Source organism: Rhinoraja longicauda, chromosome 16 (assembly GCF_053455715.1).
Source record: "Rhinoraja longicauda isolate Sanriku21f chromosome 16, sRhiLon1.1, whole genome shotgun sequence".
Taxonomy (NCBI): Eukaryota; Metazoa; Chordata; class Chondrichthyes; order Rajiformes; family Arhynchobatidae; genus Rhinoraja; species Rhinoraja longicauda.
In genome coordinates, this window is record NC_135968.1 from 6,387,636 (window position 1) to 6,672,833 (window position 285,198).

General features: G+C 47.8%; 7 protein-coding genes across 14 annotated transcripts; all 7 read left to right on the top strand.

Moving 5' to 3' along the window:
* Window positions 1-20,628: 20,628 nt before the first annotated feature.
* On the top strand, window positions 20,629-73,109 carry LOC144600868 (uncharacterized). 2 transcript variants are annotated; one of them, XM_078412750.1, is made up of 8 exons: window positions 20,629-20,879; window positions 31,324-32,084; window positions 50,015-50,176; window positions 53,087-53,240; window positions 63,254-63,393; window positions 65,847-65,965; window positions 67,593-67,706; window positions 70,606-73,109. In XM_078412750.1, the coding sequence occupies exons 1-7, from the start codon at window positions 20,828-20,830 to the stop codon at window positions 67,687-67,689; spliced, it is 1,485 nt and encodes a 494-aa protein (XP_078268876.1). In that variant the 5' UTR covers window positions 20,629-20,827; the 3' UTR covers window positions 67,690-67,706; window positions 70,606-73,109. The 2 variants fall into 2 exon arrangements, with proteins under 2 accessions (XP_078268876.1, XP_078268875.1); XM_078412749.1 differs by lacking the exon at window positions 20,629-20,879 and adding an exon at window positions 24,568-24,661.
* A 3,061-nt stretch (window positions 73,110-76,170) lies between these two features.
* ccar1 (cell division cycle and apoptosis regulator 1) lies at window positions 76,171-118,443 on the top strand. Of its 7 annotated transcripts, none has more exons than XM_078413109.1 (26): window positions 76,171-76,306; window positions 79,210-79,327; window positions 83,377-83,546; window positions 88,229-88,273; window positions 89,710-89,772; window positions 89,918-89,950; window positions 90,325-90,512; window positions 91,458-91,572; window positions 92,333-92,516; window positions 94,429-94,558; window positions 95,117-95,269; window positions 96,285-96,510; window positions 97,451-97,564; window positions 98,909-99,075; window positions 99,894-100,104; window positions 101,126-101,209; window positions 101,967-102,155; window positions 102,998-103,189; window positions 106,098-106,352; window positions 107,649-107,787; window positions 109,217-109,299; window positions 110,026-110,166; window positions 111,666-111,792; window positions 113,231-113,416; window positions 116,733-116,938; window positions 118,087-118,443. In XM_078413109.1, exons 2-26 carry the CDS (start codon window positions 79,258-79,260, stop codon window positions 118,144-118,146), a joined length of 3,531 nt encoding a protein of 1,176 aa, XP_078269235.1. In that variant the 5' UTR covers window positions 76,171-76,306; window positions 79,210-79,257; the 3' UTR covers window positions 118,147-118,443. The 7 variants fall into 7 exon arrangements, with proteins under 7 accessions (XP_078269235.1, XP_078269238.1, XP_078269239.1 ...); XM_078413110.1 differs by lacking the exon at window positions 76,171-76,306 and adding an exon at window positions 76,313-76,555; XM_078413111.1 differs by lacking the exon at window positions 76,171-76,306 and adding an exon at window positions 76,313-76,545.
* Window positions 118,444-122,438: 3,995 nt separating this feature from the next.
* Window positions 122,439-171,463, top strand: stox1 (storkhead box 1). Its single transcript, XM_078412751.1, has 4 exons — window positions 122,439-122,804; window positions 158,785-158,937; window positions 161,586-163,758; window positions 171,175-171,463. The coding sequence occupies exons 1-4, from the start codon at window positions 122,462-122,464 to the stop codon at window positions 171,329-171,331; spliced, it is 2,826 nt and encodes a 941-aa protein (XP_078268877.1). The 5' UTR covers window positions 122,439-122,461; the 3' UTR covers window positions 171,332-171,463.
* A 2,049-nt stretch (window positions 171,464-173,512) lies between these two features.
* Window positions 173,513-207,685, top strand: ddx21 (DEAD (Asp-Glu-Ala-Asp) box helicase 21). Its single transcript, XM_078413116.1, has 15 exons — window positions 173,513-173,678; window positions 183,448-183,735; window positions 185,758-185,833; window positions 187,262-187,440; window positions 188,041-188,158; window positions 189,293-189,478; window positions 190,279-190,424; window positions 192,556-192,705; window positions 194,988-195,149; window positions 197,522-197,641; window positions 199,060-199,133; window positions 200,291-200,450; window positions 203,574-203,708; window positions 206,260-206,304; window positions 207,306-207,685. The coding sequence occupies exons 1-15, from the start codon at window positions 173,589-173,591 to the stop codon at window positions 207,471-207,473; spliced, it is 2,097 nt and encodes a 698-aa protein (XP_078269242.1). The 5' UTR covers window positions 173,513-173,588; the 3' UTR covers window positions 207,474-207,685.
* A 3,074-nt stretch (window positions 207,686-210,759) lies between these two features.
* kifbp (kinesin family binding protein) lies at window positions 210,760-232,246 on the top strand. The gene is made up of 8 exons (XM_078412752.1): window positions 210,760-211,206; window positions 212,275-212,373; window positions 217,145-217,224; window positions 218,579-218,762; window positions 221,276-221,369; window positions 221,950-222,062; window positions 225,787-226,697; window positions 232,120-232,246. The coding sequence occupies exons 1-8, from the start codon at window positions 210,856-210,858 to the stop codon at window positions 232,145-232,147; spliced, it is 1,860 nt and encodes a 619-aa protein (XP_078268878.1). The 5' UTR covers window positions 210,760-210,855; the 3' UTR covers window positions 232,148-232,246.
* A 29,439-nt stretch (window positions 232,247-261,685) lies between these two features.
* On the top strand, window positions 261,686-269,162 carry LOC144600872 (uncharacterized). The gene is made up of 3 exons (XM_078412753.1): window positions 261,686-261,866; window positions 265,685-265,754; window positions 268,582-269,162. The coding sequence occupies exons 1-3, from the start codon at window positions 261,785-261,787 to the stop codon at window positions 268,841-268,843; spliced, it is 414 nt and encodes a 137-aa protein (XP_078268879.1). The 5' UTR covers window positions 261,686-261,784; the 3' UTR covers window positions 268,844-269,162.
* Window positions 269,163-274,532: 5,370 nt separating this feature from the next.
* Window positions 274,533-283,565, top strand: abt1 (activator of basal transcription 1). Its single transcript, XM_078413117.1, has 3 exons — window positions 274,533-274,982; window positions 277,756-277,931; window positions 278,750-283,565. Exons 1-3 carry the CDS (start codon window positions 274,637-274,639, stop codon window positions 279,125-279,127), a joined length of 900 nt encoding a protein of 299 aa, XP_078269243.1. The 5' UTR covers window positions 274,533-274,636; the 3' UTR covers window positions 279,128-283,565.
* Window positions 283,566-285,198: the final 1,633 nt, after the last annotated feature.

Here is a 285,198-nt window from a genome sequence, read left to right on the forward strand (position 1 = left end):
ATCGCTGAATCCCTCATTTCTCCTTTGTTCCGTCCCCCCCTCTCTCTTTCCCCTTCCACTTGCATCCCACCCTCCTGCTTTACATTTCACTCCTCCTCCTCGCTCCTTATTGGACGTGTCTCCTTTTCATCTCTGGCCTTTGTCCAACCATCTGCCAACCAAACCCCCCCCCCCTCACGTGAATACACCTATCACTTGCCTGGCTTTGCCCGGCCCCCAGCTCATTTCCAGCCTTCTTCCCCCTACAACAATTAGTCTGAAGAAGCAACCAGAAACGTCACCTGTCTATTCCCAACGTGCTGCCAAAATGGATAATCTCACATTTATCTATATTATTATACTGCATCTGGCACACATCAGCCCACTCACTCAACCTGGCCAGGTCACCCTGCAACCTCCTAACATCCTCTTGGCAGTTCACACTGCCACCCAGCTTTGTGTCATCCGCAAACTTGCTAGTGTTACTTCTAATTCCTTCATCCGAATCATTAATATATATGGTAAACTGTTGCGGCCCCAACACGAGCCTTGCGCGCTCCACTCACCACAGCCTGCCATTCTGAAAAGGACCTGTTTACTCCTACTCTTTGCTTCCTGACTGCCAACCAATTCTCTATCAACACCATTCCCCCAATACCATGTGCTCTAATTTTGCTCACTAATCCCCCGTGTGGGACCTTATCAAAGGCTTTCTGAAAGTCTAGATGCACAACATCCACTGGCTCCCCTTCATCCATTTTACTTGTCACATCCTCAAAAAATTCCAGAATATTAGTCAAGCATGATTTCCCTTTCATAAATCCATGCTGACTTGGACTTATCCTTTTACTGCTATCCAAATGCACCGTTATTACCTCTTTAATAATTGACTCCAGCATCTTCCCCACCACCAATGTCAGGCTAACTGGTCTGTAATTCCCCATTTTCTCTCTCGCTCCTTTCTTGAAAATATTAGTAGAGGTGTCAGTGGTTAGGGGGAGAAGGTAGGAGAGGGAATGGTGGATCAGGCATGATTGAATGGTGGAATAGACTTGATGGGTACAATGGCCTGATTCTGCTCTTATAAGTTATGAATTTATATGGATCACATCCATGTAGAGGAGATTATGTTTGATGCCCTTTTGTCATCTTTCCATTTCTAGCCTTTGTTCACCCATGTACCAACCAACAACCCCTTCCCCCAAACTTATATCATTTGCCAGGCCTGATCCCGCCCCCACTTCTCTTTTCTAGCTTTCTCCCTCCTATAATAATCAGTCTGAAGATGGGTCCTGACACAAAGTATCACCTCCAGAGATACTACCTGGCCCACTGAGTTACTCCAGCAGTTTATGTTCTAATTAAAAAATTTAATTGGTTTCCTTTTATGTTCCTAATTTAATGTTTGAATGTCAGGTCATTATGAACATTGGATCATGCTGGAATATATGATTGCAAAAGAAAAGAAGGTGGAATTTTAGTTAATTGTTATATCTGTCGCAGTTAACTATGTGCTCATGGTAAATATACACCAATGATAGCTGTTGCTGTCACCAAATTGATAGATATGTTGAAACAAGAAATTACAGATGCAGGTTCATGCAAAAGGACACAAAGTGCAGGAGTAGCTCAGCGGACCATGCAGCATCTCTGGGGAACATGGATAGGTGATGTTTTGGGTCAGGACTCTTCTTCAGACTGATTGTAGGGGAGTGGGGGCAGATAAAGTTGGGAGAGAAGAGAGCCAAGCTTTGTCCTGCATCTCCTCTCTTCCAACTTTTTTCCCTCCCCTCAAACTTCCCCAATGTCTAAAGAAGGCTCCCGACTTGAAACATCACCTATCCAAATTCCCCAGAGATGCTGCGCTACCCGTTGAGTTCCTCCAGCATTTTGTGTCCACTTTTGACAGAAATGTTGTTACATTAAGTATCACATTGTACGTGAGGCTGCAGTGCTAACCTGGAGCCACTAGCAGACAGCAAACTCATTGTAATTTGCACCACTCACCACAACATTTGGATTGGGAAATGCTGGTTTCTCACTAATTCGTATTACATACATCCTAAAACACTTCACAGAAAATCAAGTGCCTTCTGATGTTCATTTATTGTGGTGGATGAAATGCAATTCAAATTCAGCTCGACAAACTTCCACAGACAACAATGTTATAATGAACAAGTAAACTAACCTGATTTAGAAATCTTGATTGTGTGATTAAATATTGACCAGGATACTTGAGATAACGCTCCAACTTGATGCAGTGCCTCGTTAGTGTCACTGCCTGAAATGAGGGACACCAGAGTTCAATTCACAACTGTGGAGAGAATTAATATGGATGGCAAAGACTAAAGGGTCTGGTTTTAAGGTTAGAGAGACAAAGTTTAAAGGAGTTGTGCAGGCAAGTTTTGTTTCAAGCAGAGGCTGGAATGCACGACCATGGATGGTGGTGGTGGAGGAAGATACAGTAATGGTGTTTAATGAGACTTTTGGATAGGCAATGAATATGGAGGGAGGTGGATCATTTGCAGAGGAGATTGGCTTAACTTGGCATCAAAAGCAGCATAGAAATTGTGGGCCGAAGGGCCTGTTCCCCTCCAAGAGCTTGGTGCTAGCTGGTTTCTGCTCAAAAAAGTTGTCCCTTCTCCTTTAACACAGCAGATCTGTGGCACCTGAACACAGTAGGGTGCAACAATCCATGCAACAGGATATAGATCTGTCTGGTGATCTGGACTAAAATGTGTGGGGTGTCAGTATAGATCTGTCTGGTGATCTGGACTAAAATGTGTGGGGTGTCAGTCTAGTCATCTGAGTAAGGAGTTGTTGAATCACTGGCAAGTCAATGTTCTAACGTATGGTAATTCTGCCTGATTTAGGACTTCTACTGCTTCTTCAGGAACAGGTGCTTAGTGATAGGTGAATTACTTTGGGAGCAGAGTCTATTTTTGGGATGACACAAAACAACACTTGTCTGTAGAACACCATTTCAACATTAGCATGAACTGGAGGTCAAAATTATATTGAGTGTACTAGGTAGCATTGCAGCTGTATGAAACCTTCGTTAGCCCTGCATTTGCAGTATTGTGTGCAGTTTTAGTTGTCCCATGGAAGAAAGGGTGTTGAGGGTTTGGAGTGGTACAAAAAAGGCTCGCTAGGATATGCCCAAATTAGCTATAAGGAGTCATACAGTGTGGAATCAGGCCCTTTGGCCCAACTTGCACATACTGACCAACACATCCCAGCTACACAAGTGCCACCTGCCTGCATTTGGCCCATGTCCATCTAAACCTGTCCAATTCATGTCCCTGTCTAATTGTTTCTGCACCTCTCCAACCCCTCAAAATCCTTCTGAGAGGTTGAACAAACTTGAATTGTTTTCTCTGAAGCATCAGAGGCTGAGAAGTAACCTGATTGAAGTATATAAAATTATGAGAAGCATAGATAGTCTTTTTCCAAACCGTCAAATATGAGAGAACATGGCTTTCTGGGGGAAAATGTAAAGGAGATTCCCAAGGCATTTTTTTTTAATTCAAAGTATGAGGGGTCCTGGAATGTGTTTCCTGGGGAGGTGGTGGAAGCAGATATGATAGACACATGTGAGACCGGCAGGCGATGGTTCATAGGTTATAGGAGCAGAATTAGGCCATTCTGCCCAGCAAATCTACTCCACCAATCAATCATGGCTGATTCATCTTTCTTTCTCAACCTCATTCTCTTGCCTTCTCCCCACAACCCCTACCACCCTTACTAATGAAGTATCTGTCAATCTCCACTTTAAAAATATCCATTGACCTGACCTCCACTACCGTCAGTAGTAATAAATTCCACAGATTCACCATGCGCTCCCTAAACAAGTGGGATAAACCATGTTTGGGAAAATGGGTAGGAAATGTTTAGAGGGACAAACGCAGGCAAGCAGAACTAGTGTATATGAGGCATCTTTATCGGCATAGACCAGCTGAGCCGAAGGGCCTGTTTCTGTGTTGTGTGACTATGACTCTAAATGGGATTAGTTTAAATCGGCATTGTGACCAGTACAGACATTGTGGACCAAAGAGTCCAGTGTTCCTGTGCTGTACTTTTCTGTGTTCTATACGGTGCAGTAAATTTTAAAGTGACTGGGCAATAATGACTGGGTGTAGGGTCTGCTTGTCACACCAGCCTCACTCTGTCTTCTTTACTGCCTGGAATTATTCTTTGAAGGCCTAATGGGCTCAATGTTACTGCACTTTCCATTGCTTCCCACTGGAGGTGAATCAGACAAACTATTTGGGATTCTGGAATGTGTGAACAGATATGTTCTGGGCGTGTGATGGATGAAGATAATCAAGCAGCTAGAAATGTAGACTGAAGCCCTGCTTTACTGTTGATGCAATAATAATTCTGAGTGAGATTGGCAAGTATTATGTTTCAAGGCAACTTTGTAAACACTCAGTTTGCGGAGAGGTATTCTGAAAGCCACGGCAGGACTCTGTGGTAGGTGTGTGAGAGGGAAGGCAGATATCTTTTGTTACTTCCATGTTTTGGTCTTAGAGTTTGGAGATACGGAATCCACGCCATCCATCGGTTACCCGTTTACACTACTTCTACGTTATTCCATTTTTGTATCTACTTTCTACGCACTGGGGGCAATTTACAGAGGCCAATTAATTAACTAACCCGCATGCTTTTAAATTGTTGGAGGAAACCGGAGCACCCAGAGGAAACCCTCGCAGTCATAGGGAGAATGTACAAACTCCGCACAGACAGCACCTGAGGTCAGGATTGCACTGGGTCTCTTGCGCTGTGAGGCAGCAACTTCTACCAGCTGAGGTTTACCTGGATCAGGAGCTGCTCCAGTATTTTGGACTTTGGAACTTTGGACTTCTGGAAATGGACAATTTACAGAAGTCAATTAACCGACAAACCCGCGTTTTTGGGATGTGGGAGGAAACCGAAGCACCTGGAGGAAACCGACACAGAGAACATCAGATGTCAGGATCAAACTCGGGTCTCTGGTGCCATGAGGCAGCAGCTCTACCAGCTGCACCACTGTCCTGTTTTATGAGAATACTGCCAATTAATTCTGTGTTATGATGAAACCCTTATCAAACTTTGTGGTGATTATTACATTAGTAGCAAATAATGTATACCATAAATATTTAAAGAAAATATCACATTCCTGGAAGGTCAACTCCTCCGATAAGCATATCAGTTAAAAGATAAAGCAAAACTTTGAAATAAAAATTGTATCAAGGAGTCTTCATATTGAAGCAAAATGTGATTAAATCTATTGAAAAAGAAAGTCAAGAGTTACAATTGTTTCAAGTGGTACTGGATTATACAAAAGCAAACAGCCAAAGGTTAAATGTTAATTCCATGACATTCCCTGACACAGGCTGCAGAAACACAATGTTGATATGTTAAGTTCTGGCCAGACAGGAACACATGAACACAAAATCACCAGCTGGAATTTCCTACTGAAACTTTTTTCCCTCCTTTTTACAGATGCAGTGCCCACTTTGATCAAGGGTTTGGCCTCAATAATACTTTGCATGGTTTTCAATGTCAATTTTTTTTTGATCAGACTCTCATGCGGTGCCTTCGGGATTTTACCACATGAACAGCACGATTAAATACAAATTGTTTTTTACTCGGGGAGAGATAATCCTGAAAGGTTATGTCGGAATGAATAACAAAAGCCCGCTCACGTTAGTACATAAATTGGAAACAGGGGTCAGGATTAGCAAAGTAAAGGACGCGTGCATCAAGCAGACTGCAAGATAACTCCAGAGAGTGCATTTACTGGAGCATTTAATTTTCATTGGAAGTCTGTGGGCGTCAAAATGAAACTGTCAAGTTAGTATGCAAACTACAGTAGATCCATTCTATCTGGAGACGAGTTAATGTGAGCCATGACCAGCCTTTCTTACTCATATGCATACATTATTAGCCAAGTATGTTTTGCAACAAATGAGTAATTTGATTTGCCATATGATAAAAAGCAACAAAACACACAAAATCCATTTTAACATAAACATAAACATCCACCACAGCGACTCCTCCACATTCCTTACTGTGATGAAAGGTGAAAAAAAAGTTAAATCTTCTTCGTTCTCCCACAGTCAGGAGCCTCGAACCTTCTGTTGACGGGACGGTCTTGGCTCCCATGTGTCAGGGCGATCAAGCTCCTGCATCGGGAGGGAATCCCAGCTTCCCCGTGCCGGGCGATCAGACCCCGGGTCGGGGCTGGCCGAACCTTCTGCGACTTTGGAGCTTCCCGACATCAGTCTCAGACATGTACCAAAATACAGTGAAAAGCTTTTTAGGGTATGGTACTGCAATCAGTTTTCCCCTGTCTCGCACCAGCCAAGAAATCGGACAATTTAACCAGAGCCTGTTGAGCTGAATTATTTCAGCATTGGAACAAATAGATTGTGGTGAATCTGTGGAATTCATTGCCACAAAAGGCTGTGGCGGCCAAGTCAATGGATATTTTTTAAGGCAGAGATAGATAGATTCTTGATTTGTACTGGTGTCAGGAGTTATGTGGAGAAGGCATGAGAATGTGGTAGGGAGGGAAAGATAGATCGGCCATGATTGAATGGTGGAGTAAACTTGATGGGCCGAATGGCCTAATTTCTTCTCCTATCACTTATGAAGTCCATGGATACATCCATGACCCAACACCTCCTCAAAAAACGGAATCAAGGTTTTAAGACATGACCTACCCCAGACAAAGCTATGCGAACTGTTCCTAATCAGCCTGTTCAAAATGGGAGTACATCCTACCCCTCTCTCTAAGAGAGAATCCTCTCTCTCAGCTTCCCTACCATTGATGTGAGACTCACCAGCCTATAATTTACTAGAGTATCTGTTTTTCTTTTTGAATAAAGGAAATCATTGGCTACTCTCCAGTTCCTGTGGCTAGAAATGATACAAAGATCTTTATCAAGGCCCTAGCAATCTCCTCTCTTGCCTCTCCGACAATAGTGGGATGTATCGCATTAGTCCTGGGGACTTATCCACTGTAATGCTTTTCAATAGACCCAACACCCACCTCCGCCTTGATCTCAGACGGCCCTTGTGTTTTAGTATACCCCACACTGATCTCACCATCCTCTGCTTAAGTCAGTCAGGCAGCATCTCTGGAGAACATGGACAGGTGATGTTTCGGGTTGGGACCCGTCTTCAGACTGAATGTAGTGAGGAGGGCAAGACAAAGCATGGCACAAAATAGATGAACACGGGCAAGTGGGGGAGGGAGGGGGGTTGATAGGCAGATGGTTGGACAAAGGCCAGAGAGGAAAAATAATGAATGTGAGACAAAAGGATTGAAGAAGTTGTCAATTGTGAATCCAGAGGAAGGCATGTAGGAGGAGGGGAGAAATAGGTGCCAGTCCAGGTGGGACATGGTTCTTCGAGGTACCTAAAATTGGAGAATTCAATATTCATATCATTAAGCGGAATATGAGGTGCTGTTCTTCCAGTTTGCATGTGGCCTCACTCTGGCAATGGAACGAAAAGGTGAAGTAATTCACTTGCATTAAAGGGTGATGAGTTGTGACTGTTTTACAGATTGTTTAACAATATTCACTAACATCTAATTTAACAATAACAAAAGTTTAAAAATGTATAAATTTCTTGCATTGTTGGAATGTTAAAAGATAGTTTCTGAGAACAGCATGTTCTTGAGCCATTCAGAGAGCAGGATAAACTGGATTTGGTGTTGTGAAATGAGATGACATTAATTAGTGATATGGTGTTCCTGAGTAGCAGCAGTTATTATATGATTGAATTTTACATTCAGTTTGTGGAGAGAAGAATGGATCCAAGATCACTTTTTAGAGTTTTTAGAGCACATGGTATTGGGGATAGGGTACTGACATGGATAGAAATTGGTTGACAGACAGAAAGCAAAGAGTGGGGATAAATGGGTCCCTTTCAGAATGACAGGCAGTGACTAGTAGGGTACCGCAAGGCTCGGTGCTGGGACCGCAGCTATTTACAATACATAGTCATGACTTGGATGAAGCGATTAAAAGTACCATTAGCATTGCAGATGATACAAAGCTGGGTGGTAGTGTGAACTATGAGGAAGATGCTATGAGGTTGCAGGGTGACTTGGACAGGTTGTGTGAGTGGGCGGATGCATGGCAGATGCAGTTTAATGTGGATAAGTGTGAGGTTATCCACTTTGGTGGTAAGAATAGGAAGGCAGATTATTATCTGAATGGTGTCAAGTTAGGAAAAGGGGACGTACAACGAGATCTGGGTGTCTGAGTGCATCAGTCAATGAAAGGAAGGATGCAGGTACAGCAGGCAGTGAAGAAAGCCAATGGTATGTTGGCCTTCATAACAAGAGGAGTTGAGTATAGGAGCAAAGACGTCCTTCTGCAGTTGTACAGGGCCCGAGTGAGACCGCATCTGGAGTACTGTGTGCAGTTTTGGTCTCCAAATTTGAGGAAGGATATTCTTGCTATTGAGGGCGTGCAGAGTAGGTATACTAGGTTAATTCCCGGTATGGCGGGACTGTCATATGTTGAAAGAATGGAGCGACTAGGCTTGTATACACTGGAATTTAGAAGGATGAGAGGGGATCTTATCGAAACATATAAGATTATTAAGGGGTTGGACACGTTAGTGGCAGGAAACATGTTCCTAATGTTGGGGGAGTCCAGAACCAGGGGCCACAGTTTAAGAATAAGGGGCTTAGAATCTCCATTTAGAACGGAGATGAGGAAAACCTTTTTCAGTCAGAGAGTTGTAAATCTGTGGAATTCTTTGCCTCAGAAGGCAGTGGAGGCCAATTCTCTGAAATGCATTCAAGAGAGAGCTAGATAGAGCTCTTAAGGATAACGGAGTCAGGGGGTATTGGGAGAAGGCAGGAACGGGGTACTGATTGAGAATGATCAGCCATGATCACATTGAATGGTGGTGCTGGCTCGAAGGGCTGAATGACCTACTCCTGTACCTATTGTCTATTGAAACTTAAATATGGGCAATGAAAAGGACATGAAAGTAGAGCAAACTAATATGAATTAGGTCATGGCATTAACACAGCGTGTTAGACGGCATCTCTGGAGAATATTGCTAGGCAACATTTTGGATCGAGACCCTACTCCAGACATCGATAGGTGACCCAAAATAGAGGGGGGAAATGGTTTGATTACTTTTTTTCCAGTTTAGTTTGGAGATACAGTGTGGAAACAGGCCCTTCGGCTCACCGAGTCCACACCAACCAACGATCACCCCAACCCTATCCCACACACTATTGGGTGATTTACAGAAGCCAATAAACCCACAAGACGGCACGTTTTTGGAATGAGGGAAAAAACCGGAGCACACGGAGAATACCCATGCAGTCACAGGGAAAACATGTAAACTCCAAACACACAGCACCCAAAGTCAGGACAGAACCCAGGTCTCTGGCGCTGTAAGGCAGCAGCTCTATTGCTGCGCCACCATGCCGTCCAATGTAGGGGCTCTCTGACCTGAAATGCCACCTAACCATGTCCTCCAGAGATGCTGCTGCCTGATCAGCCGAGTTACTCCAGCACTTTGTGTTTCTTTTTTATACACCAGCATCTGCAGTTCCTTGTGTCTAGAGGTTAAGGCACTGGTTAATTTGGATGCTGGGGCAGATGTTTAAAATGATTACTTGGAACACATACACTGGATACATTCCAATGTGAAAGAATAATTCCAGGTGACCCACCCACCATCAGTAGTTAACTAAAATGTCAAGAATGGGTTGTAAAATTGCTGTTTATGCTGCCTCATGTCACGTAGTGGCTGTGAATTGTCACAGGTCTGGCCTCCAAAGCATATAATTGCACAAAGACTTGGGCATCAAACAATTGGACAGAATATAATATAAGCAAAGAATGATTGTAATATTAATAAGGAAAGAAAACTGAAAGTGAGGAATAAAGTCAGCGAGAAATCTAGAATCTTCTAAAAATGAATAGTGAGAGTCTCTGAAGATATTTAAAAAAGAAAAGAATTAACAAAGTCAGTACAGTATTGGTCCTAAGGGGAAAAAATATCCTTATCTCTCCTCTTTCAGCATAGACATTTAATCTTTGAAGGATCTTGGAGCTCTCTCATCAGAAACTTTCCCCTACCTTTTAACATGTACCCAATTCTCTGTTACATCCATATTAACTGGAGAGGATGTTTCCAGTAGTGGGAGAGTCTAAGACCGGAGGGGCAGCCTTAGAATAGAAGGATGCACCTTTGGAATGCAGATGAAGAGGAATTTCTTTAGCCAGAGGGTGGGGTTGAGAGGGAAAGATAGATCACCCCATCCTATCAATCTTTGCCTTAAAAATACCCAATGACCTGGCCATCACAGCCGCCTATGGCAATGAATTCCACAGATTCTCCACCCTGTGGTTATAGAAATTCCTCCTCATCTCTATTATGAAGGTACATCTCTTTATTCTGAGATGGTATCCTCTAGTTCTAGACTCTTCTATTACTGGAAACATCCTTCCCACGTCCCCACCATCTGGTATGTTTCAATGAGATTTCCCCCACCCCCCCTCCGATCCTAAACTTCAGCGAGTGCAGGCCCAGAGACTTCAAAAACTTCACATACATTAACCCAATTATCCCCTGAATCACTCTCATGAACCTCCTCTGGACCTTCTCCAAAGCCAGCACATCTTTCCTCAGATATGGAGCCCAAAACTGCTCACAGCGTTCCAAATGTGGCCACACCAGCGCTTGATAAAGCCTCACTCCTACTGGTTACTTCTGCTCCTATTTTCTGTGTAATTTGTATCATGGAGTGGGTTGCTGTCTTTTGGTGACACTCAAAGCAGTCAGTCTTTGCAGGTCCCTGCTGGTTTGCTTAGTTCTTGTCCCGTGTTCTCCCAACTGTAAGAGTCTGACCACAGAAATGCATATCTAAGGAAAGTATTGCAGAGAGTCAGTGAAATGCGAAAGTATGGCAATAGAAATGCAATAACTTGCATTTCTCAGCACTTGCGGTACTGTGTAAAGAAGATGCAGCCCAACTACAGTCGAATAATCTAATGGAGCAGCAGCAATGGAGGCAACACTGACTAAAACTTTCCAAATCTGATCACAGCCAAGTGACACCAAAGACCACCACAGATCGCAATGATCCTTTCATCCACTCTTTTGGTATAGGTTTATTATTGTCACGTGTACCAAAGTACAGTGAATATTTCTCCCGACCTCCCCTCCACCTCCCCCTACATTCCATCCTCTGGTTTCACAATTTGCAACTCTTCAATCCTTGTCTCACAACTTCTGCTTTCATCTCTGGCCTGTGCTCTAACCATCTGCCTATTAAAAAACCTTGCTTGCCACACTTTATGCTACCCCTCCTCGCCCCCATCTTTCGTTCCCACCCCTCTCCCCCCCTCGTCCCCCACACACACAATCAGTCAGAGGAAGTGTCCTGACCCGAAACGCTACCTATCCATGTTCTGCAGAGATGCTGCATGACCCGCTGAGTTACTACAGCACTTTGTATCCGACAGTGAAACGCTTTGTTTGCATGCTATCCAAACAGATCAAATAATACTATGCACTTATATAATGAAGTCAAACTCAAGTACAATAGTTGGGCAAAGGGGTACTTGCAAACAGCAGGAATATATTCTAAGCCCATTGAGATCTATGCAGCAGTATACTGGTAACACATCGTTTAAATACAAAATAGAGGAAAGGCGATACTTTAAAATAATCCATGGTGCTGTTCCTGTATACGGTCTGCGTCCTTTACTAAAATTGCTAAAAGCAGGATATACCCATGGATGCATTTATAATCTAAACTATCATATCCTTCCAAATGTAGAAACAAGGATTGACAAAAATCGACACAAAGTGCTGGAGTAACTCAGCGGGTGAGGCAACATCTCTGGAGAACATGGACAGTTGATGTTTCCTTTTAAATGTTTATTTTGGAATTTTTGCTTGTAGACTTTAATCAGTGAGTCTCCTTACTTCTTCATTAAAGAACCAAGGGCCGGTAATGATTTGCTGTTAAGATCTGTAATGCATTGCCTGAAATGAATGACACAGTGGTGCAGCGGAGGAGTTGCTGCCTTACAGCGCCAGAGACCTAGATTCAATCCTGACCACTGGTGCTGTCTGTACAGAGTTTTACGTTCTCCCTGTGACCGCGTGGGTTTCTCCGGGTGCTCTGGTTTCCTCCCACATTCCAAGAACGTGCAGGTTTGTAAGTTAATAGGCTTATGTAAATTGTCCCGAATGTGTGTAGGATAGACTAGTGTTTGGGTGATCGCTGGTCGGTGCAGACGCGGTGGGCCGAAAGGTCTGTTTCCACGCTGCATCTCTAAACTAAGTCAAACTAAACTAAATTGTAGATAGACACAAAAAGCTAGAGTAACTCAACCGGTCTCTGGAGAAAAGGAATGGGTGACGTTTTGGGTCAAGATCCTTCTTCAGACTGATAGTCAGGGGAAAGGGAAACGAGAGATATAGACAATGATGTGGAGAGATATAGAACAAATTCATGAGAGATATGCAAAAAAAGTAATGATGATAAAGGAAAGGCCATTGTTAGCTATGGGCTGGATGTAATTCCAATAACGGACTTCAAAATATGGAAAGGAATTTGGAAGTCTGAAAGTAAAAAATAAATTGCAGGATTATGGGGAGAAAGCAGGGGCAATGAAACAATGTCTACTCTGCCTAGATTTGGTGGGATGTGAGGCTTGCTCCTTCCTGTAACAATTGTATGACTCTGATTTTATACATTACATCCTGGCACGGAGCTACTGATTACTGAATGTTTCAATTTCGGGACAGGATCGTGTTTTAAAAGTGTGCTCAAGTGACTTCCTCTGTAATCTTATCACAATGTTCCAAACGTACAAGCCATACATTTTTTTACTTCTTACAGTGATTGACACAAAGTACCTCAGTTTTTCCTCCACATGTCCACACTCATTTTTTTCCTCAACTGAGATCATTCTGTTTTCCCACGCAAAAAAAAGAACATGGGTTTGATTAGAAAGTAAAGCTCTCCCTACAATTATCTCGCAGTAGGTGATACCGATGTCAACTTTTCCTTTTCCCCTGACTCTCATCTGAAGAAGGGTCTTGACCCGAAACATCACAACATTCCTTCTCTCCGGAGATGCTCCCTGTCCCGCTGAGTTACACAAGCAATTTGTGTCTATCTCCAGTTTAAACCAGCATCTGCACTTCTGACACATTTCCTCAACTTTAGTTTCATTTATTGTCACGTGTACATGTGATCTGTCGGACAGGTGTTTGGGGATTTTTCTTTATTATAGAGAGAATTCTTCTGTCATCAGCTGTGGAGGTCTTCCTTGGCCTGCCAGCCCCTTTGCGATTAGTAAGCTCACCAGTGCTCTCTTTCTTCTTAATGATGTTCCAAACAGTTGATTTTGGTAAGCCTAAGGTTTGGCTGATGTCTAACAGTTTTATTCTTGTTTCTCAGTCTCATAATAGCTTATTTGACTTTCATTGGCACAACTTTGGTCCTCATGTTGATAAACAGCAATAAAAGTTTCCAAAGGTGATGGAAAGATTGGAGTGAAGACGAAGTGCTGAGAGCTCTCTTATACCTGCATTAAGGAGGCATTTAAACACACCTGAGCAATTACAAACACCTGTGGAGCCATGCGTCCCAAACATTATGGTGCTCTGAAATGGGAGGACTATGTACAAACACAGCTGTAATTTCTACATGGTGAAACCAAAATGTATAAAAATGGCCTTTAATAAAATCTGACACTGTGCACTTTAACCACATGTGATTTTTTCTATTACAAATCTCAAATTGTGGAGGACAGAGGCAAATAAATAAATGATGGGTCTTTGGCCCAAACGTGATGGAGGGCACTTTCATTGCCTTTCATGGCCTTCGATATTCCAAAGTGTGGCACAATGGTGCTGCAGCTAATGCCTCTGAGCTCTAGTAAAACAATTTTTATTCCGATTTCTCGTACTGCCTGCGTGGAGTTTGCAGGTTTTCCCTGTGGATTTTCCCCAGGTACTCTGATTCCCTCCCATATCCCAAAGGTTAATGGCAACTGTAAATTACTTCTGGGGTAGGGGAATCAGTGGAGTAGATGAGCATGCGAGAGGGAATAGTTTACAAGGAAATAAGGGAATGCATGGGGTGAAGGGCCAGCATAGATTCAATGGATGAATGGCCTCCTCTGCACTTTAGACTTTAAAGTTACAGCGCGGAAACAGGTCTTTCGTCCCACCGATTCCGCTCCAACCAGCGATCACCCCGTACACGAGCACTATCCTGTGCACTGGGGACAATTTAAAATTTTGAGCAAGCCAATTAACCGACCAGCCTGTACGTATTTCGAGTGTGGGAGGAAACCGGAGCACCGGGCAAAATCCTATGCGGTCACAGGGAGAATGTACAAAATATTGTGTATATGGCACCGAGTCGCTGTTACTTTTCGCTGTACCTCAGAACTCGTGACAATAAAGTAAACTCAACTCAAATCAAGAACCAGAGGACGTAGGTTTAAGATGAGAGGGGAAAGATTTGATAGGAACCTGAGCGGCAACTTTGTTTCACACAAAATGGAGGGTATAAAGCTGCCAAAGGTAGTTAAGCCTCGTACGATAACAGCATTTACAATTGGCCCTCATAATTTCGTAAACTCTTTAAAGTCACCCTTCAGGCTCCTTTGCTCCAGGGAAAACAATCCCAGCCTATCTAGTTTCTCCTTGCAACTCGAGCTCTCCAGTTCAGGCAACATTCCTGTAGATCTTTTCTGCATCCTCTCTAGCTTAATCATATCCTTCCTCATGCCTGGTGATCAGAACTGCACACAATACTCCTAGTGCAGTCAAATTAGGGCAAATTACATAACTGCAACACGACATTACAACTCGTTCTCAGTGCCATGGCGGATGAAGACGAGAGTGCCATACGCCTTCTTCGCCATCTACCTTTATATCCACTTTTAGGCAATTATGTACTTGTACCCCAGCACATTGATGCAGTAACAAAGAAGGTGTGCCGCCACCTCTACCTTCTTAAAGACCTTCAGCGTGCCACCAGGTTAATTTACTTGGTATAAATGTAAATTGTCCCTAGTGTGTGTAGGATAACGTTAGAGTGTGGGGATTGCTGGTCGGTGCAGACTCGGTGGGTGGAAGGGTCTGTTTCCATGCTGTATCTCTAAACTAAAAAATCTAACGTGGTAGGACTCAGTCCAGTTCATCACGGACACAGCCCTCCCCTCCGTCGAAGAGCATCTACACTAGGCGCTGCCTGAAGAAGGTGGCATCTGCCATCAAGGATCAGCACCATTTGACCCATGCCCTCGTCTCACTGCTATTATTTGGCAGGAGGTTATTTGGCCTAAAGTCCCACACCATTCAGGTTCAGGAATAGATACTTGGTGTAGGAATGATCTTTTGAAGGTGCAATGGCGATTTATTTTGTAAATGAATTTTCTTGTCGGTCCTGATTTCCATTGAAAACATTGTCACCTTTTGCAAGGTATTTTGGAATGTACTTTGGTCAACTCTGGGAGTGCAGGTAAAATCGAACAACAATAGTACTTACAGGACACCAGCAGCTTTAAAATAAGGGTGTGCACTTTATTCCGATCCAGCAGCAAGTAACAAGAACACCTGGTGCTTATTTCTGTTTTAGTTTAGAGTTAGAGCATGGAAATAGACCCTTTGGCCCACCTAGTTCACACTGACCATTAATCACCCGCTCAGACGAGTGCTATGTTTTGTATCCATTTTTGCATGCACTCCCTACACACTAGGGGGCAATTTAACAGAGGCCAATTAACCTACAAACACATACGTCTTTGTGATGTGGGAGGAAATCGGAGCACCTGGACGAAAGCCACGTGGTCACAAGGAGAACGGGAAAACCGCACACAGAGAGCTCCCGAGGTCAGGATTGAACCCAGGACTGATCCCGCCGCCTGGGGATTCTGATGAAGGGCCATTAACCTGAAACGTTAACTCTATATCCTTTTAAAGCAGGTAAACATCCTAAAGTGCTAAGTTGGAGCACAATCGACAAAAAACAGAAACTACATGAAGGGACAGCACAGCAGCCTCTGTCACAAGGATTTTCTTCTTCCACTGACATTAGGATAATCTTTAGATAAAGTAAGGGTAAAGAGGAAGATATTGTTCCCTAATACTACTTGATAGTATCCCCAGGTTAAATGACATTTGGAAAGGTGCATGTGTGAGAAAGGATGAGAGGGATATGGGCTAAATGTGTTTCAGGGGGACTAGTGTAGATGGGGAATCTTGATTGGCATAGGCAAGTTGGGCCAAGGGGCCCGTTTCCGTTCTATATGACTCCCATGTATACCCAGGTGCCTTTGACCTGCTGAGTATTTGTCGCCTTTTCTGGACTTTTCTTTTCCAGATTTCCAGCATCTGCTGAGGGATCCCTCCACTTTGTGCCAATTTTATTTGAAAGGTACTGGGTTATTGGTGGGGGTGTGGGAAGGGGGGGGGTGGGTGTGGGAGGGGGGGTGGGAGAGGGAGGGGGTGGGAGGGGGGGGCGGGAGGGAAGGAGGGAGAGCAGGAGGTTCTGTGAATCATTCTCAATGTTGGCTGAATCAGCCCCTTTTCAACACATATCAGGGGTCAGCAGAACAAGTAGCAGGTGTGCCGTGATCAGATAACATCACACAGGCTGATCAGTGCTAGGAGGAGGTCTGCTTTGAATTTAGCCAGAGGGATCCAAGCTAAAGGTCAGAGTCCAGTTGAAACTGTACACAGCAAGAATTAGTGCCAGCATTGGAAACCTTCCAAAATTACATATCAATGTGAACAATGCTAAAGGTAACCCAAGAACAAAAAATAGTAGAATATTTTAAAATCTTGTCGCAACAAAGAACTGCATGTGTTGGAAGGAACTGCAGATGCTGGTTTAAACTGAAGATAGACACAAAACGCTGGAGTAACTCAGCGGGACAGGCAGCATCTCTGGAGAGAAGGAATGGGTGGCATTTTGGGTCGATAATCTTCTTCAGACGGATGAAATGCAGATTAGTGGGAAGGAACTGCAGATGCTGGTTTAAACCGGATAGACACAAATCTTTTCCATCTGGACACAAATATTGCCTGACTTGCTGAGTGACTCCAGTACTTAGTGGTTTTTACTCAAGATTCCAGCATCTGCAGTCCCTTATGCCTACAGATACTGGAATAATTTAGTGCTAGATTGACACAAAAAGCTGGAGTAAACTCAGCGAGACAGACTGTATCACTGGAGAAAAAGAATAGGTGAGGTTTTGGGTCGAGACCCTTCTTCAGACTGAAGAAGGGTCTTGACCCGAAAGGTCACCTACTGTATTCCTTTTCTCCAAAGAGCTGCAGATGCTGGCTTATACCAAAGAGAGACCAAAGTGCTAGAGCAACTCAGCAGATCCTACAGCATCTCTAGAGATAAAGGGTAGGTGACGTTTCGGGCCGGGAGCCTTTTTCATATTAAGCGGTGGGTGGGGGGGCTGGGGGGGGGGATGGGAAGGTGGAAAGACCAGGACAAATCAGGACTGTCAACAGATGACCGTAAGCAAAATTTTGTGTTGTGTAGAAATTCTTTGAACATTTATCCGTTATAATATAATTGGAGATGTGGACAAAATGGTTGTTCGAATGAATTTCGTTAGAAATGGAAGTTCTTATAATGAGATCTCCAAGAACAGGTCAACTGGGATTGTCAAACTTAGTCTTGAGGCAACAAAGAAGTGTGAGTGTATTACATTCTCACATTGTACAAAAATTACATCGCCTTGAATTTAGCCCCAGGATTAGGCTTGGTCAACATGAATCCATAAAAGGAAATCAAGCTCAAAAAATCTGTTGACACAAGGAACTGCAGGTGAAGGTTTACAAAATAAAAGACACAAAATGCTGGAGGAACTCAGCAGTTCAGGCAGTATCTCTGGAGAATAGACACCGTTTTGGGTCGTGTCTTTTTTTTCAACAAATCTGTTTGTTTTATTTTCAGCTTGCTACTGGTTGTACATGGGGAAAACCAGTAGGTATGTATTTTGAGTTTCCAAAAGCCAATGATAAGGTGCTACACCAGATTATTGACAAAATTAGAGCACACAATATTGGGGGATACAATCCCAGCTTGCATTGAATTGGTTAATGGATGGAGTAGGGATAAGTGAGTTATTATTAGTAGGTGATGATTCGGTTGTCCAGGATATCAATCCTGGAGTGACAGATGATCACAGTTGACATTCATGATTTGGATGAGAGAACAAGTATAATATATCCAAGATTTAAACACAAAGTATTGCAGATGCTGGCTTGCATAAAAAGACACACAGTGCCGGTGTAACTCAGTGGGTCAGGCAGCATCTCTGGAGACATTGATTTGCGACGTTTCGGGTCAGGTTTCTTCAAGGGTTCTTGTTCCATGTTTGCCTATTCATGTTCTCCAGAGATGCTGCCTGGCCCATTGAATTACTCCAGAACTTTGTGGGGTTGTTTTATAATATATCCAAGTTTGCTGATGATGCAAATCTGGAATGGCAATTTGAGATGCGAGGAGGATCCAAACAGTTTTCCTGGAGACCAAAGCATACCAAGAGATTGCAACAAAAAAAAATCAAATGATAAAAAAAATTGGTAGAATAAAATAGGAAGGCAGAGTTTTTCATTAATGTTGGAAAATTGAGATGAGCTAATGTTCAGAGGGATCTAAGTACCTTTCTACATAAAGTATGGAATACTGATGTACAGGTTCAGTAGATAACACATGGTATATTGGTATTCATTGTAAGAAGATTTGAGTGCAAACATAAAGAGTCTCCAATTTCTACGGAACCCTGATGAAACCCACATCTGGAATATTGTGCATACGAAGGGATCGCAAATGCTGGTTTACACCGAGGATAGAAACAAAATGCTGGAGTAACTCAGCGGGTCAGGCATCATCTCTGGAGGAAAGGAATCGGTGACATTTTGGGTCGAGACCCTTCTTCAGACTGAGAGTCAGGGGAGAGGGAAACTAGAGATACGAAGAGGTACCAAGAACAAATGAATGAAAGGTATGTAAAAGGACAAATCAAAGCCAGCAATGATGATCAAGGAAAGGTGGAGCACAGTGGGAGCAACAATGGTCCATTGTTGGCTGTGGTGTTGGGCTAGTCTCACTACTCAAGGAAGGATGTGCTTGCGATGGAGAATATTCAACAAAGGTTCACCAGATTTATTCCTGATGCCATGATTGTTGCACAAGCAGAAATTTTACAAACTAGGCTTTGAGTTTATAAAAATGAGAGATGATGTCATTGAAACCTGCAAAATTCTTACAGGGTTTGACAGGTAGTTGATGAGATTGATTAGAAACAATAGTCACTGTTGCAAAATAAGGATGGGCGAGTCAGCTCAGAATGAGAAGAAGGTGGGGAATCTTTGGAATTCAGTATGCAAGAGGCTCGATTTCTGACATGTTCAGCAAAGAACAGTACATCACAGGAACAGGCCTTTCGGCCCACAATGTCCGTACAGAACAAGGGGCCAAATTAAACTCATCTCCTCTGCCTGCAAGTGATCCATATCTCTCTGTTCCCTGCAAAACCAGGTGCCCATCCTAAAGCCTCTTAAACACCACAGTCCTCTCTCACGTATTCAAGGCAGAAACCTTTAGATACGAAGGGAAACAAGGGTTATATATTTAGAGCAGGAAAGTCCCGCAGATGTAAAAAATTAACCGTGATTTTACTGAATGGTGAAGCAGATGTCAGGCGCCAAATGGATCTCGACCCGAAACGTCAACGATCCTTTTTTTCCCCCAGAGATGATGTCTGGCCCGCTGAGTTGCTCCAGCATTTTGTGTCCACCTTTGACAAATGGCCAAAACCCTGCTTCTCTTTCTTATATTTAGTCAGACTCAGGAATTGTGGAAGCAGACATTAGCATCAGTCAGACAGATCAGTGATTAAAAAGCTGACTTTTCCAGTACAGTTGCTTGAAAAGGCTGACTTCACTGCGAGCTCTTGCACAAGACATGCCATAAAGTATTCAACAAACATCGCATACCAGTGGGCAGCCCTCTGCAGCCTGATAGAAGTGCATTCCTTTCCAGCCCTCTCAGCGCTCGCTGCGCGTTCACCAAGGGCTGGCTGCCTGGTGGTTGAAAAGTGTACTCATTATTTGAAATATCAAAAGGTGCAACAGAAGGCTTTTAGCGTCTGCCAAGAAACTGGAGGAGGTACACCCGGGGGGGGGGGGGGGGGGGCGCTTGAACCTTTCCTACCCCACCTGCCTTCGGAGAAGAGCTAAAACAAAACAACCCAAAAGGATACAGATGTGTCTCGCAGACCAGAAAAGCAACTTTCCAATCGCTCCTGTCGAAAGGGATACATCGCAGTGAAAAATGAGGTGTTTTTATTTATTTTTGGGTTTCGCTAAATGAATCACATCTTCTGCCTTTCAACCTTACGCCACAGCTGCCCGCTTCAGGCAAGGTTGCCAGTGATTGCTGGAGCCTCTCCTATCCTGTGGGTGGGTGCGTGCACTTTCCTCCTCCTCCCTCCCCACCACCCCCCCCCCCCCCCCCCCCCTCCCTCCCCTCCCCCATCCTCAACTTTATCAGGAAAGGAGCTCTTCCCTCCAGTAAGTGAGTGATTGCTGGATGTCTGCCTTGAGCAGTGGGAAGTACGGCCAGTGACCCAGCCTGCTCACGCCCAACTTCCTTCCTTCGCTGCGAGATTCACCCAGCCACAGTGTGACTCCAATCCACCTCCGCTTGTTTAACAAAAAAAGCTTCAAGCATGTTGCCAGAGTACATGGCTGCGTGCGCGGAGAGAGCTGGATACTGAAGCCGAGCAGAAGGGGCTCCAGCTATTTCCAACACGGCCGAGCGATGATGTTTGGCAGGAACGGCATCTTCGGAATTGGAAACTCCTGGAAAAAAGGTAGGGATTAGAAGCGCGTCGCGTCGTATGTTGGCTGGTGTAACTGTCTTCAACAACAAGTCCAGTTTAGTGAGTTAGGTTGGGTTGCACCGAAACACCTTCTAAACCTGCCACATCTAGCTGTTAGTTAGATAGACACAAATAAAAAAATCTGGAGTAACTCAGCGGGCCAGGCAGCATCTCTGGAGAGGAGGAATGGGTGACGTTTCGGGTCGAGACTGAAAGTCACACGGAAACATCGCCCATCTCTTCCCTCCCGAGATGCTGCCTGGCCCGCTGAGTTTCTCCAGCTTTTTTTTTGTGTGGCGATCTTCGGTTTAAACCATCCATCTGCAGTTCCTTCCGACACATCTGGCTGTTATGTCTTTTCAATCCCATCCCCCTGTCCGGTGCAACTCCGCAGGTCACAGAGTCAGGATTAGAACAGAGTTGACCCTTTGAGTGCCCTCTGACTTAATCCTGCGTATAAATCAGTTCAGCAGCTCTGCTGTGGTGCTGAGCGCGGTGCTGTTCCGAGAGGCCCGAACCTTTCTAAACCATCAGGTTGGTATTTAAGAAACCAAAGTCGCGGACAGCCGGAGAAAACCAGTGGTGAAAGTGCTACTGGTTCCAACCTCTGCACCCCTACCCTACCCCACCTCGCCCTGAGGGCCAGCCATCAATAAGCAGAGGACAAGTCCTTTAAACGGCGGAACTAGAAGGAGTCGGGGTGCAAATTCCCAGAAGCACAGACATAACATAAACATGATTAAAAACAGGGCAAGTTGATTAAGCTGCTCAGAACCGAGACACTGAACAGGGAGGCGCAGAGTACAAAAGCAGGATGCGGACTTCAATTGCTGATCAAGGCGTTTATTTTCCTTCTCTAATTGCCCCTCCACTGAGTGGCAGGGAAGACCTCATTTTGTGTGATTGGAGTCCCGCAGAGTCCGCGCCAGGACAGGGACAGATTTCCTTCTGCTGAGGATATTGATGAAGAGCTTGTGCAACAATCCAGTAGTGTCATGGTTCCTGTTACTAACACTGGGGGGGTTGGGGTTGGGGGGGGTTGGGGTTGGGGTTGGGGGGGGGTTGGGGTTGGGGGGGTGTTAGGGTTGGGGGGGGTTAGGGTTGGGGGGGGGGGTTCTCTCATAACAAAGCCCAGATATTTTTCATTTCGTGAATTTATATTCCCTTGCTGCTAGGGTGGGATTCGGACGTGTATCGGGATCAGTAATTCATACCAGAATGCAGAATATAGTTTCTCAGTATTGTAGCGTAGCGGTAGAGTTGCTGCCTTACAGCACTTGCAGTGCCGGAGACCCGGGTTCGAACCCGACTACGGGTGCTTGTCTGTATGGGAATTTATACGTGGATTTCTCTCTGAGATCTTCCCTCCCTGTAGGATAGTGTTAATATGCGGGGACGAAGGGCCTGTATCTCTAAACTAAACGTAAAGTCCATTGTCCACCATGAGGTAAATTGGTAAATAGGGATTGTGCCCAAGTTTATGGAAGGACTGTTCAGAAATCTGATAACAGAGCAAAAAAGGCTGTTCCTGAATCTGGTGGTATGCACTTTCAAACTTCTGTATCTTCGAGGAGAAGATAAGATGACTGGGGTGGGAAAGGTGCTTCATTGTGTTGACTGCTCTCCTGAGGCAACGTGAAGTCTAGATGGGGTGTCTGAAGTGTTGGCTGGGCCTCTGATGTGTGGGTAGTCTGATGTGTGTGATGGCTGGGCTCACTCTCTCCCTGCTATTTCTTGCAATCTTGAGTAGAGCTGTTCCCAAACCAAACTGTGACGCCATCCGAAAGTATGCTTTCTATGATGCATCTGTAGAGGTTTGTAAGGGTCATTGAGATCTGCCAAATTCCCTCAGTCTCTGGAGGAAATAAAGGCATTGATGTGATTTTTTTTAGCTGTAGCCTCAATGTGGCTGAACGAGGACAGATTAGTCATGTTTAAGCCTAGGAACTCAAAACTCTCAACCATTATAATGGAATCCGGATCAACTGGGAAAGTGGGCTGAGAAATGGAAGGTAGAATTTAACTTGGACAAGCGTGATGGGGATAAGAACGGCATTCAAGGGAGGGGGCGCTGTAACAGGCAGGTATCTAGTGGAGAGGCAAATGGGGAAATGTTTGATAGAGGTGAAATTAGTGGAATGAGAAATTTTGAGAGGGGGGGGGAGAGTGGAACCAAGAACACAGTGGAGCACAGCACAGGAACAGGCCCTTCAGCCCACAATGGTGCAACGGCTTTAGAGCTGCTGCTTTACAGAGCTAGAGACTCCGGGTTCGATCCTGACTACAGGTACTGTCTGTACAGTTTGTACGTTCTCCCTGTGACCGCTTGGGTTTTCTCCAGGTGTCTCGGTTTCCTCCCACACCCCAAAGACGTACAGGTTTGTAGGTTAATTGGTTTAGGAAAATTGTCCCCAGTGTGTAGTGATAGTAAGTGTAAGGGGTAGATCACTAGTCGGTGCGAACTCGGGGGCCGAAAGGCCTTTTGACTTGCTGTATCTCTAAAGTCGAAAGGAAAGTCCTGATCAACCATGATGCGAAGTCAAAGTGTGGGAGGAAACTGGAGCACCCAGGGAAAACCCAAGCTGTCATTGTGGAGAACGCACAAACTCCACACAGACAGCCCCCATTAGACAGGATCGAACCCAGGTCTCTGGCACTGTAAGACAGCAACTCTACCACTGCGTTACGATGCCACCCTATTCTTTGCCGCGCACAGCTGTGGAGGCCAAGTCACTGAATACATTTCAGCAGGAGATAGACTTCAAAATGCAAAAGACATCAAGGGGTATAGGGAAGAGTGTGGGGAAATGACATTGAGATGGAGGGTCAGCCATGATCGCATTAAATGGAGGAGAAGGATCGCTCCTACTTTTCTCTGTTCCAATGACTTCATTAAACCACTTCACAGAGAAGGGTCGTGATTAAAGGCTGCACATCTGAGAAGACAATAATACCCATGCAATTGTTAGCCTCGCTACTAGAAGCTTGTCTGACTCACAAATACTTCGCCATGGACTCCGCACCTCAGGTGCCATGTTCTTGACCAAGAACATAAGACACAGTAGTTGGCCATCTCGTCCTGAACCTAATTATTCAGTCTGATTTTTGGCTGCAGCACCATGTTCCTGCCTGATCCCCTTGTACTTCTTGGTCCAATGTACATTTGGAAAGGTACATTTTGAAAGGTTTAGGAGGATATGGACAGGTGGTACGAGCGTAGATGGGACATCTCGGTCAGCACGGACAAGTTGGTCCGTCGGGCCTGTTTCTGTGCTGCAACTCTATGATTCTCTGGACTTTAGAGATACAGCATGGAAATGGGCCCTTCGGCCCACCGAGTTCATGCCAACCAGTGATACACTACCACTATCCTACACACGAGGGACAATTTACAATCTTACCAAAGCCTATTGACCTCCAAACCTACTCGACTTTGGAGCGTGGGTGGAAACCGAAGCACACGGTTGGAAATCCGCGCGGTCACGGGGAGAGCGTACAAGCTCCGTGCGACAGCACCCGTGGTCTGGATCGAAGCCTGGTCTTTGGCGCTGTGAGGCAGCAATTCTGCCGCTGCACCACCATGCCGCCTTGATTCCCATAATCTCTTCATCAGTTGGTTTCTCTGCAATCCACTGCTACATGTGGCTAACCTCATTAATGGGTCGCCCGTAGGAAGATCGTGCAGCACATGCTTCCTCTGAGTGCCATGAATGACGTGACCTGCAATAAGATAAAGGCCAGGAGGACATTGCACGGACTCGGAGAATCACAGTGTAAGTGCCTGGCAGCGCTAATCTCCGTTACACTGATTATTTTTGGCACACAGGCCAGATTACTGAAATTCCCCCTTCAACGTTTCTACCTCCTCACTGGAGAAAAATTGCAAGCTGCCTCAGGAATTTGCAGAGAGTAACAAAGTGTCACGACCAATAATGAAGGTAACACAGATGGCAACCAAAAGCCCTTTTGAGTGAGACTTACCCCATCTGTCAGAAGCCTCCATGGGCACCTCATCTGCACTTTTAAGTGAAATCCAGATGTAGAAATGATTACTTTAAGTAACAATAATGTTAAAACAATAGCCATACTAACCACATACAGTACATTGATATCAACTAACCGGTCTTTAGTTTTCCTTTTGCGAGGGCCATACAAATTGGAATAGACTCATAGAGTGATACAGTGTGGAAACAGGTCCTTTGGCCCAACTTGCCCACACCGGCCAGCGTGTCCCAGGTACCCTCGTCCCACTTGCTTGCGTTTGGTCCATATCCCTCCGAACTTGTCCTATCCATATACCCGTCTAACTGTTTCTTAAATGTTGGGATAGTCCCAGCCTCAACTACCTGCTCTGGCAGCTTGTTCCATACACCCACCACCATTTGTGTGAAAAAGTTACCCCTCAGATTCCTATTAAATCTTTTGCTCTTCATCTTGAACCTATGTCCTCTTGACCTCGATTTCCCTCACTCTGGGCAAGGGATTCTGTGCATCTACCCGATTCATTCCTCTCAGGGGAATGCTGGTCCCATTATTTTCATCATTTCATAATTAACAATGCCGCTGGATATCCTGGGACGAGACAGACCATGGGCTCCACAAAGTGCTTAGTTTAGTTCAGAGGTACAGTGCGGAAACAGGCCCTTCAGCCCACCGAGTCCATGCTAACCAGCGATCATCCCGTACACACTAGCAGTGTCCTGCACACTAGAGACAATGTACAATTTTACTGGAGCCAGTTAACCTACAAACATGCACGTCTTTGGTGTGTGGAGCACCCAGAGAAAACCCTTCACGGTCTGTCACAGGGAGAAGGTAGATACTCTGTACAGACAGCACCCGCAGTCAGGATTGAACCCAGGTCTCTGTCGCTGTAAAGCAACAACCCTACTGCTGCATCACCTTTGTGCTTGAGTGCTAGAGACACTAGGATCTGCAGATGCTGAAATCATTAGTAAAGCATAAACTGCAGATGCGATCTGAGTGCTTTCTTTTTGATCCAGATTGTACTGTTCGTTAAAACCTCTCAACCTGTACATGCAGTAAGCCTGCACTGATAGCCCATTGCTTCAACAGTACAGATAATAGAGCAGTCTGACACTCCCTTGAAGAAAGAAGCATGCGGGTACAGCAGGCAATGAAGGAAGGAAATGGCACGTTGGGCTTCATCATGAGAGGACTTGAGTATCGGAGCAAGGAGATGCTGCACTGCAGTTGTACAGGGCCCTGGGTGAGACCTCACCTGGAGTATTGTGTGCAATTTTGGTCTCCTGATTTGAGGAAGGACATTATTGCTATTGAGCGATTGCAGGGTAGGTTCAGCAGGTTAATTCCCGGGATGGAGGGACTGACATATGATGAAAGAATGGATCGACTGGGCTTATATTCATTGGAACTTAGGATGAGAGGGAATCTTATAAAAACATATAAAATTCTTAAGGGATGGAGAGGTTAGATGCAGGAAAAATGTTCCTGATGTTGCGGGAGTCCCGAACCAGGGGTCACAGTTTAGGAATAAGGGGTAGGCCATTTAGGACTGAGATGGGGAAAAACTTTTTCACCCAGAGAGTTGTGAATCTGTGGAATTCTCAGCCACAGAAGGCAGTGGAGGCCAATTCATGTTTTCAAGAGAGAGTTAGATTTAGCTCTTAGGGGTAACGGAATCAAGGGATATGGGGAGAAAGCAGGAACAGAGTACTGATTTTGGATGATCAGCCACGATCATATTGAATGGCAGTGCTGGCTCGAAGGGCCGAATGACCTACTCCTGCACCTATTTTCTGTGTTTCTATTTTTCCAAGAAGGGTTTGGGTGTACTTCAGGAGCCTCAGGCCACATTGCCCTGTGAGAGGTGCACTCAAGGTGGCTTGAGGTTAATTGTAGCCAAGCAATGAGTAAACAATCCTCACAGAAGTTAGTGGTTACTCAGCACGGACTCAGCACACTGCACGGATCATGTGTGGTCACAGTCGATGAGGGTGTCCCGTATCAGCGGAACAGGTGTTATTTTGGAAGGAACATTAGTTTAGTTTATTCCTTCTCTCCTGAGATGCTGCCTGACCTGCTGAGTTACTCCAGCATTTTGTGAAATAAATACCTTCGATTTGGACCCGCATCTGCAGTTATTTTCTTACACTTGGTTTAGTTTTAATGTCACGTGGACCGAGATACAGTGAAAAGCTTTTGGTGTGTGTTATCCAGTCAGCAGAAAGACTGTGTCGTGATACAATCGAACCGTCCACACACAGTGCACTGGTTCATGTTAAAGGGGATAAAGGGACAAAGGCAATAACGTTTTGAACATTGAGGAGGTAGGTTTGACTGAAGCAAAAATAAGAAATCCCCAGGGATGCACCGCAAACCAATGCAGAGTAAGGGCTCTGCGGGTTGATAACAGGGCTCTGGAAAATTGCAAGCACTTAGGTCTAAATAGGGAGGGACAGTCCCATCAACTCAAGTGCCTTGAGGACTTTATCATCAAAGTGAAGCCTGTGAGAGCAAACAGCTATTTGTGGACAACTTTATCCTGGAAAATTAAAGGGATGATCACATTCAAAGTGCTGCACTGGTGTGGTTATCAGAGTTGTGTGTTTACTGTTAGTTTCGTTTGGAGACATAGCGCAGGAACAGGCCCTTCGGCCCACCGGGTCCGCGCCGACCAGCGATCCCCGTACACACTAGCGCTATCCTACACACACACTAGGGGCAACATACAATTGTTACCCAAGTCAAATTAACCGACGAACCTGTACGTCTTTGGGGTATGGGGGGAAACCGGAGCGCCCGGAGAAAACCCACACAGTCACGGGGAGAACCTACAAACTCCGTACAAACAACACCCGCAGTCAGAAGGGAACCCGGGTCTCTGGCGCTGCAAGGCACCAACTCCACCGCTGCGCCACTGTGCCGCCCTTTATTAAATACTAGACCAAGTGGACCCGTTGGGCCCATTCCTCGTAGAGGGGGGACAGGGAAGGGGAGAGGGTGTCGTCACTGAGTGAACCCTATTCTCCCCCTCCCCTGACCTCCGTCCCTCCCCCCACCCCCACTTTCCCCTCCCTCCCTCCCAACTTTCCACTTCCAAAAACATAGTCATTCATTTGATCGACACAAAATGCTGGAGTAACTCAGCGGGACAGGCAGCATCTCTGGGGAGAAGGAATGTGTGACGTTTCGGTTCGAGACCCTTCTTCAGACTGAGTCTGTAGACTATAGTCGGTTTAAACCAGCATCTAGTTCCTTCCCACACATCGTAATTCATTTTGTGGTTTGATTTAAAAAGAAATGTAATGGTCACGGTGTTTGTGTGTGTGTGAGAGAGAGAGGGGGAGAGAGAGAGAGAGAGAGGGGGGGAGAGAATCTCTGTTAAGGGAGATGGAAGTGAGAAATGGGAGAGGATAATTGGAATAATGGTGCCCATGTGTTCAAAGATCGATACCCATTGCTCTCTGGCGCAGCTGCATATGTTAAAGTGAATGTAAACATATAACAATGCACCACACTAGATAAAAACACAAGGTGCTGGAGTAGCTCAGCAGGTCAGGCTGCATCTGTGGAGGGAATGGGTAGGCGACATTTTGGGGTGGGACCCTGAAGAATGAAGGAGAGTCCCTATCCGAAACATTGCCTGTCCATTCCCTCCACAGAGGCTGCTTGACCCACTGAGTTCCTCCAGCACATTGTGTTTTGCTTAAGATTCTGGCATCTGCAGCTCATTGTGTCTCCAATACACCGGATCATAGAAAAAACACAAAACAGTGGAGTAACTCAGCGAGTCAGGCATGGCTAGGTGGACGTTTCGGGTTGGAACCGTTCTTCAGACTGATTGCAGGGGGAGTACTCTGTCCTGCTCATCTTCTTTTCCAGCTTACTCCCCCCCACTTTGCCATCAGTGGGGGCGGGAAAAGCTGGAGGAGAGGTGGGGGGGTAGAACAAAGTCTGGGAAGCGATAGGTGGATACAGGTGTGGGGGGGGGGGGGGGGGGGGAGGAGTTCGATGCACAGGTTGTTGCACAAAGGCCAGGGATAAAATGGCAAAGAGCATGAGATGAGGATAGAAGAGGCACAAAATGTGAAGCCAGAGGAAGCAGAGTAGGTGAAAGGGAATGGGGAAGGAGAAAGGGAGAAATGGATATGCATTCTGATGGAGCCCAGGGAAGAGAGGTGGTTGAAGTGTGTGTGTGTGTGGGTGGGGGTGGGTGGTGGTGGGGGGGGGGGGTATTTGTAGATTAGTTACCTACAATTAGAGAGTTCATTGTACACACCGTTGGATATTTCTGGATGTCTTCATCAGGCTTTCCAAGATGGGTTGAACCAGACAATTTACTCTACATGGGACAGACACAAAATGCTGGAGTAACTCAGCGGGTCAGGCCGCATCTCTGGAGAGAAGGAATGGGTGACGTTTTGAGTCAAGACCCTTCTTCAGACTAGTCAGGGAGGAGGGAAACGAGAGATATAGAGAGTGATGTAGAGATAGTGAACAAATGAAGGATAAATATGCAAATGAGGGTCTCAACCCGAAACGTCACCCATTCCTTCCCTCCAGAGATGCCGCCTGTCCCGCTGAGTTACTCCGGCATTTTGTGTCTGTCTTCAGTTTAAACCAGCATCTGCAGCTCCTTCCCTACACATTTCGTCTCACCCTACATGAGGTTGTTGAGAGTCTCCCATCTGTGCCAGTGTGGGAGAGAGGTCAGGCATGGGATCGTTGGCTGTCTCTTTGCTGCCATTCCTTCGTCAAGGCTGCAGGAGATAATTGCGAACACACAGAGCAAAAGAAAAAGGCCAAATCCGGAAGTCAGAGTCAAAAACAGGAAAACAAAACTCCTGATGATTGACGCAAAGTGCTGGAGTAGCTCAGCGGGTCAGGCAGCGGCTCAATCTGAAGAAGGGTCCCAACCCAAAACTTTCACCCATTCATTTTCTCCAGAGATGCTGCCTGGCCCCCTGAGTTACTCCAGCACCTTTTTTGCCTATCTTCGGTATAAACCAACATCTGCCGTTCCTTTCTAGACAAATAAAACTCCTGGAAGCATGGAGCAGTGGAGTTGCCAAGCCTGCAGGCGTATCCTCCCGTTTCCAGACACAGACCATACCAACCTGAAAGAAAAAACAAAGTGGGCATTGCAAAAATGAAAATAATATTGCCTTTGCGGTAGAGCTACAATAAAGTCCCAACGCGGACTGGCAGTTTTTTTCCAGTCAATTGACATTATTCCTTTTCATACCCCTGACATACTTTTAACTCATTTTTGAAAAGTTACACAGTGGCATAATAAATTTTACAGTGAGCCAAGCAACTTTAAAAGGAGTAGGAAAGAACTGCAGATGCTGGTTTAAATCAAAGGTAGACACAAAATGCTGGAGTAACTCAGCGGGACAGGCAGTATCTCGGCCCATCAAGTCTACTCCACCATTCAATCATGGATGATCTGTCTCTCCCTCCTAACTCCATTTTCCTGCCTTCACCCCATAACCTCTGACACCCGTACTAATCAAGAATCGATCTATCTCTGCCTTAAATATATCCACTGACTTTGCCTCCACAGCAAGGAATTTGCTTCCACAGCAAGGAAAGCCTTTGCCTCCACAGCAAGGAATTCCACAGTTTCACCACCCTCTGACCTTATCTCCTTCCTAAAATAATGTCCTTTAATTCTGAGGCTATGACCTCTGGTCCTGGACTCTCCCACCGGTGGAAACATCCTCTCCACATCCACTCTCTCTATGACTTCCATTATTCTGTAAGTGTCAATGTGGTCCCCCCTCAACTCTCTGAACTCCAGCGAATAGAGACCCAGTGCATTCAAACACTCATCATATGCTAACCCACTCATTCCTGGAACCATTCTTGCAAACCTCCTCTGGACTCTCTCCAGAGCCAGCTCATCCTTCCTCAGATATGGGGCCCATATTTGCTCACAGTACTCCAAATGCGGCCTGTTAGAGCCTCAGCATTGCATCTCTGTTTTTTTTTGTATTCCAGTCCTCTTGATATCAATGCTAGCATTGAATTTGCTTTTCTTACTACCGATTCGACTCGCAAATTTACTTTTCGTGAGTCCTGTACCAGCACCAGCACTCCCAAGTCCCTTTGCATTTCCGATTTCTGGATTCCATCTCCATTTAGAAACCAATCTACGCTTTTATTCTTATTACCAAAACGCATGACTCTGCATTTTGCTGTACTGAATTCCATCTGCCACTTCTCTGCCCACTCTCCTAACCTGTCCAAGTCCTTCTGCGGGAGTTACTCCAGTTTATTGTGAATAGCCCTTTGGGTCTGTTTTCTGGAAATTTGTCTCTGACGGAGGTATTTGGCTTCTTGCAGCTTAACTGCAACAAAAATAAATCAAAACAGGTGATTTCCACTGTTCAAGTAACTGGACCTAACAATGTTGTGGGGTTTTTTTTCCCCCCTTGTGCCTCGGAAGTGGCGAAACAGGAGTCATCCAAGAAGAACGTGGTGTTGACCAAGGTGACAGCCCTGAGAAATGGCCCAGAGTGCGAGCAAAGTTCGCGCCACCCAACGGCAGCCGGGGCCAGCAACGACAACCCAACGCCACGAACTGACGGCGGCGCCGATCCGCCCAAGCCCGGGTACCACAACGTGTTCTCAGGGCTCGCCGGCAGAAAGGGGTCGGCAAACTGCACTGTCCTGAAGCTGTACAAGTCCGAATCGGAGGACTCCGGCGCCGAATTTCCAAGCGGTGCCAATTCTCCATTGACTCCCTCGGGCTCCGAGCAAAGCCTCGTTATACACCGGAGAGTTTCATCCTGTGACTCTGGCATGGCGCTGAGCATCACCTCCATCTCCCCTGCGGTTCAACATCTGCCCCCGGCCAGTCCCTGCGCCAACTCCGGTGCGGCGTGCATCAAGGAAGACCGGGAAGACCTGGATGCCGCGGCGGAGGTCGGGGAACAGCCCAGGGCGTCCACGAGTTGGACAAAGGACCACAGGTCGAGCAGCCACTTCAGTCCGAGCCCACCACCCGCGGACGCAAGGGCGAAGCGGCCCAGGCGTGTGTCGCTCGTTGAAATAGTCATTGCCGACGCCGGCTCTCTCCCAGTTGCAAAAGGCGGAATGACCGAACGGCGAGATGCAGCAACACAGTTAGATCACCAACCATTGACGAGGGGACAATCAAACCAGAGTCTGGACAAATACATGGAGAAGTGCTGCAGATTAAGCGAGGTAAGAGATCATACAATCTTTAGAAGGGTCTCAACCTGAAAAGTCACCCATTCCTTCTCTCCTGAGATGCTGCCTGACCCCCTGAGTTACTCCAGCATTTTGTGAATAAATACCTTCGACTTGTACCAGCATCTGCAGTTATTTTCTTATACAATCTTTTAGCATTTACAGTTTGTCCCCGATTCACACTTTGGTGACTAAATGGAACTCTGGGACGTTTCTCAAGGAGGTTCAGTTTAGTTTAGAGACACAGCGCGGACACAGGCCCTTCGGCCCACCGAGTCTGTGCCGACCAGCGATCCCTTTACACTAATAACACTATCCTACACACACTAGGGACAGTTTACAATGTTACCAAGCGAATCGACCGACAAATCTGTACGTCTGTGGAGTGTGGGAGGAAACCGGAGCTCCAGGAGAAACCCCACAGGGGAAAACGCACAAACTCCACACAGACAGCACCCCAGGATGAAACCCGGGTCTCTGGCGCTGTCAGGCAGCAACTCGACCACAGCGCCACCGAGATCTTCAAAGGCATTCGAAATAATGTTGTAAAAGTGACCGAGTGGGACCAAGTGCAGCATAGTGGCGCAGTGGTAGGATTGTTGCCTTGCAGCTCCAGAGACCCAGGTTCGATCCTGACTAGGGATGCTGTCTGCACGGAGTTTGCACGTTCCTGTGACCCCTGGGTTTTCTCCGGGTATCCCCGGTTACCTTCCAAACTCCAAAGATATACAGATTTCCAGGTTAAGAGGCTTCTGTAAATTGTAAATTGTTCCAAGTGTGCAGGGTAGTGCGAGCGAATGTGTGTGGTGGTTGCTGGTTGTCACGGATTTGATGGGCCGAAAGGCCTGTTTCCACACTGTGACTCTAAAGATGGTGGGGAAATTAGGAAGCAGCGGTTTGATGACATAAAATGTTAACAGCAGTGAAACTAAATATCAGGCGCATTCCCCCTTCCAATCAGTCCGAAGAAGGGTCCAACTCGAAATGTCATCTATCTGTCTTCTCCTGAGATGCTGCCTGGTCTGCTGGTCTACTCCAGCACATTGTGCCTTCTTTTGGAAACCAGCATTGGCAGTTCCTTGCTTCATAGAAACATAGAAAATAGGTGCAGGAGTAGGCCATTCGGCCCTTCGAGCCTGCACCGCCATTCAATATGATCATGGCTGATCATCCAACTCAGTATCCCATACCTGCCTTCTCTCCATACCCCCTGATCCCTTTAGCCACAAGGGCCACATCTAACTTCTCTTCTGCTTTCTCACACAGCTTGTTTCCTATACCCGCCACCCTCTGGGATTCATTTTGGCACATCTGATTTTCCCTGGTATCTTTTGCACACTTACAGACAGAACGGCTTGTGTGCAACAAGTTTCCTCCCTTAAATGCCGCTGAATCTTTCCCCAACCCTGATAAGTGTTGGCAGGACAACTCGCAGTTACTTTCAGCAGTTGCTACAAAGTATTTACACATGTCTAATCTCTCCCCGCTGCTCATTTACCGCCTTTATCACTGTCCTTGCGTTGAACCACATAGCGATAAATAATGGCAGGCATTATGCACTGTTCCTGCATCTGCTGTCTGTCATAAGGGAATGCAGATGCTGGAATCTTGAGTAAAAGACAAAGTGCTGGAGTAACTCAGCGAGTCAGGCCACATTTGTGAGGGAGATTTCCACAGTCCGAACAAGGGTCTCGACTGGAAATGTCACCTAACCTAAACGTCCAGAGATGTTGCCTGAGGCGCTGCGTTTGACAGCAACTCTTCTCGCTGGAGTTGAGACGGTTGAGGGGGGACCTCATGGAAACTTACGGAAACTTACGGAATAATGAAAGGCATAGATAGAGTGGATGTGGAAAGGATGTTTCCACTGGTGGGAGAGAGTCGAGGACCAGAGGACATAGCCACAGAATTCAAGGGCGCTGTTTTAGAAAGGAGGCGAGGAGGAACTTCTTTAGTCGGAGGGTAGTAAATATGTGGAACTCATTGCCACAGAGGGCTGCGGAGGCCAAGTCAGTGGATAATTTTTAAGGCAGAGATAGACAAATTCTTGATTAAAATGGGTGTTAAGGGCTATGGGGAGCAGGCTGGAAAATGGGATTGGGAGGCAGAGATCAGCCATGATTGAATGGCGGGAGTGGACTCGATGGGCCAAGTGGCCTAATTCTACTCCTACAAACCTGTGAACTTGTGAGTTACTCCAGCACTATGTGATGGGAATGGACAGGCGACGTTTCAGCTCGGGACCTTTCCTCGGGCTGATCAGAGTAGACAATAGACAATAGACAATAGGTGCAGGAGGAGGGCATTCGGCCCTTCGAGCCACCACCACCATTCAATGTGATCATGGCTCATCATTCTCAATCAGTACCCCATTCCTGCCTTCTCCCCATATCCCCTGACTCCGCTATCCTTAAGAGCTCTATCTAGCTCTATCTTGAAAGCATTCAGAGAACTGGCCTCCACTGCCTTCTGAGGCAGAGAATTCCACGGATTTACAACTCTCTGACTGAAAAAGTTTTTCCTCATCTCTGTTCTAAATGGCCTACCCCTTATTCTTAAACTGTGGCCCCTGTTTCTGGACTCCCCCCACATTGGGAAAATGTTTCCTGCCTCTAACGTGTCCAACCCCTTAATAATCTTATATGTTTCAATAAAATTGAAAGTAGGGGGAAGAAAATTGGAAAAGAGAGGTGTGGGTTGGACAAAGCCTTGTGAGTGATAGGTGGATTGAAAAGCAGGAGAGCAGCAGGGATCACAGAGGGAGAGAGGGTCTTACAGAACTACCGTCAGAGAGAGGAATTTTCTCAAAGTTGACATACTTTGAGGAGATTTTCTTCGTGGGACTGTGCTCTGGCACTTTGTGTATTAAATAATAGCAGTTTCTTTGTTGTTTCTTTGCTCACCTTTGGAACAGGGTGTGTTCATGTGGTTGGGAAAGAAATGTTACTGCATATCTTTGGAACATTGTGCAGGAGGGAACTGCAGATGCTGGTTTAAACCGAAGATCGACACAAAAAGCTGGAGTAACTCAGTGGGACAGGCAGCGGCATCTCTGGAGAGAAGGAATGGGTGACGTTTCGGGCCGAGACTCTTCTTCAGAACTCTGAAGTCTGAAGAAGGGTCTCGACCCGAAACGTCACCCATTCCTTCTCTCCCGAGATGCTGCCTGCCCCGCTGAGTTGCTCCAGTTTTTTGTGTCTGTCTTTGGAACACTCATTGAGTGGCCCTGTGATCTGCCAGAATTTCTGATGCTTATTGCTGCCAATGAAAATGCAGTGACAAGACTGTGCTCATCAGAATTTTCCACATATGTCTTTCCACTCTTCCCACCCGCTTGGTCTGTGTCAATTTAGTTTAGTTTAGAGATACAGTATGGAAGGCAGGTCCTTCAGCCCACCGAGTCCACACCGACCACCGATCACCTGCACACTAGTTCTATGTTATTCCACTTTTTGCACCCTACCCACAAGGAGCAATTATCGACCTCTTTGATAACTGTCGGAGATATTTGATTGGCCTTTGCTGACTTTACCTTGCACTAAACGTTATTCCCTTATCATGTACCTATACTGTAAATGGATCGATTTCATGTAATCATGTATTGTCTTTCTGCTGACTGGTTAGCAGGAAACTAAACCTTTTCACTGTACCTTGGCACACGTAACAATAAACGAAACTAAACGAACAGAAGCCAATTAAACCGACAAACCCTCATGTCTTTGGGATGCGAGAGGAAACCAGAGCACCTGGACAAAACCCACACGGTTACAGGGAGAATTTACAAACTGTACAAACAGCAGCCGCGGTCATGGTTGAATCTGGTTCACCGGTGCTGTAAGGCAACAACTCTACTGCTGCTCCACCGTTGCCCCCCCCCCCACCCCCCCTTCAGGCAATGCATTCCACATCTTAACGACAGATCAAAACCTTGATTTTTTTTAATTAAGAAGGAAGGAGCCTCGCTGGTTAAAGTCTGCAAGCACAAAAATTCCAAAATAAACATTTGAAAGGAAACTTCACCTATCCATGTTATGCAGTATGGTATCTGTTCTGATTAGTTTAGTAAAGGCGACACAGTGGCGGTAAATGTTGAAATACTTCACAAACAGGTTGCAAACCAATTTCTGGGCATTGCAGCCTGAAGGCAGTGGAAGAATGTGTAGGAATGCACAGGGAGTAAATTAGAGTATCCAAAAGGTGTTGTAGCGGTAGAGTTGCTGCCTTACAGCGCTTGCAGCGCCAGTGACCCAAGTTCGATCCTGACTATGGGTGCTGTCTGTACAGAGTTTGTGTGTTCTCCCCGTGATCTGCGTGGGTTTTCTCCAGGTGCTCCGGTTTCTTCCCATACTCCAAAGACGTACAGGTTTGTAGGTTAATTGGCTTGGTATAAATGTGAATTGTCCCTCGTGTGTGTGTGGAATAGTGTTAATGTGCGGGGATCACTGATCGGCTTTGGTGGGCCGGAGGGCTTGTTTCCACGAGGTATCTCTAAACTAAACTAAACTAAAGCAAGAAGGGCTGCAGGGAAAATGCTGGGAACTGTAGGCGGTGAGCTTAACATCTGTAGTTGGTAAGTTACTGGAGAGGATTCTGAGGGATAGGATATACAAGCATTAGGATGGGCAAGGGCTGATTAGGGATAGTCAGCATGGTTTTATATGTGGAAGGTCGTGTCTCACAAATCTGATTGATTTTTTTGAAGACGTGACCAAAAAGGTTGATGAGGGCAGAAGTGTAGATATTGTGTACATGGATTTCAGTAAGGCATTCGACAAGGTTCCACATGGTAGGCTGCTCTGGATGGTTAGATCGCATGGGATCCAAGGAGAGATAGCATAATGGACAGCAAATTGGCTCCATGGAAGGAAGCAGAGGGTGATGGTGGAAGGTTGCTTCTCGGACGGGAGGCCTGCGACTAGTGGTGTGCCTCAGGGTTCGGTGCTGGGCCCATTACTGTTTGTCATCTACATCAATGATTTGGATGAGAACATACAGGGCAAGATTAGCAAGTTTGCTGATGATACAAAAGTTAGAGGTTTTGTACGTAATGAAGATGGTTGTGAAAGATTGCAGCCGGATCTGGATCGATTGGCCAGGTGGGCGGAGGAATGGTTGATGGAATTGAATACTGAAAAGTGTGAGGTGTTGCATTTTGGGACGTCGAATGAGGGCAGGACCTACACAGTAAATGGTAGGCCTCTGGGCAGTGTTGTAGAGCAGAGGGATCTAGGAGTACAGGTGCATGGTTCCTTGAAGGTCAAGTCGCAGATAGATAAAGTGGTCAAAAAGGCTTTTGGCATTTTGGTCTTCATCAGTCAGAGTATTAAGTATAGAAGTTGGGAGGTCATGTTGCAGTTGTATAAGACGTTGGTCAGACCGCATTTAGAATATTATGTTCAGTTCTGGGCACCATGTTATAGGAAAGATATTGTCAAGCTTGAAAGGGTTCAGAAAAGATTTACGAGGATGTTGCCAGGGCTAGACGGTCTGAGCTATAGGGAGAGGTTGAGTAGGCTGGGTCTCTATTCCATGGAGCGCAGGAGGATGATGGGTAATCTTATAGAGCTGTACAAAATCACGAGAGGAATAGATTGGGTAATGCGCCGACTCTTTTTCCCAGAGTAGGGGAATCGAGGAGCAGAAGACATAGGTTCAAGGCAAAGGGGAAAAGATTTAATAGGAATCCGAGGGGTAACTTTTTCCACACAAAAGGTGGTGGGTGTATGGAACAAGCTGCCAGAGGAGGTAGTTGAGGCTGGGACTATCCCATCGTTTAAGAAACAGTTGGACAGGTGCATGGATAGGACAGGTTTGGAGGGATATGGACCAAGCGCAGGCAAGTGGGACTAGTGTAGCAGGGACATTATTGATGCTGTGGGCGAGTTGGGGGCCGAAGGGCTTGTTTCCATACTATATCACTCTATGACTCTGAAGCAGTTTGCCAGATACATAGTCAAAGGTTTCTGCAGTTTCCTCAAATGCCCCTACATCAGAGAAGGGTGAGAAGATGTCCCGAGCTTGCAGCGAATGTTGCTTTAATGAACCAAGAGCAACCAGGAGTTCATCAGTTTACTCTGTTGATAATCGCCAGGTTTCACGTAAATCTTCTCTAAGCTGTCCTGAAGCAATGTGCCAAAGCTTCAGGAATTCTGAGGAGTTGACCAGTTTTCTTCTTTACAAGAACCATAAATAGTTGACATTCCTTGCATACTCTTCAGAGAGATAAGAGAGTATTGGCATCATATCCATTGCAACACAACTAACCAACCTGTGATGGCAAAACCAATGTGCATTTGCGCAGAAGTGTATTACATCTATATCTCTCTACATCACTGTCGATATCTCTCGTTTCCCTTTCCCCTGACTAGTCTGAAGAGGGGACTTGACCCAAAATGCCACCCATTCCTTCTCTCCAGAGATGCTGCCTGTCCCGCTGAGTTACTCCAGCATTTTGTGTCTACATTGGTATTGGTTTACTATTGTGACATATACTGAGATGCAGTGAAAATATTTGATTGCCTGCTATCCGGTTAAACCATATTGTACATGAGTACAATCACAAGCTATGCACAAGTACAATAGGTGCTGAAAGGAGAAAAATACCAGCGTGCAGAATATAGTGTCACAAAATTACAGCGTTATTTATAGAGAAAGTGCTGATTTTAAAAAAGCGCACAGGATCCAATGTGGTAGCATGGAAGATTAGGATTATGAGACAATAACAGTGGGAAAGAAACTTTAGATTTTATATATTCAGTGTGGAAACAGGCCCTTCGGCCCAGCGATCACCCCATTTGCTACACACTAGGGTCAAATGACAATTTACAGAAGCCAATTGACCGACAACCCTGTACGTCTTTGGAGTGTGGGAGGAAACAGGAGGAAACTCGTGGTCACAGTGAGAACGTGCAAACTCCGTAGAGACAGCACCTGTAGTCAGGACCTAACCCGGGTCTCTGGCATTTCGAAGCACTGGCTCTACCACTGTTTCACCCTGAATGCATAGCATGATGTTAACCAAGCAATGTATCTGATTTCATCGTGGAATAATGTATTTAAAAGGGTGGAGGACAAAGTGGCTAATGACAGTAAGGATCTGAAATTAATGAACGTCAGTAAAATTAAACTACTGGAGAAAATAAGAGGAGGTCTAAATGCCAATTAAATCCTTGGAAGTCATGGCCTGCATGTCAGTGTTTCAATTAAGAAACTACAGTCAAAGTGGATGCAGTGATTATGATCATCCAAATTTCCTTAAATTCTGGAATGTTTCTAGCAAATTGGAAGGTAGTAAATCTATTCAGGAGAGGGAGAAGGTAGGGAATACAGACTATTTCATCTGTTTTTAAGAAATTGCTACATACATTGTTATCGTTGCAAGACACATAAAAACCTATCTGTTTAAGCAGAGTCTTACAAAAAGCAGCTTGTCACAGATTTAATATTAGGTTCTTAGAGTCAAGCAGCCTAGAAAACAGCCTTTCTGCTCACGCCAACCATCACGAAGTTGTTGTTAAGAATGTAACAGCATCGTAGATGAATAGATGTCGACTTGTAAAAGACCAGATGTCATCAGGCACACCACGCAAACCAGACTCCCCACCATTGACTCCATCTACACCATGCTGCCTTGGGAAAGCAGGCAACACAATCGGAGACTTGTCCCGCCCCACTCATTCCTACTTCTCCCTGCTCCCATTCGGGAAAAGGTACAGGGGCTTAAAAGTGCGCATCGCCAGACTCAGGACAGCTTTTCCCCCCACTGTTATCGGGTTTGTGAACGGTCCTTCCATGAGTTCAGAAGGACGAGAGGGGATCTTATAGAGACATATAAAATTATAAAAGGACTGGACGGGCTAAATGCAGGAAAAATGTTCCCAATGCTGCGTGAGTCCAGAAACAGGGGCCACAGTCTTAGAATAAAGGGGAGGCCATTTAAAACTGAGGAGAGAAGGAACTTTTTCACCCAGAGAGTTGTGAATTTGTGGAATTCTCTGCCACAAAGGGCAATGGAAGTCAAATCACTGGATGGATTTAAGAGAGAGTTAGATAGAGCTCTAGGGGCTAGTGGAATCAAGGGATATGGGGAGAGGGCAGGCACGGGTTATTGATTGTGGATGATCAGCCATGATCACAATGAATGGTGGTGCTGGCTCGAAGGGCCGAATGGCCTCCTCCTGCACCTATTTTCTATGTTTCGATGTTTCCATGAGCTAAGGTACTGTCTGATTAATCTCTGTCCCACTGTGGACATTGTACGTTACCTATGGAATATTCTGCACCACAATGCTCTATTCTGCATTCTGTATCTTCCCCTTTGCTCCACCTATTGTACTTCAGTTGGACTTGATTGTATTTATATACTGTTTATTGGACAGCATGCAAAAACAAATCTCTTCACAGTACCTCGGTGCACATGACAATAATAAACCTAAACCGAAAGCTAAACCTTGGAGGCGGTGCCACAACAAAGGCAGCTGTACTGTACGAACGAACGAACAACTTTATGCGATTGAACATAATATGACAGAGCGCATGCAGGATTGATTATAAGAGAGTAAACAAAGGATCCGAATAAACAGTCAATGATACTTTATTCAATTGTACATTATTGTCACATACAGTGAGATTCTATGTTTTTGCATTCAATCCAGTAAAATCATACAGCAGATGTCACCGAGACAGTAGGTGCCAACAAAGTTACAAAAAGCTCATTGAACTGTCTTATCTAACAGTCAAGTTAGTGGGCTCAATAAGATCAGTGTCCACTCCCAGCTACATATAGTCATGACTTAGATGAAAGGCCACACATCCATGCTTCCAAGATGGCTGGCAATTTAAAACCCTTGGGGACGTAAGTTTTAAAGAGGATTCAAAAGGTCATTGAAGATACATGTAGGGAGTAGAAGCATATGGATCACGTGCAGGCAGAGGAGATTAGGTGAACCTATTTGTCATATTGTCCACGATAGACATAAAACGCTGGAGTAACTCAGCGGGACAGGCAGCATCTCTGAATAGAAGGAAAGGGTGACGTTTCGGGTCAAGACCCTTCTTCAGACCATATGTACTTTTGTACGTATGACAATACAATAAACACTCTTGACTCGTGACTCTTTACATCATGTTTGGCAGACATTGTGGGCCAAAGAGCCTGTTCCTGCACTGTACGGGTCTATGTTCTATGTATTTAGATGGGATTGGCCATGATCTTAATGATGAAAGGAAAGGGCTTAAGCTGCAAGATGAGGGTGTTTTTACAGATACCAATTCTTCTATCTGATGGAGATCTAACTCCATTATCTGCCTCTCACTTGAGTTCTGTCACACCTTCTGCAAGATCAGGCCTATGCATAAGACCATGGGCGACACAGTAGAGTTGCTGCCTTACAGCACTTTCAGCGCCAGAGGCCTGGGTTCGATCCCAACTACGGGTCCTTGTCTGTACGGAGTTTGTACGTGGAGACCTGCGTGGGTTTTCTCCGAGATCTTCGGTTTCCTCCCACACTCCAAAGACCTTCAGGTTTGTAGGTTAATTGGCTCGGTGTAATTGTAAAGTTGTCCCTCGTGCGTGTAGGGTAGTGTTGGTTTGCGGGGATCGCTGGTCGGTGCGGGCTCGGTGGGCCGAAGCGCCCGTCTCCATGCTGTATCTCGAAACTAAAGCTAAACTAAACCACTGCTCACCTCTGAAGCTAGATTGTGACATGATTTCAGGCCAATGTCTCTGACATTCCTTACAGCCCCCAGGAAGACATCAAGAACGGAGTCACAAAGCAAAGGGCATTTTGTCTTCTGTTTTGCAAACAACACCAGACACCAATAAACATCGAAAGGGAAACAAAAGAATGTAATGCTCAAAATCGGGAAATATAAATATGAATGCTGGAGATAACTGGAGACAGAATGTCTCCTGAATGGAGGTGAATGCTGGAGACAAGTTAGGAAATGGGGAAGTACAAACCAAGTTAGGAAATGGGGAAGTACAAAGAGATCTGGGTGTCCTTGGTCATCAGTCATTTAAAGTTAGCATGCAGGTACAGCAGGCAGTGAAGAAAGATAATGGCATGTTGGCCTTTATGATAAGAGGAGTTGAATATAGGAGCAAAGAAGTCCTCTGCAGTTGTACAGGGCCCTAGTGAGACCGCACCTGGAGTACTGTGTGCAGTTTTGGTCGCCAAATTTGAGGAAGGACATTCTTGCTATTGAGGGCGTGCAGCGTAGGTTCACTCGGTTAAATCCCGGAATGGCGGGACTTTTGTATGTTGAAAGACTGGAGCGACTAGGCTTGTATACGCTGGAATTTAGAAGGATGAGGGGGATCTTATCGAAACATATAAGATTATGATGGGATTGAACACGTTAGAGGCAGGATGTTCCCAAAGTTGGGGGGGGGGGGGGGGGTCCAGAACCAGAGGCCACAGTTTAAGAATAAGGGGGAGGCCATTTAGAACGGAGATGAGAGTTGTAAATCTGTGGAGTTCTCTGCCTCGGAAGGCAGTGGAGGCCAATTCTCTGAATGCTTTCAAGAGAAAGCTGGATAGAGCTCTTAAAGATAGCGGGGTTAAGGGGTATGGTGAGAAGGCAGGAACGGGGTACTGATTGTGAATGATCAGCCATGATCACGTTGAATGGCGGTGCTGGCTCGAAGGGCTGAATGGCCTACCCCTTGCACCTATTGTCTATTGTCTATTTTCTATAACACTCTGGAACAGTAACTGTCATTTTTCTCCCTCTATTATTGCTGAGTATCCACAATACTTTCTAATTTTTAATCCCTTGGCCATCACGCATTCAATCAATCTAAAAGCAGTTGTCTTTAAATTGCGACTTCTGCATTTGTCATCGTAAAAACTCATAACAGCCCCATCCCACCTTATCCCAACTCTGGCCACAGAGACCACACTTAGAAATTTACATGGCGGAGGTCGACTCCAAATCAGCGTGTTTGTTTCCCAGGGCTGTGGAAGTGACCTGACTCCTGAGCACAAGTTGTTCAGCGATGGGAAGGAGATGAGAAATATGGCGATACTGGACACAGCCTGGAATGTGCTCTAACGGAGTCTCGGAATTTTTTCATGACAATGAGTTCCCATTCTCGCACAGGCTGCCTGGGAAAGTACAGGAACAGGGGGAAATTCTCCATTGCACTCCTCATTCTTTCTGAACAATGGGACGGAACAGAGGGCAAAGCTGTCGTGAGATGACCGAGAACAATTGGTGAAAGTGTCAAGTCAAGCTTATTTGTCACATACACATACACGATGTGCAGTGAAATGAAAGTGGCAAAGGCTGCGGATTGTGCAAAAAAAATTACAATTACAGCATATAAATTAAAATTAATACAGAAAAAAAAAATGTAGTCCCTGGAGTTATAATAGTTAACAGTCCTGATGGCCTGTGGGAAGAAACTCTGTCTCATCCTCTCCGTTTTCACAGCATGGCAGCGGAGGCGTTTGCCTGACCGTAGCAGCTGGAACAGTCCGTTGCTGGGGTGGTAGGGGTCCCCCATAATCTTGCTTGCTCTTGATCTGCACCTTACTGACCCATTTATTTCCAGTGGCGTGTACATCCTTGGATGTTGAGCCCTTCTAAAGTCCACAATCAGCTTCTTAGTTTTTGTGACATTCAAGAGGAGGCTGCTGTCCTGACACCAGAGTGCCAGATCAGCCACCTCCTCCCGGTAGGCCTTCTCATCGTTGTCGGAGATCCGGCCCACCACCACAGTGTCTTCAGCAAACTTAATGATGGAGTTGGAGCTGAACCTGGCCACACAGTCATGTGTGTACAGGGAGTACAGTAGGGGGCTAAGGACACAACCCTGGGGGGATCCTGTGTTCAGGGTGAGGGGGCTGGATGTGTGTTCCCCCATCCTGACCACTTGGGGCCTGGCGGTGAGAAAGTCCAGGACCCAGGCACACAGAGGGGTGCTTAGCCCCAGTTCCAGCAGCTTCTCAGCCAGTCTGGTGGGGACCATGGTATTGAAAGCTGAACTAAAGTTCATGAACAGCATCCTCACATAGCCCCCCCTTCTGGCTGTCCAGATGAGAGAGAGCGGTGTGCAGAACCTGGGAGACCGCATCATCCGTGGACCTGTTCGGACGGTGGCAGAGTGGACATTCGAAATGCTTTCATCGAGTTACGGTCCTGAGTCAAATTCTCCAGGAAACACAGTGATCCTTTGCTGCTGATCCTTTGTCCGTGACAAACCGTGTCCCCGGGCGGCACGGTGGCGCAGCGGGAGAGCTGCTGCTTCACAGCGCCGGTGACTAGGGTTCGATCCCGACGACGGGTGCTGTCTGTGTGGTGTTTGTAAGCTCTCCCTGTGGCGGCGTGGGTATTCTCCAAGATCCTAGATAGAGCTCTGAAGGATAGCGGAGTCAGGGGGTATGGGGAGAAGGCAGGAACGGGGTACTGATTGAGAATGATCAGCCATAATCACATTGAATGGTGGTGCTGGCTCAAAGGGCCGAATGGCCTCCTCCTGCACCTATTGTCTATTGTCTATCCTCGGTTCCCACCCACACTCCAAAGACGGACAGGTTTGTAGCTCAATTGGCTTGGTATCAATGTACAACTGTCGCCAGTGTGTGTAGGATAGTGCTAATTTGTGGGGATCGCTGGTCGGTGCTGAAGAGCCTGTTTCCAAGCTGTATCTTAAAATTTTAGGAGATTCAGAGATTGTGCAGACATTTGGAAAGGAAACATTTTGGGGGATATGGGCCCAATGCAGGCAAATGGGACAAGTATAGATGGGGCATCTTGGTCGGCGTGGGTGAGTTGGGCCTCTTTCCATGCTGTCTCGATAAATATTCTTGCTTGGCCCATATCACAATGCAGAGAAACCTTACTGATGAACACCAGGAAACGTGGACACAAAGTGCTGGGGTAACTTGGCAGGTCAGGCAGCATGTCTGGAAAACATGGATAGGTAACAATTCAAGTTAGGACCCTTCTTCAGACTCCCTGTGCAAATCCCCTGTACAAATCCCCTGTACAAAATAAAAGTCCGAAGAAGGGCCCTTATAGAAACTTACAAAATTCTTAAGGGGTCGGGCAGGCTAGATGCAGGAAGATTGTTCCCGATGTTGGGGAAGTCCAGAACAAGGGGTCATAGTTTAAGGATAAGGGGGAAGTCTTTTAGGACCGAGATGAGAAAGTTTTTTTTCACACAGAGAGTGGTGAATCTGTGGAATTCTCTGCCACAGAAGGTAGTTGAGGCCAGTTCATTAGCTATATTTAAGAGGGAGTTAGATGTGGCCCTTGTGGCTAAAGGGATGAGGGGGTATGGAGAGAAGGCAGGTACGGGATACTGAGTTGGATGATCAGCCATGATCATATTGAATGGCGGTGCAGGCTCGAAGGGCCGAATGGCCTACTCCTGCACCCATTTTTTATGTTTCTATGTTTCCACCCGAAACGTCTCCGTTCTATGTTCACCAGAGATGCTGCATGACCCGCTGAGTTACTGCAGCACTTTGTATCTTTTTTTTGTCAACCAGCATCTAAAGTTCCTTGTTTCTATCATGAAACATGGGTTGCCTTTTCAAAACATGCAGAATTATTGTAGGGTGGGTGTGTCTGAGGAGATTCGAATTGGGTGTCATAGTCTCAAAATAAAAGATACCGGTGGAACAGCAGTGGACAGATACAGCGTACAGATACAGGATAAAGGAAATAACTTACAGTGCAACATAAAGTTCAGTAAAGTCCAACTAAAGATAATCCACTGGTCCCCGAGGTTCTTGTGTATAGTCTTTCCGCTGACTGGATCGCATGCGACAAAAACTTTTCACTTTACCTCGGTACACGTGACACTAAACTAACCTAAACTAAAATAATAAGCTAAACTAAACCAAACAGTTCTGGTTTGAGGCTTGAAGCTCCAAGCTGTGTCAATACAAGCGGAAGAAGGTGTTCAATCGTAACGTCTGATTAAAGATAGTCTGAGGGTCTCTAGTGAGGTGGATGGTAGGTTAGGACCGCTCTCTAGTTGTTGGTCGGATGGTTCGGGTGCCTGGTGACAGTTTGTAAGAAACTGTCCCCGAATTTGGAGGTGTGCGTTTTCGCACTTCTGTACATCTTGCCTGATGGGAGAGGGGAGAAGAGGGAGTGACAAGCGGGGAGACTCAGTCCTTGATTATGCTGCTGGCCATGCCGAGGCAGCGGTGAAGTGCATATGGAATCAATGGACGGGAAGTTAGAAACATAGAAAAATAGTTGCTGGAGTAGGCCGTTCGGCCCTTCGAGCCATTCGATATGATCATGGCTGATCATCTACAATCAGTGCCCCATTCCTGCTTTATCCCGTACGATTGTGCGATGGTCTGGGCTACGCCCACAGCTCTCTGCATTGTGGAGTGTGTATTGCACTTCTGCAATTCTGCCACTAGGATGGCACTCTCTGTAGAACAAGAACAGGGTGTGCCAGTTTGCGCCTTTTAATTACTAACTCGACCAAGTGGACCCGTTGGGCCCAAAGCTCTCCTGCATTGGTGCAGCACCCTCTCCTCCCACCCTCCCCCTCCCCCCTCCCCTCACCCCTCCCCCTCCCCTCACCCCTCCCCCCTCCCCTCCTCCCCTCCCCTCCACCCCTCCCCTTCCCTCCTCTCCCTCCTCCATACCCCCTTCTCTCCCCCTCCCCCTTCTCTCCCCCCTCCCCTCCCTCCCTCCTCCCCCTCCCCTTCCCTCCTCCCCCTCCCTCCTCCCCTCCCTCCTGCCCTCCCCCCTCCCTCCTGCCCTCCCCCCCTCTCTCCTGCCCTCCCCCCCTCCCTCCTGCCCTCCCCCCTCCCTCCTGCCCTCCCCCCTCCCTCCTGCCCTCCCCCCTCCCTCCTGCCCTCCCCTCCCCCTTCCACACTCCCTCCCTCCCCCTCCCTCCCTCCTCCTCCCCTGCACCCCATCCATCCCCCTCAACCCCCCCTTATCCTCCCTCTCCCCCCTCCCTCCCTTCCACCCTCCACCACCCTCCCTCCCTCCCTAGGAGGTAGAATGTGAATAACTTTGTGAATAACTTTAAAAATATAACACCGATTTCAATAAAACTTCTTCCATTAGCACCAAAGGGACGACGGTGAGTAAGGTGGCCCAAAATTGTCGCGCTATCATGTACCATTGTGGCTGTAGTTCAGGAACAAACAAACAAACAAACAAACAAACGAGAGTTTTAGTATATAGATTGAAGGAACACTTGACTGATATTGGGAGATCTGATAGAGCGATTTCTCCGGGCTTTCGGTTGCACATTCATTCTTCCAAAGCCTGTGAGTATGCTGGCTCTTTCTGGGAATGTTTTGCTGTGCTGGGATACCTCAGGCGTGGCATCAGTGGCAACACGCCAGCACTGGTTGTGCCAGGCACTCAAACAGGGGCTTGTTACTGTGGACTTGGAGGCCAGGACTCAAGTGCTCACTTCCCACACGCTCTTCAGGGACATCACATCCTGTGCAGAGCCCTCTGACCAACAATGCTTTAATGAGCTCAGGATTCCGAAGCCCATCGATGGGCCAATGGTTCAGTGGTGCTTTTATTGTCATGTGTACAAAGTGTAAAACGCACAGTGGAATTCCTTTCATACAAACACTCTAGTCGAGTATTGCCATGCCTAAGCATGGTGGCGCAGCCGTAGAGTTGCTGCCTTACAGCGCCGGAGACCCGGGTTCAATCCTGGCTAGTGGTGCTTGTCCTTACGGAGTTTGTACGTTCTCTCCGTGACCTGCGTGGGTTTTTCCCGGGGGCTCCAGTTTCCTTCCACACTCCAAAGACGCACAGGTTTGTAGGTCAATTGTCTTGGTGTAATTATAAAGTCCCTAGTGTGTGTGTGTAGGACAGTGTTAATGTGCGGGGATCACTGGTCGGCGCGGACTGGGTGGGCCTATTTCTGCGCCGTATCTCTAAACTAAACTAAACTAAACAGTCCCCCCCCCCCCATTCCCCATTAGCAAGTCTACAGAAATAGTCTACTGAGCCCACATGTAAGAGGCACCATGTTTTGGCGCCATTTTCAAAGTCCGGTTTGCTCTAGTTTTCATGAGCGGTGCGTGATAGACAATAGACAATAGGTGCAGGAGGAGGCCATGCAGCCCTTCGAGCCAGCACCACCATTCAATGTGATCATGGCTGATCTTTCTCAATCAGTACCCCGTTCCTGCCTTCTCCCCATACCCCCTGACTCCGCTATCTTTAAGAGCTCTATCTAGCTCTCTCTTGGCAGAGAATTCCACAGATTCACAACTCACTGACTGAAAAAGTTTTTCCTCATCTCAGTTCCACATAGCGTACCCCTTATTCTTAAACTGTGGCCCCTTGTTCTGGACTCCCCCAACATTGGGAACATGTTTCCTGCCTCTAACGTGTCCAACCCCTTAATAATCTTATACGTTTCGTCCTCTCATCCTTCTAAATTCCAGTGTATACAAGCCTAGTCGCTCCAGTCTTTCAACATATGACAGGCGCATCTGTAGACGTTGGTGAGAGTTGCTGAGGGCATGCCGGCCGTCCTGAGCAAAGATAATAGAGCAGAGCAAGATAGGCCACTTGACCCTAAAAACCGTAGAGTGTCACGGCGCCATTTTAGTAGGCAGAAACTTGCAGAAACATATAAAAAGAAAAATAATAAAAATCTGCGAATTGATAGATGAGATATATTCAGCATTTTTATGGTATCATGGCACATACTGTTCCCCCAAAACACTGATTACACTGCGAGAGGCATAACGGACGGCGGATTTTGCCTACTAAAATGGCAGACGTTACGCTCTGTTGCGTACTACACTTCAGTAGAGGCGATTTCAACGGAGTGGTTCATCTTGCTCCTCTAGTATCTTTGGTCCTGAGCCTTCTCAGGACGTAGCGGCATCGGTGTGCTTTCTCCAAGCCTGCAGAAGAGGGACACAAATTACTCAGCGGGTCGGGCAGCATCTCTGGAGAGAAGGAATAGGTGACGTTTCGGCTCAAGCCCCAATCTGATCAAGTGTCTCGACCCGAAAGATCATTTTCTTTTCTCCAGAAATGCTGCCTGACCCGCTGAGTTCATAGAAACATAGAAACATAGAAAATAGGTGCAGGAGTAGGCCATTCGGCCCTTCGAGCCTGCCCCGCCATGCAATATGATCATGGCTGATCATCCAACTCAGTATCCCGTACCTGCCTTCTCTCCATACCCCCCTGATCCCTTTAGCCACAAGGGCCACATCTAACTCCCTCTTAAATATAGCCAATGAACTGGCCTCAACTACCTTCTGTGGCAGAGAATTCCACAGATTCACCACTCTCTGTGTGAAAAAAAACGTTCTCATCTCGGTCCTAAAAGACTTCCCCCTTATCCTTAAACTGTGACCCCTTGTTCTGGACTTCCCCAACATCGGGAACAATCTTCCTGCATCTAACCTGTCGAACCCCCTTAAGAATTTTGTACGTTTTTATAAGATCCCCCCTCAATCTTCTAAATTCCAGCGAGTACAAGCCGAGTCTATCCAGTCCTGCCATCCCAGGAATCAATCTGGTGAACCTTCTCTGTACTCCCTCTATGACAAGAATGTCTTTCCTCCGATTAGGAGACCAAAACTGTACGCAATACTCCAGGTGTGTTCTCACCAATGCCCTGTACAACTGCAGCAGAACCTCCCTGCTCCTATACTCAAATCCCCTTGCTATGAATGCCAACATACCATTCGCTTTCTTCACTGCCTGCTGCACCTGCATGCCTACTTTCAATGACTGGTGTACCACGACACCCCAGGTCTCGTTACACCTCCCCTTTTCCTAATCGGCCTCCAGCATTTGTGTCTATCTTCGGTGTAAACCAGCATCTGCAGTTCCTTCTTACACAGATTCATCTGATGCAGGAGCAAATAATGAAGGTGAACAAGCCCTGACAATAACTGCCCCCGTGCTCCATTTTGTAACAGCCAATATTACCTTCCCTTCAGGCAAACCAGGATAAGACAGTCGACCGGAGTTCAGGCCTGGGATATCTGGAGCATATCTGCCAGTTGATTGAAACTATCGGGCACCTCCAGGAGCAGAACAAACAGCTCCAGAAGCACGTGTGGGTCATGGAGAAAATCCTGAAGGTGAACAAGTTGAAAGAGGTAAGAAAGCTGTGATGTAGATCAAGTCAAGAGCATTTAATTGCCTTGTGTACCTCCCCTTCCCCCTCCCCCTCCCTCTCTCTCTCTCTCCCCCTCCCTCTCCCCCTCCCTCTCCCCCTCTCTCTCCCCCTCCTCTCTCCCCCTCTCTGCGCTCTCTCTCTCCCCTTCTCTCTCTCCCCTCTCTCTCCCCCTCTATCTCTCCCCTCTCTCCCCCTCTTTCTCTCCCCTCCTCTCTCCCCCTCCTCTCTCCCCCTCCTCTCTCCCCCTCCTCTCTCCCCCTCCTCTCTCCCCCCTCCACTCTCCCCCCCTCCTCTCTCTCCCCCCTCTCTCTCTTCCATCTCTCTCTCCCCCTCCTCTCTCCCCCTCCTCTCTCCCCCCTCCACTCTCCCCCCCTCTCTCTCCCCCCTCTCTCTCCCCACCCTCTCTCTCCCCACCCTCTCTCTCCCCACCCTCTCTCCCCCCTCTCCCCCCCTTCACTCCCCCCTCTCCCTCCCCCTCTCTCTCCCCCTCCCTCTCCCCCCCCTCCCCCCTCTCTCTCCTCCCTCCCTCTCCCCCCTCCCTCTTCCCCCTCCCTCTCCCCCCTCCCTCTCCCCCCTCCCTCTCCCCCCTCCCTCTCCCCCCTCCCTCTCTCTCCCCCTCCCTCTCCCCCTCCCTCTCCCCCCTCTCTCTCCCCTCTCCCCCTCTCTCCCTCCCCTCCCTCTCCCCTCCCTCTCCCCCCTCCCTCTCCCCCCTCCCTCTCCCCCCTCCCTCTCCCCCCTCTCTCTCCCCCTCTCTCCCTCCCCTCTCTCCCCCTCTCTCTCTCCCCCTCTCTCTACCCCCTCTTTCTACCCCTCCCTCTACCCCTCCCTCTCCCCCTCTCTCTTCCCTCTCCCTCCTCTCTCTCCCCCATCTCTCCCCCTCTCTCTCTCCCCCTCTCTCTCTCCCCCTCTCTCTCCCCCTCTCTCTGCCCCTCTCTCTCCCCCCTCTCTCTCCCCCTCTCTCTCCCCCTCTCCCTCCACCCCCTCTCTCTCCCCCTCTCTCTCCCCGCTCTCTCTCCCCTCCTCTCTCCCCCCCTCTCTCTCTCCCCCTCTCTCTCCCCCCCTCTCCTCCCCTCCTCTCCCTCCCTCCTCTCCCTCCCCTCTCTCCCCCTCTCTCTCTCCCCTCCCTATCCCCCTATCCCCTCTCCCCTTCGCCCCCTCTCCCCCTTCCTCCTGTCTCTGTGCCCTTGTGACACCTGCATGTGTCTCTGGCACAGTTTCTATCTGCGGGCAGTGATCTATTTGTCCACTGCAGTCAGCTAGAAGACCCCTGGAGCTTCCTGTTGAACTGAGTGTCACTCATTTCCTAAGCTGCTTTGCTCCGGGGAGAAAGGAAATCCTTTGAATTTTTGCAGCATCTATTTGATGCCAAGGAACCACTAAATGAGAACAATGTGTAAATTCCTTGGCTTCCCTTCTCTCCAGTTTTATACTCAGCCTTTCCTCTCCCAATACATGACCTTGAGAATCTTTAAACTTGGAACAACATTTTTGTAATTGTAACAGGCTTCAAAATCGCTAACCAATTGCTACCTCACTCTCCCCAGCCGGCTACTCCGACTAATCAGTCAGAATAGATTAGTTTGGTTTAGAGATACACTGTGGAAACAGGCCGTACGGCCCACCGAGTTTGCACCGACTATCGATCCCCGTTTACTAACACTATCCTACACAGACTGGGGACAATTTACGTGGGAAAGAACTGCAGATGCTGATTTAAATCGAAGGTAGACCCAAAATGCTGGAGTAACTCAGCGGGACAGGCAGCATCTCTGGAGAAAAGGAATGGGTGACATTTCGGGTCAAGACCCTTCTTCAGTCTGAAACGTCACCCGTTCCTGCAGCATTCCAGCATTTTGTGTCTAGGGACGATTTACATTTATATCAATTAACCTACAAACCTGTATGTCTTTGGGAGGGTGGGAGGTAACCGAAAATCACGGAGAAAAATCCACGCGGTCACATGGAGAACGTACAAACTCCGTACAGACTGCACCCGTAGTCGGTCTCTGGAACTGAAAGCGCTGTAAGGCAGCAACTCTACCGTTGCGCCACCATGCCAGTACAGACATTGGGAGGTCATGTTGCAGTTGTATAAGACGTTGGTGAGGCCGCATTTAGAGTATTATATATGTTCAGTTCTGGGCTCCATGCTATAGGAAAGATGTTGTCAAGCTGGAAAGGGGACAGACAAGATTTACGAGGAGGTTGCCAGGACTAGAGGATCTGAGCTGTAGGGAGAGGTTGAGTAGGCTTGGACTCTATTCCCTAGAGCGCAGGAGGATGAGGTGTGATCTTATAGAGGTGGATCAAATCATGAGAGGAATAGATCGGGTCGCTGCCCAGAGTACGATAATCGAGGACCAGAGGGCATAGGTTTAAGGTGAAGGGGAAAAGATTTAATAGGAATCTGAGGGGTAACTTTTTTTTACACAAAGGGTGGTGGGTGTATGGAACAAGCTGCCAGAGGAGGTAGTTGAGGCTGGGATTAATCCAACATTTAAGAAACAGATAGGCAGGTACATGGATAGGACAGGTTTGGAGGGATATGGACCTAAAGCAGGCAGGCGGGACTAGTGTAGGTGGAGCCTATTGGCCGGTGTGGGCGGGTTGGGCCGAAGGGCCCGTTTCCACACTGTATCACTCTATGACTCTATGATTTTAGGCAACCCCAATGTCACGGCTCTTCAGGCTATGGAAGTATGCCCCGTTTGCCCTAAATTTTGCCTGAATTCACAAAACATTTGAAAGACGGGATAAGATTTGCTCTCAAATTTAGACAAAACAAAATGTATTATTTTTCAACTTGTTAATCTCTGCCACCTAATCCCATTGACCTGCCCTTCTCCCCTTAACCCTGCCCAACACTGACAATCTTTCTTCCTTTGCTCAGGAGTTTTTCTTGAACCATTGTTCCTGTGGGGCCGCTGGTGTGTATCATACCCTCAGCAACCTTCCCGGTCTGCACAGCGACTCATCTCGTCCCCACAGCTGCCAGAGAAGCCCACTTATACTGGAGTCCACTGCACAGAACCTGAGATGCCAAGGTTGGTATCAACAACATTACAGATAATTTGTTGTTCGACCTGACGTTTCCGTTTCGGTTTGGGCGAAGGCAAGAGGGTGCAGTGTGCAGAGGGAGACGAGTGTGTGTTCTTCGTAGACAGCCCCTTGGTGTTCAGGATGACTGGCTACCTCTCCACCTCTGTGAGTTCCCAGCTGGTACTCGAGAAGGCTCTGTGCGCTCCTTTCACGGATTTAAGGTGTTCAATACCTTTTCCACAATCTCCTCCATTTTGGGACAATGACAGGTTGGCACGATGGCACAGCGGTAGAGTTGCTACCTCACAGCGCCAGAGGCCCGGATTCAATCCCGACCACGGATGCTGTCCGCACAGAGTTTGTACATGACTGTGTGGGTTTTCTCCGGGTGTTCGGCTTTCCACACTCATTCCAAAGACATACATGCACGTTTGTAGGTTTATTAGCTTCGGTAAGAATTGTAAATTGTCAATAGACAATAAACAATAGACAATAGGTGCAGGAGGAGGCCATTCGGCCCTTCGAGCCAGCACCGCCATTCAACGTGATCATGGCTGATCATTCTCAATCAGTACCCCGTTCCTGCCTTCTCCCCATACCCCCTGACTCCGCTATCCTTAAGAGCTCTATCTAGCTCTCTCTTGAATGCATTCAGAGAATTGGCCTCCACTGCCTTCTGAGGCAGAGAATTCCAGAGATTCACAACTCTCTGACTGAAAAAGTTTTCCTCATCTCAGTTCTAAATGGCCTTATTCTTATTCTTAAACTGTGGCCCCTTGTTCTGGACTCCCCCAACATTAGGAACATGTTTCCTGCCTCTAACGTGTCAAACTTCTTCGTAATCATACGTTTCGATAAGATCCCGAGTTTGTAGGATAGTGCCTGTGTACGGGGATCGCTGGTCGGCGCGGATTCTGTGGGCTAAAGGGCCTCTTTCTGTGCCATGTTTCGCTAAAACTAAAAGACAGGCCAGGGTTTTGCCACCAGCCACTGAGGATATTTTCCAAGATGACTGAGAATATCCTTATGGAATCTCTTGCCGTGATGGAGTTCAGAGTCGACTGCTTTGTTTGGGAGTCTAGTACGATACGATACGATAGAACTTTTTCATCCCAGGAGGGAAATTGATCTGCCAACAGTCATGAAAGGCTGGAGCGATTGGGCTTGTATACACTGGAATTTAGAAGGATGAGGGGGGATCTTATTGAAACATATAAGATAATTAGTGGATTGGACACATTGGAGGCAGGAAACATGTTCCCAATGTTGGGGGAGTCCAGAACAAGGGGCCACAGTTTAAGAATAAGGGGTAGGCCATTTAGAACGGAGATGAGGAAGAACTTTTTCAGTCAGAGAGTGGTGAAGGTGTGGAATTCTCTGCCTCAGAAGGCAGTGGAGGCCAGTTCGTTGGATGCTTTCAAGAGAGAGCTGGATAGAGCTCTTAAGGATAGCGGAGTGAGGGGGTATGGGGAGAAGGCAGGAACGGGGTACTGATTGAGAGTGATCAGCCATGATCGCATTGAATGGCGGTGCTGGCTCGAAGGGCTGAATGGCCTACTCCTGCACCTATTGTCTATTGTCTATTGAAACACAAGATACATGAAACATAAACTTAAAGTGATGAGTGGAAAGGACTGGGGATGTGTGAAGATTGGGGAGGAGGGGCGGGGGGGTCAGTCTACCCCACGACAGAAGGGGGAGGGGTTGTACAGTTTGATACAACTGTGCCCAGTTGAACTTAATCAGAGCATTAGATAGACACAAAAAGCTGGAGTAACTCAGCGGGTCAGACAGCATCTCTGGAGAAAAGGAATAGGTGATGTTTCGGGTCGAGACCCTTCTTCACACAGAGAGTTATTCTATTCCTTTTCTCCAGAGATGCTGTCTGACCCGCTGAGTTACTCCAGCTTTTTGTGTCCATCTTTGGTTTAAACCAGCATCTGCAGTTCCTTCCTACACATGACCATGCATTGTTTGAAAGATGTGATTGGCTTGCAAAAAAGGTCTTTAACAGCTGTTTCTAAAATGCTCCCAACGAAAATTGGCTTTTTACTTTTTTAACTTTTGGAGGTACAATGCGGAAACAGGCCTTTCGGCCCAACGTGTCCGTGCCGACCAGCAATCACCTCATACACTTGCCCTATCCAACACACCAGGGACCATTTTCAATTTTAGCGACGCCAATTAACCTACTAACCTGTACGTCTTTGGAGTGTGGGAGGAAACTGGAGCATCCGGGTGGAAACCCTCTCCTGACTCGAAATGTCACCTTTCCATTTTCTCCAGAGATGCTGCCTTACCCGCTGTGTTACTCCAGCACTTTATGTCAATCTTTGGCTGAGAGTATTGCTGCTTATTTTTCTGTGGAGCAAACCAGGGCAAGCTGACCAAGTATCAACAGGGCAGTGCATCTGAGACACAGTAGTCATTATATCATAACCTTGAGAATAGGTGTAGAGGGGGATCTAGATCACTCTGAAGGGGCGGCATAGTGACGTAACAGTAGAGTTGCTGCCTGACAGCCAGGGCTGTGGAGTCGAAATCCAAAACACCCGACTCCGCCTCCAACTCCGACTCCTTGATTTCTTGTGTACCTGAATCCGATTCCGACTCCATCAGCACCAAAATTACTCCGACTCCACGACTCCAAATCCGACTCCACAGCCCTGCTTACAGCGGCAGAGACCTGAATTCATTCCAGACTACGGGTGCTGTCTGTGCTGAGTTCGCACGTTCTCCCCGTGACCATTGTGGGTTTTCTCCGATTTCCTCCCACACTCCAAAGACGAACGGGTTTGTAGGTTAATTGACTTTGGTGACATTGTAGATTGTCCATACTGTACACAACAGGATAATAATAATAATAATAATACATTACATTTATATAGCGCTTTTCATATACTCAAAGACGCTTTACAGGGATTTAGAGAACATAGGGAAGTGAATAAATAGATAAATAAGTAAACGAACAGAGAAAGGAGACAGAAGGTGGGGTGACCTTCAGTGGTTGAAGGCAGTACTGAATAGGTGAGACTTCAGTGATGTTTTGAATGTGGTGAGTGTGGAGGAGTCTCTGACGGTTTGAGGTAGTGAGTTCCATAGGGTGGGAGCAGCGATGGAGAAAGCCCTGTCCCCCCAGGATCTGAGTTTGGTCCGGATGTGGGGGGATAGGAGATTGGCAGTAGCAGAGCGGAGGGTGCAGGTGGGAGTGTGCCTGTGGAGGAGGTCGGTCAGGTAGGATGGGGCCAGGTTATGGAGGGCTTTGTAGGTCATGAGGAGGATTTTGTACTGGATTCTCTGGGGGATGGGGAGCCAGTGGAGTTTGTAAAGGACGGGGGTGATATGGTCGTGATAAGGATAGTGTTCGTGTGCGGGGATCACTGGTTGGTGCGGACTCGGTGGGCTGAAAGGCCCGTTTCCGCGTTGTACCTCTAAAGTCTAAAGCCTTTACCTAAAAACAGTCGGTTGGAGCAGGGCCAATTGCAATGGAATGAGAACAAACCTGGCCTGAGTAAATTGGAATCAAAGCAGGCAAAGCTGTAATTGAATTATGAAAGGCCTTTAAAGTTGGCGTGTTTCAGCTCGAGTGTGGGTGCATTCCAACGAGGGAAAAGGTTCGGCAAATTAAATCCACAGCTTCCTGAACGATCAAACAGCGAGAGAATAAAACAGAACAATAAAAGAAACGCTTAGAACATGGAGCAGTACAGCGGAGGAACAGGCCCTTCGGCCCATCATGTTCGTGCCGAACATGAATCCAAGTTAAACTCATCTCTTCCACCTGCACGTGATTCACATCCATTCCCCGATTCTTGCAATTGAGGGAGTGCAGTGTAGGTTCACCAGGTTAATTCCCGGGATGGCGGGACTGACATACGATGAAAGAATGGGTCAACTGGGGCTTGCATTCACTAGAATTTAGGATGAGAGGGGATCTTAGAGAAACATGTAAAATTCTTAAGTGATTGGACAGGCTAGATGCAGGAAAAATGTTCCCCATGTTGGGGAAGGCCAGAACCAGAACCATATTCTTATTCGTAGTTTAAGAATAAGGGGTAGGCCATTTAGAACTGAGATGAGGAAAAACTTTTTCACCCAGAGAGTTGTGAATCTGTGGAATTCTCTGCCACAGAAGGCAGTGGAGGCCAATTTTTTTCAAGAGAGAGTCAGATTTAGCTCTTGGGGCTAACAGAATCAAGGGATATGGGGGAAAAAGCAGGAACGGGGTACTGATTTTGGATGATCAGCCATGATCATAATGAATGGCGGTGCTGGCTCAACGGGTCGAATGACCTACTCCTGCACCTATTTTTCTATGTTTCTCTGTTATCCGTAAGCTTATCTAAAAGCTTCTTGAATGCCAGTTTATGTCCCATTGATGCAAATGAGAGTGTGGATGTTCAAGGGAAAATAAGAATGGAAATAAGATGGTAAAGGGGGAGCACAAGAAAATAATAGCCAAGAGTCGAGAGTGATTTATTGTCATGTGTCCCAGACAGAACAATGAAATTCTTATTTGCAGCAGCACGACAGAATTTTTTTAACGTAGTTAGACAATAGGTGCAGGAGTAGGCCATTTGGCCCTTCGAGCCAGCACCGCCATTCAATGTGATCATGGCTGATCATTCTCAATCAGTACCCCATTCCTGCCTTCTCCCCGTACCCCCTGACTCCGCTATCCTTAAGAGCTCTATCAAGCTCTCTCTTGAATGCATTCAGAGAATTGGCCTCCACTGCCTTCTGAGGCAGAGAATTCCACAGATTTACAACTCTCTGACTGAAAAAGTATTTCCTCATCTCCTTTCTAAATGGCCTACCCCTTATTCTTAAACTGTAGCCCCTGGTTCTGGACTCTCCCAACATTGGGAACATGTTTCCTGCCTCTAATGTGTCCAACCCCTTAATAATCTTGTATGTTTCGATAAGATCCCCTCTCATCCTTCTAAATTCCAGTGTATACAAGCCTAGCCGCTCCAGTCTTTCAACATAGGACAGTCCCGCCATTCCAGGAATTAACCTAGTAAACCTATGCTGCACGCCCTCAATAGCAAGAATATCCTTCCTCAAATTTGGAGACCAAAACTGCACACAGTACTCCAGGTGCGGTCTCACTAGGGCCCTGTACAACTGCAGAAGGACCTCTTTGCTCCTGTAAACAACAACAAAGAAAGACTAGCAATAAACGCACAGGGGAAACTAAACGTATTCACCTGTGTCGGTAAAGTGTTGTAAGAAGTGATATGGGGCTGATCAAAGCCTCAAAAGGAAACGTACTCATGTGGCCAGAGGGTGTAACTGAGATACTCCATGATACCTTAACCAAGGAGGAAGATATCATGAGCAAAAGAAGATGTTATTGAGATTCAAAGATTGAGATGTAATGGATTGGTTAACATTTGCTGAAGAGGAGTGGCACGGTGGCGCAGCGGTGGAGTTGCTGCCTTAGAGCACCAAAGACCCGGGTTCGATCCTGAATACAGGTGCTGTCTGTACGGAGCTTGTACATTCTCCCTGTGACCGCGTGGGTTTTCCCCGGGTGCTCCAGTTTCCTCCCACACTCCAAAGACACACAGCTTTGCAAGATAATTAGCTTTGGTAAATTGTAAATTGTCCCCAGTGTGTAGGATTGTGTTAATGTACGGAGTGATCGCTGGTCGACGCGGACACAGTGGGCCGAAGGGCCTGATTCCACGCTGTGTCTCTAATGTCTAAAGTCTAAAATCTAAAGAGATTACTAGATGGGGCTTGCTGTATAAAGTGGAGAAGTCACCCAGTCCAGACAGGATGCATCTGAGTTTGCCGAGAGAAATCAGAGAGGAAGTTGCAGAGGCCCAGACTTAAACTTTGCAGCAGCCACAGATTCAGAACCGTGCCTGAGAACTGGAAAGCCACAATTTGCAGAATCAGTCCGAAAAAGGGTCCCGACCCGCAACGTCGCCTCCCCAGATGCTGCCTGACCCGTTGAGTTCCTCCTGCACTGTGTTATCACCCGATCACAGGGAGAACGTACAAACATTTGGACAGGTGCATGGATAGGACAGGTTCAGAGGGATATGGGCCAAACGCAGGCAGGTGGGACTAGTGCAGATGGGGCATGTTGCTCAGCATGGGCAAGTTGGGCTGAAGGACCTGTTTCCACACTGTGTGAATCTATGACTAAAACAGAGAGATCTTGGGGCGCATGTGAATTGATTATTGAAAGTGGTTATTAAAGCAAATCAAATAAAGAGAGGTGCAGTGTGCAATGCAAGAGCAAGGAAGTCATGGTGAAACTTTACGAGGCTTTGATTGAGTCATATTGAGCCAGTATATTGTCCATCTCTCTTTACTATGTTTTAGAAATAAAGCCTTTGTAAACGGCACAGTAGAAATTTACTGGGATGATTCCAGGAAGGAGGGTCTTCAGTAACATGGATAAACTAAGGAAGCCGGAATTGTTACAGGGCAGCACAGTGGTGCAGCAGTGGTGGAGTCGTCTCCTTACAGTGCCAGAGATCCGTGTTTGATCTTCACCTCAGGTGCTGTCTGTACGGAGTACGTACGTTCTCCCTTGTGGCTGCCCGGGTTTTCTCCAGGTGCTCCAATGCTCCAAAGACCTGCAGGTTTGTAGGTTTATTGGCTTCTGCAAATTGTCCCCAAGTGTGCAAGAGATTGCAAGCGTGCGGGGCGATCTTCGGTCGGCGCGGGCTCGGTGGGCCGAAGGGCCTGTTTCCATGCTGCATCGCGATAGAGACTGTGAGGGAACTTGAAGGAGCTGTTTTGAATCATGGTTCTAAACCTAACCATGTAAATAAAACAGAGAAGATACAGAGAAGCAGTTCCAACTGGCAGAAGGATCAAGAACCAAGAGATATCAAGTGAAGGTAATTGGCAGAAAAATGAAAGGTTACACGGGGAAACATTTTTTACACAGCAGATGATTAGCGTCTGGAATGCACAGCTGGGGCTAAAGAGAAGGCCGATTCAGCTGTAACGTTTAAAAAGGAAATGGATAATTGAATGAAGGGGAGATTTTTCCTGAAAGGGCGATGCTGTGGTGAGATTCACTGGATTCTTCTTACAAACGAGCTTATGCAATCTCAATGAGTCAAACGGTCTCCCTCTGTGCTACAAACAATCTGTAATTCTATCAGAGAGTTGTAAATCTGTGGAATTCTCTGCCTCAGAAGGCAGTGGAGGCCAATTCTCTGAATGCATTCAAGGGAGAGCTAGATCGAGCTCTTAAGGATAGCGGAGTCAGAGGGTATGAGGAGAAGGCAGGAACGGGGTACTGATTGTGCATGATCAGCCATGATCACAGTGAATGGCGGTGCTGGCTCGAAGGGCCGAATGGCCTACTCCTGCACCCATTGTCTATTGTGTCACTCTGCCGTCCTTGTCACTTGCGACAAGGAAGAACTATTTACCATCTGTATTAATGGCTCAGATCAAAAGGCAGAGTCTCGTATTCAACTTTGCTGACAACATAACTTTAGGAGGGAAAATTACTTCTGTGGAGAACGTAAATGGTGTGCAGAATTTCTGCAAAGAGACATATGTCAGTAAAATGAGTTGGCAAGAAGTAGGTTGGTTTAGTATGGAACGGTAAAATGTGATGAATGATGAGAAACTTGTAAATGTGGGTGTTCGGACAGCTTGTGAGCACTGAGAGTTGACACGCGGTTGCAGCAAGTAATTCAGAAAGTAAATGTTCAATGTTATGAGCAAGCTTAGCTTTAATAGTTGGTAGAGGGGCCTTGGAAATGGTGCAACGTGAATTAATTTTACTGATGGGACGAGGGGGTTTGTCCAATGAGTGAAACCGCAGTTTAGAAAATTGAGAGCTGGACTTACTGATGCTCAATAATATTTGGGGGAAATGGATCATGCAGGTGCCAAGAAGCTGCTTCCTGTGTCACACAGACTAGATCAAGGGAGCACGGAGTCAGGGTAAAGGGTCAGCTATTGAGATGAGGAAACTTTTCTTGAGGTAATTTGAGACAGTCATTAGAGCTTGTCTAATCCACCTTGCAGATCTGTGAATGTTCAAACACTGGAGATATTCGAGAAAGGCTGACACCTTTTGGCAACTGAGAGAATTGAATGAAACAGCAGGAAAGTGAACCTAGCGCAGGATATTATTTGGCAGTAGTATTTGAGGGCTGTAGTCATCATAGAGTTATACAGAGTGGAAACAGGTCCTTCGGCCCAACTTGATGTAGAAACATAGAAACATAGAAAATCAGTGCAGGAGTAGGCCATTCGGCCCTTCAAGCCAGCACCTCCATTCAATATGATCATGGCTGATCATCCAAAATCGGTATCCCGTTCCTGCTTTTTATCCTATTCCCTTGATTCCATTGGCCCTCAGAGCTGTATCTAACTCTCTCTTGGAAACATCCAGTGAATTGGCCTCCACTGCCTTCTTTGGCAGAGAATTCCACAGATTCACAACTCTCTGGGTGAAAAAGTTTTTCCTTATCTCAGTTCACGCCGATCAACATGTCCCTTCTACACTAGTCTCACCTGCCTGTGTTTGACCTATATTCCACTATACCTATCCTATCCAGGCATCTCTCCAAATATTTTTTAAATGTTGCAATAGTACCTGCATCACCTACCTCCTCTGGCAGTTTGCTCCATGTCCACTATGTAAAAATGTTGCCCCTCGGGTTCCTATTAAATCTTCCCCCCTCACCTTAAACCTATGTTCTCTAGTTCTTGATTCCCCTATGGGTAAAATACTCTGTGTATTTGCCCCATCTGTTCCTCTTCGTGACCTTCTATCTAAGATTAGCCATTCTCCTGCACTTTATTGCTTGGAATACAGTTCAAGCCTGCTCAACCACTCTGTAGACTTTGACTTTAGAGATACTGTATGAAAATAGGCCCTTTGGCCCACCGAGTCCTTACTGACCAGCGATCACCCTGCACACTAACACTATCCTACACACCAGGGACAATTTAGACAATTTACTGAAGCCAATTAATCTACAAACATGTTTGAAACATACAAGATTATTAAGGGGTTGGACACGTTAGAGGCAGGAAACATGTTCCCAATGTTGGGCGAGTCCAGAACCAGGGGCCACAGTTTAAGAATAAGGGGTAGGCCATTTAGAACGGAGATGAGTTAAAACGTTTTCAGTCAAAGAGTTGTAAATCTGTGGAATTCACCGCCTCAGAAGGCAGTGGAGGCCAAGTCTCTGAATGCATTCAAGAGAGAGCTTATAGATAGAGCTCTTAAGGATAGTGGAGTCAGGGGGTATGGGGAGAAGGCAGGAATGAGAATCATTCTCATTCTCTGCTGATTGAGAATGATCAGCCATGATCACATTGAATGGTGGTGCTGGCTCGAGGAGCCGAATGGCCTACTTCTGCACCTATTGTCTATTGTCTGTGGAGTGCGGGAGGAAACCGGAGCACCCGGGGAAAACTTACGCTGTCACAGGGAGAACGTACAAACTCCGTACAGACAGCATCCGTAGTCAGTATCGAACCCGGTTGTCTGGCGCTGTAAGGCAGCAACCCTACCACTGCGCCACTGTGCCACCCACGCCCAATTGCCCAGGCCCTCGGGTCCTGGCAACATCCTCGTAAATCTTCTCTGCACCCTTTTCAGCTTAACAACACCTTTCCCATAACAGGGTGACTAAAACTGAAGACAATACTCTAAATGTGGCCTCACCAATGTCTGGGCCCTACTTTCTTATGTGCCAAGAAATTGGAGTGGGGAGCCCCTTTGTAATGTTTACAACAGGAATCAGCGCAAGTAATCTTACCTGCTTACAAAGGTTATCAACATGAGAAGACAGCATGAAGTTGACACGCTGTGTGCATTTCACTCAATATTTGCAGCTTGACTGTATATCTTGATCTTTGCTCCCATTTTCCCCCATCCAGTCAAACTCTTTTATGTTGAACCGCTCAACCTGCTAATGTAACATGAAGAGTTCTGGCGGGACTGTTGCTTGCAATATTTTGGTTCTTTGCGGGACTGCTTGATGATGCTCATTTCTCGACTGTGCATCTGTTCAAGGTGAGGAGGCAGACCCAGTGGCAAGAGTGTGGCTCAGGAAGTCGGCGTGCAAAGAGATGGGAAGATCTATCGAGATCGAGATGAAGCAGGGCCTTGATGGGACAAGGAGCCTGAACTGTTCACACCAAGGGTTCCAGGAGGTGAGAACGTATTGGTGTGGTACATGCGATGTAGGAGTAGAAGTAGGCACCTCGACCCTGCTCTGCAATGCACAAAGATCAGGGTTGATCTTCCACCTCGTCTCCACTTTCCTGCACTAATCCCATGCCCCTTGTTACTCCATATATCCAAAAGTCCTTCCACTTGTGTTTTGAATAAAGTACGTGACCAAGTACAAGACCGAGGGCTGCCACGGTGGCGCAGTGGTAGAGTTGCTGCCTTACAGCGCTTGCAGCGCCAGAGACCCGGGTTCGATCCCGACTACGGGTGCTGTCTGTACGGAGTTTGTACGTTCTCCCCGTGACTTGTGCGGGGTTTCTCCGATTTCTTCGGTTTCCTCCCACACTCCAAAGACGCACAGGTATGTAGGTTAATTGGCTTGGTATAAGTGTAAATTGTCCCTAGTGCGTGTAGGGTAGTGTTAATGTGCAGGGATCGCTGGTCAGTGTGGACTCGGTGGGCCGAAGGGCCTTATCCAGGCTGTATCTCTGAACTAAGCTAACGTCTTTGGAGATGCAACGCAGACACAGGCCCATCGGCCCACCAAGTCCTCACCCACCAGCGATCACCCCTTATACTAACGCTTTCCTACACACTAGTCTACAATCTTACCGAAGCCAATTAACCTGCAAACCTGTACATCTTTGGAGCATGGGAGGAAACTGGAGGACCCGGAGAAACCATCGCAGGGAGAACATACAAGCTCCGAACAGACAGCACCCATAGTCAGGATCGAACCCACGCCTCTGGTGCTGTAAGGCAGCAACTCTACCACTGCGCCGCCGTGCCGCCTATACAAGTTTCCATAGTCCTCTGCTGTGGAGAATTCTAAGAATCCTCTCGGTTCCTATTGTAGGTTTTTAACTGCCGGTAGACCAGAGACCCGGGTTCGATCCTGACCTTGGGTGCTGGGCATTGTGCAAACTGTGCGTGCATTATGCATGCTCTCCTGGTGCCTGTGAGTGTTTCCTCCAGGTGCCCCGGTTTCCTCCCACATCCCAAAGACGTGCGGGTTTGTCAGTCAATTGTCCTTTGTAAAATTGTTCCTCATGTGTAGGGAGTGGATGAGAAAGCGGTATTAAGATAGAACTAGTGTGAATAGATGGTCGATGGTCACCGTGGAAACGGTGGGCCAAAGGCCCTGTTTCCTGCTGTATCTCCGAAGTAAATTGAGGGATGAGTTGTTAATAGCTGAGGAGTCGTGTTCACTTATGGTCTTGGTTGATTAATTCTACCTTACAGGACTGGTAAATCCATACTCTTATCCAAGTCCTCCATAACTTTACAAACCTTTTCATTACATTAACTACCACACTCTCCTCACCCACATGTGCGTCAAATAATCAAGATGTCGACTATTTTTGGGTGCAAACTCATTAGCAATCTCCGGAGGAACAGAGTTTAGTTTAGTTTAATTTAGAGATACAGCGCAGAAATAGGCCTTCCAGCCAACCGAGTCCGCAACGACCAGCGATCCCCGCATATTCACATTATCCTACGCACACTGGGGACAATTTTTACATTTACCAAGCGAATTAACCTACATACCTGTACGTGTTTGGAGTGTTGGAGGAAACCCGATATAGACAATAGACAATAGACAATAGACAATAGGTGCAGGAGGAGGCCATTCGGCCCTTCGAGCCAGCACCGCCATTCAATGTGATCATGGCTGATCATTCTCAATCAGTACCCCGTTCCTGCCTTCTCCCCATACCCCCTGACTCCGCTATCCTTAAGAGCTCTATCCAGCTCTCTCTTGAATGCATTCAGAGAATTGGCCTCCACTGCCTTCCGAGGCAGAGAATTCCACAGATTCACAACTCTCTGACTGAAAAGGTTTTCCTCATCTCAGTTCTAAATGGCCTACCCCTTATTCTTAAACTGTGGCCCCTTGTTCTGGACACCCCCAACATTGGGAACATGTTTCCTGCCTCTAACGTGTCCAACCCTTTAATAATCTTATACGTTTCGATAAGATCTCGGACAAAACCCATGCGGTCACGGGGTGAAGGTGCAAACTCCGTAGTCGGGATCGAACCCGGGTCTGCCTTGCTGCAATCGCTGCAAGGCAACAACTCTACCGCTGCGCCACCGTGCTGCCCTGGGACTTCTGGGAGCATCTGCAGTTCCTTTTCATTCCCCTTGTTCTTTGTCCCAATGGCCCAAACAATCCTTCCAACAGAAATCAGAATCCATTTTCACTCCTTCCATTTAGTATCTTGAACCAGCCAAACCTATCATTTTGTTTAGGAAGAAACTGCAGATGCTGGTTTAAACCAAAGATAGGCCCAAAATGCTGGAGAAACTCAGCAGCATCTCTGGAGAGAAGGAATGGGTGACGTTTCGGGTCGAGACCCTTCCTCGGACCAAACATTTTGATAAACAACCATAGTTATTACAACCGACTGATAACTTCCGCTTTGCTTCTCAGGTAAAAGTACCACCTGGTGAGAAAGTCAAAGTACTGCTTAGGAATTGCAGCTTGAAGAACCAGGACAAAGCTCGTGAAGTATCCAACTTCATAAAGAGATCCTACACTCAGCTTTACAGGTAAAGAACAAACCTTGCACTTTATTTGACATGAAAATTTTTGACATGACACAATTTTTTTCACACATAGGGTGGTGGGTGTATGGAACAAGCTGCCAGAGGAGGTAGTTGAGGCTGGGACTATCCCAACGTTTAAGAAACGGTTGGACAGGTACATGAATAGGACAAGTTTGTAGGGATATGGATCACGCACAGGGACATGTTGGACATGCTGGGACATGTGTGGGCAAGTTGGGCCGAAGGGCCTGTTTCCACACTGTATCACTCTATGACTCTATGAGTGCCTTTTAAAGTTGTCTTTAAGTAGGGTAAAAGTTACGTGTGTTGGTTGAAGGGTGTGTGTGCTTGTGTCTGTGTGTCACACTTACCGCCGAACCGAACCTGCATTCCAGCCTTCCGCGGGCCGCGAACAATATCCTCCATTCACCTGGATTCCTGACCCAGTTCCATACCGGGAATCTGAAGGAGGGCCCTAAAGGACCCTTTAGAAGGATGAGTGAGGATCTTATCGAAACATATAAGATTATTAAGGGGTTGTACACGTTAGAGGCAGGAAACATGATCCCAATGTTGGGGGAGTCCAGAACCAGGGGCCACAGTTTAAGAATAAGGGGTAGGCCATTTAGAACGGAGATGAGGAAAAAGTTTTTCAGTCAGAGAGTTGTAAATCTGTGGAATTCATTGCCTCAGAAGGCAGTGGAGGCCAAGTCTCTGAATGCATTCAAGAGAGAGCTAGATAGAGCTCTTAAGGATAGCGGAGTCAGGGGGTATGGCGAGAAGGCAGAAACGGGGTACTGATTGAGAATGATCAGCCATGATCACATTGAATAGTGGTGCTGGCTCAAAAGGCCGAATGGCCTACACCTGCACCTATTGTCTATTGTCTATTGACCCAAAACATCACTTATCCATGTTCTCCAGAGAGGCTGCCTGACCTGCTGAGCCACCCCAGCACTTGGTATCCTTTTGTTTAGTTCAGCTTAGAAATACAGCGCGGAAACAGGACCTTCGGCCCACCAAGCCCGTGCCGACTAGCGATCCCCGCACACTTGCACTACCCTACACTCACCAGGGACAATTTACAATTATACCAAGCCAATTAGCCGACAAACCTGTCCGTCTTTCGGATGTGGAAGGAAACCGGGGATCCAAGACGTAACCCACAGGGAGAACGTACAAACTCCGTACAGTCAGCACCCGTAGTCAGGATCGAACCCGGGTCTCCGGCACTGTGAGGCAGCAACTCTGTCGCTGCGCCCCTGCGCCGCCCTATTGTATATTAACGAGCATCTGCAGTTCTTAGTTTCTCCTAATTGTAATCCCTTACTCGGTTACAGCCGACAATCATCAATAACAGACAGTACCTTGCCCCCACCCCCTCCATGGTTCATTATAACAAGGATTTACCTTATCCCGCCCGGAAGAAGGTCAGGAAGAGTGTTAGCCGGAAGAGGTTTTTCTCAAGATGTGTGTTGAGGGTGGAGTTTGTGTCAGGTTTGGTGGGTGAACCAACACGTGGGCTCCAAGGGAAGGCCAATGCTGGCCTGGGTCTAACGTGGAGTAATGGGGCCAGGCAGATGGATGAGAAACCAAGGGTTCATTTTAACACGTCTGTTTGAACATCCAGGACAGATGCTGGAGCCTATGATTCACAAATGAAAGAGACCAACTCGACCTGTGCATCGGGAAGCACCGCGAATTATGACTGGGACAATTCCCACTGAGTCTTCAAGGATGTCTGGTAAATAAATTATGTGCAACTATCAAACTGTGTATTTTGTTTAGTTTAGAGATACAGCGCGGAAACAGGTCCTTCGGCCCACCAAGTCCGCACCGGCCAGCAATCCCTGCACATTGACACTATCCCACACACACACTAGGAACTAGTTACATTTATACCAAATAACCCATGGAGCAGTATGTCTTTGGAGTGTGGGAGGAAACCGAAGATATCGGAGAAAACCCTTGCAGGTCAAGGGGGGAACGTACAAACAGCCCCCATAGTCGAGATAGAACCCGTGTCTCTGGGGCTGAAAGCGCTGTGAGGCAGCAACTCTACCGCTTGGCCACCATGCCGCCCGATGTCATATCTATGTTGAAGATAGACACAAAATGCTGGAGCAAACTCAGCGGGTCAGGCAGCATTTCTGGAAAAAAAGGAATCAGGTCGAGACCCTTTTTCAGACTTTTCTCCGGAGTTGTGGTCTGACCCACTGAGTTACTCCAGCATTTTATGTCTATCTTCAATGTAAACCAGCATCTGATGTTCCTTCCTGCACAAACTATCTATGTTTTCAGGTCAGGAGGCAACCCTTAATTCTTCACCTTACGACCCAAAGGCAGTAATTTATTCTTTAATAATTACGTTATAATAACTGTAAATGTTACATTAGCCCATCCCATAGTTCTACCCACACCTCACCTCAATGAAGTCCCATCCCTACTCTTTAGCTCGATGACGTTATACATAATTGATGCAAGCTGTCAAGATTATTTGTCTCGTACACACATGAATGACTCGACTCGGCTTTTGAAATTTCTCCTCTCCATGTTCTTCATGTAATTTTGGAAAACATTCAGACAGATTTTGTTTCTAATTACGAGCAAGACATCACGGGCGGTGCCGAGGTATTCCAGTTGATTACCAGGGAAGCAAAAAATGCAAAATGTAAATTATACTGCATGATTGCAAATGCCAGACATAGCTATTTTTATCAAACAGCCATCCCGGTTTCATTATGGATTAACCAGGGTGTGCTGTTAAGAACATTGAAACAGACAACATTAACTAAGAACATACGAATTGGCAACAGGAATAGGCCACTTGGCCTCCTGTGCCTGAACTGCTATTCTATAAGATTGTGATTGATCTGATTGTAATCATAATTCTGCATTCCAATCTACCCACATATCATTCTCCAGTTTTTTTTTCTCCATAATCTGCTCAGTGGTTTTTCATTATCACATGTAGCAAGGTACAGTGACATTTTTATTGCACACAGTTCAGTAAACTATTACTATACATCAGCACATCTAAGATCAATTACAAAGTGTATAGAAATAGGACGGCTCAATGATGCAGCAGTGGAGTTGCTGCCTTGCAGCGCCAGAGAACCCGGATTCGATCCTGACTACGGGTGCCGTCTGCACAGAATTCCACACCTTCACCACTCTCTGACTGAAAAAGTTCTTCCTCATCTCCGTTCTAAATGGCCTACCCCTTATTCTTAAACTGTGGCCCCTTGTTCTGGACTCCCCCAACATTGGGAACATGTTTCCTGCCTCTAATGTGTCCAATCCCCTAATTATCTTATATGTTTCAATAAAATCCCCCCTCATCCTTCTAAATTCCAGGTCTGCATGTTAGAAAGAAGGACAAGGCAGGTAGGAGTAAGGGATGATGAGAGAAATTAAGGTTCTGGGTCAGGACAATGGAGGCATGGGCCAGGTATAGGCAGCTGGGTTTGTGCATCCCATGGATACCAGCATACAGTTAGAAGGAATTCAGGAGGACAAAGGGGGGCATGAGATAGCTTCGGCAGGGAAGATTCAAGAGAAACCAACAAGACTTTACAGTGTGTGTATTAAGGAAAAAGGGTGACTTGAGAGAGAGAGAGAGAGAGAGTGGGGCCCCCTCAGAATTCAAAGAAGGGATGAGTTAACCAGGGAGTTGCGACTAACCAGGGACCTTATTGTCACGTGCACTTGGTACAGTAAAATTATTTGTTTTGTAAACAGTACACAAGTATGCAAAGAGTATAGGGTGCTGACAACTTTGCCAAAGTATTCAATATAGTCCCAATGGCACCCTGCCAGGTGGGAAAAAAAACTCTATTGCAGCACTGTTTAATGGGCAGTGCCACAATAGAGTTGCTGTCTTACAGCGCCAGAGTCCCAAGTTCGATCCTGACTACAGTGCTGTCTTTACGGAGTTTGTACGCTCTCCACGTGACCTGCGTGGGTTTTCCCTGGGAGCTCCGGTTTCCTCCCACACTCCAAAGACATACAGGTTTTGAGGCTGATTGGCTTGGTAAAATTGTAAATTGTCCCTAGTGCGTGTTGGATTCACGGGAGGTGGTCTTGGAGGGGAGGATGCTCCTCAAGCTGCAGAGCATCCTGCACCATACAGTTCACCCCCTCCATGACACACCGGCCAACCCGAGGAGCACCTTCAGCAACAGACTGGTTCCACCGAGATGCAGCACAGAACGCCACAGGAGATCCTTCTTCCCCGTGGCTATCAAACTGTACACCTCCTCCCCCTTCTGTCGTGGGGTAGACTGAGACTGACTCCCTTCCTCCCCCACCCCCCTCCCCAATGTTTGCACATCCCCAATCCTTTCCACTTGTCACTTTAATTTCGTGTTTCATGTATTTTGTGTTTTTATGACTGTTGGCAGATCAATTTTCCTCCTGGGATAAATAAAGTTTGATCGTATCGTATCGTAGGATGATGCAGTGTGTGGTGATCACTGATCAGCACGGACTTGGTGGGCCAATGTGGTTGATTCCGCGCTGTATTTCTAAACTAAACCAATCTAAACTGAAACTCTGTCAAATGATTCCCAACAGCTTTTAACATGTCGGGGCGACCTGGGATGATCCTGCCGATCTTGCAATTTTCTTTGTTACCGTTTCAGACAAGAACGCTCTCTAAAGAAGTGAGTAATCGAACAATGAATCAACAACTGATGAAAGGAAGCTGCTAGGTTGTGGGACTGCAGTAATGAGCCAATCGTGGTTGGTATTGTTAGAAGAGTACTTCGGACAATCATTTGGGAACCTGGAAATGTAATTACTTCAAACATCCCAACTTGCCAGATCGGCAATACCAGAGATTATATCTGTTTACCTTTTCAATTGCACAAGATGGGGCCAAAGTCCAGTGTTGTACATTGCTCCCTCAAATAAAACTCACACATCGTCATTCTGAAAGCTTTGATAGACACAAAAAGCTGGAGTAACTCAGCACGGTAGGCAGCCTCTCTGGTGAGAAGGATAGACAATAGACAATAGGTGCAGGAGGAGGCCATTCGTCCCTTCGAGCCAGCACCGTCATTCAATGTGATCATGGCTGATCATTCTCAATTAGTACCCCGTTCCTGCCTTCTCCCCATACCCCCTGACTCCGCTATCCTTAAGAGTTCTATCTAGCTCTCTCTTCAGAGAATTGGCCTCCACTGCCTTCTGAGGCAGAGATTTCCGCAGATTCACAACTCTCTGACTGAAAAGGTTTTTCCTCATCTCAGTTCTAAATGGCCTACCACTTATTCTTAAACTGTGGCCCCTTGTTCTGGACCCCCCCAACATTGGAAACATGTTTCCAATGTTTAACGTGTCCAACCCCTTAATAATCTTATACGTTTCGATAAGATCTCCTCTCATCCTTCTAAATTCCAGTGTATACAAGCCTAGTCGCTCCAGTCTTTCAACATATGACAGTCCCGCCATCCAGGGAACTAACCTAGTAAACCTACGCTGCACGCCCTCATTAGCAATAGGATTGAGTCGAGATCCTTTTTCGGACTTTCTTCAGGCTGTCTCGACCCGAAACGTCACCCATTCCTTCTCTCCAGAGATGCTGCCTGTCCCACTGAGTTACTCCAGCATTTTGAGTCTGCCTTCAGTTTAAACCAGCATCTGCAGTTCCTTCCTGCACATTCCAAAAGCTTTCATAGATAGTTTCATAAATTCCTTTTCTTGCAAAAAGGATGCCACAGTGGCGCTTCTGGTAAAGCTACTGCCTTACAGTGCCAGGGACCTGGGTTCAATCCTGAATACGGTTGCTGTCTGCACGGAGTTTGGATGTCTCCCTGAGACCACCTTCATTTCCTACGGGTGCTCCAGTTTCCTCCCACATCCCAAAGAAATGCGGGTTTGTAGGTTGATTGTCCTCCGTAAAAAATGCTCCTTTTGGAGAGTAGATGAGAAAATGGGAAAACACAAAACTAGTGTGACACAAAAACCTCTTTTGCCATCTTTTCATCTCTAGCCTATGTGCACCCATCTGCCAACCAACTACCCCCTCACCAGTATCCACCTATCACTTGCCAGGCTCTGCACGACCCCCATCTCTTTTCCAGCTTTCACCCCCAATCACCTGCAATATCTGAAGAAAGGTCCCGACCCAAAAGGTTGCCTATCCATTCCCATCAGAGATGCTGCCTGACCCTCCTTCCTTCCTTCCTTCCTTCCTTCCTCGCTCCCCTCCTCCCTCCCTCCCTCCCTTCCTCCCTCGCTCCGCCAATTATCTCCCATACAGGTCCTGCTTCTCCCCTATTCCGGCTTACTTCTCACCCACTACAATCAGTCTGAAGAAGGGTCTTGACCTGAAACGTCACCTATTCCATTTCATGTTGCCTGACTGGCTGAGTTACTCCAGCATTTAGTGTCTATCTTCTGTGTAAACCAGCATCTGCAGTTCCTTCCCACACATGCTGCCTGACCCGCTGAGTTACTCCAGCACTTTGTTTCCTACGTGAGATTCCAGCACCTGTTGTTAAGTTTAGTTTAGAGATACAGTGCAGAAGCAAGCCCTTGGGCCCACAGAGTCCGCATCGACCAGTGATCCCCGCACATGAACGCTATCTTACCTACACACACTATGGACAATATACACTTATACCAAGCCAATTAATGTACAAACATGTACTTCTCTGGAGTGTGGGAGGAAACCGAAGATCTCAGAGAAAACCCACGCGGTCTCGAGGAGAACGTACAAACTCCGTGCAGACAAGCGCTCGTAGTCAGGATTTAAGCCGGGTCTCCGGCGCTGCAAGGGCTGTAAGGCAACAACTCTACTGCTGTGCCACAGTTCCTTGTGTATCAGTGGTAAAACAAAGGCAGGTCACCAGATTCTAAGCAAGTTGTGAGTATAAATCTATGCTGGGAATTTTCTATGTTTTTTGAACAAGGATTCGGCAACATCTCCAAAGAATCACTAAACCGCCTCAGCCATTTCTCAGGGCTTGCTGCCAACCCATCATTCAAACTATGGCAGAAATCTTGCTGAAAAGCAGAACCAAACCACTATTATTTGATGAAATCAATAGAAAATATTGTAAACCATATGATTTTTAACTGATTTGTAAAATAAGCTTTAATTTTGTTTTAATAATATATGCCTTAACACATCGATTTATATTTGGAATTGTTTATCACAACTTTCTTAATGTGAATTGTAATTTTACAAGTATATGTAAAAATATCTCTATATTACTGTATCGTATATGTCAGCTTAAAATATAAATAAAATATAAAACATCAGCGAAGTCTAAGTGTGTAAAAATAATTATTATTCAAGAGTGTTGAACTCTATTTATTTGTGTGAATCGAGTATGGACATTACTGATCCACTGAGCTTAATCGTACTACATGCACTTTTTAACCCTGTAGCAAATTGACCTCTCTTTCAGAAACATCACAGAAACATACCTGTGGAAAACAGAAATCTCTCCAGAACCAGACATTTTTCTGAGGCACATCAATGGGTCAAATCAGAGTATAAATTGTTCTGATGAGCAAAATTATACTTCATTAAAATGACCTCACTCGTGTCTAAACATGATTCATAAATCTCAGCCAAGCTCCTGCAGATTTCTCCTCTAGCTTCCCACCGTGTCCATGGATATATCTGGTCAGGCCCAGGGGATTTTTCTGACTTCATACATCTCACTGCATTGTTCTTCCCCCTCCCTCATGGCAGTCCCCTCATGCCCAGTCCCCATTGTTCTTCCCCCTCCCTCACGGCCGTCTCCCCCCATTCCGGACCCTCCGTTGTTCCTCCCTCGGCAGCGGCGTCCTCACTTCCACATGTCCATCCTCGTCCGACGGTCGGCGCCATCATCGACCAACCTCTCCACTAACGCTGCCAGCTCCTCTCCGGATGCCTCCGTGGTGCCGACCGAGTCACGGGCTCCGCAGATCCAGGCACCAGTGGCCGCGGGATTCATCGACCCACGAGGCCCGGACCGCGAGGCTCCGGCCTCGGCTTCTCAGCGGCACCTCCGACTGAACACTACACCTTCCTAGAGAGGAGTGGTTTCCCCCTCCTTGATTCAGTGGTCGAATTGCTGTGCACTCCATGGTCATCTCTGACATCTCCACTACAGGCAGCGGCACGGCGGTAGAGTTGCTGCCTCACAGCGCCAGAGACCCGGATTTGATCCTGACCATGGGTGCTGTCTGCTCCAGGTCCTCCCTGAGACCGCGTGGGTTTCCTCCGGTTTTCTCTCACATCCCAAAGACGTCCAGTTTTGTTGCTTAATTGGCCCCTGTAAATTGCCCCCTGTAAATTGCCCCTAGTCTGGAGGATGCAAAAGTGGAATAGCATGGGACTTGTGCAAGGGTGATCAATGGTCCCCTCCATTTTGGGACATTTGACAATAAAACACTCTTGACTCTTGAAATACTTGAGGAACTGCACTGGTATGTTTGTGGCTGAGGATGGAAGTTGTGCTAACTTTAGAACTGGGAGCTGAGGCTCGGCATCTGGTCTCCAGTTTAAAGAGATGAGCCAGGAATGTTCTTCCTGGCTCGTGCCTTTGGAAAAATTTTGAGAGGTTGGAACATTCCAGTGAGGCTCAACGGTTGATCGGGAAAAAACAGTGCTGCAGGAACTCAGTAGATCAGGTGGCACATGTGGGGGAAATGGACAAGCGACCTTTCGGGTCAGGACCCTTCTTCCAACACAATGGTCGTTGAACTTTGAGTAGAAAGTAATGCTGAATTGTTCTTGCGAGCTTAATCTGGAATGTTATTTCAGGAAAGTGAGGTCGGAGAATATAAATGGAATTTATTGGAAAATAAATTTAGACGAAGTTTCAGGAAATATTGTCTTTACCCTGTCTTTGATCTTGCAAACTGCAAAAAATGGTGAAAAACCTTAGAGTCACGGAATGTGAGATGTCTGTTTTCTTGTTCCCCTCCAACATTTTCGGTTGCACCTTCCTCTCTGTGATCTTGTTTGGTTTAGTTTAGTTAAGTTTAGAGTTACAGGCCCTTCGGCCCACCGCGTCTGCGCCGACCAGCGATCCCGGCACACTAACACTATCCTACACACACTATGGACAATCTTACATTTATACCAAGCCACTTAACCTACAAACCGGCATGTATTTGGAGTGTGGGAGGAAACCAAACATCTCGGAGAAAACCCACGCAGGTCACGGGGAGAACGTACGAACTCCGTACGGACCGCACCCGTAGTCAGGGTCGAACCCGGGTCTCTGACGCCGTAAGGCAGCAACACTACAGCTGCGCCATCATGCCCACCCTTGCAAGAATCAATTCCATGTCATCATGAACAACAACTTTGTCCTTGCAGACGGCACTTCAGAAGATGTTTATCACGCAAAACACAGTGCTGGAGAAACTCAGCGGGTAAAGCAGCATTTTGTGTACACACCTATTGCTAAAGAAGGGTCCCGATCCAGAACATCACCTATCCATGTTCTCCTGAGATGCTGCCTGACCTGCTGAGTTACTTTCCCTTTCAACCCCATTCTCCTGCCTTCTCTCCATAACCCCTGACACCCGTACTAATCAAGAATCTATCAATCTCCACCTTAAATATATACATTGACAGGCTCCACAGCTGTCTGTGGCAATGAATTCTACAGATTCACCACCCTCTGACTGAAGAAATTCCTCCTCATCACCTTTGTAAAGGTATGTCCTTTAATTCCAGGTCCTAGACTCTCCCACTAGTGGAAACGTCCTCTCCACATCCATTCTATCCAGACCTTTCACTATTTTAGCATTTTGTGTTTATCTTATGAAAGGGTGCTGGATAGGGGGAGGAATGGATGCACACATGGGATGGGGCACAGAAAAGAGAAAATGATTCAGAATGGTTTGGAGGAATAAAGGCCAAACATGGGGCCAACAGGGCATCCAGGCCGGCAGAGACAGGTCGGGCCGAATGGCCTGTGGCGGTGCCGCCGAACACTGTGATGACGTCCCGCCGTTCGTCTCCGGCCGGCCTGAGCGTGCTGATGTTGATCCAAACGTGCTGACGTCAGCCTGAGGGCGTTGGTCGACCTGAGCGCGATGACGTTTGTCTGAGCGTGTTGACGTCGGCCTTAGAGCAAAGAAAGCGCCGAAGAGTGCTGGCCAGGCTGAGCGTGCTGACGTCGGTCTGAGCGTGTAGACGACCGTCTGAGCGTGTAGACGTCAATCTGAGCGTGCTGACGTCCGATTGAGCGTGCTGACGTCCGATTGAGCGTGCTGATGTCCGATTGAGCGCGCTGGCCTGCCTGAGCGCGATTGCGTCAGGTCGTGCGCGTTGACGTGAGCGCCGTGCCTGGGTGCTGAGGCTGCCCTCGGTTGATGGAGGCCGCGGTGAGTTTTACTCGAGGCCTCGGCCTGAGGTCCCTCCCGGACCCTGGCCGGGCTGCGGGCCGCCCAGCGGGAGGAGGGGGCACGTCCAGTGCGTCGCGCCGGGCAATCTCGCCTCCTCCCGTTCACAGCGCTGGGATCCAGCAAGAGCGGCGGCGGCGCCGGGCGGCCGGGTGAGGCGAGGCCGGCGGCTCCCCTGGCCTTGTGCGCGGCGGCTCCCTGAGCCCCTTCCCCCAAGCACGGTGATGCACTGTATGTTTACATAGATACATAGAAAAATAGGTGCAGGCAGAGTCGGCCATTCGAGCCAGCGCCGCCATTCAATATGATCATGGCTGATCGTCCAAAATCAGTGTCCCGTCCCCGCTTTCTCCCCGTCCCCCTTGATTCCGTTAGCCCCAAGAGCTAAACATCCAGTGAATCGGCCTCCGCTGCCTTCTGTGGCAGAGAATTCACAGATTCACAACTCATCTCAGTTTTTCCTCAGTATTTATTCACAAAGTGCTGGAGTAACTCAGCATCTCAGGAGAGAAGGAATGGGTGACGTTTCGGGTCGAGACCTCATCTCAGTCCTAAATGACCCACCCCTTATTCTTAAACTGTGGCTCTCATGACTTATTCTTGCCCTTGGCTGATACCTCTCGGGTGTTTACCTTGGGCGCCGGTGGCGGCCTGTGTTTGGCCCGCCTGCTGGTGTGGTGCGGATATTTATCCCTGCCTTTTTATCCTGTGCTGTAGTTTGGAGTGGGTATTTACCCTTAGCTCGGTGTGGTTGAGGTATTTATTCTTATATTTTTGAATGGATGGATATCCATCCTGCGGATTGGTGCACAAGTGTGTGTACCCCCTGGGCACTGTTGGGCCATTTGCTCAGTGTGCACCGCCATCTTCTCTGTGCTGTGGTGTGCTAGCGGGATTTTCCCAGTGTTATGATCTGTTAGGGAGATTTTCCCTGTGTTACGGTATGTTAGGAGTATATTCCCTGTACAATGTTGTGTTGAATGTATTTTCTCTGCTTAAGTGGTGTGCTGAGGATATTGTCTTTGCTCAGTGGTGTGCTGGGGGTATTTGCTTTGTACGAAGGTGTGCTGGTGTTTTATGTATCCTGTGCAATGTTGTGCTGGGGGTATTTTCCCATGTAATGGTGTGCTGGAGGTATTTGTCGTAGGCAATGGTACAACGGGGTATTTTCCCCGTGCAGTGGTATGCTGGGGGCATTTTCGCTGAGCATTGATGCACTGGACTCCTCCAGTGCCACAGTGAGGAACAGCACCTCATATTTCGCTTGGGCAGCTTGCAGCCCAGCGGTATGATCATTGACTTCTCCAACTTTAGATAGTTCCTTTGTCCCTCTCTTCCTGTCTCCACCTATATCCTTCCTTTGTCCCGTCCACCTGACATCAGTCTGAAGAAGGGTCTCCACCCGAAACGTCACCCATTGCTTCTCTCCTGAGATGCTGCCTGACCTGCTGAGTTACTCCAACGATTTGTATCAGCATCTGAAGTTATTTCCTTACATTGATGCACTGGTGGTATTTTCCCTCTAAATTGGTGTGCTCATAAGGTCTTAAGTGATAGGAGCAGAATTGGGCCATTCAATACATCAAGTCTAGTCTGCCATTCTATTATGGCTGATCTACATCTCCCTCCTAACCCCATTCACTGGTACTAATTAAGAATATATCCATCTTTGCCTTAAAAAGATCCCATTGACTTGGCCTCCAGCCTTCTGTGGCAAAGAATTCCTCAGATTTATCACCCTCTGACTGAAGAAATTCCTCTTGATCTCCTTCCTTGAGGAACATCCTTTAATTCTGAGGCTGACCTCTGGTCCTAGACTCTCCCACTAGTGGAAACATCCTGTCCTCATCCACTCTATCCAAGCCTTTCACTATTCTGTACGTTTCAATGAGGTCCCCACCTCATACTTTATCCCAGGAGGGCAATTGGTCTGCCAACGATCATATTGATCGATCATATTTGATTAGTACGGTGTCAGAGGTTATGGGGAGAAGGAGGGAGAGATAGATCAGCCATGATTGAATGGCAGAGTAGACTTGATGGGCCGAATGGCCTAATTCTAATCCTATCTCTTATGATAAAACTCAAAACACAACAGGGAACATGAAACATGAAATTAAAGTGACGAGTGGAAAGCCCAGGATTGGGGAGGGGGAAGGAGACAGAGAAGGAGGAAGGAGAGTCAGTCTACCCCACGACAGACAATTGGGCACAGTTTGATAGCCTCAGGGAAAAAGTATCTCCTGTGGCCATCCTTCTGAGCTTCAGCGAGTACAGGCCCAATACCGTCAAATGCTCATCATATGTTAACCAACTCATTCCTGGGATCATTCTTGTAAACCTCCTCTGGACCCTTTCCAGAGCCAGTACATCCTTCCTCAGGATATTTTCTCTACAAAGGTACCCTGGGTGGTGTTTTTCCTGGGGGTTGGTTTAGTTTATTATTGTCATATGTGCCAAGGTACAGTTGAAAGCATTTTGTTGCATACTATCCATTCAGCAATAAGCTATACATGATTACAATCAAGCCGCCCACAGTGTACAAATATAGGATGTTGGGTATAACCTTTGGTGCAAGATAAAGTCCAATTAAAACTAGTTCAATGGTCTTCAGTGAGGTACATGGGAGGTCAGAACCGCGGTCTAATTGGTGAGAGGAAGTTTCCGTTGCCTGATAACAGCTGGGAAGGAACTGTCCCTGAATCTGGAATAATGTCTGAGTTGAAGAAGGGTCACGATCCAAAACATCACCCATTCCTTCTCTCCAAAGACGCTGCCTGTCCCGCTGAGTTACTCCAGCGTTTTGTGTTTGTCTTTGATATTATTACTGTTTGCATGTTGAAATTTGGGACGCCAGAATCATGATAACTATTTTTAACTCCTAGAATAACTGAACAATATAGGAATAAAGGTGGTTTGCTTGCTTCCCGAGTATGGCTCAGTATGGAGGTCAGAAGAATCCCCCATGGTCCACGCAGTTCTCTGCTGCAGTTACACAGCCAGGTCAGTGTGACTCCGTAATGGTGTTTGTTGTGTCCATATCTCTTCGTCCACCTCTCCGCAAATCCCGGCAGCATGTGTTCAGTCTCAACAAGTGTACCACTTTGTCATCAGTATACCGGGGTCACCTTCAGATCCTGCTGTGATTAGCATGATTTATATTCTATCCAGCAGGGGGACCGTTTGATAACAGGGGTTCCTGCATTATTTCAGTGACACAATGTTTTGAGTCAGTGTTTGAATGCTTCCTTTGTGCGTCGTGGTGAGGCATGCTGTCACTTGTTTGCAGTTGAGGCACTCGGTGTCAGCTGTAAACATTCCACAAGCAGATAGCGGACAAATTCGACACAGTAAAACAGCCTCAAATCTGTTGGCACAGTGGCACAGCTGGCATTTTGTGCCCTCTCAATGCTAGTGAACATTTGGATGCTCTCCCTGTTCGACACTTGATGGTGACCAGGGTGGTAGAGCTGCTGCCTCACAGCGCCAGGTACCCGAGTTTGATCCACACCTCGGGTAGAAACATAGGTGCCGCATGTGTGGAGTTTGCATGTTCCCCTTGTGACTCTCCGGGTGCTTCAGTTTCCTCCCACATCCCCAAAGACGTGAAGCGTTTGTAGGTTAATTGGCTTCTATAAATTGCCCCTGGTGTGTAGGGCACGGGTGAGAAAGTGGGAAAATATATAACTAGTGTGAACGGATAATTGATGGTTGGCGTGGACTCGCTGGGCTATCCCAACTCGCTGGGCTGAAGGGACTGTTTCCATGCTGTATCTGTTAAACTAAACTAAGCTGTTACATCAAGCATTTAATTGGAATGAAGTGGGAAAGAAGGTGCTTGCTATTTATATAGTATTTTATATCAACACTTCAGTGAAATACTTGTGAAATTTCAATTGGGTACAGAAGCAAATGAGGCAATCTATTTGTAAGTAGCAAGATCGGATAAAGAGCTGTGAGGAAGAATGCAGAATCTATCTACTCTAACTTCAAGTAACCCTCTCTCTCTCCATCCCTCCCCTTTCCCAGTTCTCCGACCAGTCTTACTGTCTCCGACTACATTTTATCTCTGTTTCCTTTGTTATTACCATCTCCCAGCCAACAATGATCTATTCTGCATTTTCCTTGATCTCCATTCCCTTTGCCCTATTTTCACATCTTCACACTTCTTTGTCTATGTATTTCCCTCTCCCCTGACGTTAGTCTGAAGAAGGGTCTCGACCTGAAACGTCACCCATTCCTTCTCTCCAGAGATGCTGCCTGTCCCACCGAGTTACTCCAGCATTTTGTGTCTATCATCGGTTTAAACCAGCATCTGCAGTTCCTTCATACACATTAATCTACTCTGGTAGTTAACAAGGGGAAGGGGTGAATTTCCCTGCTCGTTAAATTGGGTGATGTGATCCCTTAAGAGTGAGGTTAGAATCACTCACGTGGGTTTATTGTGAGATACTTCAAACTAACCTGATGCACTTTTGTAATGTTAGCTTAGGTTCTGTATTTAAATACAGGAGTGGTTCAGAGTCCCTTAACCTTCTGAATCAGGCTAAACACCATTGCCGATGAAGGTGAAAAACCACAGTCGCTCCCTTTTACCCATTTCCTTGCCCCCATTTTCCCCATGAAACAAAGAATTGCAGATGCTGGTTTATAAAGTGCCCGTCAAGTTGGCAGATAGAGTGGGAAGATGTTAGTTAGTTTAGTTTAGAGATGCGGTGTGGAAACAGCCCCTTGTCGGTGTCCGTGCCAACCAGCGATGGCCCGTAAACTAGTTCTATCCGACACACTGTGGAAAATTTACAGAAGTCAATTAACCTATAAACCTGCACGTCTTTGGAATGTGGGAGGGAACTGGAGCACGCAGAGAAAACCGGCGTGGTCACGGGGAGAACGTACAAACTCCATTCAGGCAGCAACTGTAGTCAAGATCAAACCCGGTTCTCGGGCGCTGCAGGGCAACAACGCTACTGCTGTGCCACTGTGTTGTCCTCTTAGAAAATTCATTAATTGCAAACACAGCCCCTCTCCCCTATTTTTTTTGTTGTTGTATTAAATGCCATTTGAACTCGCCACCTTCAGGTTATAGGTTACATGCCCAGTTCACAACCGCTACGCAGCCCCGCAGTTCTCCAAATGAGGAAAGGTTCAGTAGACTTCAGTGGAACTGCTACTCACTGAAACGCAGAAGAATGAGATGCAATCCTGTTAAAACATTAAGGAATCTTTGTGCACGACTGTAATGGTTGAGGCGATACGTGTAGGTCTGAAGAAGGGTCTCGACCCGAAACGTCACCCATTCCTTCTCTCCAGAGATGCTGCCTGTCCTGCTGAGTTGCTCCAGCAATTTGTGTCTGTCTTTGATGTTGAGACGATGTTTACTTCTGATGTTTGAGCCCAGAATCGGAGGGCGTAGTTTCAGAAATATTAGGGCGCTTATTTAAGAATTATATGAAAAATGCCTTCTCTGAGTGTTAAGAGTATTTGGGGCACCTTGCTATCGAGATGTGTGACATGGGAGTCCTTGAGTATATTTAAGGTATGGGGGGGGGGGGGGGTCAGAGAGAGAGCAGCAGAATGGAAAGTGGGGTGTCTGACTGATCAGCCATGGCCCTGTTGAATGACGGAAGGGTTGACTGTTCTCGCCATGTAATCTTAAAATTTGTCTGTGGGACAAATAGGAGACAACAGTTAATGGGTGGATCTCTGCTAACAACCACAGAATTGACTGAAATAATAAGACCAGAAGACATGGGAGCAGAATTAGGCCATTCAGCCCACCTCGTCTACTCCGCCATTCAATCATGGCTGATCTATATTTCCCTCGCAACCCTATTCTCCCTTCTCCCCATAACACTTGATGCCCATCCTAATCAAGAGCCTATCAGTCTGTGCTTTAGAAATACCCAATGTCTTCTCCTCCAAAGCCTTCTGTGGCCATGAATTCCACAGGTTCACCACCCTCTGGCAAAAGAAATTCCTCCTCATCTCTATTCTAAAGGTATGTGCTTTTATTCTGAGGCTATGCCCTCTGGTTCTAGCTTCTCCCATTACTGGAACCATCCTTTCCATGTCCAAGCTTTATAGGCCTTTCATTAACTGGTAGGTTTTCATGATAGCCCCCTCCCCTCATCCGACTAGACGTTGAAAAGAGATGGTTCCTGACGTGCGAAAAAACAAAACTGCTGTAGGAAGTCTGGGTCAGGCAGCATCCGTGAAGGGGAATGGACAGACAACGTTCCTCTTCAGTCCACTGATGTAGTCCATGCTATAGCAAGGATGTCATTGAGTTGGAAAGGGTACAAACGAGATTCACCAGGATGTTAGACAGACACAAAATGCTGGAGTAACTCAGCGTGGCAGGGCAGCATCTCTGGATAGAAGGAATGGGTGGCCTCTTCGGGTCGAGGCCCTTCTTCAGAATCTACCAGGATGTTACCTGGGCTGGCAGACTTCAATAATCAGGAGAGGTTGAGTTGTTTGGGATTTTTTACTTTGGAGCGTGGAAGGCTGTGTGACTTTATTCAGGTGTACAAGATCGAAGGCATGGATAAAGTGAACCATTCACAAATAAGGTCGTGTGCCTTAATGAGTACCCTCCAATGGATCAGATATCCCCTAGGACTCAAAATTCCAGCATACGGTCATGAGGAATATGAGTAGAATTTGGTTATTCGGCCCATCAAGTCTACTCTGCCATTCAATCATGGCTGATCTATTGCTCCCTCCTAACCCCGTTCTCCTGCCTTCTCGAAATAACCTCTGATACCTGCACTAATCAAGAATCTATCTATCTCTGACTTAAAAAATATCCACTGATTTGACCTCCACAGCCTTCTGTGGTAAAGAATTTCACAGATCCACCACCCTCTGACTAAAGAAATTCCTCCTCATCTCCTTCCTGAAAGAACGCGCTTTAACTCCGAGGCCATGCCCTTCAGCATTTGCTGTTTCTGATGTCTCTGCCGTGGTTCCTGTCGTCTAGCCTGAAGCTGAGCCGATCTCGGTGACCGCGACGCGATTCTCCAATGTTTAAATGTGTTGTTTTCCGCCAGGTGGCCTCGGTGTTCAGCCCTCACTGCTGGGGGCTTCGCCGGCAATGTACTCGCAACAGACGGCCATGGCAGCAGCGGGTCTGACCACCCAGGCGGCTTCGGGCTATCAGCTGTCCCAGTCGGCGGCCCTTCAACAGCAGGCAGCGGCTGCAGCCGTGGCATTGCAGCAGGTGGGGTTGCAGAGGTTCTCTCCTGTGTCCGACAGCTTTGCTGAGAAATCCACGCCGCCTCCTTCGATCGGTGCAGCACTGCGCGCGTTTCGACGCCTGCAGTTGTTCCGTCGTGTGAATGAAGGCCGTAAGACCTCGGAGCAGAGTTAGGCCATTCAGCCCATCGAGTCTACTCCATCGTTCAATCGTGGCTGATGCATATTTTGTCCCCTCAACCCGTTCCTCTGCCTTCTATCCGTAACCTTTTACGCCCCTCCTGATCGAGAACCTACCAATTTCCGTCTTAAAAATGGCTTGTAAACCTCTTCTGAAACCTCTACAAAGCCTGCACATCCTTCGTCGGATATGGAGCCCAAAACTGCTCACAATATTCCAAATATGGCCCTGACAGCTCCTGATAAAGCCTCAGCATTGCATCCTTGCTTTTACATCCCAGTCCCCTCGAAATGAATGATAATGTTCATAAATTCATGTCAAAGGAGCAGAATTGGGCCAATTGGCCCATCGAGTCAACATCACCATTCAATCATGGCTGATCTATTTTTCCTCTCAACGCCATTCTCATGCCTTCTCCCTGTAACCTTTGATGCCCTTTCTAATCAAGGACCTAGAAATCTCCGCCTTAAAAATACCCAATGACTTGGCTCCACAGCCATCTATGGCATTGAATCACCTTGTGGCTGAAGCAATCCCTCCTCATCTCCATTTTAAAGGCAGTCATTTTATTCTGAGGCTGTTCCCTCTGCTCCTAGACTCTCTCACTACTGAAAACATCCTTTCCACGTCCACTCTATCCCGACCTTTCATTAATCGCTATGTTCCAATGAGGCCCCCCCTCATCCAATCAGTACAGTCCCAGAGCAATCAAATGCTCGTTATATGTTAATCCAATCATCCCTGCGATCGTTCTCGTAAGCGGCCTAATTCTGCTCCTATGCCTTATGATCTTTGTAGTCAAAGGATACAAAGATATATCTCACTAAGTCCTGAAGGTCTAACTTATATTAATTCAATGCTAGGGTCCAGAACGACATTGCGTTGTGGTCCGACTCGAGCTTGAAGACATCTTGGGGACAGATGCTGTTTTGCATGGGGTAGTAAATTGTGCATAAGAACAAGAAAATGTATGTTACCCCCGTTGTAAAATCATAATTCCAATAGGTTAGCGCTGCTACATGTACAGCAGTTGAGGATGTTGCACATTTGATTTGCTTTAACGTCTGAATCAAGGAGGTGCATGACGGAGGACCAGTCATAGAGAGAGAATAAACCAACCAAAGATGTGAGGTGGAATAAATAATTGAAATCGACAGCATCACGCCAAGTCTGTGCTATTGAGTGCTGCGTAAAATACATTTATGGGGGATTTTTGCCACTGAAAATGTTTTCTTCCTCTCACTGCCTTGATTCAAGTGTTAAATATTGTATTTGCCAGCTATTTGAAATCAGAACAAGATGATCAGTCTGTGGAGACAAATCTATTTATCTGAAATATTTACTTTGTCTCCTTCCACAGATGCTGCCTCACATGGCAGGAGCATTTGCTGATTTACTGCTGAAAGAGATGTTCCAGCTATTTATTAACAAGCAATGTCAAGCCTGCGTGTGAGAGTCTTGTGACTAGCTCATGTGATTTTCTCGCATTTGCACCTTGAGTTACAGCGGAAATAAAAGGCAGCTGGGCAATTGTATAATTTGACCTTCTAACCCCTCGAGGTAGTGCCGAGGGAATAAAAAATGGAACAATAGAGCAGCAGGATGAGTGATGCTTTCAATGTGGCCTCACCAACGTCTTGTATAACTATAACAATAGACGATAGGTGCAGGAGGAGGCCATTCGGCCCTTCGAGCCAGCACCGCCATTCAATGTGATCATGGCTGATCATTCTCAATCAGTACCCCGTTCCTGCCTTCTCCCCATACCCCCTGACTCCGCTATCCTTAAGAGCTCTATCTAGCTCTCTCTTGATTGCATTCAGAGAATTGGCCTCCACTGCCTTCTGAGGCAGAGAATTCCACAGATTCACAACTCTCTGACTGTAAAAGTTTTTCCTCATCTCAGTTCTAAATGGCCTACCCCTTATTCTTAAACTGTGGCCCCTTGTTCTGGACTCCCCCAACATTGGGAACATGTTTCCTGCCTCTAACGTGTCCAACCCCTTAATAATCTTATACGTTTCGATAAGATCATCCTTCTAAATTCCAGTGTATACAAGCCTAGTCGCTCCAGTCTTTCAACATATGACAGTCCCGCCATTCCGGGGATTAACCTAGTAATTTATAATAACATGACCTCCCAATGTCTGTGCTCAATACTCTGCCTGATGAAGGCCAAAAGCCTTCTTCACCCTATCCACCGATTACGCCACTTTCAAGGAACTATGCACCTGCACTCCTAGATCCCCCTGCTCCACAACACTCCCCAGAGCCCTGCCATTTAGTGTGTAGGACCTGCCTTTGTTAGACTTCCCAACATACCACACCTCACGCTTCTCTGTATTCTATTCCATTAACCATTCCTCAGCCCACCTGCCCAACCGATCAAGATCCTGCTGTAATCTTTGAGAACCGCCTTCACTATCCAGGCAACCATCTTCACCATCTAATTAGTCCTTTTCGGGCAACAAGGACTAATCCAAAACGGCAGGACAATGGGAGGAGAGGGACAATTGTGTCATTTGGCCCTAGTGAGACCGCACCTGGAGTACTGTGTGCAGTTTTGGTCTCCAAATTTGAGGAAGGATATTCTTGCTATTGAGGGCGTGCAGCGTAGGTTTACTAGGTTAATTCCCGGAATGGCGGGACTATCATATGTTGAAAGACTGGAGCGACTAGGCTTGTATACACTGGAATTTAGAAGGATGAGAGGGGATCTTATTGAAATGTATAAGATTATTAAGGGGTTGGACACGTTAGAGGCAGGATACATGTTCCCAATGTTGGGGGGTGTCCAGAACAAGGGGCCACAGTTTAAGAATAAGGGGTAGGCCATTTAGAACTAAGATGAGGAAAAACTTTTTCAGTCAGAGAGTTGTGAATCTGTGGAATTCTCTGCCTCAGAAGGCAGTGGAGGCCAATTCTCTGAATGCATTCAAGAGAGAGCTGGATAGAGCTCTTAAGGATAGCGGAGTCAGGGGGTATGGGGAGAAGGCAGGAATGGGGTACTGATTGAGAATGATCAGCCATGATCGCATTGAATGGCGGTGCTGACTCGAAGGGCCGAATGGCCTCCTCCTGCACCTATTGTCTATTGTCTATTTTTGACATATGTGGCATTGTCTATTTTTGAAAGAAAAACAAGCCAAAGAACTGTGAGGAATTTAATTGTGAGGAAGGTAATTAGAGAGAGGGGGAGAGATAGGGCATGACAACAGGCCCTTTGACCCACCGAATCCACACTGGCCATCAACCACCCATTTGCACATCTAATCCAACTTTATTATCAGAGTGAGTCTGAAGAAGGGTCTCGACACAAAACGTCACCTATTCCTTTTTTCCATATATGCTGCCTGACCTGCTGAGTTACAACAGCTTTATGTACTGCACTTTTTATGTTTATTATACATACACACACACGCACGCACAAAATAAACAAAGTGCAAAAAGATAAAACCAATGCCCCCAAGTCCATGTAGTTCGGAGCTTATTTGGAGGTTGTAGTGTTCAATAGCCTGATGACTGAAGGGACGAAGCTGTTCCTGAACCTGGACATTACAGTTTTCGGGCTCCCGTACCATCTTCCCGATTGCAGGAGTGGAATGAGAGTGTTGCCAGGGTGGTGTGGGCCTCTGATGATGCTGGCTGCCTTTTTGCCCCTTAACTTTCCTATGGCTTTACCTCAGTCTTTGTTGCCTGACCCATTTTTTAAGTCCTTGTGTTAAGCATTTCACTGCAAGGTCTCTAGCGCCAACCAAATTAAAGATAAACGTTGACTGGTCTCCTAATCTGAGGAAATACATTCTTGCCATAGAGGGAGTACAGAGAAGGTTCACCAGATTGATTCCTGGGATGGCAGGACTTTCATATGAAGAAAGACTGGATAGATTTGGCTTGTACTCGCTGGAATTTAGAAGATTGAGGGGGGATCTTATAGAAACTTACAAAATTCTTAAGGGGTTGGACAGGCTGGATGCGGGAAGATTGTTCCCGATGTTGGGGAAGTCCAGAACAAGGGGTCACAGTTTAAGGATAAGGGGGAAGTCTTTTAGGACCGAGATGAGAAAGTTTTTTTTCACACAGAGAGTGGTGAATCTGTGGAATTCTCTGCCACAGAAGGTAGTTGAGGCCAGTTCATTGGCTATATTTAAGAGGGCGTTAGATGTGGCCCTTGTGGCTAAAGGGATCAGGGGGTATGAAGAGAAGGCAGGTACAGGATACTGAGTTGGATGATCAGCCATGATCATATTGAATGGCGGTGCAGGCTCGAAGGGCCGAATGGCCTACTGCTGCACCTATTTTCTATGTTTCTATGACTGTGTAGAGCCCTCAATGGGATAGAGAGTTGAGAGTGTGGACAATCCTGTGAAAGCAATGTCCAGAATCTCTCATTTTCTCCGTGATAAACGTGATAGAAGAGATATTGCTGGGAGTTTAGTTGCATGATGTAATGGAATACGCGTGACGGATGGCAGCGAATTTTGCTATTTTCAGTCTTTTCACGATGCTGTCTGTTTGATTTTCAGCAATATCAGCAGCCCCAACAAACCATTTACAGTGTCCAGCAGCAGGTATGTGCAAAACAATCTCTGAAGTCTTGCATGAGTGAAGCAGTTGGCAGATGTGAACACTAACTTATCGCTGTTTTCTGTAAAGGGCCATGTATTCCAAATAAAATTTTATCATTATGAACCACTGATAAAAATTATCAGGTGGAATGTTAAAGGTAGATATTTTGTGGGGCAGTCTTGTGTTCAGTTTTGGTCACCATCTTACAGGAAAGATCTGGTCAGGCTGAAAAGGGTGCGGATAATATTTACGACGATGTTGCCAGGACCGAGCTCTCGGGAGAGGTTGAGCAGGCTGGGACTTTATTCCTTCGAGTGCAGGCGGATGAGGCGTGATCTTATAGAGGTGTACAAAGTCATGAGATCAAGTAAATGCCCAGAATAGGGGAATCGAGAACCAGTGGACATAGGTTTAAGATGGGGGGGGGGGGGGGGAAGAGAGAAATAATAGCAACCTGGGGGGTAACCTTTTTTTACACACAGAGTGATGGGTGTGTGGCATGAGCTGCCAGAGGAGGTGGTTGAGCCAGGTACTATCGCAATGTTTAAGAAATATTTAGACACATACGTCGATAGGAGAGGGATAGGGGGCAAATATATCTTGATTAGTACAGGTGTCAGAGGTTATGGGGAGAAGGCAGGAGAAGGAGGTTAGGAGGGAGAGGGAGATCAGCCATGATTGAATGGCAGAGCGGACTTGATGGACCGAAGGACCTAGTTTTACTCCTATTCCTTATGACCTTATGAACACAGGCAGGTAGGACTAGTGCAGAAAGGGCGTGTTGGTCGAAATGTGGTTAAGTCAGGCCGAAGGGTCTGTTTCCACACTGTATGACATTATGACCGTTAGGTTAATCTGCAAAACAATATATGCTGCGTTTGAAACTACCTCTTTACTTGCAAGATGGGGGATTTAATGAGAAACCGGTTCCAATAAAGAATGGTGGGTGAGAGCTGGGTTTTGATTATTTTGGGAGATGCAGATATATTCTCCATCAAAAACAAAAAAGCGTCTTGCTCTGACTTAGTTCCAGTTGTGAGGGAGATCTGTTGAGACATCTTTGTTAGATTCTATGACATCTGGGTGAAATTTAATTGAGCCAACATGGCATCTGGTTGAGCTCGGGGTTTAAACTTCACGTAGGCCTCTTGACTGTCTGATTACCACGTCCTGAATTTTGGTGTCTTTGTGAAGTTGGGAGAAAGTCCATGCTGTTAATTAGGTGGAGACACAAGGAACTGTAGATGCTGGTTTACAAAAAAAACGACAAGTGCTGGAGTAACTTAGCCAGGCAGGCAGCTTCCCTGGCAAACACAGATAGGTGACATTTCGGGTCCTGAACCCATTCTCCGGGATGGCTGCCTGCCTGACCTACTGAGTTCTTCCAGCATTTTATGTCTTTCCTTGTTAAACCAGCGTCTCCTGTTCTTTCTTTCAGCCTGTGTGGAGAACGTGGATAGGCAATGCTTCGTCTCGGGACCCTTCTTCTGAATCTGCTGAGGTAGTCCAGCACTTTGTGTCCGCCAATTTAGTTTTGGAGGGATTTTTTAAAAGGATCAGAGCCTGATCGAATCCTGTTGATCATTTTGAAAATTTGGATCATTAAGGAACTAGACGCAAATGTTGACTCTCTCCTTTCTCTTCAGTTGCAGCAGCCGCAGCAAGCCTTGCTTTCCCAGGTAAAGTTTATTTTGTTTGCATACTATTACGCAATTAAATTTGCAGAAACCCAAACTCTTCAAACCAGCATGTGTTTGCTCCACAACTTAGTGAAATGCTCAGGAAGGAACCGCAGATGCTGGTTTAAACCGAAGATAGGCGCACAAAGCTGGATAGACACACTCAGCGGGGCGGGCAGCATCTCTGGAGGGAAGGAATGGGCGACGTTTTCTTCTGAAGAAGGGTCTCGACCCGAAACGTCACCCGTTTCTTCCCTCCAGAGATGCTGCCTGCCCGCTGAGTTGCTCCAGCTTTTTGTGTCTATCTTCTGTGAAATGTTTGTGACTTCTCGTTCACTTTGGGGGATATTTAATTCAGTTGTTTTTTTTCCCAGCCTGCAGTGGCTATGCCAACGAACCTCAATGCACCGCAGACAACGGCACAGATCACCGTCTCTTACCCAACGCCGCGCTCCGCCCAGAAACAAAATCAGCCCCAGAAGCAGCGCGTCTTTACCGGCGTTGTGACCAAACTTCATGATACATTTGGATTTGTGGATGAGGATGTGTTTTTTCAGCTGAGGTAGGTGTTCTTTTTTTAATCTTTAACCTTAAACGAGAGAGGAACAGAGCAGGAAGGAACTGCAGATGCTGATTTAAACCGAAGGCGGACACAAAAAGCTGGAGTGACTCAGCGGGACAGGCAGCATCTCTGGAGGGAAGGGATGGGGTCGAGGGCCTTCTTCAAACTAGTCAGGGAAAACGGGAGAAATCTACGATAATGTAGAGAGATTGAAGATAATGAAAGATAAACAAAAAAGTAATGATGATAAAGGAAACACCATTGTTCGCTGTGTGTTGGGTGAAAACGAGAAGCTGGTGCGACTTGGGTGGGGGAGGGATAGAGAGAGAGGAAATGCTGGGGTTACTTGAAGTTGAAGAAATTAACATTCATACCAAAGGTAGACCCAAAATGCTGGAGTAACTCAATGGGACAGGCAGCATCTCTGGAGGGAAAGAATGGGTGACGTTTCGGGTCGAGACCCTTCTTCAGCCTGATGTCAGGGGAGTGCGCAGGACAGAGATAGAATGTAGTCGGAGACAGTAAGACTGGTTGGAGTACTGGGAAGGGGGAGGGGATGGAGAGAGAGGGAAAGCAAGTTTTCAATAAAAGTACGCAGTTTTAGAAAGGAGTGGGGGGGGAATTTCTTTAGTCAGAGGGTGGAGACTGGAATCTGCCACAGACAACTGTGGAGGCCATCACTGGATATTTTTAAGGTGGAGATTGATAGATTCTTGATTAGTATGGGTGTCAGGGGTCATGGGGAGAAGGCAAGAAAATGAAGTTGAGAGGGATAGATAGATCAGCCATGATTGAATGGCGCAATAGACTTGATGGGCCAAATGGCCTAATTCTGCTCCGATAACTAATGAACTTATGAAAAGGTAATTTTCTTATTCAATTGTGTGCATGTTAAATCCTTGTGCTGCTTTAATCCATTGATAATATGTTCCATGTGTACCCCAGCGCTGTGAAAGGCAAAGCCCCCCAAGTGGGAGACAGGGTCCTGGTGGAAGCTGCTTACAATCCGAACATGCCTTTCAAGTGGAACGCACAACGGATACAGACACTGCCCAATCAAGTAAGTTTTACTTCCTGATGCTAGCTCAAGGTTGTTCACTTGTTAAAGTTTTGTTCAGGATACAGCACGGAAACCAGGAAAGATGAAAGAAGGTACAACAGCAGATCACAGTCGACAGCAAAACCCGATTCATAAATCTTGTATTGAGCTTTGATGGTTTTCAGTCAATTGGACGTTGTTCCATTAATAGTTTAGGTTTTTTAAAGTTTTGAGATTCGGCGCAGAAACAGGGCCTTTGGTCCATCGGGTCCCCGCCGACCAGCGATACCCGCACGCTCGTACTGCCCGACACACTTGGGACAAATTACCGAGGCAGATTAACCGACAAACCCACGTCTTTGGAATGTGGGGACAAACCGGAGCTTCCGGAGAAAACCCACGCGGTCACAGGGAGAACGTACAAACTCCGTACAGACAGCGGCTCTAGTCAGGATCGAGCCTGGGTCCCTTGCGCTGTCAGGCAGCAACTTTCCCGCCGCACCACCGTGCCGCCCCGAATTGGCCTCTAAATAGCTCCTTGTGTACAGGGGGTGGATGAGAAAGTGGGATTACATGGTAATCAATGGTCATTGTGAACTCTGGGCCGCACTGTACAAATTCAGAGTTGAATGTTGGAGTTCTTGTCTCCCCTGCATCTTCTAAAACCTGGCAGCATAAATATTCTGCAAAGCGTGCGGTGTACCAAATTACAAGGTAAAGCCTTTAATATTTTTTGTCTCTTTAACGGTTGTAATTAATTATTTTTCCATTGACTTCCCAGAGTCAGACCCAGCCATTGATCAAGACGCCGCCATCTGTTATGCAGTCTCTTGGGGGGCAGCCTTACGGTGTCCCCCCACAATCACAGGCCCAGTCCCTGATGCAGGCGTCCATGGCAGCAGCTCCGCTCACTCCTTTGCTGGGCACACAGCCCCAACCTCTGCTCCAGCAACCACAACAGAAACGTAAGCCAACCATCACTGATCCACATTTACTTTAGTGCCATAGTCATGCAGCACGGGACACAGGCCCTTCGGCCCAACCCCTCCGTGCCGACTAAGATGCCCCATCTACACTAGTCCCATTTGACCCATACCCATCTAAATCTTTCATAGAAACATAGAAAATAGGTGCAGGAGTAGGCCATTCGGCCCTTCGAGCCTGCACTGCCATTCAATATGATCATGGCTGATCATCCAGCTCAGTAACCCATACCTGCCTTCTCTCCATACCCCCTGATCCCTTTAGCCACAAGGGCCACATCTAACTCCCTCTTAAATATAGCCAATGAACTGGCCTCAACTACCTTCTGTGGCAGAGAATTCCACAGACTCACCACTCTCTGTGTGAAGAAATGTTTTCTCATCTCGGTCCTAAAAGACTTCCCCCTCATCCTTAAGCTGTGACTCCTAGTTCTGGACTTCCCCAACATCGGGAACAATCTTCCCGCATTTAGCCTCTCCAACCCCTTAAGAATTTTATATGTTTCTATAAGATCCCCCCTCAGTCTTCTAAATTCCAGCAAGTATAAGCCTAGTCTATCCAGTCTTTCTTCATATGAAAGTCCTGCCATCCCAGGGATCAATCTGGTGAACCTTCTCTGTACTCCCTGCAATTATTGGCCATTAAAGTTGAAACGTGTCTATTAAAAAAAAAAAAAGTCGGTTGATGAGTCCTGAGCCGAAATGTTACCTATCCATGTTCTCCAGAGATGCTTCCTTCTAATCCAGTTCTTTGGTTTCTGAGATTACCGATGCGGCTAATTTCAGACCAACTGTCTGTGGCACAGGTGGGCGGGAAGTGCTTGACAGGGTAACTCAGCGGTTCAGGCAGCATCACTGGAGAACGTGGATGGGTGACGTTTCGGGTCATAATAATGGTCCATGCGGTCCACTCATCAGATGTGACTTGAGTGTAAATGGAGCCCAAATGCTGGGATGTTGGTGTGTGGGAGCACACTGACATCGGTTCACTTATGCAGCCAGGCGATATGGAGGATTCAACAAGATGGTTTGTTGCCAAAGAGTTATGCAGCATGGAAACGGCCTCTTTGGTCCAGCTTGTCCATGCTGACCTGGATGTTTTCTTTTGCATTGTCCATTCTCCTAGCTAACAATGGTCCACTCTACATTTTCCTTGATCCCCATCTCTTTTGATCTCTTACACTTCCTTATCTCTGTAACTGACGCTCAGTCCGAAGAAGGGTGTCGACCTTCTTGCTATTGAGGGTGTGCGGTGTAGGTTTACTAGGTTAATTCCCGGAATGGCGGGATGTTGAAAGACTGGAGCGACTAAGGCTTGTATACACTGGAATACAAGGATGAGAGGAGATCTTATCGAAACGTATAAGATTATTAAGGGGTTGGACACGTTAGAGGCAGGAAACATGTTCCAAATGTTGGGGGAGTCCAGAACAAGGGGCCACAGTTTAAGAATAAGGGGTAGGCCATTTAGAACTGAGATGAGGAAAAACCTTTTCAGTCAGAGAGTTGTGAATCTGTGGAATTCTCTGCCTCGGAAGGCAGTGGAGGCCAATTCTCTGAATGCATTCAAGAGAGAGCTAGATAGAGCTCTTAAGGATAGCGGAGTCAGGGGGTATGGGGAGAAGGCAGGAACGGGGTAGTGATTGAGAATGATCAGCCATGAACACATTGAATGGCGGTGCTGGCTCGAAGGGCCGAATGGCCTCTTCCTGCACCTATTGTCTATTGACCTGAAACGTCGGCCATTCCTTCCATCCAGTGATAGAATCGCCCATTCCTTTTAACAGGCTGCCGGTCCCGTTGAGTAACTCCAGCATTTTGTGTCTATCTTTGGTGTAAACTAGCATCTGCAGTTCTTTCCTACACGCTGTCTATCTTCTGTGTTCTTTTGCAGCTGGGTTGCTGCAGCCTCCGGTGCGAGTAATGCCACAGCCACAGCCCATGAGGAGGATTGAGCCGCCGTCTCGATTCATCGCCCGGCACGAGAGATTGGAAATATCGCTAACCAGGAAAGATGAAAGAAGGTACAGCAAGTAATCCATAATAATACTCCGTGATTAGCACAGAGCTTCGGTGGTCTCCAAAATATGGGACGTTGTTCTGTTCATAGTCGAGTTTATTTAGTTTAGAAACACAGCGTGGAAATAGGCCCTTCGGCCCACCTAGTGCGCACTGACCGGTGATCCCCGCACATGCACACTATCCTACACGCGCCAGGGACAATTTACACACACACCAATTTACTTTCATACCTGTACATCTTTGGAGTGTGGGAGGAAACCGAAGATCTCAGAGAAAACCCGCGAGGGTCACGGGGAGAACGAACAAACTCCGTACAGACAGCACGCGTAGTCGGGGTCGAACCCGGGTCTCCAGCGCTGTAAGGCGACCACTCTACCGCTGCATCACCATGGCCGCCTCCTGCACATGTGCTTATGTACATGGACAGGAATAGCCTTGCAGAGCTGTGCGCAAAACAAAATGTATTTGACTGTACCTGGTACACATGACAGTAAAGAAACCATAAATGTAAAATTTTTAGAAGAAGTGAGTTTTCTTCTATCTTATTTCTCCTCGTGCAGAGACCGGGAAAGAAGGCGTTCACGTGACAGGTCACCCCAGCGCAAACGATCCCGAGAAAGATCGCCGCGCCGAGAGAGGGACAGGTCGCCGCGAAGGCAGAGGCGAAACACGTCTCGCTACACTGTACAGTTCTCTAAGTTTTCCTTGGATTGGTACGTGCAAAGCCTGACGAAGACACCAGTGGTGACCGCATTTCGTCCCGCTTATTGTTCTTGTCGCTTTGTGTATCCGAACAACGTTTAATTTCAATAACAAGGAAAAGGGAAAATTGTGTTGAAGGACTTTTTTTGGATTCCTTGAGGCAAGAGATGTTGGTGTTTTGCAGAATAGTTTCTCCCCATTGGTGTGGCATATGTTGCCTGCACCCAAGTCTGCACATCTGATCCTTGCAATGCATATGTTTAAACCAGACTAGATATATTCAGAATATTTAACTTGCATGTTTGCCGCCATTTTCTTAATTGAGATAAATAATTAGTATCTATTTTCTATTATAAACTTTGACCGGTACCCATTCAGTGCAAATCAGAAACCTCGATGTCGAAAAAATCTGTAAATTGCTTATGCTGAGAATGCAAAGAATTGAGTAGAGGCAATTAGTTCAACCCCAGACTGTTATATTACTTTAGATTATTATTATTACTACAGTGAAAAGTTTTTGTTTGTATGCTATCCAGTCAAGGACAAGACTATACATGAGCACAGTCAAGCAGTCCACAGTGCACAGATGAAGGATACAGCATTTATTGAGTTAGAAAATGCAACATTTAAAAAAAAATCAAAAACTAGCTGCTGGAAATACTGAAGCAAAACAGAAATTGCTGGAAATATTCAGAGCGTCTTTGGTGAGAGTAACAGTTAATGTGTAGGAAGGAACTGCAGATGTGTAGGAAGGAACTGCTGGTGCTGGTTTACACTGAAGATAGACCCAAAATGCTGGAGTAATTCAGCGGGTCACACAGCATCTCTGGACAAAAGGAACAGGTGATGTTTCAGGTGGAGACCCTTCTTCAGACTGAAGGGTGTGAAGGGACCCTTCTTCGGCATTTATGTCTATCGACGGAGTTAATGTTTAAGGTTAATCACTTTTCATCTGTCACAAAGTCCCGGTTGCTGCAGTAACTGTTTTGATGACACTTCTTTTTCTCCCCTTTTTTTGACATGCAGTTTGTCTTGTGACATGATGGAGCTTCGCCGCCGATACCAGAATCTTTACATCCCAAGTGACTTCTTCGATACGCAGTTCACGTGGGTCGATGCGTTCCTTCTGAATAGACCGTTTCAGCTTGGAAACCAATGCAACTTCCACATCGTGCACAAGGAGGTGGAGTCCCTGGAGAAAATCACCGCAGTGCTTGACCCACCAGATGCGGACCATATGTACAGCGCAAAGGTCGGTGTCTTCTTGCTGGACTGGGCATTTGTTTTGCTGGACTGGGCATTCTCTGTTGCTTTCAATTCAATGATACTCTATTGTCACACGTACGCATGGGTCCAGTGAAATTCATGGTTTTTGCATACGGTGCACAAAAGTACACAAAGGAGTCGCCATGTTTCGGTTTCCAACAAAGTTACAAATGCCCTCATTAGAGTAATGTTCGTCCCAGCGACTCCCCCCCTCCCCCCCCCCCCCCCCCCCCCCCCATGCTGGGTCCCTCCTTATTCTTGAGGGCCCCACGTTGGGTCCATCTTTGTTCTCCGCGGCCCCCCACGCCACGACTGACCTGGCCCGATGTGGGTGGGAGTGTGTGGGAGCTGGAAAAGGGAACAGGTAGCTTTTTCAGTTTACTTTCTCTCCCCCACTGTAATCACTCCGTAGAAAGGTGACCCCAAACATCACCTATTTAGGTTCTCCAGAGATGCTGCTTGAACTGCTGAGTTACTCCAGCACTTTGTACCCTTTTGTGCTTAACCGGCATCTGCGGTTATTTATATCTGCAGATATTGGAATCTAGATAAGTACAAGGAAGGAATAGCAATTTATGCTGAACGTGAGTGGTGATGGCGAAGCGGTAGAGTTGCTGCTTCACAGCGCCAGAGTTGCTGCCTCACAGCGTCAGAAACCCGGGTTCGATCCTGACTACGGGTGCTGTTTGCACGGAGTTTGTACGTTCTCCCCGTGACCTGCGTGGGTTTTCTCCGGGATCTCTGGTTTCCTCCCACGCTCCAAAGACGTACAGGTTTGTCCGACCTCGAGACCCGAAATGTCACCCATTCCTTCTCTCCAGAGATGCTGCCTGTCCCGCTGAGTTACTCCAGCTTTTTGTGTCAATCTTACTTTTTTTTTTGGCTTAATTCTTGATTGGAGTAAATGTACTGTCTTATTCTTCAAGGTTATGCTGCTGGCAAGCCCCGGTATGGACGAACTCTTCCACAAATCTTGTGCCCTTGCTGAAGATTCGCAGGAGGTACGAGAGGGATTCCAGCATCCTGCAAGGCTAATAAAGGTAAATTGTTTCCACGAGAGATTGCACAGGGGTGGATTCCTTTTTTTAAAAAATTGTAGCATATAGTTTCTAAATGGGGTAGCCACAACAGATCTGGCAGTTAAAAATGGGCATCTGTGGACCATCATAAGAAAAGCAGGATTTTGGTAGTTAGCGAGGCACATTGGCATTTATTACAAGACAGTTGGGAGTGTAGACATTGAGGATTGTTGTCGCAATTGGAGCAGAAAACATTTTATCATGATGCATCGCGGCAATGATTTGGCAAACAGATTTTCTGGGTGCTCCAGTTTCCTCCCACGCTCACGTTGTACAGGTTTGTAGGTTAAATGGCTTTGGTAAAATTGTAAATTGTCCATAGGTGTAGGATAGTGCGAGTGTACAGGCGGTCGTTGGACGGCGCGGACTCGGTGGGCCGAAGGGCCCGTTTCCGCGCTGTATCTCAAATCATTAATAATTTTGTGGCTGCCTTAATATTCATGCGGACACAAGGGACTGCAGATGGTAGTTTGCAAAACAAGACATGATGCTGGAGTAACTCGGGTTCAGGCAGTATCTCTGGCGGAACCAAGAAGTGCAGATGCTGGTTGACGCAAAAGGTCCCTTCTTACACAAAGTGCTGGAGTAACTCAGCGAGTCAGGCAGCGTGCCTGTGGGGCATGGATGGGTGATATTCCGGGTCGAAGGCCCTTCTTCAGACATCTCTGTAGGATATGGTTAGGTGATTTTTTCCGGGTCGGGGCCCATCTTCAGACATCAGACAATGAGGGGGCACCTCATTGAAACATGCAGAATGGTGAAAGGCTTGGAAGGAGTGGTTGTGGAGAGGATGTTTCCACTCGGGCTAGAGGTCATAGCTTCAGAATTAAAGGAAGTTCTTTTAGGCAGGAGATGGGGAGAAATTTATTTCTTTTGTCAGAGGGTGGTAAATCTGTGGAATTCTTTGCCACAGAAGGCTGTGGACGCCAAGTCAGTGGATATTTTTAGGAAAGGGATGGATAGATTCTTGATTAGTACTGGCGTCAGAGGTTATGGGGAGAAGGCATGAGAATCGGGTGTGGAGGGAGAGATAGATCCGCCATGATTGAATGGAGGAGTAGACTTGATGGGCCGAATGGCCTGGATCTCCTATCCCTAATAAAATCTCTGGAGGACATGGATAGGCGACGTTTTGGTTTGGGGTCCTTCTTTAGCTATCTCTGGCGGACATGGATAAGTGACATTCTGGGTCAGAACCCTTCTTCAGGCTGACTGCAGTAGGGAGGAGAAAGCTGAAGAAGAGGTGGTTGGCTCTGAACCTTTCTGCGATTTTTAGTTTTTTTTTTTGTTTGTCCTGTGTTACAGTTCTTGGTGGGTATGAAGGGCAAAGATGAAGCCATGGCGATTGGAGGACACTGGTCTCCCTCGCTGGACGGTCCGAACCCTGACACTGACCCTTCGGTCCTGATTAAGACAGCTATCCGCTGTTGTAAGGCCCTGACAAGCATTGACTTGAGTGGTTGCACGCAGTGGTAAGTAGCAAACCAGCAGCGGGGCAGATCCCCCCCTCTGCCTGTAAGCACTTGAGACTTCTGTATTTCTTTTCTTAAATATGTCTTAATATTTTTTGAGTCATTATTTTCTTGCTTAGCAGCCAGTCATGTTCCAGGTAAAAACACGATGTCCTACCGCTAGTTCTGCGATTATGGCACCCGTTATGTGGCAGTGCATGCCTTGTATAACGCGAGAGATGTCATTACCTTATAACAATGACATTGGAAACGCGTTATGTTCTTAAAAACTGTAGGTTCACTCTTTGGCATTTATATCAGTAGACGTGCTTAAACTCTGTAAATCTGCATTAATACTTTACATCAATGTGTTGTGCTTGTACGTTATATGCCTTGAAGAAAAGTCGGGCGTGGAGCGGCAGTCGTCACTGGGATGAATATTTTTGCTGTTCGGTTGATTATAGAATTGTTTTTCCACCTTTTTTTTATATATATATATCTATATATATAAATAAATTCTAAGTGATGCAGCCCTTCTGAACTGCACAGCTGGTGTCATTTATCTGCAAGGCATTAAACAAAGACTTACACATACTTCAAAGATTTTATCCAGTTAAAAGTTTCTAGCTAATCGCTGGCGACAATATAAACTGGGGCTCCTGTTCCGATAAACGGAGAGAGCCGACTGTTGCCCATTTGGTTTTCCCGCACTTGCAGTTAAGTGACATTGAACTGTGCAAAAGGCGGATTTCTCGAGCTTGATGTCCTTCGAGTCGTTTAGGGTCTATGTGATATCTGATAGAATTTTCCTTTCCAATACACTTCTTCCCTTGCAACAGGTACCGTTTTGCAGAGATCCGTTATCATCGCCCCGAGGAGCACCACAAGGGGCGAACGGTTCCAGCCCATGTGGAGGCCGTGGTTATATTTCTGCCGGATGTTTGGCATTGCCTTCCCACCCGCTCAGAGTGGGAAGCTCTCTCCCGTGGATACAAGCAGCAGCTGGCTGAGAAGCTCCAGGCTGAACACAAGGAGGCTGATGGAGAACAGGCACTGAACGCTAATCCTCTTCCATTTCCGCTTCTCACAGGCACAGGGACACAACCACAAAAACAAAACAAAAAAACAAGCGCAGCGCACGCACGCACACACACACACACCAAATAACCTGCTCTTGTTTACGAGCATTACACGCATTCAACAAGACATAGATGCAAAGCTTCAGTAACTGGTCATACAGCTGCCAGCTCTTTAAGTCCTTTTCGTTCAGTCTTAAATGCTCTCATCTCTCAATTAATCCAAAATAAAAGAGTGAGGAAGGTAGTATGACTGAAAAACTGAATTTTCATTTTGCCGATTGGTAATTGCATATTAAGATTTGGTTACTTTGTACCCCAAAAGAGAGAACAATGAATGCTGGAAGCTTATCACCAGTTGCTGAGTTGGGCAGGAGCCGCTAGTTGGTTACAGACATTTTTCTACCACTTTTCCAAATTTTTCCGTATCCCCTTTCTCCTTTCTTTTTTAACTCTTAGTGCGTTATCGCTTGCCTACACAATCATTGGGTGCACACAAACCCTCTCAGAAGTATTTGATTTGCAGGTCAGTTGGTTGAGCCACAGTTTCGTGCAGTGGGGTGTGTGGAGCAGGCACTTGACTAGTTTGGGGGGCTTGGAACCTATTCCGAGGGGACGGGAAGCACACACTGCGTTGGCCGCCAAGGGTCAGCAGTGTCTGTGAGCCCCCCAACCCCCACCCCCCCTCCCTATCCCGAGTCCTTTCGTTTGATGTCATTGATCACTCTTTTGTGTTCCACAGATCTGGCTTAGATTGGCTGATGAGTGGCATGTGATCAGTTAAAGTGTGTGTGTATGTGTTTCATGTAGCAGTGAACTGTTTTATTTAAGTAACATTAAGGAGGAGTTCATTCTGAGGGGCGGTTGTGACCTTTGCTACTTGCACAGATGGCAACTCTTGTTTCAAAAAAAACAAAAACAAAAATGAGTAAGTACGTTCTCCAGAATCGGAAAGACTTTGCTGATTATTCTTGTTAACTTGTTTAATTGAACAGGAGGAGGAAGAGAAGGATGATGCAGAGAGTAAAGAAATCTCTACTCCCACACACTGGTCAAAACTTGACCCAAAGACAATGAAGGTAGTAACAAGTGCTTTTATTTGCTCTTAAATCTCTTAAAATTGAGTAAATATTGCTGTTTTATGGGCATTAGGTTAAATGATGGCTGATCTATCCTTCTCAACCCCATTCTTCTGCCTTCTCCCCATAACACCTGACACTTGTACAAATCAAGAATCTGTCAATCTCCACCTGAAACATATCCAGTGACTTGGCCTCCACCACTGTCTGTGGCAATGAATTCCACAGATCCACCATCCTCTGACTAAAATAATTCCTCCATCTCCTTTCGAAAGGTATGTCCTATTAATGAGGCTATGGCCTCTGGTCCTGGACTCTCCCACTGGTGGAAATGTCCTTTCCACATTCACTCTATCCAGGCACTGAACGAGATGCATGAGAATTACACGAGCTACAGTCCAGAGCAAGAGGTGCAATTGAACTTGGTCGAAGTCTACTCAGTAGCTATCAATGAACAAGTATGAAATGGCTCCTAGGTTTTTAATTGAGTCAGACAGCATGGAAACAGGCCATTCAGCCCAACTTGCCCACACCGACCAACATGTCCCATTTAGACTTGTCCCACCTACCTGCATTTGGCCCATATCCCTCTAAACTTGTCCTTTCCACGAACCTATCTAAATGTTTCTTAAATGTGCTGTTTAAATGTAACCCTGATCGTGTTATGGGTGGAGAGGCCAGATTTGCATTCGGCCCGAAAGTCAAAGGCGATGTTCTCAAATTGAAGTCAACTTACTTTTTCTTTTCTTTTAATCAGGTGAATGACCTGCGAAAAGAATTGGAAAGTCGGAATCAAAGCTCCAAGGGGTTGAAGTCCCAGCTCATAGCTCGGCTGACGAAACAGCTCAAAACCGAGACCGAGAAAGAAGAGCAGAAGGAGTCGGAGAAATCGGAAAGGGAGGATGAGGAGGAGGAAGAAAAAAGATCTGAGGACGATAAAGAGGTGGTACGGTCTGCTCATTCTGCATTTAGTTTTGTGCTGAGAGGGGGCATTGGTGCGTGTTGCAACAAGCACCCAGATTGAAGCTGGTGCTCCAGATGCTGTCTAGCACATCTGGATGGACCTGGTCCGTCCCATCAGTGAGATGTTGGTTGTGGTAAGTGACACCATTGACAAAAGGGGCGGCACGGTGGCGCAGCAGTGGAGTTGTTGCCTCACAGCGCCAGAGACCCAGGTTCGATCCTGACTACGGGTGCTGTATGGACAGACTTTGTACGCTTCCTCGTGACATAGAAACATAGAAAATAGGTGCAGGAGTAGGCCATTCGGTCCTTCAAGCCTGCACCGCCATTCAATATGATCATGGCTGATCATCCAACGCAGTATCCCGTACCTGCCTTCTCTCCATACCCCCTGATCCCTTTAGCCACAAGGGCCACATCTAACTCCCTCTTAAATATAGCCAATGAACTGGCTGCAACTACCCTCTGTGGCAGAGAATTCCACAGATTCACCACTCTCTGTGTGAAAAAAAACTTTCTCATCTCGGTCCTAAAAGACTTCCCCCTTATCCTTAAACTGTGACCTCGTGGGTTTTTCTCCGCGTGCTCCGGTTTCCTTCAACACTCCAAAGACTTCCAGGTTTGTAGGTTATTTGGCTTCGGTAAAAAATTGTAAGTTGGCCCGAGTGTGCAGGATAGGGCTGGTGCACGGGAATCGCTGGTCGGGGTGGACTCGGTAGACCAGAAGGCCCTTTTTCCGCGCTGTATTTCTGAACTAAACAAAATTCCGTGTTAACGGAGCTGCTGGTGGTGTTTCTGGGCCTTAGGCTTGTCTTTCGCTTTCAGGAGGACGAGAAGAAACGGCAAGAAGAAGCCGAGCGCCAGCGGCGGGAGAGACGCTACGTCCTCCCGGATGAGTCTTCCATTATCGTTCATCCGAACTGGACTGCCAAAGGCGGCAAGTTTGACTGCAGTGTCATGTCCCTCAGTGTGCTTCTGGATTATCGACTGGAAGATAACAAAGAACATTCTTTTGAAGTAAGTGCCTGTTCATGCTGAGAGTAGATGCACAGTGTCTCTTGCCCAGAGTGGGTGAATCAAGGACGAGAGGATGTAGGTTTGAGGTGAAGGGGGAAATATTTAATAGGAGTCCGAGGGGTCACTTTTTCACACAATGGGTGGTGGGTGTATGGGACAAGCTGCCAGAGGATGTAGTTAAGGCTGGGACTATCCCAATGTTTAAGAAGCAGTTAGGTCTATGGCTAGGTCAGGCTTGGAGGGATATAGACCAAACGTGGGCAGGTGGGACTGGTGTAGCTGGGACATGTTGGCCGGTGTGGGCAAGGCGAAGGGCCTGTTTTCATGCTGTGTCACTCCATGTCTCATCAGTCTTCCTGGTTATTCCCCCTCTCTCTCTCGTACTTTGATTCGTAAGTTATAGGAGCAGAATTAAGCCATTTGGCCCATTCATTCATGGCAGATCTGTCTTTCTCTCTCAACCCCATCCTCCTGCCTTCTCCCCGTAACCCCTGACTCCTTTACTAAGCAAGAATCTGTCAATCTGTGTCTTAAAAATACCCAAAGACTTGGCCTTCACAGCTGTTTGTGGCAATGAATTTCACAGCTCTGGCTAAAGAGATTCCTCCTCGTCTCCTTTTTAAAGGTACGTCCTTTTATTTTGAGGCTATGGCCTCTGGTCCTTGACTCTCCCACTAGTGGAAACATCCTCTCCACATCCACTCTAGGCCATTCACTATTCAATCCTATTTGTTAGCTCGTCCCCTGAAAATTCTACGGCTTTACCTGAAACTGCTTAATGTCATTCAGTGGAGAACCCAATTATATAAGAATTCATGAGACATGGGAGCAGAATTAGTCCATTCGGCCCATCGAGTTTCCTCCGCCATCCGATTGTGGCTGATCGATTCTGCTCTGCCATTCAAGGGGGAGAGTCCAGGACTGAAGGTCATAACCTCAAAATTAAAGGTTCTTTTAGCAAGGAGATGAGGAGACATTTCTTTAGTCAGAGGGTGGTGAATCTGTGGAATTCTTTGCCACAGAAGGCAGTGGAGGCCAAGTCAGTGGATATATTTAAGGCAGAGATAAATAGATTATTGATTAGTACGGGTGTCAGAGGTTTTGGGGAGAAGGCAGGAGAATGGGGTTAGAAGGGAGAGATAGATCAGCCATGATTGAATGGCGGAGTAGACTTGATGGGCCGAATGACCTAATTCTATTCCTATCACTTATGATCTTATGATTCGATCATGGCTGATATTTTTCTTGCCCCTCAACCCCATTCTCCTGCCCTTTCTCCGTAACCTTTGACACCCTTACTGATCAAGAACCTATCAATCTCTGCTTTAAAAATACCCTATGTCTTGGCCTCCACAGGCGTCTGTGCCGATGAATTCCACAGATTCACCACCCTCTGACTAAATAAATACCTCCTCATCTCCATTCAAAACAGAACCCACTTCTATAAGAGTGTGCAAGGAGGAACTGCAGATGTGGTTTACACCAAAGATAGACACAAAATGCCAGAGTAACTCAGCAGGTCAGGCAACATCTCTGGAGAAAAGGAATAGGTGACATTTCGGGTCGAGACCCTTCGTCAGATCCTCCGTCAATAGATCTGATGAAGGGTCTTGACCCGAAACGTCACAATAGACAATAGGTGCAGGAGTAGGCCATTCAGCCCTTCGAGCCAGCACCGCCATTCAATGCGATCATTGCTGATCACTCTCAATCAGTACCCCGTTCCTGCCTTCTCCCCATACCCCCTCACTCCGCTATCCTTAAGAGCTCTATCCAGCTCTCTCTTGAAAGCATCCAACGAACTGGCCTCCACTGCCTTCTGAGGCAGAGAATTCCACACCTTCACCACTCTCTGACTGAAAAAGTTCTTCCTCATCTCCGTTCTAAATGGCCTACCCCTTATTCTTAAACTGTGGCCTCTTGTTCTGGACTCCCCCAACATTGGGAACATGTTTCCTGCCTCTGTGTCCAATCCCCTAATTATCTTATATGTTTCAATAAGATCCCCCCTCATCCTTCTAAATTCCAGTGTATACAAGCCTAATTGCTCCAGCCTTTCAACATACGACAGTCCCGCCATTCCGGGAATTAACCTAGTGAACCTACGCTGCACGCCCTCAATAGCAAGAATATCCTTCCTCTAATTTGGAGACCAAAACTGCACACAGTACTCCAGGTGCGGTCTCACCAGGGCCCGGTACAACTGTAGAAGGACCTCTTTGCTCCTATACTCAACTCCTCTTGTTACGAAGGCCAACATTCCATTTACTTTCTTCACTGCCTGCTGTACCTGCATGCTTCCTTTCAGTGACTGATGCACTAGGACACCCAGATCTCGTTGAACATCCCCTCTTCCTAACTTGACACCATTCAGATAATAATCTGCCTTTCTATTCTTACTTCCAAAGTGAATAACCTCACACTTATCTACATTAAACTGCATCTGCCATGTATCCGCCCACTCACACAACCTGTCCAAGTCACCCTGCAGCCTTATTGCATCTTCCTCACAATTCACACTACCCCCCAGCTTAGTATCATCTGCAAATTTGCTAATGGTACTTTTAATCCCTTCATCTAAGTCATTAATGTATATCGTAAATAGCTGGGGTCCCAGCACCGAACCTTGCGGTACCCCACTGGTCACTGCCTGCCATTCCGAAAGGGACCCATTTATCCCCACTCTTTTATCACCTGTTCCTTTTCTCCACCGATGCTGCCTGACCTGCTGAGTTACTCCAGCATTTTGTGCCTCTGTCCACTTGTATAAGAGTTCATAAGACACAGGAGTAGAACAGGCCATTCGGCCCGACGAGTCTCCTCCACCATTCGATCATAGCTGATCCGAGTCTGCTCTCGAGTCCTTACCTCACCATAATGAAATTGCACCCCCATTTTTCCCTTGCAGGTCTCTCTGTTTGCTGAACTCTTCAATGAAATGCTGCAGAGAGACTTTGGGTATCGCGTATACAAGGTGCTCGTCGCTCTCCCAGCCGTGGACGACAAGAAGGACAAAGAGAAGAAAGAGAAGAAAGATGACAAAAAAGACGGCGAGAAAAAGGAGAAAAGGGAAGAGAAGGAGGAGGAGAACAATGAGCCAAAAATCAAAAGAAGAAAATCTGGAGATGAGAAGGATCGGAAGGAGGAAAAAGATGGAATGAAGGTTTGGAGTATTGGAATTTTGGCGTCGTGCGTGCATTTGGAGTATTGTGTACAGTTCTAGTCAGGAAAGATGTGGGGGGGCTTTGGAGGGGTCGCAGAGGAGATCTACCAGAACGGTGGCTGGATTTGAGGGTTTCAGCTGCAGGGGGAGGTTAGACAAGTCTTGGAATCTTTTCTCCAGATTGTCAGAGGTTGGGGAGAGACTTGACAGAAGTACGTAAAATGAAGAGAGGCACGGATAGGGCGGGCAGTCAGAACTTTTTATCCAACACTAGAGGGCATGGTTATGAGGTTAAAGGGAGAAAGTTGAATGAAGACTTTGTATGCAGAGTGGTGGGAAACGCATTGCCTGGGGTGGTGGTGGAGACATATATGATAGTGGTGTTTAAGAGGCTTTTGGATAGGCACATGGAAGTCAAGTCAAGTTTATTTGTCACATACACATACACGATGTGCAGTGAAATGAAAGTGGCAATGCCTGTGGATTGTGCAAAAAAAAAAGAAAAAAGAATTATAGTTACAGCATATTAATTAAAGTTAATACAGAGAAGACAAAATTTAGTCCCTGGAGTTATAAAAGTTAACAGTCCTGGTGGCCTGTGGGAAGAAACTCTGTCTCATCCTCTCTGTTTTCACAGCGTGGCAACGGAGGCGTTTGCCTGACTGTGGCATCTGGAACAGTCCGATACTGGGGTGGCAGGGGTCCCTCATAATCTTGCTTGCTCTCGATCTACACCTCCTGATATATAGGTCATGCAGGGGGGCGAGTGTAGTTCCCATGGTGCGTTCTGCCGAATGCACTACTCTCTGCAGGGCCTTCCTGTCCTGGGCAGAGCTGTTCCCAAACCAGGCTCTAATGTTGCCGGACAGGATGCTCTCTACAGCCCCAGAGTAGAAGCAATGAAGGATCCTCAGAGACACTCTGAAGTTCCTCAGCCTAAGGTGGTAAAGGCGCTGCTTTGCCTTACCCACCAGTGCGGCAATGTGTGTGCAGGGAGTGGAGGGATATGGATCATGTGCAGGCAGATGCGTTGGAGACCCCTGTACTATCTTTGATCGGACTTAACTGGACGTGCACTAAACGCTATTCACGTTATTCCCCTTGTCATATATCTGTACACTGCAGATGTCTCGATTGTAATCATTGTATTGTCTTTCCACTGACTGGGTAGCACGCAACAAAAACTTTTCACTACCTCGGTGTGGGTGTCAATAAACTAAACTCAAACTCATTTTCCAACGGGCGATGCGCGTCGTGAACTTAGAAAATAAATAATACGTTTCGGTAACCTTGCAGAAAGAAGAGAAGGACAGGGAGGAGAAAGATTTCAGGAAGAGGAATGATTCGAAGGAGGATGAAGAAATGGAGGAGGATGCCAATATGGACGACTATGATCCTCTGGATGCAGAAGATGCCGAGGATGACGATGAAGATGGTAACTTTTTGACTGTTACTTGTCTCTGCTGCTGGAGAACGTGTATGGAGAAACAAAGAATGCTGCAATCACAAAATGCTGGAGTAACTCAGAGGGTCAGGCACCATCTCTGGGGGACATGGGTACGTTTGGGGTCAGGCCTATCCTCGGTCGTCCAGCTTTAAGGAGGGTCCTGACCCCAAACGTCGCCTTTCCTTGTCCTCCACAGATGCCGCCTGACCCGCTGAGTAACTCCAGCACTTTTTTCTGCAAAACGTTTGTTTTAGTTTTTCTAGTTTGTGTGGTGATATAGCATGGAAACAGGCCCTTAAACCTACCGAGTCCATACCGACCTTTGATCACCCAAGTTCTCTGTTAAAATTGTAAATTGTCCCTAGTGTGTAGGATCGTGCCAGTGTACATAGATACATAGAAAATGGGTGCAGGGGTAGGCCATTCGGCCCTTCGAGCCAGCACTGCCATTCAATATGATCATGGCTGATCATCCACAATTAGTACCCCGTTCCTGCCTTCTCCCCATACACCTTGATTCCACTAGCCCTAAGAGCTCTATCTAACTCTCTTTTGAATGCATCCAGTGAGTTGGCCTCCACTGCCTTCTGAGGCAGAGAATTCCACAAATTCGCAGCTCTCTGGGTGAGAAAGTTTATCCTCATCTCAGTTCTAAATGGCCTACCCTTATTCTTAAACTGTGGCCCCCTGGTTCTGGGTTCCCCCAACATCGGGAACGTTTCCTGCATCTAGCGTGTCTAATCCCTTAATAATTTTAAGTGTTTCTATAAGATCCCCTCTCATCCTTCTAAATTCCAGTGCATACAAGCCCAGTCGTTCCATTCTTTAATCATATGACAGTCCCGCCATCCCAGGAATTAACCTCGTGAACCTACGCTGCACTCCCTCATTAGCAAGAATGTCCTTCCTCAAATTAGGTGACCAAAACTGCACACAATACTCCTGGTGTGGACTTACAACTGCAGAAGGACCTCTTTGGTCTTATACCCAAATCCTCTCGTTATGAAGGCCAACGTGCCATTAGCTTTCTTCACTTCCTCCTGTACCTGCATGATTACTTTCAGTTACTGATGTGCAAGGACATCCAGGTCTCGTTGCACTTCCCCTTTTCCTAATCTGACACCATTCAGATAACAATCTGCTGCCTTGTTCTTGCCAACAAAGTGGATAACTTCATTTATCCACATTATACTGCATCTGCCATACATAGCATGCAGTACGGGCTGATCGCTGGACGGTGCGGACTCGGTGGCCTGAAGGGCCTGTTTCTTTGCTGTATCTTTAAAACAATCAATCCATTCTTTAGGCTATCTGACTGTAAGGGAATATAACTTATATCCTGGCAGCAAAATAATACATTGTCCATACAATATTTCATGTGAAGTATTATTTTATTAAAAAGCTTTGCTCTCAACAGATAGATACGATGACGACCGAGATCTGAAGGATGACCGGCGAGAAGGATCCCAGAGATCCAGAGACCCCACTTCCAAAGACAAGGTGTGAAGTCAGTTTTAATGATACTTTATTGTCCCATGTCCAGTGAAGTTCTTTGGCTTTACATACAATGCACAAGATACGCAAAGAGTCGGAGCATATCTAGTGGCAACAAAGTTATAAAAGTCTGAAGAAGGGTCTCGACCCGAAACGTCACCCATTCCTTCTTTCCTGAGATGCTGCCTGACCTGCTGAGTTACTCCAGCATTTTGTGAATAAATACCTTCGATTTGTACCAGCATCGGCAGTTATTTTCTTACAAGTTATAAAAGTAATCACTAGAGTCCTGGTAGTCCCTCTTTGTTCTCAGGAGGGGGGTGGGAGTTCCTTTTTCTTCTCTTGGTGGCCCTCCCACGCCGGGTCCCTCTTTGTTCTCAACAGCCCATCGCACCTTGTTTCCCACCACCCCAACGTCTCTTCGCGGCTCTTCCTCGGCCCTGCCTCCTCTCCCTCTCATGCGGTTCACCAGCGAGCCCTCCCTCAACCGAGAGCAAAGAGGCACCATTGGAAACGATAGTGAATACTTGAACACTTTGTAACTTTGTGGGCGCCCTATACGTGATGACTCTTTGCATACCTTGTGTCTGCTACGCAAAACATTTGATATCCCGCAGGTAACCCCTGCATAAAACACGAGGTGCCTGTACAGCAAATAATTCCCATGACATTCAAGATCAAATTAAGCAAATTGCTCTTTTTATAAAATGTAACCCATTTTGACTTTTTAAGGAAAAGAAGCAGCTGTTCACTTTCAACAAGGACCTTCTTCTCGCCTTTGTTTACTTTGATCAAAGTTACTGCGGTTACCTGCTGGAGAAGGATCTGGAGGAAATCATCTATACTCTTGGACTCCACCTTTCACGTGCGCAGGTACAGTTCTTTGTTAGAAACGGGTTGAGTTTATGCAATGCCAGACAGGAAGCTGGTGCACTTCATGTCACCAATGACTCCGCAAAGGCAAGAATGTCAGCCAAGTTAGAAAATCCGCTCCAGGCAGAGCCCATCGGGCAGAGACGCCACCAAGATCCCTGACCGTCGTGCAGGTGAAACCATGCTGTAGTCTCTCGGCTTTGTAGAAGAGGCGGCACAGTGGCGCAGCAGTAGAGTTGCTGCCTTGCAGGGGCGTCATAGTGGAGCAGTGGTTGAGTTGCTGCCTTACAGCGCCAGAGACCCAGATTCAATCCTGACTATGATTGCTGTCTGTACGGAGTTTATACGTTCTCCAATGTGGGTTTCCTCCCACATTCCAAAGAGGGGCAGTTTTGTCGGTTAATTAGCTTCGATGACAATTGTCCCTGGTGTGTGTAGGATAGTGTTAGTGTACGTGGGTGATCGCTGGTCGGCGCAGACTCGGCCGGGCCGAAGGGCCTGTTTCTGCGCTGTATTTCAAGTCCAAAGTCTAGTAATTACACATCCTTGGATCAGGAGGGAAGAAAATTAAGATTTCCCAATGCCCTGCTTAACCGTCAGTAGATTCCCACCACCTTCAGATTCTGTACTGTCAGCTGGTCTCAGCTGGGGCTACCTTTTGAACTCTGTCTGTGGACAAGAGAGAAAATATTCAGATAAAAGGATGAAGGCGGTGGGTGGGTGGTTCTTGTTGAAACCTTCTGAAAAATGAAATGCCTAGATAGAGTGACTGTGGCAAGGTTGTTCCCAGTAGTGGGAGAGTCTCGGACTAGAGAGGCAAGGTGGCGCAGCAGCAGAGTTGCTGCCTTGCAGTGCCGGAGACCCGGGTTCGATCCCGACTACGGGTACTGGCTGTACGGAGTTTGTACGTTCTCCCCGTGACCCTGCGTGGGTTTTCTCCGAGATCTTCAGTTTCCTTCCACATTCCAAAGACGTGCAGGTTTGTAGGTTAATTGGCTTGGTGTATGTGTAAAATTGTCCTTGGTTCATGTAGAACAGTGTAAGTGTGGGGGGATCGTTGGTCGGCACAGACTCGGTGGGCCGAAGGGCTTGCTTCCGTGCTGTATCTCTAAACTAAACTAGAGGGCTCGGCTTCAGCATAAAAGGACGTACCTTAAGAATGGAGAAGAGGAGGAATTCCTTTAACCAGAAGGTGGTTAATCTTTGCCACTGACGTCTGTGGGGGACGGCTCATTAGATATTTTTCAAGCGAGATTGATGGGTTCTTGGTTAGTAAAGGTGTCAAAAGTAATGCGGATAAGGCACAAGAATGGGGTTGAGAGGGAAAAATAGATCAGTCATTATCGAATGGCAGTGCAGAATTAATGGCCTAATTCTCCCGTGTACCTAAGAACTATCGAGTAATAGCATATCAAGAGCCAAGACCATCAGGAAAGAGGAGCTGGAAAAAGAACAATATTCGTATCCCAATCAAAAAGTGTTTTAATTTTTGTTCCCAGGTTAAGAAGTTAATCAATAAAGTGATTCTACGGGAGACTTGCGCCTACAGGAAGCTAACAGATGGCTCAAAGGATGAAGGAAAGCCGCCAGTAACAGAGAACGAGGTGGAATCGGATAATCTGCTGGGTACTGTACCATATTTATTGAATGCCCCCTCACAATGATCTAAGTGGTCTCCTTATTTTGTCTGCTCGAAATCAATGCCTCGTGTAATAGAATTAATTTGTCAAATTCACTGCCTCGTAATAGAATTAACAGCCATCCTTGGTGGGAAAATAACGTTTGTAGATTAGAAACATTGAAAATAGGTGCAGTTGTAGGCCATTCAGCCCTTCGAGCCAGCACCGCCATTCAATATGATCATGGCAGATACTCCAAAATCAGTACTCCATTCCTGCTTTCTCCCCATATTCTTTGATTCCGTTAGCCCTAAGGGCTATATCTAACTCTTGAAAACATGCAGTGAATTGGCCTCCACTGCCTTCTGTGGCAGAAAATTCCACAGATTCTCTGCGTGAAAAAGTTTTTCCTCATCTCTGTCCTAAATGGCCTACCCCTTCTTCTTAAACTGTGACTCCTGGTTCTGAACTCCCCCAACATCGGGAACATTTTTCCTGCAATCTAGCCTGTCCAATCCCCGAAGAATTTTATATGTTTCTATAAGATCCCGTCTCATCCTTCTTGATTCCAGTGAATATAAGGCTAGTCGATCCATTCTTTCATCATATGTCAGTCCCGCCATCCCGGGAATTAACCTGGTGAACCTTCGCTGCACTCCCACAGGATGAAGTCAGTAGGACACTTGGATAGTTGAATCAAAATGGGATGGACGTTCAAAAGATTTGTTGAGCAAAAATCCTAAAGAAGGTTCGTGAGCCTGGTAAAAATTAAACCAAGGATTGTTCATTTTCAAAGGAATGGGAAAGTTATGATAAACTTGCATCGAGTGTCAAGAGTGTTTTCTTGTCATGCGTCCCACATAGAACAATGAAACTCTTTCTTGCAGCAGCGCAACAGAATATTTAAACGTAGTACACTGTAAATAATATAACAAAAGAGGGGGGAAAAGCCTTGTTACGCTAAATACAGTTTAAAATGTTGTACAGCACAAGAACAGGCCCTTCGGACCACAGTATCTGTGCCGAAATGATGCCAGGTTAAACTAATCTCTGACCCCATATGATCTATACCTCTCTATTCCCTGCCGTTCTGTGTACCCATTTAAAAGCCTCTTAAACACCACTATCCTATCTGCCTCCACCATCACCCCCGGCAGTGCGTTCCTGGCACCTACTATCTATCCTCTGTTTAACAAACACGCCCCGCGCGTCTCCCTTGAACTTTGCCCCTTTCCCCTTAAACCTATGCCCTCTGGTCTTTGAGATTTATAGTTTTCCCACGCTGCCATTAAACCACAACCAGAAGGGCCTGTTTCCACGCTGCATCTCCAAACTCAACTAAAACGTAGCGCCCAGAGTGAAGGTGCTTTCATCCCGTCGTGCCGTGATAATGACATTTTGAGTCCCGACTCTGGAGAATGACGTCTCTTTTGTCTTCCTTTCAGGAAACAAACTGCTGTTGCCTCATTCAATAGTGAAGTCGGAAGCCAATGTGAAGACGGAGAACAACAATCTGATCGTGTATAATGGAACCATGGTGGATGTGGGCAACTTGTTGCAAAAACTGCAAAAAAACGAAAAGGCTCGGGCGGAAATGGAGATGAAGGCACAGACTCTGGAGATCAAGATTGGTAAGAAAGTGGTTGCTCACCATTTTAACTCCCACCCCTCCCAAACCCACACTGACCCTTCTTGTCCTGGGCCGCCTCCATTGCCAGAGTGAAGCCACACGCAAATTGGAGGAACAGCACCTCATGTTTCTCTTGGGTAGCTTCCAACCCAGTGGTATGAACTTTGCAATAAAAAGGAACTGCAGATGCTGGTTTATACCAAAGATAGAGACAAAATGCTAGAGTAACTCAACGGGTCAGGCAGCATCTCTGGAGAACATGGATAGGTGATGTTTCGAGTTGGCACCCTTCTTCACACTTCAGGTATGAACATTGAATTCTCCAAATTTAGGTAACTTCTACAAACACCCCCTTTCCACCAACCCACCCACACCGCCGCCAATCCCTTTCTTTTCCACCCTCACTCCCCTCCTGTGAACCCTGGCTGACCTCGCACCAGTTTCTCTCTTCCTCCTCCTCCCCCTCCAGCTTCACAATTCGCAACTCTGCCCTTTTGCCTCGCACCTGCTTTTTCATCTCTGGCCTTTGTCCAACAATCTGCCTATCAAAAACCCCCCTCAGCTGTGTTCATCTAATACAAGCCATGTTTTTGTCCTGCCCCTCTCTTCCAGTTTTCTTTCCTGCTCTTCCCTGCAATCAGCACAACCCAAAACATCACCTGTCCATGTTCTCCAGACGTGCTGCCCTACCCGCTGAATCACTCCAGCATTCGGTCTTTCTTTGATAAGAAAATGGTTCTGTGGATGATTGTGATTCACTCTTGTTAACCTATGACCCAAAATTCCGTTACTGCGCTCTGACTCTTAGGCTAACGTTCTTTGTAATTATGCTCACCTCGCCCAAGTAATAATTTCTGACATATCATTGATCAGCATGGACAATGAGTGTTGGTAAACTTGCCTCCCTTTTCTTCATTAAAATGTGCCTTAATGCCTACCTTTTATGTCTACTCTCAACTTGGGTGGCAGACTCTGAAAATCTGTAGATAGATAAAGAAATGGGTGATGTTTCGGGTCGAGACCTTTCTTCAGCCTGAAGACCAAAGCTGAAGTAGGGTCTCGACCCGAAACTTCACCTATTCCTATTCTTCAGAGATGCTACCTGACCTGCTGAGTTACTCCGGCATTTTGAGTCTTGTCTTCGGTGTAAACCAGCACCTGCAGTTCCTTCCTACACATGGCAAATCTATTACTGAGAATCAATGAAGAGTGCTCTGTTAAAGGTGTTATGTAGTTGCAGGTACACAGTTGTTGCTGATATTTTGATGGTGGAAAGAGATGGTCGTGAACATTTTGGGTCGTATTTCTGTCCTGGATAACTTGCAGCACTTTCGGCAAAATGCTAACGAAAATACTGCAGATGCTCATAATATGAAGTACAATTAGTTCTGCTGTAATGTGCTAGTTGTGCTATTAATTTTGAGGTAGAGCATGGAAAGCTTTGGCCCACCGAGTCCGCAAAGACCATTCATCACCCTTTCCCACTATTATGTTATCCCATTGTCCCTACAAATTGGGGGCAATTTACAGAGACCAATTAACCTACAATCCCGCAGTGTCTTTGGGGCGTGGGAGGAAACAGGAGCACCTGGGGAAAACAGGAGCACAGGGACAATGTACAAACTCCACAAACAGACAGCACCCATAGTCGGGATCGAACCCAGGTCTCTGCCGCTGTAAGGCAGCACTTCTACCGCTGCACCACTGTGCCGCTCCCAATAGCTTGTCAATATCAATGGCCACCTTTAGTGAAACTGACAGACTATTCTCAAGAGTTACATGGAAACAGTTTTTTCTCCCCAATACTTTTTTTTGCAAGACAGCCTTTTCTCTGCTCATCCGTTTCCGAAGTAACTTTTAAGCGGTTCTCGCGTTCTCCATAGAAATCGTGTTATAACTAGTTTGGCCTGCGTAAATACAAGTAGTGTTCTCCAATTCATCAGTCGCATTGTACCCAAGTAGCGTCATGTTAACGCGCATTGCAGCTGAACTACTTATAAAACAGAAAATGTTACGCAGCATCTGTGGAGAGCAGTGTTAGTGTTTCAGATGAATATCTTTTAATCTGACGTGAAACATTAACTTCTTAGTTCTTGCTCCACTATCTTTCAGGTTATGCCTGTTCAACTATTTATGTGGGTGCTTTATAAATAGAACGTGGAACAATGCTGCGCAAGAACAGGCCCTTCGGCCCGCCATGTTTATGCCGAACATGATACCAAGACCATCTCTTGACTGCCTGCACATAATCCATTTAGACAATAGGTGCAGGAGGAGGCCATTCGGCCCTTCGAGTCAGCACCGCCTTTCAATGTGATCATGGCTGATCATTCTCAATCAGTACCCCGTTCCTGCCTTCTCCCCATACCCCCTGACTCCGCTATCCTTAAGAGCTCTATCTAGCGCTCTCTTGAATGCATTCAGAGAATTGGCCTCCACTGCCTTCTGAGGCAGAGAATTCCACAAATTCACAACTCTGACTGAAAAAGTTTTTCCTCATCTCAGTTCTAAAAAAGGTTTTTCCTCATCTCAGTTCTAAAAAAAGTTTTTCCTCATCTCATTTCCTCCATTCCCTGCATATCATTGCCACTATCCGACGGCATCTTAATTGCCACTATCATATCTTCCCTCAACCAACACTTCCAGTCTGTGTATAAAAAGGAATTTGCCGCGCAAATCCCCTTTAAACTTTGCCCTCCAGTATTTGACTTTTTCCCATCCTGGGAAAAAGGTTCTGGCTGCCTACCCTGTCTATGCCCCTGATATTTTTTTATACTATCATTAGTTCTCCCCGCAACCTCCAGCGTTCCAGAGAAAACAATCTCTGTCCAGCCTCTCCCTGTAGCTAATGCCCTGCAATCCTGGCATGATTCTGGTAAATCGTCTCTACCAGCTGCACCACTGTGCAGACCATTAAAATAAAATGCTGTCCGATCCAGTGTTTCTCTATTGCTTGCCATACTTTGTCCCGCTCCATCTCTATTTGTACCTTCCGCCCCACCTCTGCAATCAGTCAAAAGGAATAGGAGTAGAATTAGGCCATTTGCCACCTATTTAGCTAGATTAGCTTAATGATAGACCATTTGACCATCAAGGCTTCTCCGCCATTCAATCATGGCTGATCTATCTCTCCCTCCTAACCCCATTCTCCTGCTTTCTCCCTCTGAAGAAGTATCACCTCCCACGCTCCAAAGAAAATAATCCACGTTTGTATAACTTCTCTTTCCAGCTAATAGACTCGAACCCAGGCACAAGTCTGATTCAAAAAGAAATTATTTTATTGAATTAAACTATAATTTCAATCTTACTTTGTGCAGAGGAAGGGAAAAAGCATATATCTACTATGGAAAATGCAACCAAAACCATGTCTACAGAAATGAAAGAGAACAAGAAACATCTCGTCAAAGCTGAGGAAAATATGAAAGTGTATGAGGAAGCAAAGCTGCGTTTTGAACAACAGCTGATTAACACCAACAAGAAACTCTCGTCAGTTATGGAGGAAATTCATAGTGTCCTGAAGAAGGTAACTATGGCGTTTTGCCCCATGTTACTTTTAGACTTTAGAGATACAGCGTGGGAATAGGCACTTCGGCCGGTTGCGTCTGCTCCGACCAGCGATCGTACATCAATGTACATTGTACATTAGCACTGTTCGACAGGGGCAATTTACTGAAGCCAATCAACCTACAAACCTGTAAGTCCTTGGAGTGTGGGAGGAAACTGAGGCTCTATAATGTACTGGTCATGCTGCATTTGGAGTATTGTGAGCAATTTTGGGCACCATATCTGAGGAAGGATGTGCTGGCTCTGGAGACGGTTCAGAGGAGGTTTACAAGAATGATCCCAGAAATGAGTGGGTTAACATATGATGAGCGTTTGAAGGCACTGGGCCTGTACTCGCTGGAGTTTAGAAGGATGAGGGGGGACCTCATTGAAACTTACCGAATCGTGAAAGGCTTGGATAGAGTGGATGTAGAAAGGATGTTTCCATTAGTGGGAGAGTCTGGGACTAGAGATGAGATCATAGCCTGAGTATTACAAGATGTTCTTTTAGGAAGGAAATGAGGAGGAATTTCTTTAGTCAGAGGGTGGTGAATCTGTGTAATTCTTTGCCACAGAGGCCTGTGGAAGCCAAGTTAATGGATATCTTTATGGCAGAGATAGATAGATTCTTGATTATCATATCATATCATATATATACAGCCGGAAACAGGCCTTTTCGGCCCACCAAGTCCGTGCCGCCCAGCGATCCCTGTACATTAACACTATCCTACACCCACTAGGGACAATTTTTACATTTACCCAGCCAAATAACTGACATACCTTTTTAGTGCGAGTGTCAGGGGTTATGGGGAGAAGGTAGGAGAATGGGGTTAGGAGGGAGAGATAGATCAGCCATGATTGAATGGCGGAGTAGACTTGATGGGTCAAATGGCCTAATTCTACTCCTATCACTTATGACCTCATGAAGCCGGAGCACCTGGAGAAACCCCACGTGATCACAGGGAGAACTTGCAAACTCTGTAAAGGCAGCACCTATAGTCAAGTTCGAACCTGAATCATGCGTGCTTAGACAGGTTCAGCATTCTTTGCTTTAGGTGTCTTTGAATATCTAGTTCAATTGTTTTTCTGTTCAACTGATTATGTTCGCTTAACTTTGTTTCAAAACAGGGAGAAAATTCCGATGAAGACAAAAGTAAAAAGTCAAAGGAAAACGGAGCACCTGCATGATGTGTGATGTGGGTCCCTGGGTAGTCGAACATGTTGTTATAAAAATGATTTTATTAAGTTGCAGTTGGCTGAGGCGCTGCATGTGTAATGGATTTTTTGTAGTTTCAGGGTGTGTTTGTAGAAAAAAAAAGATGTACAAAGTTCTGAATGACCGTGACCTATTAAAAACAAAACAATCTTTGCAAAGATGGAGTTCCTAACTGCTTCAGAGATTTGGTAGTTACTCAACTGAAGGGACCTTTGCATTGCTCAGTGTTTTTAGAAGAACATTAACTTTTTATGTTAATAAAGTACAAGAAAGCAGACATTTTAGTCGGTCACGTTGTGTTCTCAAGCTGAATGGCGAGGGTTTACTGGTCTCTATTGCTAAATACCTAACTATTTAAATCATGATTTTAGAGGGGGTCTCCATATACCCACCACCATTTGTGTGGAAAAAGTTACCCCTCAGATTTTCTGCCAACTGATGATCCGACACCACTTTTAATCCGGACAAAATTATGAGAGTGTACTTAAAATACCTCCCCACCCTCCCTCCTGAAAATGTGGTGGCCCAGACCAGGTACAGTGGTCTTTCTCTACCTTATCGGGACTTCAGTGCCAATCGGCGGGTCTAATTTGCTCCCTGTGGCCAGGGTGCTGGAACTTCGGCCCTGCTGAAGCCAACAGATCCGTTCCCATAGCCGACTTCCGTGGCTGATCAAAGGGTCGAATTTTCGCCTCGAGGCTGGGGCTCTGGAAATCCGTTCCCATGGCTGATTTCTCAAGTCAAGTCTAGTGTATTTGTTACATGCACATTCACAATGTGCAGTGAAATGAAACTCGCAATGCCTGTGGATTGTGCAAAAAAAAAAAGAATTACAGTTACAGCATATAAATAAAAGTTAATACAGAGAAGACAAAATTTAGTTCTGCGGCCGACTATTCAGGCTGGTATCTTGCTTCGAGACGGACCGTTCCGGTACCTTTGGACTCCTCTTGGAGGCCACAGCCTCCGTTGGGCCGGCACAGCATATAATCCACAAAGGCTTTGGAACCAAAGGGTGCTGCAAATCGATGCTGGACCTGTATCACGATGAATGGTTTTGAAGATAAATAACACTGAAAGTATTGGTTGGAAAGAACTGCGTTGGTTGGTCGCTGTGGACACGAGCGGTGGTCTCTTCCTGTAACAAAACACTTGTACCTATTAAAACATCACATTTGCTTATCACAACAACCCCAATTAGGCAGATCGGCGATGCATTATTGATGTCACCAGCCATCCTGCTGAGTGAGGTCTTGTGGTAATCGATATACGAGTAACAATGCGTAGGAAGGAACTGCAGGTGCTGGTTTAAATCGAATGTAGACACAAAATGCTGGAGTAACTCAGCGGGACAGGCAGCATCTCTGGAGAAAAGGAATGGGTGACGTTTCGAGACCTTTCTTCAGACTGACCCCACTGAGTTACTCCAGCATTTTGTGTCTACCGACAAGCAACAATGGATAGCTTAAAATAGTGAGCCCGCAATTGCAACTGTGTGTAAATTGTGTCTGTAACACACAAAAAAAAGCAAGTCACATCGGACCCCCTAGTTCTGTGTAGGAAGGAACTGCAGATGCTGCTTTAAACCGCAGATGGACACAAAAAGCTGGAATAACTAAGCGGGACAGTCTGAAGAAGGGTCTCGCACGAAACGTCACCCATTCCTTCTCTCCAGGGATGCTGCCTGTCCCGCTGAGTTACTCCAGCTTTTTGTGTCTACGGATCCTAGTTATGTGGCCCTGTATTCTGGAATCCAGTTCCGGAGTGTGGTAAAAAACAAGGATAATATTGGATAATGGATAAATCGAGAACACTATCCTACACAAACACCAGGGGCAATTTACAATTATACCAAGCTAAATAACCTACAAACCTGTTCGTTTTGGAGTGCGGGAGGAAATCGAAGATCCCGGAGAAAACCCACGCAGGTGAGATCGGGGAGAACGGACAAACTCCATACAGACATCGCCCGGAGTCAATATTGAACCCAGGTCTCTGGTGCTGTAAGGCAGCAACTCTACCGCTGCGCAACGGTGGTATTAACAGACACAAGGAAATGTAGGTGCTTGGACCTTGAGCCAAAGGCAAAGTGCTGTGAATGAAAGATAGACACAAAATGCTCGAGTAACTCAGCGGGTCGGGCAGCATCTCTGGAGAAACGTGCCCCAGCCTGTGGAACGAAACAAACAAGGAAACTGCAGGAGATCCAAACGTTATTGATCCCACCTGATGCAGGGTCCGACCCGATACGCGAACTCTTCCTTTTCCCTCCACAGATGCTGCCCGACCCGCTGAGTTCCTCCGGCACTCTGCTTTTTGCTCAAGATTCCAGCATCTGCAGTCTCTTGTGTATCAATGTCACAATACTCGTTGGTGCCCCGGGGGCAGGTGATGTTGCGCCGTTGGTTAATGCAGTAAGAGGTGAACCAAATCATCATGGGCCACTTATAAACAATAGTCTGAAGAAGGGTCCCAACCCGAAACGTCGCCTGTCCATACCCTGTATTGATGCTGCCTAACCCGCTGAGTTGCTCCAGTACATTGTGTTTTGCTCAAGGTTCCTGAATCCGCAGTTCCTCGCGGCTGTTTTGTTGGGGGAAGTTTATGCACTTGATAGTTGCAAGTAACTGCAGATGCTAGTTTGCCAAATAAAAGACACATCGTCCCGAAATGTTGCCTGCCCATATTCCCGGGAGATGCTACATGACCCGTTGAGTTACTCCAGCATTTTGTATCTACCTGCGGTGTAAACTAGCATCTGTAGTTTCTTCCTACACGAACTGCAGATGTTCGTTGGCCAAAATAGTCAAGAGAGTTTTATTGTCAGACGTCCCAGATAGAACGATCTAATTCTTACTTGCAGCAGCACAACAGAATACTTAATCTCAATACCCTGTAAACAATAAACGAGAAAAAAATCATATGTACACACACTGAACATTTTTTGCTCGTGTATGTGTGTATGCAAATCGAGATATATACATATAGGGGGAAAATCAGTATATATATGTGTGTATGTATAAATATGTACATACACACACATATGTATACACATATATGTGTGTGTATGTGCATAAAAATGTGTATATATATATACACACACACACAGAACATACGAGAAAAAGGTTCAGTATATATATATTATATACACTGAACTTTTTTCTCGTATGTGCATATGTGTGTGTATATATACACACATTTTTATGCACATACACACACATATATGTGTATACATGTGTATATATATGTGTGTATAAATATGTACATACACACACATATGTATACACATATATGTGTGTATGTGCATACAAATGTGTGTATATATACACACGCATATGCACATACGAGACTAAAGTTCAGTGTATATATATATAAATATACACTGAACTTTTTTCTCGTATGTGCATATGTGTGTGTATATATACACACATTTTTATGCACAGACACACACATATATGTGTATACATATGTGTGTGTGTGTACATATTTATACACACATATATATACTGATTTTTTTGTACTGAATATATATATTTTTATACTGAATATATATATATATATAATTATGTGTGTGTGTGTGTAGATATACTCAGCGGGTCAACGCAGCATCTCTGGAGAATTATGGATAGGCGACCTTTCAGGACAACGTCTCTGCACTACACAGACTTGGGGGCATTGGTTTTGCCTTTATGTACTATTACTTGTTTTGTGTCTGTGTCTGTATATCTATATGTATATATAATTATGTGTGTGTGTGTGTGTCGATATATACACACTCACATAAAACAAATAATAGTGCATAAAGGCAAAACCAATGTCGTGCAGAAGAGACGTCGCCCTGAAAAGTCGCCTCTCCATAATTCTCCAGAGATGCTGCTGGGTTACTCCAGCACCGTGCGTCTTTTGTGCGTTTGACGGATTAAAAAAGGAATGCAGCAAAGGAGAGACACAGACGCGGACAAGGAGTGATCTTGCACAGGTCGCCGGTGCAGTGGCTTTCCCGCCCAGTGGCCGGCTGTGTGAGTGAAGGGGGCCCGGGGCTGGTTGCCTGGCAGCGGCGTCGGCGGGCTGTCTGTGTGAGTGACGGGGGCCCGGCGCTGGTTGCCTAGCAGCGGCGTCGGCGGGCTGGCTGTGTGAGTGACGGGGGCCCGGGGCTGGTTGCCTGGCAGCGGCGTCGGCGGGCTGCCTGTGTGAGTGACGGGGGCCCGGGGCTGGTTGCCTGGCAGCGGCGTCGGCGAGCTGCCTGCAGAGAGGGCGAGGGAGGGGAGGAGGAGGCAGGCGAGCACCATGTTGGTAGAGCTGAGCCGCTGCTCGCTGGCGCTGGTGCTGGGCGCAGGGGCCTCGGAGACGGTGCCTGACCCGCACCCGGACCCCGAGCCGAAGTCCCGGGACGGGCGGCAGCTTCTGGCCGAGCTGAAGGCGGAGAACGGGCGCAGCGTGTGGAACGGGCGGCTGGTGCAAGCGGTGTCGCAGCTCCGGCTACTCGGCTGCCTGGGCGGTGGAAGAGGAGGAGGAGGCAGCGGCGAGGTGCTGCTGCTGGGCGGCCGAGCCTCGCATCTGGAGGTGCTGAGGGAAGCCTGGATCCGGAGAGCGCTCAGACCCCCGCCCGGACTCCGCATCAGAGCAGTAGGTGGGTGTCGGGGGGGGGGGGGGGGGGGGGAGAGAGATAGAGATTAAAGGTGCGGGTTGGAAGAGAGTGGGGAGAGTGGTGGAGCGTAAACAGGGCTAGGAGGTGACAGCGGGCATGGGAGAGGGGGTCGTGGTGGGGGGAGGAGAAGGGATGGGGAAAGGGGGATGAAAGGAGATAGATGGCTGGGAGAATGGGGGATGAGATAAGGGGTAGCTGGGGGGGAGAGGGGAAGAGGGGATAGTTGGAGTGGGAGAAGGGGGAGGAGAGGGGAGGGGGAGGGTGGGTGAAGGGGGTAGTTGGAGAGAAGGGCGAGAGGGGATAAGGGCTTGGAGTGAGAGAAGGGAGGGGAGAATGGAAAGGGGGTCGGTGGAGGGGAGGAGAGGGAGTGGAGGGTGGTCGGGGAAGGAGAGTAGAGGGGACACGGGGTAGTTGAGATGGCAAAATGAGGAGGAGAGGGAGTAGGGGGTTGTTGAGGTGGGTGATGGGGAGGAGATGGGTTAGTGGGGTAGGGGAGAGGAAGTAGAGGGTAGTTGGGGTGGGTGATGGGTTAGTGGGGTAGGAGGAGAGGGTGTAGGGGGTAGTTGAGGTGGGTGATGGGTTAGTGGGGTAGGAGGAGAGGGAATAGTTGAGATGGCAAAAGGGGAGGAGAGGGTGTAAGGGGTAGTTGGGGTGGGTGAATGGGGAGGAGATGGGTTAGTGGTGTAGGGGGTAGTTGAGATCGTAGAGTGGAGAGAGGGGAGTTGGAGGTGAGGAGAGGGACTCGGGGTAGTTGGAAGGGCAGGAGAGAGGACAGTGGGTAGTTGAGATGGTAGAGGGATGAGGGTTGATTGAGACGGCAGAAGGGGAGGAGAGGGACTGGGGGGGGGCAGTTGAGGGGGGAGATGGGATGGAGGGTAGAACAGGTAGTTTGGTAAGAGAAGGGAAGTGGGATAATTATGGAAGGGGGGAGGAGAAGCTATAGGGAGTAGTTTATTAGAATTTGGATTAGAATGAAAACACAGGACGGTATTGGTTGTAGAAATTGTGTCTGTACAGAATCACAAGAGTGGGGTATCTTCAGAGGATGTTTCTGACAGGAGAAGTGGGGTGAAAATGTGGGTCCATTGAGCGCATCACTCCCTTTGTACGCAATTGCCAAGTTGAGAAGGAAGTTGTGGAGTAAACGTGGACTGGGGCTTTCAAGCAGTGAGGTGCCCGCAATTAATGTAGAAACAAGGGACTGCAGGTCCTGGTTCGCTCACAAGAGGAGTGCCGGAGTCACTCAGCGGGTCGGGCGAGAGAACACGGATTGGTGGTGTTTTGGGTGGAGACCCTCGGAGAGACAGTTTAGACTGCAGAGATGCAGCGCGGAAACAAGCCCTTCGGTCCACCGAGTCTTTGGAGTGTGGGCGGAAACCGGAGCGCCCGGAGAAACCTCACGGGGTCACAGGGGGGAAGGTACAAACTCAAAAACAAAACAGCACCCGTGGTGAGGATCGCACCAGGGCCTCCGGCGCTTGTAGGGACCCGGGTTCGATCCTGACCACTGGTGCTGTCTGTGCGGAGTTTTACACGGTCTCCCTGTGTAAATTAGTTCGCTGCACATGAATTTAATGCTGGAATCTTGGGCAAAGCAAGAAATCTTGGGCAGAGAGCTGGACAGAGCTCTTAAGGATAGCGGAGTCAGGGGGTATGGGGAGAAGGCAGGAACGGGGTACTGATTGAGAATGATCAGCCATGATCACATTGAATGGCGGTGCTGGCTCGAAGGGCCGAATGGCCTCCTCCTGCACCTATTGTCTATTGTCTATTGCTGGCGAAACTCAGCAGGTCAGGCAGCATCTATGGAGGACATGGACAGGCGACGTTATGGGTCGGGACCCTGGCCGTTTAGTGCAAACGTGGGATAATGCGAATCACATTTAGTGCAAGAGAGAGCTAGATAGAGCTCTTAAAGACAGCGGAGTTAGGGGGTATGGGGAGAAGGCAGGAACGGGGTACTGATTGAGAATGAACAGCCATGATCACATTGAATGGCGGTGCTGGCTCGAAGGGCCGATTGGCCTCCTCCTGCACCTATTGTCTAAGAAATAATAACGCGAATAACGTTTGGTGCAAGGGGTGAATGACGTTTAGTGAAAAAAGGGAATAACGTGAATAATATTTAGTGCAAGTAAGGGGAATAACATGAATAGCGTCGAGTGATCAACGTTTAGTACTGGTTCCACTTTGATTGCCATCAGTAACCTGGTAGCCTCCTTAATTAGAACACAGAGTGCTGGAGTCACTCAGCGAGTCCTCCGGAGATGCCGTCTGACCAAACGCGTTCCTCCAGCACACACTGTGCTCCACGCAAGAAATCAGCACCTGCAATTCCTTGTGCCTCCGTTTTGCGGAAACCCCCTTAATCCCTGACCTGACCCAGCTTCTGCTTTCCACCTAGAGAGTTGTGAATCTGTGGAAGTCTCTGCCGAGGCCGATTCACTGGATGTTTTCACGAGAGAGTTAGATTTAGCTCTTGGGGCGAACGAATTAAAAAAAAAAAAAAATAGGTGCAGGAGTAGGCCATTCGGCCCTTCGAGCCTGCACCGCCATTCAATATGATCATGGCTGATCATCCAGCTCGGTAACCTGTACCTGCCTTCTCTCCATACCCCCTGATCCCTTTAGCCACAAGGGCTACATATAACTCCCTCTTAAATATAGCCAATGAACTGGCCTCAACTACCTTCTGTGGCAGAGAATTCCACAGACTCACCACTCTCTGTGTGAAGAAAGGTTTTCTCATCTCGGTCCCAAAAGACTTCCCCCTTATCCTTAAGCTGTGACCCCTGGTTCTGGACTTCCCCAACATCGGGAACAATCTTCCCGCATCTAGCCTCTCCAACCCCTTAAGAATTTTATATGTTTCTATAAGATCCCCCCCTCAGTCTTCTAAATTCCAGCGAGTATAAGCGAATCAAGGGTTAGGGGGGGGGGAAAGCAGGAACGGGGCACTGATTTTGGACGACCAGCCGTGATCATATTGAACGGTGGTGCTGGCTCGAAGGGCCGAATGCCCTACTCTTGCACCTATTTTCTATGTTTCTTCTGTGAACGGGGTCTGGCTCATGACATTTGCCTTCATTCTGCACCCTGCAAGGCACACAATAGGGCTCGGTATTCTTTGAAACTTCTTTGAATCGCGGCGGAATAATGGTGGCCTCTAATGATAATAACCCACCAGACACGATGTAAAACGACACCAGGTTGGAAACAACAAATAGCTCTCTCCCTCAGTTATCCCAGTCCAACTGCGCTCCATCGCACAGGTTATGGGTTGGTTACTCTGATTGTCAACAAGCTCAGGGCTGGTCAGAAAAAAACCCCCAAGTTCAGTCCTTGGGCTATTTATCATGTTAAAGCAACTTCCGTGTGCTGTTTTAGTGTGTGCTGCATTTCTTGCAGAATATTGCCTCCATATATAGGGCGGCACGGTGGCGCAGCGGTAGAGCTGCTGCCTTACAGCGTCCAAGAGACCCGGGTTCGATCCTGACGATGGGTGCTGTCTGTACGGAGTTTGTACGCTCTCCCCGTGACCGCATGAGTTTCCTTCAGGTTTCCTCCCACACTCCAAACACGTACATGTTTGTAGGTTAATTGGCTTTGGTAGTCCATTAGAATACATAACTAGTATGTAGGATAGAAACAGAGAAACATAGAAAATAGGTGAAGGAGGAAGCCATTCGGCCCTTCGACCCAGCCCCGCCATTCATTGTGATCATGGCTGATCATCCAGAATAGTGTTAGTATACAGGGTGATTGCAGGTCACAATAGACAATAGACAATAGGTGCAGGAGTAGGCCATTCGGCCCTTCGAGCCAGCACCACCATTCAATGTGATCATGGCTGATCATTCACAATCAGTACCCCGTTCCTGCCTTCTCCCCATACCCCCTGACTCCGCTATCCTTAAGAGCTCTATCTAGCTCTCTCTTGAGCTAAATTCATAAGTAATAGGAGCAGAAATTAGGCCATTCGACCCATCAGGTCTACTCTGCCATTCTATCTCTCCCTCCTAACCCCATTCTCCTGCCTTTTCCCCATAACCCTGGCACCCGTACTAATCAAGAATCTATCTATCTGCCTTAAAAATATCCATCCAGCCTTCAGTGGCAATGAATTCCACAGATTCACCACCCGAGTGGGTGCAGACTTGGTGGGCCGAAGGGCCTGTTCCTGCGCTGTATGTCTAAAGTAAAGATGGCAGAATAATTTATCGTGCTTGCAATTTTGGAAGCACCAAATTGTGTACGTTTTTTTGGCAAATAGAGATATTGTGGGTAGGATTGGCTCTTATATCAACATCATTGAATGCATTTCCTTGATATCAGTTACTGGTGACCCATTTTTCCCTTGCAGATAGAGTGGCCAGTGTTCCACACAGTGGAATATTGTACGGATATCTCAGCAATGTGACTTGTGAGAGGATGTCATCTGACTGTATTTGTTCGTGGGATAGGAGACTAGGCAGATGAACTACTTGCCTCTTATCTTATTTGTTTTAGTTTTAGAGATACAGTGTGGAAACGGGCCCTTCGGCCCACAGAGGCTGTGCCGAACAGCAATCTCCCTTACACTAGTTCTATCCTACACACAAGGACAATTAACAGAGGCCGATTAACTTCCAGACCTAGACACAAAATGCTGGAGTAAATCAACGGGTCAGGCAGCATCTCTGTAGAAAAAGGATGGATGACGTTTTGGGTCGGGACTCTTCTTCCCGGATTGCTGGTCGGTGCGGTCTCGGTGGGCCGAAGGGCCTGTTTCTACGCACTCTCCCCAAATACTGAAACAAATAAGGTAAGAGGCAAGGAGTTTATCCGCCTCGTTCCCCATCCCACAGGACCCTTCTTCGCAACCCGAAACGTCACCCATCTGTTTTCTCCAGGGATGTGCAGGAAAAAAAACTGCAGGTGCTGGTTTAAATCAAAGGGAGACACAAAATGCTGGAGTGACTCAGCCGGTCAGGCAGCATCTCGGGAGAGCAGGAATGGGTGACATTTCAGGTCGAGACCCTTCTTCAGACTGATGTCAGGGGAGGGGGCGGGACAAACGTCACCCATTCCTTCTCTCCCGAGATGCTGCCTGACCCGCTGAGTTACTCCAGCATTTTGTGCCTACCTTTGTTTTCTCCAGAGATGCTGCCTGACCCGCTGAGATACTCCAGCACTTTGTGTCCATCTTAGGTATAAAGCAGCATCTGCAGTTCTTTATTTTTGCTAAGCTACGCATCTTTGGGATGTGGGCGGGGACCGGAGCTCCCGGACAAAGCCCACAGGGGTCACAGGGAAGAACGTGGAAGTTCGGTGCAGACAGCACCCGTAGTCTGGATTAAACCCGGGGCTCTAGCTCTGTACGGCAGTAAAAACCTTCCACTGTGCCACCATGACGCCCTTTTTATTTGTTTGCTGCATATTATTTTCATTACAGAACTTTTACCTCCCGACTCCATCCCCTCTTCGACTGTGAGTGGCTGACTCAGTGGATACAGTTCCACAGCCACACAATACCTGAGAACTGCCGGTGTCTGCTTTGCTGGACGGTTTACTTAATATTTTAACAAGCGGGACTGGCAAGGTTTGCTCAGAGAGAGGGAGAGCGAGGGAGCTTGTACCATTAAAAGCATGAGGAGAGGGCTGTTATGTAGAAATCCAGTGCACTCTTTGACAAAGGAGTCTGGAAAGTGGTAATTAACATTTCTGTCCTAAATTAGCTATGGTTTCCGATTACTGGCAGGTGTGTAATAAATCTTGCCTGCTGGATCTTTAAAAAAAGTGTAATTGCTGGAACAAACCTTAAAGCAAACGAAGAATGTCCAACGTAAAGGAAACACGGGTTCCTTAATTAACTTGTACGTAAGCTATTTTTCTCCCCTTGGGCTAGATTTCCACTCACAAAAACACCTTTTGAAATTTGACCAGCTTGTTTTGAAATCATTTGGGAAAAGCCTGATTCACGATTGCCTTTGAGAAGCCAAGTTTACAGCTGCTATGAGAATGAAACGCACCGATATTTGGGGAGTGCAGATAATTAATTATACAATTGGTAGCAATCTGCAGAGATAGAGAAGATAGTCACGAAAAGCTGGAGTAACTCAGCGGGACAGGCAGCATCTCTTGAAAGTAGTATAGGAGCAAAGAGGTTGAGTATAGGAGCAAAGAGGTCCTTCTGCAGTTGTACAGGGCCCCTAGTGAGACCGCACCTGGAGTACTGTGTGCAGTTTTGGTCTCCAAATTTGAGGAAGGATATTCTTGCTATTGAGGGCGTGCAGCGTTGGTTTACTAGGTTAATTCCCGGAATGGCGGGACTGTCATATGTTGAAAGACTGGAGCGATTAGGCTTGTATACACTGGAATTTAGAAGGATGAGAGGAGATCTTATCGAAACGTATAAGATTATTAAGGGGTTGGACACGTTAGAGGCAGGAAACATGTTCCCAATGTTGGGGGGAGTACAGAACCAGGGGCACACTTCACCTTTTCAGTCAGAGAGCTGTGAATCTGTGGAATTCTCTGCCTCACAAGGCAGTGGAGGCCAATTCTCTGAATGCATTCAAGAGAGAGCTAGATAGAGCTCTTAAGGATAGTGGAGTCAGGGGGTATGGGGAGAAGGCAGGAACGGGGTACTGATTGAGAATGACCAGCCTTGATCACATTGAATGGCGGTGCTGTCTCAAAGGGCCGAATGGCCTCCTCCTGCACCTATTGTCTATTCAAAGAAGGAACAGGTGATGTTTCGGGTCAACACCCATCTTCAGAGATGCTGCCTGTTCTGCTGAGTTAGCCCAGCTTTTTTCGTCTATCTTCAGTTTAAACCAACATCTGCAGTTCCTTCCTACACATTCAGAGATAGGGACACCAGCGCACAAATTATGAAGAAACTTAGGCACATACTTAAATAAGATCTTTCTAACTCCCTTTCTCTCAAAAGAAACAATTCCCATTGCATATGTTCCACCAACTTTTTAAATGAAGGTTTCTGATGCCAAAGTAACTAACCTAAAACACCTCTTTGTAAAATAGTTATTTGAATCGTGGTGACAGCCTTCAGGTGAAGATTAGTGCCAGGATGGCACGGTGGCGCAGCGGTAGAGTTGCTGCCTTACAGCGCCAGAGACCCAGGTTCGATCCTGACCTCAGGTGCTGTCTGCACGGAGCTTGTACCTTCTCCCTGTGAGTGCGTGGGTTTGCTCCTGGTGCTCTGGTTTCCTCCCACGCTCCAATGACGTGCAGGTTTGTAGGTTGATTGGCTTCGGTAAAAATGTAAATTAGACAATAGACGATAGGTGCAGGAGGAGGCCATTCGGCCCTTCGAGCCAGCACCACCATTCAATGTGATCATGGGATCATTCTCCCCAGTGTGTAGGATAGTGCTAGTGTACGGGTTGATTGCTGTTTGGCACGGGAGGTGAGCTGAAGGGCCCGTTCCTGTTTCCGTAAAGTTTAAAGTCTTTGAAATTGAAAAATAGGTGTAATAAAATTACTGATCATTTTCTATGGTTGGATAATTCAACTTTTTAAAACACAGTTCAGTCCACCACAGGAACTTCTGCACACGGTGTTTGTGCTGAACATGATGCCAAGTTCAACTGATCTCGTCTGCCAGTGCATGATCCATATCCCTCTATTCCCTACACTTCCAAATGTGCCTATCACAAAGCCTCTTGGACTGCCACTGTCCCATCTGCCTCCACCACCACCCCTGGCACAACGTTCCAGGTCCCCACCGTCCTCTGTGCAAAAACAAACACGTGCCCTGCATATCTCCATTAAAACATCCACCTTTCACCTGATGGTGGAAACATAATCGGCATTACGAAAATTGGGAATATATATAATCTAGATACTAAAACCCTCGTTTGTTATCTTGTTTGTGACTGACCTTCAGCCAAAACGGTACATGATAGCGCTACAATTTTAGGCCCACCTTACTCACCGTCGTCACTTTAATGGTAAAAATGGTCGTTTTATTGAAATTGGTGTTATATTTTTTAAGCTATTCACATTTTAAAGGTTTTAAAAACCAACGCATGCGCAGTTGGGGGCTGCCTGAGGGAGGGAGGTGGGGGGGAGGGGGGAGGAGAGTGGATAAGGGGGGTTGAGGGGGAAGGGGAAGTGGGGAGGGGAGGGGGAGGGGAGGGATGGGGGAGGGGAGGGGAGGGAGGGGGTAGGCAAGGGTGCTGCACCAATGCAGGAGAGGTTTGGGCCCAACGGGTCTACTTGGTCTAGTATATAATAAAAGTCCAATGCGTGATTTTGGCAAAAACACTTGGTGCTTTTAATGTATGTAAAAGTTTTGTTTATGATCACGATCCCCCTCGTGAAGTTATGGGTCGATTTGGTGAGCGTTTTTGGTCCAATGATGATGATTTCGGATTTGTCACAGTTTAGTTTGAGGAAATTGATTTGAAGCCAAGATTTTATTTCAGTGATGCAGTTTGTCAGGATAGAGTGTGTGGTGGTGGAGATTGACTTGGTGGAGATGAGGAGCTGGATATCATCGGCGAAACAGTGGAATTGGGGACCATGACGGCGGATTAACTGACCAAGGGGGAACAGGTACAGGATGAAGAGGAGGGGGCCAAGAACTGAACTTTGGGGGACACCTTGGGGGAGGGGAGCGGTGGGGGATTTGCAGTTATTAATGGAGATGAACTGGTGCCTGTCGGAGAGGTATGATTTGATCCAGGAGAGGGCAGTGCCGGTGATGTTAAAGGTGGTTTCAAGTCAGGTGAGGAGGATGGAGTGATTGATGGTGTCAAAGGCGGTGCTGAGGTCGAGGAGGATGAGAATGTTGAGGTTGCCAGCGTCAGAGGAGAGGAGAAGGTCATTGGTGATTTTGAGGAGTGCAGTTTCAGTACTGTGGTTGGAGCGGAATCCGGATTGGAATGTTTCATACAGGTTATTGGCAGAGAGGTGATGTTTGAGTTGAGAGGCTACAGCACGTTCCAAAACTTTGGACAAAAAGGGTAGGTTGGAGATTGGTCTGAAGTTGTTTGGGGTTACACAGAACAGTCCTATCTTCTGCCTGACTCCACTCGCCCTCCCCATCCCGGCCCGGTCCCCTCTTCACCTTCGACGCCCCCCCACCGCTGGGTCCTCCCTTCGTTCTCAGTGACCCTCTTATGTTTCCTTAAACCTCCATGTTTTCTCTTGGCTTTTCATCACTTATAAGGGGAGAAAGCAGTAGTTTCGAGATACAGCGAGGAAACAGGCCCTTCGGCCCACCGAGTCCGCACCGACCAGTGATCCCCGCACATTAACACTATCCTGCCCACTCTAGGGACAATTTTACACATACACCAAGCCAACTAACCTGCATACCTGTTCGTCTTTGGAGTGTGGGAGGAAACCGACGATCCCGGAGAAAACCCACGTGGGTCACGGGGAGAACGTACAAACTCCGCACAGACACCACCCCTCGTCGGCATCGAACCCGGGTCGGTGGCGCTGCAAGTGCTGTAAGACAGCAACTCTACCGCTGCGCCACCGTGTCGCCCAACGCAGGGTTACGAGAGAAAGATAGATCAACCGCGATTGAATGGGCCGAATGGCCTAATTCCGCTCCCATCACTTATCAACTTATCTTTTTTTAAATCTCTAGCTCTGTGTTGGGTTTTTTTTCTCTGCCACATCCCCGGCTAGGACTTGGTCTATTTCTCCCGTAAATGCCTGAAATGTTGCTGTATCTTCTCCAAATTCCAAACCGACCACAGTGACAGCGACCGCATAAATATTCCCCTGAACCCTGACCAAAGTTTCCTGGATATGTATCGTTGTCGGCCACAATGTAGGTAGCCGCCTGCCAGATGTGTAAGTGAACAAAGAGCCGATTGTGTGTGTGTGTGTGTGTGTGCAAAACCATTCTGTTCCACCCCACACTTGTAGAGAATCTGCTACAAGTTAAAAAAATTCTGCTGACTTAAGTTTTTCAAGAGACTGACTGCAGTTAGATTTCAATCACGCTGCTTGCTAATGGTTGAAGAAAAAGAATCTCAACCAAGCTGAACATAGGTTTGCTTCACCCACTCCACCCTGGCCACGCTCACATTTCACTCCTGCCGTTGGGACGAAGGTACAGGAGCCTGAAAACCGTGACCTCCCTCCAGGGTCCAGAACAGCTTCTTCCCAACAAAGGTGGCGCAGCGGTAGAGTTGCTGCTTTCCAGCGCTTATAGCACCAGAGACTGGACGGGGTTTGTACGCTGCATGGGGTTACTCCGAGGGCTTCGGATGAGAGGAGATCTTATCGAAACGTATAAGATTATTAAGGGGTTGGACACGTTAGAGGCAGGAAACATGTTCCCAATGTTGTGGTAGTCCAGAACAGGGGTCCATAGTTTAAGAATAAGGGGTTGGCTATTTAGAACTGAGATGAGGAAAAACTTTTTCAGTCAGAGAGTTGTGAATCTGTGGAATTCTCTGCCTCAGAAGGCAGTGGAGGCCAATTCTCTGAATGCATTCAAGAGAGAGCTAGATAGAGCTCTTAAGGATAGCAGAGTCAGGGGGTATGGGGAGAAGGCAGGAATGGGGTACTGATTGAGAATGATCAACCATGATCACATTGAATGGCGGTGCTGGCTCAAAGGGCCAAATGGCCTCCTCCTGCATCTATTGTCTATTGTCCTCCCACGCTCCAAAGACGTACAGATTTGTGTCAGTTAATTGGCTTGGTATAAAGGTAAAAAATGTCCTTCAAGCAGGATAGTGCTTATGTGCGGGAATCGCTGGTCGGTGTGGACTGGATGGGCCGATCCCTTGCTGTATCGCTAAACTAAACTAAACTGTCTGGCTCTTGAACACAACAAACACAAAACTATCAGCTGCAAACTAGAAACAAGCAACTGCAGATGCAGATTGACACAAAAGGAGACAAAGTGCTGGACAAAGTCTCTCTGGAGAACATGGATAGGTGACCTTTCAGGTCCTGACCCGAGACGTCACCTCATAGAGTCACATAGTGTGGAAACAGGTCCCTCGACAAAACTTGCCCATGCCGACCACCTGTCTGCCTTTGGCCCTTATCCATCTACACCTGTCCTATCTATATTCTTGTCCAAATGTTAGTTAAACATTGTGATAGTACCTGCCTCAGCTACCTCCTCTGGCAACTCGTTCCATACACCTACCTCCCTTCATATAAAAAAAAGTAGCCCCTGAGGTTCCGATTAAAACTTTCCTCCATCAGCTGAAATCAAAGTCCTCTGTTTTTTTGACTCTGGGTAAAAGACTCTGTGCATTTACCCTATCTATACCTCATATGATAGACAATAGACAATAGGTGCAGGAGGAGGCAATTCGGCCCTTCGAGCCAGCACCACCATTCAATGTGATCATGGCTGATCATTCTCAATCAGTACCCCGTTCCTGCCTTCTCCCCATACCCCCTGACTCCGCTATCCTTAAGGGCTCTATCCAGCTCTCTCTTGAATGCATTCAGAGAATTGGCCTCCACTGCCTTCTGAGGCAGAGAATTCCACAGATTCACAACTCTCTGACTGAAAAAGTTTTTCCTCGTCTCCGTTCTAAATGGCCTACCCCTTATTCTTAAACTGTGGCCCCTTGTTCTGGACTCCCCCAACATTGGGAACATGTTTCCTGCCTCTAACGTGTCCAACCCCTTAATAATCTTATACGTTTCGATAAGATCTCCTCTCATCCTTCTAAAGATGATCTTGTACATCTCTCTAAGTTGAGTTGTTCTGGGGCCCTGGAACCCTGGCTCTGTTGGAGCAGGCTGATCTGTTCCCATAGCCGACTTCCGAGGCCGACTTTGCAGGCCGATATCTCGGGCCCCCGGCGGCCTATTACGGTACCTTTGGAGGCCGTGACCAGTGCTGGTCGGGCAACACTGATAACCCACAAAGGCTTTGGAACCCGAAGAGGCTGAAAAGTCGGTGGTGCACCTGTACAGTGTGTACCAGCCCGTTCAGCTGCTGCAAGTAAATGATATCATCTTTCTGTTTTCAGTACACACGTCAACTAAACACCCTTGTCTCTTTTGAATTTGTTTTAACCACAGGCTCATGGTAGAGCTTTGAATAATCGGCCTACAAAGACCAGGTTGTTTAGTTGTTAGTTCAGTTTGGAGATACAGGCCCTTTGGCCCACCGAGTTTGCGTCGACCAGCGATCCCCGCCCACTGGCACTATCCTACACACTAGGGATAATTTCACATTTTTATCAAGCCAATCAACCTGCAAGCCTGTACGTCTTTGGAGTATGGGAGGAAACCGAGGCTCCTGGAGAAAACCCCCTCGCAGGTCACGGGGAGAAAGTGCAAAGCCCGTACAGACAGTGCCCGCGGTCAGTGTAAGAAAATAACTGCAGATGCTGGTACAGTTCGAAGGTATTTATTCACAAAATGGTGGAGTAACTCAGCAGGTCAGGCAGCATCTCAGGAGAGAAGGAATGGGTGACGTTTCGGGTCGAGACCCTTCTTCAGACTGATGTCAGGGGAGCGGGACAAAGGAAGGATATAGGTGGAGACTGGAAGACAGTGGGAGAACTGGGAAGGGGGAGGGGAAGAGAGGGACAGAGGAACTATCTAAAGTTGGAGAAGTCAATGTTCATACCGCTGGGCTGCAAGCTGCCCAAGCGAAATATGAGGTGCTGTTCCTCCAATTTCCGGTGGGCCTCACTATGGCACTGGAGGAGGCCCATGACAAAAAGGTCAGACTGGGAGTGGGAGGGGGAGCCCGTGGTCAGGATCGAACCCGGGTCTCCACTGCAGCACCATACCGATTTTCCCTTATTTTCCTTCCAGCAAGTCTGAAGAAAGATCTGATGAAACTCTAAGTTACGGGTTAGCAAATGATGTGATAACCAAATGTTCTGTCATTTCTCTGCTGCCACCTTTGTGACAAGCCCGCCAGGAGGTAGTTCTGCTTGTAAAAAACATCTCCTTCCTTCCTCCCTCCTCTCCCTCAGGGATAGGACGTTAACTGTGGAGCCTGCTTTAAAAAAAAAAAAGTGTTTTATTGTGCGAGCTCTGCATCCATTCCTTATACCTGTACGTGATGTATAAAATCATGCAAGGAATGGATCGGGTAGACGCACAGAGTTTCTTGCCCAGAGTAGGGGAATCGAGAACCAGAGGACATAGGTTTGGGAGGGGAACGGGACATTTTGTAGGAATCTGAGGGGTAACATTTTCACACAAAGGGTGGTGGGGGTATGGAACGAACTGCCAGAGGAGGGGGTTGAGGCAGGGACTATTGCAAAGTCTATGAAACAGTTAGACAGGTACATGGATAGGATAGGTTTGGAGGGAAATGAACCAAATGCAGGCTGATGGGACTAGTGTAGCGGGATGATGTGGTCGGTGTGGGCAAGGGCCTGCTTCCACGTTGTATGACTATAGATGCCTCACAACCTTGCGGAAAGGGGTTTCCCAGTGTCATAAGTTATGGGAGCACAATTAGGCCATTCGGCCCATTGTCTACTCCGCCATTCAATCATGGCCGATCCATCTTCCCCTCTCGACCCCATTCTCCCCGTAACCCCCGACACCAGGTCCCGAAGACCGGAGAGTCGGGGAGGAGGGAGCCCCTGGCGACAACGGACGTAAGGAGTGCCCCCCTCCCTCCCAATCTGGACACAGGCGGTCGGGTGAGGAGAGGGGCGTCGTCGGTTCATGGGCCGAGCCGGTCATTAGCGATGGAGGAGGCCCTGCAGCAGCCTGGGGCTTACCTGGATCAGGGGCGCTCCAGTACATCCAGACTTTACACCTCGCACATCGTTTAGTTTTAGTTTATTTCAGAGATACAGTGCGGACACAGACCCTTCGGCCCACCGAGAGCGTGCTGACCAGCGATCCCTGCCACGCTGACGCTATCTACACACACTAGGGACAATTTACAATGATACCAAGCCAATGAAACCTACAAACCTGTACGTCTTTGGAGTGCGGGAGGAGACCAGAGATCCCGGGGAAAACCCACGCAGGTCACGGGGAGAACTTAGAAACCGGGTACAGACAGCGCCCGTAGTCGGGATCGAACCCGGGTCTCCGGCGCTGTGAGGTTGCAACTCTACCGCTGCACCACCGTGCCGGCCTATTTTCATTTTTCCTTTTCTTTTGTAAATGGCGACAAAATACGTTGTAAGAATTTCACTGTGCATAGGTGAGAATAATGAACCAATGAACTCTTACTAATCAAGAATCTGACTATGTCCACCATAAAAATGTTCATAGTCTTGGCCTCCATGGCCATCTGTGGCAGTGAATTCCACAGACTCTTCAATTCTGTTGCTGCCCATCAGCAGAGCTGTCGGGATGGATAAATCGAGCTGGACCAGCAAGGAAGGAAAAGCCTTCCCCCCCCCTCCCCCAGTCTGAAATGGGATTCTCTGCCACAGAAGGCAGTGGAACCCAATTCACTGGATGCATTCAAGAGAGAGTTAGATATAATAGCTCTTGGGGCTAACGGAATGAAGGGACATGGGGAGAAAGCAAGAACGGGGTTCAGCCATGATCATATTGAATGGCGATGCTGGCTCGCATGGCCCTGTTTTCTATGTTTCTAGGCAGTAACTTCCAGCTCTCTCTTCACCCCTGCTGAGCAACTGAATGCACTGACGTTGGCCGACACAATTCTCGTGCTCGAGCTGTCCTGGTTGTTTATGTTGTTAGTCTTTGGCAGTCCTTTCCAAACCAATGCTGTTAACCACTGACGTCTCTTTTCATCCTCTTCCCCACTTGTTTCCTGATAATTCTGGGACAGCTGGTAATTATTTTTTGTTTCTCACCACGGTGACAAACTACTAAGCATGCACATCCCTGAAACGTCACCTCTTCATGGTCTCCAGCAATGCTGCCTGACCCGCTGACTGTCTCCAGCATTTTGTGTCTATCTTCGGTGTGAACCGGCAGCTGCAGTTCCTTCCTGAGCATCTGCAATTCCTTGTTTCCAAACATTTAGTTTAGACAATAGACAATAGGCAATAGGTGCAGGAGGAGGCCATTCGGCCCTTCGAGCCAGCACCACCATTCAATGTGATCATGGCTGATCATTCTCAATCAGTACCCCGTTCCTGCCTTCTCCCCATACCCCCTGACTCCGCTATCCTTAAGAGCTCTATCTAGTTCTCTCTTGAATGCATTCAGATAATTGGCCTCCACTGCCTTCTGAGGCAGAGAATTCCACAGATTCACAACTCTCTGACTGAAAAAGGTTTTCCTCATCTCAGTTCTAAATCGCCTACCCCTTATTCTTAAACTGTGGCCCCTTGTTCTGGACTCCCCCAACATTGGGAACATGTTTCCTGCCTCTAACGTGTCCTACCCCTTAATAATCTTATACGTTTCGATAAGATCTCCTCTCATCCTTCTAAATTCCAGTGTATACAAGCCTAGTCGCTCCAGTCTTTCAACATATGATAGTCCCGCCATTCCGGGAATTAACCTAGTAAACCTACGCTGCACGCCCTCAATAGCAAGAATATCCTTCCTCAAATTTGGAGACCAAAACTGCACACAGTACTCCAGGTACGATTTAGCTTGTAGGAAAAAAAACTGCAACTCCTGGTTTAAATCGAAGGTAGGCACAAAATGCTGGAGTAACTCAGCGGGTCGGACAGCATCTCTGGAGAGAAGGAATGGGTGACGTTTCAGCTCGAGATCCTTCTTCAGACAGATTAGTTTAGCTTCTTGTCACGTGTACCGAGGTACAGTGAAAAGCATTATGGTGCGTGCTAACCAGTCAGCAGAAAGACAATACATGATTGCAATCGAGCCACCCGCAGTGCACAGACACATGATAAAGGAAATAACATTTAGTGCAAGATGAAGTCCAGTGAAGTTCGATTGAAGATTGTCCGAGGATCTTCAATGTCGATAGTAGTTCAGGACCGCTCTCTCGTTAGTGGTCGGATGATTCAGTTGCCTGATAACAGATGGGAAGAAACTGTCCCTGCATCCCTGTTTCTCTACTTCTGTTCCTCGTGCCTGATGGGAGAGGGGAGAAGAGGAATGACCGAGGTGAGACTGGTCCTTGATTGTGCTGATAGACTTGCCTCGGCACGGTGGCGCAGCGGTAGAGTTGCTGCCTTGCAGCGAATGCAGCGCCGGAGACTCAGGTTCGATCCTGACTTCGGGCGCCGTCTGTACGGAGTTTGTACGTTCTCCCCGTGACCTGCATGGGTTTTCTCCGAGATCTTCCGTTTCCTCCCACACTCCAAAGACGTACAGGTATGTAGGTTAATTGGCTGGGCAAATGTAAAAATTGTCCCTAGTGTGTGTAGGATAGTGTTAATGTGCGGGGATCGCTGGGCGGCGCGGACCCGGTGGGCCGAAGGGCCTGTTTCCGCGCTGTATCTCTAAATCTAAAAAAATCTAAACATCCCTAAACTTAACTAAATGTTGGAACAGGCAGGGAACAGAGGGATGTAGACCTTGTGTAGGCAGATGGGATCGTGGTAATTGAAGACGTTTAGTTGAGAGATACAGCGCAGAAACGGGCTCTTCAGCCCACTGAGTCTGCGCCGACCAGCGATCCCCGTACACTGCACTATCCTACACACGAGGGACAATGTACAGCAGCCAAATTAACCTACAAACCTGCCCGTCTTTGGAGCGTGGGAGGAAACCAGAGCGCCCGGGGAAAACCCACGTGGTCAAAGCGGAGAACGTACAAACTCCGTCCAGACAGCACCCTTAGTCAGGATCGAACCTGTGTCTCTGGCTCTGTGGGCCCTGGAACTCTCCCGCTGCGCCACCGTGGTCCGAAATACCTATTCCTGTGCCCTACCCTTTTATGTTCCACACAGCAAGTTTCCCTAAACATAATATTTATTTCACAAAATGCTGGAGTAACTCAGCAGGTCAGGCAGCATCTCAGGAGAGAAGGAATGGGTGACGTTTCGGGTCGAGACCCTTCTTCAGACTGAACGTGCAGCCCTCCACTCACTGTGCAACAACCCTGACAACCTCCTGCTCCCTCAACATAATGGTCAGTTTAGATAGAGTCACAGAGTGATACAGTGTGGAAGCAGGCCCTTCGGCCCAACTTGCCCACACCGGCCAACATGTCCCAGCTACACTAGTCCCACCTGCCCGCGTTTGGTCCATACCCCTCCAAACTTGTCCTATCCAAGTACCTGCCTGTCTAACTGTTTCTTAAACATTGGGATAGTCCCAGCCTCAACTACCTTCTCTGGCAGCTTGTTCCATACACCCACCACCCTTTGTGTGCAAAAGTTACCCTTCAGATTCCTATTAAATCTTTTCCCCTTCACCTTGTACCTATGTCCTCTGGTCCTCGATTCCCCTACTCTGGGCAAGAGATTCTATGCATCTACCCGATCTATTCCTTTCATGTTATGCACCTCAATAAAATCATCTTTCATCCTCCTGTGCTCCAAGGAGTAGAGACCCAGCTTACTCAACCTCTCCCTATAGCTCAGATAAAGCTCAAATATAGTTGATGGGTAAATGTTGGCCTGGATAAAAGGGAGCAGTCTTAATCTTCAAATAAGGTTATGGAATCTTCATATCATCCAAGAGAAGATAACGTTTGATCTGATCAACATCGGTCTTTCCTCAATTTTGCAATGTTGGCATAGATTTCGAAGGCGTTTCCAAAGTGAAACTTAAACCGTGAAGCTATCAGCAGCGAAGATTGACCTGTGGACCGCAGGGCCAAATGTCTTGTCTTGCTGTGTGCGTCTGCACGCAAGAGATGGGAGGAAAGTGGAGCTGGAGAGATATCCGCTCTCATGATCAGCCTTTGCCTTGGGATTGGAAATTTGAAAAGAAGGCACACAAAAGGTGAAGCCGGCTTTTCAGATCAGATTCTCGTAATGGGGACAAAGTATTGGAAACAATGCTTCCTGTCTTTGCACTGCAGAGAATGTCACCTGTGAAAGGCAGTCCTGAAAGCTGCAGGTTACGGACAATGGTGAGCCTGTTACCTTTAGTGCCGTACATTCCCTGCGAGAAGAAATAGTTGCACAGATTATCCATGGATTGTGTCGTAGCAGGGATGGGCAGCATGAGTTTATTTTTCGTTTTGTATCTTTCATGTTCAGACTGGGTGTTTTTTTGAGCAATGTGGTTTATCCGGAGTCGTAAAGCAGCGGGTGCAGTGGCGCATTGGATGCACTGGTGCTGCTGGTACAGTGGTGCAGCGGTATACTGTGGCACAACATTGCGGTGGTGTAACTAGTGCAGTTTACAGTGGTGCAACAGTACAGTGGTGCAGCTGGCACAGTGGTGCAACAGTGCAGTGATGCAGCTAGCAGTGCACAGTGGCGCAGCTGGTGCAGTAGTGCATCGGGTGCAGCAGGCAGTGGTGCAGCTGGCAGTGCACAGTGGTGCATCTGGTGCAGTAGTGCATCTGGTGCAGCAGGCACGGTGGTGCAGTACACAATGGTGCAGTACAGTGGTGCAGTACACAGTGGTGCAGCTAGCAGAGTGCACAGTGGTGCAGCAGGCACAGTGGTGCAGTACACAGTGGTACAGCTAGCAGAGTGTACAGTGGTGCAGCAGTACAGTGGTGCAGTACACAGTGGTGCAGCTAGCAGAGTGCACAGTGGTACAGCAGTACAGTGGTGCAGCTCCGGTTTCCTCCCACACTACAAAGAGGTACACGTTTCTAGGTTAATTGGCTTTGGTTTAAAACATTTGTAAATCACCTCTAGTGTGCAGGATAGTGTTAGTGTACGGGATCGGCGTGATCAGCCATGATCACGGTGAATGGCGGCGCTGGCTTGAAGGGCCGAATGGCCTACTCCTGCACCTATTGTCTATTGACTCGGAGGGCCGAAGGGCCTGTTTCCGCAATGTATCTCTAAAATCTACAGAAAACATGGATAGGCGATCTTTTGGGTCAAAATCCTTCTTCAACTGATTGTAGGAGTGGGGGGGGGGGTGAAGAAAGCTGGAAGACAGAAGGACAATGCCTGGCAGGTAAGAGTGGAGTTAGACACCAGCAATGAGGACAAGTATCAGAAACTCGCCGAATATACCCACCTAGAGTCGGCAGCTTTGGAACTGAGGCAAATAGCTAAGCTGAGCGGGAACGTGTATTGCTGGATGTCGGATCTGCTCCACATTTGACCCCGGGGCCTGAAATGAAAGGTGTGAGGACAGGCCACCAAATCCATCACAGTGACTGACAAATAAATCACTTGTGATCCAGTCCAGATCAAGGCTGAAGTTGATGTGCTGGAGATTCTGGCTCATTATGTCACTGCTCCTGTGACACTAGGCGCCTCGGGGCCCTTTTGGCCGTTAACTTCAATCACTCCCTTACTTAAGACACAAGCCGCACACATTAAAGGGGCACCCTGGCAGGACACGCTTCTTAATAGCAGTTACGAGAGAGACCTCCTGCTTTGTATCAATTAATGTCTTGCCTCCAGGGTCACTGTTAGTGATGTTTCTCGGAAGCCTGGTGCCTTTCGTTAAATTGGGAAGGTTCCTGCTCCCTCTGAATGTACTTTGAGGGTTATTAAACACCGATCAAAAGTTTGAGATCCATTTTGTCTTTGTGCCAGGTAAGGCCAGGTATTTCCTGAGGATATTGCTATTGAGGGTGCGCAGCGTAGGTTCATTAACATCCAGGTTAATTCCCGGGATGGCGGGACTGACATGTGATGAAAGAATGGGTCGACTGGGCTTGTAGTCACTGGAATTTAGAAGGAATGGAGGGGATCTTATGGAAACGTCAGACATTCTTAAGGGATTGGACAGGCTAGATTCAGGAAAAATGTTCCCCATGTTGGGGGAGTCCAGAACCAGGGGTCACAGTTTAAGAATAAGGGGTAGGCCATTTCGGGACTGAGATGAGGAACAGCTTTTTCACCCAGAGAGTTGTGAATCTGTGAAATTCTCTGTCACAGAAGGCAGTGGAGGCCAATTCACTGGATGTTTTCAAGAGAGTTTGATTTAGCTCACAGGGCTAATAGAATCAAGGGATATGGGGGGAAAGCAGGAATGGGGCACTGATTTTGGATGATCAGCCATGATCATATTGAATGGTGGTGCTGGCTCGAAGGGCCTAATGGCCTACTCCTGCACCTATTTTCTATGTTTCTGTGATAAACGTAATAACCACGACAGAATAACCAAATAGATTGTTTACCCAGTGGAATAGGCAGCATCTCTGGATAGAACAATGGATGACTTTTTGGGTCGAGACCCTTCTGCAGACCCAAAACGTCACCCATTCCTTCCATCCAGAGATGCTGCCTGTTCCGCTGAGTTACTCCAGCATTTTGTGTCTGTCCTCAGTGTAAACCAGCATCTGCAGTTCCTTCCGGCACTGGATTGTTTACCCGATCCATTGGAGGAATTAATCGGGTAAACGCACAGGGTATCTTGCCCAGACTAGGGGAATGGAGAACCAGAGGACGTAGGTTTAAGGTGAGGGGGGGAAAGATTTGATAGGAACCTGAGAGGGGCGACCTTTTTTCCCCACAAAGGGTGATGGGTGAATGGAACGAGCTGCCGGAGGAGGTAGTTGAGGCAGGTACTATCACAACTTCTAAGAAACGTTTAGACAGGTACACGGATATGGTGGGATCAGAGGGCCAAACGCAGGCAGGTGGGAATAGTGTAGATGGGACATGTTGCTCGGCGTGGGCAAGTTGGGCCAAAGGGCCTGTTTCCGTGCTGTATGACTCTATGATACTCATATTCTGAATGAGTTACTCATAATCCGCTTGGGCAGCCGTATGAGCATTGAATTTTCCAATTCTAAGCAACTACAGCCTCCTTCCCCCTCTCCTTTCTCCCCCAGAACCCCTCCCTTTCTGCATCTCCCCTCCCCACCCCTCCCGGAAAGCTGGCTGACCTTGTACAAGTTTTCCCCTCTTCTCCCCCACCTCCTCTTGTCCCGTTTACAATGGAAACTAAATCCACAACCTATCTACCCACGAGTTTCCCAATTCGCAACTCCCTATGACCTTTCGGGCTCACACACCTGTCTCTTCATCTCTGGCCTTTGTCCAACAATTAACACCCTTTCCCTGTGTTCTCCTGTTACTGGCCCTGCTCTGCCCTGCCCCTCCTCTCTCTCTAAGCTTTCTTTACCCTCCCCTTCCCCCACAATCAGTCTGAAGAAGGGTCCTGACCCGAAACGTCACCTGTCCATGTGTGGGAAGGAACTGCAGATGCTGGTTTAAACCGAAGATAGACACAAAAAAGCCGGAGTAACTCAGCGGGAGAGACAGCATCTCTGGAGAGAAGGAGTGGGTGACGTTTCGGGTCGAGACCCTTCTTCGGACTGGTGAGGGATAAGGAAAACGAGAGATATAGACGATGACATGAGCAGCGAGGGAAAATGTTGCAGAACTCTCGTCGGAGAGAGGGGGAGAATGCATCCATGTTCTCACCCAGAGATGCTCCCTTGGCCCACTGAGTTACTCCAGCATTCTGCGTCTACCTTCTCTCCGAAGGATATGTGTTCAGTTGCTGGGATGTTGAGCCCTGTACTGGAAGTGGCCAGCCTTTTTGTTTCGAGCTTCGGCATCCGCCTTTCCAAGACTGCCTGCATTTTTCCAAAAAATAAGTTTGCTTGAATCCCAGTCGGCTTGAATTCCCAGATTTCCAGCCGTTGTCTGCGTTTTCTTTCCCTACGCCCAACTAGACAGGCAGACAGTGTGGGGAGGTGACCGATATGAACAGTTCGGTTTTAGTTTAGAGATACAGCATGGAAACGAGCCCTTCACCCTCTGCTTCTTCTTCTTGCGTTTGAGGCAGCAGAAATTATGTAACGCCCTCCAGGCGCTGTAGTCAGTGCAATGTGCTATTGTCGAGGGCCGTGAGGTCTACCCCTCCACCAGGGGGACGGAGGACAGTGCAGTCGAAAATGACGTGCTGCACTGTTTGCTGGTCTGCTCCACACATGCAGACTGCTGATGGACGCAACCCCCAACGATGCACGTTGGTGTTGAACCGGCCGACCCCTGTGCGGAGCCGGTTCAGGGCGACCCACTCTTTGCGGGGCGTGTCCGAGCCGGGTGGGGCTGTGGTGTTCGGTGCGACAGTGAATTGAGGAGGTCGTGATGTCTGTTCCCAGCTGGTTCTCCCTGCTGCTAGTATGTTGAAACCGGAACCACAGAGGGTCGCTGCGTGATGGGAGAAAGGGTGACGAGACAACAGGCGTTGAGGTCCCAGTTGCTATGAATCCTGGGCCAGCTGGTGCAAAGGATGGTTGGCGTCCGATGGGGCCTTGCACACCAGGGCGGCACGGTGGCACAGCGGTAGAGTTGCTGCCTTACAGCGAATTCAGCGCTGGAGACTCAGGTTCGATCCTGACTACGGGCGCTGTCTGTACGGAGTTTGTACGTTCTCCCCGTGACCTGCGTGGGTTTTCTCCGAGATCTTCGGTTTCCTCCCACACTCCAAAGACGTACCGGTATGTAGGTTAATTGGCTGGGCAAATGTAAAAATTGTCCCTAGGGTGTAGGACAGTGTTAATGTGCGGGGATCGCTGGGCGGCGCGGACCCGGTGGGCCGAAGGGCCTGTTTCCGCGCTGTATCTCTAAATCTAAATCAGCCTATGAGTGAAGAACTCTTTGCGAAGCCTCCAATTCAGTGAACCCTCCACTCAGATCACTGATCGCCCATTCACACACATTCTGTTCTCGTCCTCTTTCTCATCCACTCCCTCCACCCTGGGGGAGATTTACAGAGACGGGTTAACCTGCACGCCCGCACGTCTTTGGAATGTGGGAGGAAACGGGATGACCCGGGGGAAACCCACGCAATTACAGGGAGAGTCTGCAAAGTCGACTCAGACAGCCCCCGAGGTTAGACTCCAATACTATATAATGCAATACAATACATCTTTATTGTCATTGTACAGGGGTACAACGAGATTGGAAATGCGACTTCCATTCGATGCAATAAATTAATTAGCTAATCAACAGAAATTTAGACAGCCCAGAGAAACAAAATTAGAAACAGTTAAAACAGTATAAAGTGCAAATAGGTCTGTGCCTGGTCGCTGTGGGACGTGACCATCCGAAGGAGACAGTTCATGGGGGGGGGGGGGGGGACTCAGCAGGACCGGTTCAGAGCAGCTATAGTCCTGGGGATGAAGCTGTTCCTAAGTCTGGAGGTGCGGGCGTAGAAGGCCTTGTAACGTCTGCCGGATGCTGGAAGTTTGAACAGACTATTGCAAGGGTGTGAGGAGTCTTTATGAATGCTGGTGGCTTTCCTGAGGCATCGTGTATTGGAGATGCCCTCCAAGGCTGGAAGCTGCCTCCCGATAATCTTCTGAGCTCTGTAGACGACCCGCTGAAGAGCTCTCCTCTCTGCCTCCGTGCAGCTGAGGTACCACACAGGGATGCCATGCGTTAGGATGCTCTCTGTGGTGCAGCGGTAGAAGGTCGTCAGCAGCTGTTGGGGCAGACCAGTCTTTTTCAGTGTTCTTAGGAAAAACAGGGTCTCTAACACTGCGAGATAGCTTCTGGGGATTTTAGACTTTATGGAAATACAGCGCGGAAACACATCCTTCGGCCCACAGAGTCCACGCCGACCAGCCAATTAGAGACTTAGAGACATAGAACTGAAGCCAATTAGAGACTTAGAGACATAGAAAATAGGAGGCCATTTGGCCCCATCGAGCCAGCACCACCATTCATTGTGATCATGGCTGATCATCTACAATCAGTAACCTGTGCCTGCCTTCTCCCCATATCCCTTGATTCCACCGACAAACCTGTACGTCTTTGGAGTGCGGGAGGAAACTGGAGCAACAGGAGAAAACTAGTGCAGTTACAGGGAATGTGCACAAACTCCGTACAGACAGCACCCGTAGTCGGGATTGAACCTGGGACTCTGGCGCTGTGAGGCAGCAACTCTACACGCTGCGCCACCGTGATGATATTTCCAGAGTATGTTGGTGCCTTTAATTTGGAAACGGATGTGTGCTTTACATTGTCCTTCATGTCATTTGGTTGAGAGTAAAAAGGCTGAGGAAGTTATCTTCAGTTAAACTTCAGCTTAGTTTATTGTCACGTGTGCCGAGGTACAGTAAAAAGCTTTTGTTTGGTGCTAACCGGTCAGCGGAAAGACAATACACGATTACAATCGAGCCGTTCACAGTGTGCAGATACATGGTACAGTCAGTGGCAATCTCTGCAGGGGCCTCCCTTTTGCTGTATTAATGAACTTTGATGGAATTTACTCTCTGAACAAGTAGCATTCAGTAAAACGGTTCCCTCTTCCTGCTCAACCCTGACTGCGGGGAAATGGGGAACACATGTGAGTCTGAAACCTCCATTCCATTAGCTCGTCTGAGAACTCAATGCAAGAGATCGCAGTCTTACACAGGGGGGACCGCTGGGTTCCCGTAAACCTGTCTTGCAGGCTGCGGAGGCTGATTGCGCACTTACAATGCCGGAGACGAAGGATTTCCTGCCCCCAGTGCTCTTGCATTTGAATGCAGCTTCTGGTCGGCTTGAAGAGTTTGCCCGTGGTTGCCATGGTGCCGCTTTTATTGCTGACCTCCCATCACAAAGGCAACCCTTTATTTTCCACGGGAAGCGGGTAAAACATTAAACGCTTCAACTGAGGTCACGTCTTGTTTTAAATAAGTGGCTGTGAGCGAGCGACTTGGGTTTTCATCGCTGAGGATAAAGAGCACGTCTGTTTCGTAGAAACAAGGAACTGCAGGTGCTGCGGTACACAAAAGGACACAAAGTGCTGGAATAACTCAGCGGGTCGGGCAGCATGTCTTGAGAACAAGGACAGGTGACGTTTCGGGTCAGGACGACGTAGATTACCTCATCTACACCAAACCCAAAGCTATCAGGAGTGGACGAGGGCATTCGATTCAATCACAGATTCCTGGTATGGCAGGACTTTTATATGAAGAAAGACTGGATAGACTCGGCTTGTACTCGCTGGAATTTAGAAGATTGAGGGGGGATCTTATGGAAACGTACAAAATTCTTAAGGGGTTGGACAGGCTAGATGCAGGAAGATTGTTCCCGATGTTGGGGAAGTCCAGAACAAGGGGTCACAGTTTAAGGATAAGGGGGAAGTCTTTTAGGACCGAGATGAGAACTTTTTTTTTTCACACAGAGAGTGGTGAATCTGTGGAATTCTCTGCCGCAGGAGGTAGTTGAGGCCAGTTCATTGGCTATATTTAAGAGGGAGTTAGATGTGGCCCTTGTGGCTAAAGGGATCAGGGGGTATGGAGAGAAGGCAGATACAGGATACTGAGTTGGATGATCAGCCATGATCGTATTGAATGGCGGTGCAGGCTCGAAGGGCCGAATGGCTTACTCCTGCACCTATTTTCTATGTTTCTATGTTTCTAATTTGAGATACCAGCTATCAAGACAGATGTATACAGCAATTCATTCTTCCCTCGCACAATTAAAGCATGGAATAGTCTCCACCCTACTACAGTTACTCAACCAGACGCAACTAAATTTAAGGCAGCTCTTCTTCTCCAAGAAGCCCTTCTTGCTTAAGTCCATACTCTGCCACCTCGTTTAAATTCCATTTGGAATATTTTGGAGGACCAAGAACCAAGAACCAGGACCCTTCTTCATGTCTATTCGCTCGGTTTTGACAACGGCTTATAAAATGTATTCCCCTGGACTTTGAGAAGGTTTGGTAACACCTAAGGATTTTTTAGATTTTTTAGATTTAGAGATACAGTGCGGAAACAGGCCCTTTCGGCCCACCAAGTCCACGCCGCCCAGTGATCCCCGCACATTAACATTATCCTACACACACTAGGGACAATTTTTACATTCACCCAGTCAATTAACCTACATACCTGTACGTCTTTGGAGTGTGGGAGGAAACCGAAGATCTCGGAGGAAACCCACGCAGGTCACGGGGAGAACGTACAAACTCCGTACAGACGGCGCCCGTAGTCAGGATCGGCCCGTGCCGCCCAGGAATGGAAGTTTCCACTCACATTGTCACTTGGTTGGGTGCTCCGGTTTCCTCCCACGTTCCAAAGACGTGCAGGTTTGTAGGTCAATTGGCTTCTGTAGAATCGTAAACTACTGTCGAATTGTAAATTGTAGGGCGGCACGGTGGCGCAGCGGTAGAGTTGCTGCCTTACAGCGAATGCAGCGCCGGAGACTCAGGTTCGATCCTGACTACGGGCGCCGTCTGTACGGAGTTTGTACGTTCTCCCCGTGACCTGCGTGGGTTTTCACCGAGATCTTCGGTTTCCTCCCACACTCCAAAGACGTACAGGTTTGTAGGTTAATTGGCTTGGTAAATGTAAAAATTGACCCTAGTGGGTGTAGGACTAGTGTTGGTGTGCGGGGATTGCTGGGCGGCGCGGACCCGGTGGGCCGAAGGGCCTGTTTCTGCACTATCTCTAAATCTAAAAATCTTTTAAAAAATCTAAATGGTCCCCAGTGTACGATAGTACCAGTGTACGAGATGATCGCTGCTCGGCGAGGAATGGTGAGCTGAGGGCATGTTTCCATGCTGTATCCCTAAACTCTAAAGGAGACGAGGGTCAATTTACACAAGCCGTTTGATGTACAAACCTGCATGTCTTTGGAAAGTGGGGGGGCTGCAAGGTTAGGTGTGAAGGTTAATTGGCTTGGTCAAATTGTAAATTGTTCCCAGTATGTGCAGGATAGTGTTAAAGTGCAGGGATCGCTGGTTGGCGTGGACTTGGTGGGCTGAAGGGCCTGTTTCTGTGCTGCATCTAAACTAAACGAAATCTCAAAACTAAAATAAAGCCTGACAGTTGCCATTTGTCTTTTTACCTCTGGCCTTTGTCACTAACTCCTGAGTCTCCCCCCATCTGTCACCATCCCTCCCTCCCCCCCTCCCCTCACCTGTATCTACGTATCACATGGCAGGCCCACCTCTCTTTTCCAGCTTTCTCACCCCCCACCCCCAATCTCCACCAGACTGAAGAAGTGTCCCAAACCAAAGCATTGTCTGTCTATTTCCCTGCACGGATGCTGCCTGACCCAGAGTTTCTCTAGCACTTTGTTTTTTTTCCCACTTTAAGAGGCAGCTACATCTCCCCTGTCACTGCTATAAACGCTGCTGTCAGAGATGAGTTTATTTTAGAGATTCCGCGCGCAAACACACCCTTCGGCCCACTGACTCGGCACCGACCAGCGATCCCCACACATTAACACTATCCTACACACACTAGGGACAATCTTACATTTTATACCAAGCCAAATTAACCTACGTCTTTGGAGTGTTGGAGGAAACCGAAGATCTCGGAGAAAACCCGCGCAGGTCACAGTGAGAACGTACAAACGCCGTAAAGACAGCGCCCGTAGTCAGGATCGAACCCGGGTCTCTGGCGCTGTACGACTGCAACTCTGCCACCGTGCCGCCTCCTAATACACCATTGCGTATTATCCAGTCACAATTATACTTCTCACAGTCCACTGGCTGGTAGTGAAACGCTTGGGGACGGTTTACTGTTTCCTCTCATTATTGTGAGGATTGTAAAATGTTAGCACCAGCAGGGAAGGGGGTTGGAGGTGGAGGTTTGCTTTCAGTTCCACTCCTGGTGGGCTAATGCCCTGAACTATACTGTCTGCTTTAGATTATTTCCACCACTGAAGGAAGGAACGATGGAGACGTGGCCGCGAGGCTTTTAAGAGACCTGTTGTAGAGGGCACAGTGCTGGCAATCACAGGCACGTCTGTAATCATAGAGTCATACAGCCCAAATTGCCCACACCGACCAACATGTCCCGTCTACACCAGTCCCACCTGCCTGCCTTGGCCCATATCCCCCTTAACCCCATATCATATCATATCATATATATACAGCCGGAAACAGGCCTTTTTGGCCCACCAAGTCCGTGCCGCCCAGCGATCCCCGTACATTAACACTATCCTACACCCACTAGGGACAATTTTTACATTTACCCAGCCAATTAACCTACATACCTGTACGTCTTTGGAGTATGGGAGGAATATCCCTCCTATCCATCTACCTGTCTGTTTCTTAAACGTTACAATAGTACCTGCCTCAACTACCTCCTCTGGCAGCTCTAAGATTATTAAGGGATTATAAGATTATTAAGGGATTGGACACGTTCGAGGCAGGAAACATGTTCCCAATGTTGGGGGAGTCCAGAACAAGGGGCCACAGTTTAAGAATAAGGGGTAGGCCATTTAGAACTGAGATGAGGAAAACCTTTTCAGTCAGAGAGTTGTGAATCTGTGGAATTCTCTGCCTCAGAAGGCAGTGGAGGCCAATTCTCTGAATGCATTCAAGAGAGAGCTAGATAGAGCTCTTAAGGATAGCGGAGTCAGGGGGTATGGGGAGAAGGCAGGAACGGGGTGCTGATTGAGAATGATCAGCCATGATCACATTGAATGGCGGTGCTGGCTCGAAGGGCCGAATGGCCTCCTCCTGCATCTATTGTCTATTGTCCATACACCCACCACTGCTTGTGTGTAAAAGACCCCTCAGGCACCTATTAAATCTTTTCCCCCCTCACCTTAAACCTATGTCCTCTGCTTCTCGATTCCCCTACTTTGGGCAAGAGACTTTGTCTAGCCGATCTACTCCTCACAATTTTGTACACCGCTATAAGATCCCCCCTCATCCTCCTGCACTCCAAGGAAGATAGTCCTAGCCTGCTCAACCTCACCCATAGCTGAGGCCCTCAGGTCCTGGCAACATCCTCGTAAATCTTCTCTGCACCCTTTCCCGCTAGGGGCGGCACGGTGGCGCAGCGGTAGAGTTGTTGCCTTACAGCGAATGCAGCGCTGGAGACTCGGGTTCGATCCTGACTACGGGCACCGTCTGTACGGAGTTTGTACGTTCTCCCCGTGACCTGCGTGGGTTTTCTCCGAGATCTTCGGTTCCTCCCACACTCCAAAGACGTACAGGTTAACGTACGTTAATTGACTAGGTAAATGTAAAAATTGTCCCTCGTGTGTGTAGGATAGTGTTAATGTGCGGGGATCGCTGGGCGGCGCGGACCCGGTGGGCCGAAAGACCTGTTTCCGCACTGTATCTTTAAATCTAAAAACAACATCTGTCCGGTAACCTGGTGCCCAGCTGTGAACACAATACTCTAATAAACGGCCTCACCAAAGTCTTATATTTCACTGCAACATGACCTCCCAACCTCGACATTCAATACTCTGACTGATGAGAGAGTTAGACAATGGACAGTTTGAGTGTTAAAACCATTCAGGGAACATTAAGGACATTCGACCCCACAGTTCCTGATTTTAGATGGTATGTTGTTGAGGAAATTGTTAGAACTTTCTCAATCTCTGCTTTTCTTTTGAACTGGACATGCTCGGGCATGGTTATGGTGCATGAGTTTACATGTGGACCTGTGTTTGGGACATTTCCCACTCTCGTAGATGTGCTCCCGTTTCCTCCCACATCCCAAAGACACGCGGGTTTGCAGGTTAATTGACCCCTAGTGTGCAGGGAGTGGATGGGAAAGTGGAATAACGTAGAACTCATGCAAACAGGAGCACAGTTCCATGCCCAACACAATATTCTGTGTTTGAAGAAGGGCCCCGACCCGAAACGTCACGTATCCATGCTTTGCAGAGATGCTGCCTGGCCGCTGTGTTACTCCACCATTTTGAGTCTTTTTTTTAAAATGAACCAGCATCTGCAGTTCCTTGTTTCTACAATATTTTAATATTCGTCTCCTATTCGTCTTTATTTAAAATCTCATCTTTCTGCAAAAGTTGCAAGTGAAGCTCGGGTTTGGCAAAGGAGACAGATGGTTCAATGCTTTCTTTATTGTCACGTGTACAGAGATACAGTGAAATGTTTGTTCTGCATGCACTCTGTCAAATCATGCTACACAATACCTACAATAGATCCTCTTCCAAAATAGCACCCAGTGAGTTGCCGCTTTCCAGCGCCATTTTGCAACTTCCAAGTCTCTGAAACATTCAATTTAGTTTAGTTTAGAGATACAGTGGGGAAACAGGCCCTTTGGCCCATCGAGTCCGCACCGACCAATGGTCCCCCGCACATTAAAACTACCCTGCACACACTGGGGCAGGGGTTCCCAACCTTTTTTGTCCCGTTTACCCCTGGCAACTTTTCGAAAGTAAACTTACCCCCACCCTGTTTTGTTCAGTCATTTGAGTTTACGCTTCCACCATAATAAAGCAACCGACAAAGGGGAAATTTTAAAATACTGTTTTTAACATTATTATTTTAGGTTCAAATAACTATAACGGTGGGTGAAATTTACCCCCTGGGGAGGTTGGGAGCCCTTGCACAAGGGGCAATTTGACATTTATACCAAGCCAATTAACCTACAAACCTGTGCGTCTTTGGAGTGTGGGAGGAAACCGAAGATCTCGGAGAAAACCCACGCAGATCACGGTGAGAACAATAGACAATAGGTGCAGGAGTAGGCCATTCGGCCCTTCGAGCCAGCACCGCCATTCACCGTGATCATGGCTGATCATCCACAATCAGTACCTCGTTCCTACCTTCTCCCCATATTCCTTGACTCCGCTATCATTAAGAACTCTCTCTTGAAAGCATCCAGGGAATTGACCTCCACTGCCTTCTGAGGCAGAGAGTTCCACAGATTCACAACTCTCTGAGCGAAAACGTTTTTCCTCATCTCCGACCTAAATGGCCTAACCCTTATTCTTAAACTGTGGCCCCTAGTTCGGGACTACCCCAATATCGGGAACATGTTTCCTGCCTCTGGCGTGTCCAATCCCTTAATAATCTTATATGTTTCAATAAGATCCCCTGTCATCCTTCTAAATTCCAGAGTATAACAACCTACAAACTCCATACAGAAGAGCCCCCTTGGTCGGGATCGAACCCGTGTCTCTGGCGCTGTAAGACAGCAACTCTACCGCTGCGCCACCGTGCCGCACGAGAGACTTGCAATTCTTCTATTTCTCACCTTAAGGAGACCTTTGCGCAGAGACTGGAATTTGCAAAAGATGCTCATTAAAGCAAAGCAACACTGGGGACTGCATGCAGCCATTAAACTAAAGTCAAAAGGGCAGCTGGGATTATTATCTAACACAAGCCAGATGCAGGCACTTGCAGACATTTTAGTATTTCAGAGTTAATCCTGCATTCCTTTACTCTGCTGGTCCTTGTTGATACAAGTGAGGTTTTCACTGTGAGATCAATTTGTTGCCTTTCCCTGATCTCAAAGAATGATTAGGTTTTGCAGTAATGTTATGCAAGATGTCAAAGCAATAGCAAAGGTAAAAGGACACACAATGCAGGAGTACTTCCTCAACAGCTAAAGTACATTGTAATCCTATCTACACAACAAAAACATGCTGGACAGGTTCCATTCTGTTTATTTCCTGGTTCCATGTGTAGCCTGAAATACTAATGTGGCATGCAAGGGTAATACTGTTTGGACGTTAAAGATACAGCGCAGAAACAGGCCCTTCGGCCCACCGAGTCCGTGCCGGCCAGCGAGCACCCCGTACACTAGCACTATCCTACACACTAGGGACAATTTTCTTCTTTTATTTTAACTGAGTCAATTAACCTACAAACCCTGTACCTCTTTGGAGTGTGGGAGGAAACCGAAGCACCAGGAGAAAACCCACACGGCACAGGGAAAACGTACAGACTGCACCCGTAATCAGGATCGTCAGATCCATGGCACTATAAGGCAGCAACTCTACCATTGCGCCAACTCGACTCCTTGAAAGGACTAGATTTAGGTTTTTACTGTCACGTGTACCCGAGGTACAGTGAAAAGCTTTGTTTTGCATACTATCCAAACGGATCAGATAATACTGTACATAAATACAATCAAATCAAACTCAAGTGCAACTGGTAGAGCAAAGGGGAAGATACAGAATGCAGAATATAGTTCTCAGCATTTTAGTGCACCAGTTCCATCGACAAAGTCTAATGTCTGCAATGAGGTTGAGGTAAATTGAACGGTACTCTAGCTTGGGGAAGGACCGTACAGAAGCTTGATAACAGAGGCGAAGAAGCTCTTCCTGAGTCTGGTGGTGGGCGCTTTGAAGCTTCTGTACCTTCTGCTGGGTGGGAGCAGGGAGAAAATTTACTGGGCTGGGATAGGAAATGTCCCTGATGTTAATGGCCGCCCCTGAAGGTGAAGCACTGCTTGCCTTGAAGTGCTGACTCCGGCATGATTCAGGTCAGTGGGTCCATTCCCCTCAAGATGCTGACTGGCAAGGTTTAGCTGTGTGGGTTCCTGGCTCCTCTCCCGATGTGCTGACTCAAATAGGGCCACCCTTTACACAGGAGATGGCTTAGATGTTACCTTAGATTGCTTTCAGACAACAGACGAAAGTGACACGTGAAAGATCATAAGATTATAAGTGACAGGAGTAGAATTAGGCCATTTGACCCATCATGTCTACTCTGCCATTCAATCATGGCTGATTTGGGATGGGGTAGCACAGTGGAACAGCAGTAGAGTTGCTACTGCACAGTGCCAGAGACCCGGGTTTGATCCTGACTATGGGTGCTTTCCGTAGGGAGTTCTTCCTGTGACCTCGTGCGTTTTCACCGGGTGCTCCAGTTTCCTCCCACACTCTAAAGACGATCAGGTTTGTACGTTAATTGGCTTTGGTAAATTGTCCCAAGTGTGTAAGATAGTGTTAGCGAACGGGTTGATCACTGGTCGACGTGGACTTGGTGAGCTGAAGGGTCTGTTTCTGCATTGTATCTCTAAAGTCTAAATCTGTGGGATGATCAGCCTAACTTTGATGGTGAACAAATTGTTGGGAATGTTTCTGAGAGACACCATAAATATTAGCATTTAGGGAAGTTGTGTAGGAAAATAACTGCAGATGCTGGTACAAATCGAAGGGTCTCGACCCGAAACATCACCCATTCCTTCTCTCCAGAGATGCTGCCTGACCTGCTGAGTTACCCCACCATTTTGTGATACCTAGCATTTAGGGAAGTATAGCTTAAACATGGGCAGTTATTGATTGAATTAATGGACAGATACAGTTTCGATACCTTCGGCCCACTGAGTCCACACCGACCATTGATCACCTGTTCACACTAATTCTCTGTTATCCCACTCCCTACACACTCGAGGCAATTTACAGCGGGCCAATCATCCCACAAACCCGCACGTCTTTTGGAAGGACACTGGAGCACCCTGAAAAAATCCAGGTGGTTACAGGGAGATCGTGCAAACTCCACACAGACAGCACCCGAGGTCGGGTTCAAACCTGGGTCTGGTGCCGTGAGGCAACAGCTCTACCAGCTGCTCTGCTGTGCCGGATTGTAGATTTGCTATGAGAAGATTGTGTTGGAATAGCTAACCCTCACAGGGAAACAGTTCCATTGATCCTTCGCTCTGAACGGCAATGACTGTGACAGGGTGACCTTAGTTTGCAGTTTTGGGAATTTGTGATTTTAATACTTCAACGTGTTAGGTTAAGGGTGGCCCGACCCGAAACGTCACCCATTCCTTCTCTCCCGAGATGCTGCCTGACCTGCTGAGTTACTCCAGTATTTTGTGAATAAATACCTTCGATTTGTACCAGCATCTGCAGTTATTTTCTTATACTACTTAAACATTGCGATAGTACCTGCCTCAACTACCTCCTCTGGCAGCCCGTTCCAGATATTGAACATAAGTTGCAAAAGGCACTATCTGGTTCCATTTTATTATGTTGTTTGTTGTCAGAAAGCCCATAGCTTCATTGGAAAAGCTTAGAGAGCCGCAGGAACAATAGGCTTGGAATTTGGACGGAGAGAATCTTTCTGAATAGTTTATTGAGCCCAACCACTCCTTTCTTTTCAAACACGGATTCTGAGCTCATTCCACTTACAAGCCAATATTTAAGAAAACAGGTGACTATTGATTGCAAACAATGCCAGCATCAGTACCCGTCTGAAAGTCTGCTTTTCCCACACTGCAGGTTTGAAAGGAGGAACTGAGTGAGTGGTTCTCAGATTCCACCTGCTTTGACTGAAGCACTGGTCTGGAAACCATGAAATCAATAGTTTACGAACAGTAAACTTCCTGGAAGACAGTGTGTGGCTTTTATTTTAATTTGGGTTTTTTTTGCATTCTGCTTTGGGATTTAGTTTAGTAAATCCCTAATCTTAAGGTATTAACACCAAATTTAAAAAAAAACATATTTGTGTCTAAACTGCTAAATAATGTCACTCTATGTAAGAAGCCATTTTGGTTGGGTACTCCTACATTAAATGAAGCAGTCTGCCTTCTTTACCACCTTTGCTGCCACCTTGACATTCCTACACCAAGTACCTGTTCCTCAACGGTCCCGAGAGCCCGACAATTTATGTATATCCGGCACTTATTCGACCTCTCAAAATGCAGACTTCCTGCACTTATTAGACCTCTCAAAATGCATCACCTCAGACTTACCCGAGTTAAATCCATCTGCTATTGCTCCGCCCAATTTGCCGGCTGATCGATGTTGTTCTGTAACCCAAGACTCTCTTCCTCACCATCAACAATGCCGTAAATGTCATATGCAAATATATATCAATAATATCTCCCGCATTTATATCCAAATCAATAATGCACGTGGCAAAGAGCCAGAGTCCCAGCACCATGTAGGAAGGAAATGCAGATGCTGGTTTAAATCGAAGATACACAGAAAATGTTGGAGTAACTCAGCGGGACAGGCAGCATCTCTGGAGAGAAGGAATGGGTGACGTTTCAGATCAAGACCCTTCTTCAGACTGAAAGACATCAGATTTCAGACTGAAGAAGGGTCTCGACCCGAAATGTCACCCATTCTTTCTCTCCAGAGATGCTGCCTGTCCCGCTGAGTTACTCCAGCATTTTGTGTCTACCTTTTGATACACCGTTGGTCATGGTGTTGCAAAAACAGCCCTCTGCCATTACTCTCCGAGTCCAATTGCTACATCAACTTTGAATCCAATTTCTTTTAGTTTAGTTTGGAGATACAGCACGGAAACAGGCCCTTCGGCCCACCGAGTCCGCACCGACCAGCAATCCCCGTGCATTAACACTACCCTACACACACTCGGGACAATTTACACTTATTATGGCAGTTAACTTACAAACTGGTACGTCTTTGGAGTGTAGGAGCATCACAGGGACCATGCGGATCACAGGGAGAGCGTACAAACTCTGTACAGATAGCACCCATAGTCGGAATTGAACCTGGGTCTCTGGCGCTGCAAGGAAGCAACTCTACCACTGTGCCACCATCCAAATTTGCTTTGGACCCCATTGGCCTCCAACCTTTTAGGACCAATTTTTCCATGTCATACCTTGTTAAAAGCCGAACAGAGGTCTTTGTGGTCTACATCAACTGCACTTTCTTCATCAAGATCAAAAGACATATGAGCAGAATTAGGTTATTCCGCCCATCGAGTCTGCTCCGCCATTCAATCATGGCTGATCAGTTTTTCCCTCTCAACCCCATTCTCATGCCTTCTGCCCGTAATCTCTGATGCTTTGACTAATCAAGAATCTATCACTCTCTGCTTTAATGACTTGGCCTCCACAGCAGTCGGTGGCAATGAATTCCACTGATACACGACCCTCTCGCTAATGAAATTTCTGCTCATCTCCATTCTACAGGTACGTCCTTTTATTTTGAGGCTGTGCCCTTTAGTCCTATACTCTCCCACTGCCGGAAACATCCTCTCCACATCCATTCTATCTGGGCCTTTCACATATTTTGTTACTTTAAAAAAAAAAACCTCAAGTCATGTTCATGACCAACAAATCCATGCTAAATGTCCAATATTTGAGCTCCAACCTTTCACGTCATACCTCGTTGCAAGCCTAACTGAAGCCCGTGTTGTCTACATCAACTGCATTGTCTTTATCATAAGACATTGGAGCAGAATTAGTACATTCCGATGAATCCCGCCCTGTGGAAAGTTGTCCGTTAACGTCTCCCCGCTACTGACATTGGAGCCCAACCACAACGGACCAAGCAACCTCCTACAATGTGGTTGCATTTGCTATGATTCTATTGTATCGCAGCCTTCGGGACAGGGAGGAAAAATCTTGCCTTTGAATAAATGGAAATAAACTGGTTTGAACTCTAACCTTGTGTTGCAGGTGATGTGTCGCAAATAGCAATGATGCCGATTGCCCAGTCTCCGTTTGTTCCACTGACTGAAGTTCTTTGCTTTGTCATCTCTGAGATGAACAACAGTCACATTACAGTCACCCAGGAGGCCCTGATGGATTATTTGGTCAAATGCTATCCAGGTAATTTTATGTTCATATGTGATTGGAGCAGAATTAGGCCATTCAGCCCATCATAGAAACATAGAAAATAGATGCAGGAGTAGGCCATTCAGCCCTTCGAGCCTGCACCGCCATTCAATATGATCATGGCTGATCGTCCAACTCAGTATCCCGTACCTGCCTTCTCTCCATACCCCCTGATCCCTTAAGCCACAAGGGCCACATCTAACTCCCTCTTAAATATAGCCAATGAACTGGCCTCGACTACCTTCTGTGGCAGAGAACTCCACAAATTCACCACTCTCTGTGTGAAAACAAACTTTCTCATCTCAGTCCTAAAAGACTTCCCCCTTATCCTTAAACTGTGACCCCTTGTTCTGGACTTCCCCAACATCGGGAACAATCTTCCTGCATCTAGCCTGTCCAACCCCTTAAGAATTTTGTAAGTTTCTATAAGATCCCCCCTCAATCTTCTAAATTCCAGCGAGTTCAAGCCGAGTCTATCCAGTCTTTCTTCATATGAAAGTCCTGCCATCCCAGGAATCAATCTGGTGAACCTTCTCTGTACTCTCTCTATGGCAAGAATGTCTTTCCTCAGATTAGGAGACCAAAACTGTACGCAATCAGGTCTACTCCGCCATTCATTCATGGCTGATCTATCTTTCTCTCTTAACTCCATTCTCCTGCCTTCTCCCCATAACCCTTGACACCCTTATTAATCAATAATCTGTCAATCTCTGCCTCAAAAACGTCCATTGACTTGGCCTTCGCTGCCTTCTGTGGCAATGGATTCCAGAGATTCACCAAACTCTGACTAAATAAATTCCTCCTCATTTCTTTTCTAAAGGTACGTCCTTTTATTCTGAGGCCATGACCTCTGGTCCTCGACTCTCCCACTAGTTGAAACTCCACATCCACTCTATCCAGGCCTTTTACTATTCGGTAAGTTTCAATGAATTCCCCCCTTATCCTCCTAAACTCCAGTGAGTACAGGTCCAGTGCCGTCAAACGCTCATGATATGTCAACCCAAGCATTCCTGGGATATTTTTGTAAACCTTCTCTGGACCCACTCCAACGCCAGCACATCCTTCCTCAGATATGGGGCCCAAAACTGCTCACAATACTCCAAATGCAGTCTGGCCAGTGCCTTATAAAGCCTCAGCATGACATCCCTGTTACGCTACACAATGTGCTGTCTAACAACTCAAATTGCACCAGCAGATGAAATTGGTCGCTCTTTGGCCCCACGTGCCTTGATTAATCTTTCACCTTCCAATCTGAAGTTCCACCTCTTCTTTCAAACCTTAACTCCACTGTTCTGAGTTCTGAGGGGCGAGTTAGGCAATAGACAATAGGTGCAGGAGGAGGCCATTCGGCCCTTCGAGCCAGCACCGCCATTCAATGTGATGATGGCTGATCATTCTCAATCAGTACCCCGTTCCTGCCTTCTCCCCATACCCCCTGACTCCGCTATCCTTAAGAGCTCAATCTAGCTCTCTCTTGAATGCATTCAGAGAATTGGCCTCCACTGCCTTCTGAGGCAGAGAATTCCACAGATTCACAACTCTGACTGAAAAAGTTTTTCCTCATCTCAGTTCTGAACGGCCTACCCCTTATTCTTAAACTGTGGCCCCTTGTTCTGGACTCCCCCAACATTGGGAACATGTTTCCTGCCTCTAACGTGTCCAACCCCTTAATAATCTTAAGAGTTGCCTTTTAGTTTTAGAGATAACGTCGTGGAAACGGGCGCTTCACCCCACCAAGTCCACATCTACCATTGATCATCCGTTCACATTCGTCCAATGTCATCCCACTTTTGCATCCTGCACGCGAGGGAAATTTACAGGTCAATTAACTGACAAACCTGCACATCTTTGGAATGTGGGAGGAAACCGGAGCCCTCCCCCCCCCTCCCTTGGCATCCCTCCTTTTAGATCCTCCTTCCTTTGTTCCACTTCTTCACCTCACAGATCCTCACCGCTCCTCCTTGCCCACCTCCCCTCAGCTGTTGCCCATCACAGGTACTGACCTCCCCACCATCGAACGAATCGGCAGGAGGGTCTGCCTCATAAAAGGCAGCCAGTAACATCAAAGACCCAGGCCAGGCTCTCATTTCTACCATCGGGAGGAAGGTATAGGGGTCTGAAAACCGTGACCTCCAATTTCAAGAACAGTTTTCCCCCCCAAACAATCAAAAGGATCTTCAACATTACACACGACTAACCTCAGCATCTATGAACTTCTATGGAGAAACAAGGGATTGCAGATGCTGGTTTGCAAATTTGCAAAACAAAAACCACAAAGTACTGGTGTAACTCTGCAGGTCAGCCAGGATCTCTGGAGAACATTATTAAGTGACATTTTGGGTCGGGACAGTCCCTCAGACTGGACATGTCCTCCAGGGATGCTGCCTGACCCTCTGAGTAACACCAGCACTGTACGCTTTTTTTTGTCACGTACTTCCGTGGACTGTTTTAGTTCCACTATGAACTTTGGGGTTATTTGCACTTGAATTGTTGTTTATTACTGTATATATTATCTGTGTGTTATTGCGTTTACAGGCCTGTTAAGCCACTACAAGTAAGAATTTCATTGTTCCGTTGTCGGCAACAATTAAACACTCCTGACGTACCACAAACAATGTATAAATTCATTCTCCTTGTTGCAGGTATAGCATCACCATCTCAGGACATCCTGCATAATGCCCTGAGTACCCTGATCCAGGGCAGGAAGGTTTACCACACCGAAGAAGGGTATTTCATTGTCACCTCGCACACCTACTTCATTACTGGAAACGCAGGGAAGCAGGGCCGCTCATGGATGTTGGGTGTGGACCGGGATACGTCGTTGCCTCCTGTTACCTATCTGGTGAGCATGGAGAGCTGTGAGGACACGCCGAGGGATAAGACCCTCCCTGGGATGGCTCACTGCAAATCCTGCCGCTGCTTCGACCAGCAGGAGCCGGGCCACCAAGGCAAGGGAGACTCGAAGGAGACCAGGCCCTCGGTTCAACACCGGGCCACCTCCACAGCGACGGGCCACCAGGATACTGAGCCGGGCCGGGCCAAGGAGAAGAGGAACCATGCCCGCAAGTTCCGGCTGGGCCTGTTCTGGCGCGGCGCCAAGAAGGAGGGCCCCAAGAGAGAGTACGGGACCTTCTCGGCCCAGTTCCCTCCAGAGGAGTGGCCCTTCCTCGACGAGTCGGGCCCAGGAGACATCCCTCGGGAGGTGGAGCTGCAGATCATCCGGCGGGTCAATCCCAGCCTGACGGTGGACAACCTGGTCAGGCACACCCTGCTGATGAAGAAGCTGGCCCGGGAGAAGGGCGGGCCCCAGGAGCTGCCGATCGGCAAGCCGAGGCACCGGCCCAGAGGCAGCGCGCAGAAGGGGCCACCCAGGGCCCGGCGCCAGCATAGGACACGGGCGGCCAGGGAGAAGCAGACGCCGAGGCGCGGGGGCTCGCTTCAGGCCCACTCCCTGGAGGCTGTGGCCAGGCCTGAGGGAGGCCCCAGGGAGGGCAAGGGCAGAAGGGGCGAGGGAGAGCAGCCCGAGGGCCGAATGGCCCAATACCTGGGCAATGACACTCCAACCACCCAAGTCCACAAGAGGAGGATCGCCAACCCTTTCTCCAAGCTGCCTGCCGGGGAGCTTAACTCGGGCAGACGCCGCGGCCCTCAGAGCACCAGGCCTGAGAAGGCCAGGGCCGAGCGGCGTGGCCGGGCAGCTCGGTGCCCGGAGTCCCCGGGGGCCACGCAAGGTCCCCACTCGGCGGGGGAGGGTGTGGAGGAGACGATCAGACTGGGTGGCCACCACCTTCCGTCGGCCGAAGACAACCAGGCGCCAGGCCGCCCGGAGAGCAGCGCTGGGGGGACGGGACGCGAGCAGGCGGGCCTCCCTCCCCCGGGCCCTGGTCGCTCGGGGAACCTCGGCCACCATTCGGCCCACCCTGCGGGGACAGCCCACCCGGAGAGAGAGCGATCAGGATGCGAGCAGAAGGAGCAGGCGAGCGGGCTGCAAGATGGCCGCTCACCAAGATGGCGGGACGGGGACCAGGACCAAGCCATCGTCCTACCTCCTCCTGGGAGCCTGGAGAGGCTCCTGACCCATCCTGGCCGCTCCAGCACGCCGTCGGTGTGCCGAGGACAAGGCGGCGAGCGGGAGGCCCGGGCCGAAGGGGACGAGAGAGAGGAGGAGGAGGGGGAGAGGAGCGAGGGCGGCGACGAGACGCTGTACCAGAGGGAGCTGGAGGAGGACGACGCCTGCAGCTCCCTTTACCTCGACGACGCCGACATGGCGCTGCCCTCCTGCCCGGGCCTGGCGGCTCACACCTACTGGCAGCGCCCTGGCTTGGAGACGGGGTCGTGCAGCGAGAACTGGGGGGCTTTGGGCAGCGTGCTAATGGAGGAGCAAGGGGTGGGCAGCGAGAGTCCGGCCCCGTCCGAGGCGTGGTCGGACGACGAGCCGCGGCCGGGTTGCGAGCACCGCGTCGCCGCAGCGCCATCATCGCCGCGGCCTACCGTGGCCTACTACCCCCACCCCGAGGGAGAGGAGCAGCCGGGCGGCTGCCGAGAAGCGGCGGGCAAGGCCTTCACTTACCGCCGCGTCGCAGACTCCGCAGAAGCGCAGCAGCCGAAAGACGACGGGGACGACAGAGGGCCGGCGGCCGGCCGCAAGCCCAGGGCGGTGCACCGGGGGATGAAGGCTCAGCTGGGCACCGAGCCGGCATTTGGTCGCCACTCGCACGACGGTGCCTTGTCACAGACCAGCCAGGAGGAGCACAGTCAGCTGGAGACGCTGGAGAGCCACAGCATCACCGGCGACAGTGGCATCGATTCGCCTCGGTCAGTATCCAAGGCGTCCTCAGTGGGCAAAAAAAGCACAAATGCTGCAGGAACGTGCAACAGTACAGTATAAGTACGCCCTTCAGCCCACAATGTCCGTGCTGAACATGACAAATTAAACCAATCTCCTCTGCCTACACTTGATACCCCTCCATATCCTTATGCCCATCTAAAAGCCTCTTAAACGCCCACTAAACGGGTGGGGTCCACAATGGCCCTCTGTTGGCTGGGGAACATGTGCAAACGACAGGGATCCAAAGATCCGAACAGTGGAACTAGTAGGATGTCTGGGTTTGGGGGGGGGAGAGGAATGATGAGTTATTTGAAATGATAGACAATGAGGGCAGGTGTAGGCCATTCGGCCCTTCGATCCAGCACCACCATTCAATGTGATCATGGCTGATCATTCTCAATCACTACCCCGTTCCTGGCCTCTCCCCAGACCCCCTGACTCCGCTATCATTAAGAGCTCTATCTAACTCTCTCTTGAAAGCATCCAGAGAATTGGCCTCCACTGCCTTCTGAGGCAGAGAATTCCACAGATTCACAACTCTCTGAGTGAAAAGGTTTCTTCCTCATCTCCGTTCTAAATGGCCTACCCCTTATTCTTAAACTGTGGCCCCTGGTTCTGGACTTCCCCCAACATTGGGAACATGACTTAGAGAAATCAATGTTCATACCACTGGGTTGTACTCTTGGGCAGTTAACAATGATTTCCCTTGTTCACAGTAAGAACAATGATTCCCCTAATTTCAAGTAACTTATGCATCCCACCACCGACCACGGTCATCCTTACTAGTTCCACTGATCGTATCCTTGTCACCCTGTTGTTATTACATCTTCCTCAGTCAACAATGGGCCATTATGGACTCCACCCTTCCTGGGCTCATCTGTTGCCGGCCCTGTTTTGTTCTGGCCTTCTTTATTTTTCAGTGTGGAGAAGGGATCTGACCTGAAACTTAACCCATTCCTTTTCTCCAGAGATGCTGCCTGACCCGCTGAGTTACTCCAGCATTTTGTATCTGCAGTTCCTTCCTGCATGTTTTGTCTGCCCGATCTATGCCTCTCATAATTTTATACACATCTAACAGGTATCCCCTCAACCTCCGGCGTTCTGGAGAAAACAATCCAAGTTTGTTCAGCTTCTCCTTGCAGCTAATACCCTCTAATCCAGGCATCATTTTGGTAAACATCTTCTGTACTCTCCCCAAAGCCTCCACATCCTTCATGTAATGGAAATGAGTGCCAGAAATGTCCACAATACTCAAAATGCAGCCTAACCAAAGTCTTGTCTCGCTGCATCATGACTTCCTGACACTTCTAATCAACGCCCTGACCAATGAACGCAAGCACACCATACGCCACTTTTACCACTCTTACTCAGCAGGTCAGGCAGCATCTGGGGAGGGAATTGGACCATCTTCTGACCTTTGGGTCCCGACCCAAAACAGATTGACCGATCAATCTTAAGATGGGTCCGGGTCCAAACAAGTCATCTGTCCGTTCTCCTTCACAAATGCTGCTTGACCCGCTGAGTTCCTCCAGCACTTTGTGTGTTTGCTGAGGATTCCTGCACCTGCAATTCATTGTGTCTGTGCGTTCACTGGGCTTGGGGGTCAGAGGAGTTACTCACGTTTGAAAAAGTCTTACTCGGGTCAAAGTTGGAGAGTTCAGCACGGTGGTGTCTGATGTTTAGTTTAGACATGCAGCACGGAAACAGCTCCTTTGGCCCACTGAGCCGATGGGCCGTTGATCACCCTTTCACACGAGATCCACATTATCCCACTTTCTCATTCACTCTCAACACACTAGGGGCAATTCTACAGAGGCAATCAACCTACAAACCTGGGGTGTGGGAGGAAGCCGGAGCTCAGTCCCAGGCGCAGTACCAGCTATGTCACTGCGCCGCCCTCAAAGGCATCCATACTGGAGCTGGAGCTGCATTTGTCTGGAGCTGCATTTGGAAGGCTCTAGCTGGAGTTGTGGGAACCTCTAATACACATACCCCACCTGGACTTGCACCTATTTCTCCCCTCCACCCACATTCCTTCCTCTGGCTTCACAATTCAAAACCCTTGAATCCTTTTGTCTCACACCTTCTGACTTTTCATCACTGGCTTTTGTCCAAACATCTACCTCTCAAAATAAAAACCCTCAAAAGGACATAAAGTGCTGGAGTAACTCAGCAGGTGAGGCGGCATGCCTGGAGGTGTAGTTTGGATCAGGACCCATCATCAGACTCTGAAGAAGGGTCTCGACCTGGAACGTCACCTATCCAGAGAAGCAAGGAACTGCGGATGCTGGTTTACAAAAAAAGACACGAATTGGTGGAGTAATTTGGCGGGTTAGGCAACGTTTCTGTTGAACATGGAAAGGTGATGTTTCAGGTGGAGACCCTTCTTCAGAGCAATGTTGCAATCCAATTGCAGAAAGACACGACAACTTTCATAACATTAGGGACCTTAAATCATTCCAATGGAATGGGAAAATGTGGATTGAGCAAAGACTGGGTGGAATTCGTGAGCAGTGCGTTACCTGCCCAAATTATGCAAGATCAAGTTCCAGTGTAGAAACAAGCCCTTCGGCCCAACTTGCCCACTCCGCCCAGCATGTCCCATCTACACTGGCCGCAAGTTATAGGAGTAGAATTAGGCCATTTGGCCCATCGTGTCCACTCTGCCATTCAATCATGGCTGATCTCTGCCTCCTAATCCCAATTTTCCTTCTCTCCATAACCCTTGACACCGTTCTAATTAAGAATTTATCTATGTCTGGCGTAAAAAATATCCATTGACTTGGCCTCCACAGCCCTTTGTGGCAATGAGTTTCACAGATTAACTACCCTCTGACTACAGAAGTTCAGTCCCACCTGCTTGCGTTTGGCCCACACTCCTCTACACCTATCCTATCCATGTACCTGTCTAAACCTTTCTTTAACAGTACCTGCCTCAACTACCTCCTCTGGCAGCTTATTCAGTACCACCCACCATCTTTGTGCAAAAAAGTTCCTATTAAATCTTTCTGCCTTCAACTTAAACCTGTGTACTCCGGTTTCTGATTCCCCTGCTCTGGGTAAGAGACTGCGTTTATCCAATCTATTCCTCCCACAATTTTGTACACCTCTATAAGATCACCCCTCATCCTCCTGCACTCAAAGGAATAGTGTCCTTGCCTGCTCAACCTCTCCCTTTAGCACAGGCCCCCGGGTCCTGGCAACAGCCTCATAAATCTTCTCTGCACCCTTTCCAGCTTGAGAACATCTGTCCTACAACATGGTGCCCAAAACTAAAGACAATACTCTAATTGCAGCTTAACCAACGACTTATATAACTGCAACATGACCTCCCAACTTCTATACTCAATACTCTGACTGATGAAGGCCAATGTGCCAAAAGCCTTTTTGACCCCCCCGATCTATCTGTGACGCCACTTTCAAGGAAAAATCATGGCATCTTCTCGTTGAGTAACTGTTTTTCGATATTTCCATAGTAACCGCAGTTCAAAATCGCTGCACTGCCCATAAAGGGGCATCCTAGACAATAGACAATAGGTGCAGGAGTAGGCCATTCGGCCCTTCGAGCCAGCACCGCCATTCAATGTGATCATGGCTGATCATTCTCATTCAGTACCCCGTTCCTGCCTTCTTCCCATACCCCCTGACTCCGTTATCCTTAAGAGCTCTATCTAGCTCTCTCTTGAATGCATTCAGAGAATTGGCCTCCACTGCCTTCTGAGACAGAGAATTCCACAGATTCACAACTCTCTGACTGAAAAAGTTTTTCCTCATTTATAAAATGTGCTGTATAGATGCAAGTCTTTGTGCGGAGGAAATCTTGCGTCGAAAGGAGCTCTGGACCGACATTAGGGCAGCACAGTGAAGCAGCTGGTCAAGCTGCTGCCTCACAGCTCCAGAGACCTGCATTCGATCCTGACTTCGGGTGCTGTCCGTGTGGAGTCTGCAAGTTCTCCCTGTGATCGCGCGGGTTTCCTCCCACATCCCGAAGACATGCGGATTTGTAGGTTAATTGGTCTCTGTAACATTGCCCCCAATGTGTTGGGAGAGGATGAGAAACTGGGATAACACTGAACCAGTGTGGATGATGGTGGTGATCGATGACACAGACATGCGGGTTTGTGGATATGGATCATGTGCAGGCAGAGGCAATTAGCTATCTGGCATCATATTTGGCATAGACATTGTGGGCCGAGGTGCTGCACTGTTCTCCATTTGCTGTTCTATATCAAAATGTGGGGCAGAAGAGTGACGCAGCAGTGGAGTTGCAGCCTTAAAGCATCAGAGACCCGGGTTCGATCCTGGGGCGCTGTCTGTACAGAGAACGGGGCGCTGTCTATACAGAGTACATACATTCTCCCTGCGACTGCGTGGATTTTCTCCGACGTTCCAAATGATGTACAGGTTTGCAGGTTAATTCGGCAAGTTCTAAAATTGTTCCTAGTATGTGTAGGTTAGTGTACTGGGTTGTAACTTCTTTACATCGGCGAAACCAAACGCAGACTCGGCGATCGTTTCGCTCAACACCTTCGCTCAGTCCTGCTTAACCAACCTGATCTCCCGGTGGCTGAGCACTTCAACTCTCCCTCCTACTCCCAGTCTGACCTTTCTGTCATGGGCCTCCTCCAGTGCCATAGTGAGGCCCACCGGAAATTGGAGGAACAGCACCTCATATTTCGCTTGGGCAGCTTGCAGCCCAGCGGTATGAACATTGACTTCTCTAACTTTAGATAGTTCTCCTGTCCCTCTCTTCCCCTCCCCTTCCCAGATCTCCCACTGTCTTCCTGTCTCCACCTATATCCTTCCTTTGTCCCACCCCCTGACATCAGTCTGAAGAAGGGTCTCGACCCGAAATGTCACCCATTCCTTCTCTCCTGAGATGCTGCCTGACCTGCTGAGTTACTCAGCATTTTGTGAATAAATACCTTAGTGTACTGAGTGATCGCTGGTCGGCGCGGACCCAGTGGACGGAGGGGCCTGTTTCCATGCTGTATCTCCAAAGTAAAATTTCTAAAATATCCATGTGTAAGAAAGAACTGCAGATGTTTAAATCGAATGTAGACACAAAATGTGTCTCAGTAACTCAGCGGGACAGGCAGCATCTCTGAAGAGAAGGAATGGGTGACGTTTCGGGTCGAGACCCTTCTGCAGACTGATGTCAGGGGAGTGGGCGGGACAGAGGTAGAATGTAGTCGGAGACAGTAGGACTGGTGGGAGAACTGGGAAGAAGGAGGAGATGGAGAGAGAGGGAAAGCGAGAGCTATTTGAAGTTAGAGAAGTCAATGTTGATACCGCTGAGGTGTAAGCTACCCAAGCGAAATATGAGGTGCTGTTCCTCCAATTTGCGCTGGGCCTCACTCTGGCAATGGAGGGGGCCCAGGAGAGAAAGGTCAGATTGGGATTGGGAGGGGGAGTTGAGGTGCTGAGCATCCGGGAGATCGGTAAAGTTAAGACAGACTGAGCGGAGGTGTTCAGCGAATTGATCGCCGAGTCTACGTTTGGTCTCGCCGATGTAGAGAAGTTGACACCTGGAACAGCAGATACCATAGATGAGGTTGGAGGAGGTGCAAGTGAACCTCTGCCTCACCTGGAAAGACTGTTTGGGTTGGATGGAGCCGAGGGGGGAGGTAAAGGGACAGGTGTATCTCCTGCGGTTGCAGGGGAAAGTACCGGGGGAGGGGGTGGTTTGGGTGGGAAGGGACGAGTGGACCAGGGAGTTTCGGAGGGAATGGTCTCGACGGAAAGAAGAAAAGGGTGGAGATGGGAAGATGTGGCCAGTAGTGGGATCACGTTGGAGCTGGTGAAAATGTTGGAGGATTATATGCTGTGTGCGACGGTTGATGGGGTGGAAGGTTAGGACAAGGGGGGACTCTGTCCTTGTTGCGAATGGGGTGGAGGGGGAGCAAGAGCGGAGCTGCGGGATATTGAGGAGAACCTAGTGAGAGCGTCATCTATAATGGAAGAGGGGAACCCACGTTTCCTAAAGAATGAGGACATCTCCGATGCCCCAGTATGGAAAACCTCATCCTGGGCGTAGACGGAGGAATTGGGAGTAGGGGATAGAGTCTTTACAGGAAGCAGGGTGGGAAGAAGTGTAGTCTAGATAGCTATGGGAGTCAGTAGGTTCGTCTGAGATGTCGGTCAATAGTCTGTGGATCCAGGTGGATAACTGAAAAGTAACTTTTTTTTAAACGGAGCCAGGTATGGAGCAAGAGTTTGGTCAATTTTTTTAATAGTTTTATCAGACAAAATAACCTTGTTCGATCTAATGACCTAAAGGGAGATATAGATCAGCCATGATTGTATGGCGGTGTAAATTTGATGGGCCGAATGGCCTGATTTTGCATTTGACGACACTGGGCCTATACACGCTGGAGTTTAGAAGAATGAGTGGAGTTGGGGGGGGGGGGGGGGGGGGGGGACACCTCATTGAAACGTACAGAATAGTGAAAGGCTTGGATTGAGTGGATGTGGAGAGGATGTTTCCACTAGTGGGAGAGTCTAGGACTAGAGGTCATAGTCTCGGAATTAAAGGATGTTCTTTAAGAAAGGAGTTGAGGAGAAATTTCTTTAGTCAGAGGGTGGTGAATCTGGAATTCTTTGCCACAGAAGGTTGTGGAGACAAAGTCAGTGGATGTATTTAAGATAGTGATATAATGTGTAAGAAAATAACTGCAGATGCTGGGACAAATCGAAGGTATTTATTTCACAAAATGCTGGAGTAACCCAGCAGGTCAGGCAGCATTTCAGGAGAGAAGGAATGGGTGACGTTTCGGGTCGAGACCCTTCTTCAGACTGATGTCAGGGGGGCGGGACAAAGGAAGGATATAGGTGGAGACAGGAAGATAGATGGAGAACTGGGAAGGGGGAGGGGAAGAGAGGGACAGAGGAACTATCTAAAGTTGGAAAAGTCAATGTTCATACCGCTGGGTTGCAAGCTGCCCAAGCGATACATGAAATACTGTTCCTTCAATTTCCGGTGGGCCTCACTATGGCCCTGGAGGAGGCCCATGACGGAAATGTCAGACTGGGAGTGGGAGGGGGAGTTGAAGTGCTCAGCCACCGGGAGATCAGGTTGGTTAAGGTGGACTGAGCGAAGGTGTTGAGCGAAATGATCGCCGAGCCTGCGTTTGGTTTTGCCGATGTAAGGCAGTGATAGATAGATTCTTGATTAGTACGGGTGTCAGAGGTTCTGCGGGGAAGGCAGGAAAATTATGTTGGGAGGGAGAGATAGATCAGCCATGATTGAATGGCGGAGTAGATTTGATGGGCTGAATGGCTTAATTTTACTCAAAGTACATGATCTTATGCTTCTGCTGCTATCAATTATGACCTTCTGATCTTCCTGTAGATGCATGCTGCAGAAACGATCGCTTGTTAATTTGAGCTGCTTCTTTTTCCAGGACCAGGGCAAGTTTGGCATCAAACAACTCCATTGTCCTGGGCAGCCTGAAGAGGCAGAGCCTGATGCAGAGCTACGGGCCGCTGAGCAGCGGTGGACGGGGTGGGGTTCTGTCTCCGCACCCCTTGCTGCAACTCACGCCGGTGATGAACGTGTGATCCACAGACCCGCTCCCCAGCCACTAACGCGCATAAAGTACAAGATAAACCTCGGGCCCAAACTGTGCCTTAAGCTCTTCGTGCTGGGAATCCCTTCTGCTTTACACAACTTCTATTATTCAACACAAGTGGCCTTATAAAGATTTCTGTCTGAGTAATGGCGGACAAAAACGACTGTGTATTTTTACAGGTTACAAGATGAAATGTTTGCACAAAGGTACTTCTAAAGCAGTTCAAAAATAAATATTTTCCTTTAAACAAAAAATAATTGGGACCAATCGTTTAAAAAAAAATTGGTCGTGCAAATTTTAACTTTTCAGTCTGGATGAGAGATTGAAAGGTTCTTAACTGAGGTAGAAACACTCATGGGGAAAGTACAGTACAGTGGCATAGCAGTAGAGCTGCTGCCTCACAGTGCCAGGAGACCCAAGTTTGATCCCGATTGTGTGGAATTTGTACGTTCTCCCTGTGACCATGTGGATTTTCTCCGGGTGCTCCGGTCTCCGCCCACATGCCAGAGACGTGCACATTTGCAGGCTAATTGGCTCCTGTAAATTGCCCCCAGTGCTTAGGATGGGAAAGTAGTGTGTAAGTGATCGATGGTCGGCATGGGCTGACGAGCCTATTTCTACGCCGTATCTCTGAATGTTAGGAATAAACAATAGACAATACACAATAGGTGCAGGAGTAGGCCATTCAGCCCTTCGAGCCAGCACCGCCATTCAATGCGATCATGGCTGATCACTCTCAATCAGTACCCCGTTCCTGCCTTCTCCCCATACCCCCTCACTCCGCTATCCTTAAGAGCTCTATCCAGCTCTCTCTTGAAAGCATCCAATGAACTGGCCTCCACTGCCTTCTGAGGCAGAGAATTCCACACCTTCACCACTCTCTGACTGAAAAAGTTCTTCCTCATCTCCGTTCTAAACGGCCCCTTGCCCACAATGATCATGCCAAACATGCTGCCAATATCAACTAATCTCATGTGCCTGCACATGATCCATAGCTGTCCATTTCTTGCATGTCCATGTATCTATCTGAAAGCCTCTTAAAAGGCACTAACGTATCTGCCTCCACCACCATGGAGTGCAAGGTGTAAAAACGACAGATCTAAGCAGACAATGTTCAAGAGTACAATTGTATATCGTTAGCTGAAGGGAGGGTGACACGAGGCATACAATCAGTAAAATGAATCGGGGGGACAGTGAAATTCGTCGGAGAACTAGGGTGGGGGGAGGGACGGAGAGAGGGAAAGCAAGGGTTACTTGAAGTTACAGAAATCAATGCTCATAATGCTGGGGTGTAAGCTGCCCAAGCAAAATGTGAGGTGCAGCTCCCCCAATTTGCGTTGGGCCTCGCTATGACAATGGAGGAGGCCCGGGACAGAAAGGTCAGTGTGGGAATGGGAGGGGGAGTTAAAAGTATTTGGCAACCGGGAGGATGCGTAGGCCTAGGCGGACTGAACGAAGGTGGTCAGCGAAACGATCGCCGAGCCTGCGCTTGGTCTCGCTGATATATATGAGTCTACGGAATGTGTAGGAAGGAACTGCAGATTCTGGTTGACAACGAAGTTAGGCACAAAATGCTGGAGTAACTCACAAGCAGCGACACTGGATAGAAGGAATGGGTGACATTTCGGGTCGAGACCCTTCTTTAGTTCCAGTCTGAGGACGGGTCTTGACCCAAAACGTCACCCATTCCTTCTATCCGGAGATGCTGCCTGTCCAGCTGAGTTACCCCAGTCAAGAACACCACAGAGGCAGCGGAGAAAGCCTCGAGATGGCTCTGGATCAGGAGAGGAGGTCCATGGGGAGGAACGAATGCCACCTGAACACAAGTCATGGTCTGATCAGCCTGGGTCGCCCGGGCGAGGGCGGCTGATGTTGAAAGACCCGAAACACCCAATGACCCCAGGTTACATCACTGATGTTGTGTGTAGGAGCATCAAGTGATGTATTTATCAATCAGCATTTTGTGTCTGTTAAAGGAATGGACAAAACAGCGGAATTGGGCTGCAGTACCGGCGCTGACCCGCGGCAGCGCAGCGATGGGCGGGGGAGGAGAGACACACGGACGGCGCTGACCCGGGGCGGTGCAGCGATACATACGGACGCAGCTGCAGTACCGGCGTCGGCCGGGGCTGGGCGGGCGGCGATGTCGCCGGCGGGCGGAGCGGACCGGGCCGCGGCCTCTTTCCGCCCGCCCCCCGCACTGCTCGGCCGCGTCGAGCCGCGTGTCCCCGTTGCGTTGTCCAGAAATGCCGGCGAGACTCAGCTGCCGGTCCGAGGAGCCACAGCCCGCTATGGAGGCGGAGCCCGTGAACCCGAAGGTGCACAAGAAGAGCAAGGTGAGGGTGGCTGCGGAGAGGAGGGGGAAGATATCCCCGGCGCCGCTCCATTAATGTCCGGGCAGATACGCAGCAGGTCGGGCAGATACGCAGCAGGTCGGGCAGCATCGACTGTGGAGGGAGATGCAAGCTTCACATTCTGGGTCTCAGACCCTGGCACCACTTATCCAGTCAAGAGAGTTTTGGGTTGTCGTGCGCACCGACGATGAAATTCTTTCTTGCAAAGCAAAGGATTAACAGGCTGCAAACACAACACACATTAGATAATAAACACAAGGTATTCACAAAATGCTGGAGTAACTTGACAGCGGGACAGGCAGCATCTCTGGGGAGAAGGAATGGGTAACGTTTGGGGTTGAGACCCTTCTTCAGACTTGTCGACCACTTTCTTCACACAGAGAGTGGTGAGTCTGTGGAATTCTCTGCCGCAGAAGGTAGTTGAGGCCAGTTCATTGGCTATATTTAAGAGGGAGTTAGATGTGGCCCTTATGGCTAAAGGGATCAGGGGGTATGGAGAGGTAGGGCGGCACGGTAGCGCAGCGGTAGAGTTGCTGCTTTACAGCGAATGCAGCGCCGGAGACTCAGGTTCGATCCTGACTACGGGTGCTGCACTGTAAGGAGTTTGTACGTTCTCCCCGTGACCTGCGTGGGTTTTCTCCGAGATCTTCGGTTTCCTCCCACACTCCAAAGACGTACAGGTATGTAGGTTAATTGGCTGGGTAAAATGTAAAAATTGTCCCTAGTGGGTGTAGGATAGTGTTGATGTACGGGGATCGCTGGGCGGCACGGACTTGGTGGGCCGAAAAGGCCTGTTTCCGGCTGTATATATATGATATGATATGATGATAAGGCAGGTACAGGTTACTGAGCTGGATGATCAGCCATGATCATATTGAATGGCGGTGCAGGCTCGAAGGGCCGAATGGCCTACTCCTGCACCTATTTTCTATGTAAACGTCGCCCATTCCTTCTCTCCAGAGATGCTACCTGTCCCGCTGTGTTACTCCAGCATTTTGTGTCTATCTGCAGTTCTTTCCTACACATATAATAAACACAAACCCAATAAATTAATGACCCTGTTAAAACTTGTTTACAAACCTGTTGTGCCAACGCAAGAACGAATTTCATTGTTTTGCTCCGGTACATATGACAAACACGCTTGACTCTTAATTCTAGGGTCCAGACACTCTTGACTAAACGAATGCAGAATAAAAACAAAGTCCTCAGTGCAACCCAAGACAGTCAATCGAAACTCATACAAAGGATTAGTGCTGTGTCGTGTTAGTGCCTGATGGTTGTCGGGAAGAAGATATTCTTTAGGTTTATTATTGTCATATGTACCGAGGTACAGTGAAAAGTTTTGTTTTGCATACTCTGGAAACAGATCAGATATACCATACATGAATGCAATCAGTAACTGGGGCAGCGCAGTGGTAGAGTTGCTGCCTTACAGCACCAGTGACCCAGGTTCGATCCTTACTGAAGGTGCTGTCTGTACGGAGTTTGTCCGTTCTCCCCGAGTGTTTTCTCCGGGTGCTCTGGTTTCCCCCCACACTTCAAAAACCTACAGGTTTGTAGGTTAATTGGCTTCTGTAAATTGTCCCCAGTGTGCAGGATAGTGCTCGTGTACAGGGGTGATCTCTGGTCAGCATGGTTTCGACGGGCAAGGGTGTCCCACCTCGACTCCTTCCAAGAACCCCCACAGTATTTTCAGGTGAGGCAGTGGTTCCCTTGCACCTCCTCCAACCTCATCTACTGTATCCGCTGTTCCAGGTGTAGACTCCTGTGTATCGGCGACACCAAGCGCAGGCTCGGTGATCGTTTTGCTGAACACCTCTGCTCATATAGCCTAAACATGCCTGGTCTCCCGGTTGCTAAACACTTTAACTCCCCCTCCCATTCCCACACTAACCTGTCTGTTCTGGACCTCCTGCATTATCAGAGTGAGGCCCGGCACAATTTGGAGGAACAGCACCTCATATTTCACTTGGGCAGCTTACACCCCAGCCGTATAAACATTGACTTCTCCAACTTCAAGTAACTCTTGCTTTCCCTCACTATCCCCTCCCCCTTCCTCCGACCAGTCTTACTGTCTCTGACCTCATTTTATCTCTGTTTGCTTTGTTGTTACCTTCTCCCAACTAACAATGATCTATTCTACATTTCCTTGAACCACATTCTCTTCGTCCTGTTTTCACACCTTACACTTCCTTATCTCTACACTTCCTTAGCTATGTACCTCCCACTCCCCTGACATCAGTCTGAAGAAGGGTCTCGATCCGCCATCCATTCCTTCTCTCCAGAGATGCTGCATGTCCTGTTGAGTTATAGACAATAGACAATAAGTGCAGGAGTAGGCCATTCGACCCTTCGAGCCAGCACCACCATTCAATGTGATCATGGCTGATCATTCTCAATCAGTACCCCGTTCCTGCCTTTTCCCCATACCCCCTGACTCCGCTATCCTTAAGAGCTCTATCTAGCTCTCTCTTGAATGCATTCAGAGACTTGGCCTCCACTGCCTTCTGAGGCAGTGAATTCCACAGATTTACAACTCTGACTGAAAAAGTTTTTCCTCATCTCCGTTCTAAATGGCCTACCCCTTATTCTTAAACTGTGGCCCCTGGGTCTGGACTCCCCCAACATTGGGAACATGTTTCCTGCCTCTAACGTGTCCAACCCCTTAATAATCTTATATGTTTCGATAAGATCCCCTCTCATTCTTCTAAATTCCAGTGTTACTCCAACATTTTGTGCCTATCTTCGATTTAAACCAGCATCTGAACTTTCTTCCGATACAAGGGTGTTTAATTGTCATGTATACCGACTATGAAATTCTTTCTTGCAAAAGCTTAACGGGCTGCAAACACAACACACATTAGATAATAGATAACAAACACAAAGACAATAATTTAAACTTTTAGTTTTAGTTTGAATTGAAACTAAAATTAATTAAAATTAAAAACCTGTTGTTTACAAACCTGTTGTGCTGCTGCAAGTAAGGATTTCATTGTTGCATTTTGTTTGATATGGCAATTAAACACTCACTTCACTCTTAACACTAGACAAAACAAATGCAATATGGAAAACAAAGTCAATAAATTAATGACCCTGTTAAAACCTGTTTACAAACCTGTTGTGACGCTGCAAGAAAGAATTTCAATGCCGTTTCGGTAGATATGACAATTAAACACACTTGACTCTTAACACTCTTGACAAAACGAGTTGCAAAATAGAAACAAAGTCATTAGTGCAACCCAACACACTCATCGAAGTTCATTGCACAGGGTCTGTGTTGTGCAATGTTGGTGCCCGATGGTTGTTGGGAAGGGGCTACTCTTTAGGTTTTGGTTTATTGTTGTCATATGTACCGAGGTACCGTGAAAGGTTTTGCTTTGCATACTATCCAAACCGATTAGATAGACCATAAATAAATGCAGTCAGTGACTGTGGTCCAGGCAGAGGCTGACGTGAACTGGGTCTGGATTTTACAGATGCTGTGCCAGCGGAGGAGAATGTAGAAACATAGAAAATAGGTGGAGTAGGCCAATCGGCCCTTCGAACCAGCACCGCCATTCAGTATGATAATGGCTGATCATCCAGAATCAGCACCCTGTTCCTCCTTTCTCCTCATATCCTTTGATTCCGTTAGTACTTGACAAATGTTGGAAGCCAGAGGATGGGGGAATATGACAGATGTTCCAATGGAGGGCAGGTTGCTGGAGAGATGTTGGCTGCCAGTGAAGGGGAGGGGCTTTGACAGATGTTGTGCCAGTGGACAGAAGGGGATTTAACAGATGATGGGTGCCAGTGAAGGGAATGGGGGGGGGGGGATGTGATTGGACTGGGTGGGCCTGTGTGGAGGGGAAGGAGTCGAGGAGTGGATGGAGATGCGGTGTAGGTGAAATGTTGAAGGGACAATGAGTGAGAGAAACAAGAAGGAGCAGGAGAACGATGGAAATAAGCAGCTGAGCGATGTCTTGGGAATATTTGGCCCAGCTGGAATTCCCGGGAGTGAGCTGCGGAAGCAACTCGGTGTCCTGTGACTCGCAAACACTGCTCCCACGGGGAGCCACAAGAGACTGCGGACAATGGAATCTTGAGCTTCAAGCAAAATGCTGGAGAAATTCGAACAGTGAAAGGCTTGAATAGAGTGGATGTGGAGAAGATGTTTCCACTGGCGGGAGAGTTTAGGACTAGAGGTCATAGCCTCAGAATTAAAGGACGTTCCTCTAGGAAGATGAGGAGGAATTTCTGTAGTCAGAGGGTGGTGAATCTGTGGAATTCACTGCCACAGAAGGCTGTGGAGGCCAAGTCAACGGATGTTTTTAAGGCAGCGATAGATGCATTCTTGATTAGTGTGGGTGTCAGGGGTTATGGGGAGAAGGCAGGACAATGGGGTTAGGAGGGAGAGATAGAACAGCATTTATTAAATGGCGGAGTAGACTTATGGCCTAATTCTGCTCCTATCACTTATGACCTTATGACATAATTTGGCAGGCCAGACAGCTTCTGGGGGTGGAGGGGAGGGAGGGTCGACATCTCGGGTCAAAACCCCCGCATCAGTACCAGCATCAGTCCGACTGCAGGGTTTTGACCTGAAACGCCAACCGTTCTTTTCCATCCACAGATTGATTGATTGCAAGATACAAGGTGAAATTCATCTCCTCAGTTCTTGCAGGAGACAATGGTTCTTCATGAGTGGACTGATGCTCTCCGAGGATAGAAATGCAACCTTGATCAGTTCGGGCTTCTCCACAAGCAAAGACGTTGAGCTAAACACCAGTGATATGCTTGATTGAATGATAGGTTGATTGAAAAATACAGCGTGGAAATAGGACCTACTGCCCACAGAGTCCACGCTGACCATCGATCGCCCATTCACACCAGTTCTCTGTTATCCCACTTTCGCATCTGCTCCCCACAGGCTAAGGGCAGTTTTACAGAGGCCAATTAACAGATAGCAAGTGCGCCTTTGGGATGTGGGTGGAGACCAGAGAGAACCCGGAGGAAACCCATGCAGTCACAGGGAGAACGTGCAAACTCCACACAGACAGCATCAGGATCGAACACCGGTCTGTGACGCTGTGGGAACGTTGAACATAGACTAGTACAGCACAGGAACGGGCCCCTTGGCCACAATGCCAAGACCAACCTTTATCTGCTTGTACTTGATCCAAACCCCTCTATTCCCTGTATATCCATGTGCCTATCTAAAACCCTCTTACAACGCCACTGTCGTATCTGCCTCCACCACTACCCTTGGCAATGCGTTCCAAGCCCCCGCCACCCACTGTGTAAATAAACTTTGCCCCGCACATCTCCATTAAACGTCCCCCTTCTCACCTTATGGCTAGGCACTCTGGTGTAGGATATTTCTACCCTGCGAAAAAAAGGTTCTGACTGTCTACCCTGTCTATGCCCTATTTTATATACTTTCATCTGGTCTCCATTCAACCTCTGGCATTCTAGAGAAAACAATCCCAGTCTGCCCAACCTCTCCCTGTGACTGATGGCCTGCAGGGGGTGTGGGGAGAAGGCAGGAACGGGGTACTGATTGAGAATGATCAGCCATGATCACATTGAATGGTGGTGCTGGCCCGAAGGGCCGAATGGCCTACTCCTGCACCTATTGTCTATTGTCTAATCCAGACATGACTCTGGTAAACCTCCTCCACCAGCTGTGCCACTGTGCCACCCATAAAAATAAAATGCTGCTCGCTGAGTTCCTCCCATCTACCTCTTGCCTTACTTTGTTGCTCCCCACCTCTTTTCCAGCTTTCTCCCCACTATCGCTAGTCTGAAGAAGGGTCGTCTCTCTATGTACTCTGGAGATGAATGGAGGAATGAATGAATGGAAAAAAAGACACAAAGTGCTGGAGTAATGCAGCCAGCGGGTCAGGCAGCATCTCTGTAGAATATGGATAATGTGATGTTTTGGGTCAGGCCCCCTCTTATAGAGTCATAGAGTGATACAAGCGCTTTTGCCCAATTTGCCCACACCGGCTATCATGACATAGCTACACCAGTCCCACCTGCCCGCATTTGGTCCATATCCCTCCAAACCTGTCCTAACTGCTTCTTAAATGTTGGGATAGTCCCTGTCTCAACTACCTCCTCTGGCAGCTTGTTCCATACACCCACCTCCCTTTGTGTGAAAAAGTTACCCCTCAGATTCCTATTAAATCTTTTCCCCTTCACCTTAAACCTATGTCTTCTGGTCCTCGATTCACTTGCTCTGGCCAAGGGACTCTGTGCATCTACCCGATCAATTCCTCTCATGATTTTATACACCTCAATAAGATCACCCCTCATTCCTTCTGCGCTTCAAGGAATAGAGTCCCAGCGTACTCAACCTCTCCCTATAGCTCAGACCCTCTAGTCCTGGCAACGTCCTCGTAAATCTTCTCTTGTACTCTTTCCAGCTTGATAACATCTTTTCTATAACATGGTGCCTAGAACTGAGCACAATTTATTCTTCAGAATGAATAAAAGTTACAGCATGGAAACATGCCTTTTGGCCCACAGAGTCCACGCCAACCATCAATCACCCACTTACACTATTTCTATGTTATCCCACTTTCTCATCCACTCCCTTGACACTCGGAGCAGCTGACAGAGGTCAATTAGTCTACAAACCCGCACGTTTTTGGGATGTGAGGAGAAACTGGAGCACCTGGAGAGAAATCACAAGGCCGCGGGAAAAATGTGCAAACTCCACATAGACAGCAACCGAGGTCAGGATCAAACCCAGGTCTCTGGCGCTGTGAGGCAGCAGCTTCACCAGCTGCTCACTGTGACGTCCTTTGAAATAAATAATAATAATAATAATAATATATTCCTTTATTCGTCCTACACCGGGAAAATTTACAAAATGCTGCTCAATCCACTGAGTTCCTCCATCGATCGCTTGCCAGGTTATGTCCTACCCCGAACTCTTTTCCAGCTTTCTGCCCCTATTACAATTAATCTGAAGGAGAGTCCCAACCTGAAACATCACCTTTCCATGTCCTCCAGAGATGCTGCAGAACCCGCTGAATCACTCCAGCACTTTCATAGTAAAAGCCTCAAAATAAAAGGGTGGGACCGAGCTGCAGTACCAGCGCCGGCCGGGGAGTGACGCAGAGATATGGAGTGAGCGCCGGCGGGACGGAGCTGCAGTACCGGGGCTGGGCGGGCGGCGATGTCGCCGGCGGGCGGAGCGGACCGGGCCGCGACCTCTTTCCGCCCGGCCCCCGCCCTGCTCGGCCGCGTCGAGCCGCGTGTCCCCGTTGCGTTGTCGAGAAATGCCGGCGATACTCAGTTGCGAGCCCGAGGAGCCGCAGCCCGCTATGGAGGCGGAGCCCGTGATCCCGAAGGTGCACAAGAAGAGCAAGGTGAGGGTGGCTGGGCTGCGGAGGGCAGGGCAGGGCAGGAGAGGAGGCGGCGGCGGCCCGGTGTGGAGGCGGAAGCCGGGGACTGGGGTGAGCGGCGGTCCCGGCAACCTGTCGCAGTCCGGGCCCAGCGGCCGGCGAGGGGACGCGTCGTCTGTGCAACGTGGCATTGGGAGCGAGGGGAAACCCCCGGCTGAACGCATCCGGCTGGAAGACCCGCTGCCTTTCATCGCCAGAGACCCGGGTTCGATCCCGACCTCGGCTGCTGTTTGTGTGGAGTTTGTTTGTTCTTTCGCGCTGCGTTTCCTCCGGGTTCTCCAGTTTCCTTCCTCCCCATCTCCAAAATGTTCGTCTTTGTAAGTTAATTGCCCCTAATGTGTGTGGGAGGTGGATGAGAAAGTATTCTAGGAGATGCAGGGAACTGGAGGCACAGGTGAAGGAGACTGAAGGTGGAGGCGAGGGATTTAAAAGAAGTTGAGAGAAAATCTAGAGTGTTACATGGGGAAACACAAGGGTGTGGGAGTGAGGAGAGGAAGTATATGAGAGCTTAAAGTAGTTGGAGTGGGCTGAGGCTGAGATCATGTGTTCTGCTAGGCATGTCATAACATGACAATTGTGTTCACAAAACTTTTAATGTTATAAAACGTTTGTGTCAATGGAGAAATGGCTTTTTAGTGGCTGCGAGTTTATTTTTCTTACTGCCATCTGTACGTTACATGAATAGAGAATCATTGCACAAGGTGTTGCTTGCTCGTTGTGAAGCTGACAGACTATGTTCGTAAGAGAAGATGACCTGTGATTGCTGTGGGGAGGTTACATGGAAACACTGGGACTATTTTATTTCCCAAGACAACTTTTTTTGTCTGCTTGTCAATTTCCAACCGAACTTTTAAGTGGTTCTTTAGTTCCCAATCACGATTCTCATTAAAACCGAGTCACGGGTGTTTTATTGTCATATGTCCCAGATAGAACAAAGAAAATTCTACCTTGCAGCAGCAGAACAGAATATGTAAACATTGCAGGCAATATAATAAGCACGAAAAAAAGGTTTAGTGTGTGTGTGTATATATATATACATACTCACAAACACGCACACACACACATGTATATATGCATTTTTGTGTGTGTGTATACAGATACACACACATGCACCCATACATATACAAACAAAAACAAACAAACAATAATAGTGCAATAATAATAATAGTCGATGTAGTTCAGAGCTTATTTGCGGTTGTGGTTTTTAATAGCCTGATGGCTGTAGGGAAGAAGCTGCTCCTGAACCTGGACATTAGTTTTCAGGCTCATATACCTTCTTCCCGATGGCAGGGGTGAAATGAGTGTGTGGCCAGGGTAGTGTAGGTCTCTGATGATGCTGGCTGCCTTTTGGAGGCAGTGAATCCGGTAAATCTCTTCAGTGGTGGGGAGGTCAGAAACCGTGATGGACTGGACAGTGTTCACAATTTTTTGCAGTCTTCGCTCCTGGGCCATTCAATTTGCTGAACCAGGCCGTGATGCAACCAGTCAATATGCTTTCTACTGTACACCTGTAGAAGTTAAAGAGAATCCTCTCTGGCATACCAAATCTCTGTAATCGTCTCAGGAAGTAGAGGTGTTGATGGGCTTTCTTTATAATTGCATCAGTGTGCTGGATTCAGCCCACCTAGTACAAATAGTATTCCCAAATTTGTCTGTTGAACATAACAATATTCAATTCATGTAGGAAGGAATTGCAGATGCTGGTTTACACCGAAGGCAGACACAAAATGCTGGAGTAACTCAGCGGGTCAAATACCAGAAATGTCACCTATTCCTTTTAGACAGTAGGTGCAGGAGTAGGCCATTCGGCCCGTCGAGCCAGCACCACCATTCAATGTGATCATGGCTGATCATTCTCAACCAGTTCCTGCCTTCTCCCCATACCCCCTGACTCCGCTATCCTTAAGAGCTCTATCTAGCTCTCTCTTGAAAGCATTCAGAGAATTGGCCTCCACTGCCTTCTGAGGTAGAGAATTCCACAGATTTACAACACTCTGACTGAAAAAGTTTTTGCTCATCTCCGTTCTAAATGGCCTACCCCTTATTCTTAAACTGTGCCCCCCTGGTTCTGGACTCCCCCAACTTTGGGAACATGTTTCCTGCCTCTAATGTGCCCAACCCCTTAATAATCTTATATGTTTCAATAAGATCCCCTCTCATCCGTCTAAATTCCAGTGTATACAAGCCTAGTCGCTCCAGTTTTTTCTCCAGAGACACTGTCTGATCCGCTGAGTTACTCCAGCATTCTGTGTCTTAATATGAAATTTGCGATACGTAAGCACGAGTTATAGCAGAACCACTTCTATTGTGGCGTGTGAATTGCTGACACACTTTAACCATGACTTTGTTCATTCCAGAAAGATAAAGAGAAGCGAAAACACTTGGAAGAGCACATGATCGCCGAAAAAAAGTCCAAGCACAAAGAAAATGGCGTGCTCGATGAGCAGGAGCACTCATCAGATGAAAGTGACCTGAAGCCCCCCAAATCAAAAAAACACAAGTCGGCCAAGAATGACAAAGTCGAAAAAGCTGAAAGAAAACACAAACGGGAAGGAAAAAATGGGCTTGCAAAAGTATTAAAATCTGAAGTCGTCGCAAGTTCCAGTGATGACTCCATACAGTGTTCGGAGGGTGAAATTGAGGAGGTGAGCACCCTGGGTGGTCTATTTCTTGTAGGAAATTAAACTCCAAACTAAATCAGAGCCAAGCTTCGGTATTTTAATACTTTTAATTCCCAAACTGGTCCTGCATAGAGTGATACAGTGTGGAAACACGCCCAACCTGCCCACACCAGCCAACATGTCCCAGCTACATTAATCCCACCTGCTTGCGTTTGGTCCATATTCCTTCAAACCTGTCCTATCCATGTACCTGTCTAACTGTTTCCAAAAAAATTGTGATAGTCCCAGCCTCAAATACCTCCTCTGGCAGCTTGTTCCATACCCCCGTCATCCTTTGTGTGAAAAAGTTACCCATCAGATTCCAATTAAATCTTTTGCTCTTCACCTTAAACCTATGTCGTCTGGTCTTCGATTCACTTACTCTGGGCAAGAGACTGAGCATCTACCCGATCTATTCCACTCATGATTTTGAACACCTCTAAGATCACCCCTCATCCTCCTGCGCTCCAAGGAAATAGAGTCCCAGCCTACTCAACCTCTCCCTATAGCTCAGACCCTCTAGTCTTGGCAACATCCTTGTAAAACTTCTCTGTACCCTTTCCAACTTGACAACATCTTTTCTATAACATGGTGCCCAGAACTGAGCACAATACTGTAAATGCGGTCTCACCAACATCTTATATAACTGCAACATGACCTTCCAACTTCTATACTCAATACTCTGACTGATGAAGGCCAATGTGCGAAAAGCCTTTTTGACCACCCTATCTGCCTGTGACGCCGTTTTTAAGGAACCATGCACCTGCACTCCGAGATTCCTCTGTTCTACAACACTACCCAAAGCCCTACCATCCACTGTGTAGGTTCTGCCTATGTTAGACACCCCAAAATGCAACATCTTACAATGTTCTCAATTAATTATTTCACACTAAAACAGGTCCCCCCAGGAGTCGCTGAAGAAGCGCCACCTGCCCATGTTCTCCAGAGATGCTGCCTGACCCGCTGAGTTGCACCAGCACTTTGTGTCCCCCCACGAGTCTAAGCTGCCCATCAAGTATATAACTATACTCGGGATTTATGGCACGGTGATGCGGCGGTAGAGTTGAGGCCTTACAGTGTTTACAGCGCCAGCGATCCTGCTTCGATCCTGACTACGGATGCTTGTCTGTATAGAGTTTGTACTTTCTCCCTGTGATCACACTCCAGAGACGGTACAGGTTTGTAGGTTAATTGGCTTGTTATACATGTAAAAATTGCCCCTGGTGTGTGTAGGGCAGTGTTAATGTGCTGGGATCACTGGTCGGTGCGCCGAAGGGCCTGTTTCCGCGCTCTGTCTCTAAACTAAACTAAATTTATTAGTAGGAAAGAAAACTGCAGATGCTGGTTAAAATCGAAGGTAGACACACAGTGCTGGAGTAACTCAGCAGGTCAGGCAGCATCTCGCACTTCCCTTACTGTGCCTTGCTATTTCTCCCTTCATCTCCCATCACCTTAGTCACCTTGCTCCTTTCTCCTCTGTGCTGTCACCTCCAATCTCCATATATTTCCCATTTGTCACCCACCCCTCTGCCCTCCCATACATACATACATACACACACACACACGTCTATGTCGTTGAGAGTTCACACACACACACACACACACACTCCTAAGTCAGTGTAGCTCAAAGCTTATTTGGAGCTTGAAGTTTACTACCCTTTTGGCCGTAGGGAAGAAGCTGTTCCTGAACCCGGATCCACCGGTTGTCAGGCTCCTAGTTCTTCTTCCCGATGACAGAGGTGGACGAACAGGGAGTGTCTTCTTAGTTGTACGGGACCACTGTTGAACTTGTGGTTTATTGACTGCCAACAGCAATCATCATATTTTGGATCAAGCGGTTTGTTTTACATTTGCCCTTGTAATATGTTCTCCAGAGATACTGCCTGAACCACTGAGTTACTGCATCACTGCGTGTCTTTCTTTGGCATGAACCAGCATCTGCAATTCCTTGTTATATGTTGCTTGCGATAACATTTGTGAGCCATTTCCAATATCTTTTTTTTTTAGGAGCTTACTCCTGAACAGAGGGATGGAGCCTTCTCAAACTTCAGAATTTCTCCGGAGACCATTACACTGCTCAAGGGTATGTGCTTCACTTTGTACAATTGCTTTCTTTCGCTTGCGGATTGCCACTGTGATCTCAGTTCCACGTATGATTTTCAATTCCACCTCTGTTAAACAATGGATATCGTGCGTCTCGTGCTTTTACTTTGCCCTTTGCGAAAGAATGTGGTGAAAACAGTGTCTCCATGTGATGATTGAAATCACAAAACAGCTTGTCACAGAGCTAGGGCGGCACGGTGGCGCAGTAGAGCTGCTGCCTTACAGCACCAGAGATCCTGTATTATTAGTAGATACAGAATTTAGATTCGATCCTGACTACAGGTGCAGTCTGTACGGAGTTTGTACATTCTCCCTGTGACTGCATGGGTTGTCCCCGGGTGCTCCGGTGTCCTCCCGCACTCCAAGTACGTACAGGACTATATGTTAATTAGCTTCCATAAATTGTCCCTAGACTGTAGGCTACTGTTAATGTGCAGGGTGATCGCTGTTCAGCCCAGATTCGGAGGGCCGAAGGGCCTGTTTCCGCGCTGTATCTCTAAAGTCTAAACTAAAGTCTAAAAGTTGCTGCAAGGCTATAGACGCTTTGGTCCAACTTGTCCATAACCACCAAGTTGCCATTATTAGCTAAGTCCCATTTGCCTGCATTTGGCCCATATCCCTCCTATCCACATGTACAATATATACAGTCATATAGCATGGAAATGGGACCTTCGGCCCAACTCATCCAGGCTGACCAAGGTGCCCTGTCTGCATTTGGACCAGCGATGCAGAACCCCGGCCACAGGTAGTAAATTTGACCTGCCGATTGAAAGTCGAGCCATGGAAGTCCCGATGAGAAAGAGATCGGCTGCATCACCCGGCCTAGGCGCCATTTTGTTTCTGGGGGGACTTGCAGGGTTTCAAGTGCGCTCTCATAATATGTTCGGGTTAAAGGAAGTGCCGGAACATCAGTGGTGGACCTTTTTTGCTGTTGAGTTGCTTCCAGTGTTCTTTGTTAACTTTAAACATTGCTCCTAGCTTTGAATTTGGAACATTTCCTGCTCCAGACTGCAGGAGTACGTGCTGAGGAAAGCACTGAAGCTTGATGCTGTCAATGCCAAGGCTCTGTGTGTGTGGGGGGGGGGGGGGGGGGGTGGAGGACGGGTGTGGTGGAGATGGGGGATGGGTGTGGTGGAGATGCCCCTCAAACAAGGGAAGGGATATCATCCCAAGGAGTACTGGGTATAATTATGGTTTTTGGGAACACCACCAAATATGAAAATATGACGCTAACCAATATATGTATAGACACGGTGAATGATGGAGGAATTTTGCACATTTCTTGTTTTGTATATATTTATTACCCTGAATAAAGTTTATATTGATTTTTTTTTATTTTTAAAGTGTGCATTTAGCCGAAGGTATTTTTTTTTTAACCCGTCACGTGTTTTCTTTGCAATTCCCACAGCCCGAGGGGTGACCCACCTGTTTCCGATACAATCCCAAACCTTCGACCATATCTACGATGGGAGTGACTGCGTGGCACAGGCCAGAACAGGCACGGGCAAAACCTTTTCCTTCGCCATCCCGTTGGTGGAAAAGCTGCAGTTGGAGATGACCGAGCAACGGAGGGGGCGGCCTCCCAAGGTAAACGGAAACAACCTGCGCCCGTTATAAAAGATTGTCTTTCTAATAATGTGCCCAGAGAAAGCATTCTCTTTTTGGTAACATGCTGAGCAGGGCTGTGGAGTCACAGTCAGAGTCGGAGCAATTTTGGTGTTGCTGGAGTCAGATACACAAGAAATCAAGGATTCTGAGTAGGGTGTTTTGGGTCTCGACTCCACAGCCCTGCACTGCTGAACGCCGGCACGGGAACGCATTGCGTTCGGATTTTTCTGTTTGTATCTCTTCATTTAGAGATACAGCGCTGGAAATGGGCCCTTCGGCGCACAGAGTCCTGCAATCTCCGCACACTAACACTATCCTACACACACTAGGGACAGTATACAATTTTACCGGAGCCAAATTTTACGTACAAACTTGTACGTCTTTGGAGTGAGGGAGGACACCCGGGCTCCCGGAGAAACCTCACACGGGGAACGTACCAACTCCGTACAGTCAGCACCCGTAGTCGGGATTGAACTCGGGTCTCTGGCGCTGTAAGGCCGCAACTTTACCACTGTGCCGCCCCCATTGATTTCTATAGAGATTTTGTTGATTCTCTTCTCTTGCTGTTTTTCTTCCCAGGTTCTAATACTTACCCCGACAAGGGAGCTGGCGATTCAGGTGGCGAGAGATATCAAGGACATCACCAGAAAACTTTCTGTCCCTTGCTTTTACGGTGGAACAGCATACAATGGCCAAAGTGAGTGCTCGCTATTCAACATACTGACAGTGCTTGTTCTCTTGTCTAAACAGATAATGAGGTGTGTGTTTCTGGTCCAACCTCGCCAGTTGTTCGGGGTACGATGGTCCTGTCAGTATCTCTTACAGTGGTAGTGCACCGCGTTCTGTGGGAAGGACCTGGATTGCTATCCTGATTTTATTTCTGACTACAACTCCTGTGAATCTGGAATATCCAAACTTCCTGAGCGGCTCCTTGCCACTGTCATTCCAACTGGGATCATAAATTGGAATTGGTAGCAAAGAACGAGTCTTCTATATTTCTTTTCTCTCACCCCCCTTCCCCCCTTTTATTCAGTCTGAAGATGGTCCCGACCAGAAACGTCTCCTGTCCATGTACTCCAGTGATGCTGCCTAACCTCCTGAGTTACTCCAGCATGTTGTGTCCTTTTGTGTATTAAGAGCATCTGCAATTCCTTGTTTCTACCTTTTTTCCTGCCTCTCCTCTCTTCCAGCTTCCTCCCTCCCACAACCCCCTTCTCCCTAATGATTAGTCTGAAGAAGGTCCCATCCTGATACATCACCTATTCATGTTCTCCAGTGATGCTGCCTGATCCTCTGAATTACTTCAGCACTTTTTGTGTTTTTTTGGAAACCCACACGGTTGCAATGAGAACGTGCGAACTCCGCACAGGCAGCACCGGAGGTCAGGATCAAACACAGGTGTCTTGTGCTAGGAGGAGCATCTGCAGCAGCAGAGCCGCTGCGCTGCCCATAACCTGTACATGGATAATTTAATTGCTTGTATTGCTAACTGTTGCATCAGTGTCTATGGAAGTTATACAAAACCGAATTTCTGGATGAATACTAGATGCTGTGCTTGTGTTGGGGTGAAGATTCCAAAATGGCTTCATTATACCAAGACTCAATTGTTTGTTCTGAAAAGGAGGCCAGATGGTGGTCGTTGTAAAGAACTGTGCTGATCTCAGATCAGTTCACAAATCACAGCTCATTGAATTTGAGGGGGAAACGGTGCTGGAGGCACTCAGCTGGTCAGGCAGCATCAGTCGAGGGAATGGAGAGGGAGAGGTTTGCATCGTCCTGTTCCTGAGAACGGGGTGTCCAGGCCGAGCTAAGATTGAGTTTTACGTTTCAGTGGACAGCATCCGCAACGGCATCGACATTCTGGTGGGGACTCCTGGCCGGATCAGGGACCATTTGCAAAACATGAAGATCGACTTGTCCAAACTAAGGCACGTGGTTCTGGACGAAGTGGACCAAATGCTTGACATGGGCTTTGCCGAGCAGGTGGAGGACATTTTGGGCACCGCGTACAAGAAAGGTGGGTTTCTGCACGTTCCACAAGCCTCACTCCCTCTGATCTTTAGTATTTAGAGATGCAGCGCGGAAACTGGCCTTACAGCCCACCGAGTCTGCGCCAACCAGCGATCACCCCGTACACTAGCACTATCCTACACACTAGGGACACTTTACAATTTTATGGAAGCCAATTAACCCACAAACCTGTACATCTTTGGAGTGTGGGATGATTTTTTTTTTAGATTTAGAGATACAGCGCAGAAACAGGCCCTTCGGCCCACCGGGTCCGCGCCGCCCAGCGATCCCCGCACATTAACACTATCCTACACCCAATTTTTACATTTGCCCAGCCAATTAACCTACAAACCTGTACATCTTTGGAGTGTGGGAGGAAACCGAAGATCTCGGAGAAAACCCACGCTGGTCACGTGGAGAATGTACAAACTCCGTACAGTACAGCACCCGAGGTCAGGATCGAACCTGAGTCTCTGGCGCTGCATTCGCTGTAAGGCAGCAACTCTACCGCTGCGCCACCATGCCGTAAAACCCACACGGTCACAGGAAGAACGTGCAAACTCCATACAGACAGCACCCATAGTCAGGATTGAACCCGGGTCTCTAGCGCTGCAAGACAGCAACTCTCCATGCGCCAGTGTGCCGTCCAGAATCTGATTCTAGTGGATGAAAATAGAATCATTGTTTTTATCATTGTCATTCTGCCTGTAATTATTTTATCACTTCCAAAAACATTTCTTCCTTAGTTTGTGACATGTAAGATTCCATAATGAAATGAAATGTTTGATTTTTTTTTTCTTTCAATAGATTCCAAAGACAATCCTCAAACACTCCTCTTCTCTGCGACCTGTCCTCCCTGGGTTTATGATGTTGCAAAGAAGTACATGAACAGTAGTCACAAACAGGTCGACCTTATTGGCAAACGGACTCAAAGGGCAGCGACAACTGTAGAAGTAAGTTTTAACCAAACAAGTGAATCTTAACAACCAAGCTGTTTGTGGTTATGGGATGATTTGTGATGAATTTCTCTGGTTTTCAAACCTGCATTCTCATCTCTGAAATAACTGCACAATGTTATTAAGGTTGTAGGTGATAATATAATTAGGCCATACGGCCCATCAAGTCTACTCTGCCATTCAATCATGGCTGATCTATCTCTCCCTCCTCACCCCATTCTCCTGCCTTCTCCCCATAACCTCCGACACCCGTACCAATCAAGAATCTTATCTCTGCCGTAAATATATCCACTGTCTTGGCCTCTACAGCCTTCTGTGGTAAAGAATTCCACAGATTCACCATCCTCTGACTAAATAAATTTCTCCTCATCTTCCTAAAAGAACATCTTTTCATTCTGAGGCTATGACCTCTGGTCCTAGACTCTCCCTCTAGTGGAACCATCCTCTCCACATCAACTCCATCCAAGCTTTTCACTATTCTGTATGTTTCAATGAGATTACCCCCCCCCACCATTCTTCTTAACTCCAGCGAGTACAGGCGCAGTGCCGACACGCACTCATTATAGGTTATCCTACTCATTCCTGGGATCATTCTTGTAAACCTCCTCTGGATCCTCTCCAGAGCCAGCACATCCTTCCTCAGATATGGTGCCCCAAAGTGCTCGCAATATTCAAATTGCGGCCTGTTCTCTACAAACATCCAACATGGCTGGGAGGGTGAGGCATTCCTTACTTTCAGGCTGAACTGGTTGCTCAGATGATAGTATGGGTTTAATAAAATAATACACCTCTTAACAGATAATTTGAAGGAAACATACATGAACATTTAGGTGCTGCAGTGCTTTTTAAAGTGTTCGGATATTTGCTGCATGGTTATTCATATATTTTTGAATAATCATGCAAAAATATTCAGATATTTTTGGATGTTACTATCAATGCAATTTATAGTATTCCACTCCATTTAAAAAAAAACCAACCGAAAGCACCCATGATCAGGTAGATATTTAGCTAATTTATGTACAGGTTAATAAACTTCCATGGAGGAACAACTCGAGAAACCCATTGTCCAACCACTTAGCATTCTTCGATTCATTCAATTGTGTTGCAGGGACATTTAGAAACAAAGAACGGCAAATGTTGGTTTGCAAAAAAATGACACAAAATGCTGGGGTAACTCAGTCGGTCATTCAACATCTCTGGAGAACATGATTTTTTTTTTTAAGTAAGAAAATAACTGCAGATGCTGGTACAAATCGAAGGTATTTATTCACAAAATGCTGGAGTAACTCAGCAGGTCAGGCAGCATCTCGGGAGAGAAGGAATGGGCGACGTTTCGGGTCGAGACTTCAGACTGATGAAGGGTCTCGACCCGAAGCGTCGCCCATTCCTTCTATCCTGAGATGCTGCCTGACCTGCTGGGCTACTCCAGCATTTTGTGAATAAACACCTTTTTTTAAAGTAAGCTTTATAGTTGAATTCCAGGTATTCCTCAGCTTCCGATGGGGTTCCGCTCCGAGAAACCCATCCGAAACCGAAAGTATTGTAAGTCAAAATGCATTGAAAATGCGTAATCAGGTGCCGGGAAGCGAGCGGCGGCTCGCTATGGGTCACTGCCATTTGCACCATCGCAAAGTTGAACTATCGCAAGTCGAACCATCGTAACCTGGGGAGCACCTGTATATGCAGCCTGTAAAATTCTATTTCTTTTCATTGGAAGAACTTCAACATGGTATTGAATCCCAGGAAGTATTGTTTAAAAAAGGACACAAAGAACTGGACTAACTCAGTGAATAAGGCAGCATCTCTGGAGAACATGGAGAGATGAGGTTTCAGATCAGGACACTTCTTCGCACTGGAATGTCGGGTTGGGACCCTTCAGACTGATAGTCTGGAGGACTTCAGTGTGAACAAGAGTCCCCATCCTAACCCTCACCCATCCATGTTCACCAGAGATGCTACTTGACCTTCTGAGTTACCCCAGCACTCTGTCCTTTTGGTAAACCAGCATCTGCAGCTCCTCGTTTGTACAGGTGCATCCGCACGTTGCTTACTGCTCTGATACGGAGTGGTGTTTTGCCTGTCTTATCATTAGCCTTGCCTCAAATCCCCACTTGTCTTTCCCTGCTAGCATCTGGCCATTACGTGCCATTGGTCACAGCGGCCATCGGTCATCGGTGACGTCATCCAGGTGTACAGCGGCAGTCACGGGCGGACTATTGTCTTCTGTGAGACAAAGAAGGAAGTAAACGAGCTGACGATGAACAACTCTCTAAAACAGGTACCATATATTATCCTCCCCAAGGCAGAGTGTTGTGCAGGGACACCTGCGATTTTCCGGCAACTGGTGGTCCGGCACCTTCATTATTGGATGCTTTCTCCACAATAAAGCCTGCATTGATTAACACCTTGTTTGAGTGGTCTCCAATACCGAAACCAAACATTCACAGTGAAAGCACCTGGAGCAAGTGGTGCTTTTTGCTCTGCATCGAGCACATCTCCCCCACCCCTGGGTTTGTAGGTTAATTGGCTTCTGCAAATTGTCCCCAGTGTGTAGGACAGAACTGTTGTAGGGGTGATCGCTGGTCGGCGCGGACTCGGTGGGCCGAAGGGCCTGCTTCCACGCTGTATCTCGAAAGTCTACAGATCTATCTTGCAGTGTTACGTAGCAAAAAAAACACTGTTATTCACGCGGCCTTGCAGGGAATTTCTCGCACATAGAGCTGGAATAGACGCACTGGGCAGGATGGCCTTCTCCGTGATAACCTTCCCATGGATCTCAGCGTGGCGATGATGTGGAACTTGCCGAGTGGAGAAAAACCAGTGAGAAATTGTCCGATTCCTATTCCAGCTTGGAGCTTGGTAGTTCCCCAACTGCTTGTGCTCACACAGCATCTGTTGGTTTGCTCGATGTAGAGCAACAAGCACCACTTGCTATAGGTGTTTTGACTGTGAATATTTGGTATTGGAGACCACTCAAACAAGGTGTTAATGAATGCAGGCTTTATTGTGGAGACAGCATGGAAACACAGCTTGCAGTTGGCAATGCCCAGTGTGGCAGGAGGCTCTGTCCGCAGCCCAGCTCGCGGTTTTACCCCGGCACCGGTCACGACCCAGTCCAAGGGCCAAATCCCGAGCGCTGAGTTCAATGCATCAATGGTGCTTTTATTGTCACGTGAGAAGTGCGTACACAGTGGAATTCCTTTTCTGACAACCCGTCCAGTAGAGTATTTCCATTACCTAATCCTCGATTAGCAAGTGTGTGGAAATAGTCTACTGAACCCGCATGCAAGAGGCGCCATGTTTTGGTGCTGTTTCCGAAGTCCAGGTTCCAGTTCTTACATGTTCCCCGCAAAACCCAGGCTGTTGCGGGCGTCCAGCCATCATCTTTGGACGCCGCGTCCCTCTCCTCGCACGTCCACCTTTGTTCCCCGGGAGTGCCTCCTGCAGCCGACCTCGAGGGTGTGGTAGGCCAGACCACTGATCCCTCTCCTCGTCCATTGTCATCGGCTCCCTCCCGGTCTCTGGTCTTCGGGGGGGGGGGGGGGGGTGAGCAGGGGCCGGCTCGGCGGGCACCCCCTTCCAGGGTCCATTGAGCTGACGAAGCAGCTCCCCCTAAAGCCGCGATCCGCCAGTCCAGGTCTTGAGTTCAGCCGCACAGGGGCCGTGCCTCCCCTTCCTGATCTGCCTCATTTCACAGTTAACAATTCATAAGAAGTACATCAAGTCACAGCAAAATGCAATTACACCACTTTGCTACAGGATATTCACTCAAGGTTACTACAGAATGCTCCCCATCCGCCCTTCTGGGTAATTAAACTGTAGTTCTGTGGCCGTTCTCTAGTTGCCTTCTATTTCCTATGCTATCCCCTTAGCTTCCCAGCTGTTATTTTAATTGTAATTAATTTATTAGCCAAGTATGTAGGAAAAAATACAAGGAATTTGATTTGCCATACAGTCATACCAAAAAAGCAACAAGAAACGCAACTACATAAAAATTAACAAGCATCCACCACAGCGCACTGTGATGGAAGGCAAAAACGTATTTTAGACAATAGACAATAGGTGCAGGAGGAGGCCATTCGGCCCTTCGAGCCAGCACTGCCATTCAATGTGATCAAGGCTGATCATTCTCAATCAGTACCTCGTTCCTGCCTTCTCCCCATACCCCCTGACTCCGCTATCCTTAAGAGCTCTATCTAGTTCTCTCTTGAATCCATTATCGTCCTGAACCATCCTACCAACCATCAGAGAGCAGTCTTGAACCACTATCTACCTCATTGGAGACCCTCAGACGATCTCTATCTTTAATCGGACTTTACTGGCTTTAACTTGCACTGAACATTATTCACATTATTCCCTCCCTCATGTGACTGCACACAGTGGACTGGTTAGCACGCAACAAAATCTTTTCACGGCACCTCGGTACACGTGACAATAAACTAAACTCGAACTCTCCATCCAAGCGGTCGCTACTCAGCATGTTGCATCCTAACCCTTTCCTCACACGCGACATCACCTTTCTTTCTCCGCCTCCAACCACTCTTGTGCCGTTTTCTCCAGGAAGCGCAGTGCCTGCACGGGGACATTCCACAGAAGCAGAGGGAGATCACGTTGAAGGGGTTTCGGGACGGCAGCTTCGAGGTCCTGGTCGCCACCAACGTGGCCGCCCGAGGCCTGGACATTCCTGAAATCGATCTGGTCATCCAGAACTGCCCGCCAAAGGTGAGCGGCGCAGCGGATTGGGGAGACGGGTGGCACAGCGGGTAGAGCTGCTGCCTCAGCGCCAGAGAGCCGGGTTCGATTCTGACCTCGGGTACCGTCCGTGTGGAGTTTACACGTTCTCTCTGTGACCGCGTGCGTTTTCTCCCACATCCCAAAGACATGCGGGTTTGCAGGTTATTTAGCCTCTGTAAAATTCCCCCTCGTGTGCAGGGAGTGGATGAGACCGTGAGACAAAGTGTAATGTGAACGGGTGACTGATGGTCGCTTGGAGTCTGGGCTGAAGGGCCCGTTTCCACGCATCTCTACATTCTAAATAATTCATCCACTACTGCTGGTGAAATATTAGATTATGAATTATTTTGCAATGTCATTCCTGGCTATCTCCCCCGCCCCCATCTCTTTCCACCTACATTCCCCCCTCTGACTTTATGTTTCACTCCATTTCTTTCCCCATCTGACACCCTCTTTGGCGCCTTTTCAACTCGCCAAGCTTTGTCCCACCCCCACCTCTTTTCCCACCTACTGCAACCAATCTGAATAAGGGTCTCGATTCAAAATATTGCCTATCCATTCCCTGCACAGATGCTGCCTAATCTGCTGAAATCCTCCAGCACATCGTGTTTTGCTCAAGATTCCAGCATCTGCAATCCCTTGTGTCTCAAGTTAGCCGCATTGGTGTTCATTTCCAACTGCATAAATTTAGCAAATTCACATTTTGCCTAATTTATTTTCCTCTTTAATTCCCAATTTATCGAAATATTGCTATTGTCAATTAGTGTTGATCCATTTGATTGATCGATGTACTGGTCCCAGCATCTACCTTTCAGGTTGTCCTCCAACATTTCCGTCACCACCAAAGGGACCCCACTACTGGCCACATCTTCCCATCCCCTTCCCTTTCTGCGTTCCGCAGAGACCGTTCCCTCCGTAACTCCCTGGTCCCTTCTTACCCGAACCACTCCATCCCCGGGCACTTTCCCCTGCAACCGCAGGAGATGCAACACCTGTCCTTTTACCTCCCCCCTCAACTCCATCCAAAGACCCAAACAGTCTTTCCAGGTGAGACAGAGGTTCACCTGCACCTCCTCCAACCTCATCTATTGTATCCGCTGCTCTAGATGTCAACTTATTTACATCGGCAAAACCAAACGTAGGCTCGGCGATCGTTTCGCTCAACACCTTCGCTCAGTCCGCCTCAACCAACCTGATCTCCCGGTGGCTGAGCACTTCAACTCCCCCTCCCACTCCCAGTCTGACCTTTCTGTCATGGGTCTCCTCCAGTGCCATAGTGAGGCCCACCGGAAAGTGGAGGAACGGCACCTCATATTTCACATGGGCAGCTTGCAGCGCAGCGGTATGAACATTGACTTCTCCAACTTTAGATAGTTCCTCTGTCCCTCTCTTCCCCACCCCTTCCCAGTTCTCCCTCTATCTTCCTGTCTCCACCTATAACCTTCCTTTGTCCCGCCCACCTGACATCAGTCTGATGAAGGGTCTCGACCTGAAACGTCACCCATTCCTTCTCTTGTGAGATGCTGCCTGACCTGCTGAAATACTCCAGCATTTTGTGAAATAAATACCTTCGATTTGTACCAGCATCTGCAGTTATTTTCTTACACTACCTTTCAGGCTGTGGTCCACTTGGACTTAAGCGGGGAACATAATGATTTATGTTTCTGTAACAAGTTTGAATCCTGATACAGCACACATGAGTGGCCAGGTTAATTAAGCTAGGACCATTTTGGTACCATGAGTGAATTTTGGAGATACAGCGCCAAAACAGGCTGTTCGGCCCTCTGTATCCGCGCCATCTAGCGATCATCCAGTACACTGGCGCTATCCTACACATTAGGGACTATTTACAATTTTACCGAAGCCAATTAACCTACAAACCTGCACGTCTTTGGAGTGTGGGGGGAGACCGGAGCATGTGGAGAAAACCCACGCGGTCACGAGGAGAACGTACAAGCTCTGTACAGACAGCACCCGTTGTCAGGATCGAACCCAGAGCTCTGGCGCTGTAAGGCAGCAACTCTACCGCTGCTCCACCGAGCCTCCCTCACGTATTGAGCATTTCCTCAGTTGACTTCTGCAACAATGTTTTTGTATCATATTTTTTGGATGAAGATTTTTTTTTTCTTCTAACTGGGTGGAGCAGCGATAGAGATGCTGCCTTGCAGCGCCAGAGACCCGGGTTCGATCCCAACCACGGGTGCTTGTCTGTACGGAGTTTGCAGGTTCCCCGTTTGGGTTTTCTCCGAGTTCTTTGATTTCCTCCCCCACTCCAAAGACGCACAGGCTTGTATGTTCATTGCCTTGGTACAGGTGTATATCTCTAAACTAAAACAAAACTTTTCCGTTCCCTGATTTAGGACGTGGACTCGTACATTCATCGTTCCGGGCGTACTGGTAGGGCCGGGCGCCCTGGGGTCTCCATCTGCCTGTATCAGCGCAAGGAGGAAGCCTCTCTGAGGACCGTAGAGGTGAAAGCTGTAAGTGTTTAACGTCAAGTGTATTGAATGAAGGACATAGGAAAGTATGGACACAAAGTGGTGAAGTAACAGCGGGTCAGGCTGTATCTCTGGAGAAAAAGGATGGGTAACCTTTCAGATCGGGACCTTCTTCAGACTCGTCAGAACAAATTCTGAAGAGGAGCCCCGACCCACAACATCACCCATCCTTTTTCTCCAGAGACGCTGCCTGGCCCGCTGAGTTCCTCCAGCACTTTGTGCCCTGTTCCAGATTCCAGTATCTGCTGTGTCTCCAAAGCGGTTATTTTTAACACATGAAAGCTCTTATTTATGTAGTGGAGCTTTTGTCCTTGTTTTTGTCACCCAGCGCTCGACCCTTCCCTGTGATATCTGAATCTCTCTTTCTTGCATGTCTCGAGTCGATCGCTGATCTTGCAGGAATCTTCAAGCTGCCGCTGCTGAGAGTTATGGTCTGTGGTTGGCTTCAGCGGGCCTGGGCTACAGAAGGTTTACCTCAACCCCTCCCTTCCAGCCCGCCTGCTAACCATCTGCTCAATACCATGGTTGTATTTTGTTGAATCAGGGCAGTTCTGTGCAATGCCATGCAAGAGCCAGGTTCGGATGATCTGGTCATCCTGTGCAGCACCCTCAGCCAGTAGAACAACTCGCCACTTGATGAAGCCGGTTTGAATTAAGCTTGGTCATCATGTTCGAGAGGGTGGTGTCTCACCCACGTCCCCTCTACCTTTTTCTGCCGTCTAACCCTCCCACTCATCCCTCTTAAATATTTAAGCGACCAAGTTTGCCTCAAACCTACTTTAGAACTTAGAACAGTATTCCACAGAAACGGGCCCTTCGGCCCACAATGTTTGCACCGAACAAGATGCCAACTGATCTCAACTGCCTGTACATGATCCATCTCCCTCCACTCTCTGCCCTTCCATGTGCATACTATAAGACTCTTAAACGCCACTATTATATCTGCCTCCGCTACCTCCCCTGGCAGTGCGTTCCAGGCCCCCCACCACTCTGTAAAAAAACCCCACCTCTATTAAAATTTAACCCTCCCACCTTCTAGCTATGCCCTCTAGTGCTGGACATTTTCACTTGAGGGAGGGAAGGGGGGGGGGGGGGGGTTCCGACTGTGTACCCTAACTATGCCTCTCATAAATTTACATACTTCTATAAGAGTCTCAACCTCTGACGTTCCAGAGAAAACAATCCACGTTTATCCAACCTCTCTCTGTAGCTGAAACCCACAAATCCAGGCAGCGTTCCTGCAACCCTCCTCTACACCCACTTACCTTCTCCTAAGTAAACCTTGGGTTTAATGGGGAAGGGGATGTGGCCTGGGGAAGGAGTGTTAAGTCAGCAAAGGAAAGTGCAGCGCTTGAGTTTGCCGATTCACAGACTCTTCTGATCTGTGCTCTGTCCCAAAGGGTTTGAAGTTCAAACGTGTGGGAGTTCCGACGACCACTGACATCATCAAAGCTTCCTGCAAAGATGCCATCAGGTGAGCTAAACTTTTGGATTGATTGATATTTGATGATTTCCTGAATCGCGTCTGCCGACACAGGCACAGAACAGGCAATGTTTAGATTAGTTAGACCGAGTTCACACCGACCAGCAATTCCCGCACACTAACACGACCCGACACGCACTCGGGACAATTTACATTCGTACCAAGCCAATTTACCTACATACCTGTATGTCTTTGGAGTGTGGGAGAAAACTGAAGATCTCGGAGAAAACCTACGGGGAGAACGTACAAACTCCGTACAGACAACACCCTTAGTCGGGATCGAACCCGGGTCTCCGGTGCTGTGAGGCAGCAACTCTATGCCGCTGATGATGGGAACTGAAGGGAAGGAATGAAGGTGGCAAACATCGCGATGGGAAAGATACTTGTATTGAATGTTTGTTTTGGGGGGGAAAATCACTGGGGCCCAATGAGGTGAATAGATCCAAGTACAGGAGGGTTTGAGCATTAGAGGTTGGAGTAGGAACAATGAAGTCCCGACCCCGACACTTCACCTTTTCGTTTTCTCCAGAGATGCTGCCTGACCCGCTGAGCTACTATCTTGTGTCTATCATTGGTATAAACCAGCATCTGCAGTTCCTTGAGAAGAGAGGGTGCTGGGTGTATAAACGAGCTGTGAGAGGGGGTTACAATAGACAATAGGTGCAGGAGGAGGCCATTCGGCCCTTCGAGCCAGCACCGCCATTCAATGTGATCATGGCTGATCATTCTCAATCAGTACAGTTCAGGCAGGTTCTATAACAACATCTTAGCTTTAGCTTAGAGTTACAGCATGGAAACAGGCCCATCGTGTCCGCGCCGACCAGCGATCCCCGTACACTAGCACTATCCTACACACACTAGGGACACTTTACAATTTTTACCCAAGTCGAATTAACCTACAAGCTGTAAGTCTCTGGAGTGTGGGAGCACCCGGGGAAAACCCATGCGGTCACGGGGAGAATATACAAACTCCGCGCAGAGCACAATAGTCAGGATCGAACCCGGGTCTCTGGTTCTGCAAGGCAGCAGCTGCGCCAGCGTGGCCCCCCTTAGGTCAGTGAGGGAAATCTAGTCAGCGAATGGCAAGTCGAGTGGGAGAAAACCTTCATTCTGGCGCCTGATTTCTGTTCACACTTCGGGGTTGAAAGGTCCTTGGATTCCGTTCCAGCATCAGTGAGCGAACATTTCCACGCCGCGGCTGAAAGCCTGATCGAGAAGCGAGGAGCACTGGAGGCCTTGGCTGCTGCTCTGGCGCACATTTCTGGAGCAAAGAGTCTCGATCAACGTTCTCTCCTTAACTCGGAAAAAGTAAGTATTGCTGCACCTTCACAAAGTTCTTTACTTAGAGTGATACAGTGTGGAAACAGACCCATTGGCCCATCTTGCCCACACCAACCAACACGTCCCAGCTACACTAGTCCCACCTGCCCACGTTTGGTCCATATCCCTCCAAACCTGTCCTATCCATGTACCTGTCTAACTTTTTCTTAAATGTTGGGATAGTCCCTGCCTCAACTACCTCCTCTGGCAGCTTGTTCCATACACCCACCACCCTCTGTGTGAAAAAGTTACCCCTCGGATTCCTATTGAATCTTTTCCCCTTCATCTTAAACCTATGTCCTCTGGTCTTCGATTCGCATACTTTGGGCAAGAGACTTTGCATCCACCGAATACCCAGCTCATTTTTATATAAAAGCTCGCGGAAATAAGCCGCCCATTCCAGCTATTAGTTTAAACCATCTCCGAACTGCTTGAAATATCTTTCCTTAAATAAGGATACCTATACTTTACCCGGTACTCCAAAGTGACCCAAATTGAGGCACGACTTTTCTTCTCATGTATTTGATTCCCCTTGCAATAAGCCACAATGTTTTGTTAGTAATTACATGCTGTACTTGGCTGAATTACCTTTACTAATTACATGCTGTACTTGGCTACTAGCCTTATCTAAATCATGCACTTGTTCCACATTGGCATTAACCAAATATTCTTTTAAATTATTTTTCCTTTCGAAATGGACAATTGCACATTTCCGCACATTTCATTCCATTTGTCAGATTGCTGGGATCTCATTCAATCATCGACATCCCTCGGCGGACCTCAAATGGCCGCTTTTGTAGGAAGGAACTGCAGATGCAGGTTGACACCGAAGATAGACACAAAATGCTGGAGTACCTCAGCGGTCAGGCAGCATCTATGGATAAAAGGTGACGTTTCGGGTCGAGACCCTTCAGAGTCGAGGAGAGTGGAACTAGAGGTGTGAAAAGGTACAACACAAATTAGAGCCGCCACCGATGACCCAGGAAAGGTGGAACCCACAATGATCCATTCCATAGAGATGCTGCTTGGCCCACTGAGTTACTCCAACATTTTGTGTCTATCTCCAAATGGCCGCCTCACAGTTTGCTTGATGCCAACCTTTGTGTCTTCAGCAAAGGTAGAAATTGTACCTTCAGTGTCTTTGTTCAAGATATTTTTATGTCCTAAAAGGTTAAGGCCCCAGCACTGGTTCCATGTGACACACCCTTGGTTCCATCTGGCTGAGGAGATATGGGCCTATTTATGTCTGCTGTTTACCATCAACCAGCCAATCTTCTACGTCATGTGCTTTAATTTTCCACAATGATTTTCGATATGGCACCTTATCAAATGCGTTCTGGAGATTTGAGTATAATACATCCACTGGTTCCTCTTCATCCACAGCACATGTTACTGCTTCAAAGAACTCCTGTAAATTAATCCCAACATTATTTTCCTGCCACAACACGATAGTTGCGTTTAAGAGGCTTTTGGACAGGCACATGGATATACAAAGAAAGGAGCGATATATGTAACATGCAGGCAGAGGAGATTATTTTAACTTGGCGTCATGTTCGGCATTGACTTTGTGGGCTGAAGGGCCTGTTCCTATGTGGTACTGTTCTACGTTCAACTATGTTGAATTTGTCTGATTTTTCTAGGTGCTCAATGATGTCTTTAACAACATTTTTCAACAATTTCCCCAGAGACTATGTTAAATTGTTTAACAATGTTAATTTAACAATATTAAATTGAGTGGTTTCTAGTTTGTTAAATCCCTCTTGTTTTGAACAAAGGGGCTCCATTTTGCTATGTTTTCCAGTCCTTCCCGAATCTAACCAAGATTGTTTATTTAACAAGTGTAGGAAGGAACTGCAGATGCTGGTTTAGACTGAAAACAGACACAAAGTGCTGGAGTAACTCAGCAGGTCAGGCAGCATCTGTGGAGAAAAGGAACGGGTGACGTTTGGGATTAGAATCCTTCAGTCACCTATTCCTTTTCTCCAGAGATGCCGCCTGACCCGCTGAGTTGCTCCAGCACTTTGTGTCTATCGTCTTGTATATTTAACAAATTCTGTTTGCAGTTTGCCTAAAAGGAATACACCTATCAAAGCACTCCATTTTATCGTTGACCATATTGGTGTTAATTTGCTGTTACATTGATTTTGCAAGTTCACATGTTGCCTCATTTTGTTTTCAATATTCCCAAAGTCTTGTCAATTAGTGTGGCTAAATCTTGTTGGCAGATACAAGCATCCCAGCGTCTACTTTTCAGGAACTTCACTGACCATCCTGCACAGTTTGAGTTATCTTTAATCCTTACTTTTATTCTGAGTTTCAGTCAGTTTGTCTGCCCTGCCTGTTACGTATTACTCGACTCTAATGTTCGTCTTAATTGTGCCTTGTACACGGCACCTTGTCAAGTTCTTTTTTTTTTTTAAGTCCTGCCGAGTTACTCCAGCACTTTGTATAAGAAGGGACCCGAAACGTCACCTATCCATGTTCTTCAGAGATGCTGCTTGACCTGCCGAGTTACTCCAGCACTTTGTGTAAGATGGGTCCCGAACTGAAACATCACCTATCCATGTTCTCCGGAGATGCTGCTTGACCTGCTGAATTATTCCAGCACTTTGTGTAAGAATGGACCCAAAACATCACCTATCCATGTTCTCCAGAGATACTGCTTGACCTGCTGAGTTACTCCAGCACTTTGTGTAAGAAGGGACCCGACCCGAAACATCACCTATCCATGTTCTCCAGAGATGCTACTTGACCTGCTGAATTATTCCAGCACTTTGTGTTGGACGTGTCCTGACCTGAAACGTAATTTATCTCTGTACTCCAGAGACGTTGCCTGATCCGGTAGTAATTCCAGCACTTTGTCCCAACTCGAAACACCACCTATCCATGTCCTCCAGAGATGATGTCTGACCTGCTGAGTTACTCCAGCACTTTATGTTCTTTTATGTATTAACCAGCATCTGCAGTTCTTTGTTTCCAGGATGAATAACTTGGATAACATTTTGTGCGTCAATATATTTTTCATAACAAATAAGATAGAAGTAAAACTGAATGTCTGTCTGTCGTGTGTGGCTTCAGTGAATTGAATAGTGACGTATGTTCTTGTCTCAGGGGTTTACAACCATGATGCTGACTTGTTCAATAGAGATGCACAACATTGGCTTTGCGTGGAGAGGACTGAAGGAGCAGCTGGGAGAGACAGTGGAAAATCAAGTGAAGAGGATGCAGTTCCTGAAGGGCAAAATGGTACATTGGCAATGTTCTGTCGCGGTGACAGCGTTATACTTTATGAAGCTGCATTTAGCTTAGTTTAGAGATACAGCATGGAAACAGGCCCTTCGGCCCACTGCGTCCGTGCCGACCAGCGACCCCCTCACCCTAACACTATCCTACCCACACTAGGGACAACTTACAATATCGCCACGCCAATTAGCCTACAAACCTGTATGCCTATGGAGTGTGGCCAGAAACCCACGCAGGTCACGGGAAGAACGTACAAACTGTACAATCTGCACCTGTAGTCGGGACTAAACCTGGATCCATGGCGCTATAAGGCAGCAACTCTACCGCTGCGCCACCATGCCACCCTTTAATCTTACAAATCAGTCTGGCCTTGCCCAAACTAATAGCATTAAACATATTGTAATCAGCTCAGGATTCTGCAAACATTGCTAAAAGCCTGTATGGTTCTTTTTTCATTGATTCACTAGTCATCCATTTGACAGGATGTCTGGGGATTTGGGGATTAGTTCTAGTGCATTGATAGATTGCATCCATAGTTCTGGGACTATGAGGCACAACTGCCTTTCCTGCTTTAGTGCCATCAGCATGCCATTGATAAGACCATAAGACATCGGAGCAGAACTAGGCCATTCGACCCATTGAGTGATCCGCCATCCGATCATGGCTGATCTATTTTTCCCTCTCAACCCCATTCTCCTGCCTTCCTCCTGTGACCTTTGACGCCCTTACTCTTCAATTACCTATCAATCTCCATTATAAAAATAATATAAAGACAGACTGAAATCACATCTTCAAAGCGGGTCATTTTTTGTAGTAAATTAGGAATTACTCCCAACTAACAGTGGAACATGTACCAAGCACTGTTGGACTCCTCTAGAAATAAACTGTCAGCCACAAAAATAATTATACATCATTACTGTTTACTCTCTGCAATTGAGGTAATTTTGGATCCAATTTGCCTCTCCCTAGATCTTGTTGTCATCTGATACATTATGAGCCTCACTAAATTCCAAGTGACCCACACGAGTTACTCTATCCTCATCAACGTTTCCCATTAACATCTCAAAGGGCCTAAGAGTGGATGTGGAGAAGATATTTCCAGAAGCAGGAGAGTCTAGAACCAGAGGGCACAGCCTCAGAATAAAAGGATGTATCTTTAGAATGATGACGAAGAGGAATTTTTTTAGCCAAAGGGTAGTGAATCTGGAATTAATTGCCACAGACGGCTGTGGAGGCCAAATCGTTGGGTATTTTCATAGCAGAGATTGGTAGCATCTTGATTAGTAAGGGCAGCAAAGATTACCGGGAGAAGACAGAAGAATTGGGTTGAGAGGGAAAGATAGATTAGCCATGATCGAATGGCAGAGCCGACGACTCAATGGGCCGAATGGCCTAATTCTGCTCCTATGTCTTATGGTCTTACAATCAAAACAGTTTCATCAAATTATTTAAAAAGGACCTCTGATTATCTTTAATCAGACTTTACTGGTCTTTATATTGCACAAAACTTTATTCCCTTTATCCTGTATATGTACAGTTGACAGCTTCATTGTAATCATGTATAGTCTTTCCGCTGACTGGATGGCACGCAACAAAAAGGCTTTTCATTGTTCCTCGGTACACGTGACAATAAACTAAACTAAACCTTTAAATGCATCCTGGTTGCCCGTGGCTGATGTGTGCCTTTCAAAATAAGTTTTATACAGTCGCTCATTTGTCCACTCCTGTAGCCAAAGAGGCTTTTTTTTATTGTACACCTCCTTAATGTAACTTTACTTTTGAGTCATAGTGTGATACAGCATGGAAACGGGCCCTTCAGCCCAACTTGCCCACACAGGCAAGTTTAGTTTAGGCCAACATATCACAGCTACACAAGTCCCATCTGCCCGCATTTGATCCGTATCCCTCCAAACCTATCCTATCCATGTACCTTTCTAACTGTTACTTAAACGTTGGGATAGTCCCTGCCTCAACTACCTCCTCTGGCAGCTTGTTCCATACACCCACCACCCTTTGTGTGAAAAAGGTACCTCTCGGGTTTCTATTAAATCTTTTCCCCTTCACCTTGAACCTATTTCCTCTGGTCCTCAATTCACCTGCTCTGGGCAAGAGACTGTGCATCTACCAATCTATTCCTCTCGTGATTTTATACACGTCTATAAGATCACCCCTCATCCTCCTGTGCGCCAAGGTGTAGAATTCCAGTCTACTCAACCTCTCCTTATTGATCAGACCCTCTAGTCCTGGCAACATCCTCATAAATCTTCCCTGCACCCTTTCTAGCTTGACAACATCTTAGCTATAAAACATGGTGCCCAGAACTGAACACACAATACTCTAAATGCGGCCTCACCAACATCTTTGCAACTGCAACATGACCTCCCAACTTCTATACTTGTTTGTTAAAATAAACCACATTTCATATAGATAAGCACTGCTGATGTACATCATTACCAGAAACAGTGGTTTATAATGTCTTTGTCGTTCCTTGGTGGAAAGTCATCCATGAGGAGCAGATGTATTTGACTAACACTACATTACTTTTGCATTTCAGGGAGTGTGCTTTGATGTCCCTGAAGATGGTGTGGAATCTTTGAAGGTACATTTTGCTGTTCCGTTTGTAGAGCTTGACCGGATGAAAGAGTTCATTGTTAAAAGCACTTCAATGAAAAATATTTTCTTTCAAACCTAAGCACAGAAAATAGATATATATGCAGAACTGAACCCTGTTGAACTTTAACTGAAAGGAAGATAATGCACATGCTGGAACTCTGAAACAGGGTGGCACTGTGGCACTGCTGGTCTAGCTGTTACCTCTCGGCGCCAGAGACCCGGGTTCGATCCTGACCTCGGGCGCTGTCTTTGTGTGGAATTTACACCTTCTCTCTTTGCCTACGTGGGTTTCCTCCGGGTGCTCTCGTTTCCTGCCTCATTCCAAAGATGTGCGGGTTTGTAGGTTAATTGGCCTCCGCAAATTGCCCCTGGTGTGCAGTGGGATAACACAGAACTAGAGTGAACGAGTGGTCGGTGGGCTGATGGGCCTCATTCTCTGTGCTGGGGACTACTTTAGACTTTAGAAATATAGCTTGGAAACAGGCCTTTCGGCCCACTGTGTCCTAACCAACCAGTGATCACCATGCACATTCCAACAACAACTTGCAGTCAATTAACCTACACCTTTAAAGTATTTGAGGAAACCGGAGCACCCGGAGAAAACCCATACGGTCACAGGGAGGATGTACAAACTCTGTACAGGCGGCACCTGTTTTCCGGATCAAACACGGGTCCCTGGTGCTGTAAGGCATCAACTTTACCACTGTGCTGCCCCAAGGATTACCATAGAGATTTTGCTTTACTACCGCTGCGCCACTGTGCCGACCCGCTTTGTAAGGGAGTCAATTTACGGGGAGAAGGCAGGAGAATGGGGTTGTGAGGGAGAAATGGATCAGTCATGGTCAAATGGCAGAGCAGAATCGATGGGCCGAATGGCCTAATTCTGCTCTGATGTCTTTTGATGGCCTGGATCTTTTCTGTGCCCGTGGTCTCCTGCAAGGTGGGTCTGCTTCGCACTGATGGCATTGAAACCTCTCTCTCCTGCAGGGAAGCTGGCAGGACAGCCGCCGATGGTCGCTCAGCGTGGCGGATGAGCTGCCCGAGCTGGAGAATGACCGGAGGGAGCGGGAAAACGAATTCAGGAGGCACTCCAATTGGGGTCAGAACGGCAGAGGCATGAAGAGGAATTACAACAACGCCCACAAAGGGTGGTGATGGAGGCCAGGCGCCTGGTGCCAGACCGAATGCTTTTAAATAACTTGCAATGACACCTTGGATGCATCGCTCCATGCCGAGCTCTGCTGGGCCCAGGGACCTTTGAATTCACGGGACATTAGCAGAAATTGTTGGGTAACAGCTACGCGGTAGATATGAGGGTTAATTACCCGGATGCTAGGTTACAAAGATATTAAAAAGTGTTCCTTTAACTTTGGAGGTTGTGTGTCTTCATTAAAGCAGCAGTGGCTAAGGATCGCCCTCGCGACTGATGTCTGCCCCCTCTGGAAATTATCGCTGAAGGATAATTTCCTCCACAATCGTGTTCGTACTCGCCGCGGGAGAGCGGGGTGCACTGTGGCTCATACTCCGCTTGTGCAGCTTTTGACCCAACAGTATGAACATTGATTTCTTCAATTTTAGTAACTTCCATTTCTCCCTCCCATTTCTCCCTCACGCACCCCTCCCACTCCCTCCCCTGTGACCCATCTGGACTTGCACCTATTTCTCCCCTCCCCTTTCTCCCCCTAACATTTCCTTTTTCTAACCCCCCCACCCCCTCCCCTGTGCCCTGCCTGGACTTGCACCTGTTTCGTACCTACCCCCTCCAAACTCCTGGAGCAAGTTTTTTCCCCCTGGATCATGCTGATGGGGGAGGTGGTGGAGGAGGTAGATACAATAGTAACATTTAATAAACTTTTAGATAAACACACAGGCATGGAGGGATATGGACCATGTGCAGGCAGACAAGATTAGTTCACTTTGGCATTATGTTCAGCAGAGATATTGTGGGCCAAAGGGCCTGTTGCAGTGCTGTAATGTTCTAGTTATTTTTTGGAGGTTCCACAACCAACTTTTCCCTAAATATTATTTTTACTTGGGTATTCAACCGAACACGGTTTACTCCATCCCACGCACACGGAAAAATATCCTCATTGCTTTCAATCATGCCTATGCCTCATGAATTAATTCATTCAGTATTTTAACCACCTAATATTGGTCTTAAATTTATATTTTACAACATTGAAGATAATTCAGTGGTACCCCTGTTGTCACGTGTACATAGGGAATGTGACATATCCCGAAGTAACTCTTCCCCTCCACCCGTCGGGGCTGTTCCCAGCAAAGATAGAGCGGAACAAGATGGACCATTCCGTCGAAATGGCCTCTACTGAAGTTTAGTCCGCAACGGACCGGAACGTCCGCCATTTTAGTAAGCAAAACCCACCGCCTGTAATGCCTCGCAATGTACTCGGTGTTGTGGGGGAACAGTGTGATAATACCATTGAAATGCAGAATATATATCATCCAACAATTCACATTTTTTTTGTTATTTTAAGTTTTAAATGTTTTCCCCCGCTTAATTTCTCTGGTTTTACCCTTTCTGACTGTTTCTGCCCATTTCCCTCCCATCCTTCCTCCCCAGCCCCCTCTTTTGTGCAGTTTCCCTTGTATTGCTCTAGCACTGCACAAATTTAACTTATTATTTTTGTATATATATATGTGTGTGGGTGTATTTATATATATACATAAATACACACATAAAAATATATATATATATACACACACAAAAATAATAAGTTAAATTTGTGCAGAGTGTGTGTTAACAATACCAGGGAAATTGCACAAAAGAAGGATCTGGGGAGGAAGGATGGGAGGGAAATAGGCAGAAACAGAAAGAATAAAACCAGAGAAATTAAGCGGGGGGGAAATGCGCGTGCGTGGTTCTCCGTGCGGTTGGGGGTAGGAGGGGGGATAAGGGAGATTGAGTGGGGGGGTGAGGGTGCTAGCTTTGTGAGGAGACGCTTTGGGTCCACGGCTCGCTCTGTCTGCAGCGCTGACGCCACGGGGCCGAGGTGCGTGGCACCCTTCTCCTTCCCTTTCCCCCCTCTACGAGGAATGGGCCCAATGGGTCCACTTGGTCTAGTGTATAAATAAAATCAGTCATGCACACACTTCCCAGCAAATGGTTCCCCCTATCATGATCACGGTTTTCTCACAAACATTTCATTTGGGCCTACCCATACACATTCGCAATCAGTGATATCAAACTTATTTCCAGAAATCCTAATATTGTGAATAAAATAACTATGACCAGATGTCAAGATATTTTTTCATTCTATATTAGTGTAATAAAATGTAATGCATACATACCTACACTGATACAGAAGTGCTAGCTTTAGACATGAATAATATACATTGCTACCAAGTTTAGTTTCGAATTTAACATATAAGTGAGGGGATCAGTGCAATATAGTGGTAACCCTCACTTTTGTGAAAAATAAGTTACATGCAATAACACAATCCTTACCCACTACCCTACAACCTGTAAACATTTCATATTTAAATTCAACCGATAAGTTGGTCAAATAACATAGACGCTTTCTTGTTTTTTTGTGATTTGATGGATTTTTCAAATGTGAATATCTCATAACGACACATTTGTGGGTTAGCAGTATATTGCACCAACACCCTCAATTTTAAATAATTCAAAAATAAACTTCATAAACAAGGATAAACTTTATTTCTGTCATTCATGGTAAGATTTACATCATTTTGTGTGTGAGATATACAGGGTTGCACTGTTTTGTATATCAGTGAACCAATGAAAAGATCAGGTCCTGATTTATACCAGCTCTTCACCTTCCCCTTGTCTGAAGAAGGGTCCCAACCTGAAACATCACCCATCCTTTTTCTCCAGAGTTGCTGCCTGACCTGATGATTTACTCCACCACTGTGTCTATTTGAATTGGATTCATGCTTCTGGACCATGTCAGGCTGCATTGGTCATTTTAGTGGCTGTCAAGGGTTTTTAACATCCATTCGCCAATTCAAATTTTCTAATTATAAAGTCAAATGTCCTCAATTGTATTGTGGATACAGTAGAGTTCTATTGTTTGCAAATACCTAATCTCTGCTTCCATGACTTTTTAAAATAAAACAAAAAGAGATACAGCTCGTGGAGGTGAAATTAAAATTAACAGAGAAAGCAAAGAAGAACAGTTCATTAAATATGATCAATTGGCCTGATACCGACAGAGTGAATCTGCCTACTAAAATGGCGCTGAAATTTACCCATGACCTACTACGGTTTTTAGAATTGAGTGGTCTATCTTGCTCCTCTAGTATCTCAGGGCGGGATCACCGCAGTACCGCCGACTGGCGGCCTGGAGTCCCGAAGTGACTCTTCCCCGCCGCCCGTCGGCGCTTTAGTTCCCAGAGGGTGCGGCACCCCGCAGAACCTCCTCCCCGCCGCCGGATCGCGCTGTTGTGGGCGGGTGCGGCACCCCGCAGCACCTCCTCCCCGCCGCCGGGCTGCGCTGTTGTGGGCGGGCGGGTGAGTTCCCTGCAGCGGCGCTGTTCCCGGCCACTGCGGGGCAAGATGGCGGAGCGGGAGGACGGAGCGGAGCTGCGGCTCACGTACTCGCGGGCCGTCGACCTGTCCGAGGTGGAGTCCAAGCGCGACCCGGAGTCCGAGCCCTACCGCTCCAAGTACGCGGCCCGGGAGCTGCTGAAGGAGCTGAAGGCGGGGCAGCGGGCGCCGGCCGACGAGGAGCGCGGCGCCGACGGCCTCTGGCTGCAGAGGCTCGGGGTGCTGGAGCTGCAGCTCGGCCTCAACCACGCTGAGACCGAGGAGCTGTCGGCCGGGGAGGAGCACCTGGCCAAGTGCGTGCAGGTCCTGGAGGCCTTCAAACTCTGCCCCGAGGCTGTGTCCGTCTTCATCCAGGCCGAGGTAACGGCGCTGGCGGCCGGGATGGGGGGGAGGGTGGGGGGTGGAGAGTGCGGGCTGCAGGAGAGGTTGGGAGGGTTAGGATGGGATGGAGCGGTTGGAGGGGAGGGAGGGTGGAGGTTGAGATAGTTAGGATGGGATGGAGAAGGATGTGGGGTGGAGGGGAGGGTGGGGTTTGGGATGGTGGGTGTGGGTTGGAGGGGAGGGAGGGTGGAGGTTGGGAGGGTTAGGATGGGATGGAGGGGGTTTGGAGGGGAAGGAGGGAGGATGTGGGATGGTGGGTGCGGGTTGGAGGGGAGGGAGGGTGGAGGTTGGGAGGGTTAGGATGGGATGGGGGTTGGAGGCTGGGAGGGTTAAGATGGGATGGAGGGGGTGTGGGGGCAGGAGGGGAGGTTGGGAGGGTTAGGATGGGATGGAGGGGAGGTTTGAGGGTAGGGGAGGATTGAATAGAGGGGTGGGATGGACGGAGCGGTTTAAACATGCCCGCTCCTGCGGTACCCACTATCTGCCAAAGAAAACTGCAGGTGCTGGTTTAAATCTGAAGATGGGTTTAGTAAAGCCTGAGGGAGGGATAAATGTGGAAGCGAGGGGGAAACAAAAGGGCAAAGAGAGATATGGGTGCGCACTGGGGTGGGGTGAAGAAACAAGGAACCGCAGATGCTGTTTTACACAAAGTGCTGGAGTAACTCAGCAAGTCAAGCAGCATCTCTGGAGAACATGGATCGGTGACGTTTCGAAACTAGGCCCTTCAAGGGCCAAGATGTGTTCAAGATATTGTTAGATATAGCTCTTCGGGCTAACGGAATCAAGGGATATGGGGAGAAAACAGGAACGGGGTACTTATTTTGGATGATCATATTGAATGGCGGTGGTGGCTCGAAGGGCAGAGTAGACTCCTGCACCTATTTTCCATGTTTCAATGTTTATGTTTCAGACTGAAGAAGGTGAAGAGGTGTTTCTATCATCAACCTCGGCCAATCTGACACAAACTGTTCGCCATCCCACTAAAATTTCATATTACCAAAAAACTTCCAAGAGTAACTAAAGCGTTCTATGCTCTGTTGATTTCAGAATCAGTTGGGTATTCTGTGGGCAGGACTGGAAGAAATGGAAAAGGCCAAGACCTATCTCGAAGATGCTGAAGCACTTTACAACCAGTACATTAAAGAGGTAAAGAGCAGCCTATTGAACAGGAACATTAGCTCTATCCTCCTCTGATCCAGCGTTTGACAGTACTGGGCCTGTACTCGCTGGAGTTTAGAAGAATGAGGGGGGCTTCATTGAAACGTACAGAATAGTGAAAGGCTTGGAGAGAGTGGATGTGGAGGGGATTTTTCCACTAGTGGGAGAGTCTAGGACTCGAGGTCATAGCCTCAGAATTAAAGGACATTCCTTTAGGAATGAGTTGAGGAATTTCTTTAGTCAGAGGGTGGTGAATTTGGAATTTTTTGTGACAGAAGGATGTGGAGGCCGTCAGTGGATATTTTTAAGGCAGAGATAGATAGATTCTTGACGGATGTCGGGTTATGGGGAGAAAGCAGGAGAAAGGGGTTGGGAGGGAGATATAGATAGCCATGATTGAATGGCAGAGTTGCCTTGATGGGCCGAATGGGCTAATTCTGCTCCTTTCACTTATGACCCTGTCTCCTTTAATCTTACTCGCCTCGCCCATGAATGATCAGTCCTCAGCAAAATCCCCGGTATCCATCATGTCTAAAGAATTTTCACATTCAATATGACTTTGAACTCTTCCCTCGATGGTTCCTCGACGTCTGTTTCTTCGGCGAGAGAACTTCTTAACTCCCATGTTTTGGATACTTTATCTTGCCTTCCGAAATTTATTTCGCTTAGACAAGAGTGTTTTATTGTCATATGTCCCAAACAGAACAATGAAATTCTTACTTGCAGCAGCACAACAGAATATGTAAACAATATAATAAATGAGAAACAAGTTCAGTATGTGAGTATCTGTGTGTGTGTGTGTTTATATAAACATAGCACAAAAAGTAAGGAAATTTGTGTTTGGTAGATTATTTCTTTGTTGTAACAGTGCTTCTTGGCAATAAATCTTATACCGTTGGAAAGCCTGTTTATTTCCCTTTTAAATGGTGCCACATTTGTAAGGAACATGCATTTGTGGGATGAGCAGCAGAGCTGAGTATATGGGTTGCGCCCATGAAAAATTTGCCAAATCTTCTCTGCCAATGCCAAACAGCTTATTCTGCCATTGACTCTTGTTCGGTGTTGTTTGGTGGATTGGATGATTGAAGTCTGAAGAAACAAGACATATTGGCAATTTAACAATTTATTCATTTAATAAACAGGAGCCACAGTAGCGTGTGGAAGAACCATACACAGCCATAACAGCCTGGCACCTCCTCCTCATGCTGGTCACCAGCCTGGTCACACACTGTTGTGGGATGGCATCCCATTCTTGTCAGCACCTGGGGGTACCAGAAGCTCAAAACAAGAGTCAATAGCAACAGCAGAATAAGCTGTTTGGCATTGGCAGAGAAGATTTGGCAAATTTTTAATGGGCGCAACCCATATACTCAGCTCTGCTGCTCATCCCACAAATGCATGTTCCTTACAAATGTGGCACCATTTAAAAGGGAAATAAACAGGCTTTCCAACGGTATAAGATTTATTGCCAAGAAGCATTGTTACAACAAAGAAATAATCTACCAAACACAAATTTCCTTACTTTTTGTGCTATGTTTATATACACCGATCAGCCAAAACATTATAACCTGATGAGCCGAAACATTATGACCACCTGCCTAATGTGCTGTTGGTCCTCCGTGTGCAGCCCCATATGCAGCAGGGTGCGATGCACTGTGTATTGTGACACATTCCTCCCGTGACCACCATTAAAATTTTCTGTGACTTGTGCCACAGTAGACCTTCTGTCGGTTCGGAACAGACGGCATAACCTTCGTTGTCCTCGCGCATCGATGAGCCTTGGGCGCCCAACACCCTATCGCCAGTTTGTGGTTTGTTCCTCCTCGGACCACTGTCGGTAGGTACTCATCACTGCTGACCAGGAGCACCCCAGAAGCCTTGCCGTTTCAGAGATGCTCTGACCCAATCGTCTGGCCATAACAATTTGACCCGTGTCAAAGTCGCTCAGGTCTTTACTCCTACCCATTTCTCCTGCATCCAACACATCAACTTCAAGAACTGACTGTTCACTTGCTGCCTAATATATCCCACCCCTTGACAGGTCCCATTGTAACAAGATAATCAATGTTCTTCACTTCACCTGTCGGTGGTCATAATGTTTTGGCTGATCGGTATATGTATAATATCATCATATCATCATATATATACAGCCGGAAACAGGCCTTTTCGGCCCTCCAAGTCCGTGCTGCCCAGAGATCCCCGTACATTAACACTATCCTACACCCACTAGGGACAATTTTTACATTTTACCCAGCCAATTAACCTACATACCTGTACGTCTTTGGAGTGTGGGAGGAAACCGAAGATCTCGGAGAAAACCCACGCAGGTCACGGGGAGAACGTACAAACTCCTTACAGTGCCGCACCCGTAGTCAGGATCGAACCTGAGTCTCCGGCGCTGCATTCGCTGTAAAGCAGCAACTCTACCGCTGCGCTACCGTGCACAAGCACACAATATACACAAGCGCACTGAATTTTTATGTCATTGATTGTTTACCGAGTAAACACACGTATATACACACACACATATATATTTTAATATATGTGTGTGTGTGCGTATATGCATACACACACACACACAGACAAAAAAAACAATAATAGTGCAAAAAGACAAAACCAATGCCCCCAAGTCTATATAGTTCAGAGAAATCTGGATTGTGACAATTTCATACTTCCTATTTTATGTTTCACAGAACAGTACAGCACAGGAACGAGCTGTTTGGCCCATCATCTTCACGACGTCCATGTAGCCAATTGAAACTGCACATTTGCTTGCACGTGGTCAGTATCCCTCCATTTTCTGCCTGTTCATGAGGCTGTCCAAATGCCTCATAAATGCTGCGCTCCTCGCAGCGCGTTCCAGGCATCTACCACTCCCTGAAGTCTACAAAAACATCAGCCTTGCACATCACTCTCTATTCCAACAGACTGAAGAAGGGTCTCGAGCCGAAACATCACCCATTCCTTCTATCCAGAGATGCTGCCTGTCCCGCTGAGTTGCTCCAGCATGTTGTGTCTATCTTCAAGTTTGTCCAACCTCTCCTCTCTAATCTAAGCAGCATCTTGTTGAAGCTCCTCTGCACCCTCTCCAAAACTGACATGGTGACCAGAATGGCACACCCTTCTCCAAACGTGGCCAAACCAAAGTTTTATACACCTGCAACATGACAACGTGGCCAAACCAAAGTTTTGTACACCTGCAACATGACTTCCTGAGAATTATACCCATAGATGACAGCAAGTATTTTGAATGCTTTCTTTACCACCCACTCTACTTATATTGTCACATTCGGGGGAGCTGTGGGCTTGCACCCGAGATCTCTCTACAGTGCTCCTAAGATCTTGCCATTTACTGTAAATCTTCCCCCTTACATTTGACTTTCTCAAAGTGCAACACCGTACACTGGTCTGGATTAAACTCCATCTGCTATTTGTCTACCCGTATCTGCAAACTCTTCCAACTCCATCCCCTGCTGTGTCCTTTGGTAACCTTCTTCGCTATCCACAACTCGTTTGAAAACTTACCAATCAGCCCGCCAACATTTCTGTATTTGTGTCAAAATCATATTATTTGTCTCAGCGGCAAACAGCAGAGGTCTCAATCCTTGCTGAACACCACTGGTCAAGCACCTCCAGTCAGCGAAACACCTCTCCATTGCACTTCCATGCCAATTTTGAATCCTATCGTTTAGGGCGGCACGGTGGCGCAGCGGTAGAGTTGCTGCCTTACAGCGCCAGAGACCCAGTTTCAATCCTGACTATGGATGCTGTCTGTGCAGAGTTTGTACGTTCTCCCCAGGACCGCGTGGGTTTTCTTCGGGTGCTCCGGTTTCGTCCCACACTCCAAAAACGTGCAGGTTTGTAGGTTAAATGGCTTTGGTAAACATAATTGTCCCTGGTGTCTAGGATGGTGGTGGTGTTCGGGGATCGTCAGCTGGTCAGCGTAGACTCGGGCCGAAGGGCTTGTTTCTACGCTGCATCTCTAAACCAACCTAAACTAAAATGCCTGCTGTGTGTACAATGATAAATGGGTGGGGAAGGCGAGCTGTGAAATTCTGGCCATGTGGACAGTCAGCATCGGTTAAGCCAGCACCTGACAAAACAGGCACTGGGGTACATCACAGGTGACACTATCACCTGGATATTTGTCATCGAGTCACACAGCACGGAAACAGGCCCTTCCGCCCAACTTGCCTATGCCGACCAAGGTGACCCATCTATACTTCCACGTACCCATCACCGTTACCGTTTATATGTGCACCCAGAGGAAATTAGTCCCACCTTCCTGCGTTTGCCCCATAAACCTTTACTATCCAAGTACCTGTCCAAATGTCTTTTAAATGTTATTCCAGTACCTGCCTCAACTACCTCCTCTGGCAGCTCGTTCCATATACCCACCACCCTCTGTGTGAAAGGTTGCCCCTCTCAGGTTCCCATTAAATCTTTCCCTTCTCACCTTAAACCTATGTCCTCTGGTTCATGATTCTTCTCGTCTAGGTAAAAGACTCTGTACCCTGTCTATCCTAACCCTTCACTACCTGTTCCGCACATACTTTTATAAGATCACCCCTCAGCCTCTTGCGAATAAAGTGCTAGACTGCCCAACCTCTCCCTTCAGCTCAGGCCCTGGCAACATCCTCGTAATTTGTGCTTTCAGTGTAGGAATGGGCTTCGGAATAAAAGAAGGGACACTGGACATTAATGGATGAATTATGTATTTGAATGAAATGTAAAAACCCTTGTGCTACTTGTTGTTTAGATCGGAACACCACCATGGGATACTCATGAGCACTTCTTGACAGAGGAGGAGAGACTGAGTGAGCAGGAGAGGCATAAAAGGTAAGGTGGTTCTAAACCTGCAAACATCAGGACATTTACCTGATATGCAAGACAGTTTGGATAGGTCAGAATGTCGAAACAAGGAACCACAGATGCTGGTTTATAAAAAGAAGACACCAAGTGCTGGTATCACAAAATGCTGGAGTAACTCAGCAGGTCAGGCAGCATCTAGGAGAGAGGGAATGGGTGACGTTTCGGGTCGAGACCCTTCTTCAGTCCGAAGAAGGGTCTCGACCCGAAACGTCACCCATTCCCTCTCTCCTAGATGCTGCCTGACCTGCTGAGTTACTCCAGCATTTTGTGGTACCTTCGATTTGTACCAGCATCTGCAGTTATTTTCCTACACCCCAAGTGCTGGAGTAACATCCCTGGGGAACATGGATAGGTGACATTTCGAGTCGGGACCGTAAGATCACAGAAGCAAAATTAGGCCGTGCGGCCTATCGAGTCTACTCCACCATTCAATCATGGCTGATTTATCTTCCCTCTCAACTCCATTCTCCTGCCTTCTCCCCATTTCCCTTGACAGCCTTTCCAATCAATAATCTATCAATCTCCACCTTAAACATACTTAATGATATCCTCTGCAGCCGTCTGTGGCAATGAATTCCACAGATTCACCACCCTATGATCCTTATCTCCTTTCTGTGGGAGGAAACCGGAGCACCCAGACAAAAACCCACGCGGTCACTGGGAGAATATACAAACTCCACACAGACAGAACCTGCAGTCAGGATGGCACCCAGGATTCTGGAGCTGTTAGGCAGCAGAAGGGCAGAAGCTGTGCCCTTCTGCATTGCAGAAGGTGTACAGAAGCAAAATCAGGCCGTTCGGCCCATTGAGTCTACACCATGGCTGAACTATCTTCCCTCTAAACCCCATTATCCTGAATATGTAAGGAACAAATCTTTAGAAAGGTAACCATGCTTTGCAGTAAATTCTGCCACCCTCCTCCTGTAAATGAAAGTTAAAATAACTGACAAATCGCTATTTTCGATTGGTTTAGGGAAACATCACGTAAACAGGCCAATCGGCCCACCTGGTCCACGCCGACCAACAATCCCCACACTAACGCTATCTACGCACACTAGGGACAATTTACAATTATACCAAGCTAATTAACCTACACACCTGTACGTCTGTGGAGCGTAGGAGGAAACCGGTGATCCCGGAGAAAACCCACACAGGTCGTGGGGAGAACGTACAGACAAGCACCCGTAGTTGAGATGGAACGCGGGTCTCTGGCGCTGTGTGGCAGCGACACTACCACTGCGCCACCGTGCCGCCCAGCTCCGGTTGTGACCGGCCGGCCACGTTTTTATTAAATGCTGCTCTATCTGTTTGGATTGGGCAGGTTTGAGAAGGTGCACATTCACACTTTGTACTATCTGGCACAAGTCTACAAGCACCTGGACATGGTCGAGAAGGCAGCATGGTACTGCCACACCACCCTGCAGCGCCAGCTGCAGTTCGCCCATTACAACCCTGTGGAGTGGGCAATGAACGCTGCCACCCTGTCGCAGTACTACATCACCGAGGTAAGCCTCCCTGCCTCCTGCGTGCGGTCACCGGTCATTGCAATCTGTCTTCCTTCAATGGGAAGGTTTCCCCTGGGTATCTGAGCTTTGCGCTGTGTCCCTAGTGTGTGTAGGATAGTGGTAATGTGCGGGAATCGCTGGGCTGCGTGGACCCGGTGGGCCGAAGGGCCTGTTTCTGTGCTGTATCTCTAAATCTAAAATCGAAGGTATCACAAAAAGCTGGAGTAACTCAGCGGGTCAGGCAGCATCTCAGGAGAGAAAGAATGGGTGAAGTTTCGGGTCGAGACCCTTCTTCAGACTGATGTCAGGGGAGGGGGGGGAACAAAGAAAGGATGTAGTTGGAGACGGGAAGACAGTGGGAGAACTGGGAAGGGGAAGGGAAGAGAGGCACAGAGGAGCTCTCTAAAGTTAGAGAAGTCATTGTTGATGCCGCTGGGGTCAGTGGGTCAGGCAGCATCCCTGGAGAAAAGGAATAGGTGACGTTTCGGGTCGAGCCCCTTTTCTGAAGAAGGGTCTCCGCCCGAAACGTCACCTATCCCTTTTCTGAAGAGGGGTCTCGCCCGAGTTTAGAGATACAACATGGAAACGCCCCTTCAGCCCGCTGAGTCCACGCCGACCATCGATCTCCCGTTCAAACTAGTCCTGCGTTATCCAACTTCCTCATCCACTCCCGACACGCTAGAAGGCAATTTGAAGGGGCCAATTAACCTACAAGCCCGAAGGTATTTATTCACAAAATGCTGGAGTAACTCAGCAGGTCAGGCAGCATCTCAGGAGAGAAGGAATGCATTTCCCCTCAACCTACAAGCCCACGCGTCTTTGGGGTGTAGGAAGAAACCGGAGCAAGCAGAGGAAACCTACCAGGTCACAGGGAGAACGTGCAAACTCCACATCCGGAGTCAGGATCGAGCCTGGATCTCTGGCGGTGAGAGGAAGCTGCTCCCACTGTGCCGCCCTTTCTATGATCGGCAGTGTTGACAATTAAATGCATCAATTTTATTCCCGTTTGGACTCTTAACGGGTTTATGATCTTCGCCCTTGTGAAAGCCTGCCATGGTTATTTCCTGTGCTTCAGGAATTGACAATCCGATCCAGCCAAGGCTCTGACTGGAAGAAGGCTGAACTGGTCAGGGTGCATGAGGCCTGCAGGTCAGGCTCTTGGCCACCAGGGGAGCAGCAGAGCCATATAACAGCAAGACTCGGCACCACACTCGCAACACTGAATGTGGACTGAAGGTAGACACAAAATGCTGGAGTAACTCGGCAGAACAGGCAGCATCTCTGGATAGAAGGAATGGGTGAAGTTTTGGGTCGAGACCCTTCTTCAGACCCGACCCGAAACATCACCCACTCCTATCCAGAGATGCTGCCTGTTCCACTGAGTCGCTTCAGCATTTTGTGTCTATCTTCGGTGTAAAGCAATACCTGCAGTTCTTTCCTACACTGAATGCGGACTACCCTGCAGCTGGCTTGAAGTTTTGACAGACTGTGTCCTCTGGTCTCTGAACCTTTTTCCTATTTCCTGTTCAAATGTCTTTTAAATGCTGTTATAGTAGCTTCCTCAACTACTCCTCTGGCAGCCTGTTTCATAGACCCATCACCCTCTGGGTGAACAAGTTGCCCCTCAGGTTCCTATTAAATCTCTCCCCTCTCATCTTAAACCTATGCCTTCTGGATTTGTCAGCACCGCCATTCAATATGATCATGGCTGATCATCCAAATTCAGTACCCCGTTCCAGCTTTTTCCCCACATCCCTCGATTCCCTTACCCCAAAGAATCTAAATCTAACTCTCTCTTGAAAACATCCAGTGAATTGGCCTCCACTGTCTTCTGTAGCAGAGAATTCCACAGATAATTCCAGGAGCAATAATTATACCTCCTCCCTCGACTCCATTCAGTGACCGTTCAGGTGAGTCAGAGGTTCACTTACACCTCCTCCAATCTCATTGACTGTATCCGTAGTTCTCAGTGTGGACCCCTGTATGTCAGTGAGACCAAACGCAGACTGGGCGATCTTTTCGCTAAACACCTCCGCTCGGTCCGCCTTGGCCTTCGCAATCTCCCAGATGCCAAACGTTTTAACTCCCTTTCCCTTTCCCACACTGACCTTTGTGACCTAGGACTCCTCCATTGTCAGTGAGGCCACATGCAAATACCTCATATTTCACTTGGGCAGCTTACAACCCATCGGTATTAATATTGATTTTTCCAGTCGACCTGCCAGTTTCGCTGTTCGTATCACCTCGTTATCATCTCCACAGCCAACAATGGACCATGGTGGGCTCCACCTTTCCTTGGTCATTGGTGCCGGCTGTGAATTTGTTCTGTACCTTTTCATACCCTCTAGTTTCCCTCTCCCCTGGCTCTCAGTCTGAAGAAGGGTCTCGGCCCGAAACATCACCTATTCCTTTTCTCCAGAGATGCTGCCTGACCCAGCATTTTGTGTCTTATCTTCATGGCTAAAACAGAACTTGGCTTTCCCCCAACCAGTTACTTGTTTTCTCTCGAGCAGAAGCGTTACATGGAAGGTCGCCTTTGTCTTGCTGCGTCCAACGTGATCTTCAACCAGGTGGGACCAGTGCCCTCAGAATCTGCAGCAGAGGAAAGTAAGTATGACTGACTGTCTTGCATCTTTTGCAGTGCCTCAGCCGCGTTGTGTGTTTGTGTATTGAGAACCTTTTTAGATTTAACTTGGAGCTGGGGCGGCGTGAATTGCTCAACTGTTTCCTGGAATAAGGGAGTTAGCTACTCTGCAGTTTACAGTTTAGTTTATTGTCACATCTACCGAGGTACAGTGAAAAGCTTTTGTTGCCTGTTATCCAGTCAGCAGAAAGACAACACATGGTTACAATTCGGCCATTTACAGTGTGGATGCGTGATAAGGGAATAACGTTTAGTGCAAGGTAAAGCCCGCAAAGTCCAATCAAGGATAGTCCGAAGGTCATCAAGGAGGTCGATAGTAGTTCGACACTGCTCTCTGGTTGTGGTAGAATGATTCAGTTGCCTGATAACAGCTGGGAAGAAACTGGCCCTGAATCTGGTGATGTGCGTTTTCATACTTCTATGCCTTTTGCTTGATGGGAGAGGGGAGATGAGGGGGTGGCCAGGGCGCGACCCGTCCTTGATTACACTGCTTGCGTTGCGTTTAATTGGAAGCACCCGCCCTGTTACTTTTCTTCAACGCAGGTGAAGAGGAGAGGGATCGCTGTGAGCAGCTCCAGCAGAAGAAGGCAGAAATAGCACGGTGTTGGATAAAGTACTGTCGCAACCTGCTGCAGGACTCACGCAAGCTGCTTGAGGTACCTGAAATGGATTTGGGCTTGTTTGATACCCCGCGCGTAAGGTAACTAAAAAGGCAATACAGGGAGAAAAGATGAAATATGAAAGTAAGCTAGCCAATAATATAAAAGAAGGCAAAAGTTTCTTCAGGTATACAAAGAGACCTTTACACGCTTCACACAAAGGGTGGTGGGTGTACGGAGCAAGCTGCCAGAGGAGGTAGTTGAGGCAGGGACTATCCCAACATTTAAGAAACAGTTGGACAGGTACATGGATTGGACAGGTTTGGAGGGATATGGACCAGTGGGTCGAGTGTAGTTGGGACATGTTGGCCGGTGTGGGCAAGTTTCCACACTGTATCACTCTATGACTATGACTCTTAAGAGTAAGAAAGAGGCAAGAGTGGACATTGGACCGCTGATCAATTATGCTGGAGAAGTGATAATGGGGAATAAAGACATGGCAGGGGAATTGAATACTTTTTTTGCATCAGTCTTCACAGTGGAAGACACCAGCAGCGTGCCTGAAATTCGAGAGAGTCAGGGGTAGAAGTTAGTGGACTGCCTACGACTAAGGAGAAGGTGCTTGGGAAGCTGTAAGGTCTGAAAGTGGATGTCAAAGACTGCTGACATCCACTTTCAGCGGATGGAATCTTAGTGGCATCTTCGTGGACTGCACTCCAGGGTTCTGAACGAAGTGGCTTTAGAGACTGTGGCGGCATTAGTTGTGATCTTTCAAAAATCACTAGAGTCCGGAGTGATGCCAGACGATTGGAAAATTGGAAATATTGCTCCGCTGTTCAAGAAGGGTGCGAAGCACAAGAGTGGAATGTGCGGTTAGCCTGACTTCAGTGGTTGGTAAGATTTTACAGTCCATTATAAAGGATGAGGTTTCTGAGTACTTAGAACAGTGTCTCTCAACCTTTTTACCCTTGCGGAATAATTTTCATGTCTTAGGGAACCCCTACATAAAAATTTGTCGCATACAGCTCCTGTCCACTGACCGCTAAAGGCTGTTTCACACTGGCGCCGTATAGACATCGCTAAATATATTCCCTATGATTATTATACTTTTAAATGACATAACAGGTTGAAGACTTTATTATAATACCCAAGAATTTTCCAAGAATATGCCGTATGTGTATAATAAAATTACGAATATGGAATTAAACACAAAAATGACTCAAAAATGCATTTACATATGATTAGACACTAGGTGCAGGAGTAGGCCATTTGGCCCTTCGAGCCAGCGCCACCATTCAATGTGATCAAGGCCGATCATTAGCAAGGATATGCATTTCTGCTCTACATTGGTTCTAGTCCTGGGGAAAACAAAAACCCACATTTGACCACTAATTGCAGTAATTTAAAGTATAATGTCATCTTGCTTATTGAAGTACATGTTGAAGTAAATTTGCACATAAATTGATAATCAGCCCAAAAAAGTGGTAATTGGCTTTTCTGCTGTGTTTTATATTTTAACCACGTCTTAATCAATCAATTAATATAGTTATATAATCTTGCACTTAAATTTAATATTTATTCATTACAGTTCCACCACTGATTTTCTGGCACTCTTGGCTCCAGAAAATCAGAAAATGGTCTATCCATATTGATTTGCTGGCTCCAGCTGAGCTGGAGTTCCAGAGCCCCGGCCGCAGGTTGCAAATTCAACCCACCGATCGGCCATGGAAGTCCCGATGAGGTCGAGATTGGCTGCCTTGCCCAGCCTAGGTGCCACATTTTCGGGGAGACTTCCAGGGCGTGGGGGATTTCTCGCGGAGCCCATAGCGACCTCTAGCGGAACCCTAGTGTTCCGGGGAACCCCGGTTGAGAAACGCTGACTTAGAAGCTCATGATAAAATAGGCTAAAGCCAGCATGGTTTTGTGAAAGGGTCTTGCCTGACAAACCTGTTGGAATTCTTTGAGGAAATAAATAGCAGGGGAGTCAGTGGATGTTGTCAAAGGAGAGTCAGTGGATGTTGTTTACCTGGTGGATTTTCAGAAGGCCTTTGATAAGGTGCCGCACGGGAGGCTGCTAGAGAAGATGAGAGCCCATGTTATCACAGGACAGATACTAGCATGGATAGCAGGTAGGGTGGATTACGGAAGGCAGAGTGGCAATAAAGGGGGCTTTTTCTGGTTAGTTGCCAGTGACTAGCGGTGTACCGCAGGGGTTGGTGCTGGGGCCGCTACTCTTCACGTTGTATATCAACGATTTGTCTGAGGGGATTGAAGGCTTTGTGGATGTTTGCAGATGATCCGATGATAGGTGGAGCGGCAGGTAGTGTGGAGAGATCAGGGCCTCTGCAGAAGGGCTTGGACAGGTTGAGGGAGAGGGTAAAGAGGTGGCAGATGGGATACAGCCTAGCAAAGTGTGGAGTCATGCATTTTGGAATAAAGGCCTAGATTAGTTTCTAAATGGGGAGTGAATTCAGAAATCGGAGTTGCAAAGGAACCTTGCAAAATGGTAGTGCTGGTGCAGGATTCCCGAAAAGTTAATTTGCAAGTTGATTCAGTCATAAAGGAGGCAAATGCTTATTTTGAGATTTATTTAAAAAAGACCAGAATATAAAAAGAAGGGTGTAAAGCTCAGGATTTATAAGGCACTAGTCAGACTGCTTTTGGAGTATTGTGAGCAGTTTTGGGCCCCATATCTGAGGAAGGATGTGCTGGCGTTGGAGAGGGTCTGGGGGAGGTTTACGAGAATGATTGGGTTAACATATGATGAGCGTTTCACGGCACTGGGCCTATACTCGCTGGAGTTTTGAAGAATGAGGGGGGACTTCATCGAAACTTACCGATTAGTGAAAGGCCTCCAGGATAAAGTGGATGTGGAGAGGAAGTTTGCACTAGTGGGAGAGTCTAGTGACCAGAGGCCATAGCCTCAGGATAAAAGGACGTACGTTTAGAAAGGCGATGAGGAGGAATGTCTTTACATTTATTGACAAATTCTTGATTAATAAGGGTGTCAAGAGTTGTGGGGAGACGGCAAGAGAATGGGGTTGAGAGGGAAAGATTGAGTGGCGAGTAGACTTAGCTTAGTTTAGAGATATCGTGTGAAACAGGCCCTTCGGCCCACCGGGTCTGCTCCAGCCAGCGATCCCATACACTAGCACTGCCCCACACACTAGGAACAATTTAATTTTTTTACCAAAGCCTATTAACCTACAAACCTGTACGGCTTTGGAGTGTGGGGGGAAACTGGAGCACCCTGAGAAAACCCACGCAGGTCACGGGGAGAGCATACAAAATCCGTACAGACAGCACCCATAGTCCGGATCGAACCCAGGTCTCTGGCGCTGCAAGGCAGCAACTCCACTGCTGCGCCACCTTGTTGCCCTGGCACTCGATGGGCCGAATGGCCTAATTCTGCTCCTACGACTTAATGAATTTACGAGCACTCACGGTGGCTCAGTCTCAGAGCTACTGCCGCACAGACCACGGTTCGATTCCTGACTACGGGTGCTGTCTGTAAGGAGTTTGCACGTTCTCCCTGAGACCGCGAGGGTTTTCTCCGAGATCTTCCGTTAGATCTTCTGATTCCTCCTACACTTCAAAGGCGTGCAGGTTTGTGGGTTCATTCATTGGCTTGGCGTGAATGCAAAGTCGTCCCTCGTGTGCGCGGGGTTGTGTTAATGTATGGGGAGGGGGGGGTCGCTGGTCGGCGCGGGCCGACGGGCCCGTTTCCGCGCTGCGTCTCTGAAACTGACCTCCGGCTGCCGTGCCCGTTCTCCTCCCGCAGAACGACATCGGCGAACTGGACAGGGACCGGCAGGAGGAGCTGAAAAGCCAGCTGAAGAAAGAGGAGGAGGAGAAGGAGCAGGGGAGGAAGAGTGCGGTGCTGTTCGGATCCAGCGACACCTTCGACCTGATCCAGTCGGTGGAGGAGAAGGTGAGCTGCACGTACGTGGCTGACTTCACCCGGGCCCGCGAGGTGTTCCTGGTCGGGCAGGGCTACGTGCAGGACGCCAAAGAGTTCTTCCACCTGGACGACTACGTGTCGAGCCACGTGGAGGTGGTGCAGGACCACAGCGCGCTGTTCAAGGCCCTGGCCTTCTTCGAGGAGGACTTGGAGAGGCGCTGCAAGATGCACAAGAGGCGGGTGGACATGCTGAACGCCGTCTACACGGAGCTGAACCCTCAGTACTACCTCCTGGTCTGCAGGCAGCTCCAGTTTGAGATGGGCGACACCTTCTACGAGATGATGGAGCTGAAGGTCTCCATCGCCAACCAGCTGGACGAGCTGGACAGCCACAACGTGAAGAAAATCAACCAGCTCGCCCAGTCGGCCATCGCCCACTACACCTTCTTCCTCGACTCGCTGCGCGACCCGGGCCGGAAGCTCCTGGCGATGCTGGAAGGCGACGTGCTGCGACCGGCGCTGGTGGCCAAGTTCCGCGTGGGCTGGCTGCACAGCAAGGTGATCACCTCGGACCCACAACAGCAGCTGGACAACCTGCAGCTCTCCCTGGACTGCTACAGCTACGTGGCCGACTACTGCGCCAACCACCCCGAGGCGGCCGCCGCCATGGAGCCCGAGCTGGAGCTGTGCGTGGAGATGGCTGCCCTCCTGCCCGTCAGGATCGAGTCGCTGCGCTCCAGGATGGCCCCCTCCAGCGAGCAACGCTCCGCCCCCACTGCCTCCGAGTCCCCGTGAGTCTGGGGGCTGACGGGGCCCGATGAGCTGGGGGTGGGGGTCGCAGTGAGCTGGGGGCGAAGGTCGCAGTGAGCCAGGGGGTGAGGGTCGCAGTGAGCTGGGGGTCACAGAGCCTGGGGGTGAGGGTCGCAGTGAGCTGGGGGTCGCAGTGAGCCTGGGGGTGGGGGTCACAGTGAGTCGGGGTGAGGGTCGCAGTGAGCCTGGGGGCGAGGGTCGCAGTGAGCCTGGGGGTGAGGGTCGCAGTGAGCCTGGGGGTGAGGGTCGCAGTGTGTCTGGGGGTCGCAGTGAGCCTGGGGGTGGGGGTCACAGTGAGCCTGGGGGTCGCAGTGAGCTGGGGGTGGGGGTCGCAGTGAGCCTGGGGGCGAGGGTCGCAGTGAGCCTGGGGGTGAGGGTCGCTGTGAGCCTGGGGGCGAGGATCGCAGTGGGGTGGGGGTCACAGTGAGCTGGGGGTGGGGGTTGCAGTGAGCCTGGGGGCGAGGGTCGCAGTGAGCCTGGGGGTCACAGTGAGTCTGGGGGTGAGGGTCGCAGTGAGCTGGGGGTGGGGGTCACAGTGAGTCTGGGGGTCGCAGTGAGTCTGGGGGTGAGGGTCGCAGTGAGCCTGGGGGTGAGGGTCGAAGTGAGCCTGGGGGTGAGGGTCGCAGTGAGCCTGGGGGTCGCAGTGAGTCTGGGGGCGCAAGGGGCCCGATGAGCCTGGGGGTGGGGGCCGCAGTGAGCTGGGGGTGAGGGTCGCTGTGAGCCTGGGGGCGAGGATCGCAGTGGGGTGGGGGTCACAGTGAGCTGGGGGTGGGGGTTGCAGTGAGTCTGCAGGTGGGTCCCAATAAGTGTGGGAGGAGTCCCTGTGAGCTGGGAGGGGTGTCCGGGTGAGTAGGGTCAGGAGGACCCCAATGAGCCTAGGGGGGGGGTGTTCTCAGGCTGGCAGGCGGCCCGGTGAGGGGTGGGGGTCCCAGTGAGCTGGAGGGGTCCTATTAAACTGGGTTGTTCCAACGAATGAATTTGGGGGCAGAGGGATCCCAGTGAGGTGGGGGTCCTGGTGAGTGTGGGCTCTGGTGAGGCACAGACGTCCATTGGGGCAGGGATGGGGTGAACTGGGTGGGGGTCCCAGTGAGGCGGGTGCGAGCTGGGTAGCGGGGTGAGCTGGGGGGGGGGGGGGTCCTGGTTTGGGGGGTTGTCCCGTGTGCTGGGTGGTGGGAGCCGTTGAGTCTGTGGGGGTCCCAGTAAGTTTTGTTGGGAGGGAGGGGGATTCCCCGTGAGCGTGGAGGATGTGTCCCAGCGATTTGAGGGGGTGGGGGAGGCTTCATCATGAGCTGTGGGGGCAGGGATCCCAGCGAGCCGAAGCATCCAGTGACGTCAAGTGACCCGATTCCCCGGACAATTGGATAGATGTACGTTCTTGTGTAATAAACTAACCCGGTGGGCACAGCAAAAGTTCTTTGGTCTCCTGTCGTTCCTTTCCCTCACAGCCCCCTTCCCCCCCCCCCCCCCCCCCCCCCTTCCTCCTGACGCAAAGAAGAAAGAAAATGACTCGTGTTTACACCGCAGTTTTCTTAGTCATGGGAAATCCAGAAGAATTTCAGTCACTCTAGAGCTTTCAAAGTGAAACTTGAGTTTTAATTGCTGTTTTTTTTTTGTTGCCAAAATTACAGCAATATCCATCCATCAGCAGGGGGGCATAAAAACTGGAAAAGAGAGGTTGGGCATTCCGGCTTCCCCCCACATCCCAAAGACGTGCGGGTTTCCAGGTTAATTGGCCTCTGTAAAGTCGCCCCTAGTGTGCAGGAAGTGGGAAAGCATTTATCTAGTGTGAATGGACGATCGTTGGTCGACGTGGACTCGGCGCGGACTCGGCGGGCCAAAGTGCCTGTAACTTCCACGCTGTAACTGCAGGCTAAACTTGACTTCGACTTTGAGATACGGGCCAAACAACAACGGTGACGCAGTGGCTGATTACATAGAAAATAGGTGCAGGGGGAGGCTGTTTGGCCCTTCGAGCCAGCACCACCATTCATTGTGATCATGGCTGATCATCCACAATCAGCGCCAGGAGCCCGGGTTTGATCCTGCCTGTGGGTGCTGTGTATGCAGTCTGTCCGTTCTCCCCGTATTCACCTTTCTTTAGTCAGAGGGTCGTGAATGTGTAGAATTCTTTGCCACAGAAGGCTGTGGAGGGCAGGTCAGTGAATATTGTTAAGGCAGAGATAGATAGATTCTTGATTAGTATGGGTGTCAGAGGTTATGGGGAGAAGGCAGGAGAATGGGGTTCAGAGGGAAAGATAGCTCAGCCATGATTGAATGGCGGAGTGGACTCGATGGGCCAAGTGGCCTAATTCTACTCCTATTCCTTATGACCTTGTGAATGCTCCAGTTTCCTCCGAAGACTTTGGTAAAAAGTGTTAATTGCCCAGTGTGTCGGACAGTGCTGGTGTTCGGGGTGATCGCTGGTCGGCACGGACTCAGTGGGCCGAAGGGCCTGTTTCCCCGCTGTATCTCTAAACTAAACTGAACAACAAATGGGATGTCCCCACATAGTCGCCCAGGCTGGCACGGATGAATTGGACTGAAGTTCCTGGAATCCGTGCTGTGTTACTCTCTCCTGGTGGCAGCTTTAATCGCCTCACATGCACTTCCACCGACCTGCTTCCGCCCTTCTGATGGAAGCTGTGGGAAGGGCCGTGCTTTTGGGCAGCGTCCAGGCCCACACATGGAAATAGTTGGCACTTGGCTACTTTGTCACCTTCAGTGGAACTGCTTGGTGGAGGAGAAGGCCTCAGAGTAGTTCCACCCCCTCCCCCTGCCCTCCCCCCCACCCGAGTCATACTATCAGTTCCACTGTTCACAGCCTTGTATCCCTTCTTTGTCACCTCTTCCCCAACAAATAATGGCCATTACGGCCTCCACCCTTCTCTGCTCGTCTGTCAGAGGCAAAATGGTGGAGTCACTCAGCGGGTCAGGCAGCATCTCTGGAGAGGCGCTGCCTGACCCGCTGAGTTACTCCCATCATTTTGTGCCCATCTTCGGTGTAAACCAGCGCATCTGCATTCCCTCCCTATGCACTTCGTCTTCTGTCGCTGGTCCTGCTTTGTTCTGGCCGTTTCGTCCTTCCCCCCGCCCTCGCCTTTCAGCCCGATGAAGGGCCCCGACCTGAAACGTCAGCCATCCTTTTTCGCCAGAGATGCTGCCTGACCCGCTGAGTTACTCCAGCACTTTGTGTCTATCTTCGCCATATACCAGCGTCCTCAGTCCCTTTCCACACAGTTATTAACATCAGCCGCCTCCTAACCATAGCCAATGAGTCACGACCTCCGCACCCCATACCCCCGAATGTGTTCACTTCCTACACATTGGCTTTTTGAAAATTCTGAGCCTAAAAATTGCCCAAAAGTAAAGCTTCTATCTTGGTTTAATCTGCATGAATAACCGTTTCCAGATGACACCCATTCTTTGGAACATTTGACCAGCCACTTGCACATCCACCGATGATTTTCCGGTATTAGCCACGTGCCAAAATAGTGTCTTGATTCACACGGCGCCCATTTCCTTCCTTGCCAGTGTAAATTGGAGCACAGCGGTGCAACCTTTGATCATTGTGAAACTGTCACAGTACAACCAGTTTGTAGAAAGCAACTGCAGAATACTGGTTTACACCCAAGATGGGCACAAAGTGCTGGAGTAACTCAGCGGGTCAAGCAGCGTCTCTGGAGAGAAAGGGTGGGTGACGTTTCAGGCGGGGACCTGTCTTCGGTGTGAAGAAGGGGCTCGACCCGAAACGTCACCCATCCATTTTTCTTCAGAGGTGCTGCCTGACCCGCCGAGTTATTTTTGTCTGTGTTACTTTGTGTCTATTCACAGTACAGCCAGTTTTACTTCATCGTTTTGATTAATATTATTTTTTGGTTTTAGAGATGTAGCTCGGAAACAGGCCCCCTGTGGCCCACCGGGTCCGCGCCGACCAGCAATCACTCGTTAACACTCGTTCCATGCAATCCCACTTTCTCATCCACTCCCTACTCATTAAGAGCAATTTCCAGGCCACTTAACCTACAAATCCATAGGTAGGGCAGCATAGTGGCACAGCAGTAGAGTTGCTGCCTTACAGCGCCAGAGGCCCGGGTTCGATCCTAACGATGGGGGTTGCCTGTACGGAGTTTGTACGTTCTCCCTGTGACCTGTGTGGATTTACCAGGTCTTCCACACTCCAAAGGCGTGCAGGTTTGTAGGTTAATTGGCTTCTGTAAACTTGTAAATTGTTCCCAGTATGTAGGATAGTACTAATGTACAGGATGATCGCTGGTCAGTGCGGACCTGGTGGGCCGAAGGGCTCTGTTTCCACGCTGTATCTCAACTCTTTGGGAAGTGGCAGACAATAGGTGCAGGAGGAGGCCATTCGGCCCTTCGAGCCAACACCGCCATTCAATGTGATCATGGCTGATCATTCTCAATCAGTACCCCGTTCCTGCCTTCTCCCCATACCCCCTGACTCCGCTATCCGTAAGAGCTCTATCTAGCTCTCTCTTGAATGTATTCAGAGAATTGGCCTCCACTGCCTTCTGAGGCAGAGAATTCCACAGATTCACAACTCTGACTGAAAAAGTTTTTCCTCATCTCCGTTCTAAATGGCCTACCCCTTATTCTTGAACTGTGGCCCCTTGTTCTGGACTCCCTCAACATTGGGAACATGTTTCCTGCCTCTAACGTGTCCAACCCCTTAATAATCTTATATGTTTCGATAAGATCCCCTCTCATCCTTCTAAATTCCATTGTATACAAGCCTAGTCGCTCCAGTCTTTCAACATAGACTGGAGGAAGCCAGATCACAGAGAGGAAACCCACACGGTCACAGGGAAGAATGTGCAAACTCCACACAGACAGCACCCGAGGTCAGGATCGAACTCTGGTCTCTGGCGCTGTGAGGCAGCAGCTCTACCTGCTGCGCCATTGTGCCGCCCTGACATTTGTCAGGAAATGAGGTTGATCCTGTGACATCTGACTGACTAACTTCACTGCAGGCTGCACTGACGAAGTATGCTAGAACTAGTGATAGTCCTTTTATCCTGTGTTCAGCCCTTGACATACTTATTCAGAAGGTGCTTCAGCAGTGTCACCGTAGACAGAACTACCGTGAACAAACTTCCTCAGTGGGGCAAGACGGTGTACAAGAAAGCAAGTGGCTGGCAAACCACAGTCATTTGGTCAAGGGACGAGGAACTGCGGGTGCTGCTTTGCAAAAAAAGACACAAAGTGCTGGAGTAACCCAACAGCTCATGCAGCATCTCTGGAGAGCGCGGATAGGCAACATTTCGACTCGGGACCCTTCTTCATTCTGATTCAGTTCTGACCCAAAATGTCGCATATCCACGTTCCCCAGAGATGCTGCCTGACCTTTTGGATTACTCCAATGCTTTTTGTGTCTTATTTTTGCAGAATGAAGAACGTGATTAGCCCAAAATGAGCTTGCATCCGAACAGCTACAAACAAACGTGCTGGTGGAACTCAGCGGGTCAGGCAGCAACTGTGGAGGGAACGGACGGACTCGGGACTCTACAAACCTCTCTGCTTTAATTAAACCTCTCTTCAAGCTTCCAGCATCTGCAGTTTCTCGTGTTTGCATGTGAACAATGCCGGAGAGATATTTATAATAATAATAATACAATCAATATTTCTTGATGAGAAAACATTTCTTCACACAGAGAGTGGTGAGTCTGTGGAATTCTCTGCCACAGAAGGTAGTTGAGGCCAGTTCATTGGCTATATTTAAGAGGGAGTTAGATGTGGCCCTTGTGGCTAAAGGGATCAGGGGGTATGGAGAGAAGGCAGGTACAGGTTACTGAGCTGGATGATCAGCCATGATCATATTGAATGGCGGTGCAGGCTCGAAGGGCCGAATGGCCTACTCCTGCACCTATTTTCTATGTTAATAGAAAAATTAGAGTAATTGGATCTGAGCTCCAACACCACACTGCCTGTCCTGCCTTACATCTTTGTATGCGATTGTGTTGTCCCAGGATCGTATCATGGTCTGGGTACTATGAGGAAATTACCTTTAGCTTAGGTTAGAGATACAAGTCTGAAGAAGGGTCTCGACCAGAAACGTCACCCATTCCTTCTCTCCAGAGATGCTGCCTGTCTTGTTGAATTACTCTGACTTTTTGTGTCTATCTTCGAACATGAACAAATTACGTTTCGGCTCGGGACCCTTCTTGAGATTGATTGCAGGGATGGAGGGGGGAAGAAAAGTGGAAGAGTGGAGAGGCAGGACAAAGTGTGGCAGGTCGTAGGTGAACACAGGTGGGGGGGGGGGGGGGGGAGAGGGTGTTGATGGGCAGATGTTTGGACAAAGGCCAGAGATGAACACATCCAAGGTGTGAGACAAAAGAAATTAGGAAGTTGTCATAGTGTCATACAGTGTGAAAACAGGTTCTTCTGCCCAACTTGCTCACACTGGCCAATACGTCCCATCTGCTCTCGTCTCACCTGCCTGCTTTGGGGCCATATCCTTCCAACCCTGTCCTACCCATGTGTCCACATGATTCTTTAAGCTTTGCGATAGTCCCTGCCTCAACTACCTCCTCCGGCATCTCATTCCATACACCCACCACCCTTTGTGTAAAAAAGCAACCCCTCGAGTTTCTATTAACTCCTTCACCCCCCTCCCCATCTCACCTTAAACCTATGTCCTCTGGTCCTCGATTCCCCTACTTTGAGCAAGAGACTCTGTGTATTCTCCTAGGAACCAAAAAACTGCAGGTGCTGGTTTAAATCGAAGGTAGACACAAAATACTGGAGTAATTGCTGGAGTACTCCAGCATTTTGTGTCTACCCACACATTCTCCTGAACTATTCCCCTCATGATTTTGTGCACCTCAAAAAGATTGCCCCTCATCCTCCTGCGCTCCAAACTCCAAAGAGTCCTGGCTGCTCAACCTCCCCCGATAGCTCAGGCCCTGCAGTCCTGGCAACATCTTTGTGAATCTCCTCCACTCCTTTTACAGCTTGATAACATCAAGTTGCACCGTTAACCTTCTCGTTACCTTGCCTCACGAACCCTGCAGTGTGTGCTTTAAGGCCTGTGTGATAAACCCAAAATTCATAGGTTCTACCAGCAGAATATTAAAATAACTGCAGATGCTGGTACAAACCGAAGGTATTTATTCACAAAATGCTGGAGTAACTCAACAGGTCAGGCAGCATCTCGGGAGAGAAGGAATGGGTGACGTTTCGGGTCGAGACCCTTCTTCAGACTGAATAAGGCCATTTGGCACATCATTGTCCTCAACGCCATTCAATCGTGGCTGATCTATCTTTCACTCTCAAACCCCCATTCTCCTGCCTTCGCTCCATAACCCCTGACACCCGTACTAATCAAGAATCTCTCGATCTCCGCCTTACAAAATATCCGTCGACTTGGCCTCCACAGCCATCAGTGGCAATGAATTCCACAGATTCACCACCCTCTGACGAAAGAAATTCCTCCTCATCTTTATAAAAGGTGTGTCCTTTTATCCTGAGGCAGTGGCCTCCGGTCCTAGACTCTCCCACTAGTGGAAAGTGTAAGAAAATAACTGCAGATGCTGGTACAAATCGAAGGTATTTATTCACAAAATGCTGGAGTAACTCAGCAGGTCAGGCAGCATCTCAGGAGAGAAGGAATGGGCGACGTTTCGGGTCGAGACCCTTCTTCAGACTGAAGTTACTCCAGCATTTTGCCAATAAATACCCACTAGTGGAAACATCCTCTCTGCATCCACTCTATCCACAATGAGCAGCTACTGGCTAAGCTTTGCATGGAAGTGATCCCTGCGCCCCACTTCCCCAGCAGAGGGTGGGAGAACAGCTGCAGAGAGCACTCCGTTGGCACCGCCTAATCACGCGATCAGACGGTTTGGCTGTGGAAATTGTGGCTTCCCCCTCGCAACACTAAATATCGGCACGGAGTTCTGCAATATCCTGTATCTAACGGCAGAACAGGGCCTGTGGCCCCATTTACACAAGATACGGGCCTGTTTGAGAGTGATTGTACAACATGTTGCTGACAAGACGTGTTGCCTTTCAACCAGCTGAGCTGCGGTCTTGATATTGTCCAGCTCATCGATCTCGGAGAAGAATCTCACCAGGGGTGGTGATGGAGGTGGAGAGACAGTGGCATCGAAGATGCTATTCCATGGGCACATGGGCAAGAATGGACATGCATCACATGCAGGCAGTTGATTTCCTCCGGGTGCTCTGCCTTTCTCCCACATCCAAAAGACATGTGCCGCGGAAAGCATTTTATCGGGATGCATCACGGAATGGTTTTGGGATCAGCTTCATCCAGGACGGCAGGATCAGCTTCATCCAGGACGGCAAGAAATTGCAGTCAGGGGTGTTCCGGGGTTATGGGGAGAAGGCAGGAGAATGGGGTAACGTGGGAAAGATAGATCAGCCATGATTGAATGACGGAGTAGACTTGATGGGCCGAATGGCCTCATTCTTCTCCAATCACTAATGGAACTTACGCAGAGAATTTTGGACGCAGCCCAGACCATCACACAAACCAACCTCCCTTCCACAGACTCCAAGGAGGGAGTGATGCGAAGATAAAGTCCAGTAAAGCCCTCTTACTATTGAGGGCGTGCAGCGTAGCTTTACCAGGTTAATTCCCAGAATGGCGGGACTATCGTATGTTGAAAGACTGGAGCGACTAGGCTTGTATACACTGGAATTTAGAAGGATGAGAGGAGATCTTATCGAAACGTATAAGATTACTAAGGGGTTGGACACGTTAGAGGCAGGAAACATGTTCCCAATGTTGGGAGAGTCCAGAACAAGGGGCCACAGTTTAAGAATAAGGGGTAGGCCATTTAGAACTGAGGTGAGGAAAAACTTTTTCAGTCAGAGAGTTGTGAATCTGTGGAATTCTCTGCCTCAGTAGGCAGTGGAGGCCAATTCTCTGAATGCATTCAAGAGAGAGCTAGATAGGGCTCTTAAGGATAGTGGAGTCAGAGGGTATGGGGAGAAGGCAGTACTGATTGAGAATGATCAGCCATGATCACATTGAATGGCGGTGCTGGCTCGAAGGGCCGAATGGCCTCCTCCTGCACCTATTGTCTATTGTCTTAAAGATAGTCCCGAGGGTCTCCAATGAGGTAGATGGTAGGTCAGGTCCACTCTCTAGATGTTGACAGGATGGTTCAGTTGCCTGATGGCAGCTGGGAAGAGACTGTCCCTGAATCTGGAGGTGTGCGTTTTCTTCCCTCTTACTTGCCTGACGGGAGAGGGGAGAAGAGGGAGTGAGACTCAGCCTTGATTATGCTGGTGGCGTTGCCGAGGCAGCTTGAAGTATTTAATCGGACTTTACTGCATTTCAGTTTGACAACACTCCCTCTTTGGAGTCAATAGAAGGGGGTTTGGCTTGTGTGATGGTCTGGGCTGCGTCCACAATTCTCTGCGGTTTCTTGCGGTCTTGGATGGGGCTGTTCGCAAACCAAGCTGGGATGCATCCCGATAAAATACCTTCTAGGGCGCATCTGTAGACATGGTGAGAGTTGTTGGGGACAAGCCGAACTTCCTCATCCTACTAAGAAAGTAAAGGCATTGGTGTGCTTTCTTGGCCATTGCTTCGACATGGCTGGTCCAGGACAAGCCATCTTAAGGAGGAGATGCTGTGGTCACGGAGGATCATGCCCCTTGTTTTGGAAGCATTGCTAGGAAGAGAGTTAAAAAAAGGACTTCCAAAGTAATAATCTCAGGCTTACTGCCTGTGCCACGCGATAGTGAGAATAGGAATGGAGTGAGGTGGAGGATAAATACGTGGCTGAGGAACTGGTGCAGGGAGCAGGGTTTCAAGTTTCTGGATCATTGGGACCTCTTCTGGGGGAAGTATGACCTGTACAAAAAGGACGGGTTGCATCTGAACCCGAGGGGAACCAATATCCTGGCGGGGAGATTTGCTAAAATAACTGCGGAGACTTTAAACTAGTACGGTTGGGGGGAGGGACTCAAACACAGATAGCTAATAGGCAGTGTGTGAGGCAGGAGGCAGAAAAGGGAAACACTCAGACCCAATATGTAGGAGAGAAAGAAGGGAAAAGAAATAAACTGAGAATAAGAAATGATGGGTCCCTTAAATGTGTATATTTTAATGCTAGGAGCATTGTAAGAAAGGTGGATGAGCTTAGAGCCTGGATTGACATCTGGAAGTATGATGTTGTGGCGATCAGTGAAACATGGTTGCAGGAGGGTTGCGATTGGCAATTAAATATTCCAGGATTTCATTGTTTCAGATGTGATAGAATCGGAGGGGCAAGAGGTGGGGGTGTTGCATTGCTTGTCAGGGAGGATATCACAGCAGTGCTTTGGCAGGACAGACTAGAAGGCTCGATTAAGGAGGCTGTTTGGGTGGAACTCAGAAATGAGAAAGGTTTAGCAACACTTATAGGGGTGTATTATAGACCGCCAAATAGGGAACGAGAATTGGAAGAGCAAATATGTAAGGAGATAGCAGATATTAGTAGTAAGCACAGAGTGGTGATTGTGGGTGATTTCAATTTTCCGTATATAGACTGGGAATCACATTCTGTTAAAGGGCTGGATGGTTTGGAGTTTGTAAAATGTGTGCAGGATAGTTTTTTGCAGCAATACGTAGAGGTGCCTACCAGAGAAGGGGCAGTGTTGGACCTCCTGTTAGGAAATGAGATGGGTCAGGTGACGGAGGTATGTGTTGAGGAGCACTTTGGGTCTAGTGATCATAATGCCATTAGTTTCAATATCATTATGGAGAAGGTCAAATCTGGACCAAGGGTTGAGATTTTGGATTGGAGAAAGGCTAATTTTGAGGAGATGAGAAAGGATTTAAAAGGAGTGAAATGGAAATTGTTGTTTTATGAAAAGGATATAATAGAGAAATGGAGGATATTTAAAGGTGAAATTTTGAGAGTACAGAGTCTTTATGTCCCTGTTCGGTGGAAAGGAAAGAATAATAATTTGAAAGAGCCGTGGTTTTCCAGGGAAATTGGACACTTGGTTCGGAAAAAGAGGGAGATATACAATAAATATAAGCGGCAGGGAGTAAATGAGGTTCTTGAGGAATATAAAGAATGTAAAAGGAATCTTAAAAAGGAAATTAGAAAAGCGAAAAAAAGATATGAGGCTGCTTTGGCAAGTAATGTAAAAGTAAACCCCAAGGGGTTCTACAGATATGTCAATAGCAAAAGGATAGTGAGGGATAAAATTGGTCCATTAGAGAGTCAGAGTGGACAGCTATGTGCTGAGCCGGAAGAAATGGGGGAGATATTAAACAATTTCTTTTCTTCGGTATTTACCGAGGAGAAGGATATTGAATTATGTGAGGTAAGCGAAACAAGTAGAGTAGTGATGGAAATTAGGATGATTAAAGAAGAGGAGGTACGGACACTTTTGAAGAATATAAAAGTGGATAAGTCTCCAGGTCCTGATAGGATATTCCCTAGGACATTGAGGGAAGTTAGTGCAGAAATAGCAGGGGCTATGATGGAAATATTTCAAACATCATTAGAAACAGGGATGGTGCCGGAAGATTGGCGCATTGCGCATGTTGTGCCTTTGTTTAAAAAAGGTTCTAAAAGTAAACCTAGCAATTATAGACCTATTAGTTTGACGTCTGTGGTGGGAAAATTAATGGAAAAGATACTTAGGGACAATATATATAATTATTTGGATAATCAAGGCGTGATTAGAAACAGTCAACATGGATTTGTGCCTGGAAGGTCATGTTTGACTAATCTTCTTGAATTTTTTGAAGAGGTTACCAGGGAAATTGATAAGGGCAAGGCTGTGGATGTTGTCTATATGGACTTCAGTAAGGCATTTGACAAGGTTCCACATGGAAGGTTGATTAAGAAGGTTAAATCGTTGGGTATTAATAGTGAGGTTGCAAGATGGATTCAACAATGGCTGAATGGGAGATACCAGAGGGTAACGGTTGACAATTGTATGTCAGGTTGGAGGCCAGTGTCTAGTGGAGTGCCCCAAGGATCTGTGTTGGGTCCACTGTTGTTTGTCATTTACATTAATGATCTGGATGATGGTGTGGCAAATTGGATTAGTAAATATGCAGATGATACTAAGATAGGTGGAGTAGTTGATAGTGAGGTAGATTTTCAAAGTCTACAGAGAGACTTGGGCCTTTTGGAAGGGTGGGCTGAAAGATGGCAGATGGAGTTTAATGCTGATAAGTGTGAGGTGCTGCATTTTGGTAGGACAAATCAAAATAGGACGTACGGGGTAAATGGTAGGGAATTGAGGAATGCAGTGGAACAGAGGGATCTGGGAATAACTGTGCATTGTTCCCTGAAGGTGGAATCTCATGTGGATAGGGTGGTGAAGAAGGCGTTTGGTATGCTTGCCTTTATAAATCAGAGCATCGAGTATAGAAGTTGGGATGTAATGTTGAAATTGTACAGAGCATTGGTGAGGCCGAATCTGGAATATGGTGTGCAGTTCTGGTCGCCAAATTATAGGAAGGATGTCGACAAAATGGAGAGGGTACAGAGGAGATTTACTAGAATGTTGCCTGGGTTTCAGCACTTAGGCTACAGAGAGAGGTTGAACAGGTTGGGTCTTTATTCTTTGGAGCGTAGAAGGTTGAGGGGGGACTTGACAGAGGTTTTTAAAATTATGAGAGGGACGGACAGAGTTGACGTGGGTAGGCTTTTCCCTTTGAGAGTGGGGAAGATTCCAACAAGGGGACATAGCTTCAGAATTGAGGGACAAAGGTTTAGGGGTAACATGAGGGGGAACTTCTTTACTCAGAGGGTTGTGGCTGTATGGAATGGGCTTCCGGTGGAAGTGGTGGAGGCTGGCTCGATTTTATTATTTAAGAGTAAATTGGATAGGTATATGGATAGGAGGGGATTGGAGGGTTATGGTCTGAGTGCAGGTAGATGAGACTAGGTCAGGGAGAATGGTCGGCGTGGACTGGTAGGGCCGGACAGGCCTGTTTCCATGCTGTAGTTGTTATATGTTATATGTTGGAGGGAGGGGAATAGTGGCAGAAAGTTAATGAGGTTTTTTTTAAAACTTAAAATATAAAATCCAAGAACAATACAATATATCTTTATTGTCATTGTACAGGGGTACAACGAGATTGGGAATGCGCCTCCCATACGATGCAATAATTTAATTAATTTAAACAACAGCAACCCAACGAAACAAATTGTAACAGTTTTAAAACAGAATAAAGTGCAAGTAGATCTGTGCCGGATCACTGTGCGTTTTGACCATCCGGCTCAGCAGGACCGGTTCATAGCAGCTATGGCCCTGGGGATGAAGCTGTTCCTGAGTCTGGAGGTGCGGGTGTAGAAGGCCTTGTATCGTCTGCCCGATGGAAGGAGTTCGAACAGACTGTTGCAGGGGTGTGAAGCGTCTTTGTGGATGCTGGTGGCTTTTCTGAGGCACCGTGTGTTGTAGATGCCCTCCAAGCCTGGTAGCTGTGTTCCGATGGTCCTCTGAGCTCTATGGACAACCCGCTGAAGAGCTTTCCTTTCTGCCTCCGTGCAGCTGAGGTACCACACAGGGATGCCATGTGTTAGGATGCTCTCTATGGTGCAGCGGTAGAAGGTCGTCAGCAGCTGTTGGGGTAGACCAGACTTCTTCAGTGTTCTTAGGTAGAACAGTCGTTGCTGTGCCTTCTTGACCAGCGCAGCAGTGTTATTGGACCATGTGAGGTCCTCCGAAATGTGAGTGCCCAAAAACTTGAAGCTGGACACTCTCTCCACACTGTCCCCGTTGATAAAGATCGGGACGTATTCCCCGTTATGTGACCTAACTAACATTGGAAGAACGAAAGGGAAAATAATAGAGAAAACAAGTGCAAACCAAAAAAAGTAACAAATAAGTTTGGATACCTTTCAGAAGTGAAGGTCATACCTCAACTATTTGATGAAGTAACAGAAATAAATTAGTAAATGTAATAATTTGCTTTTTACATTTCAAATTATTTTGAAATAGATAATCCCAAAATTATTGAAATTTTGAATATTCAGTAAAGAATATTGCTGAATAGTAATCTTTCAGTAAGGAATATTATTAGTTTAGAAACAAGGAACTGCAGAGGCTGGTTTACAAAAGAAGGTGCAAAGTGCTGGAGTAAAGCTTGGTGGGTCAGGCAACATCTCAGGAGAACATTGAATAGGTGATGTTTTGGTCGGGAATAATCTTCAGACTGAATGTGGGGGCTTCCGTAAATGTAGAATAGCACGTGTGTAGAATAGCACGTGTGCGGATGATCATGGTCTTTAGTAATTCAGCGGGTCAAGCAGCATCTCTGGAGAAAAGGAATAGATAATGTTTGGGTCGAGACCCTTCTTCAGACTGAGAGTCGGGAAAGATTAGTTTAGTTTAGAGATTCAGCGCGGAAACAGGCCCTTCGACCCACCGAGTACGTGCCGACCAAAGATCACCCCGTACACTAACACTATTCTACACACTGGGGACAATTTATAGTTTTACCGAGGGCCAATTAACCTACAAACCTTTATGTCTAGGGCCCTGTACTTCTGCAGTTGGAAGGAAGCATGCAGGTACAGCAGGCAGTGAAGAAAGCCAATGGGATGTTGGCCTTCATAACAAGAGGAGTTGAGTATAGGAGCAAAGAGGTCCTTCTGCTGTTGTACAGGGCCCTAGTGAGACCGCACCTGGAGTACTGTGTGCAGTTTTGGTCTCCAAATTTGAGGAAGGATATTCTTGCTATTGAGAGCGTGCAGCGTAGGTTTACTAGGTTAATTCCAGGAATGGCGGGACTGTCATATGTTGAAAGACTGGAGCGACTAGGCTTGTATACACTGGAATTTAGAAGGATGAGAGGGGATCTTATCGAAACGTATAAGATTATTAAGCGGTTGGAGGCAGAAAAAATGTTCCCAATGTTAGGGGAGTCCAGAACCAGGGGCCACAGCTTAAGAATAAGAGGTAGGCCATTTAGAACGGAGCTGAGGAAAAACATTTTCAGTCAGAGTTGTGAATCTGTGGAATTCTCTGCCTCAGAAGGCAATGGAGGCCAATTCTCAGAATGCATTCAAGAGAGAGCTAGACAGAGCTCTTAAGGATAGCGGAGTGAGGGGGTATGGGGAGAAGGCAGGAACGGGGTACTGATTGAGAATGATCGGCCATGATCACATTATGGCGGTGCTGGCTCGAATGGCCTACTCCTGCACCTATTGTCTATTGTGTGGGAGAAAACCGGAGCACGCAGAGTAAACCCACGCAGGTCACAGGGAGAACGTATAAACTCCGTATAGACAGCACCTGTAGTCAGGATCAAACTTAGGTCTTGGGCGCTGTAAGGCAGAAACTCCACCATTACGCCTCTGTGCCACCCTGGTCGGTGCAGGCCCGGTGGGCCAAAGGGCCTGTTTCAGCGCTGTATCTCTAAGCCAAATCTAAACTAAACACTGGCTGCAACTGCATCACTGATTGTGCCGACGGCCTTGAAGTAACATGCAACACGTCATAATCAGGGACTGTGCTGGAAATCCCCCGAAATCATGCTCATCAAACTAACTTGCAACCATTTCCTTTGCAGGCTACGCTCCAATTTCCTTTGATTGAATGATACTTTATTGTCACATGTACTTGATACAGTGAAATTCTTGTTTTACAAACAAGTGTTCAAAGGGTCGCCAGTGTTGAAACATAGAAAACATAGAAAATAGGTGCAGGAGTAGGCCATTCGGCCCTTCGAGCCTGCACCGCCATTCAATATGATCATGGCTGATCATCCAGCTCAGTAACCTGTACCTGCCTTCTCTCCATACCCCCTGATCCCTTTAGCCACAAGGGCCACATCTAACTCCCTCTTAAATATAGCCAATGAACTGGCCTCAACTACCTTCTGTGGCAGAGAATTCCACAGATTCACCACTATGTAAGTGAAAAAAAAATTCTCATCTCGGTCCTAAAAGACTTCCCCCTTATCCTTAAGCTATGACCCCTGGTTCTGGACTTCCCCAACATCGGGAACAGTCTTCCCGCATCTAGCCTATCTAGCCTATATTGTTCTTTAAATCTCTGTAAAGCGTCTTTGAGTATATGAAAAGCGCTATATAAATAAAATGCATTATTATTATTATTATTATCCAACCCCTTAAGAATTTTATATGTTTCTATAAGATCCCCCCTCAGTCTTCTAAATTCCAGCGAGTACAAGCCTAGTCTATCCAGTCTTTCTTCATATGAAAGTCCTGCCATCCCAGGGATCAATCTGGTGAACCTTCTCTGAACTCCCTCTATGGCAAGAATGTCTTTCCTCAGATTAGGAGACCAAAACTGTACGCAATACTCCAGGAGTGGTCTCACCAATGCCCTGTACAACTGCAGCAGAACCTCCCTGCTCCTATACTCAAATCCCCTTGCTATGAACACCAACATACCATTCGCTATCTTCACTGAGGGTCGCCAGTGTTGAGGACGCCGACAATGTTATAAAACTTTTAAACCAAGTTATTAAAGTATTTAATGTAGTCCCGATGGTCCCTCTTCCTTCTCGCGTCCACCTCCCCGAGACCCTCTTTGTTCTCTCGGCGGCCCTCCCACGCCAGGTCCCTCTTTGTTATAAGCAGCGCAGTCACGACTAGTTTTCTGGGTCACCTTGGAGCAGCACATTGGCGCAGAGGTGGCACGGTGACGCAGCGGGGACATTACTGCCTCGCAGCGCCTGAGACCCAGGCTCGATCCTGACCACGGAAACCTACAAACCGGTGCGCCTTTGGAGTGTGGAAGGAAACCGGAGCACCCGGAGAAAACCCACGCAGGTCACGGGGGGGGGGGGGGGGGGGAGACGCGCAAACTCCGTACAGACAGCACCCGTGGTCAGGATTGAACCCGGGTCTCTGGCGCTGCGAGGCTCAACTCTACCGCTGCACCACAGTGCCTCCCTGAAAAGGTCCTTTTCAGAATGGCAGGCAGTGACTAGTGGGGTACCGCAAGGCTCAGTGCTGGGACCCCAGCTATTTACAATATATATTAATGATTTGGATGAGGAAATTGAATGCAACATCTCCAAGTTTGCGGATGACACGAAGCTGGGGGGCAGTGTTAGCTGTGAGGAGGATGCTAGGAGGCTGCAAGGTGACTTGGATAGGTTAGGTGAGTGGGCAAATGCATGGCAGATGCAGTATAATGTGGATAAATGTGAGGTTATCCACTTTGGTGGCAAGAACAGGAAAGCAGACTATTAATTGAATGGTGGCCGATTGGGAAAAGGGGAGATGCAACGAGACCTGGGTGTCGTGGTACACCAGTCATTGAAAGTAGGCATGCAGGTGCAGCAGGCAGTGAAGAAAGCGAATGGTATGTTAGCATTCATAGCAAGAGGATTTGAGTATAGGAGCAGGGAGGTTCCACTGCAGTTGTACAGGGCATTGGTGAGACCACACCTGGAGTATTGCGTACAGTTTTGGTCTCCTAATCTGAGGAAAGACATTCTTGCCATAGAGGGAGTACAGGGAAGGTTCACCAGATTGATTCCTGGGATGGCAGGACTTTCATATGAAGAAAGACTGGATAGACTCGGCTTGTACTCGCTGGAATTTAGAAGATTGAGGGGGGCGGATAAAAACTTTAAAAATTCTTAAGGGGTTGGACAGGCTAGATGCGGGAAGATTGTTCCCGATGTTGGGGAAGTCCGGAACAAGGGGTCACAGTTTAAGGATAAGGGGGAAGTCTTTTAGGACCGAGATGAGGAAAAAAAAAATTCACACAGAGTGGTGAATCTGTGGAATTCTCTGCCACAGAAGGTAGTTGAGGCCAGTTCATTGGCTATATTTAAGAGGGAGTTAGATGTGGCCCTTGTGAATAAATGGATCAGGGGGTATGGAGAGAAGGCAGGTACGGGATACTGAGTTGGATGATCAGCCATGATCATATTGAATGGCGGTGCAGGCTCGAAGGGCCGAATGGCCTACTCCTGCACCTATTTTCTATGTTTCTATGTTAGAGAGTTGCGAATTGTGAAGCTAGAGGATTGACTTGGTGCGATTTTTTTTAGGAATGTAGATCCAGAGTCATAAGCGTGAGCCATGTTTAACTGTCCGCTAAAGTACACAAAGTGTAGAGCACAGTTTAGTGCAATAGGTCAGCACGGTGGCGCGACGGTAGAGCTGCTGCCTTACAGCGCCAGAGACCCGGGTTCGATCCTGGCCACAGGTGCTGCCTGTGCGGAGTTTGCACGTTCTCCCCGTGACCTGCGTGGGTTTTCTCCGGGTGCTCCGGTTTCCTCCCACACTCCACAGGCGTACAGAATTGTTGGCTAATTAGCTTGGTATGGTTGTAAATTGTCCCTAGAGTGTGCAGGATGGTGTAAGTGTACGGGGATCGCTGGTCGGCGCGGACTCTGTGGGCCGAACGGCCGGTTTCCGCGTTGTATCTCTGAACTAAACTAAACTAAATAGGAATCCCTTTTGATGTTTATATCTGTAAGTACAGATCACAGAGACACACAGCTACTTAATAGGCCTGGGGTTCATTCACTTCCGCCGCTGTCCTCTGCTCGAACACAATGAGTGACTGGCATGGGCTGTTTAGTTTCCTGACCGGACTAAGTATAGAAATAACATTTAGCCACATCCTGTAGTATTCCCATCCTTCAGGTCTGTATCAAATTCATTTATTTCCTTCATATCTTTTATTTCCTTTGCCTTCCTCTCTGTCCTTTGGGACGAATCCATTCTGGAGCCCGAGTTGCAGTGATCCTTTAAGAGTGGCACGGTGGCGCAGCGGTAGAGTTGTTGCCTCACAGCGCCAGAGACCATGGTTCCATCCTGACCAAGGGTGCCTGTCTGTACGGAGTAAGGGGAGATGCAACGTGACCTGGGTGTCGTGGTGCACCAGTCATTGAAAGCAAGCGTGCAGGTGCAGCAGGCAGTGAAGAAAGTGAATGGTATGTTAGCATTCATAGCAAGAGGATTTGAGTATAGGAGCAGGGAGGTTCTGCTGCAGTTGTACAGGGCCTTGGTGAGACCGCACCTGGAGTATTGCGTACAGTTTTGGTCTCCTAATCTGAGGAAAGACATTCTAGTCTTACAGAGAAGGTTCACCAGATTGATCCCTGGGATGGCAGGACTTTCATATGAAGAAAGACTGGATAGACTCGGCTTGTACTCGCTGGAATTTAGAAGACTGAGGGAGGATCTTATAGAAACATATAAAAGTCTTAAGGGGTTGGAGAGGCTAGATGCGGGAAGATTGTTCCCGATGTTGGAGAGGTCCAGAACCAGGGGTCACAGCTTAAGGATAAGGGGGAAGTCTTTTAGGACCGAGATGAGAAAATATTTCTTCACACAGAGAGTGGTGAGTCTGTGGAATTCTCTGCCACAGAAGGTAGTTGAGGCCAGTTCATTGGCTATATTTAAGAGGGAGTTAGATGTGACCCTTGTGGCTAAAGGGGTCAGGGGGTATGGAGAGAAGGCAGGTACGGGATACTGAGTTGGATGATCAGCCATGATCATATTGAATGGCGGTGCAGGCTCGAAGGGCCGAATGGCCTACTCCTGCACCTATTTTCTATGTTTCTATGTTTGTGCATTCGCCCCGTGACGTGCGTGAGTTTTCTCCGGGATCTCCGCTTTCCTCCCACACTCCAAGGATGAACAGGTTTGCCAATTAATTGGCTTCGGTAAAATTGTAAATTGTCCCCAGTGTGTGTAGGATACTGCTCGTGTGCGGGGATCGCTGGTCGGCACGTACACGGTGGGCCATAGGGCCTGTTTCCGCACTGTATCTCTAAATTAAACCAAATAAACTAAAATAAACATAGATGGAAAAGGTTAGAGGGATGTAGCCCAAATGCGGGTCAATGGAACTAGCTTAGATGGGGCATCTTGGTCGGTATTTTACTTTAATGACACGTTCTTGACCCCCATCTCCATAATTTAAGAATAAGGGGTAGGCCATTTAGGACTGGGATGAGGGGAAACCTTTTCACCCAGAGAGTTGTGAATCTTTGGACTTCTCTGCCACAGAAGGCAGCGGAGGCCAATTCACCGGATGTTTTCAAGAGAGAGTTAGATTTAGCTCTTAGGGCTCACGGAATCAAGGGATATGGGAACAAAGCGGGAACGGGGTACTGATTCTGGATGATCAGCCATGATCATATTGAATGGCGGTGCTGACTCGAAGGGCCGAATGGCCTACTCCTGCACCTATTTTCTATGTTTCTATCTATCACCCCCCCCCCCCCCCCCCAACCCAATTATCTTGCCTGTCTATGTTTCTAATTCCCAGATTTGCCTCTAAAGCTAAAAAAGCAATTATTCTCTTTCTTGTATGTGTTCAATTGCGCAACCTTTTGGTCCAAAAATCCACTGGGTGGGAAACTTTCTTCACATCCCTTTCCTGGGTGACCAATTCTTTATTTAGACACAGTGGCCCTTAAGTTAAAGACTCTCCACCCAGAGAAAATATAAGCTCTATGTTCACCACATCTTCTAGGCAGATGACTCTTACATGCCGAAGGTATTTATTTCACAAAATGCTGGAGTAACTCAGCAGGTCAGGCAGCATCTCAGGAGAGAAGGAATGGGTGACATTTCGGGTCAAGACCCTTCCCGAACGTTACCCATTCCTTCTCTCCTGAGATGCTGCCTGAGCTGCTGAGTTACTCCAGTATTTTGTGAAATAAATACCTTCGACTTGTACCAGCATCTGCAGTTATTTTCTTACTCTTACATGCCTTGTACAATCTAGGAGTACAACTATATGGCGTACATTACATAGTATATGTGTAGTATATAGTGCATGGTATATAATGCATGTGTAGGAATGAACCACAGATGATGGTTTACACCGAAGATAGACACAAAATGCTGGAGTAACTCAGCGGGTCAGGCAGCATCTCTGGAGAAAAGGAATTGGTGATGTTTCGGGGGACGAGACCCTTCTTCAGACTCAGTCAGTGGAAAGTTTAGTTTAGTTTAGAGATACGGCGCGGAAACAGGCACACCTCGCCCGTGCCGTCCAGCGATCCCCGCACATTAACACTGCCCTACACACAACTAGGGACAATTTTTAAATATTTATAACCAAGCCAATTAACCTACAAACATGCACTTTAACAACATTTAAAAGTCATTTTAACAGGTACATGGATAGGAAACGTTCTGAAGGATATGGGCCCTAGGCAGGCAAGTGGAACGAGTAGTTATGGGGCATCTTGGTCATCAGGCATAGTCTGAGCCAAAGGGAATGTTTCCAAGTTGTATGACTCGATGACTCCTTGACTCAATGTCTTTCAACAGTCACCACCTGAAAGCCCCTCTGCCTTTCTATTGTTTCCACTGAAGTGGATGGCCCGGCGCTTTTCCACGTAATTTTCCATTCTGTCACATCCATCACACAAACCAACCTCCCTCCCACTGACTCCCTCTACACCTCACGCTGCCTTGGCAAGGCCAGCAGCATAATCAAGGACGAGTCACACCCTGGCCACTCCCTCTTCTCCCCTCTCCCGACGGGCAAAAGGTATAGAAGTGTGAAAATGCACGCCTCCAGATTCAGGGACACTTTCTTCCCAGCTGTGATCAGGCAACTGAACCATCCCACCACCAACTAGAGAGCGGTGTTGAACTACAATCCACCTCATTGGTGACCCTTGGACTATCTGTGATTGGACTTTGCTTGCTTTACCTTACACTAAACGTTATTCCCTTATCATGTATCTGTACACTGTAAATGGCTCCATTGTAATCATGTACTGTCTATCCACTAACTGGTTAGCACGCAGCACAAGCTTTTCACTGTGCCTTGGTACACGTGACAATAAACTTATCTAAACAAATTCTTGACCAGAGTCTTAATTTCTTTCGAAGAGAGACACAAAAAGCTGGAATGCCTCAGCCTGACAGGCAGCATCTCTGGAGAGAAGGAATGGATAACGTTTTGGGTCGAGACCCTTCTTCAGACTGAGAGCCAAGGGAAAGTTTAGTTTACTTTAGCGATACAGCGCGGAAAGGGGCCCTTCGGCCCACCGAGTCCGCGCCGAAGTCTGAAGGAAGGGTCTCAACCCGAAACGTCACAGATTCCTCCTCTCCAGAGATGCTTCCTGCCCCGCTGAGTTACTCCAGCATTTTGTGTGTCTATCTTTGGTGTAAACCGGCATCTGCTTGATTTCTCTCGTCGTCCAGGCATCCTGATCCCTACCTGCCTTGCCCTTCGCCCTGACAGCGACATGCACACCTTGAACTCTCACTATTGCCCTTTGAAAGGCTTCCCACTGCCCACAAACAACCTTCTTCAATCAGCATCTCGCTGCACAGTCAAAGCCTTCACGGGTTAAGCCTTTCCCACACACACAACACATGCAACGTGTGCTTCCTCTACATTTCACATCCGTTTTCGGTGGGTGATGCAACGGCGAGTAGATGTCGCAAGATCTGCGAGGAATTGTGCATAATACCGCATCATTTTTTTTCCAAAGATACAGTGTGGAAACAGGCCTTTCGGCCCACCGAGCCCACGCCGATCACCCGTTCTCTGTTACACGAGTTCTCTGTTATAGAGTCATAGAGCCATACAGTGTGGAAACAGGCCCTTCGGCCCAACTTGCTCACACTGGCCAACATGTCCCTGCTACACTAGTCCCACCTGCCTGCGTTTGGTCCATATCCCTCCAAACCTGCCCTATCCATGTACCTGTCTAACTGTTTTTAAACGTTGCGATAGTCCCCACCCTCAACTACCTCCTCTGGCAGCTCTTTCCGTACTCCCACCACCCTTTGTGTAAAAAAAGTTACCCCTCAGATTCCTATTAAATCTTTTTCCCTTCACCGTAAACCTATGTCCTCAGGTCCTCGATTCACCTACTCTGTGCATTTACCCGATCTATTCCTCTCATGATTTTATCCACCTCTGTAAGATCTCCCCCTCGTCTTCTTGCGCTCCAGGGAATACAGTCCCAGCCTACTCAACCTCTCCCTACGGCTCAGACCCTGAAGTCCTGGCAACATTCTCGTAAACCCACTTTCTCATCCAATCCCTACACATTAAGGGCATTCTTGTTAACAGACCTAGTGGTGGCACAGCGGTAGATTTGTTACCTTACAGCAAACCGGGTACAGAGACCCAGTTTTGGTCCTGACTACCGGTACTGCCTGCACGGAGTGTGTACATTCTTCCTGTGACCGCATGGGTTTTCCCCGGGTGCCCCGGTTTCCTCCCACACTCCAAAGATGTGCAGGTTTGTCAGTGAATTGGGCTTCGGTAAAAATTGTAAATTGGCCCTAGTGTGCAGGATAGAGCTAGTAGTGTGCGAAATGATTGCTGGTCGGAACGGACTCAGTCGGCCGAAGAGCCACAGGTTTCGGCGCTGTATCTCTAAACTCCAATACTGGGGGCAGCACAGTGGCGCAGTGGTAGATCTGCTGCCTTACAGCACCGGAGACCCAGGTGTGACCCTGGCCGCGGGTGCTGTCCGTACGGAGTTTGTACGTTCTCCCCGTGACCGCATGGGTTTTCCCCGGGCGCACCGGTTTCCTCCCACACTCCAAAGACGTGCAGGTTTATGGGTCAATTGGCTTCTGTAAATTGATCCCAGTGTGCAGGTTAATAGACTTCGGCAAAAACTGTAAATGTCCCTAGCACGTAGGATTGTGTTAGTATGCTGGTGATCATTGGGCTGCACGGACTAGATGGGCCGAACGCCCTGTTTCCACGCCGTCTCTCTATACTAACCTAAACTGAACCAAAGCAAACTAAACAAAACAAAACTGGACCAAACTTTGAAGTGGTTTATTCACAAAATGCTGGAGTAACTCAGCAGGTCAGGCAGCATCTCGGGAGAGAAGGAATGGGTGACGTTTCGGGTCGAGACCCTTCTTCAGACTGAAGAAACATCACCCATTCCTTCTCTCCTGGGATGCTGCCTGACCTGCTGAGTTACTCCAGCATTTTGTGAACAAATACCTTCGATTTGTACCAGCATCTGCAGTTATTTTCTTAAACTTTGAAGTGGGATTCAGTAGCTGACCACAATATATTCTCAGATGTACAGGTTTGTAGGTTAATTGGCTTCGGTAAAATTGTATATTGTTCCTCGTGTGTTTAGGACTGTGTTAGTGTGTGGCGATCGCTGGTTGGCGCGGACGCGGTGGGCCGAAGGGCCTGTTTCCTCACTGTATCTCTAAACTAAACTAAACGAACATTTTAAAATAACTTGCACAACTTTAGCCACTTCTCCAGGATAAACATCAATGTGTTTTGTAAGCCGCTGCCGAGAGCCTGGGAAAGGGCTATCAGTACCAGGCAGAGTCTCCACGCCTTGACTGGCCTTCGATAAACATTTCCTGTAAGCCACTGAACGTTTCCGGTGCATTCTCTCAGCTGTCATGTTGTGCGGCCTGATTTCGTACGACCGAGAACAGCGTGGCACAGGAGCAGGCCATTCGGCCCACGGTGCGCGTGCCGACCAGGTTTTAACCTGCACATCTGCCCACACGTGGTCCGAACCCCTGCAGTCACCCCACTGTCCACGAATCCGTCTAAATGTCTGATAAACGACTCCCACCACCACCTCTGCCAGTGCATTCCAGGCACCCACCACGCTCTGTGTGAAAAAGTTGACTCATAAATCTCCTTTAAAAAATTAATACTTAAATTTTGGAAAAAAACAGTAACCCCCACAACTAAAATGTGGATTACGGAAATGACCGAGACCATGCATTTGGAAAAAATAAGGTTTGCCTTAATTGTCAAACCAGATCTATTTTTTAAAATATGGTCTCCATTTATTGAATTTTTAAAAAAGTAAATGGGTTTGTCACAAAACTAAAATTTAAAACTAAAGTTAAAACTTGAGTTTAGGGTTGGATGTACAACTATACTCACTAACTCCCGGATCTATCCCCATAATTTTTATGTTTGTAATTCTCTTTTTTCTTTGCTTTCTCTTTATTAGTTTATAGTCTTTTTTTTCAGTCTCTTTTCATCTTTATTTTATCTTTAAAAAATTTAAATTGAAGCTATGTAAGAACTCTATAACCAGTTTGTCGTTTATTATTATTTGTACATATGCTTTAAAAAATTAAAAATTAAAAAAAAAAAAAAAAAAAATCTTTAAAACTTCCCCTCTCTCAAGAGAGTCAATAGTATTTTCTTGTCATGTGACCCAAACAGAACAATGGCCTTCTTACTTGCAGCAGCATAACAGAATATGTAAACCTATATACTGTATATGTGTGTATATATCAATATACTAAAACTCTCGTTTGTTTGTTTGTTTGTTCCTGAACTACAGCCAAAACGGTACACGATAGCGCCACAATTTTAGGCCCACCTTACTCGCCGTCTGGAGAGCAATGCGTATCTGATGCTAATGGAAGAAGTGTCATTGAAATTGGTGTTATATTTTAAAAATTATTCACATTTTAAAGTTTAAATCTATCTCCTAGGGAGGAGGGGGGGAGAGGGGGGTGGGGTGGGGGGGGGGGGAGCAGAGGGTGCTGCACCAATGCAGGAGAGGTTTGGGCCCAATGGGTCCACTTGATCTAGTATATATATCTAAAACGATGACGCAGTGGTAGAGTTAGTGCCTTACACAGTTTGTTTATTATTTCCTATATATATATATATATATATATATATATATATATATATATATATATATATATATATATATATCCTATAGTTAGAAACACAGAAACATAGAAAATAGGTGCAGGAGGAGGCCATTTGGCCCTTCGAGCCAGCACCGCCATTCATTGTGATCATGGCTGATCATCTACAATCAGTAACCTGTGCCTGCCTTCTCCCCATATCCCTCGATTCCACTAGCCCCTAGAGCTCTATCTAACATGTAGGAAGAAACTGTGTAAGGCAGCAACTCTACCGCTGCGCCCTGATTGCTTCAATTGCTGTAAACCTACACCCGTTGGTTTGGTTTGGAACCCGCTATTAAATAAACACGGGCCTCCCTACTTACAATTTTTCTAAGTCCTTCACACTTCTATTTGCTTCGTTTCAGTTTTCCCTTGGTCTCCGCCATGCCAAATAAATCAAGAAACCGACCCTGGCTTAACCAATCTGTCAAGGTAGCTCGGACTTTCCATTCCTAGCCACCGCTTCGCTTTGTAAGCCCCCGACACCCTCTCTCCGGGGGCAAGGATGCTGTGCTTGCAATGTGGTGAGCAGAGCAGAGCAGAGCAGGGCAGGGCACAGTGCTCAGGCTGAGGTCCCAAACAATGGCCACTTCTTATATCCGTAGCCACAGCCCACAGGTAAACAGCAACCTGCTTGCCTTTCTCACCGCTCTAGCTGGCAAGTCGTGTGCGTGCGTGCACAAGGTTTCCCCCCACGTCACTGAATATCTTTGCCATTAATTGCATGTCCCCAGGTCGTGAGGTGAGGCACCTCCACCAAATGCCTCACCTGACACCTATCCGGGCTCAACACATGTCCCACCTTTGGAGAGAAGGAATACGATACGATACGATACGATAGTGCATCCGTCACTGAAAGGAAGCATGCAGGTACAGCAGGCAGTGAAGAAAGCCAATGGAATGTTGGCCTTCATAACAAGAGGAGTTGAGTATAGGAGCAAAGAGGTCCTTCTGCAGTTGTACAGGGCCCTAGTGAGACCGCACCTGGAGTACTGTGTGCAGTTTTGGTCTCCAAATTTGAGGAAGGATATTCTTGCTATTGCAGCGTAGGTTTACTAGGTTAATTCCCGGAATGGCGGGACTATCATATGTTGAAAGACTGGAGCGACTAGGCTTGTATACATTGGAATTTAGAAGGATGAGAGGAGATCTCATCGAAACGTATAAGATTATTAAGGGGTTGGACACGTTAGAGGCAGGAAACATGTTCCCAATGTTGGGGGAGTCCAGAACAAGGGGCCACAGTTTAAGAATAATGGGTAGGCCATTTAGAACTGAGATGAGGAAAAACCTTTTCAGTCAGAGAGTTGTGAATCGGTGGAATTCTCTGCCTCAGAAGGCAGTGGAGGCCAATTCTCTGAATGCTTTCGAGAGAGAGCTAGATAGAGCTCTTAAGGATAGCGGAGTCAGGGGATACGGGGAGAAGGCAGGAACGGGGTACTGATTGAGAATGATCAGCCATGATCACATTGAATGGCGGTGCTGGCTCGAAGGGCCGAATGGCCTCCTCCTGCACCTATTGTCTATTGTCTATTGTCTATTGATAGAAGTGCGTGGGAAGGAACACACTGCAGATGCTGGTTTAAACCGAATATAGAAACCAAAAGCTGGAGTAACTCAACGGGACAGGCAGCTTCTCTGGAGAAAAGGAACGGGTGACGTTTCGGGTCGAGACCCTTCTTCAGAACTTCATTTATCCCAGGAGGGAAATTGGTCTGCCAACAGTCATAAAAACACACAATACATGAAATTAAAGTGACGACTGGAAAGGATTGGGGAGGGGGAGGGGGATGGGGAGGGGGGTGTGGGGGAATCAGTCTCAGTCTACCCCACGACAGAAGGGGGAGTTGTACAGTTTGATTGCCTCGGGGAAGAAGGATCTCCTGTGGCGTTCTGTGCTGCATCTTGGTGGAACCAGTCTGTTGCTGAAGGTGCTCCTCGGGTTGACCGGTGTGTCATGGAGGGGGGTGAGCTGTATTGTCCAGGATGCTCGGCAGTTTGAGGAGCATCCTCCCCTCCAAGACCACCTCCGAATGGTGACGTTTCGGTTCGAGACCCTTGTTCAGACCCGAAACGTCGCCCATTCCTTCTCTCCGGAGATGCTGCCTGTCCCGCTGAGTTACACCAGCGTTTGTTGTCTATCTTCGGTTTAAACCAGCATCTGCGGATCCTACCTACACATGTCCCGCCTTCCTATCCAACGGCCCACAACGACTATAACTCCCCGCTGCCTAACGCTGTCCTCGTTGTCAAACTTGTGGCCAAATTTTGTATCATCTGCGACTGCCTTATCCTCATTTCTGTATATTTTGTAGAGGTACAGAACGGAGACAGGCCAATCGGCCCACTGAGCCCACGTTGACCATCGATCATCCATCAATAGGCACAAAGTGCTGGGGTAACTCAGCGGGTCAGGCAGCATCTCTGGAGAAAAGAATAGGTGACGTGTCGAGTCAAGTCAAGTCAATTTGTCACATATACATAAATGTGCAGTGAAATGAAAGATTACCCACAGTCCAACAACAAGAGCAATAAAAAAAAGCAATAACACACACATACAAACAATAAGAAACATCCATCACAGTGAGTCTCCTCCAGTCACCTCCTCGCTGTGATGGAAGGCCAGAATGTCTTTTCTCTTCCCCCGCCGTCTTCTCACGCGGTCAGGCTGTTGGAGTCGGGGCCCTTCTTCAGTCTGAAAGTAGAGGTAGTGGAGGGGGATAGAGGAGAGACGAGCAATGGCCAAATCAAATCAGGGGCAGCAGCAGAAACAGTGGTTTTGTGTTATCCCACTTTCCCAACCAACTCCATACACACTGGGGGCCAATTAACCTGCAAATCGGCACGTCTTTGGAATGCGAGAGGAAACCGGAGCCCCCGGAGGAAACCCACCTGGTCACAGTGAGAAGGTGCAAACTCCACACAGACACCACCCGAGGTCAGGATCGAACCTGGATCTCTCTGATAACAAGCAAGTTGTGGACAATAGACAATGACACTAATGACACTGCCACGCTGTTGGATGAATAACAGGCAACGGCAAGCAGTGTACAGGAGGGAGATGGTTAATGTGGTTGAGTGGAGCCATAAAGGCGCGGTGGCGCAGCAGGTAGAGCTGCTCATCACAGCGTGAGAGACGCGGGTTCCATCCTGACCTCAGGTGCTGTCTGTGTGGAGATTGCACGTCCTCTCTGTGACCGCGTGGGTTTCCTCCTGGTTCTTCGGTTTCCTCCCAAATCCCAAAGACGTGCGGGTTTGTAGGTTAATTGGCACCTGTATAAGGCCCCTAGCGTGTAGGGAGTGGGGAACGTGGGATATCATGGTACAAGTGTGAACGGGCGATCGATGGTCGGCGTGGACTTGGTGGGCCGAAGGGCCTGTTTGCACTCTTGTGTCTCTAAACAGAATATTTGAATGCACTGGGGCAATTTAGTCTCTGTTAAAATTTCCCCAAAACGTGTAGGGAGTGGATGAGAAAGTGGGATAACATGGAACTAGTGTGAAAGGGTAATCAAAGGTCGGTATGGACTCGGTGGGCCGAAGGGCCTGCTTCCATGTGCAGGAAGGTACCGCAGATGTTGGCTTACTCCAAAGATAGACACAGAAAGCTGGAGTAACTCAGGAGCAGCATCTCTGGAGAAAAGGAATAGGTGACGTTTCGGGTCGAGGCCCTTCTTCAGACTGAGAGTCGGGGGACAGAGAAAACGAGGGACATGGGAGGTACACAGAGCATATAAAATGAATAAAAGATACGCAAAAAGCAACGACGATCAAGGAAAGGTCCACGTCACCCATACTAGGTTAATTCCCGGAATGGCGGGACTGTCATATGTTGAAAGACTGGAGCGACTAGGCTTGTATACACTGGAATTTGGAAGGATGAGAGGGGATCTTATCGAAACGTATAAGATTATTAAGGGATTGGACACGTTAGAGGCAGGAAACATGTTCCCAATGTTGGTGGGGGGGGGGGGGGGTGGGGGTCCAGAACAAGGGGCCACAGTTTAGGAATAAGGGGTAGGTCATTTAGAACGGAGATGAGAAAAAACTTTTTCAGTCAGAGAGTTGTGAATCTGTGGAATTCTCTGCCTCAGAAGGCAGTGGAGGCCAATTCTCTGAAAGCTTTCAAGAGAGAGCTAGATAGAGCTCTTAAGGATAGCGGAGTCAGGTGGTATGGGGAGATGGCAGGAACGGGGTACTGATTGAGAATGATGAGCCATGATCACATTGAATGGCGGTGCTGGCTCGAAGGGCCGAATGGCCTCCTCCTGCACCTATTGTCTATTGTCTATTCCTTTCCTCCAGAGATGCTGCCTGACCCGCTGAGTTACTCCAGCTTGTTGTGCCTTTCTTCAACCCGTTACCTTGCTGTATCTCTAAACCAAAGTAAGAACAGCAATCCGGCTCAGAGTGAGCAAGGCTAAAGAGCTGATTAGTGTCTTCAGAAAGGAATGATAGTGAGAATAAGAAAATAACTGCAGATGCTGGTACAAATCGATTTATTCACAAAATGCTGGAGTAACTCAGCAGGTCAGGCAGCATCTCGGGAGAGAAGGAATGGGTGACGTTTCGGGTCGAGACCCTTCTTCAGACAGAATGACAGTTTCACTTTCCCGGGCGTGCATAACTCTGATAATCAATTTTGAGCCCAACATTTGATGCAATCACACTGTAAACTGATCGAAGCATCTACTTCCTCAGATGTTGGTCGAGGTTTGGCATGTGGCTGAGTGCCCCGTTGAAAAAATCTGTACACGTGGACAGAGGAGGGTGTTGCATCACGGCCTGTTTCAGCAACTCCAACGCCCAAGAACAAGGGGAGGCTGCAGAAAGTCATGGACTTATGTTCATCAGTCACAGGAGCAGAATGAGGCCATTCAACCCATCCAGTCTACCGCCATTCAATCGTGGCTGATCTATCCTCCCCTCTCAACCCCATTCTCCTGCCTTCTCCCCATAACCCGACACCCGCGCTAATCAAGAATCTGTCAATCTAGCCTTAAAAATAGGCAATAGACAATAGGCAATAGGTGCAGGCCATTCGGCCCTTCGAGCCAGCACCGCCATTCAATGTGATCATGGCTGATCATTCTCAATCAGTACCCCGTTCCTGCCTTCTCCCCATACCCCCCTGACTCCGCTATCATTAAGAGCTCTATCCAGCTCTCTTTTGAATGCATTCAGAGAATTGGCCTTCACTGCCTTCTGAGGCAGAGAATTCCACAATGACTTGGCCTCCACAGCCATCTGTGTCAATAGATTTCACAGATTCATCACCCTCTGACGAAATACATCCCTCCTTGTCTCTCATCTAAATGCACGTCCTTTTATTCTGAGGCTTTGCCCTCTGGTCCGACACTCTCCCACTACTGAAAACATCAACATTGCCCGGGCCATCACTAGATTGATCTTCTCACCTCCAAAGGGATCTGCAGGAAGGACTATCTCAAGAAGGAAGCTAATTTCATCAAAGACCCACACCACCCTGGCCACGCCCTCGTCTCGCTGCTACAATCGGGAAGAACCTCAGATCCGTGACCTCCAGGGTCAAGAACAGCTTCTTCCCGACAACCATCAGGTACTTGAACCACACTGCACCACCTTAACCACAACCCTTAACCTCAGCACACAACTAGAGTCATGGAGTGATACAGTGTGGAAACAGGCCCTTCGGCCCAACTCGCCCACACTGGCCCAACATGTCCCAACTACATTGGTCCCAACTGCCTGCGCTTGGTCCATATCCCTCCAAACCTGTCCTATCCCTCCAAACCTAACTCGAGCAGATGGTGTGTAAGTGATCACCCGTTCACACTCGTTCTACATTATCCCACTTTCGCATCCACTCCCTGAGGGCAACTTACAGGGGGCCAATTAACCTGCAAACCCGCACGTCTTTGGGGTGTTGGTGGAAACCGGAGCATCAGGAGGAGACCCACGTGGTCACGGGGAGAACATGCAAACTCCACACAGACAGCACCCGTGGTCAGGATCGAACCCAGGTCTCTGCCGCTGTGTGGCACTACTTGTTAGAGCTGGCAATGTCATGGTCTGGCTCTCTAGTATAATTCATAATTGGTTGTATTGTTGTATATTTACTTGTGTAGATGTGCTAATGCGCCTGCAAAGCTACAGCAAGTAACAAGTTCATTATACCAGTCTTGGTGCAGATGATAATTCAACACTTGACTCATGACTTCCTCTTAATGAGTCCACAATCACCCTCCTTAATTCATCTGTTGCTTTTTTCTAACTTTAGATTGGATTCTAATAATTTCTCGCCACCAAACCTATACTGCCGCGCTTGCAGTTAGTTCGTGTCTCACTTCCTCCCTTTTTGAATAACAACATAAGTAGGGTCCTGACCCAAACCCCACCTTTACATTTTATACCTTAGAGATATAGCGTGGAATCGGGTCCTTCGGTTCAATGAGTCCACGCCGACCAGCGATCACCTAACACTATCCTACACACTGGGGACAATTCGCAGAAGCCAGTAGGTCTTTGGAGTGTGGGAGGAAACCAGAGCACCCGTAGAAAACCCACGTGGTCACAGGAAGAGCGTACAAACTCCGTACGGACGGCACCTTTAGTCAGCATTGAACCCGGGTCTCTGTAACTGTAAGGCAGCAATTCTACTGTCACTGAGTTGCCCCATCCGTCACCTATCCATGTTCTCTGGAATTTAGAAGGATGAGGGGGGATCTTATTGAAACATATAAGATAATTAGGGGATTGGACACATTAGAGGCAGATAACATGTTCCCAATGTTGGGGGAGTCCAGAACAAGGGGCCACAGTTTGAGAATAAGGGGTAGGCCATTTAGAACGGAGATGAGGAAGAACTTTTTCAGTCAGAGGGTGGTGAAGGTGTGGAATTCTCTGCCTCAGAAGGCAGTGGAGGCCAGTTCGTTGGATGCTTTCAAGAGAGAGCTGGATAGAGCTCTTAAGGATAGCGGAGTGAGGGGGTATGGGGAGAAGGCAGGAACGGGGTACTGATTGATAGTGATCAGCCATGATCGCATTGAATGGCGGTGCTGGCTCGAAGGGCTGAATGGCCTACTCCTGCACCTATTGTCTATTGTCTATTGTCTATTGTCTAGGGATGCTGTCTAGATGGGAACATGGAAGTGTAGGGAATAGAGCGATATGGATCACGTTGAGGCAGATAGGATCAGTTCAACTTGGCATCACGGTGTACCGGTCGACATGTTTCTTAAATGGTGTGAAAGCACCTGCACAAAGCAACAGTACAGTTGCTGCCAGAAGCCAATTAACCTCCAGGCTGAAGGAGGGTCTCCTTCTTATCGAAGATCTTATCGAAACGTATAAGATTATTAAGGGGTTGGACACGTTAGAGGCAGGAAACATGTTCCCAATGTTGGGGAAGTCCAGAACAAGGGGCCACAGTTTAAGAATAAGGGGTAGGCCATTTAGAACTGAGATGAGGAAAAACTTTTTCAGCCAGAGAGTTGTGAATCTGTGGAATTCTCTGCCTCAGAAGGCAGTGGAGGCCAATTCTCTGAATGCTTTCAAGAGAGAGCTAGATAGAGCTCTTAAGGATAGCGGAGTCGGGGGGTATGGGGAGAAGGCAGGAACGGGGTACTGATTGAGAATGATGAGCCATGATCACATTGAATGGCGGTGCTGGCTCGAAGGGCCGAATGGCCTCCTCCTGCACCTATTGTCTATTGTCTATTGCCTTGCAGCGCCAGAGACCCGGGTTCGATCGTGACCACGGCTGCTGTCTTTACGTTCTCTCTGGGACCACATGTGTTTTCTCCAGGAGCTCTGGATTCCCCCCGCACTCCAATTGGTTAATTGGCTTCGGTAAACAATATAGTAAATTAACATAGAAACATAGAAAATAGGTGCAGGAGGAGGCCATTTGGCCCTTCCAGCCAGCACCGCCATTCATTGTGATCATGGCTGATCATCCACAATCAGTAACCCGTGCCTGCCTTCTCCCCATCTCCCTTGATTCCACTAGCCCCTAGAGCTCTATCTAACTCTCTCTTAAATCTATGTAGTGAATTGGCTTCCACTGCCTTCTGTGGTAGAGAATTCCACAAATTCACAATTCTCTGGGTGAAAATGTTTCTTCTCGCCCTGACTTGTCCCTAGTATGTAGGATCGTGCTCGTGTTAGGTTGATCGCTCGTCGGCGCGGACTCGATGGGATGAAAGGCATATTTCGGCGCTGTATCTCTGAACTAAACTAAACAGCTTCCCATTAAATGCTGACCCCCCCATCGCCTTAAACCGATGTCCACTGGTTCTGGATTCCCCTACCTTCGGTAAAAGACTCTGTGCACTTAGACACAAAATGCTGCAATAACTCAGCGGGACAGGCAGCATCTCTGGAGAGAAGGAATGGGCGACGTTTCGGGGCGATACCTTTCTTCAGACCAAAGAAGGCTCTCGACCCGAAACGTCGCCCATTCCTTCTCTCCAGAGATGCTGCCTGGCCCGCTGAGTTCTTTGTTTCTTTACACATTAGGTCTATCTTCGGTGTAAACCAGCATCTGCAGTTGCTTCCCACACATTGGGTGCCGTTACCCTTTCTCTATTCCTCTCGGCTTGTATACACTGGAATTTAGAAGGATGAGAGGAGATCTTATCGAAACGTATAAGATTATTAAGGGGTTGGACACGTTAGAGGCAGGAAACATGTCCCCAATGTTGGGGGAGTCCAGAACAAGGGGCCACAGTTTAAGAATAAGGGGTAGGCCATTTAGAACTGAGACGAGGAAAGACTTTTTCAGTCAGAGAGTTGTGAATCTGTGGAATTCTCTGCCTCAGGAGGCAGTGGAGGCCAATTCTCTGAATGCATTCAAGAGAGAGCTGGATAGAGCTCTTAAGGATAGCGGAGTCAGGGGGTATGGGGAGAAGGCAGGAACGGGGTACTGATTGAGAATGATCAGCCATGATCACATTGAATGGCGGTGCTGGCTCGAAGGGCCGAATGGCCTCCTCCTGCACCTATTGTCTATTGTCTCTCATTGTCTCTCATGATAATGTACACCTCTACAAGATCACCCCTCAGCCTCCGGATTTAAATGATTTGGGCACCTTTTGCGTCATTGTGAACCTCTACAGCACACTTTCCTGTCAATGAGACGAGCTGGTGTAACGTTGCCCACTGTCTTATATTGAACTGGAGATCGACATGTTTTGATGAGTCGTTCTGTTTGTGTACGGGGTGGGGGAGGGGGGGGGCGGGTTGACCTATAATCATTTTTTAATGCTTCAAAGTCGAGGGTAATTTTGGTGCCTGACCTGGGAATTATATTTTGAAGGGGTTTTAATCTTCTATTCTCGGTTTCCATTACGCGTTGTTGGTCTCACCTCCGGTCGTGACGCAGATGGAGGTTGGGTCTGAGGCAAGTTTTTACCAGCATAATCTTGAGCAAGGATTCTTATGTTTCTGGTGTGCGGCAGAGACGAGATCTGTCTAACCCGCGCCAAGGAGTCGGAGGAGAAGTTACCATGATGAATGGAAGTGCGCTCTTTGGATCCAGAGGGATGGTGTATCTCTGCTTGATTCTGTCCCTGGCCCTTTCTCTCCAAGGTAAGAACAGCTTGCTCAGTCTGAAGAAAGTCCCCAACCCCGAAGCCTATTCCCCCCCTCCTCGGATGCTGCCCGAACCCTTGAGACTTTACACTTTTAGAGATACCAGCGCGGAAACTGGCCCTTCGACCCACCGAAGTTCGCACTGATCACCCAGTACCCTAGCACTATCCTACACACACACACACACACACACACACACACACACACACACACACACACACACACACTTAGGGGCTAATTTACAGGTTTTTTTTTAACCGAAAGCAATTAATCTACAAACCTGTACGTCGTTTTGGGATGTGGGGGGAAACCGGGAGCACCCGGAGAAAACCCACGCGGTCACAGGGGAGAAAGTGCAAACTACATACAGGACAGCACCCGAGGTCGGGATCGAACCCGGGTCTCTGGCGCTGCAAGGTCCGCTGAGCTACTCCACGCACTTTAGTGGAGTCTTCAAGACTCGAAAGACTGCGGATGCTGGAATCTTGCGCAAAACTCAAAGTGCGTGGAGTAAATCGGCGGGTCTTTCTTACAGCGCCAGAGACCCGGGTTCAATTTGGGTCTCTGCAAAGTCTTCAAAGAGACTGGCGGGGTCTTGCGTGAACATTTGATGCTGAATTTGTTAAGACGTGGCCGCTGTACCGCCTCATCCACAACTGGATCGCCGCTAAATTTGTTTTCTTTTACGATTCATTTCTCCCCCCACGATTTTAAGTGGCCATCGCGCTCGGAGAGGGGGGAGAGGGGAGGGGATCCTTTTGGGAGAAGGCGAGTTGGCTTGACTGGGAACGGAGGCGAAAGTTGGCGAGAAGTTATTGATACATTATTGTGAAATTGACAACGGGCGGGTAAATAAAAACTGCAACATCATCGGGCGCCCATTTAGCGCCGACAATCAGTCTGAACAAGGATACAGTGCGAGGGAAATGTGGGTCCCCTGTACCAAGCGGGCTTTAGTGTCATATGTTCCCAAAACAGGGCAATTAATTTCTTACTCGCAGTAGCAGCAGCAAGCAATAGAATATCTCGACGACCCGAAAAGTCACCCATTCCTTCTCCCCAGAGATGCTGCCTGTCCCGCTGAGTTACACTAGCTTTTTGTGTCTATCTTCTGCAAGCGAGGCAGGTTTTAAGATGGGGAGGAGAGCCGATGAGGTAGAGCCTTCGACCTGAAACCTTATAGATACAGAATGTAAATAGACCTTTCGGCCCACCGAGTCCATGCCAGCCACCTGTTTGGACTAGTTTAGTTTTAGTTTAGCTTTAGAGATACAGCGTGGAAACAGGCCCTTCGTCCCAATACCGACCACTGACCACCCGTTTACACTGGTTCTATGCTATCCCACTTTCTCATCCACTCTCTACAATTTGGGAGCGGCTACAACCCCTAAGAGAGGCACAAAAATGCCGGAGTAACTCAGCGGGTCGGGCAGCATCTCTGGGGGAGGGGGAGGGGGGGAGGAATAGGTGACGTTTCGGGTCGGAACCCTTCTTCAGACTTAACCTGCAAACTCGAACGTCTATAGGATGTGGGAGGAAAGCGGAGCACCCGGGGAAACCCACACGACGGCCACAAGAGGGAGGCGGCTACAGTTGAAAGACTGGAGCGACTAGGTTTGTATACACTGGAATTTAGAAGGATGAGAGGGGATCTTATCGAAACGTATAAGATTATTAAGGGGTTGGACACGTTAAAGGCAGGAAACATGTTCCCAATGTTGGGGGAGTCCAGAACAAGGGGCCACAGTTTAAGAATAAGGAGTAGGCCATTTAGAACGGAGATGAGGAAAAACTTTTTCAGTCAGAGAGTTGTGAATCTGTGGAATTCTCTGCCTCAGAAGGCAGTGGAGGCCAATTCTCTGAATGCATTCAAGAGAGAGCTAGATAGAGCTCTTAAGGATAGCGGAGTCAGGGGGTATGGGGAGAAGGCAGGGACGGGGTACTGATTGAGAATGATCAGCCATGATCACATGGAATGGCGGTGCTGGCTCGAAGGGCCGAATGGCCTCCTCCTGCACCTATTGTCTATTGTCTATTTGTCTAACGTGCAAACTCCACACAGGCAGCACCGGGTGTCGGGATCGAACCCGGGTCTCTGGCGCTGTGAGGCAGCAGTTCTACCAGCTGCGCCACCATCGATACACAACACAAAGTGCTGGGGAAACAACTCAGCGGGTCAGGCAGCATCTGTGCAGGGGAATGGGCAGGCGATTACCACCTTACCTACATTTCCCTTTCCACAGACGCTGTCTAATCTGTTGTGTTTTCGCCCAGGTTTCCACCATCTGCAGTATTTTTTCTATGTGATGTACAATCTACAATAGTCACCTTTAACTCGGGTCCCCTTCCGGGAGAAAGTTGTTATTCAGAGTCCGGGGTGAGGCTAGGGGAGGGGGGAGTTTAGTTCGTTTCGTTCTGGAGGGTCAATGTAGCGTGTGGAAAGGATTCCCTGGCTCCTGTTCTACTTAAACCAACTTGTAACAGCGTTTTACCCTTGATCTTGGCACTTTCGCTCTTACCCTGGCAGGGCAGCGTTAGTTTCAACTGTTTTCTCTTTCTCTCTCTCTCACAATCTGAGGCTTTGGGGAGACCTGATAGAATAATGTATACAATTACCAAAGGTCTAGATTAGGGTAGACACTCAGTAAGTACTCACAAAATGCTGGAGTAACTCAGCAGGTCAGGCAGCATCTCGGGAGAGAAGGAATGGGTGACGTTTCGGGTCACCCATTCCTTCTCTCCCGAGATGCTGCCTGACCTGCTGAGTTACTCCAGCATTTTGTGAATAAATCGATTTGTACCAGCATCTGCAGTTAGTTTCTTATACTACTCAGTAAGTACTCATTCCACCCCACCCCCCAAAAAGGTGGAAATGACAAAGACGAGAAGGCACCGGTTTTAGGTGAGAGGGGCAAAGTTTAAAGGAGATGTATGGGGCATGATTTTTTTTTTAACACAGAGGGTGGTGGGTGCCCGCAACGCGCTGCCAGGGGTGGTGGTGGAGGCAGATGGAATAGCGCTTAAGAAGAAACTTTTAGACAGATATGGTCAGAGACCCATACCACCCTGGCCACATACTCATTCCATTCCTGCCATCGAGAAGAAGGTACAGGAGATTGAAAACTATAACGTCCAGGTTCAGGAACAGCTTCAGGCTATTAAACACTACAACCTCCAAATAACCTCGAACTACATAGACCTGGGTGCATTGGTTTCATCTTTATTTGCACTATTATTGTTTTTTTTAATATGTATATATATATATATATGTATATATATATATATATGTGTGTGTGTGTGTGCGTGTGTGTGTGTGTATATATATGTGTGTGTGTGTGTGTGTCTGTGTGTGTGTGTGTGAGTGTGTGTGTGTGTGTGGTGTGTTATGATGGTGTTTACAGAGCACTGTGTTGACACATCTGTTGTTGCTGCTGCAAGTAACAATGTTATTCAGCGTGCACAGTGTATGTATATATATATATATATATATGTGTGTGTGTGTGTGTGTGTGTGTGTGTGTGTGTATATATATATGTGTGTGTGTGTGTGTGTGTCTGTGTGTGTGTGTGTGTGTGTGTGTGGTGTGTGTTATGATGGTGTTTACAGAGCACTGTGTTGACACATCTGTTGTTGCTGCTGCAAGTAACAATGTTATTCAGCGTGCACAGTGTGGGCCGTTCATGTACTGTACTCATCTGTGAACATGTTTGGTTTTGTTCGCAATGTGGTTCTTGCAGCGAGAGGTGTGAAATGGCTGCAGCTCGCAGTGGCAGAGTTGTTTATTGACGTGTCTGTGTTCTCTCCAACCGCTTTAGGTTCCCCACTCCCCAGACGTGCACAGTTGCAGAGGTCAGGGTGGAGTTCAGCCGTGAAAGACCCCATTCTGTGAGTGGCCCGCCTTTGGGGTTTTTGAGTCGGTTACAATCGGGACGGGAGGGAGCGAGCGGGTCGGTGTGGAGTCGAAGGATAAATTGGCTTCGTTCGCCTTGCTTCACAGACAGCTCGGCATTAGTTTTCGCCTGGGCAGCCGTATGAATATTAACTTCTCCAACTTCAAGTAACCCTTTCTTTCCCCCTCTCTCTCCATCCCTCCCCCATTCCAGTTCTCCGACCAGTCTGACCGTTTAGAAGATTGAGGAGGGATCTTACAGAAACTTACAAAATTCTTAAGGGGTTGGACAGGCTAGATTCAGGAAGATTGTTCCCGATGTTGGGGAAGTCCAGAACTAGGGGTCACAGTTTAAGGATAAGGGGGAAGTCTTTTAGGACCGAGATGAGAACGTTTTTTTTCACACAGAGAGTGGTGAATCTGTGGAATTCTCTGCCACAGAAGGTAGTTGAGGCCAGTTCATTGGCCATATTTAAGAGGGAGTTAGATGTGGCCCTTGTGGCTAAAGGGGTCAGGGGGTATGGAGAGAAGGCAGGTACAGGATACTGGGTTGGATGATCAGCCATGATCATATTGAATGACGGTGCAGGCTCGAAGGGCCGAATGGCCTACTCCTGCACCTATTTTCTATGTTTCTATGTCCCCCTGATTAATTTTTTTATCTCGGTCTGCTTCTTTGTCACCTTCCCCTCGGTAACAATGATCTGAAGCAGTGCTGAACTACGATCTACCTCTTTGGTGACCATCGGAATCCCCCTTGATCGGACTTTGCTGGCTTTACCTTGCACTAAACATTATTCCATTATCATGTATCTAAACACTGTCAATTGATCGATTGCACTCGGGCAATGTCCTTCTGCTGACTTGTTAGCACGCAACAAAAACTTCTCACTGTACCTCGGTACACGTTAAAAACCAAGTAAGGATCTATTCTATATTTCCCTTGAGCCGCATCCCATGTGATGTCTCGTTTTCACACCTTGCCCTTCCTTATCTCGGTGTCTGACTCTGAACAAGGGTCTCGACCTGAAACTTCACCCATTCTTTCCCTCCAGGGATGCTGCCCGTCCCATTTACTCCCATTTTAATTGTTTTCCCTGGAACGCCGGAGGTTGAAGGAAGACTTTAAGTTTGGTTTTGTTTTAGAGACGCAGCGCGGAAACAGCCCACACGGAGTCCGCGCCGACCAGCGATCCCCACACACTTTACACGATCCCACACACGCCGGGGACAATTTTATACTCATACATTGATACCCAGCCAATTAACCTACAAACACGTATTTGGAGTATGGGGGGTGGGGGGGGGGGGGACCGAAGATGTCGAAGAAAGTCACGTAGGTCACGGGGAGAAACTCCGTACAGACAGCACCCGGAGTCGGGATCGAACCCGGGTCTCTGCCGCTGTCAGGCGGCAACTCTCCCACTGCGCCCTCCCGCTGCGCCCTAATGGGAGTAAATGGGAAATCCATGTCTTTCTGCTGCGTCATAATTATGTCAAAACATAATTATAGACTCACACAGCACGGAAATAGGTTTTTTTCCATCTCTGGCCTCTGTCCAACCATTTGCTTATCAACCCCCCCCCCCACCTCCCACCCCACCCCACCCCCCACCCCCCAACTCGTCTGTGTTCACCTGTTACCTGCCAAACATTGCCCCCTCCTCCTCCCTTCTAAATTTCACCCCCAACCTTCAATACCATCAGTCCCAACCCAAAACATCATCTTTCCATGTTCTCCGGAGATGCTGCCTGACCCGCTGAGTTACTCCAGCACTTTGTTCCTTTTTTTTTGTAAGAGAGCACCTGCAATTCCTTGTTTCTGCCCGTATCTCCGCCACTATCTTCACCCCACACATCCCAGTCACCCCGCTCATTCTTACACTCATCTCCCAACCCCAGAGTCTCTCATTTCCCGTTTAATCCCCTCTACCCCATCCCCTTCCTGCCTTTAACCCACCCTGGTGGTGCTGGCTCGAAGGGCCGAATAGCCTACTCGCGCACCTATTTTCTACGTTTCTACGTTTCTATGACCAGCGCCTCAGCGTCACATCTCTGTTTTTGTATTCCAGTCCTCTTGATATAAACGCTAGGCATCGCATTAACCTTCCTCACCACTGATAATGGCGATCTTTTGCCCAAGGTCACAGGCTGTCTGCCGCGGGAGAGAGGGGCGGTAGTTTTGGAGATAGACAATAGACAATAGGTGCAGGAGTAGGCCATTCGGCCCTTCGAGCCAGCACCGCCATTCAATGTGATCATGGCTGATCATTCTTAATCAGTACCCCGTTCCTGCCTTCTCCCCATACCCCCTGACTCCGCTATCCTTAAGAGCTCTATCTAGCTCTCTCTTGAATGCATTCAGAGAATTGGCCTCCACTGCCTTCTGAGGCAGAGAATTCCACAGATTCACAACTCTCTGACTGAAAAAGTTTTTCCTCATCTCCGTTCTAAATGGCCTACTCCTTATTCTTAAACTGTGGCCCCTTGTTCTGGACTCCCCCAACATTGGGAACATGTTTCCTGCCTCTAACGTGTCCAACCCCTTAATAATCTTATACGTTTCAATAAGATCCCCTCTCATCCTTTTAAATTCCAGTGTGCACAAGCCTAGTCGCTCCAGTCTTTCAACATATGACAGTCCTGCCATTCCGGGAATTAACCTACTCTGCACGCCCTCAATAGCAAGAATATCCTTCCTCAAATTTGGAGACCAAAAATGCACCCAGTACTCCAGGTGCGGTCTCACTAGTTTGGGGGGTGGGGGAGGGAAGGGGTAAGAGGCGGCGGCGCAGGCAATCACTGGTGATCCTTCTCTTCCAGCGCGAAGCCGTCGGAAAAGGTGGATATCCCTCTCTTGCCTCCCGATGAGAACCTGGACGCGGTGAGTCTGAAGAGAGGGACGGGGCGGCCCGTCGGCCCACCGGACTACGAGGGCGCAGACTACGAGGATGACGGCGTGTCCGGACAGGAGACCGAAGGGATATCGGGAGAAGGTCCCATCGACTACCCGGATTTCAACTTCCCCTTCCCCGTCGGGAAGCCGGTGATGCGGGAATTTGCCAACCGAGGGAACGCGGAATGAAACCCTTTTTCTCCCCGGGGCAGAAGGGGGAAGAGGCGGGGAGAGTTGCACCCTCATCCCTCAGATTGGCAGAATGAATCAATGCAGTCACTTCTAACAGGGAGCAGAATTTAATACAAAAAAAATGCTAAACCTCACTGGGGGAAATTGTCCAAATCATTGCTGATGTTGTGGATCTTATCACGACGCACAATTATCCAATTGTTCTGATAGAGGGTCAACGACTTGTAAAGTTAACAGTTGTTCCCAAAATGCTGGAGTAACTCAGCAGGTCAGGCAGCACCTCGGGAGAGAAGGAATGGGTGACGCTTCGGGTCGAGACCCTTCTTCAGTCTGAGTTATTTTCAGTCTGAAGAAGGGTCTCGACCCGAAACGTCACCCATTCCTTCTCTCCCGAGATGCTGCCTGACCTGCTGAGTTACTCCAGCATTTTGTGAATAAATCGATTTGTACCAGCATCTGCAGTTATTTCCTTATACTAACAGTTGTTCCCTCTGTACAGATGCTGCCTGACCTGCTGAGTGTTTTCAACATTTCCCCGTTATCTTTCTGGCTGCGTTAATCTTTGTCACCCAAAAATTATAATTGTGTTTTTTTAAACTATGAACCAAAAACCTTTCCCCCAGAGATACCCTCCTGCCCCGCAGAGTTACCCAAGCATTTTGTGTCCATCTTCGGTGCAAAACTGCATCTGCAGTTCCTTCCTGCCCATTTTTTCCTGCCCCACTGCGAAATCTCCTCAAGGTGTGCCTACTTTGAAGATGTTCTCCTGCTGGTGAAAAAGGGTCTCGACCCAAAACGTCGCTTTTTCCCCTTTCCTCCAGACATGCTGCCTGACCCGCTGAGTTACTCCACCATTTTGTGCCTATCCGACTGTAAATGTACAAATTATTCCAAACGACTTACGGCATTCTGAATGTTGTCCAGTCAGAACAATTCGGACTCCGTTGCAAGTTATAGGAGTAGAATTAGGCCATTCGGTCCATCGAACCTACTCTGCCTTTCAATCGTGGCTGATCTCTGCCACCTACTACCATTTTCCTGCCTTCTCCCTATTACCCCTTCCCACAGATGTGGCCTGACCTGCTGAGTGTTCCCAGCATGTTCTGTTCATGATTTAGATTTCCAGCATTAAACTGTCCCCCAACCAGGAAGGTCTCAGGTCCCTTCCAGTACTTCTTTGCACAGAGGCAAATCACCTGTATCCACCCATCACTCGCCATGCTTTCTCCCGCCTCCACCCCTTTCTTCCAGCTCTCTTCACCCTCCCCCCTCCCCGACCACAGTCAGTCTGAGGAAGGGTCCCGACCTGAAGCGTCACCTATTCCATGTTTTCCAGAGATGCTGCCCGACTCGTTGAGTTGGGTCTTTTTGTTTTGATGCAAACTAACACCTGCAGTTTCCCCCGTGTCCAGACTCGCTCTCTTAACAACAATGTAGCAATCTCATATTTTCAAGGCTTATTATCATTTAATATTATTCCATTTTCTTAAGTTTTATTGAGTTCTGTACACTGTAATGTGGAAACAAATGAAAAGCTCAAATCATTGTGAGGATGTCAGTGTTTTTATTTACTGGTTCAGATGACCAACGTGGTCAAAGACTTGTCCCATCCCGGTCATTCCTTCTTCTCCCTGCTCCCGTCGGGCAGAAGGTACAGAAGCTTGAAAGCGCGCACCACCAGACCCAGGAACAGCTTCTTGCCCTCTGTTATCTGGCCTCTGAACGGCCCTTCCGTAAGCTAGGGTGCCGTTCCATTCACCTCCATCCTGTTGAGCATGTTGGCCATTGTCCATGCAATTAATACGCTACCATGCTGAGAGCTATGGTGTGGGACGAATAAAGGAATATATTATTATTATTATTATTATATTCTGAACTCTGCATCTTACACTTTTCTGAGGAAAAGGTGGCGAAAATCAAAGAAATGAACCAAAGAAATGCCTATGATTAGACCATTCGGCCCATCGAGTCTACTCCGCCATTCAATCATGGCTGATCGAACTTTCCCTCTCAAACCCATTCTCCTGCCTTCTTCCCACAACCCCTGACACCCGTACTAATCAGGGATCTGTCAATCTCAGCCTTAAAAATACCCAATGATTTGGCCTCCACAGCCGTCTGTGGCAATGAATTCCACAGATTCACCACCCTCTGACTAAAGAAATTCCTCATCTCCTTCCTAAAGGTATGTCCTTTTATTCTGAGGCTGTGCCCTCTGTTACCGAGACTCTCCCACTAGTGGAAACATCCTCTCTACATCCACTCAATCGAGGGCTTTCACTTTTAGTTTAGTTTAGAGATCCAGCACGGAAACGGGCCCTTCGGCCCACCGAGTCCATGCTGACCTGCGATCCCCGCACGCTAACTCTATCCTACACACACTAGGGACAATTTACAATTGCACCAAGACATTTAGTCTACAAACCTGTACGTCTTTGAAGTGTGGGAGGAAACCGGAGCTCCCAGAGAAAACCCACGCATGTCACGGGGAGAACGTACAAACTCCGTTCAGACAGCACCCGTAGTCAGGATCGAATCAGGGTCTCTGGCGTTGTAAGGCAGCAGCTTTACCGCTGTGCCACCGTGCCACACGTTCACTATTCCGTAAATTTCAATGAGGTCTCCCCCTCATCCTTCTAAACGCCAGTGAGTACAGGCCCAGAGTTGTCAAACGCTCATAATACATTAACCCAATCATCCCTGGGAATGTTCTCGTCAACCTCCTCTGGATCTTTTCCGGCACCAGCACAGATATGAGACGCACTCTGGCTAAATATGTGCCTAGACGGAAGATGAGATGTGGTTCCTCAAACTTATCTTGTGCATCTTTAAAACATAACAGAGGACGGTGTGTTGATGACGTATGAAGAAACTGACCCCGATAGTTTAGACACACAATCCCAAAAGGTGAAACCTAGTTTACACAAAGATAGACACAAAATGCTGGTGTAACTCAACGGGACAATCAGCATCTCTGGAGAGAAGGAATGGGTGACATTTCGGGTCTGAAGAAGGATCTCGACCTGAAACGTCACCCATTCCTTCTCTCCAGAGATGCTGCCTGTCCCTACTCCAGCATTTTGTGTCCATCTTTGGTTTAAACTAACATCTGTAGTTGCTTCCTACATGGGTGAAACCTGGTGCTATACATCAGAGAAGATCAAGGTTCAATGTATCGGCCCTTGGTCTTGGTACATCCATTATATAATCTGGTATGTGGAACCCCATCTATTAAATATGAAGTGCAAGGTTGTGTCCATATACAGGGGCCGGCAATCCACATTTCCCCGGCTTTGAGTCCATATACAGAGGCTGGGGCCCTGCATTCCCTCCCCGGCCTTGTGTTGACATGCAGGGGCTGGAGGCTTCATATTAACCATGCATTGTGCACTGACCTCCGGTCGTGGAAGGTAAACACTAAATGCTGGAGTAACTCAGCGGGTCAGGCAGCTTCTCTGGTGAGAAGGAATGGGTGACGTTTCGGGTCGAGACCCTTCTTCAAACTGATGGAAGGAGAGGGCGGGATAAAGATAGGATGTAGTCAGAGACAGGAAGACTAGTGGGAGAACTGGGAAGGGGAGGGGATAGAGAGGGAAAGCAGGGACTATCTGAAGTTAGAGATGTCAATGTTCATACCACCGGGGTGTAAACTAACCAAGCGAAATATGAGGTGCTGTTCATCCAATTTGCGCTGGGTCTCACTCTGACAATGGAGGGGTATATCGTTGGGGTGTAAACTACCCAAGCGAAATATAAAGTGCTGTTCCTCCAATTTGCGCAGGGGCTCACTCTGACAATGGAGGAGACTACATCCTATCTTTGTTCTGCCCCCTCCCCTGACATCAGTCTGAAGAAGGGTCTCGACCCGAAACGTCACCCATTCCTTCTCTCCCGAGATGCTGCCTGACCCGCTGAATTACTCCAGCATTTTGTGTCTACCTTCAATTTAAACCAGCATCTGCAGTTTTTTCCCCCACACACCCTGTTATGGAAGGGTTAAACAGACAATTTCAGCTAAAGTGGAGTTATCAGCTAAATTAGTAGCATTGCATTCTGAACACTTCGAAAACAAGATTCCAACACACTGTCTCCCAGGGATGACCTTGTACCTGTACGTGCCTGGCAACTTACAATGCCTGGGAATGTCTGAGTGCTATAACACAATGTGTAGGAAGAAACTGCAGATGCTGGTTTAAACCGAATAGAGACACAAAAAGCTGGAGTAACTCAGCGGGACAGGCAGTATCCCTGCAGAGAAGGAATGGGTGACATTTCGGGTCAAGACCCTTCTTCAGACTGGTTAGGGATAAGGCAAATGAGGGAGTGTAGGAAAGAACTGCGGTGGCGCAGCGGTAGAGTTGCTGCTTTACAGCGAATGCAGCGCCGGAGACTCAGGTTCGATCCCGACTACGGGTGCTGCACTGTAAGGAGTTTGTACGTTCTCCCCGTGACCTGCGTGGGTTTTCTCCGAGATCTTCGGTTTCCTCCCACACTCCAAAGACGTACAGGTATGTAGGTTAATTGGCTGGGTAAATGTAAAAATTGTCCCTAGTGGGTGTAGGATAGTGTTAATGTACGGGGATCGCTGGGCGGCACGGACTTGGTGGGCCGAAAAGGCCTGTTTCCGGCTGTATATATATGATATGATATGATATGATATGATATGAAATCGAAGGTAGACACAAAATGCTGCACTCAGTCTGAAGAAGGGTCTCGACCCGAAACATCACCCATTCCTTCTCTCCAGAGATGCTGCTTGTCCTGCAGAGTTACTCCAGCATGTCCATCTTCTTTGATATATATATATATACTGAACTTTACTTTCATTTATTATATTGTTTGCAAAGTACTATGTTTACATATTTCACAAAATGCTGGAGTAACTCAGCAGGTCAGGCAGCATCTCAGGAGAGAAGGAATGGGTGACGTTTCGGGTCGAGACCCTTCTTCAGACTGATGTCAGGTGGGCGGGACAAAGGAAGGATATAGGTGGAGACAGGAAGATAGAGGGAGAACTGGGAAGGAGAAGGGGAAGGGAGGGACAGAGGAACTATCTAAAGTTGGAGAAGTCGATGTTCATACCACTGGGCTGCAAGCTGCCCAGGCGAAATATGAGGTGCTGTTCCTCCAATTTCCAGTGGGCCTCACTATGGCACTGGAGGAGGCCCATGACAGAAGTGCTCGGCCACCGGGAGATCAGTTTGGCCAACGCGGACCGAGCGCAGGTGTTGAGCGACGCGATCGCCGAGCCTGCGCTTGGTTTCGCCGATGTAAATAAGTTGACAAATGACAATAAAACACTCTTGATACAGGGCCCGGGGTTCCACATTCCCCGGCGTAGTGTCCATATACAGAGGCCGGGGCCCCGCACATCCCCAGCGTTGTGTCCCTCTACAGGGGCCGGGGTTCCGCACACCCTCCTCCCGCAGCGTTGTGTCCATATTCAAGAGCCGGGGCTCCACGCTTCCAGGGCCGTGTGTTCGCTATACAGGGGCCGGGGTTCCACGCTTCCAGGGCCGTGTGTTCGCTATACAGGGGCCGGGGTTCCACGCTTCCAGGGCCGTGTGTTCGCTAGACAGGGGCCGGGGCTCCACGCTTCCAGGGCCGTGTGTTCGCTAGACAGGGGCCGGGGCTCCACGCTTCCAGGGCCGTGTGTCCGCTATACAGGGGCCGGGGTTCCACGCTTCCAGGGCCGTGTGTTCGCCATACAGGGGCCGGGGTCCCGCACATGCCCCAGCGTGGTGTCCATATACAGGGGCCGGGGCTGCGTTGTGGGTCAGAGTGGGAGTGATGGCGACTAACGTGGAGCTGTCGCCGGCCCGGAGCCCGTGGAGAGAAGGCCCCGGGAGCCCGGAGGCCTCAGGCACGGAGGGGAGCGGCGCGGAGGCCTCAGGCACGGAGGGGAGCGGCGCGGAGGCCTCAGGCACGGAGGGGAGCCCGGGGAACGGCGCAGAGGCCGAGGGCCTGGATCCAGCGGCCGGGGGCCCGGGGGCAGCGGGGGGGCCGGAGGGGCAACGCAGGCCGGTGCCCGGGGTGATCTACCTCGGTTACTTGCCGCCCGGGCTGGAGCTCTGCCTCATGCGCAAAATGATGGCGTCGTTCGGGGAGGTGGGGAGAATCTTCCTGCAGCCGGCAGGTTGGTGGAGACCGGGGGGGGGGGGGAGAGAGAGAGAGAGAGAGAGAGAGAGAGAGAGAGGGGGAGGGAGAGAGAGGGAGAGGGAGAGAGAGAGAGAGAGAGGGGGGAAGGTGAGAGAGAAAGAGAGAGAGAGAGAGAGGGGGGAAGGTGAGAGAGAAAGAGAGAGAGAGAGAGAGAGAGAGAGGGGAGAAGGAGTGAGAGGGAGAGAGAGAGAGAGGGGGGAAGGGGTGAGAGAGAGGGGGAAGGGGAGAGAGAGGGGGGGAAGGGGTGAGAGAGAGGGGGAAGGGGAGAGAGAGGGGAAAGGGGAGAGAGAGAGGGGGAAGGGGTGAGAGAGAGGGGAAGGGGAGAGAGAGAGGGGGAAGGGGAGAGAGAGGGGGAAGGGGTGAGAGAGAGGGGGAAGGGGAGAGAGAGGGGGAAGGGGTGAGAGGGGGAAGGGGAGAGAGAGGGGGAAGGGGAGAGAGAGGGGGAAGGGGTGAGAGAGAGAGGGGGAAGGGGTGAGAGAGGGGGAAGGGGTGAGAGAGAGGGGGAAGGGGAGAGAGAGAGGGGGAAGGGGTGAGAGAGAGGGGAAGGGTGAGAGAGAAGGAAGGGGAAAGAGAGGGGGAAGAGAGGGGGAAGGGGAGAGAGAGAGGGGGAAGGGGTGAGAGAGAGGGGGAAGGGGAGAGAGAGGGGGAAGGGGAGAGAGAGAGGGAAGGGGAGAGAGAGGGGGAAGGGGAGAGAGAGGGGGAAGGGGTGAGAGAGGGGGAAGGGGTGAGAGAGGGGGAAGGGGAGAGAGAGGGGGAAGGGGAGAGAGGGGGAAGGGGAGAGAGGGGGAAGGGGAGAGAGGGGGAAGGGGAGAGAGGGGGAAGGGGTGAGAGAGGGGGGAAGGGGTGAGAGAGGGGGGGAAGGGGTGAGAGAGGGGGAAGGGGGGAGAGAGGGGGAAGGGGTGAGAGAGAGGGGAAGGGTGAGAGAAGGGGAGAGAGAGGGGGAAGGGGTGAGAGAGAGGGGGAAGGGGAGAATGAGTGAGAGAGAGAGAGAGGGGGAAGGGGTGAGAGAGAGGGGGAAGGGGAGAATGAGTGAGAGAGAGAGGGGGAAGGGGTGTGAGAGAGAGAGATGGAAGGAGAGAGATGGGAAGTTGAGAGATGGGAAGGGGTGAGGGGGAGGGGGAAGGGGTGAGAGAGAGGGGGGAGAAGGGGTGAGAGGGGGAAGGAGGGGAAGAGGTGAGGGAGAGGGGGAAGGGGTGATAGAGAGAGGGGGAAGGGGTGAGAGAGAGAGAGATGGGATGGTGAGAGAGAGGGGAAGGGTGAAGGAGGGGAAGAGGTGAGAGAGAGCGGGGAAGGGTGAGAGAGAGAGGGGGAAAGGTGAGAGAGAGGAAGGGGTGAAAGGGGGACAGTGGAGGGTGAGGGAGAGGAGAGGTTGGAGAGAGGGGCAAAGGGGGTGAGGGTGAGGGGAAGGTGAGGGGAGAGGTGAGGAGATGGTGAGAGGGAGGGAGGGAAGGGGAGAGGGGGAAGTGGGGAGGGGAGGGAAGGGGAGAGGCGGGGGGGGGGGGTGAATGAGTTGGAAGAGGAGAGATGAGAGGGGAACGGGAGTGGTGCAAGATATTGTCCCTTAAAGTCCGATCAAAGATAGTCCAAGGGTCTCCAATTAGATTGACGGTATCTTAGGACTGCTCTCTTGTTGTTCGTAGGATAGTTCAGTTGCCTGATAACAATTGGGAAGAAATATTGCTGTGTCCATGTACACACAATAGACAATAGATGCAGGAGGAGGCCATTCGGCCCTTCGAGCTAGCACCACCATTCAATGTGATCATGGCTGACCATTCTCAATCAGTACCCCGTCCCTGGCTTCTCCCCATACCCCCCTGACTCCGCTATCCTTAAGAGCTCTATCTAGCTCTCTCTTGAATGCATTCAGAGAATTGGCCTCCACTGCCTTCTGAGGCAGAGAGGGGCCAGAGTCCTGCAGTCATAAGGAATAGGAGTAGAATTAGGTCATTCGGCCCATCAAGTAAACTCCGCCATTCAATCATGACTGATATATATCTCCCTCCTAACCAGTGTTGCAGTGATAATTTTTTAGGTGGTGGAGCTGTCACTGGAGCCGGAGCGGCTGATGTTAAAATTCCTCGCTGTTAATTTTTTTTTTTTTTTTTACAGAGGTGCCGGAGCGGCGCTCCAGTGAGCTCCGGCAGCACTGCACCCCTGCTCCTAACCCCATTCTCCTGCCTTCTCCCCATAACCTCTGACACCCGCACTAATCAAGAATTTGTAATCAGGAGTTTGTACGTTCTCCCCGTGACCTGCGTGGGTTTTCTCCGAGATCTTCGGTTTCCTCCCACACCCCAAAGACGTACAGGTAGGTAGGTTAATTGACTGGGTAAATGTTTTTAAAAAATTGTTCCTAGTGTGTGTAGGATAGTGTTAATGTGCAGGGGATCGCTGGGCGGCACGGACACGATGGGCCGAAGGGCCTGTTTCCGCGCTGTATCTCTAAATCTAAAAAAATCTTAAAAAAAACAAAAAACTAAAATATATCTATCTCTGCCTTAAAAATATCCACCACCGCAACTGAAATCCGTTATAAATAAATGCGATAAATAAGGTCCGTAATGACGAGTGTTTACTGCACTCAGTTCACACCACTCAAAGCCTATCCCAGTGGTCCTGCTATCTCCTCTGCCTTCTGAACACGTTCTTGGTGGTGGTGGAGGAGGAGGAGAAGAGAGCACCCCAGGGAACGGGCGGAGGCGGTGCTGCCATTTTTGTGAGTGACGACAAGCCTGTCTTCCTTTCAGTTGCGAAAAGAGCACGGCGGAAGAGAAAGACGAGGGGCCTTGGGAAGAACTTCATCGAGGGATGGGTGGAGTATCAGAACAAGGCCGTGGCCAAACGGGTGGCCAGGAGCCTCCACAACACGCCGATCGGGACCAAGAAACGCAGCCGCTTCCACGATGACCTGTGGAACATGAAGGTAAGTTCAGGGGCCGCATGGGGATAGGTCATGGTATTGGGTAAGGTTAATTCCCGGGATGGCGGGACAGATATATGATGAAAGAATGGATTGACTGGGCTTGTGTTCACTGGAATCTGGAAGGACGAGAGGGGATCTTACAGAAAAGTATACAATTCTAAAGGGATTGGACAGGCTAGATGCAGGAAAAATGTTGGGGGAGTTCCAGAACCAGGGGTCCGTGTTGGGGGAGTCCAGAACCAGGGGTCACAGTTTAAGAATAAGGGATAGGCCATTTAGGACAGATGAGGAAAATCTTTTTCAGCCAGAGAGTTGTGAATCTGTTTCCTCCCACATTCCAAGGACGTGTGGGTTTGCACATTAATTGGCTTCAGTACATTGTCCCTGGAGTGCAGGATAGAACTAGTGTGTGGGTATCACAAAATGCTGGAGTAACTCAGCAGGTCAGGCAGCATCTAGAAGAGAGGGAATAGGTCGGCATGGTCCTGGTAGGTCGAGGGGCCTGATTCCTGCTGTTACTCTAAAACTAAAACGATACAGCATGGAAATGGGCCCTTCGGCCCACCGAGTCCATGCCGACAAGTGATCCTCGCATATTAACACTATCCTACAGGCACTAGTGGGTTGTGGGCAAGCGCGGGCAGGTGGGACTAGTGTAGATGGGGCACGTTGATCGGCGTGGGCTGAAGTTTCCACGCTGTGTGACTCTATGAGATGGGATGGAAGGGAAATAAGCTGCCCGGCGGATACATTTGTGTCTTTGAGGTGAAAGGGTTGGCTCTTGTCATTCGCTGAGCCTTTCTCTCTGTCTCCACCAGTACCTGCACCGCTTTAAGTGGATCCACCTGAGTGAGCGGCTGGCCTACGAGAAGCTGGTGAAGCGGCAGAGGTTGCGGGTGGAGGTCTCCCAGGCCAAGCGCGAGACCAACTTCTTCCTGCAGAACGTGGAGAAGAGCCGGGGTATGGACAGGCTGCAGGAGCTGAAGCGGCAGAGGGGCGAGGAGTGGCAGGACAAGAGCTGGCACTTCCGCCAGCGGGCCACCGAGGCGGAGATCCAGGCGGGCAAGGCGACAGCCCGCGGCCGGGCGGCGGGCAAGGCCGACGACCCGCGGAGGACGGCCAACTTCCAGCGGATGTCCCAGACCAACACGGCCCTCCTGGCCAAGATCTTCAACCCTGCCGCGCAACGGGACTAGCACCTTCCAGCGGCTGACCTCCAGCTTGACGAGAGACTCACTGGGTCTGGGCGCAGTGAATTATCCCCGAGCACCGCAAACGGACAAATGGCGACTCGCTCGGTTCGCTGGGCTGCGTTGAAACGCCGTGTAACAAATAGGGTCTCGACCCGACAAAGAGGATCTGAAGAAGGGTCTTGACCCGAAACGTCGGCCGTTCCTTCCCTCGCTGCCTGTCCCACTGAGTTATTGCAGCATTTTGCGTCTATCTTCGTAACAAATAGACATCCTATCTGAATACTGCCTGGATTAGATGGTATTAGCTATGACGAAGATAGACACAAAAAGCCATTCCTTCTCTCCAGAGATGCTTCCTGTCCCGCTGAGTTACTCCAGTTTTTTGTGTCTATCTTCGGTTTAAACCAGCATCTGCAGTTCCTTCCTCCACATTATCTACAACAGGAGGCTGGACAAACTTAGACACAAAGCGCTGGAGTAACTCAGCGGGTCAGGCAGCGTCTCTGGAGGAAAGGAATAGGTGACGTTTAGGGTCGAGACCCTTCTTCTGGCGGAGAGTCAGGGGAGGGAAACTGGAGGTTCAGGACAAAACAGCCGGCATCAATAATAGACAATAGGTGTAGGAGTAGGCCATTCGGCCCTCGAGCCAGCACCACCATTCAATGTGATCATGGCTGATCATTCTCAATCAGTACCCCGTTCCTGCCTTCTCCCCATACCCCCTGACTCCGCTATCCTTAAGAGCTCTATCTAGCTCTCTCTTGAATGTATTCAGAGAATTGGCCTCCACTGCCCTCTGAGGCAGAGAATTCCACAGATTCACAACTCTCTGACTAAAAAAGTTTTTCCTCATCTCTGTTCTAAATGGCCTACCCCTTATTCTTAAACTGTGGCCCCTGGTTCTGGACTCCCCCAACATTGGGAACATGTTTCCTGCCTCTAACATGTCCAACCCCTTAATAATCTTATACGTTTCGATAAGATCCCCTCTCATCCTTCTAAATTCCAGTGTATACAATGACCAAGGAAAAGTGGAGCTCACAGTGGTCCATTGCTGGCTGTGGAAGAGATGTTGCCTGACCTGCTGAGTTACTCCAGAACTTTGTATCTTTTTTTAATCTTGCATCTTGGATTTATTTGCCATCAGGTTAGTTAATTGTCACGTGCACCAACGTTCAGTGAAAAGCTTTTGTTGCGTGCCAGCCAGTCAGCGGAAAGACGATACATGATCGCAATCGAGGCCTTCACAGTGTACATGTTAAAGGGGACAACGTGAATAAAATTTAGAGCAAGATAGAATTCAATAGAGTCCGATCAAAGATAGTCCAAGGGTCTCCAATGAGATGGATAGTAGTTCAGGACCGCTCTCTAGTTGGTGGCAGGATGGTTCAGCTGCCTGATAACAGCTGGGAAGAAACTGTCCCTGAATCTGGAGGTGTGCGTTTTCACACTTCTGTACCTTTTGCCCGATGGGAGAGGGGAGAAGAGGGAGAGGCCAGGGTGCGATACGTCCTTGGTTATGCTGCTGGCTTAGCCAAAAGGAACGGCAGATGCTGGAATCGTGCGCAGAACGCAACAGTCTGAAGAAGGGTCCTAGTTCATGAGTCGTCGGAGTAGAATTAGGCCATTCGGCCCATCGAGTCTACTCCGTCATTCAATCATGGCTGATCTGTCGGGTCCCGACCCGAGATGTCGCCCATCAATGCTGCCTGATCCGCTGAGCTGCTCTAGCACTTTGTATTCTACCACTGCTGGTTGCAGCTCTGGGCTGTGCAATAGTTCTCGAGGACGTTCTCTGAGGATGGAGCAATAAGTGACTGCGAGGATATCCATAAAAGGGTTATTTAGCCAACTAATTAGTCCATGCTGTATTTTGTGTCATTCAATTTGTGTTCAACAATAAACTTGATGTTCGGCTGCTCGTGATGTTGGCTTCATTTGATTACTGGACGATCATCCAAACTGCAGCCTGACCCCTGTGCCATGGTGTACGCTGCAGTATGTACAGCTTTTGGTTTAGTTTAGAGATACAGCGTGGAAATAGGCCGTGCGACCCATCGAGTCCATGCCGACCACCGATCATCTGCACACTAGTTCTACCCTACACACGGTTGTCAATTTATCGAAGCCAATTAACCAACAAGCCTGCATATCTTTGGAATGTGGGAGGAAGCCGGAGCACCCGGAGAAAACTCACGTGGTCACAGGGAGAAAGTACAAATTCCATACGGACAGCATCGTAGTCGGGATCGAACCCGGCTCTCTGGCGCCGTGAGGAGTCAACTCCACCGCTGTGCCACCGTGCTGCGCAATGCTGCCGCAAAATGCTGGATCCATTGGTGAATCAACCCAAACAAATTGCTTCTCTTGCTACTGCTGTAACACCATGTTGACCATCTTGGAATAATTTACACAAGATACGAGTGATAGTTTACTTATATTTACATTAGGCATTAGAGATACAGCGAGGAAACCGGCCCTTCGGTTCACCGAGTCCGCGCCGACCAACGATTTCTCCACTCACCCTCCCCCATCCACCTATGTTCGTTCCTCTAGCTTCCCAAATCGCAAGCCTTTAATACTTTTGCCTCACTCCATCTGTCTTTTTATCTCTGGCCTTTGTCCAGCCATCTGCCTCTCAAAACCTCCCTCGCCTAGATCCACCTATTACATAGAGTTATACAGCTCGGAAACAGGCCCATCTGCCCAACGCTGACCAACATGTCCCATCTACACTAGTCCCACCTGCCTGCATTTGGCCCCTATCCCTGTACCTGACTAAATGCTGCTTAAACGTTGCAATAGTACTTGTCTCAACTACCTCCTCGGTAATGCTGGAGTAACTCAGCGGGACAGGCAGCATCTCTGAAGAGAAGGAATTGGGTGGCGTTTCGGGTAGAGACCCTTCTTCATATCTCCAGAGATGCCTGCCCTGCTGAGTTGCTCCAGCATTTTGTGTATATCTTCGGTTTAAACCAGCATCTGCAGTTCCTTCATACACATACCTCCTCGGGCAGCTTGTTCCATACATCCACCACCCTTTGTGTAAAAAAAAAGTTACCCCTGAGATTCCTATTAAATCTTTTCCCCCGCACCTTAAACCTCTCCTCTAGTTCTCAATACCCCTTCTCTGGGCAAGAGACGACACGTGTTTACCCGATCTATTCCACTCATGATTTTGTACACTAACTTGGGGAAACAGGGACCAGTTCTGTCAGGGAAGCTTGATGCCACACTCAAATCAAATGCTGCCTTGGCTAGAAAGACAGTCCTGACAAAGATCTTTGAACTAAAATGTTCCACTTTCTTCAGCGGCTTGGCTGGCTGACAGTTTCCAGCTTTTTAATTCAGATTTTAAGCATGTTTTTAAAATGTTTTACTATAACATTACATCTGGACTTCAAATTAGGACCAAGGCTATATTTGTATTGATATTGGTTTATTATTGTCACATGTACCAAAATACAATGAAAAACTTTGTTTAGTGTGCTATCCAGCTGAAACATACCATGGGTAGACACAAAAATGCTGGAGTAACTCAGCGGGACAGGCAGCATCTTTGGAGAGAAGGAATGGTTGACGTTTTGGGTTGAGACCCTTCTTCAGACTTCTTCAGATTCAGATACAGATACAGGACAAAGGGAATAATGTTCAGTGCAAGACAAAGTCCAGTAAAGTCTGATTAGAGACAGTCTGTGGGTCTCCAGTGAGGTAGATGGTAGCTCAGGACTGCCCTCTGGTTGGTGAAAGTTTGGTTCAGTTGCCTGATAACAGCTGGGAAGAAACTGTCCCTGCATTAAGCGTTTTGCTGCAGTTCCTTCCTATGCATTAAAAGTTTTGCATGTCTTGTTTTTCTTTTGCGTATCCTTTTCATTAGGAATAAAGTAGTATTTGGAAAATACACATATTCCAAATATATATGTGTGCATGCACATGATCCATATCCCAATCATATGCATACATACATATATTCCAAAAGAAAACGTTAATATCTTTATTATTAAGTGGTGTTTAGGAGGCTTTTGGATAGGCATGTGGTTTTTACAGAGAGAGAGAGAGAGAGAGATACACAGAAAAAGAAACATACACATTCACACATACGGAGAGAGAGAAACATATACAGACAGAGAGAAAGAGAGAAACATACAGAGAGACATTATATACACACAGAAAGGGAGAGAAACATTATATATACACATACAGAGAGAGAGAGAGAGAGAGAGAATATGAATATGAATTATATATACACACAAAATGCTGGAGTAACTCAGCATCTCAAGCGTCTGAAGAAGGGTCTCGACCCGAAACGTCACCCATTCCTTCTCTCTGAGATGCTGCCTGACCTGCTGAGTTACTCCAGCATTTTGTGAAATAAATACCTTTGATTTGTACCAGCATCTGCAGTTATTTTTTTACATTTTATATATAAACACACACATATACACATACAGAGATAGAGAGAGAGAGAGAGAGAGCGCAAGCAAGCATTATACGCACACACATACATATAAACATAGCACAAAAAGTAAGGAAATTTGTGTTTGGTAGATTATTTCTTTGTTGTAACAATGCTTCTTGGCAATAAATCTTATACCGTTGGAAGCCTGTTTATTTCCCTTTAAATGGTGCCACATTTGTAAGGAACATGCATTTGTGGGATGAGCAGCAGAGCTGAGTATATGGGTTGCGCCCATGAAACATTTGCCAAATCTCTGCCAATGCCAAACAGCTTATTCTGCCATTGACTCTTGTTCGGTGTTGTTTGGTGGATTGGATGATTGAAGTCTGAAGAAACAAGACATATTGGCAATTTAACAATTTATTCATTTAATAAACAGGAGCCACAGTAGCGTGTGGAAGAACCATACACAGCCACAACAGCCTGGCACCTCCTCCTCATGCTGGTCACCAGCCTGGTCACACACTGTTGTGGGATGGCATCCCATTCTTGTCAGTACCTGGGGGTACCAGAAGCTCAAAACAAGAGTCAATAGCAACAGCAGAATAAGCTGTTTGGCATTGGCAGAGAAGATTTGGCAAATTTTTCATGGGCGCAATCCATATACTCAGCTCTGCTGCTCATCCCACAAATGCATGTTCCTTACAAATGTGGCACCATTTAAAAGGGAAATAAACAGGCTTTCCAACGGTATAAGATTTATTGCCAAGAAGCATTGTTACAACAAAGAAATAATCTACCAAACACAAATTTCTTACCTTTTGTGCTATGTTTATAATAGACAATAGGTGCAGGAGGAGGCCATTCGGCCCTTCGAGCCAGCACGGTCAGGCAAACGCCTCCGCTGTCACGCTGTGAAAACGGAGAGGATGAGACGGAGTTTCTTCCCACAGGCCATCAGGACTGTTAACTTTTATAACTCCAGGGACAAAATTTTTGTCTTCTCTATATTAACTTTATTAAATTTATTTATATGCTGTAACTGTAATTCTTTTGTGCACAATCCGCAGGCATTGCCACTTTCATTTCACTGCACATCGTGTATGTGTATGTGACAAATAAACTTGACTTGACCACCATTCAATGTGATCACGGCTGATCATTCACAATTCTCAAATATAAATGATTCCTGAGATGGCAGGACTTTCATATGAAGAAAGACTGGATAGACTCGGCTTGTACTCACTGGAATTTAGAAGATTGAGGGGGGATCTTATAGAAATTTACAAAATTCTTAAGGGGTTGGACAGGCTAGATTCAGGAAGATTGTTCCCTATGTTGGGGAAGTCCAGAACAATCGGTCACAGTTTAAGGATAAGGGGGAAGTCTTTTAGGACCGAGATGAGAAAGTTTTTTTTCACACAGAGAGTGGTGAATCTGTGGAATTCTCTGCCACAGAAGGTAATAGAGGCCAGTTAATTTGCTATATTGAAGAGGGAGTTAGATGTGGGCCCTTGTGGCTAAAGGGATCAGGGGTATGGAGAGAAGGCAGGTACGGGATACTGAGTTGGACCGATCAGCCATGATCATATTGAATGGCGGTGCGTACAGGCTCGAAGGGCCGAATGGCCTACTCCTGCACCTATTTTCTATGTTTCTGTGAGCTGTGCTGCTT

Bases quoted from the DNA above. Each gene is read 5' to 3' on its own strand.
- LOC144600868 (XM_078412749.1), top strand. From the start codon at position 24,577: ATGCTTCCTCTGAGTGCCATGAATGACGTGACCTGCAATAAGATAAAG. The intron at 24,662-31,323 runs GTAAGTGCCTGG...GTGCCTCGGAAG, and splicing joins CGGACTCGGAGAATCACAGT to TGGCGAAACAGGAGTCATCC. The intron at 50,177-53,086 runs GTAAGAAAGCTG...TCCTTTGCTCAG, and splicing joins AGGTGAACAAGTTGAAAGAG to GAGTTTTTCTTGAACCATTG.
- ccar1 (XM_078413109.1), top strand. From the start codon at position 79,258: ATGGCTCAGTATGGAGGTCAGAAGAATCCCCCATGGTCCACGCAGTTC. The intron at 88,274-89,709 runs GTATGTGCAAAA...TCTTTCTTTCAG, and splicing joins TTTACAGTGTCCAGCAGCAG to CCTGTGTGGAGAACGTGGAT. The intron at 97,565-98,908 runs GTAAATTGTTTC...CCTGTGTTACAG, and splicing joins ATCCTGCAAGGCTAATAAAG to TTCTTGGTGGGTATGAAGGG.
- stox1 (XM_078412751.1), top strand. From the start codon at position 122,462: ATGTTGGTAGAGCTGAGCCGCTGCTCGCTGGCGCTGGTGCTGGGCGCA. The intron at 122,805-158,784 runs GTGGGTGTCGGG...CTTGTGTTGCAG, and splicing joins ACTCCGCATCAGAGCAGTAG to GTGATGTGTCGCAAATAGCA. The intron at 158,938-161,585 runs GTAATTTTATGT...TCCTTGTTGCAG, and splicing joins TTTGGTCAAATGCTATCCAG to GTATAGCATCACCATCTCAG.
- ddx21 (XM_078413116.1), top strand. From the start codon at position 173,589: ATGCCGGCGAGACTCAGCTGCCGGTCCGAGGAGCCACAGCCCGCTATG. The intron at 183,736-185,757 runs GTGAGCACCCTG...TTTTTTTTTTAG, and splicing joins CGGAGGGTGAAATTGAGGAG to GAGCTTACTCCTGAACAGAG. The intron at 199,134-200,290 runs GTGAGCTAAACT...CGGGGTTGAAAG, and splicing joins TCCTGCAAAGATGCCATCAG to GTCCTTGGATTCCGTTCCAG.
- kifbp (XM_078412752.1), top strand. From the start codon at position 210,856: ATGGCGGAGCGGGAGGACGGAGCGGAGCTGCGGCTCACGTACTCGCGG. The intron at 218,763-221,275 runs GTAAGCCTCCCT...TCTCTCGAGCAG, and splicing joins CGCAGTACTACATCACCGAG to AAGCGTTACATGGAAGGTCG. The intron at 222,063-225,786 runs GTACCTGAAATG...CTCCTCCCGCAG, and splicing joins ACTCACGCAAGCTGCTTGAG to AACGACATCGGCGAACTGGA.
- LOC144600872 (XM_078412753.1), top strand. From the start codon at position 261,785: ATGATGAATGGAAGTGCGCTCTTTGGATCCAGAGGGATGGTGTATCTC. The intron at 261,867-265,684 runs GTAAGAACAGCT...CAACCGCTTTAG, and splicing joins CCTGGCCCTTTCTCTCCAAG to GTTCCCCACTCCCCAGACGT. The intron at 265,755-268,581 runs GTGAGTGGCCCG...CTTCTCTTCCAG, and splicing joins GCCGTGAAAGACCCCATTCT to CGCGAAGCCGTCGGAAAAGG.
- abt1 (XM_078413117.1), top strand. From the start codon at position 274,637: ATGGCGACTAACGTGGAGCTGTCGCCGGCCCGGAGCCCGTGGAGAGAA. The intron at 274,983-277,755 runs GTTGGTGGAGAC...TCTTCCTTTCAG, and splicing joins AATCTTCCTGCAGCCGGCAG to TTGCGAAAAGAGCACGGCGG. The intron at 277,932-278,749 runs GTAAGTTCAGGG...TGTCTCCACCAG, and splicing joins ATGACCTGTGGAACATGAAG to TACCTGCACCGCTTTAAGTG.